Raw genomic sequence first — 288,358 nt, 5'->3', positions numbered from 1 at the left:
TTTAGTCCGCTTGTATTTACGACTTGAAATGTATTTTGATTTATAACTTTTTTCTATTATATTTTGAAGTACTTATGTTTTTTTTATTAATAAAGACATATATAATTAACACAAATCAAAAAAAAAATGCTTAACAACTTAATTAACTTAAAATAATTATGATTTTAAAAGTTTAAGTCTTGGCCGATGCGGTGGAACTATATCTAAATCTGAATCGATTTAAATCAAATTTGGCACGCACAGTAAGAATGCTAATTCTAATCTCTGTGCAAAATTTCACATAAAACGGAGTAAATGTCTGGAGTCATATAAGCGCATATCGGGCGAAAGATATATATGGGAGCTATACCTACAACTGAACCGATTTCATCCAAAATCAATAGGAGTTTATTCCGACCCATAAGACATATTTGTGCCAAATTTTAAGTCGATTGTACTAAAACTGCGACCTAGACTTTGATCAGAAAAATGTATTCATAGACAGACGGGCATGGCTATATCGATTCAGGGACCCCATATGTCTATCTCGTCCCCTTTTGGGTGTTGCAAACATATGCACTAACTTATAATACCCTGTTCTACAGTGTGGCACAAGGTACAACAAACAAATATTGAACCTCTTATTCCTTCACACCAATCAATCAATCATCCTCGTCCCACCCACCATCCCAAAACTACGACTATAGAAAACAAAAATAAAATATGACTAACAAGTTTTTTGTTATTCTTTTATCAGAATCAGGACGATTATTTGTATGGGGTGAAAATCACTATGGACAACTTGGTATAGGAGGTCATCTATCCAACGCAACAACAAACAATAACAACAGCAGCAGCAACAATAACAACAACAAAAGGAATGGTGATATAACAATAAAACCAACATGCGTAAAATCTTTGAAATCATTGGGTTTGAAAATAGCCGATATAGCATTTGGCCACGAATGGTCAGTAATTTTAACCTGTAAGTATTGTCTCCCCACATGAAATATAGGAAACTATTTGAAATCTAAAATTATATTTATAGTTTCCAATGAGCTTTTCTTTACGGGTCGTAATATATTCTCCAGTGATAGTCCAGTTTCGTCCAACTTCACTGAAGCAACAGTCAATGAGGAATCATGTGAAATAATACGTAAGCCATTTCGTTTGGAAGAGTTCGATGACTGTTTGTCCAACAATGAGGAGGCCGAAAACTTTGTGAATGTTTTAGCAGGAAATGAACACTTCGTTGTATTGACATGTAAGTAGTTTTTGGTGTTCTCAATGCAACATTCCTATCTAAAGTACACTGACACAAAAAAAAAACAAAAGGACTTTATCCTAAAAAACTACCCAGCAAAAAAAGAGCTTCCAAAAAAGTAGTTTGGATCCCCAATCTGTGATCCGGAAGTAGTGCAAACTTCATCATCATCTCCAATGAATTTCACGTGGGCTTGCCATAGGACGGAAGTACTACCTTTTTGGATCCTTTGCATTGCTTTAGAAGTTGTGCCCTGGAAGTTAATTTGAATGAAGAAATTTAAAAAGCGAAAAAAAATTTCCAACCAATTTCACTTTTTTTTTCATCCATATGTTTTATTTTTATAATTATTACAATTTGAAAAACTTTTCCGCTCCGACCAGGGGTTGAAACTGGGTTTGCTGGCACCATAACAGAACGCCTTAGCACACTCAGCCACAAACGCCATTGAACATAAAGCGTCGAAAGGTCAATTCAAATGTTTGTGATAAAGGGTGATACGGTCAAAATTTGTTCAAGGGAAATCGGTGAAATCGTTTATTTAAAAAATCAAATTAAATTTCTTTTTCAAGTTCAATTAGTATAAAATTCAGGAAAAATATTCAGTTAGGCTTTCGCTTTTCCAAATCCGAATTGCCGGGCCTCACGCTTGACACCTGCCATCAGATTTTGTACAGCCACCTTGACCACCTTCTTCACCGCAGAAAGCCAGTTTGCCTTGAACTGCTGCTCGTCCTTAGCAGTTTTTTTGGTCTTCTTTAGGTTCCGCTTCACAATAGCCCAGTATTTCTCAATTGGGCGGAGCTCTGGCGTGTTGGGAGGGTTCTTGTCCTTGGGAACAACCTGCACGTTGTTGGCGGCGTACCACTCCATGGCCTTTTTACCGTAATGGCAAGATGCCAAATCCGGCCAAAACAGTACGGAACAACCGTGTTTCTTCAGGAAAGGCAGCAGACGTTTATTCAAACACTCTTTCACGTAAATTTCTTGGTTGATAGTCCCGGAAGCTATGAAAATGCTGCTTTTCAAGCCACAGGTACAGATGGCTTGCCAAACCAGATATTTCTTTGCGAACTTTGACAGTTTTATGTGCTTGAAAATATCTGCTACCTTGCCCCTTCCTTTTGCCGTATAAAACTCCTGTCCCGGAAGCTGCTTGTAGTCGGCTTTGACGTAGGTTTCGTCGTCCATTACCACGCAGTCAAACTTCGTCAGCATCGTCGTGTACAGCCTCCGGGATCGCACTTTGGCCGTCGTATTTTGTTTATCATCGCGATTTGGAGTCACTACCTTCTTGTAAGTCGATAGTCCGGCTCGTTTTTTGGCTCGATGCACGGTTGTAGACGATACACCCAGCTTATTTGCGGCATCTCGGAGAGAGAGGTTAGGATTTCGCTTGAAACTACCGGCAACTCTCTTTGTCGTCTCAGCGGCTTCCGGTTTTCGATTTCCCCCCGATCCAGACTTCCTGGCTGTCGACAAACGTTCCCCAAACACTTTAATTACATTTGTAACGGTTGATTTGGCAACTTTTAGCGATTTTGCCAGCTTTGCGTGCGAGTAGCTCGGATTTTCGCGATGCGCGAGCAAAATTTTGATACGCTGCTCTTCTTGCTTGGACGGCATTTTGACAACTGAAGAGTGAATTCCAAAATCAAAATAGGAGCAACATTCTATACACACACCTTCAAAATGAGGGGTGTTCAGGTTTTTTAAATGCAAAATTGAAAGAAATACGTCAAGTTTATATTGACCAAATTTTGACCGTATCACCCTTTATGATCGTAATACGACACCGAGGAATAACATTCTAATTGCTTCTCGAGATGTTCTTTATTAGTATGAACGAAAAAATAAGAAACGCAGGTTCAAATCTCACCAGCGGCAATTCTGTTTATCAAATATTTTTCTAGAAAATTATTTTTTTATGTCATACATCGTTTTTATACCCTCCACCATAGGATGGGGGTATATTAACTTTGTCATTCCGTTTGTAACACATCGAAATATTGCTCTAAGACCCCATAAAGTATATATATTCTGGGTCGTGGTGAAATTCTGAGTCGATCTAAGCATGTCCGTCCGTCCGTCCGTCCGTCCGTCTGTCCGTCTGTCCGGCTGTCCGTCCGTCTGTGGAAATCACGCTAACTTCCGAACGAAACTAGCTATCGACTTGAAACTTGGCAGAAGTAGTTGTTATAGATGTAGGTCGGATGGTATTGAAAATGGGCCATATCGGCCCACGTTTACGTATAGCCCCCATATAAACCGATCCCCAAATTTGGCTTGCGGAGCCTTCCGGAGCAGCAAAATTCATCCGATCCGGTTGAAATTTGGTACGTAGTCTAAGTATACGGTCTCTAACAACCATGCAAAAATTGGTCCATATCGGTCCATAATTATATATAGCCCCCATATAAACCGATCCCCAGATTTGACCTCCGGAGCCTCTTGGAGGGGCAAAATTCATCCGATCCGGTTGAAATTTGGTACCTGATGTTAGTATACGGTCTCTAACAACCATGCAAAAATTGGTCCATATCGGTCCATAAATATATATAGCTCCCATATAAACCGATCCCCAGATTTGACCTCCGGAGCCTCTTGGAGGAGCAAACTTCATCCTACCCGATTGAAATTTGGTACGTGGTGTTAGTATATGGTCTTTAACAACCATGCAAAAACTGGTCCATATCGGTCCATATCGGTCCATAATTATATATAGCTCCCATATAAACCGATCCCCAGATTTGACCTCCGGAGCCTCTTGGAGGGGCAAAATTCATCCGATCCGTTTGAAATTGGGTACCTGATGTTAGTATACGGTCTCTAACAAGCATGCAAACATTGGTCCATATCGGTCCATAATTATATATAGCTCCCATATAAACCGATCCCCAGATTTGAACTCTGGAGCCTCTTGGATGAGCAAAATTCATCCGATCCAATTGAAATTTAGTACGTGGTGTTAGTATATGGTCTCTAACAACCATGCAAAAATTGGTCCATATCGGTCCATAATTATATATAGCTCCCATATAAACCGATCCCCAGATTTGACCTCCGGAGCCTCTTGGAGGGGCAAAATTCATCCGATCCGTTTGAAATTGGGTACCTGATGTTAGTATACTGTCTCTAACAAGCATGCAAAAATTGGTCCATATCGGTCCATAATTATATATAGCTCCCATATAAACCGATCCCCAGATTTGACCTCCGGAGCCTCTTGGAGGAGCAAAAGTCATCCGATGCGGTTGAAATTTGGTACATTTCGTTAGTATATGGCCTCTAACAGCCATGTAAAAATTGTCAAATTTTATTACTATAGAAAGTTTTGTCAAAATTTCATTTCTATAGAAAGTTTTGTAAAAAGTTTATTTCTATAGCAATGTTTGCCAACATTTTATTTCCATAGAAAATTTTGTCAAAATTTTATTTCTATAGAAAATTTTGTAAAAAATTTATTTCTGTAGAAAATTTTGTCAACATTTTATTTCTATAGAACATTTTGTCAACATTTTATTTCTATAGAAAATTTTGTCAACATTTTATTTCTATAGAAAATTTTGTCAAAATTTTATTGCTATAGAAAATTTTGTCAACATTTTACTTCCATAGAAAATTTTGTCAACATTTTATTTCTATAGAAAATTTTGTCAAGTTTTTATTTCTATAGAAAATTTTGTCAAAATTTTATTTCTATAGAAAATTTTGTCAAACTGAATTATATACGTATTTAATCGGCTTTTTTTGTTTAATATATACCCCTTATGGACTAACTTACAATTTAGAAGACAGTGTTAAAAAGTTTTACGATACCTTGCCATCGGCAAGTGTTATCGCAACCCAAGTAATTCGATTGTGGATGACAGCCTTTAGTAGAAGTTCCTACGCAATCCATGGTGAACTTACGGCCGTATATACTTGTTATTTTTTATTTTCGGCATACATTTTCGTATAAATATATTTTTTCCATCAAAAATCATCAATTAAAAATTCTCGTAATTTGCAATACCTTCTCAAAAGAAAAAATTCATTCAGCAGGGATGATTTTTTTATTATTTTTTTACTTTTTTTATTATTTTTTTGTAAAATTTAATTGTACAAAATTTGCACTTAAAAAAGCCTGATTGCGTTCTTTCTAATACTTCTAAGGACTGCATCGGAAGTAGAAAAATCATCAGGGGATCCCAAGATGCGCTTTAAAAGAAATGTTTTTGCACTTGTACAAAAGGACTGCATCGGAAGGGGAAACAAATTATTGGGGGATCCCACGATGCGCTTTAGAAGAAATGTTTGTGGACTTGTCCAAAAGGACTGCATCGGAATTTGAAAAAACTCGATGGGGGATTCTGGGATGGGCTTTAAAAGAAATGTTTGTGGAACAACTTCCAATTTTTTTTTTCGCTGGGTCATGTCTTCAGCCCAAAAAATTGTATGTCCTTAAAATATCAAAGTCATTTTTGTGTAGCAAAGATGCATTTCTCTGATACAAAGATTTTTTACTTGACCAAAAGTTGATAATTTTTTCATTGAATACGTTTTGTCTTTAGAATTAGGTCAATCAATTTTAATTAGGAATCTTTACACGAAAATAAAATTTTGTTGGACTTTTATTTGGCGGGATTGGGAAAAACTTGTGTTGCAATCTGTAGGCTAACACACTCAAAAAAAAAGTGAGCTCTCTATTTCACTAAAGCCAATTTAACTGTCGTTTAGTTCATGGAATTATTATGTTTGGACAAAGTTTCTTCTACTCTAATAATTTTTTGTGTACGTTAGTTAAATGAACTAAAACCGAGGAAAAAAATATACACAAATGAAGGATAAAGATTAACTAAATTCGTGTCTTCCACAAAATAGTTCAATATTTCTTTAAATTTGTAAATTTTACTACAAATGCGTTCATCATGAACTTCGTACTAAAGACATTCTTGCAATTTTGAACTCCAATTTTTTCCTTCAAACTACAAAATTTTCTTTAACAAGTGAAAAAACTTAATTATGTCTAATAAATTTTCTTGAATTTGTCGAAAAATATTTACTTATTTTTATGACATCGGCGTGATGTCAGGGTTTGTTATACTGTTTAGTTAAAATTTTCTAAAAATATTCAAAATTTTCTAAAATTAACCGAAATTTTTCTTCCGGGTGGTTCACTGTTTTTTCAGTGCATCTACATCACATCCATATTTTATTTTTTCACCAAAAGTTGAGTCAATTTCACAAAAAGTCGATTTCAAACATTTGTTTCCCTTCCCTAGCTTTAAATGTATAGCAAAATTTTTGAATAAATTTTGGTTTAACATTTTTCAGTGTATCCTGTTGTTTTCGCTCTTGTTTCATTGTTGCCACTGGCTTATTTGCATACGAGAGCTGAAAAAAACAAACATGGAAATGGCATAAAATGAACAACAGGTCCTTTGGTGCAAAAGAAAACATAAAACAAACAGACTACAATGGCCAATGCGAATATTGATTGTTTATGACATGCAAAATGGAAAGACTTTCTCCCCCACCCCATATTCGACCAAACACACAGTTGGAAAGGAGGGCAAAGTTACCAGAACACAGATAACACAGTATTTACATTATGGACAAAACATATAAGACCGATTCCAGTAATGTCCAATATACACCAGTATCGCGTGTAAATAAATTATCTTTTTCCATCTACTATTTTTTTCTAAATATTATTAATAAGTTGAATGAATTAAGAACATATAATCTCCTCCCCGCTTCTACTGCTCTTCGTCATAAATATCAAATTTTCTCTGTGTCAAAAGAAATCGATAAATTTTAATTGTTTTTTCCATGATATTGGCCAGTAGTTTAAATTAACCGGGAGAAGGGACGAGAAAAACAAGATTTCATAGTATTATACAGTGGGCTAAACTTTATCAAAGTCCCTTTTTGACAAGAAGCTTTATGTAAAGTCTGCATTTCGTTAAAGTCGAACATAGAGAGAAGGTAACGATTCTTTTTCCTAAATGGCTTAAAAATTAAATTCCTCGTTTCATTTCTACCGCATCATTTACTTATTTTTTTATTTCTATAAAAAAAATTGTCAAAATTTAATTTCTAAAGAAACTTTTGTCAAAATTTTATTTCTATAGAAAATTATGTCAAAATTTTATTTCTATAGAATATTTTGTCAAAATTTAATTTCTAAAAAAACATTTTGTCAAAATTTTATTTCTATAGAAAATTTTGTCAAAATTTTATTTCTATAGAATATTTTGTCAAAATTTTATTTCTATAGAATATTTTGTCAAACTTTTATTTCTATACAAAATTTTGTAAAAATTTTGTTTCTATAAAAAATTTTGTCAAAACGTTATTTATATAGAAAATTTTGTCAAAATTTTATTTCTATAGAAACATTTTGTCAAAATTTTACTTCTATAGAAAAATTCGTCAAAATTTAATTTCTAAAGAAACATTTTGTCAAAATTTTATTTCTATAGAAACATTTTGTCAAAATTTTATTTCTATAGAAAATTTTGTAAAAATTTTATTTCTATTTTTTATTTCTATCGACAATTTTGTCAAAACTTTATTTCTGTAGAAAATGTTGTCAAAATTTTATTTCTATAGGATATTTTGTCAAACTTTTATTTCTATAGAAAATTTTGTCAACATTTTGTTTCTATAGAAAATTTTGTCAAAATTGTATTTCTATAAAAAATTTAGTCAACGTTTTCTATAGAAATAACTATACAAAATTTTGTAAAAATATTATTTCTATAGAAAATTTTGTCAAAATTTATTTCTAAAGAAACATTTTGTCAAAATTTTATTTTTATAGAATATATTGTCAACATAGAAAATTTTGTCCAAATTTTATTTCTATAGCAAATTTTGTAAAAATTTTATTTCTGTAGAAAATGTTGTCAAACTTTTATTTCTATAGAATATTTTGTCAAACTTTTATTTCTATAGAAAATTTTGTAAAAATTTTATTTCTATAGAATATTTTGTCAAACTTTTATTTCTATAGAAAATTTTATAAAAACTTTATTTCTATAGAAAATTTTGTAAAAAAATTATTTCTAAAGAAACATTTTGTCAAAATTTTATTTCTATAGAATATTTTGTCAAACTTTTATTTCTATCGAAAATTTTGTCAAAATTTTATTTCTAGGGAATATTTTGTCAACATTTTATTTCTATAGAAAATTTTGTCAAAATTTTATTTCTGTAGAAAATTTTGTCAAAATTTTATTTCTATAGAATATTTTGTCAAAATTTTATTTCTCTAGAAAATTTTGTCAAAATTTAATTTCTAAAGAAACATTTTGTCAAAACTTTTATTTCTATAGAAAATATTGTCAAAATTTTATTTCCATAGATTATTTTGTACAACTTTTACTTCTATAGAAAATTTTGTCAACATTTTATTTCTATAGAAAATTTTGTCAAATTTTATTTCTAAAGAAATATTTTGTCAAAATTTTATTTCTGTAGAATATTTTGTCAAACTTTTATTTCTATAGAATATTTTGTCAAAATTTTATTTCTATAGAAAATTTTGTCAAAATTATATTTCTATAGAAAATTTTGTCAAAATTTTATTTCTATAGAAAATTTTGTCAAAATTTTATTTCTATAGAAAATTTTGTCAAAACTTTATTTCTATAGAATATTTTGTCAAACTTTTATTTCTATTGAAAATTTTGTAAACATTTTATTTCTATAGAATATTTTGTCAAACTTTTATTTCTATAGAAAATTTTGTAAAAATTTTATTTCTATAGAAAATTTTGTCAAAAATTTATTTCTAAAGAAACATTTTGTCAAAATTTTATTTCTATATAATATTTTGTCAAAATGTTATTTCTAGAGAAAAATTTGGCAAAATTTTATTTCTATAGAATATTTTGTCAACATTTGATTTCTATAGAAAAGTTTTTCAAAATCTTATTTCTATAGAAAATTTTGTCAAAATTTTATTTTTATAGAAAATTTTGTCAAAATTTTATTTCTATAGAAAATTTTGTCAAAATTTTATTTCTATAAAAAATTTTGTCAAAATTTTATTTCTATAAAAAATTTTGTCAAAATTTTATTTATATAGAAAATTTTCTCAAAATGTTATTTCTCAAAATGTCAAAATTTTATTTCTGTAGAAAATGTTGTCAAAATTTTATTTCTATCGAAAATTTTGTCAAAATTTTATTTCTATAGAATATTTTGTCAACATTTTATTTCTATCGAAAATTTTGTCAACATATTATTTCTATAGAAAATTTTGTCAAAATTTTATTTCTATAAAAAATTTTGTCAAAATTTTATTTCTCAACATGTCAAAATTTTATTTCTATAGACAATTTTGTCAAAATTTTATTTCTTTAGAAAATGTTGTCAAAATTTTATTTCTATAGAATATTTTGTCAAACTTTTATTTCTATACAAAATTTTGTAAAAATTTTATTTCTATAGAAAATTTTGTCAAAATTTTATTTCTATAGAATATTTTGTACAACTGTTATTTCTATAGAAAATTTTGTCAACATTTTATTTCTATAGAAAATTTTGTCAAAATTTATTTCTAAAGAAATATTTTGTCAAAATGTTATTTCTATAGAATATATTGTCAACATTTTATTTCTATAGAATATTTTGTCAAAATTTTATTTCTATAAGAAAATCTAGTCAAAATTTTAATTCTATAAAAAATTATTCTTATTTATTTTGTGAAAATTTTATTTCTATAGAAAATTTTATCAAAATTGTATTTCTATAAAAAATTTAGTCAACGTTTTATTTCTATAGAAATATTTTGTCAAAAATTTTATTTCTATAGAAATTTTTGTCAAAAATTTTATTTCTATAGAAATATTTTGTCAAAAAAAATGTATAGGAAATTTAGTCAACAATTTGTCAAAATTGTATTTCTATAGAAATCTTTTTCAAAATTTCATTTCTATAGATTTTTTTTTTCAAAATTCTATAAATCATCTTTTCAAAATTTTATTTCTAGAGAAAATTTTGTTCAAATTTTATTTCTATGGAATATTTTGTCAAAATTTTATTTCTATAAAATATTTTGTACAACTTTTATTTCTATAGAAAATTTTGTCAACATTTTATTTCTATAGAAAATTTAGTCAACGTTTTATTTCTATAGAAATATTTTGTCAAAAAAAAATTTTATAGGAAAATTTCCTTTAGTCATCATTTTTTTTTAATTTTATTTCTAAAGGGAATTTTGTCAAAATTTTATTTCTATAGAAAATTTTTTCAAAATTTCATTTCTATAGATTTTTTTTTTCAAAATTCTATAAACTCAAATTTTCAAAATTTTATTTCTATAGAAAATTTTATCAAAATTTTATTTCTATAGAATATTTTGTCAAAATTCTATTTCTATAGAAAATTTTGTGAAAATTTTATTATTATAGAAAATTGAAGTACCTTATAGTTAGAGAGGAATGTGTTTATAAATCTACCAAACCATCAAGAATTCTACCAAACATTAAAAAAAATCTACAATTTTTGGTAGACTACTACTAACTGTGGCAACCGTGATCCCAATTCGTTGGACTTTTGAGCCTGGGTCATTTTGGAGAGCACTAAAAATACCACAAAGTCTCGATCATCTGAAAGCGGCGCTTCGTCGGGTATGGTCCAAAATACTGCAGAGTCATTTTCGTTCATCTGTTTGAAGATCATAATTTTGATTCTAAATTTTGATATGATGTTCCGACATTTTTATAAATTAAAAAATTCAAAATATAGCAATTTACTTTGAGGCATTATATATGAGCTACCCTGTAGATAGTTTTAACTAGAACTCATATCAATTTTTGAAATTGCAAAACTATAATCAAATCCATTTTTTACACACAGCTTTTGGACGCCTAATTGGTTGGGGCTCAAATCAATCACATCAATTGGGTAGTTCTGAAGAGAAGCCTTTACTGGCACCGCACGAGATCATATTGGACTCCCCCATAAGGCAGTTTGCTTGTGGTCCGGAATCAACATTGGTCCTTACCGAACAAGGAAATCTTTATTTAACGGGACATTTAAACGAATTTGTCTTTACACAATTCACTGAACTTCAAAAGAATCTTTCACCAAATGAACAAATCGTATTCGTCCATATATCGCATGCCAGTGAGATATTCATTGTCACCAATACGGGTAGCATTTATCGCAGTTTCGAATCATTGCGTAATAAAAGTCTCATCTTTCAAAGATTTTACGATTATGACAGTGAAGAGAATGGACCCATTTGGAAATTGCTCAAGGGCACGTCGTTCTATGCTGTGCTCACCAAGGCCAATAAGTTTTATACCACCTTCTCGGAGAGCGGTCATCATTTGAAAACGTTTCGAGAAATTTCCAAATTTAAAAATCTACGCCTATTGGATATGGCTTTGGGGGATCAACATGTTTTAGTTCATGGTTTACCCAGATCATCCGCATTGGCTGCCACCATGGGCCCGGGTGGAGAACACCAGAGATTTATTTCACATAGTAACTTTATGGCTAATACCACAGGTGGCCTTATGGGAAGAATGAAAAATTCCACAAAAGAAACCATAGAGGATGCTAATCCAAAAAGCCCGATCCAAAGTCAATTAATGGAGCCAATGCTAGAAAGGCCAAAAACAAATACCCCTATACATGAGACATTCAATGAAGAGCAAAGAGAAAAAAATGAAACTAATAATCATCATGATTTAAATGGAAATATTGACTCCAATAATAATTTCGATCAAGACGAGATCCAAGAAAACCAGATGAATGGTCCTGTGGATTCATTGGAAAATATGGATAAAAACACCATGCATGGAAAATCTCCCACAGAATCTATGAAGTCGCGCAAAAGTATGAATTCCGTAAAGAAGTTACGTCCAAGAACACCTTATCCAGATGGCAATAGTACCGGAAACTCACCACAAACATCAACAAAGAAGACATCATTGCTGCAAACGGCAGTCTACAATAGAGCTTTGAATGAGGACAACATAGATCATACTTCACCGAGATTAGTTGGAAGTCTTGAAAATATAGCAGAATCTGCCGGCGGTGAGTACTGGGGAAATGGGAGTACTGGGGGAAATCTAATAATCGAAGTTTTACATCCGATATTCGTGTAAGCCTTTTTTCATTACTTCTTATGTTTTTCGGAATTTTATTTTGCTGTTACACTTAAGTTATGCTTAGGTTAGGTTTAGCTCTTTATTTAAGGCTGTTCAGTCCATTGCGAATATTTTTTCTAACGTAATTTTTTTTTATATTTCTATAGCAAAACCTAATATAGCTGTATCAACTCCTACACCACCCACCGAAGAGGATGAACAATTAACTGTGGAAATTCGGGAAACCACTGATCCATTGGATCATACGGTGACAATAAATGAAATTCGTTTTATTAACAATGGCATCGATGTTACAGCGAATATCAAAAAAGATACAGATCTCGAATCGGAAGATTCTCCTGAAGAAACGGAAGATGATGATGAAGAAGATAGCAAATCCACTATTAGAAAACAGGCTGAAGGTTTCATTGATCATGTGGGTGAGGAAATTGATGAGACAGTTGAAAAAGTTCAAGCCTCTAAAAGCGAAGCTGAAGAGGCAATTAAGGAAAAGGCCAACAAATTTGGCAGTAAAATTGAGTCGAAATTAACAAAAGCTAAGGACTCTTTGGAAAATGCCACTAAAGGTGCTAGTGAATCGGTTGAAGCAACAATCACTGGAGCTAAAGATACCGTAGAATCGGCGGCGGTAAAAGCCGCAACAGGGGCAAAGGGAGCCGTGGACGCTATCAATGAGAATGCTAAAAAAGCAGCTAAAGGAGCAAAAACGGCATTGGAACAGGTAGGCAATAATGCTGCTAAAGCCACTGATGATGCTCGTCACGCCCTAGAGTCCATGGGTAACAATGCTGCCAAGGCAACAGGAGAAGCTAAAGATTCAATGGGTAATGCAATACGAAAAATGGCCGGTGATACACGTCACGCTGTCGGTGCCGTAACCTCAAAAATTTCTCATGAAGTTCAGGACGCTAAAAATAGCTTAAGTTCCCTGTTTAATGGCAAGAAATCGAACAAAGTCGATGTGGAAATATTACCACCTTCAGCTGAGGATGGCAAGAAGTCGAACAAAATCGATGTAGAAATACTGCCACCCTCCTCTGAAGATGGCAAGAAATCGGACAAAGTCGAAGTAGAAATACTGCCACCCCTCTCTGAAGATGCTCGAGATGTCGAAATCAGTGCCAAAGAAAATGGTTGCAGCAAAACACTTCCTACTACATCACAATCGACCAACACACCAGGTGGGCACCAAGAGGATGACGAGCGAACTACAGCATCAGTAAATTCGGCCCACACTTCGGCTGGCAATCCTTTTGAAGGTAATAATCCATTTGAAAGCAACAATCCCTTCGATCAAGAAGCTTCTGTTCCATTCGATCCCGAATTGGATGCTATGATACAGAGAGGTAAGAAGGCCTATCAGGATGATGTAGAAGCGGCTAGTATGGCGACTGAAAATCGTCTAGGTCATGTAGAAAGGGAAAGTGTGGCAGAGGAGAAAAGTAAATTTTCAAAATTTCTCGACGATATGCGAGAAAAATCTAAGAATTTATCTTGTCGCAATGAGAAGGCTATACAAATTATTGAAGGTAAGTTGAATGGTTTCCACCAAAAAAATATTTGAATTTTTTATATAGTATTTGAATATGCCCGTTTTAACGATTTTATCTCTTTTCAGAACAACCACCGCCTCCACGCTACTCTGAACAAGATGAATTAGCTTTGGAACCTGCAAATCATCGACCAGAAAACGGCTCAAAAATATGCACAATATTATAATTCCGTTTCTCTTCTTTTAGAATTCGAATAAATTCATTGCATTTGTTTTGTTTATAAAAAAATTAAATTGAGTACATGAAAAAATAAAGTGCAAATTTTTGCAAAAACAGAAAAAAATACCATTACTATACAACATAATGACATGTGACTAAATCCGTCAAGTCTAGTCTATGTCTGCCCATTTTGACTGAATTTTATTTGACAATTCATCAAAAATATTCATTAAATCTGAAGAATTCTTATATTTTTTACGTTGATCTAATAATTGACCAAAAATTTGGATAAAATGTAATTTTAATTTCGGATAATTTGCCTTCGTCGCATACACAAATTTGTATCTGCTGGTCCCGATGCAAAAATTTAGTGTTAGCCACCGCCGACCAAAATGGGCTTCATTCTCTGGCCATGAGTATGGTCCCACTCCGCCTAAAAATGAACGGCTTTTGTAAATCTAAAGAGATAAATGATTTGACTTTGGTTAATTTTTCATTGCGGTATTGTAGGTGGGTCTGCTCAATCGTGATATCCGCAAAAATATAAATATAGAGAGGATATAGCCTGTAGCAACTGTGAAATCAGAATTATAGCTCTGTTGTTTATACACTGCACGTCTCCTTTTTTTTGAGTATGTAGTTTAAAATGGGCCTTATTATGTTTCCCTGCTGTTGGTTAAAGCCCAGGTTGATATTTACTGCAATGTAATTAAAAGCGTTTATGTGCTAGGAATCCATGTCGTAGAGATTACTTGTTCTGCTATTAGAATCACAGCTTACTCAAAAAGTATCCCAAACTTTTTAAGATGACATATTGCTGGTTCCCTTGTGGGTCAATCTTACGATGAAGTCCCTCGTAATCTATTTATTAAATACAATATAATTTAATAAACTTACCTTTTACAAATGCAACATGCAAATTAAATAAACAACAATTTCTCACTTGAAAAATAAAATATTCACTTGATACTGAATCAACCAACATACAAACATTTAACAGCTGATATTGTTTATGTACGTAGACGACATACATCAGCGCGTTTGATTTGTGTACATACCGACGTCCAGAGTATAATTTTAATAATTCTTAGCGTTCGACCACACTGTAAGATTCTTTACAGACAACCCGTCCGGAAAAACTCTATAATATGTAGGACGCATTATAAGCATTTCAAAACTAGTCGTTTTCCCCATAAAACAAGTTCAAAAAACAAGTTTTCCGCAAGTAGCAAGTTACATGTTGCAGCGTCTATCAGCCAGTGTTTTTATTCTCGATGGAGGCAGCTTTTCTGTAAAATATCTGAAAAACAATCACTTTATTCCATTTGGAAAGTCAAAAATTGTTCACCAATATACCTTTTACAATTTTATGTGCTTTACAGACTATCAGTTATTCCGGACGGGATGGCGGTGTTTGTAAAGAATCTTAGAGTGTGTCGGATCGATACGACTTGTCGGCGATGACAAAATAATCGGTAAATATGTTATCGATCCCATAAACATGCAGCAGTGTCGATTATGCCTTCGGACTTAACTTATAATGTGTACTATATATGGGATATGTTCCACACGAGCACTGTTGTCCAGAATAACTGATAATATCCCTGCCAGCATTTCAAAGTTCCATTTCAACCTCATCGTTACCACAGACTCGTAAATGTCACTTCAACCATCATGAAAAGGTACATCAAAAAGTACATGCAAGTAATTTGCCATCCCTACTGTTAAAAAAGCCATTTTTTTGTGAAACGCCAAGCGCAACCAGCTTGTTATATTTTAATTAAATAAAAACGAAAATAAAGTTCTGAAAACATAGATTATACGCTTAAAATTGTGAAAGGTATATTGGTGAACAATTTGGTGATTTTCCAAATGGAATAAAGTGATTGTTTTTCAGATATTTTACAGACACGCTGCCTCCATGGAATAAAAACACTGGTTGATAGACGCAGCAACATGTAACTCGCTACTTGTAACTCAACATCATCATTAATGCCAAAAATTATGTTAAATGTAATGTGATAGTGGTATAAATGTTATATTTTTAAGAATTTGTAAATGTTTAATCAAATTAATAAATATCTAAACAAACGTGTTTTACTCGACCACAATGATTCTTTTACAACTATCTTAAAATGCACTTTTTCTGATTGTTTGGAGGGTCCCTTATTGGCGTCGTTCTAAATTGATCTATAAAGGCACCTAATAATTGCACTCATGCGAAACATTTTTGTAGTAACTTGGCGTGGTACAACTTCTCAATAGTGACGGCGCTTTTCCGACGAGTTTTTGATGTCGTATATGATTGTTTTCGACGTAGTGGGGATTCTCAAAAGAGTCCCCAAATTCAAAAAATGTTGGCAGGGATGTAAAGACCGGTAATCTGTTCGGTTTTCGCGTTGAAACTCCATACAAAACCAAAAAATGCGAAAAACTGGCGAAATTTTTTCCATTTGTGATACTTTGTTTTTTTTTTTCGAGTTGAAAAACTAACGTAAATCGATCAGTCAGTATTTTCATAACATGGCGCCATTTGCAATGTGAATTAAGAAATAAATTATTTATTAAACTGATTTTTGTGAATTTATAATGCAAAAGTGGATCGGATTATTATTTAAAAATGTAATCTGATCGATTGATAAAACAAAGTATAACATGGAGTTGTATTTCCGTAATAAACTAGCAACCGACATCTAGCCGCTCGCTATTATATTGTAGAACTTAAATAATGTATAAAACATGAATTTTAAACACAAATGTTAACAAAATAAAAGCTTTATTTGGTGAATTATATTTTACAATCGTTTCATTTGTACTGGGCATCGGGATAATAAACAGAAAACAAAATGTTAACAAAAGGAGCACAGCAATTGATGTTGCAAAACAAGCATTAGCACTTCAACCAACATGTATAGTACCGGGGAAGCAATGAATGGAATCACAAGAATTAATTGCTATGTTCCAAAAAATAAAATGCAAGATTGTAAAATTAGATTTTTTAAATCCAAAGTTAAGGTGTGTACTATGTTTGATTTTCGAGTTGAAAATCCCTTTATTTTCGCGATTACTTTTTCTAAAATAATCAAAATTATAGATGAAAACAGATATATTCCTGTTAAAGGCCGGTACTCTGTTCGGTTTTCGCGTTGAAACTCCATACAAAACCAAAACATGCGAAAAACTAGCGAAATTTTTTCCATTTGTGGTACTTTGTTTTTTTCGAGTTGAAAAACTGACGTAACTCGCGTGTTCAGTATTTTCATAACATGGCGCCATTTGCAATGTGAATTAAGAAATAATTTATTTATTAAACTGATTTTTGTGAATTTATAACACAAAAATGGATCTGATTATTATTTAAAAATGTAATCTGATGATTGATAAAACTAACATGGAATTGTATTTCCATAATAAACTAGCAACCAACATCTAGCCGCTCCCTACTATATGGTAGAATATAAATAATTTATATAATATGAAATTTAAACACAAATGTTAACAAAATAAAAGCTTTATTTGGTGAATTATATTTTACAATCGTTTCATTTGTACTAGGCATCGGGATAATAAACACAAAACATAATTTAAACAAAAGGAGGCACAGCAATTGATGTTCCAAACAAGCATTAGCACTTCAAGCAACATGTATAGTACCGAGGTAGCAATGAATGGAATCACAAGAATTAACTGCTATGTTCCAAAAAATAAAATGCAGCACTGTAAAATTAGTTTTTTAATTCCATAGATATTTGTAAAATAACTTCGCTTGCTTCTTCTTTTTCAAATTATTTATTTTGTATGCGTGTGTGTGTAAATCGAGCAACTAGTTGCGTATGTATATGTAATCATTTCGTGACAGTCTGCGATGTTGTCAATACATTTCGACGAAATAAACGCAAAAAAGTCCCAAAATGGCTGTTTTTTCCCCTCAAAATATATTGTCAACACTATCATTTTTCAACGCGAAACAATGATTTAGGGGAACTTTTTTCGCACCAACAAACAGAGTACCGGCCTTAAGGCCAGTACTATGTTCATTCTTGCGAAAAATTTTTATGGAAACCATTATTTCGCACATAGAAAGCGGCGTTTTTTTAGGTAGCTTGGAGCGCTATTTTACAGGGAGCGATATTGGATTAAGTTGGTGGTTGTTGCTTGTTTTTACAAAATAACATTTTATTTTTCCTTGGGCAATTGATCTGCTATTCCTTTGATCCTTTGTATAGTTTCGGAACAAAAATATGGTCCGTGTTTGATTTATAAACCCGCACAAATAGTTTTTAATAAATAAATTATTTCTTAATTCACATTGCAAATGGCGCCGTGCTATAAACGTCAGTTTTTCAACACGAAAAAACAAAGTATCACAAATGGAAAAAATTTCGCAAATTTTTCGCATTTTTTGATTTTGTATGGAGTTTCAACGCGAAAACCGAACAGAGTACCGGCCTTTAAGTCTTACCGAAATCTAGAGGAACAAGAAACTGCACATCAATTTAGTTAATCTATCTGCTTTATATTGAACTGTTTTAATAAAGTAAGCGCGAAATTTTCAATGCGAAAAGCGAACATAGTACCCCTGCCAACATTTCAAAGTTCCATTTCTTCCTCATCGCTACCACAGACTCGTAAATGTCACCACAACCATCGCGAACTGTGATGGGGGAAGCATATCAAAAAGTACAAAATGTACATGAAAGTATTTTGCCATCACTACTGTTAGAAGAGCCATTTTATTTTTTGTGAAACGCCAAGCGCAACCAGCTTGTTATATTTTATTTAAATAAAAACGAAAATAAAGTTCTGAAAACATAGATATTACGCTTAAAATTGTGAAAGGTATATGGTGAACAATTTTCGACTTTCCAAATAGAATCAAGTGATCGTTTTTCAAATATTTTTCCAGGCACGCTGTCTCCATCGAAAATAAACAAACTGGCTGATAGACGCTGCAATATGTAAAGGCCGGTACTCTGTTCGGTTTTCGCGTTGAAACTCCATACAAAACCAAAAAATGCGAAAAATTTGCGAAATTTTTTCCATTTGTGATACTTTGTTTTTTCGTGTTGAAAAACTGACGTTTATAGCACGGCGCCATTTGCAATGTGAATTAAGAAATAATTTATTTATTAAAAACTATTTGTGCGGGTTTATATATCAAACACGGACCCTATTTTTGTTCCGAAACTATACAAAGGATCAAAGGAATGGCAGATCAATTGCCCAAGGAAAAATAAAATGTTATTTTGTAAAAACAAGCAACACCACCAACTTAATCCAATATCGCTCCCTGTAAAATAGCGCTCCAAGCTACCTAAAAAAAAGCCGCTTTCTATGTGCTAAATAATGGTTTCCATAAAAATTTTTCGCAAGAATGAACATAGTACCGGCCTTAACTTGCTACTTAATGCGCTTTACAGACTATCAGTTATTCCGGACGGAATGTCGGTGTTTGTAAAGAATCTTACAGTGTGTCGGGTCGATACGACTTGTCGGCGATGACTAAATAATCGGTAAATGTGTTATCGATCCCATAAACATGCAGCAGTATCGATTATGCCTTCGGACTTAACTTATAATGCGCACAATATATGGGATATGTTCGACACGAGCACTGTCGTCCGGAATAACTGATAGTCTGTAAAGCGCATAAAGGAGCGATATTGGATTAAGTTGGTGGTTGTTGCTTGTTTTTACAAAATAACATTTTATTTTTCCTTGGGCAATTGATCTGCTATTCCTTTTATCCTTTGTATAGTTTCGGAACAAAAATATGGTCCGTGTTTGATTTATAAACCCGCACAAATAGTTTTTAATAAATAAATTATTTCTTAATTCACATTGCAAATGGCGCCGTGCTATAAACGTCAGTTTTTCAACACGAAAAAACAAAGTATCACAAATGGAAAAAAATATCGCAAATTTTTCGCATTTTTTTGTTTTGTATGGTGTTTCAACGCGAAAACCGAACAGAGTACCGGCCTTAAAACTCAACATCATTCTTTTATTAATGCAAAAAATTATGTTAAATGTGATGAGATAAACCGAAAAATGTTATATTTATAAGAAATTATAAATGTTTAATCAAATCAATAAACATCTACACAATCGTGTTTTACTTGACCACAATAATTCTTCTACAATTACCTTAAAATGCACTTTTGCTGATAGTTTGCAGGGGTTCTTATTGGCGTCCTTCGAAATTGATCTAAATAGGCACCTAATAATTGCACTGATGAGAAACTTTTTCGTAGTAAAGGTAAGTACTATGTTCGCTTTTCGAGTTGAAATTTTCGCGGTTACTTTAATAAAACAGTTCAATATGAAGCAGATAAATTAATTCAATTGATGCGCAGTTTCTTGTTCCCCTAGATTTCGGCAAGACTTTACAGGAATATTTTGGTTTTAATTTATAATTTTGATTAATTCAGGAAAAGTAATCGCGAAAATAAAGTGATTTTCAACTCGAAAACCGAACATAGTACCCACCTTATAATTTCTTATAAATATAACATTTTTCGGTTTATCTCATCACATTTAACATAATTTTATGAATTAATAAAAGAATGATGTTGAGTTTTAAGTAGCAAGTTACATATTGCAGCATCTATCAACCAGTTTGTTTATTTTCGATGGAGACAGCGTGCCTGGAAAAATATTTGAAAAACGATCACTTTATTCTATTTGGAAAGTCGAAAATTGGTCACCATATACCTTTCACAATTTTAAGCGTAATATCTATGTTTTCAGAACTTTATTTTCGTTTTTATTTAAATAAAATATAACAAGCTGGTTGCGCTTGGCGTTTCACAAAAAATAAAATGGCTCTTCTAACAGTAGTGATGGCAAAATACTTTCATGTACATTTTGTACTTTTTGATATGCTTCCCCCATCACAGTTCGCGATGGTTGTGGTGACATTTACGAGTCTGTGGTAGCGATGAGGATGAAATGGAACTTTGAAATGCTGGCAGGGCACTATCATTTTTCAACGCGAACTTTCTTCGCACCAACAAACAGAGTACCGGCCTTAAACTCGAACTTACAGCCTATTTCTGCTATCCGAATTCTAGTCTTCGTTCGCATCAAAACGAAACAATGGACTGAATAGTCTAAGTGAGCCTGAATCTTAATCGGGCTGCCACTTTAACCTATCAAAACGAAAAACAGCTGATTTTGGTTTCTCTAAGGGGTATCTAAACGAAAATCGAAACGAAAGTCAATGCGAACGAAGACGTAACGTAAGCTCTAAAATTGGGTTTCTCTGACTCGATTCGTTCGCATTTTGACGAACTGAAATGTCCCCTGCCAACATTTTTTGAATTTGGGGACTCTTTTGAGAATCCCCACTACGTCGAAAACAATCATATACGACATCAAAAACTCGTCGGAAAAGCGCCGTCACTATTGAGAAGTTGTACCACGCCAAGTTACTACAAAAATGTTTCGCATGAGTGCAATTATTAGGTGCCTTTATAGATCAATTTAGAACGACGCCAATAAGGGACCCTCCAAACAATCAGAAAAAGTGCATTTTAAGATAGTTGTAAAAGAATCATTGTGGTCGAGTAAAACACGTTTGTTTAGATATTTATTAATTTGATTAAACATTTACAAATTCTTAAAAATATAACATTTATACCACTATCACATTACATTTAACATAATTTTTGGCATTAATGATGATGTTGAGTTACAAGTAGCGAGTTACATGTTGCTGCGTCTATCAACCAGTGTTTTTATTCCATGGAGGCAGCGTGTCTGTAAAATATCTGAAAAACAATCACTTTATTCCATTTGGAAAATCACCACATTGTTCACCAATATACCTTTCACAATTTTAAGCGTATAATCTATGTTTTCTGAACTTTATTTTCGTTTTTATTTAATTAAAATATAACAAGCTGGTTGCTCTTGGCGTTTCACAAAAAATGGATTTTTTAACAGTAGGGATGGCAAATTACTTGCATGTACTTTTTGATGTACCTTTTCATGATGGTTGAAGTGACATTTACGAGTCTGTGGTAACGATGAGGTTGAAATGGAACTTTGAAATGCTGGCAGGGTCAAAACCACTCACTTGGTAAAGACCTTTCGTTTTGTGGAAAAAGGCATTTATAAATAGGAAAAACTTTGTTGTGTCCCGAGTGGTAATTAAAAAGGACAAGTTATGTGGTAGTTTGTGATATATATATTTTATTACTATCTCCCATATAAAACGGTTTTTGAAGGATCAAAGGTCGATGGCAACTAACTTGATGCTATATGCTTTAGCGCGCTTTTATAAAGATGATGTTAGAATATATATTGACATTAAAACATAGAAATGAGAATGTTGCATACTATATGTAAAGATACAATTCGCGTTGCCACACTCATAGGTAAACTCAGAGATACTACAGTCTCCCTCACTAGTAAATTACGTGATCTCCAAATCGAGCAGGCATTCTTCTGGATCTAGCCGATCGTCTAAGAGCATCGGGAGTTGTCGTTTGTGTCCTTGCTGGTAAAGGTTGAGATGTTGGCGGCACCGGCTTTCTTTGGATAACTATTTCTTCTATTTGTGGTGTTTTGGTGATTGGCTTCTCTGCAGCTATAGTAGGGAGATCCTGACTATAAACTAGAGTTTTATAAAGCTGATTAATATGTCGTTTCAAAATATAATTATTATCGAGCTTTACTAGATAGTGTAATTTACCAAACTTTTTTAAAATTGTGCCAAAACGCCATGTCTGTTTACCATCACTAAACCAACGTACTTGAACTCTCTCCCCCACAAGTAGCTGCCTTACTCTAGGGGCATCCGTTTTTGATTTTCATGTTTTATTGGACGAATTGCGTCTAGCGATATCCGTATCTCCCGACCAAGGTACATTTTGGCTGGAGTTTCTCCATTGGCTTGTGGTGTTGCTCTATACCTCAAGAGGATTTCTTGTACTTTGGTGTGAAGTGGAAGTTTTTCGTCTGCCATTGCTTTTAATTTCCTTTTTAGGGTCTGGATGTGTCTCTCGGCTAGACCATTAGTTGCTGGGTGTCCCGGAGCAATGAATTTTTGAATTATGCCTCTTTCCTTGCAGAATTTTTGGAAGCTTGCACTCTGAAATATGGTTGCGTTATCAGATACCAATACTTCAGGTAATCCATGCGTCGCAAATATGTTTTGTAGCAATGCTATTGTTTTGTCTGACGTCGGAGCATCCTTTAGTACTTTAATTTCTGGCCATTTGGATTTTGCATCGATCAGTACAAAAAAGTAATGGTTTTGGAATGGCCCAGCGTAATCAATATGGACCCTTTGAAAATTTTCGGTTGGATCATCCCAATGGTGAGTCTGCACTTTTGGTGGTGAGCTTCTAATTGAAGCGCAATTCGGGCAAGCCCTCACAAATTTTTCAATGTCTGCATCGATATTTTGCCAAAAGCAATACTTCCTTGCCAGCTGTTTCATTCGAACGACCCCAATGTGTGTGTGGTGTAGCTCTTTGAGCATTTCTGTGCGCAGCACTTGTGGAATCATTACACGATCCCCCTTAAATATTAACCATCTTGTAACGAGTACTCAGGATTGTTATGGTCTTCACTTAAAAGCGATTTTTTTATATTCAGGATCACGATCTGTTTCTTGTGCAATTAATCCTGGCGTTACCACATATGTTGAAATAGTATTAATATATTGGTCCTGAAAATCTTTCGCCTCCCTATCCAGAGAATGCACATGTTTTCCATTTGTTTGCAATGGTGCTCTGGATAAACAATCGACATGGGCTATCTTATCGGCGCTCCGATGTTCAATCTTGTAGTTAAATCCTTGTAAAAATGAAGCATAGCGGAGCAATCTGGCTGATGTCATTGCCGGTGTTTTCGCATTTTGATGAAATATTCTCGAAAGGGGGCGATTATCTGTCACCAATGTGAACTCTCTTCCATATAAGAACATAAATAATCTGTCGACTGCAAACATGATAGCTAGTGCTTCTCTATCGAGTTGGCTGTAATTCTGTTCAGCTCTTGTGAGTGCTCTAGAGACAAAGGCCACCGGTCGATCACAATCATTCAATCTATGCGAGAGTACTGCCGCTACTCCAGTTGGACTTGCGTCACATGTTAAAAACAATGGTAACTCACTGTTATATGGAGTTAGAACACGATCAGCTACAATACTCTTCTTTAATTTAATAAAAGCATTTTCACAATTTTTCCCCCACACAAATGATTTTCCTTTCTCAAGTAGCTTACGCAAAGGGGCTGTAAGGGTTGCCATGTCGGGAATGAATCTTGCGTAGTACGTAACCATCCCCAAGAATCTTCTGACGTCTTCAGTATTCACAGGACGTGGTAATTTTTCGATTGCTTGGACCTTAGCTGGACATTTTGCTATTTTGTTATGGCTTATTACATATCCCAAGTAATTGATCTGTTCCTTAAAATACTCACATTTGTCTTTATTTAAATGCAGCTTATATTGCTGAAGACGTTCCAAACATTTGTTGAGCCTTTCTTCGCACACTTCTTTTGTTGGCCCATGCACAACTATGTCATCAAAATATGAAATGGTTCCATCCAAGTTTTGGAGTATTTGGTCTAGTATACGATTAAATTCGCTAGGAGCTGTTTTTATACCAAACGATAAGCGGTTCATTTGATACGTACCTCTATGAGTCGATATTGTTTGAATTACTTTGCTTTCGTCATCTACAGGAACGTGAAGGTACGCCTTGTAGAGATCAAGCTTACAAAAGTATTTTGAACCCTTCAAGGAGCTGAAAATTTCATCAACGGTTTTTATCGGGTAATGCGCTGACTCGAGCTGTGGGTTGACACGTATTTTATAATCGACACATAGTCGAACTTTTCCATCCGGTTTCGGTATTATCACCAGTGGTGAACCCCAATCGCTCGTGTTTACTTTGGTTATAATACCATCTCGCTCCAAGTCATCGAGTTCCTTTTCAACATTCTCTCGTAATGCAAACGGAACTTGTCTCTCTTTTATAAACGATGGCTTAGAACCTTCCTGTAATTTAAGGGAACAAGTTACACCTGGTATACAACCCACTTTCGGCTCGAAGATTTCCGAGTACTTTTGCAAAATATTTTCTAATGAATTAATATGGTATGTATTGCCGTTTTTGTTAGTTACCTGTTCCTTGTCAACTTCACTAAGATTTATATTAAGATGTCGAATCCACACACGACCCAACAGCGCTGAATGTTTCGATTCAACAACAAACATTTGTTCAACCGACTTCTTGCCTTTATATTGAACGTTGACTTCCACAACACCTAATGGTGCAAACACATCACCAGTGTATGATCGAAACGCTATTTTTGTACTTTTTATTTTGGCGTTTAAGTTTAATTTATCAAAATCACATTTGGGAATCAGAGTATAGCCGGCACCAGAATCCACTTCAAAAATTTGTTTTTTCCCTTCAACATAGACTGCAGTGAAAAATTTTTGCAATTCACGATTCGGCACAATTGATTTGTATATGTCTATTATTTGATGAATTCCAAAGTTGTCAACTTCTTCGCCGTCACAATCGTCATCGGAAGAGTAAGCTTCCACCACATTGAAAGATGTTGATTGCTTGTGTTTCATTTTAGATTTTATACACACTTCTTTGACGTGACCCGTTTTATTACATGATGTGCATTTAAGCTTGTATTTGTTAATTTTACACTCATTAGAACGATGATTACTACGTCCGCAACGTAAACAAACTCCTTCTATGCCCAGTTTTCGATAATCGATCTTCGATGTTAATGTCATGTTTTTATTGCGATGGCTGTATCGATTACTGGACTGTTGTTGTGACTGTGGAATTCTCATGTGGTGTACATCACTATTTAAAGAGCTACTTCCAATTTCATTATTATTTTGTTTAGCTGCCTCCAGTATTTTGGCTTTTTCAACTATTTCCAAAAAAGTTTCATCGGGTTTTTCTAATAATTTCTCTCTAATTGCACAGTCGCGTATTCCTCGAATAAATTGAGCTCTACAGAAAATATCAGAAATTGACTTGTTACACACACACATAAAATTACATACTGCAGCTCTTTTCTGTAATACAGCAACAAAATCCGATATACTTTGTTCTTCATTTTGGACTTCATTTAAAAATCTGTGCTGCTCTACAAGAATGTTCTTTTTCGGACAAAAATGTTTTTGATATAAGTCGTTTATTTCATCATACTGAAGTTGATTTATACTGCGAGGAGCTGCCAATGTCGCTAGCAATGCGTAATTGGATGCACCTACATACTGCAGTAAAAGCTTTGCACACAGCTCCTTATTTGTAAAAACTCCTTTAAGCTGTAAATGAATTTCCAACCGCTCCTTGTATATATCGAAAGTTTCCACATTGGGATCGAAATGATCGAAGTTTGATAATACGTTGATGCTGGTCACGTTTGATTGCTGAGTCCGTTGCTGCTCCATGGCTTTGGTCATATTTGCTATTGCCTCCAACAATGTGTTCATTTCGGCCATTTTCACTTATTAATTTTTCTATTAACTGATCGAAGTAGGTTTGATTTAGAAATTGATTGAAGTAATAAGAGTTATGGCTTTCTGAGATCCTTTTCTTTCATCCTCGTCGCCATTTGTTGTGTCCCGAGTGGTAATTAAAAAGGACAAGTTATGTGGTAGTTTGTGATATATATATTTTATTACTATCTCCCATATAAAACGGTTTTTGAAGGATCAAAGGTCGATGGCAACTAACTTGATGCTATATGCTTTAGCGCGCTTTTATAAAGATGATGTTAGAATATATATTGACATTAAAACATAGAAATGAGAATGTTGCATACTATATGTAAAGATACAATTCGCGTTGCCACACTCATAGGTAAACTCAGAGATACTACAAACTTAATAATTAATAAATTGATTAAAGCTTTTATTATAAACATGTGATAAAAGTTAATTATATCGATCTATTTTTTCTTTATAACCGCCATAGAGACCGTTTAAGGGAAAGTCTAACACGAGCAAACACATACATTTCGAATGAAACACTCATTAAAAGGACAACTGAACTGTAATTATTGTAGAAATATGGAAATACAAATTCTTATCTCTATACGCGGGCTAATTTGTTAAAACAAATTATTGAGCTAAACCAAATATCAAAAGCGGGAAATGTTTGCCAAGTGAACGGCGATGCCAGATTGAATTTTATGGAAAATCATTTTTAAAATGTATGGGCCTTTTTCAGGAAATTGAAATAATGGAGATCTGGTAATGCTAGCATTTGACAGTATATAGCCGCTAAAGGTGAGTATTAGCAGCCTATTTCTGATATCCGAACGAAAGCAATTGCGAACAAACGGCAGTCACTCACTTTCGTCTAGATTTGGGTTTCTCTAACTTCCTTTCGTTCGTTCGCATGGCTTACGTTACTGTCAAATGCTAGCATTACCAGATCTCAATTATTTCAATTTCCTGAAAAAGGCCCATACATTTTAAAAATAATTTTCCATAAAATTCAATCTGACATCGCCGTTCATTTGGCAAACATTTCCCGCTTTTGATATTTGGTTTAGCTCAATAATTTTTTTTTAACAAATTAGCCGTGTAGAGAGATAAGGATTTGTATTTCCATATTTCTACAATAATTACAGTTCAGTTGTCCTTTTAATGAGTGTTTCATTCGAAATGTATGTGTTTGCTCGTGTTAGACTTTCCCTTAAACGGTCTCTATGGCGGTTATAAAGAAAAAATAGATCGATATAATTAACTTTTATCACATATTTACAATAAAAGCTTTAATCAATTTATAAATTATTAACTTTTTCCTATTTATAAATGCCTTTTTCCACAAAATGAAAGGTCTTTACCAAGTGAGTGGTTTTGACATTTCAGTTCGTCAAAATGCGAACGAATCGAGTTAGAGAAACCCAATTTTAGAGCTTACGTTACGTCTTCGTTCGCATTGACTTTCGTCTCGATTTTCGTTTAGATACCCCTTAGAGAAACCAAAATCAGCTGTTTTTCGTTTTGTATGCGAACGAAGACTAGAATTCGGATAGCAGAAATAGGCTGTTAGTACTAAGCATTAGCCGCTAAAGGCAGGTACTATGTTCATTCTTGCGAAAAAAATTTTATAGAAACCATTATTCCGCAGATAGAAAGCGGTGTATTTAGGTAACAGGGAGCGATGTTGAATTAAGTTGGTGGTTTCTGCTTGCTATTACAAAATTAACATTTTATTTTTCCTTGGGCAATTGATGTGCTACTCCTTTGATCTTTGGGTATTTTTGGAACAAAAATATGATTCGTGTTTGCGTTATAAACCCACACAAATAGTTTTAATAAATAAATTATTTCTTAATTCACATTGTAAATGGCGCCATGCTATAAAATTTCGCTAGTTTTTCGCATTTTTTGGTTTTGTATGGAGTTTCAACGAGAAAACTGAACAGAGTACCGGCCTTTGCACTTAAAACACTGGGTGTTGTAATGAAAAATGCTCATCCTGTGTTTATTGGGTATAGTCGGGCAAACGATAACCGAATCACTATGACGAAAATCGGTTCAATAGTGTTACAAAAACGACGACCGGTTCCAAATACAAAATCGGTTCATTAGTTCCAAAATGTCAATACATTAACATTAGTCTTGTAACAACTAGCGAATCAATTCAACTTCATAAATTTTTTTTCTTCAAATCAAAAAGACATTCTTCGTTGAGCCTTTGCTGTGTAGACATCGTTCCTTGCTTGTGAAGAGAAACCTTTTTGATTTTGTATTCAGTTCTAACTGTGTGCATTGATTTGAATACTGTTGGACAATTTCATTGTCTTGTTGGTGGTTGTTATTTTGTGTATCTGGTGTGAGTGGTTGTGCAAAATTAACCGCTGGCCTTAGTGGTGGCCATGGAAAGTGGTGTGGAGGAGAAGGCTGGGCCTTCTAAGTCCATGATTGTTTGTCATATTGATACTGACAAAAAATGTGACAATAAAAAGAAACTGACGAAACCTATAAAAGGCAGAAATGTTAGACCTGCGATTATTAATAATTGTGAAGTAGCTGAAACGGGGGTTGACGAGGCTATGAATGTTGATGTGATTGTTAATGATGGTGATGGTGGTATTGCGGCGAAAAATGCGAGACCGCGAGAAGAAATGGTGGTACATGAAAGCAAAAAAAGAAGAGTGAATGATTCGTTGGTGAGATATTCGAATAATCATAAAGGTGAGCCACACGTATTGGTAGACACCTCTGAGGTAGATAATGGTACTAACAAAAAAGTTAAAAATGGTCTCTATTTTGTACAGAAAATAAGAGACATTAAGTCTGACGAGTTTGACAAGATCAAGAAGATCGATGCAATTGGTGTTACGTTATATAAATTAACGTTTGAGGATGTTGAATCAGCCAATAAATTTTTAGACAATGAAGAGTTGAGGAAAAGAAAGTTGAGGGCCTTTGTCCCCAGAAACTTTGTTGAAACTTTCGGTGTCATTAGAAATGTGCCTTTATGCTATAGTGAACAAGAGATTTTAGAAAATGCAACTTCAAGTATCAATATTACTTCTGTTAAACGTTTTACCAGGCGCGATGAAAAAGAGGTGGGTGTTTTTCATCCAACTGAAACAGTCAAAATTGGCTTTGCGGGTGATGATCACCCTAGTTGGATAGTGTTTGAAAAGTCTGTTCTGGTTGTCAGCACATACTATCCTGCTATCAGACAGTGTTACAACTGTGGTCGCTTGGGCCATACTAAACTGGGTTGTCGGTCGAAGAAACGATGTATAAAATGTGGTGCTGATAGTGAAGTCTGCAATGGCCAATGTGGTGGTAAAAAATGCATTCTGTGTAAGGCTGAAGGCCATCTTGCTAGTGACAAGGAAATTTGTCCGAGCTGGATAAAAGAAATAGAAACCAACAAGATTATGACGCGTAAAAAGATGTCAAAACGTGAGGTACTTCAGAAATACAACAACCAAAATCGTTTTGATCTTTTAGCTGATGATGACAGTTTTCCGGAATTATCTAATGGAAGGAATAGAAAGAAGACTGCCCCAGTGAGGGAGGATATGAGAGACAGAGATGTTAATCAAATTTTAACCCCATACACTTATAGCTCTGTGGCTAAGAGGCAGAGAAAAGAATATGTTCATCGCACCGGTGTGCAAACTCATCCGAGGATGTTTCCGGAAACGCAGCCCTCATCGCCTGTTTATATGACAAGTGAGCTGAGAGTCAGTGAACTCGAGAAAGTCACCAGTGAGATGCTGGCTTTCATGATGGACTTTTTCAAGATGTCTGGTAACACTGTTGCTATAGATGCTGCTAATCATTTTAATTCGCGCCTGGTAAAATGTGGTTTGGTGCCTCAATCTTCTAATTCTAGTCTTTTATCTAATTCTTCATTTTATGGTAAAGATACTACAGTATAATGTGCAGTCGTTTACAAAAAACAAGAATTATCTAGAATTTTATGCGAATAACTACAACTTTGACATTTTAGTGCTGTCTGAAATTTTTTCTGAAAACAGAGATAATAGAAATAGAATGATTAATTTCAATCTTGTTCAGAAATTCAGACCTGATGGCTATGGGGGTGTAGCCATTGCTCTGAGGAAATATATAAAATTTTCCAGAATCGTATTTGAAACTGAATTTGACATAATAATTGTCAAAACCAGTAATCTTCATACAAATTTTACAATTGCGTCGGTTTACTTCCCTCCGTCTATGCCATTGTATATTCTGGCTGGTGAAGTAGGAAGACTATGCAATTTTTTAGATAGACATGAGAATGTTATTCTGATGGGAGACTTCAATGCTCGTAACACTGTTTGGGGAGATAATATCTCCAATAGAAAAGGGAAAGAACTGGAAACCATTTTTAGCTACTCTAGATTAAAATGCATCAATTCCAATAACATCACTTTCAGAAGGAATGACGAGTCTGATGGTTCGGTGCTCGATCTCACTTTCATTAGTACATGTTTGGAGGGAACATGGACTGTGAGCGACTGTTATCTTGGTGGCAGCAGACACTTTCCCATTACGGTTGTCATAGATTCAAGGAAAAAATCAAAGATGAAATTTCTATCCAAAAATAAACTTCTGATGTCGCTTTCGAAGTTGGAGCTTGAGCCGGATTTGGATAGTATACAAAAGTCTATGAAAGATGAAGTTGAGTATGCCTCATATGTTGTTCCAGATGGACGTAGCCCAAAGTTTTGGTGGAGTGAGGAACTCAAGGTTGGGTTTCGCAGGCAGTGGGCGGCTGCTAAGAAAGCCAGGCTTTTTCCCTCGTATAACAATCTTGAAGATGCTAGAAAAGCGACTGAGCACTGGAAGAATATGGTGGCTGAGGCCAAGAAAAAGTGTTATCTTGCCAAACTAGATGAAATCAACAAGTCTCCCAACACTAAAAATGCCTGGAAGTTTATTAATAACATCCGTGGAAGAAATAATCCTACTAGATCTATTTGGAATGATGAAAATAATGCTGTATACTTGGAGCACCTTAAAAATCAAGTTACTGGTGAGAATGTGATTATTGATTTTCCTTTGGTTAATCACTTCATTGAACCATTTGATTTTGAAGAGTTTATTTTGTGTCTATCTGGAAAAAGGTCTCAGTCGGCTGGAGGACATGATGGAATAACGTATAATATGATTAAATCTCTCTCGGGCATTTCCAAACGCGCTTTGTTAACAGCTATGAACAATGCTTTTTTGACTAACACCATTCGAGATGATTGGAGAATTATAAAAATTGTGCCTATACCAAAACCGAAAAAGAATCATAATGACCCTAAAAACTTTCGGCCAATATCATTGATATCGGTGTTTCTAAAATGTATTAATTTAATGGTGAAAGAAAGAATCTCAGTACACTTTGACAGTGTGGATATTATACCCAGAAGATCATTTGCATACAAAAAGAATTCTTCCACAAGTACATGTATTAATGAACTCTTGCATAGAGTTGCCTTGCTTAAGGCCAACAACTTCAAGGTTGTTATTCTGTCTCTTGATATATGTGATGCTTATAATTGTGTCAAGATTGATATGCTACAGAGAAAACTCATCCTTTCAGGTTTGGATACTGCGTACTGTAACTGGATCATTAATTTTCTCTCTCACAGAATACTGAAGTTGAGTAATTCGGAGGTGTCTGTGTACAATGGGTTGCCACAAGGTAGTTGTCTGTCGCCACTGCTGTTTAACTTATACACTGCCAGTCTTCATACCCTTGAGGATGGCAATACAACTATTTTTCAATATGCAGATGACTTCATCATAATGTCGTATCACCGTGATTTTGCTGAGGCTAGATCGAACCTTATTGACAAGGTAAGAGAATTCATGGACACCTGTAGAAATCTTAATTTATCCTTTAATCCATCCAAATCGAACACAATGTATTTTGCTAAAAATGGTTTTAAAAATATTGATATGGTTATCGATGGTACTAGAGTTGAGCAGACGAAAAAACTGCGATTTCTAGGCAGAATTGTCACGAATTCCTTGTCGATAAAGGACCATTATGATTCTATTTCAAAGGAGACGCAGAATCGTGTAAACATGCTTAAGTGCCTCACTTCTATTCGAGGGGGTTTGCATCCCAATGTTGCGTTGAATGTGTATAAAAGCATTGTTAGATCAAAGATAGAATATGTGAGAACCACAGCGGCAGATGCCCCGAAGAGTATTAATAAAAGAGTGGAAAGATTACAGACTGACATGTTAAGGAGAAGTCTAGGTGTTGCCAGATCTTCCCCCACACATATTGTTTATGCATTGGCTCATGAACTCCCCCCAGAGTTTAGAGCAGTGTACCTGACAGCGAAAGAACTCATTAAGGTGCAATCCAGAGATAAGGTGCTGTATGATCTAGTGTCTGATAATCCAAAAGTCAACTCCAGCTACAGTTACGTATATTATGAATTTCCTCAAATTTTTGATAGTATTGAGCACATTTCTAACTCCTTGACATCTAGAAAAGTTACTGTCAGACTCAACCTATTGCCTAATGGGAAGAATAACTATCCCATAGATATATTAAAGTCCATCTACCTCAGCGAAATTGATGGCTATAAAAATTTTAATTTTACTATTTTTGCTACTGATGCTTCTGTTTCTACTAACTCTATTGGCTGTGGTATTGTCAATGTATCCACAAATCAACGATTTCTTTTCAGAATTGGTTTTGCTGCCTCATCCACTTTTGGGGAACTATGGGCATTAGTCAAGGCTCTGGAGATTGCCATTGAACATGAAGATGACAAGTGTGTACTGTTCACGGATAGCCTTGCTGCATGCAAGATTATTGCCAGTGAAAACACCAACAACTACATTGCCGCTACATTTCATCAAAAACTTCAAGATTCTAACATCAATAAATGCCATATTGTCTGGATTCCTGGTCATAGAGGACTGAACATAAATGAGTTAGCAGATGAAACAGCCAAACTTGCTGCAGAGTGTGGGGCACCCCTTAACCCTAAACTCACTCCTGAAGAAGGCCTAAACAAAATCCGAACAGCTCTATGGAATAATTGGAATTTAGAATTCAAGAAAATTTCTCTCTGCAAAAGCATCAAAGCCAGCAAATTATTTGAAGATGTTAGAATAAAGCCGTGGTTTTCGAAGTATATGTTCAACCCCCAAGAAACCAAAATCATCAATCGATTGCACACAGCCCGTACGTATGACAAACCTTTTCTTTTAAAAATTGGAGCTATCAGCTCAGATGTCTGCAACGAATGTTTGGATGCGGAATCAACACATCATACAATTTTTGATTGTACAAAATTCGATGCTCTAAGACTGAAATACAATTTAACTAATCGTTTTACTGATGTTTATGACATCCTGGCTACAAAGGACATAGATTTATATAAATCTCTCGTTAATTTTATTATTGAAACTAACGTTTCAATTTAATTACTTGATTGAATCAACAAGACTGATATGGAATTCATCTGTGATATTTTATGGCTTACGCCTAATCGATTTAAACTAACAACAAACCTAACCTGTGATATTTATAAGCCTGATACATTTATGCCGTCGTCACATTTACAATAATAATTGACTAATTGACTATCATTTATATTTTGAATAACTGATCCTAAACTTTTGTCATGGCGAAACATATGCACTATTTATACCACTCACACCTGATAATTAGAGTCTACTCATATCGGGTTCGATAGCTTCTAATCGGGGCTTTTTTGGCTCAACGAAAGTGTTCATTTGTTTATTTCCGGTGTAGTTTGGGTCTACATCGATCGGTGTATATAACCTGGCCTTTTAATGTCGAAGAGACATTGCCATTAATTAATCAAAACCCAAAAAAAAAAAAAAAAATCAAAAAGAAATCATAACAAAACTTTTGAGATATATACATCATTTTTTATTGAACAACAACAATATTGGGCAATTAGAAAAACACTGAATGAAAACCAAATGGAATATTAAAGAGAAAGGACTAAACAAGAAAGAAAAAGCACAATTGTCCCAAGGAGAGAAGGAAGTCGGGCGAAAATGTGTTTTGAGGAAAGTTAAGTTTGTTGCTCGAGTGCACATACAACGAGTTTCCTAAGGTATTTTGGTTCGTGAGTTCGCAAAACAGGGAAAACTGGAAGTGCCTCGCAGGCAAGGTAGGTCAAAGTTGAAACGTGCGAAGGAAAAAATGAATGCGTGTGGTGGTATGTCAAAAAAGAAAAGTGAAAATATTTGCACGGGTGTGACGTGACAACTTTATATAGACGTAATCGAATTTGTAGTGACCGTCCGAAAGAAACTCGCGTAAACCAGAAAATTATGCCTTAAATCTGCGTAGAAATATGTAAAAATCAAAATCTAACCTCAAAAATATTTTGTGTTATGGAAAAATTCAATTGACAGCGCATACTGGTCTGGTTCACAAAACACGGAAGAGACTGCTAACAAAACAAGCAGCCTATGTGTGTTAAATAAGAGGCAGGCAGCAGCAGCAAACATTCACTCCAGGCACTGTCCAATGCTGCCGATGATAGATAACAGTAGCACTTCACTTTTGGAACCGCATTGATGGACACCAAAAATGTGGAAATTCATGTGTTCCTAAATGAAAATTGGTCACGTTTACAGAACATTCCTTAAGGCCAGGTTCCCAAATGGGGTCTCCTTTTTGTCACCCAGACCCTGAACCAAAAGTAACAAACTTTCGCCGTTTTGTAACAGAAAAAAGCCTAATGTATGGATGAGGGGACAGACATCACAAAATGTGGAATTTACCTCGAAATCATTCATTGAGAGAGAGAGAGAGTCAACCAACAACTCTTTGGATGGCTGGTGTTTGGTAGTAATATTGACAATCTGTAATCTGTCCCCTTTTTGACAAAATACAAAATAAGCGTACATACGTAAATTAACGAGCGCGAACACATGTAAACGCGTAAGAAGTGGAAAATCATTTCGAAAAACAACACACGGCCAAACTCGATCGCTCGTGTTCAACTTTGTCAAGTGGTTGATTTGGGCTGGGGGCTAAGAGAAACACGACGACGGAACGTTGGGAGAGGTATCAGTCGTATAGCCAAGGAGGTGGTAGTGGTGGAGACGGCCGTGTAGTGTTTTATTCATAGGAGGGGTGCCGTGAGGAGGTGAAAGTTATTTTTCACAGTCTACACAAACAACTATACAACGATAGTTTGCTGCGGCTGTTGTCTGTAAGAAAAAGAAACAAAACACGTTGGCATAAAAATCGGCGGCATATTTTAAAAAAATGCATGCCTTCTAATTCTTTTTTCTAAATAAAAAAGCCTACACTCCAAGTGTTCGTTGTAATCGCTAATCAATTTACAATTTTAAAGCATATATACCGCGAATATCATCTAATTTCTCCGCTATTTAGCTAGACACATGGTCGCGCCAGCTGATATGTAAATTTTTTGAAGTGTGATTTTCCCTAACCTCTCATAAGAATTTCCGTAATGTGCCACAGAGAGTCTACAAAGTTAAAGTGAACCCTTTTAAAAAATTAAAGAAAATCGAAAATAATATATCTGGAGAATTCCGGGATTGTGTAAATTTATTTTTATTTTGCATAAATTCATGTGGACTGATTTAAAGAGTGAGTGAGAGCGAAAAAGAAATATGGGTGAGAGCACATTGGTTGTGTAAGTGTGTTAGTGTTTTTATGAAATGTCAAAAAAGAGAGATCGACCGTGATCTGTCAATGAGCAACAACAAAAAACGTGTTGAACATATTCGACTCATAGTTGCTTAAAGAGTACTTATGGCCAAAACGTACATTTCATTGCAAATTTTGCATTAGCATATTAAGGTGGGTACTGCCATTGTGCTTTGCATATGGAAAACGAATACTACGACCGCACTATGCTCAAAGGGAGGTCCCTGTTTCGAGATCTGTAAATTATCTTTACATGCAAAATCGAGATTTTCAATGTCAAAACAGGATTCTTCAAGCTTAATGTAATCAAACTTTGATATTCAAAGAAAGAACTTCCTTGGACTTTTTGTTCGATTGAAGTGTTCTTTTACATTTTTTTAGGATTTCAGATAGAATAGAGAAGTCAGATGATATATAAGTGGGTCGAAAGTATTTCATGGATAGTAATGATATTACAGAGAAACCTCTCAAACTTTGACACTCTGAAAACCGGACACCACCCAAATATGGACAGTTGTCTGGGGACGTTTGCTATATTAACACATTAAGAATAACCCCTTGTCGTTGAGCTTAACATGGAATCGGGCAGCACTCAGTGGTAAGAGAGAAGTTCACCAATGTGGTATCGCAATAGACTGAATAGTCTAAGTGAGCCTGATACATCGGGCTACCACCTAACCTAACCTAAGATTAACCTCTCAAACCTGGACACCTCTCAAATGTGAGAGGTTTCACTGTATATAATTACTGAAGAACTTATTGATTTAGTGCTTTCTATCCATCATTCCAAGTTATGCTGGGTTTGCCAAAGCTAACGCATTCCTCTTTTAATATCAGCTTGAAAACTTAGGCCCAATAATCTACAAAAGAAGCTTAACCAATAGAGTAGAAATATGTTTGGCAAACTGATTAGGGCAAAAACCTTTTGACTGCAATAAGGTCCAATAAATTATCGTTAACTGTCTCCGAGTAATGACGAGAGAAAAGATGTACGATTCACCCCACTACTCTTAACAATATTGTGCTCAGCGTTTTATTATACAATGTCAGTAATGATTGTGACATTTCTGAGTGTTTCAAAAGTTGTTTCACTGGAATGTGAGTCGGTTATAGGAAGGATGTCCCTAGTCATTGAGCTAAACATAGAATCGTGTAGCATTCATTGATAAGAGAGAAGTTCACCACGTTTGCTATTACAATGGGCTGAGTGGCCTAAGTGAGACTAAAACGAAAATAGATCAAAAGATTCTTTCAGTCCCAAATGCAAGATTTTCCCCCAAAAATAGCTTTAAAATCCAGAGAAAACCAAAATATTTTTTGTACCATACACGGTCGAAATTATTGTTAATGTTTGGATTGTTCCAAAGCTCTATATGCGGAAACACTTACTCTAGCAGTACGGGTTAGCTAAAAACGCAGTTTTGTCCATATTTCAATAGTAACACGTCGAAAATAAAAAAGGCTAAAACCACTCAGTCATGAAATTCATTTTCTCCTTTTGAAAGACTTTAAAAGAAGCCATATCTAGCAGAAACAAAATCAAGTAGGAAATGATGGACGGACTCATCGCTTTAGAATCCTTGGCAATCGATTAATTCGATTTTTTTTAATCGACGTGTCGTTGGCTTGAAGGCCACGAATGGTGTGGAAAAGGTGGTCCATTTCACCGGGTCACGGCAAAAGTCACACATGCGCTGTAGTTGTTGTTGTATCCCTGTGGAGTTGTGTCTATTTTTGAGTTATTCAGGAAATAAACATACTCGAAATGGGGTTTACAGTCCTTGGACAGATTTGAAAACCCTGCATCAGCACCGGACCATAGACCCGAATGCATTGAGGTGCTGTAGTACTCATTTCACTGTTGGAGCGAACACTTACTACACTTCCCCTTGTGTTCGTTTACTCGCTTTCTGATATCTAGCCATTAGGAAAGTAAGGAATAAATTATAATGAATATAGTTAGTAATAGGACCAGATATATGTGATGATCAAATACAGATTCCTCCATTTTTGTTCCAATAGGGTGCTTTGAAAAAGCCTGTGGAATTAAAAGTACGTTGTAAAATGAACACCCACCTTATAATTTAAAGGTTAGAGTCATTTATTGAAAATTGATTTATAGTTTAATTTGATGGTATTAACAATAGTCCTTTTTAAAATTTGTAATCATCGTAATTGGGGTTAAAAAACATCTAACATTACATATCGTATCATTTTCCAGGTGACTTTGATTACTACATTCAGACGCGTCGCTGAGGCAACGGTCTTCTTGAACATCAATGGCAAGGCTTCCCTAAAAACGTGATACGATATCTTTAATAAAGAAGATAAAAATCTGTAAAAAAAAACAACATCCATCACTACTACTACTAATTTTGAAGCAGTGGCAATCCTATAAACTTTTAAAGTTAATAGGTCTGGTCCAAAGAAGAGATCTATAGAAGGAATAACTAAAGGAAATAACCTATAGCCTGTATAGAACTTTAGGAAACAACAAAATTATTTAAATAATTTTAAGAAATTTGCAAAAATTCCTAGAATTTTTCTGCGAGAAGAAATAACGTAGCATTCCTAGAATGCATATAAAAAGTCTGCAACATGCTCATGCTGCAGCAGCAGCAATGCCAAACTGTGAAATTGTAATTGTATCATCGTCGCCTAATCATAATAATAACAACAACAATAATAATAATGATAGTACAAATGGGACCTCCAGTAATGGAAGTGGTGGCGGAGCTCAAAACCATCATCAGCCTGGTCATCCGGCACCAACGGAAATTCCAATTCCTTTCATGCATTTGGCAGGCGTAAGTGAAGCACAAAAGCTTACAATGGCCGCTGCCCAGGTAAAATTACGCACCTATACCAAGTCCTCTAAATTTATCATTTTTTTTTTTCATTTTAGGCTGCTGCTGCACATGCAGCCGCTGCAGAACATCAAAATGGTGGCATAGGAGCTGCACCTGGCAGTGCATTAGCCCATCATCATGCCATATTGCAGCAACACCCATTGGCCCATTTGGTCGCCTCCGCTGCCCATAGTCCTGCTTTATCGGAACAACATTTTATTGCCCGCGATGCTACCGTCTTGACAAACGGCCACAATGGCAGTACAACACCTGTATCTGGTGGAGGTCCCGCTCCTGAGAAGCCCTTTCAGTGCAATGTATGTGAAAGGCGATTCCGACAACTGAGTACACTAACTAACCATGTGAAAATCCACACTGGAGAAAAACCGTACAAATGCAATGTTTGTGATAAAACATTTCGTCAATCATCCACTCTTACAAATCATTTGAAAATCCATACTGGAGAGAAACCATTTAATTGTACCTATTGTCCGAAACATTTTCGTCAATTGAGTACACTAACAAATCATTTAAAAATTCATACAGGTGAGTTTGATTTATAAGCGACATGATATAATCATTATTCCAAGACAAGAAAGAAATTATCAAAATCCAATACCAAGCTTACTGAATTGGTTGTGTTTTAGTACATTTGATGGATTTAATGATAGTTTGCTCCGTTTTGTAACATCTATTCCACAATGTAGCGTGGAGCGTTGTTAATGGCTCATTAGCAACATGTTACCGGATATTCTCCCATCATCTTTATCCTCTACCATCATGATATATATTTTGGGAATTCACTCCTTAATGATCCCTTAGCATCATAGGTGTTGCTACCTCGAGTTATTCTCCCATAGGTTGTTAGGCTAAGTATAGAGGCAGTCGACTGTGGCGAATTATTCTATTTTCGATGAGTGCTGCCCAATTCTAAATTTAGCTCAATTATAAGTTTCTAACTTTTTATAGCCAACCCCACTTAGACAAGCTTTGAAGCACTACGAAATATCACTGTGATTGAACCCAGGAAACTTTGTTTGCAAGATGGTCATGCTAACCATCCACGGTGGCTCTCTTAAGCTTCGATACTCACATCATGTTCTATTTTGTCTAAGGTTGTAGGTACTTAAGCCAGATATTGGAATTATCTTTCACATAAATCTCGGTTCGGTAAATAATGGACTCTCTTTAGTCGCTTTTAATCTTTCGTTATTAATTCGATTTCTGTGTGAGGATATTTTCTCATATAGTTTATTATCTATACAGATCGGTATTCTTGGTGATTTTTTTGTAGTAAATTACTTCTTTCTTTTTGATGCCATTGAATTTGATAGCGACAGGAGAGTCATATCCATATTATCGATTAAGGCCTACCTAAGGTTTCGTGGCTTGACATCTTGTAATAGCCATGAGTTACTGGTTGTCAATAGAGGTGTGAGCGTGAGATAATGTTTACTCACGTACGAGAAAAAATGTTTGCTCACGCACGATTTGTGGAGTAGGAATTATCACTCACGCACGTACGCCAATTTCAAACCAGGAATAAACAAAAGCGACAAAATAATTATAAGATTTTAGATTCGAAAGCTAGCTCAAACTTTTCCCAATTCGCATTACGATTCATGTAGGGATTCATATTCTTTGATAGACTTCAATCTGGTAAGTGCTGCGGTTGTGCAGAGCAATCAGTTTCACTTCCCTGCATTGAATTCTAATCATGCATTTATACTTATTGAGTACGAGTTTCTGACTACAGGTTCAAGACAGTACATCTCTTATAGGGATTATTTTGCGGTCGATATGGACGCTCTTCATCGCAGCCCCCAATGAGGTCGATTTTACCACTCTATACAATACTAATGATACGCATATTCAGATTTGATACCATTTTGGTAGTACTCCTTCGGTTTTGCTTCAAAATAGGCCTTAGTTTCGGCGACCACCTCTTCATTGCAGCCAATTTTTTTCCCTGCGAGCATCCTTTTGAGGTCTGAGAACAAGAAAAAGTCGCTGGGGGCCAGATCTGGAGAATACGGTGCGTGGGTAAGCAATTCGAAGCCCAATTCATGAATTTTTGCCATCGTTCTCAATGTCTTATGGCACGGTGCGTTGTCTTGGTGGACCAACACTTTTTTCTTCTTCATATGGGACCGTTTTGCCGCGATTTCGACCTTCAAACGCTCCAATAACGACATATAATAGTCACTGTTGATGGTTTTTCCCTTCTCAAGATAATCGATAAAAATTATTCCATGCGCATCCCATAAAACAGAGGCCATTACTTTGCCAGCGGACTTTTGAGTCTTTCCACGCTTCGGAGACGGTTCACCAGTCGCTGTCCACTCAGCCGACTGTCGATTGGACTCAGGAGTGTAGTGATGGAGCCATGTTTCATCCATTGTCACATATCGACGGAAAACTCGGGTGCATTACGAGTTAAAGCTGCAAACACCGCTCAGAATCATCAACACGTTGTTGTTTTTGGTCAAATGTGAGCTCGCGCGGCACCCATTTTGCACAGAGCTTCCGCATATCAAAATATTGATGAATGATATGACCAACACGTTCCTTTGATATCTTAAAGGCCTCTGCTATCTCGATCAACTTCATTTTATTTATTTATTCATTCAGAGCATGTAATTCTAAGCCAATGGACTACTCTCTAGAGTTTCATGAGATGTTGAATACTTATAATAAACAATCATTTACTCAAAACTGAGAAGTGTATAATTAAGCAAGAAACAAGATAATTCTCTTTTGTATGTTTTAATAGGAATACTTCTTTATATAAAAAGGAAAGAAAAAATTATATAACAAAAATTCTTAGTAGTAGCTTAAAAATATGTATATATTTATTTATGACAATGTAAAGTCTTGAATGTCGAGTAACTACTTAATTATGACTCACAAAAGTATTGAATGAATTTGTTTCGATAAGTTTTCGTGTTCAAACAAAATGTTCGTAATGTATCAGCGTTCGAAATTATAAGCTGATTCGTTTTACAGTCATTCAAAATCATTTTGTGGATTTTTTTGATGTTTTCGTCGGTAACCACCTCTTTCGGGCGTCCACTGCGTTCACCGTCCTCCGTGCTCATTTCACCACCTTTGAATTTTGCATACCAATCAATTATTGTTGATTTCTCTGGGGCAGAGTCCGGAAACTCATTATCAAGCCAAGTTTTTGCTTCCACCGTATTTTTCCCCTTCAGAAAACAGTATTTTATCAAAACACGAAATTCCATTTTTTTTCACAATAACAAAAGTTGCTTCACAAAAGACGCTCTATCTCACAAACTAATTGACTTACAGACGTCAAATTTTGGCACGAATCATTTGAAGGTTGGTACTATATAAAAATAATATGCATTTAATACTAGCGATGTGTCAGACCGGGGACTTATCAGCCAACCTGTTATATGTTGTTAATATATACAAAATATACCTCCCTTTGAGCGTCAATTAAAAATACTTATTGTATAAGAAAAGCTATTCGAATCAATTAATTTCGTGATTGAAAACAATTTTTTCCCGTGTAGAACATAAAATGTTAAAATAGGGTGTTTGTATGGTCTATTTACTAGACACATTAGGTTAAAGTGGCAGCCCGATTAAATTTCAGGCTCACTTAGACTATTCAGTCCATTGTGATAAGGTTAGGTTAGGTTAAAGTGGCAGTACTAGACACATTGAAATATGTTACACATTGATGTATTTTTCTTATTTTTTTTCTTTTATAGGTGAGAAACCTTTTGAATGTGCCGTTTGTAAAAAACAATTCCGTCAATCAAGTACTCTTAACAACCATATAAAAATCCATGTAATGGACAAAGTCTACGTTCCCGTTAAGATCAAAACAGAGGAGGAGGAAGGATGACTAGAGGACATGATGGTGGTTGCCACCGGAGCTCCATCAAATATTGGTGGAGTCCAGCAGCAACAACATCACCATCAGCAGCAGCAAACACAGCAGCATCAACAGCAACAACAGCAGCATCAAGAACATACACGTCAAATTATAACATCTACCTTAGGTAAGTAAATGAGAGGAGAGAATTTACATGAACAATTAAAATAATGGTCATGGCATTTGTTTTTTTTTTTTTCTGTCAATTATCTGCAGACTTTTTTTTTAAAAGTCTCCATTTCAATAGTGTATAGATTTAGTAAAAAATATTAAAAGTATACTTGATAAAACATTTAATTGATTTCTTCGACACTTCCAATTTGTTTTTTAATTGGTTCAAGTAGAAATTTTGATAGACTTTTAATTATGAACTCAATTATTTTATTTATTTATTTATTTCATATAATACCCAAAGCCTACAAGGCCAATACATTAATATTATATATTTTTTACTTAACAATAGTTGATAGATATAAAAAAACATAACATTTTGTTGTATTTTCTGATTTGTAGTTTTTCCGGAGATTTCAGTAAAAATTTAATGAGTGAATGAATGTACATAATAATATAAATATATTATTTTATTATTTTCGATTATTTACCCTGCGCCACACTGTGGAACAGGGTATTATAAGTTAGTGCATATGTTTGTAACACCCAGAAGGAGACGAGATAGACACATGGTGTCTTTGGCAATAATGCTCAGGGTGGGTCCCTGAGTCGATATAACCATGTCCGTCTGTCCGTCCGTCCGCCTGTCTGTGAACACATTTTTGTGATCAAAGTCTAGGTCGCAATTTGGCACATGTTCCTAATTTGGGTCAGAATAGAACCCTATTCATTTTGGAAGAAATCGGTTCAGATTTAGATATAGCTCCCATATATATCTTTCGCCCGATATGCACTAATATGGACCCAGCAGCCAGAGTTTTATACCGATTTGCTTGAAGTTTTGTACAAACATAACACTTAGTCGTATAGTTAAGTGTGCAAAATTTGATTGAAATTGGTTCAGATTTAGATATAGCTCCCATATATATCTTTCGCCCGATATGGACTTATATGGCCCCAGAAGCCAGATTTTTGGCCGAATTTGGTTGAAATTTTGCACTAGGAGTACAATTAGTAGTATAGTCAAGTGTGCAAAATTTGATTGAAATCGGTTCAGATGTAGATATAGCTTCCATATATATCTTTCGCCCGATATGGAGTAATATGGTCCTAAAAGCCAGAGTTTTGGCCCAATTTGGTTGCAATTTTGCACAGGGAGTAGATTTAGCATTGTAGCTATGCGTGCCAAATTTGGTTGAAATCGATTCAGATTTAGATACAGCTCCCATATATATCTTTCGCACGATATGCACTTATATGGACCCAGAAGCCAAGGTTTTATCCCGATTAGCTTGAAATTTTGCACAAGGAGTACAATTGGTAGTATAGTCATGTGTGCCAAATTTGATTGAAATCGGTTCAGATTTAGATATATATATATATATTCCATATATAGATATATATATTCCATATATATTTTTTCCCCGATATGGACTTATATGGCCCCAGAAGCCAGAGTTTTTGCACTAGGAGTACAATTAGTAATATAGTCATGTGTGCCAAATTTGATTGAAATCGGTTCAGATTTAGATATAGCTCCCATATATATGTTTTTCTGATTTCGACAAAAATGGTCAAAATACCAACATTTTCCTTGTTAAATCGCCACTGCTTAGTCGGAAAGTTGTAAAAATGACTCTAATCTTCCTAAACTTCTAATACATATATATCGAGCGATAAATCATAAATAAACTTTTGCGAAGTTTCCTTAAAATTGCTTCATATTTAAATGTTTCCCATATTTTTTTTACTAAAATTGTGTTCCACCCTAGTGCATTAGCCATCTTAACTTTTGAGTCTATAGATTTTGTAAAAGTGTCAAATTCTGTCCAAATCGAGCGATATTTAAATGTATGTATTTGGGACAAACCTTTATATATAGCACCCAACACATTTGATGGATGTGATATGGTATCGAAAATTTAGATCTACAAAGTGGTGCAGGGTATAATATAGTCGGCCCCGCCCGACTTTAGACTTTCCTTACTTGTTTTTTAATGAGAAATGTTTCTTTATTTAATTAAAATAATTAATTGATATAATTAATCTTAATTAAAATACAATAATTTTCTTAAATGGATTTATTTTTTAATTTGATTAAAAAAGTTAATTGTGTCAGTAAATTTTCTAATCGATCAAGTTTTCAGTTTCAATCATCTTTTTAATTGAAAATATTTTGGTTATATATTTTTCTTGTGTATTTTTAGCACAACACCAACAACAATTACAAAATAATAATACAACCATTATTGCAACACACGCACCAAATGGTGGAGTTTCGGCCACTGCGGCAGCTACAACCACCACAATTGCAGCAGCAGCACCGTCCAATCTTGAAGCTTTTTCCAATATCGCAACTGCAGCTCAAACACTCGAATTAAGTTCTTTAAACGCTGCCCAATTAGTGGGCGGTCATTTAACAGCAAATGGTGATTTTGTTACAATGGGCGGTGTTGTGGTGGGACGTCTCCATCCAGCTCCAGGAAATAGTGGAGCATTCTTACAACATCAATTGCGAATACAAACGCCCCATTTGGGTGTTATTAAAATGGAACCATCGCCTCATGCTACCGAATTCCAAAGCACCGACAATAACAACTACAATAACGCAAATAATACAACGAGACACTCCAATACGGCCAACGAGGGATGAGTCCCCGACTATGAGACACTGTTAGAATACGTGCTCAACGAAGATGATAAATGGGTAGAAATTAATGGAAGTTATGTCATGGACTCATCCAAATGAGAGGTTTGAATGAACGGGTCAAACAAACAGCCAGCCCCTTTTCTAACTAAACTGAAAGCCAATTTTTAATTTAGACCATACAAAAAACCAAAAGTGAAACCCTACTATTGTGTTATTGTTGTACAAAAACAAAAACCGAAAAACCTATTGTTGTTAGTTGTTGTTATTTTCAAAAACCTTAAAAAAAAGAAGAAAAAGAAACAGCAATGAAGTTGAAACAATTTACATTTCCCTTCGACGGAAATAAAACGCGATATTCACCATCATTATCAAAATACTGTGTAAATTGAGATACAAAAATTCAATTGGGCAAGATGTGTTTTGTTTTTATTGTTAACATAGAAGAATTGCATAGACATAGATGCATAATAGGCGGGCCAGGCCTTATTTAAAGGTACACTACTGTCTTGTCATCTGCTGAATTTTTGAAATGTTATTGCTTGCTTCCGCGCCAAAATACACTTAACGATAGAAAACAAAAATTAAAACAAGGCAAACCTACCATCTCCTCTAAGCATATTATCTGAAGAAATGAAACTGAATACATACAAGTCTATACAATGAATCCTATCAAATACAAAACAAATAGTTACCAATATACATACATATATAAATAATACATACATATACATATATAAGTAATCAATAATTTACAAGAAAACAAAACAATTTGAAATCATTATCTTGTATAGGTAATAAAGTTGTTTTAACTTTTATTTTTTTTGTAATTTTTAAATAATTCTTTTTAGTTTATTTTATTTTCTTATCTATCTATGGACCTTCTTCAAAATTCATGCATAGACTTCATTTAAAATAGTCAAATTTATGTCATTAATTTTTTTTTTAATTAAAAAAAAAAAATAAGGAAGTAAGTGAAAAAAATAATTATGTTTGTTAAACAAATGTAAATAAAAAATATTGTATTTTATTTTTAGAAAGAGAAAAAAAACATACTACTACCCATCTCCACTTAGGCTAGAGTAACAAAATGAAATTGTAGATGGGGATTGAAAGAAATCAAACAAAATTTGCAAACAAACTTAGCAGTTTGACGTTACACAATAGACAGATTTGGGATGTAATCGAAGGATGAATGTAATTAAAGGCTTCATGTGATAGAGCAATAGCAAAGACATAAAGTCTCAAATAAAAAATAGAAGAATGTCCTCAAAAAAGAAAAACATGGCCTAAAGGGCGGTACTATACAGAAAAATTATCAACAATATTTTTTCAATAAAATTTTAATTTAATTTGAGAAAAAAAATTCAATAAAAAAATTATTGATTCAATCAAATTTACTAGAAACAAATAAAATTTTAAGTGGATCAATTAATATTTTAATTGGTTTCGCTTATTAATATTATCCTTTCCTTGATTGAAGCATTTTCCATGAAAATTAAAAAAAATATTTTGTAAATTCGTGTTTCACAAATGGAAATCTACAGTTTTCAGAGTTACTTTTTTACGATGATTGATAATTTGTCATGCTTTGCAAAGAAAAGCCATATCCCAGCAATAAATTACTCATTATTTTTTAAGCTTATCTGCATATAACCATCTCAAAAACATTTTCCTAATTTTCGGCAGTAATCTTTCCTTGGAGTACACTCTACACCAAACTGTACCGTGCAGTTTTAAGAATCGAGTAAATCGTGATCCTTTGCGCATTGAATTGTTATTTTCAATTGTATATTGTGATCAATTTGCTTCTTTAGCATAAAAAAAAATCGTTTTGGAAGTCTCACCTCTTTATAATCGATTTTATGATTGGAGAAACAGATTGGCAAGTAGTGTCACGAACTTTTAATAAAAAATTTTGCCGGGTATCTTTATTTGCATTTTTTTTTTTCATTAGTGAAACACAAACTGAATGAGGTAAACACGCACTGCCCCATATATAAAAATTAAAATTTTAAATGTCGGCAGAAAATTGTGGTGTGTTGGGTTCTTTTATTTTTTTAAGATTTTATTTATGAATTTGCTCATCCATACGGCTCGAGATTTGACATTTCTTAAATTTTTGGGGATTTTTAAATACTAACACATTTCTTAAAATTTGTATTGTTGAACAAACAATTTTATACAAATTACTTAGCAAAGAAATTAAAGAAATCAATTGGACAAATTCAAACAAATTCCTTAAGTACATGCATTCATTACTTTGTCACAAAAATGCATGGGAAGTCGCACAAGTAGCTAGACAAAGTTTTACAATGAAGTCTAACACCTTAGAGTCTATAAAAAAAAGATTTATCAAAGAAACTAGAAAATTTTTGATGAAAAAAATAATCAAAATCATTATAAATCGATTTGTTCTTCTTTGATAAATTCTTATTGTGTAAAGTCAATGCAAAAGTAGTAATTAGACAATATGACATATAAATCGGAAGGATACCAGGGAGATATAATGTTCCTTTGTAGTTATTGCATTTTTTATTTAATATTTATTTATGAAAACACATACTTATATTTTTGAGTTTTGTATCCCATTTTATTTAGAGGAAAAACTAGTATACATAATTGAAATGGAAGCCTTCGGAATGTTGGGATTTTCTTTGTTTTTAATCATGGTATAATCTATAAGATACATGCATTAAATAGGAAAAAAAATCAACAACAAGAATTTTTGGGAACCAAATGCATATTTTTTGTTTTGTAAAATTTACCTCTGAATAAGATATTTAAATTTTAAGGATGAGTTGGAGTTTATCTTTAATCCACGCCTAATGTATCCTAAGCAAAAGTGTTTTTCAAACTCTCGTGTCAAATATTTTGATCAACATATTCTAGAAAAAAAATAAAGATATTTCAAAGTACTGTTGTACACAAAAAGTAGAATAAAATTTTAACTTATTATAGAATCAATCGAGGCTAGAGTTATTTTTTATTTAATTTTAATAAAGATTTTATGAAAATAAAACAAATATCACTCAAAACTACAACTAATTTTAAAGTGATAAAACTAAATCCTACAGGTGGGTATTAAGTTCGAGTTTAGCCGCTAAAATCTTCATTTTTTCACGATTACTTTTCTTTAATAATTCATTCTAAGGAATACAAACTTTATTGAAAATTTGCTTTGGGCTATTCCCCGTCAAGTTATAAAATTTTATGCCTTTTTTTACTGATTTAGTTTTCACTTTAGCGGCTAAACTCGAACTTAGTACTCACCTTATATGTGAAATTATATGCATATAAAATAAAACATTTAGTTGAACCAAACATTGATATACAGAAACTAATTCAGGGAAAACCTTGTTTGTTGCCATACTGGAATTTCAATATTTAAAAATGTATGTTCGATCTCTTGATAATAAAACCATCTTTTCTATAAATTGATCAATTGAAAAAAAAAAGTTTGTAAAAATCGGGGTTTTCCAAGAATTGTTCTGTCTGCTATACAGTAATACCGATTTATCTATGCAAAACAAAAATATGTGGAATATGGTCCCACACAGAAAAAAAATATTAACAAAATTTTTCCAATTCAAATTTAAATTGACTTAAAACATTTTCAATTAAAATTTTAATTGGTTCAACTCCTTTATTAATTAAAACAAAAATCAATCACAAAAATTAATTGTATCAATTAATTGTTTTAATTGTATGAATCATTTAATTTTTAATTGGTGCTGCTGATACTACCATTTTGTTATTCCAAAAAATTCAATTAAAACTTAATCGGATCAATTCAAATATATGTTTTGAATGGGTATAATGGGATAAGTAATGATTGTGTTCTTTCCATTAATTCGTATTTTGAAAGGGTTGCCAAGATCACATTTTCAAAGATGTTTATTTAATTTTTCAAAACGCATGCAACATTAAGCACACTATCAAACGTATACTGTTACGTTAATAAAATTATATAATTTTTATAATAGCACCAATCACAATTCAAAGAATTTTTTTCTTTAATTACAATATTGGTAAAAAATGATGTATTATAAAAAGCAAATTTCATAACTGGTGAAAACCTGCCTCGATTGAGACGTTAATAAAATTATATAATTTTTATAATATGTAGTACCAATCACAATTCAAAGAATTTTTTCTTTAATTACAATATTGGTAAAAAAATGCTGTATTATAAAAAGCAAATTTCATAACTGGTGAAAACCTGCCTCGATTGATACCATAAGAGCATTATTTACAAGAAATTGAAACTGACATATTGTTTTTTTTTTTTTTTTTGTAAAGGACTTTCAATTTGTATTTTTTTTTTAATATACTTGCTTATTCAACTTAATTTAACTATTTTTTTTTGCATATATTACTTTTTTTCTAGAGGTATTGTAACATAATAGTTTACTTATAGGTATCAGAATTTTATGTTGTTGTCATTTTCAATGATAATTTTACCATGATTAAAATCTTAAACTAAAAAATCTCCTTTAAGTTATTCGTTAAGTTTTACCACATAGAGAATGAAAAAATCTGAAATATATTATAAGTTTCTATAGTTTCTTTAAAACGAAATATATAACAAAATTACAAAAAAAAAAAAACGATTATCTATGCTCAAAATTGCAAAATTATAAAAATCAGAGCTCCATCCTTTATAAAGTGAATGTTTCAAGAGGACTATATTGAAATTTCCCATTATTTTGACAGCCTTTAAAAGAATCAGTTTTTTTAATAGTCATTTTCTATAATTTTTAATTCTTGACGACTTTTACGTTAATGCGTTATTTTTTAACCAATAGACCATTCGAGAGAATTATCCCACAAGCTTCGAAATTTATCAATTTTGAAAATGTTTACCTTTGATAAAAAAAAAATAAAATCGTTTATAGTTGCTAATTTGAGGGCATTGAATGTAAATTCCTCAAGAAAATGATAAGTCTATAAACAGTTAATTGTAGGATACAAGCGACGTAAATCGGTTTTTGGACTACTCGACTTTTTGCCGAAAAATTCCAATTGGCTTAATCTACTTTTGCGTTTTTATATGTATCGCCAAAACAGATTATTCGTATAGTGAAATGAAAATCCACTTTGAAATGAAAGGAATATGTCATGGAGATGTTTTTTTCCTACCGTATTTTGAAAAATGTTACTAACGGACACACTATGCAATATTTGACATATATCAAAAATAATATCGATATTTCGAAAGTGATCCTGGAAAAAAGTTTGTCATTTTGGTCAAATATTTGCTTATTATGACCATATCGTCTAAGCAATGATTTTTATGCCTAATACAAGTTGAAAGTTTGTTTCGTTTGTATGACTAATCGATTTAGGTTGCCGGAAGGTTGAAGGAAAGTCCATTCTTTTTTTTTTTTTTTTTTGATCTCAGCTTAAAGCCATGCATTGACTAAACTACAAGTGTAGCTTAACCAACAGAGGAAAAGTATGCTTGTCAAATTTATTTGGGCAAAGCCCTATAGACTGCAAGATGGTTGGATGTACAGCTGTTTCGGAATTACCACATTCCTCATCAGCATCCTCTACTTGCAGCAAAACTATCAACCAATTATCAGAATAAATTCGGGTAATTCACTCAACCCAACGTGAACTACACTTGAACCTCCCGAAAAAGGGTTTGATAGTCGGCTACTGCCTAAACAAATTTGCCAGCATATCTCTTTTCCTTTGCCAAACTCAAATCATCGATTTGTATGTATTTGGCTGGGTTTGTTTTTGAGCGTGCTTCCTCTATCTTCATTCGTTTTGTTTGTTATTGTTGGCTTCTCTTCAATCGTTATTGTTGTTTCTTTTTTTTTTTTTTTTGATCTCAGCTTAAAGCCATGCATTGACTAAACTACAAGTGTAGCTTAACCAACAGAGGAAAAGTATGCTTGTCAAATTTATTTGGGCAAAGCCCTATAGACTGCAAGATGGTTGGATGTACAGCTGTTTCGGAATTACCACATTCCTCATCAGCATCCTCTACTTGCAGCAAAACTATCAACCAATTATCAGAATAAATTCGGGTAATTCACTCAACCCAACGTGAACTACACTTGAACCTCCCGAAAAAGGGTTTGATAGTCGGCTACTGCCTAAACAAATTTGCCAGCATATCTCTTTTCCTTTGCCAAACTCAAATCATCGATTTGTATGTATTTGGCTGGGTTTGTTTTTGAGCGTGCTTCCTCTATCTTCATTCGTTTTGTTTGTTATTGTTGGCTTCTCTTCAATCGTTATTGTTGTTTCTTTTTTTTTTTTTTTTTTTTTTTGATCTCAGCTTAAAGCCATGCATTGACTAAACTACAAGTGTAGCTTAACCAACAGAGGAAAAGTATGCTTGTCAAATTTATTTGGGCAAAGCCCTATAGACTGCAAGATGGTTGGATGTACAGCTGTTTCGGAATTACCACATTCCTCATCAGCATCCTCTACTTGCAGCAAAACTATCAACCAATTATCAGAATAAATTCGGGTAATTCACTCAACCCAACGTGAACTACACTTGAACCTCCTCTGTTGGTTAAGCTACACTTGTAGTTTAGTCAATGCATGGCTTTAAGCTGAGATCAAAAAAAAAAAAAAAAAAAAGAAACAACAATAACGATTGAAGAGAAGCCAACAATAACAAACAAAACGAATGAAAGTCCATTCGTTCAGGTTTATATACCCATAGGAAAAATTCTGCGGTGTCTGCTACTATATTTTTGTAATTAATGGTCTAGCGAATAACGTTTTAAAATGTTTCCCAAAGATTGTTTGAAAACCAAAAATAGTTTTTTTTTTTTTTTTGTAAAAACCCAGACCTCTAAAATTCCTAAATGCGCTCATAAAAGTAAAAAAAAGTAAATACAAGACAAAATTGTTTTCTTGCAAACAGGGACCTCTTTCCTTTCTTCAGTAGAAACAGCAAAAAACTAAAACAGCTAAAAGTCTGCTGAAGAAAGGAAAGCAAAAGACTTTTGTTGTTTCTTATCTACACCCAAATAAATTTGTTAGTAGAAATAGCAGAAAAATCTTATAAAACAGCGAAAAGTCTGGTGAAGAAAGGAAAGCAATCTCTGTTTTAGAAAATTGAAATTAAAAAAATCGTATTTCTCAAATTAAAACTCGTTTAATTGAAAATTCGAATATATCACCCATGTTCCGATATCCACTTAGATTTCCACTTCCACTATTCACGTCAAATCCACGAACGTGAAAATTTGTTGTTCTTAATTCCACGCTCTTTTTTGAACTTTTCTGTAACCAGCTGGGTTGCACAAATCATCCAAAAATTCACTAAGGCGGAAATCAAAATAAGTGGAATCAATAGACTTATTATAATTTTTTTTATTTTTTTAATTAAAAATGACGCAGTTTTAATAAAACACATGTATTAAATATAAAACATTTCAAATTTTTTACGCGAGTACTTTTTTAACCGGAAATACACCCATCTTGGATATAATTCAACTTTCACCAAGACTTTTGCAAGTGAATTGATTTCACGAAAATTCCGGTGAAAGTGAATTGTAGGACACGAAAATGGTGGAATTGATTCACATTCACCTGGAAGTGGATTTGGGAACATGGGCATATGTATACTTTTGATGTTCGGTTTTAAAAAAGATGTATATATGCCCACCCAGTTATAAAATGTGCTAAATAAACTAAAATAAAAATTTAAAAAAAAAATAAAATATTGGAAAAAAATATTATTGTAAACACAATAGAGTCGATTACCTATGGGTTGTTATTTTCCATTAATACGTCGTTCTTCCCAAAACTTGATCTGATGACACGTTTTTTTATTAAGGTGAAAGCTATCAATGAAAATTAAATATAAAATATTGCATCTTTAGTTAGTCGCAAATGTTGAGCTATAAATTAGCATTGCAAAATTTTGTAAATGGGTTGGGAAGCTTATGTATGGTAGATTGTTTTTGATTTTATAAATTCAAATATTCGAAATATCAACATTTTATTTAAGATCAATCCATAAAATCCCAGAGATTTGTATTGCAAAATAGCGAAAAAAAACAATAGCATAATGAGACAATAAAAGATAATGGATGGGTGAATGATGCATGATATAAAATTGTCATAGACTACCCATGGCTTCCTCTACATTAAGTAGGCATTTCAATTACACTATCTCAACTAAATAAGTAAACACACTGTCTCAGTCAATACCATAATTCCTAAACAATTGTTTTCTTTACCTATTATTTGTAAATTGTTTAATATAATTTTGATTTCTTGAATAAGTTAATTTATAATACTGCATATACTAGTATAAAAAAAATAAAAAATATTTTCATGCTTTTAAAGAAATGAAAAATATAAGAGAAGAGAAAACTAAAAGTCTTTTAGGATATAAGAGATATAAATACAAAAAAAAACACACACACACAAGCTAATGTTACTGTAATATAAATTGTTAGACAAATTTTAATTGAAACTTAAGTTATAGTTTTTATTTTCAGATATTCATAGTTTACTTTTTCCTTTAATTTGAACAATAAAATATTAATTTCTGTTTAATTTAATAAAACAAAGAAGAAAACATACACAATTCAATTGTACATTTCAGTATTCTTGCCTATACTTTCTCTGAATGTCTCTACCGAAACCGATTCCCCGAGTAAAGCTCGGAACATTTTTGAAAGATGAAATTGTAAGCAATCAATACATTCAAACTTCCCCATTCAAGTTTTGACCAGATTTGATAAAAAATATATCCGTTGTAGTTTTAATTTAGAGTTTTGGTGGAAAACCCGAGCATAGTACTCAACTTAAATTGTTAAGGTCGCGATAAAAATAGGACAAAAATAATGAAAATTTTTGCTATAGTTACTATACATTTCCGTTTCATTTCTCAGTAGAGGGTTTGATTTTTTTAGAAAATTTTTATACCATATGATTGAGTATAGATCCTAATCACATCTTGAGAGGATCTAGACTTCCTGCCGTCCTCGCAAAAGTTCCGAATTACAATAAATAAGTACCAGTCCGTCCGATTTTAGCTTTTTTTCGTTTGCTGTAGCCTCTACTATAGGTTAGATGGGTGGTTTTCATTTTTTTTAATACTGTGAATATATTGACCCATTTGGTTTCTTGAACCGAACCTAACAAGTATATACGGCCGTAAGTTCGGAAAGGCCGAAACTTATGTACCCTCCACCATGGATTGCGCAGAAACTTCTAGTAAAGACTGTCATCCACAATCGAATTAGTGGGGTTGTGGTATCTTGAAACTTCCTAACACCGTCTTCTTAATTGCAGTTAGTCCATACGTGGTATATGTATATTAAACTTAAAAAGGTCGACTAAATTCGTATATAATTCAGTTTGACAAAATTTTCTATAGAACTAAAATTTTAACCAAATTTTCTATAGAAATATAATTTTGACAACATTTTCTAAGAAATAAAATTTTGACAAAATTTTCTATAGAAATAAAATGTTGACAAAATTTTCTATAGAAATAATATTTTGACAAAATTTTCTATAGAAATAACATTTTGACAAAATTTTCTATAGAAATAAAATTTTGACAAAATTTTCTATAGAAAAAGCATTTTGACAAAATTTTCTATATAAATACCATTTTGACAAAATTTTCTATAGAAATAACATTTTGACAAAATTTTCCATAAAAATAAAATGTTGACAAAATTTTCTATAGAAATAATATTATCCATTTAAATCCAATAATTCCGTAAATGATTTTTGATAATGGATAATATTTTACAGATATAAAAGGATGCAATTATTATTACTATTGTAATTAGCACCCAAGGAAATTTGTTAGTAGAAACAGCAGAAATATCTGCTAAATAGGCTGCTGAAAACAGTTACAGTTTGCTAAAACCGAAATATTTTCCGCTTTTTTTTTAAGTTCCGATTTCCTTAAAACATGGTTTAATTTGGCTCAAATAAAAAGAAAACAGCTATTGTAAGACAATAAAAGAAATATATTGGTAATTTTTTTTTAGATTTTAAAATGTTACCCAAAGTTTAAAGTTCAGCAGTGTTGCCAGTAGTTTTCTGGCTCTTATTCCCAAATTATGATGTTTTCGTCCCCAAATTACACTTAAATTCCCCAATACACATTTGACAATAAAAAAAATAAAGCAAAAGGCTCTGCTGTAGAAAATTAGTAATAATTTAAAAATTGTAATTTTGTGATCGTCTTCCAAATCCTGGAGATATGAAAATGGGAGTTCGGTCACCTTGTATTTATGAACGAACATTTAGTTCTAAATATTGAAGTAGTAAAATTTGGTGGTAGACACTTTATTTTTCTATAGAAATAAAATTTTGACAAAATTTTCTATAGAAATAAAATTTTGACTAAATTTTCTATAGAAATAAAATTTTGACAAAATTTTCTGTAGAAATAAAATGTTGACTAAATTTTCTATAGAAATAAAATGTTGACAAAATTTTCTATAGAAATAAAATTTTGACAAAATTTTCTATAGAAATAAAATTTTGACAAAATTTTCTATAGAAATAAAATTTTGACATAATTTTATATAGAAATAAAATTTTGACAAAATTTTCTATAGAAATAAAATTTTGACAAAATTTTCTATAGAAATAAAATTTTGACAAAATTTTCTATAGAAATAAAATTTTGACAAAATTTTCAATAGAAATAAAATTTTGACAACATTTTATATAGAAATAAAATTTTGACAAAATTTTCTATAGAAATAAAATTTTGACAAAATTTTCAATAGAAATAAAATTTTGACAAAATTTTCTATAGAAATAAAATTTTGACAAAATTGTGTATACAGTAGGTAACGGATATAAGAAACTCGGAAAAACACATACGTTTTGTTTCTTATATGCGTTTTTTTTTTCTTATAGACAATGATTGTTCTTAAGAAAAAGCAAGTATGATGTTTTTTTATTAACTTTCTTATACATATGTATATTTTTCTTATATGAGATGTGCTTATATCCGTTACCTACTGCAGATATAGAATTTTAACAAAGTTTCCTATAGAAATATAACATTTTCTATAGAACAAAATTTCTCGAAAAAATCCAAATTAATGGAAATTCCCCACCAACTCAGAAATTTCGTCCCCGTTCATGAAAATTGGGGAAAATCCTCATTACTGGCAACACTGAGCTGAAGTTTCAAAGTAGAGAGACAGCCAGAGATAGATTAACTGAGGAAGTCGATTCAGCATGGGATCCAGGGCTATTATAATCAGATCAACAAACTACTGATTTTTCAGCAGCACATCTGTTGTTGTCAAATGGCACAACATTTGCTAATTTATCAACTGCTGAAGAACAGCAGTTAAGCTATGGTCACACTAGGCAAATATTTGACAAAAATCAAAAAAGAATCCGTCGCTATAGCCCAACCAGCAAATATTTTTAGCTCATATGGGATACATAACATCATGGTAGAAATATTTTCCAAAACCCGTATCTAGATATTTGGGTAATGGTTCTGGCAAAATGTTTGATACTCATTTTGGTCAAATATTTGCCTAGTGTGACCATAGCCTTAGAGTTTGTAATGGGATTTTTAAATTCCTGAATTACTTTATACTCTAATATATTTAAGTGATGCAGAGAATTTGAAGTTTGTAAAACTTTTTAATTTTACCAACTGGAATTTGGTAAGATGGGCCCTCAAAAAAGTTTGTTATTCATAACAGCAAAAATGTTTGCTAAAACAGCGGCTTTTGTTTGGTGCACTCATAGAAAAAAGTCTGCTAAAAACAGCAGTCGATGTCTGCTGTTATATTTTTGTACTTCAGGGCCAAATGAACAACAATTTATTAAATTTTTAGGTTGTAAATTTTTCCCCAAAGCATATTTAAGAACCAAAAGTAGTTGTTGGTATATTTTTGCATTGTAATATACTTACAAGCTCCTAAATACGATCAGCAAACATTTTGTTTGCTGTTATGCCTCAATTCGATAAACATTCAGATTTTTGGTCAAATACTATAGATATTCATAAAATATTGTTTTAATTATGTTAGGATAGCTCCTAAGTTGACATTTTTATTTGTTTTAGCCAAAATAAAACATGTTTTAGTGTAATCTAGCTTTAAAAATAGCAGGAAATGTTTGCTATTTCAGCAAACAGTGACTGCTGTCCCTTTTTCAGCAGACTTTCTGCTGTTTTAGCAGACTTTTCTGCTGTCCCTACTAACAAATTTCTTTGGGTTTGAAAAAAGGAAAGCAGTAGCATGTAGTTGTTTCTGCAAACATCCGATAGTTGAAACAACAATAATTTTTTCTGCTAAAGCATCAAACAAATACTGCTGAATTAACAAACGTGTTTGCCAAAAGCTCTTGACAAATAGCACTACTGAAATTGCAAATTGCATTAATAGCTGAACATTTTTTTTTTACTATAACAACTAAAACTTTTTGCTTTATTATCTAAAAAAAATTGCATTTTTCTTTAAATAAGAAAATTAAATATAATCATGTTTTTAGATAATATATGGGGCTACGAAACACGCCATATTGTAAATAAAATTTACATACCTATTTATTTTTACTTTTTCCAATTTTTTTATATTTTTAATGGAATTTGTTAATAGATATTTAGGGGCCCTTGGACAAATATTTCTGCTAGCCACTTTTTCATATAGGTTTAGTGTATGCAAATCTCATGGTCCTATTAATTAAAAAAAATATCTTAACTAAAATATAGATTGCACTTGTCAGCAGTATGTCTGATGTCCCACAATAACAGATTATTTGCTGTTTTAGCTGCTGAAAAACAACAGCCAGCAGTCTTTTTTGTATGAGTGTACAAATGATTTAGTAAAATATTAATTTTGATTTAGTGTGTTTTTTATTTGTTCTCAGTTTTATTTTTAATTAAACAAAAACAACAAATCAAATTCTAACTCAATGTATACGATCGAAATAAAATGAGAAAATAAACTAAAATAAACTGGGAAAATGAAAATACAAAATAAACTACAAAATATATATGGTAAATATAAATGTTGTTCCAAAAACTATATACATATATATATATATATACATCCATAAATTATTTAATATTACAAAAAAAAACATATACATATAAAAGAACAAAGATTATTACAGGTATATTAAAACAAAAAACAGCTAAAACCAGATATATTAAAAATATTGGAAATACTGAAAATGAAAGGCTTATTTTTGAGTTTTTAATTAAAAAAGTATGAAAATGTCAGCATTTAGTAACAAAAACCGAAACTTTACACATGTATGTATGTATTTATAAACATAATCAAGCAAATCAAAATTATTAATTCAACACTTTTTACTAGACCAATGAGTTTTCAATACACTCAAAAAAAAAAACTTGTTAGTAAACATAGCAGAATAGCCTAGTGAACAGCTAAATGTCTGAAGATCGTCTTAATTTTTGGACAAATGGAAACACTAATGTTAGCCAGTCTATGTTCTGCTAACTTTTTACTCTTTTAGCTGATCTTTTTCTAATATCAAATACCTTCTGCAGAATTGCTCTGAAAACGTTGGTATGTGAGTACATAGCTTGCCGATAATGAATGCTGTTTGAAGCTAGATATTATTAATTTAATTTTTTTTTTTTGTAATGAATAAACAAAATTTTTGTTAACGAGTTGACACAACAAAAAATGTTTTCCTATTTTATATTTATTTTTTGATTTTAATGGTGCAACATTGAACAGAATTTTAGTTTTGTTTAGTCTAGAGGTGGGTATTACAAGATAGCCTCAAGGCCTACAAAATATGGCGCCGTTGCGGCGAGTGATGATCTTGGTTTAGCGAACAACACACAAAATTTTTTTTTCTGATTCAATCACGAAATTAATTGATACAATTAATTTCTTAATTGAAATGTGTTCAATCAAAGAAATGATAGTATCAATTAAAAAATTAATTGGAACCCAATTAAAAAAATTAATTGATCCAATTGATACTATTAATTTTTGTGATTGATTTTTGTTTCAATTAAAAATTTTGTTGAATCAATTAAATTTTTAATTGAATATTTTTTCCAACTCGATTAAGACTTTAATTGGAAAAATTTTCATGATTTTTGTTTTTTTGTGAACATATAATACAATCAGAGATGGTCTGTCGTAAACAGGTATTTGACATACATTTACGACATATTTTACTATACGTCAAAAAAGTCGTAAACCTTCATAAAATACTTAGTTTTTGACAATATAAGAATTTGTACAGATACGTTTTTTATTACGTCTTTTTGTCTTTTTTTCGAATGTATTTTTCTTATAAAAAATGGTAAGAAAATGCTAATTTCGTCCAGAACCGAGTGTTGATTTCAAATTCAACCAGTTGGATTTCACATACTCATATTAAAATTGAGGTTATTTAAAAATTGGTGTAGGTTAGTCTGATTTTTGCCACAGCAATTTTAAAACGCTTTTCATATGCCTGCACGCTCACAAAAAATCGCTTCTGTAACATATACTCCCAAACATATTTTGCTTCAAGCATATACATTTTTGGGTATTGCCCAAACATTTATATGATTGATCTCTACCAATATATAATATGTTTGAAAGCATATTGGTCTAAACAATATATGTTTGGGTAGTCTAAGTTCCAAACATTTTGTATTTTTGCATCCAAATTCAATAATGGTGTCTTCCAAAAAACAATATGTTATTATGTGAACATATAATATGTTTGGAAGCATTTTGCACCCTAAAATATTATATGCTTAAAAAAATTCTCCCAAACAATATTGTGCTCAAAATTTTATTTATTTATTTATATATTTACAATCATAATGAATTATGAAAATAAACAGGTAATAAAGGCCGGTACTCTGTTCGGTTTTCGCGTTGAAACTCCATACAAAACCAAAAAATGCGAAAAATTTGCGAAATTTTTTCCATTTGTGATACTTTGTTTTTTTCGTGTTGAAAAATTGACGTTTATAGCACGGCGCCATTTGCAATGTGAATTAAGAAATAATTTATTTATTAAAAACTATTTGTGCGGGTTTATAAATCAAACACGGACCATATTTTTGTTCCGAAACTATACAAAGGATCAAAGGAATAGCAGATCAATTGCCCAAGGCAAAATAAAATGTTATTTTGTAAAAACAAGCAACAACCACCAACTTTCCTTTGATCCTTCGTATAGTTTCGGAACAAAAATATGGTCCGTGTTTGATTTATAAACCCGCACAAATAGTTTTTAATAAATAAATTATTTCTTAATTCACATTGCAAATGGCGCCGTGCTATAAACGTCAGTTTTTCAACACGAAAAAACAAAGTATCACAAATGGAAACAATTTCGCAAATTTTTCGCATTTTTTGGTTTTGTATGGAGTTTCAACGCGAAAACCGAACAGAGTACCGGCCTTAAGGTGCTAACAACATAGGTTTTCGACCTGAATGCTCAAAATTTTGTTTCTGCCCAATTGTATATTCCCCCACATCTTTCTCACTTCCACGAGATTTTTTAGTTCTTAGCACCTTTTTCTGTAATACAAACATTGTAGAAGAAATTATTCAATTGTATGATTTTTTTTTTATTTTAATTTTACCTTTTGCCGGACGGAGATTCGAACAGCGGACCACACAGTTTGTAAGGATCAAAGAAGTAGCTGATCAATTGCCCAAGGAAAAATAAAATGTTAATTTTGTAATAACAAGCAAGGCATATTAATTAAAGGTAAAGTCACGAGCAAACGTGTGTACACCCCATGATATTTAGAAAGTCAAACTGAAATGACAGATCACTTAAGTTGATATTTTGTGTATGTGTAGTGTTGTTGCATTGTTGAACGTTTGGACTTTGTTGTAAATTTAGATAATTATATTTAACAGTTTTTCAAGAAAGCTCTTTTATTTTTCTCCCCAGTTTCTCACACGTAGGCGAAAAGTTTCATAAAACTAAACCCATACAAACAACACAATGTAAATAAAAGCAATATTTATGTACACAAAGAATGTAAACAAACCTACTAAACGTAAACAAAGACTTTGACAAGATGAATGTCGATATTAGTCACCTGATTGCATGACTTTACCTTTAATTAATATGCCTTGAATAACAAGCAACAACCACCAACTTAATTCAATATCGCTCCCTGTTAAATAGCGCTCCAAGCTACTAAACACATATATGTTTATAGGCTATTTCTAAATTAATATATGTTTGCATCCAAGCATATTATATTTACAAACATTTTATGTCCCAAACATAATATGTTCTAACATATTAATATATATGTCCCAAACATGTTATGCTAGTTTATGAACATTATATGCTTGTACTCAAAAATATTGTGTTTAAAAATTTGTGTTCCAAATATATAATGTTTATAGCCAAACATATGAAAAACAGTCTTTTTCATCCGTGTGCAAATTATGCAAATGGCTTTTGGGTAAAAGTTTAAAAATACATATTATAAAAAATCCAAAATACTTCAATATGACGTTTTCATTAAAAATAGTTTTTGAAAACAAATATAAGGACCCTGTAAGCATTTTTGACATTTACTACGTTTTATACAGATATATGACGTTTTCGACGATATATATTTTTTGACAGTATAAAACCCAAAATATTGCTACTCGGACCATCTCTGAATACAATTGTTAACGTTTAAAATGTTATCCAAAGGATTTTCAAAAACCAAAACTAGTTTTATGCATATTCCAAACTCCTTGTGTGTTCCTAAACACATAAAAAGTCTGCAAAAATAGCCCTCGGAGACTGGTGCTATCTTTTTTTACTTCATAGTCTAGCGAACAGCAATTCGTAAAATTTTAAAATGTTACCCAAAAGATTTTCAAGAACGATAGATATTTTTTAGGCCTATTCCAAACTTCTTGTAATAATGCACCCACAGAAAAAAGTCTGCAAAAACATAATTCGGTATTTGGCGTTATATTTTATAATTTCTTTGTCTAGCGAACAAAAATCCATATTTTTTTTGGTTTTAAAATGTTATCCAAAGTTTTTCAAGAACCAATAATATTTTTTTTTTAAATTTTCACATATATTCTTAAAAGCTCTTAAATGTGAACAGCAATCATTTCGTTTGCTGTTACACAAAAAAAAAACTTTTTTCTGACTCAATCATGAAAGTAATTGATCCAATTACGTTTTTAATTGAAATATCTTCAATCACGAAAATGATAGTATCAATCACAATTTTAATTGGATATTAAAAAAAAATACTTGATTAAAAAAATTAATTGATTCCATTAGAAAATTTAAATTCTTTATACCCTTCACCATAGGATGGTGTCATTCCGTTTGTAACACATCGAAATATTGCTCTAAGACCCCATAAAGTATATATATTCTGGGTCGTGGTGAAATTCTGAGTCGCTCAGATGTCCGTCCGTCTGTTGAAATCACGCTAACTTCCGAACGAAATAAGCTATCGACTTGAAACTTTGCACTTTGTAGTTGTTATTGATGTAGGTCGGATGGTATTGCAAATGGGCCATATCGGTCCAATTTTACGTATAGCCCCCATGTAAACGGATCCCCAAATTTGGCTTGCGAATCCTCTAAGAGAGGCAAATTTCATCCGATCCGGCTGAAATTTGGTACATGATTTAAGTATATGGTCTCTAACAACCATGCAAAAATTGGTCTACATCGGTCCACTTTTACGTATAGCACCCATATAAACGGACCCCCAAATTTGGCTTGCGAATCCTCTAAGAGAAGCAAATTTCATCCGATCCGGCTGAAATTTGGTACATGGTGTTAGTATATGGTCTCTAACAACCATGCATAAATTGGTCCACATCGGTCCATAATTATGTATAGCCCCCATATAAACCGATCCCCCGATTTAGCTTGCGGAGCCTCTAAGAGAAGGAAATTTCATCTGATCCGGCTGAAATTTGGTACATGGTGTTAACATATGGTCTCTAATGACCATGCAAAAATTGGTCCACATCGGTCCATAATTATATATAGCCCCCATATAAACCGATCGCCAGATTTGACCTCCGGAGCTTCTCGGAAGAACAAAATTCATCTGATTCAGTTGAAATTTGGTACGTGGTGTTAATATATGGCCTCAAACACCCATGCAAAAATTGTTCGAAATCGGTCCATAATTATATATAGGCCCTATATAAACCGATCCCCAGATTTGACCTCCGAAGCCTCTTGGAAGAGCAAAATTCATCCGATTCGGTTGAAATTTGGTACCTGAAGTTAGTATATGGTATCCAACAATAATTCAGGAATTGGTTCATATCAGTCCATAATTTTATATAGCCCCCATATAAACCGATCCCCAGATTTGACCTCCGGTGCCGTTTGGAGAAGCAAAATTCATCCGATCTGGTTGAAATTTGGTACGTGGTGGTAGTACATGATATTTAACAACCATGCCAAAAGTGGTCCATATCAGTCCATAATCATATATAGCCCCCATATAAACCGATCCTGAGATTTGGTTTTGGAGCCTCTTGGAGGAGCAAATTTCATACGAGCCAGTTGAAATTTGGTACATTGTGCTAGTATATGGCCGTTAACAATCATGCCTAACTAGGTCCATATCGGTCTATAGTTATATATAGCCCTCATATAAATCGATCCCCAATCACACAAAAATTGGTCCATATCAAGTTCATAATTGTATATAGCCCCCATATAAGTGACCCCCATATTTCAATTCTGGCTCTCTACGTATGGTCTAATATATACCACGTATGGAATAACTCACAATTTAGAAAACGATGTTAAGAAGTTTTAAGATACCACAACCCAAGTAATTCGATTGTCGATGACAGTCTTTCGCAGAAGTTTCTACGCAATCCATGGTGGAGGGTACATAAGATTCGGCCTGGCCGAACTTACGGCCGTATATACTTGCTTTTAATTGATTCAATTAAAAATTTAATTAATTGATTGGATTACAAAAATCAATGAATTTTTTTCATTAAAAACGTAATTATTTTCAATTACTTTCTTAAATGGTTTAGTGTTTGATTAAAAAATTTATTGTTTGAAATAAATTTTTGGTTAAAAATTCAAAAAATTTCCCTCGCTTTTTCTTCCGATTTGATTAAAGTTAATTGTATCAATTAATGTTTTAATTAAAAATTGTAAAATTTTCAATCATTGACTTAATTAACGTAATGTTTCCATCTTGATTAAAAAGTTAACTATATCAATTAATTTATTAATTGAAAAAATTTTCAACTTCACTCAACTTTTTAATTGGAAATATGTTGGTGACAATTTTTTCTATGTATGCATTAATTTGAGAAAATTCATATGTTTCAGCAAATACAACACAATATTGATTTTTTTTTTGGGTTACAACTGTCCCTATATTAACTTTTTTGTTTGCTTCAAAAAATAACAAACAATGATTGTCATTTCAGCAAACAGTATCTTTGAGTGTAATATAACATTTTTGGTCGGATAGACCTATTATCGAAGTTACGGTTCCGCGAAACTTTTCCTTTTTAATGGATTTTTAAATGATTTTTTCATTATGTCCACTAACCCCTTTTTTACTGAAAAACTCACGGTAGATAACATTAAAACGTTCTATGATTGGGCTTTTTCCATTTTTCTAGGGCTCTCTGACGCTTCGACACACAGTAAAAACAAAAATACTATAGAAGTCCGATCTTGAAAGTTTACGAGAGTGTACTATACCATAGAAAACTGCTCTTTGTGAAACTTTTCCATTATGTGGCGAGTATAACCCTTAAATGTGCACTGTATCTTTTAAGATACAACCGGAAAAAAAAATCTTACGTCTTAAAATAAAAAAAAATGTTGAACGAATTCTATAAAATTAAGTTTGTTGTATTTAATACATCATAACATTATTTATAAAAATAAGTTTTTAAGCAAAAATTCAAAAAAAAAAATACAAATTAAAAGTTAAATAATATTTACCAGAGATGAAAGCAATGTTGCTAAAAACTGTGTAGTGTAAAAATATCCCTATCCTCTACTAAAATAATTTTTTTATTTGTAAATAAAAACTTAGTTTAATTCGCACTGTATTTTTAAGATAAAACCACTATTTAAAAATAACGCATACATTTTTTTAAATGTGGTATGCAGATTTTCTTTTTTTATTATTTTGCATATTAGTATATATTTTTCAGAGGAATCGGCTATCTTGTGCATTTAAGTATTTATCAGACCACCATCGTATGTAAGTGTTTGATATGTGTATTTCTGAAAGAATTTGCAACACAGAGTGATTATTCAACGATAATTTGTTTATTCAGAATATTAAATATTAGCAGGCAAGCTTGCTGTATCAAGGACTTTATGTTTCAGAAACAACAAGAAAAAGCATTTATTACTGCTATATACATAGACCACGAAAATATAGAGACATACCTTGATAATTCACCATGGTTTTGTTTATTTGCAGTGCGCAGTCATTCCACTCAATTGCGCAGTCAAGTGACTCAATTTCTTTTTGGAAAACGAGAATTACCGTACAAATCAGTCAATTTGCATTACAAAAAAGATGTGGATGTATAGAATTTTACATGTTTTTCCAATATTTTGTGTTTCATCAAAAGAACAAACGCAAGAAAACAAATTAAAGCCAAATTGGAAAATCACTCAATTGCAGACGAAAAAGAGCCATCTACGGTGTGCAGACAAACTACAGCTCTGTGAATTCACTTGAGATATCTATACCTTCCTTGGTCTATGCTATATATAATAAACTGCTGAAACAATCAACTGTTTCGCTCTTGTTACAAACTTTCTTTTTAAAGTAGTTTTGTCAATTTTTATTAAGATTTACTTAATTATGCTTGTAAACAACATACATATTTTTTATGTCAACACATTTAAAACCAAAAAATACAGGGCCATAATTAATAGAATATATGAAGAATGTTAACCGCTTTTTGGATTGAAAAATATGGTGTTTTTTTTATTAAAAAGAAAACACACAAAATATAACGTGAAATAATTAACAATTATTAAAATATAAATAAAACTGATTGTTATAAATGTATTTATTTTTGTAGTTAAAACAAAACGATTAAATAAAACGACAATTTTCTATAGAAATATTTTTTGTATTGATTTCAGAAAAATTTAAGCTAAAAACAAAAAGAAAAACAAAACACGTAGTGAGATTAGTTATTAAGAATTTACAAAAATAAACTAAATTTAAAAAAATAATAGGAAGAAACTGATAAAAAAATGATATGAGTGGTAATCAATAAACCAACATGAAACTAAAAAATATATTTAAAAAAATAATAATAAAATACGTAAATGTAGTATTTTTTTGCTGTGTATATGTTTAAAACAACAGAGCAGGTGGTAATCAATAAACAAAGAAAAAAAATACCCTAACATTGATAATATCTGTCTGTTTATCAATATGTAAATGTAAACGCAACATGCGATATGACAAAGATACCATATATCCAACATATAAATTCCACTGTATATGTTTTCGCAAAATCTGACAAGAACTATGACTATACATATATAATTATAAAAATAAACACACATACACAAAGATAATTAGAATTAAACAAAAATATTATTATATGTATTTAATGCATTGGCAACGATGATTATAATAATGAGATGATATGTAAATGATTATATTTTGTTAGTGATAATTACAAGAGAACCCAGAAGAAAGAAGAGAGACACACACACATACCCACATAACGTATTCACATAAACACACTGAGAGAAGAATAGTAACACAAAAACAAAAGTACCTTTTGAAAGGTATAAAAACTCAAAATATCAAACGAATCTTATTATATATAAAATAAATAAGCAAAAACCAATATGACAGAAAAAAAACACAAATAAATAAAACAAAAACATTGTTGAATAAAATTCATTCTATAGTGATGATGGCAAAAGATAAAAAACATTGTTTTCTTTTAATGTTAGCACCAAAGAAATTTGTTAGTAGGTAAGGTATAGTGGCAGTCCGATATTTCAGGCTCACTTAGACTTCTCGGAGCAACTGCAGTTTATGGGCCCCTCACCGAATTACTTAAAATTAATATATGTTGTGTCATTCGGTGAGCTGATTCCAACATAGAGACCCATACCCGGGGGAAGTACCTGGGCCTTGAGATATAGCCCTCCAAAGGGTCAATAATAACTTGACATATCTCTTTTTTGTCCAATCTAGACAAACCATAGACCAATTAAAATAGAGACATACCTTGACAATTCACCATGGTTTTGTTCATTTGCAGTGCGCAGTCATTCCACTCAATTGCGCAGTCAAGTGACTCAACTTTTTTTTGGAAAACGAGAATTACCGTACAAATCAGTCAATTTGCATTACAAAAAAGGTGTGGATGTATAGAATTTTATATGCTGTTACAATATTTGGTGTTTCATCAAGAAAACAAAGGAAAGAAAACAAATTAAAGCCAAATTAAAAAATCACTCAATTGCAGACGAAAAAGAGCCATCTAAGGTGTGCAGACAAACTACAGCGCTGTGAATTCACTTGAGATTTCTATACCTTCCTTGGTCTATAGACAAACTTCTTATCATATGAAAGCTTATTCAAAGCACTTTTATACGCAAAAAAATATTTTTTCAATATTTAATTTAGTTTGGGAGATATAAATAAAAAAGAAAATGTTTGCCCTATTTTTTTGTTATTTTCGTTCTGTTCCAAAAACTTCGATTATACCCAATGATTTTTTATACATAGCTTGAAAGCCTAGTTTCTGGCCTTTCGATTGATGTACTACATGTCTTTATAAGTTCATTTTTAGCAATGCGTATAAAAGTGCATTGAATAAGATTTCATATGATACCAAGTTTGTCTAGATTGGAGAAAAAACAAAAGAGATATATCAAGTTTTTATTGACCCTTTGGAGGGCTATATCTCAAGACCCGGGTATGGGTCACTTTGTTGGAATCAGCTCACCGAATGACACACCATATATTAATTTTAAGCAATTCGGTGAGGGGCCCATAAACTGCAGTTGAGCCCAAAATTAACATTTTATTTTTCCTTGGGCAATTGATCTGCTACTCCTTTGATCCTTTGTATATTTTCGGAACAAAAATATCATACGTGTTTGCATTATAAACCCACAAAAATAGTTTTAATAAATAAAATATTTCTTAATTCACATTGCAAATGGCGCCATGCTATAAACGTCAGTTTTTCAACTCGAAAAAAAAACAACCCAATAAACACAGGATTAGCATTTTTCAAATGCAACGACTTTCCAGTTTGAAGGCCGGTATGCACCTCTAGCGAAATTTTCGGTAGCAAAAATTTATTTAAGTCTACAACAAAAAAACAGGGCTGTGTACACAAATTTTAAACCAGGTAATCGCTTTTAAAAATTGTTAATATATGTTCCAAATATTCCTCAAATAAATTGTTTATTATTTACAGACCTTTTAAAACTTTTACGCACACAATTATTGTAATAAATTAAATGTTTCCTGCCAAAATATGCTTTTGACAACCCTGTTATTTTCATTAGAGGTGCGTACCAGCTTACGAAATTGAACGCTACCGAAAATTTCGTTAGCATAAATAGCAATGCATTTCTTATGGGAATGAAATTTTTCGCTAGAGGTGCATACCGGCCTTGAGGGTAAATTTTCAACATAAATTCAACTCGACTTGAAATAGCTCATCTTCAAATTGTTTGCGAATTAAGGTTGAATTACACGCCATGCGTCAATCCGTGCGTTGATGGAAGGGTTGATTTTTTCTGTTTGCGGCAGTCTATTCGAGCTTTTGATTTCAAAGAGAAATTTCAATTCTTCAATCAACGGACGCATTGAATGCATGGTATGTAATTCTACAATTTGCCAAAATGTTGACGAAATCTTTGGAAAGGTGTTGAAGATAATATGAGAAAACTTTGACAAAACACTACCCTAAAATGCAACGAAAAAACCATGTGGTTTTCAATACTTATTTGTGCAACGAATTCGTGGTCAATTGGAAGAAATAAAAAATTGGAAAATTTTAGACAAATAACCGAATACCAAATAGATTATAATAATATGTAAGTGAAAATAAAAAATTAAATTAAACTTTAAGGAAGTCACTAAATGTATATCTCTTTGCAGAAAACTAAAATTATGGATTCTACGTTCTTGAAAACATTAAAAAGCTGACCGATGAAAAAATGTTGGACAATTTATAATAATTGGTAATAATTGGTTTATAATAATTGGCAAGTCAATATTAAAAATTAAATCAACATTTTAGAAAAGTCACTAAATTTAAATCTTTTTGCAGAAAACCAAAATCTTTGGATGCTACATTCTTGCGAACATTAAGAAGCGGACCAATGAAAAATGAGTCGACAAGAAAAAGTTTCCAGAAACACTAAAACATTAAAATTGTTAAAATCAACAACTTCTTATTGTTTATTATTGTTTATCAATTGGTATTGTAGTGTATTATGTAGTGTATTATTATATATTTTATTTTGATGAAAATGAATAAATTATACAAAATTCATAGAATTTTGTCTTTGACTTTCAATTTGAAGTGGGGATATCATTCATACAAATTTAGGTTGAAAAGTATTTGCAACGATGTTAATTTTGAATTTGACTCGCATCGAAAATTGATTGACAAATTATTGAGTAGCGATGCATTTCAATTTGAGGATAACACTTGAGATATTATTGCTAATGTGTTGAATTTCACTGTTGAGGGTAATGTCTGTTTTTTGTTGAGAACGCGATTTTCTCAACAATTTCTCAACTTGAATATTACCCTAATCCTTTGAAAAAATGTTTGCTATTATTACACTGAAACATGTCTTAGTTTGGGCGAAACAAACAGAAATGGAAAAAAACTGTTTGCTGTTCACATTTAGTACCCAGCAACAAAATTTGGAAGTTCTTCTAAAGGCACAACAGAAATGTCCTCCCAAAGATGTTATTTATTTTAACTATACAGGAAGTTCTTTTAATTCAGTTTTTATAACTTGATTTTTTCATATTTTTAATGGATAATTTTAACTTTTTTTTGTTTCAAAGAGGTTAAAAACAAAGTAAGAATTAATAAAATGGTACAAATTATTTCTATTTTTTTTTTCGAAAAAAATGATAAATCCCTTCAAAAAAATTTGAAATTTTTGAGAATGTTTAAGGCCAAGCGTTAGAATGCATTAAAAATCATAAACAATTATAAAAATATTTATTTGGTAAAATATCACTACATTTATTAATTCACTTCCAAAACACTGAATTCGGATGACACCTCAAGAAGTGATGCAAATTCAGTGGAACGGCTGTAGAATTGGTGGACATCCGTCCTATGACAAGTCCATGTTAAACTCATCGCTTCTGCTCGAATTTTGCACCACTTCCTGATCCAAAAAAAAAAATTCACTATTTTTTTGGCGACGCTTTTTTTGCTGGGTAGCTTCAAGGATATTAGAGTGCAGTAATTTATTTAAAAAAAGATTTTTGGTTCTTAAATATGCTTTGGGTACAATCTAAAAGAAAGTTTACAAAATAAAATTTTTTCATGCACATTTGATGAGATGTGACTTTTCTTATGTAATTTGGTATTTCTAACTCGATATATCATTTGTTTAGTGAAAAAACAGCGAAAAACTGAAAATAACGGGATATCGCAAAAACAGTTCCATAAAAAAAATTTAATATTTTTTTCGAATTCAAAATACATAAGAAGTCACCTCTCATCAAATGTACATTTTCAGTGTTAACTAGAGCAAATGGTTGTTCGTTAGACCCTAAAGAACAAAAATATAACAGCAATCTTTTAGCAAACATTTTATATGAGTGTGCATTATGACTTAAATCCATCTTGTATTTTAATAAAGTTTTAGATTTATTTTGGGCAAATTTAAGATTTCTGACTGCGATCACCGGAACGTGGAAATATACATATATGAGGTGCAATGGTTAGCATTGCTCGCCTTGCATTCAAATAGTCAGGGTTCAATGGTTCAATACCTGAACCCTAAAAATGTTTTATTCTTAAATTTTTTGCTTTTCAATTTTACAATATTTATTAATTACCAGGAAATGATTTAAACTGGCAACGATGACTATACTGAATGATTGGGTCGATTTTTCATTTATACGAAGAAAAAACTGTCCACTTGGCATAGAGCTAATAGAAGACTATGTTAAAATTTGAATCGCCAACTGCTCCAACATGATCAAATCGGACGACACAAACCACTGAGTCGACAATCCATGACTGGTAAGCTTGATAGATCCAACAGCCGCTACCTTCGAGATTTGTATGATAAATTTGTTGAACTTGACTGAATTAAAGAGTGCAACCTAAGCAGGCAACAGTACAATTTCTGCCGTTTGTGAAAAACATTGAGTCTGCTCATTAATATTACTATGGATTTAAGGTTTGAATAATAAATAAATATATTATTTATAAATAAAACATAAAACAATATTTTTACACAATGAAATTTCGAGAACTTTAAGAGATTGATGGCACTGTCTCTTCTTGATTAGATTTGTTTGGAGTGAAATGGCTTAGAAATGTTATCCACTTGCTAAAATCGACTTCAGTATACATTTCCTTTTGCTTTAGCATTACATTTTGCAGACTTAAAATATACTTCAAGTCATTGCGATATTTAATAATGATGGCTTCATCTATGCAAATATCTGCCAGAGATATGTTTACTTTTGGCTTTGACATGCGTACCGTCATTTTCAATTGACTTTCCAATTGTTCTATATCTTTAGCCATATTCTTGAGGACCAAAACACCGCTTCCATGTGTGGGCCAACGATGAACCGAGTCGGTTATTGTAGAAAGATGGGAAATTTTAATGTGATCTGTTATGACATGCAAAAAGGTTTTCGAGCCATGCCATTCACAATATTGACGCAATGCATCCAAGAGCAGTTGTAGATATTGCTCTCGCGATATATCTTCATCCGGTTTGGAGAGCTCATTTAGAGGTTTGTATTTCAGCCAACGTTTTTTGGCAATATCGATAGCTATTTTCTGTGGTGTCAACGGTTCCGAGTTGGTAAAAAGAACATTGTCAATGAATTCATAGCGCACATAAGGAATACGCAACAGATTTATGGTTTCTATATATTTCGATATTTGTTCTTGATTGTGAGCTGAAAGATGTCAATTGCTTTAATAAACACAAATTTTTAACAAAAGCGATAATGTATCTGGGGTTACCTTTGAAAATTTTGAAAAACTCTTTTATCAAGGTTTTAGTTTGTTCACCCAATGCTGGATATTTGACTCCAATGGCAGTATTTTCCATATCGGCTGTATTACTAGCCACCATTAGTAATGAAATGTAACGCTAAAAGAATAAAAAGAATTATCCTACTTATTCACACCCAAGTCAAGCATATGACATACCTCAAGAACTTGCAAACGTTGTTTACACAATCCCTTATTTGCTGCTTCACTGTAAACACTAAAAATTCTTCGCGCCACTCGTGTCATTCTGGTATACTGGGTCAATTCACATAATACCACAATTAAAGGACGATTTTCATTTGAAAATATCCATTCTTTGGTCTTCTTAAAGTGATGCAACATCCACATAGCTAAATCATATTCCAAAATTTCCAGAAGTAGTCTTAGACACATAAAGACCCGCTCGATTTTCTGTGCCATAGGTAGGGCCGTAAATGTTTGTTTCTGCCGTTCTCTTTCTTCATATTCGTTTTGATTCCAATAATCGCTACACACACTCAGATCCATGGAATTTTGGGGCGATGTTATCTGAGCTAAAGCTACTTGTTTCTCTAAAGCATCGCTATTATTATTGGATAACTCATCAGGTTCAGCATTCTTTAGAACATCTTCCAATAAGTCCAATATTATGTCGAATATTTTTGTGGACTTTGATACCGGATCATCTTTTTTCACATTGCCAAGTTTGGAATGATCAAGACCATATTCCAAGAAACCCACATAGTAGGTACGTAGTTTGTGCCAACATGGAGGAAAAGTCCTTACAATCATCGAAAATAATTCTATGGACTTGTGGTATGATTGCTGATACGTAGCAATATTCTGGTTTTTCGTATTGAAATTTATGCTCTAAAAAGGGAAAAATATTAACAGATTATTTTAGTTTTTACTTAATTTACAGTCCATTTACCAGAACCAATTCGATTATTTTAGTGAATATTCCTTTCCCTGGAAATTCTCCACGGTGCACCATATCTGTAGTGGAATTAATAAATGACACATATCTATACTGCTGCAGTGCACTACGCAGACTATGCGCCTGCGAAGGTATGGGAGCTTCTGGTAAATCCGAAAGATAGTGGTGACGATGGCAATATGCAAGATCATCAAGACATCGCGGTTGAAAATCTAACCGTAAACGTTCACCTATATTCAAGTAAAGATTCGATATCACAGCCAGCAGTTGTTCCGGCATATTATTGTTGGTGTTTTCATCGATGTCATCGGTCTTGTTGCCTTGTGATTTCAAAGAAAAATTTGGATTCTTCCCTTGGCTCGTTTGTGGGATTTTATCATCGATGTTGGTTTCACTATCATTTGTTTCGTTCACGCTGGGCATTTCACTATCGGCTGGCAAAGCATTTGTGCCTGCATCTTCAACTTTCGTTTTTTTAGTGGGTATTTCTTCCATCACTTGATCATCTGTAATTTGCTCCGTGTTCTCTTTAATTTCCACATTTTGTATTACTTCCGCAGCTTCTTTAGGAGGGGATTCATTTTGATTGGAAACCATATCGTTAATTTCTCTCAAATGACTTTGTCTTGTTTTTCGAGTTGCACCGTTTGATTTTTTGTTTGCTTCTGTTTTGTTTTCCTTAATCCTTGTAGATGAAGTTCTTGGCATACTATTATAACAATTTATATTATGAACAAATGGCACTTTTTCTCTCAAATATTCACCAGTTCAGAATAAATATTTCACTCCACAATATCCGTTATTATTTATACAAATTAACAAGAATGTAAACAAGACTGTGCCATGAAGTGTTTCTTAAAGGTGCAAATTAAATGTTTGCATTTCAGTTTACAACAACAAACCAAAGTTCGATGTCGGATGACGGTGATAAAGGCAACGGCGTTACTTAAAAAATAGCGCCACTGGTAACGTTGTCGTTATAACCCAATAAACACACACGTTTGAAAAATGCTAAATTTCAACAATTTTTCAAATGATTAGGGTAATATTCAAGTTGAATAATGGCGTTCTCAACAAAAAACAGACATTATCCTCATCTGTAAAATTCAACACATTAGCAATAATTTCTCAAATTGAACTGCATCGCTACCCAATAATTTCTCAAACAATTTTCGATGCGAGTCAAATTAAAAATTAACATTATTGCAAACACTTTTCAACCAAAATTTGTATAAATGGTATCCCCACTTCTAATTGAAAGTCTAAGCCAAAATTCTATGAATTTTGTATAATTTATTAATTTTTGTCAAAATAAAATATATAATAACCCAATAAATACAGGATGACCGTTTTTCAAATGCAACAACTTTTCGGTTTGAGGGTAATGTAATTTTCAACATAAATTCAACTGGACTTGAAACAGCTCATCTTCCTAACTTCTTCCAATTGTTTGCGAATTACTTCCAATTTGCCACAATGTTGACGAAATCTTTGAAAAGATGTTGAAGATAATACGAGAAAACTTTGACAAAACACAACTCTAAAATACCATGTGGTTTTTAATACTTCTTTGTGCAACGAAGTTCGTGGTCAATTGGAAAATTTTAGACAAATACCCTGCCAACATTTTTTGAATTTAACGGCGCTTCTGAAAATCTCCACCACGTCGAAAACAATCGTATACGACATCAAAAATTCGTCGGAAAAGCGCCGTCACCATTGAGAAGTTGTACCACGCCAAGTTACTACAAAAAGTATCGCATGAGTGCAATTATTAGGTGCCTTTTTTAATAAATATAGAACGACGCCAATAAGAGCCCCCTCAAACAATCAGAAAAAGTGCATTTTAAGATAGTTGTAAAAGAATCATTGTGGTCAAGTAAGACGCGATTGTTTAGATGTTTATTAATTTGATTAAATATTTATAAATTCTTATAAATATAACATTTAGACCACTATCACAACACATTTAACGTAATTTGTTTCATTAATAATAGAATGATGTTGATTTACAAGTGGTAAGTTACATGTTGCAGCTTTTATCAGCCAGTACTTTTATTCTCGATGGAGTCAGCGTGTCTGGAAAAATATTTGAAAAACTATCACTTTATTCCATTTGGAAAGTCAAAAATTGTTCACCAATATACCTTTTACAATTTGAAGCGAAATAACTATGCTTTCGGCACTTCATTATCGATTTTATTTAAATAAATTATAAGAAGCTAAGGGCTGTTTTCTTTTTGCACTGGATACAACATTTGTATGGGCTATCCAGAACATCGTTGCACTGGTGTTCTATCCAGAACATCTCATCAGTGCAAGTCGCGCCGATCTTGCCAGATTGTGTTTTGATAAAGTGACGCTTCATCGATTCACAATAGCTCTTTATTGTGACTAATTTATCGAAAAACATGAAATTCAAAGTGGTATAGTGTCACAAATAATCGCAGCAGTAAATATTTATTACTAATTGAAGGATGTCATACATTAAAAATGCAAGATTTCACTTCTTTTCTGTGATTGTTTTTGAACAGCTGATGACAGTGTTGCATATTTTTGGAGATGTCCTGGATAAACGAGTACTCTGTTTTCTTTTAGTCCTTCGCGGCTGAGGGTATCCAGTGCTAAAAGAAAACAGCCCTCAAGTTGCGCTTGGTGTTTCACAAAATATAAAATGGCTCTTGTAACAACCCTGCCAACATTTTTTGAATTTGGGGGCGCTTCTGAGAATCCCCACCACGTCGAAAACAGTCGTATACGATATTCAAAACTCCTCGGAAAAGCGCCGTCACTATTGAGAAGTTGTACCACGCCAAGTTACTACAAAAAAGTATCGCATGAGTGCAATTATTAGGTGCCCTTCTGGATACATTTAGAAGGACGCCAATAAGAGCCTCTTCAAGCAATCAGAGAAAGTGCATTTTAAGATAGTTATAAAAGAATCATTGTGGTCAAGTAAAACACGATTGTTTAGATGTTTATTAATTTTATTAAACATTCATAAATTCTCATAAGTATAACATTTATACGACTATCGCATCACACTTAACATATTTTTATGCATTAATAAAAGATTGATGTTGAGTTACAAGTTGCAATTTACATGTTGTAGCGTCTATCAGCCAGTGCTTTTATTTCCAGTGGAGGCAGCGTGTCTGGCAAAATATTTAAAAAACTATCACTTTATTTCATTTGGAAAGTCAAAAATTGTTCACCAATATACCTTTCACAATTTTAAGCGAAATAACTATGATTTCAGCACTTCATTATCATTTTATTTAAATAAATTATAAGCTAGTTGTGCTTTGTGTTTCACAAAATATAAAATGGCTCTTGTAACAATAGTGATGGCAAAATACTTTCATGCAAATAGTGATGGCAAAATACTATCACAGTTGGCGATTGTTGCAGTGTCACTTACGAGTCTGTGGTAGCGATGAGGATGAAATGGAACTTTGAAATGCTGGCAGGGTATAGGGCTGTTTTCTTTTAGCACTGGATGCAACATTTGTATGGGCTATCCAGAGCATCATTGCACTGGTGTTCTATCCAGAACATTTCAATTGGAAGTGGGGATAACATTTATACAAATTTTGGTTGAAAAGTGTTTGCAATAATAGGGCTGTGTTCTTTCAGCACTGGATATGCTAAGCCGTTAAGGACTAAAATAAAACAGAGTACTCGTTTATCCAGGACATCTCCAAAAATATGCAACACTATCATCAGCTGTTTAAAAACAACCATAGAAAAGAAGTGAAATCTTGCATTTTTAATGTATGAAATGCTTCAATTAGTAATAAACATTTACTGCTGCGATTATTTATGACACTGTATCACTTTGAATTTCATGTTTTTTCGATAAAATAGTCACAATAAATTGCTATTGTGAATCGAAGAAGCGTCACTTTATCCAAATACAATCTGGCAACATCGGCGCGACTTGCACTGATGAGATGTTCTGGATAGAACACCAGTGCAACGATGTTCTGGATAGCCCATACAACCCAATAAACACAAACGTTTGAAAAATGCTAAATTTCAACAACTTTTCAAACATTTTTTCAAAGGATTAGGGTAATATTCAAGTTGAGAAATTGTTGAGAAAATCGCGTTCTCAACAAAAAACAGACATTACCCTCAACAGTGAAATTCAACACATTAGCAATAATATCTCAAGTGTTATCCTCAAATTGAAATGCATCGCTACTCAATAATTTGTCAATCAATTTTCGATGCGAGTCAAATTCAAAATTAACATCGTTGCAAATACTTTTCAACCTAAATTTGTATGAATGATATCCCCACTTCAAATTGAAAGTCAAAGACAAAATTCTATGAATTTTGTATAATTTATTCATTTTCATCAAAATAAAATATATAATAATACACTACAATACCAATTGATAAACAATAATAAACAATAAGAAGTTGTTGATTTTAACAATTTTAATGTTTTAGTGTTTCTGGAAACTTTTTCTTGTCGACTCATTTTTCATTGGTCCGCTTCTTAATGTTCGCAAGAATGTAGCATCCAAAGATTTTGGTTTTCTGCAAAAAGATTTAAATTTAGTGACTTCTCTAAAGTGTTGATTTAATTTTTCATATTGACTTACCAATTATTATAAACTCTTTGAAGCAGTTCCAGTTAATTGTTCACCATTTTTTCATCGCTCAGCTTTTTAATGTTTTCAAGAACGTAGAATCCATAATTTTAGTTTTCTGCAAAGAGATATACATTTAGTGACTTCCTTAAAGTTTTATTTCATTTTTTATTTTCACTTACCTATTTTTATAAACTATTTGGTTATTTGTCTAAAATTTTCCTTTTTTTATTTCTTGCAATTGACCACGAACTTCGTTGCACAAATAAGTATTGAAAACCACATGGTTTTTTCGTTGCATTTTAGGGTAGTGTTTTGTCAAAGCTTTCTCATATTATCTTCAACACCTTTTCAAAGATTTCGTCAACATTTTGGCAAATTGGAAGTAATTCGCAAACAATTTGAAGATGTATTGAAGATGAGCTATTTCAAGTCAAGTTAAATTTATGTTGAAAATTATATTTACCCTCAAACTGAAAAGTTGTTGCATTTGAAAAACGCTCATCCTGTGTTTATTGGGAAATGTTACATCCAGTTCAAAAAGAAAACAGCCCTAATGTTAATTTTTAATTTGACTCGCATCGAAAATTGTTTGAGAAATTATTGAGTAGCGATGCAATTCAATTTGAGGATAACACTTGAGAAATTATTGCTAATGTGTTGAATTTTACTGTTTAGGGTAATGTCTGCTTTTTGTTGAGAACGCGATTTTCTCAACATGAATATTACCCTAATCATTTCAAAAATTGTTAAAATTTAGCATTTTTCAAACGTTTGTGTTTATTGGGCTCGAGCATAACTGGTAGTGTGGCCAATATCGTGCATAAGTTTGACACGAACCCTGTCGTCCGGATATAGTCTGGACGGCGCATTATGCCCCGACAATTCTTATCGTTCGGCCACACTGTAATGCGCCGCAGACTATAAGTTATTCTGGACGGAATGTCTGTGTTTGTAAAGAATCTTACAGTGTGGTCGAACGCTAAGAATTATCGGAGGTAAGTAAAATATCGGTAAATGTGTCATTGATCCCATTAAACAAGCTGCGGTATCGATAGTTTTCCGACATAACGTAAAGTGTGGCAAATATCTAGAATATTTTCGACACGAGCATTGTCGTCCGTATAAACTTATAATCTGGACGGCGCATAAATTCTTTTCAAAACCGACTTTCCGCCCCGGGACAATGTCCGTGTCAAACATTTCCATGGTTATTAATTTGATTAAAACATTTATAAATTCTTCCACGTATATCATTTATACGACTAAAATCACATTTATCAAGATTTAATCCTTATTTCGTTGTATGATATCCTAAAAATTTTGTTTAATCACTTTGAATCACATACTATATCACGACAATATGTGACAATTACAAATGGCCTGTTTGATTTAGTTCTGCTAGCAAATGCGAACAAAACTTTAATAATCTCCAAGTATAAATGCCCCATTAAATATTCCATATGTCTTGTCACTATGTGTGGTCGGCCCATAGTGTGGCATTTGACATTTTCCTAGTTGGCTTTATTATCCCGCCATTTACTATCAGGTCAAGTGAAAACTGAGTTCTTTAAAACAATTAATTTTATATTGATTCAGTTCAATTCGTATCTATTGGTTTATGCATATTAACTATTAGATGGAATGCAAAAGTTTTGCACTGTAATAGAGAATAATATGTAAGTGCAAACAAGCGTAGCGGATATGGGTTTCATGGTGTAGATCAACAGCATGTAATTCTTGTTCTTGCCTTTTCATGATCGACAACTTGATTTTTTCGTTCGTTTGTGTTTTTGATTGGTGGATGGGGTATTTGTTCAAAATTAAAAAAAAGATGAATGTTATGTGTATTAAAAAGAGAGATTACTTGATTTAGAATCTTGTGTAGCGTAAATTGATGGAAAGTATGACTGAGTTGAAACCCCCTTCATCTTATTCCATTGAAAGCGAACCGAACGAAAACCCCGAAATAGGTAATACAAACGGAAATGGATCGGATAGGATAATACCGGTAGTGGTGTCTTATCCACGTATAAATTCCAAGATAATCCTCCAGAACATGGAAGAAGTTTTACATACAGTCAAAAAGCAGCATAAAGAGAAACACAGGCGTAAAAAAGAATTGAAAAAATTGGCAATGATTGAGGCAGCAAACACGTCGAACAAGCAGAATGGTAGTAATGTGGAAGAAGTAGGAGCAAAGACAAGTAATGGTGAACGAAGACATAAGCACAGAGATAAAGAAAAGAGGCACGTCAAAAAGCGACCTCTTCAGGAGAAGACGACAGTAGAAAATGGAAAAGTATTGCAGGAAAGTCCCATAAAGTCAGGAACAATACTACAGCATTTTCCGAGAACTCCTAGAAAAGATGAAGTTTCAGAGGTTCAAACGATCGTCGATAGTGAGAACGATAACAAAGCGGAGGTTGTTGTTAACAAACCCGCCAAGGTTACCAATGCTTTTGAAGTAATGATGAATGCTCGGAATAAAACCATAGGTTCAAACACTCCTGGAAAAGAATCTCCATCTCCAGTGGCTGACAAAGAAGGGAAGGAAGCAAATGCCAAAAGAAAATTAAAGTTGCAGGAATGGGCTGAGCAGAAAGGGGCAATCAAAAGAAAATTGGATGAAGAAGCCAGAGCTGCTTATGTCGATGATCAATTGGAGCAAAGAGCTAAACGGTAAGTAGACATGGGTTCTATTATTAGACGACCTCTAATAAATTTCTTATTATAGATTTAAAGAAATGCTAAAAAGTGGTGGCAGCCCCAAGTTACAGTCTAAACCAAAGGCAGAAAGAAAGCAAAGAAGAAAAAGCAGTGAACAAAAGAACAAAGATCAGGAGCCCGCGAAGGAAAGAAGGAAGCGTACTACAACAAGAGTTAGACGTTTGAGTTCACTTGATTCCGACGAGTCTATTGAGCCTAGCAAACCTGAGATAGACAAAGAGGCTGCAGAATTTCTTTCTAAACTCAATTCCCCAACAAAAAAACGTGATAGTCTTCTAGGTTATTTCCCAAAAAAAGAGTCACCTAAAGAAGCAGTGGCGAAGTTATCAGGTCAGACAGCACCAATAGTAAAGGATAAGGACATCAGCGCAAGGGAAACAAAGAAAAAGCAAGTTTCAACTATTGTTTCTAATGAAACACCAACGTCTAGTATGTCTCCCGTGGCTGTTGAAGGTCTCGAGAATGCAAAAACTGATATTGGCACACCCAGTGGAAGACCTAGACGATCATGTGCTGGAAAAGCCCGCTATGATTTTGATATAGACGAGAGTCCAACAAAAGAGACCGCCAAATCATTGAAAAATACTCCTGCACGAAAAACGTCTACCCGAGGTCACATCAACTCCCTAGTGAAAGTTCATGAAGAGGATCATGTGGATGTTATAATTTTGGATGACAGTTCAAATATGTGTGGATCACCTGGAAAATGTACACCTCAAGGAACACCAAAAAAACTAGCTCCACTTTTTATGCGTTCTGTACCAAAGCCTAGTCCAGATCCCGAAACTTTAAAAGCTCGCAAAGCTTTTCTTCAATCTGGCGTACCGGAGAAACTAAAATTGGAACAAGAAAAACAAAAGGTGTTTGAATCGACTTATGACGAGTCTATTGAGATATTTCCCAAAATAGCTCATGTTAGGCAACTAAGCCAAAATGAATACCTTGAAATGAAACAAATAATACCTTTAACATACAAATTACAATCGGAGGATACATATTTCCAGACACCATCTCCTCCCACACGCAGAGGAAAGGGCAAGTCGAACAAACGCATGTACCAAATAGGAACATTGTCGGACTGCAATGCTAGTAATTTTCAGGTGAGAAGTATAAAGGGGTTCTCTTCCTTGTCTCTGGAAAAATCTCTTTTAAAAAATGAAATCTACGACCTAACGTGAGATGGGAAATTCTTTTACATGAGACAGAGACCAGATCCGTATGTTTTTCGTTAATTGATTAATAATTTTTCTTTATTTAGATACAACCACGTGCTAAAATCATCTTTAACATGGAGAAAATGTCGTTGCCCACATTGGCAAACAAACGAGCCATTATTAAAAATTGGAAAGCGGAATTTGAAAAATTTCCCACCTTTAAATGTTACAATCAAATGAGAGAAAAATACCGATACTTTAGTCAGTCAGACTCGGCCCAAGATACTGAACAAGTTTCAGAATCATTTGTTGTTACCAGGCGGACAAGGCGTTCATTGGAATTACAGAAGAAAACTAAGGATGATAATCCAGATGAGGAATATAAGCCACCACCTGCAGCTCCTAATGGAGAGCTGTTGTTTAGTGAAAAATATAAACCTCTTCTTTTCGAGCAGGTCTTGGTAAATTTAAATCCAGTAACACAATTGAGGGAATTTCTTTCCAACTGGTCAAATGGTTCAGGGACAGGAAGTGCAAAGAATTCGCAAAACTTGGATGATAGCATGGATTTTAACGATTCTTCTTGTAGCAATCAGGGACCCGCTTGCAACACTGTTGTCCTCTTGGGGCCTGTGTCTTCTGGGAAAACAAATGCTGTGTTTGCTTTAGCCAACGAAATGAACTTCAATGTTTTGGAAATAAATGCTGGCATGAAGAGAACCGGAAAGAAGTTAATACAAGAATTGCAGGAAGCAACACAATCCCATCAAATTCGTAAAGACGCGGCAACAGCTTTAGGCTCAAGTCAAAAGAAGAACTTGCTCAAAATGTCTTTGAATGGACTGAAATCTCAGATGAGACGTCAAAATTCAAATTCGAATAACATGGATTCCCCCGGTAGCGATTCAAGTAACAGTGATTTATCCCAAACTTCACGCAAATGTCTAATTCTAATAGAAGATGCGGACATTGTTTTCGAACAAACCGATTCGGGATTTACTGATGCCATTTACACATTAGCTGCTAGTTCGAAGAGACCCGTTATTGTGGTTGCAACAAATCCAAACTGCAGCCATTTGCAAAGGTTGATGGCCCAGAATACCATACACTTTACTTCGCCCAATGTTTTGAATATTTCAAAATTTTTGTCCGTCTTATCTCTAATAGAAAATTGTCCAGTTCTATTGGACGATATTATATCGTTGTATCTGTTCAATAATCGTGATTTGAGAAAAACTTTACTTGAGCTACAATTTTTCATACAAAGTGGTGGGGATAGGCAAAAACAAATGATCACTTCCAATGGTGAAATAAAATCAAAACCTACTGAATCAAAAGGTAGTCCTAGCTTTTACGCTTCACCCCGTAAACGTCAATTTTCTGTGGAACAGGAACAAATGGATAATCAAGATAATTTACAAATGGAAAATAAAATGCAATCGGATAAATCAAATGATAGTGTCTATATGCATCGTTCATTATTTGAATTTTATACTGTGTGTCAAAATTCCAAGCATCGTGTTCCATTCCCCGTTGATTTTCGTAAATTTGCATTTAATTTGAATGATATATTCGGTGTGTCCAGAAAATTGTCCCAGGCAAATAGTAATCAGACTGAGCCACAAGTGTCTCCAAAGGCTTCGACAAAACGTAGATCAAAATCTCCCAAAAAACAATGGCTGTCAAACGCTATGAAAACCACATCGACTCCATTAGATAATTTATGTTCTTTTTATGAAAATCTTTCGATTGCTTCCTTATTGGATACGGAAAAGGAAGAATGCCTACAGACCACAATACAATCGACTTCTTTGAAACCAAATAAAACATCTATTATGGATCGTTTAAATCACAATATATCAGAGCATATATCGCATACCCTGTTGGAGAAAGCTATAGATGTGAATTTGGATGCTGATTTTTGTCCATATAATCTTTTTGATACGCCGAAATCCATGTAAGTAAAATTATGGAATTTTTTTTTTTATTGAATGCATGGTTTTTGTAGAGAGTTTCAATATCATTAGTTTTGTATGGAGTGAATTTTTCGAAATCATAAGCAAGCAGTGTTTCATGTAAAAAAATTGATATAGGCGTCAGCCTTACAGACATTTTTATGACTTGCGATTCAGTGACTTTCATTTATTTATATTTCACTACTTTAATTAGGGACAAAGCGATTTTGCAAGGAACAAGGCAATGCTCGAGTCTTTGAATAAATAACAATTTCACTTTTCATGTAATCAATCAATATTATTATTATTCATAATTTAATATATCACTAATATCTCTACAGCTATCTTAAAACTAAATACATTTTTATTACATTATTGCAGTTTATCACTTTGTTATGAATTGGGCACAATACAATCGCGTTCTAAACGAGCACGTAATTTGGATTATGAGCCATGTTTAAGAGCTATTTGTCGAAGTGAAAAATTACGTTCAACTTTAGAAAGACGTTCAACACGTTTCTATCATCATCTACGAAACTTTGCGCTAAATGTCAGCAATTTTTCTACAACAACTTTCGACCAGGCTTGCGAAGTGTTTCAATCATCAAATGAATTAGAAGATAAACAAGATTTACAAGTAACAAATACAGCTGTAGCGTAGTAATATATTTTTTTAAATGATGTTGAGGTTTAGGTGCAAACTAAATAAGTAAGTAGTTCCAGACTTATTTGAATAATTAATATTTATACTAATGTACATAGAAAAGTAAATTTTCATAAATATTTTTTTTTCTTAAAATTTCTTATATGATTGTCTCTTGTTTATTTACAAACGTACATATATGCCTAATAATAATTATAATAAAAAACTATATAAAAACTGTTATTCATGGTTTTATAATTCCTGTGTAATCCTAAAGATCGTATTACTCTTTTGTTTTTCTTTTCTCAAAAGCAAAAAAATAATTTTATACGCTTCTTTTTCCGCTGACAATTTTGGTCTATTATTGTTTGTGTGTTCTTCTCCGTCGTTACAATTTGACACTGTTGGGAGCACTGGGAGGAAAATAAAGGGTATAGAATATTTAATTTAATTCGGAATATGTTAAAAATGAATGAGATAATTTTGAGACTCATGCTTTTTTGATGAAAAACAAAATCGACATAGTTTTCTTATTTTTTGCAAAATAAAATGAGAATTTTTATAAATCTATTATGGCAAAAATTCGTAATAAATGTTTCAGATTTTTTAGCAAATACAAGGCATATTCTTAGATTAAGCTAATAGTCCACCGTAGTGGTGAACTTCTCTCACTGAGTTCTGCTTCCATATTTCAAGGATAATCACCTCATGTTTATAGCCGTTTTCTTTACTGTGAAACAATTTAGAGACTACCATAATTACTGGGAGGGGATAAATTACTACTGAGAAACTTTTTGGTGTTCGGCAGAAATTGAGATCCATGATTCTTTGTATGAAAGGCGGGTCTACGAACCACCATGGGGGTTCATAGGCGTGTTCTTGATAGGTGGTTTATTTTTTTTAGCATATACAAGGCATATTCTTAGGTTAAGTTAGGTATAGCGCCCGCTCATTTTTTCAGTCCAATGTGATATCACAGTTATGAACTTCTTTCACTGAGTGCTGCCTCCATGTTTATTTTAAAGAAAAGGGCTCCATGTTTAGCTCAATGGTAAGGACTGAGGGGGGAAAACCACCACTGAAAAACTCTGGTGTTCGGCTGATCCATGATCACGGATGCCATTCGAGCCAAAAATAATTTACCAAAATTTGCAGAAAATTTTACAAAAATTTAATTATAATTTTACAAAATTTTAATTATAATTATTTCTATAGAAAATTTTGTCAAAATTTTATTTCTATAGAAAATTATGTCAAAATTGTATTTCTATAGAAAATTTTGTCAAAATTTTATTTCTATAGAAAATTTTGTCAAAATTTTATTTCTATAGAAAATTTTGTCAAAATTTTATTTCTATAGGAAATTTTGTCAAAATTTTATTTCTATAGGAAATTTTGTCAAAATTTTATTTCTATAAAAAATTTTGTCAAAATTTTATTTCTATAGAAAATCATGTCAAAATTTTATTTCTATAGAAAAATTTGTCAAAATTTTATTTCTATAGAAAATTTTGTCAAAATTTTATTTCTATAGAAAATTTTGTCAAAATTTTATTTCTATAGAAAATTTTGTCAAAATTTTATTTCTATAGAAAATTTTGTCAAAATTTTATTTCTATAGAAAATTTTGTCAAAATTTTATTTCTATAGAAAATTTTGTCAAAATTTTATTTCTATAGAAAATTTTGTCAAAATTTTATTTCTATAGGAAATTTTGTCAAAATTTTATTTCTATAGAAAATTTTGTTAAAATTTTATTTCTATATAAAATTTTGTCAAAATTTTATATCTATAGGAAATTTTGTCAAAATTTTATTTCTATAGGAAATTTTGTCAAAATTTTATTTCTATAAAAAATTTTGTCAAAATTTTATTTCTATAAAAAATTTTGTCAAAATTTTATTTCTATAGAAAACCATGTCAAAATTTTATTTCTATAGAAAATTTTGTCAAAATTTTATTTCTATAGAAAATTTTGTCAAAACTTTATTTCTATGGAAAATTTTGTCAAAATTTTATTTCTATAGAAAATTTTTTCAAAATTTTATTTCTATAGGAACTTTTGTCAAAATTTTATTTCTATAGAAAATTATGTCAAAATTTTATTTCTATAGAAAATTTTGTCAAAATTTTATTTCTATAGAAAATTTTGTCAAAATTTTATTTCTATAGAAAATTTTGTCAAAATTTTATTTCTATAGAAAATTTTGTCAAAATTTTATTTCTATAGAAAATTTTGTCAAAATTTTATTTCTATAGAAAATTATGTCAATATTGTATTTCTGTAGAAAATTTTGTCAAAATTTTATTTCTATAGAAAATTTTGTTAAAATTTTATTTCTATAGAAAATTTTGTCAAAATTTTATTTCTATAGGAAATTTTGTCAAAATTTTATTTCTATAGGAAATTTTGTCAAAATTTTATTTCTATAGAAAATTTTGTCAAAATTTTATATCTATAGAAAATTTTGTCAAAATTTTATATCTATAGACAATTTTGTCAAAATTTTATATCTATAGAAAATTTTGTCAAAATTTTATTTCTATAGAAAATTTTGTCAAAATTTTATTTATATAGAAAATTTTTGTTTGTTATTGTTGGTTTCTCTTCAATCATTATTGTTGTTTTTGATTTCAGCTTAAAACCATGCATTGACCAAACTACAAGTGTAGCTTAACCAACAGAGGAAAAGTATGCTTGTCAAATTTATTTGGGCAAAGCCCTATCGACTGCAAGATGGTTGGATGTACAGCTGTTTCGGATTTACCACATTCCTCATCAGCATCCTCTACTTGCAGCAAAACTGTCAACCAATTATCATAAAAATTCGTGCAATTCACTCAACCCAAAGTGAAATACACTTGAACCTTCCGAAAAAAAGGTTTGATAGTTGGCTACGGCCTAAACAAATTTGCAAGCATATCTCTTTTCCTTTGCCAAACTCAAATCATCGATTTGAATGTAGTTGATTGGTTTTGTTTTTGAGCGTGCTTCCTCTATCTTCATTCGTTTTGTTTGTTATTGTTGGTTTCTCTTCAATCATTATTGTAGTTTTTGATTTCAACTTAAAACCATGCATTGACTAAACTACAAGTGTAGCTTAACCAACAGAGGCAAAGTATGCTTGTCAAAATTTATTTGGGCAAAGCCCTATAGACTGCAAGATGGTTGGATGTACAGCTGTTTCGGAATTACCACATTCCTCATCAGGTTTAGGCAGTAGCCGACTATCAAACCTTTTTTCGGAAGGTTCAAGTGTAGTTCACTTTGGGTTGAGTGAATTACCCGAATTTATTATGATAATTGGTTGACAGTTTTGCTGCAAGTAGAGGACGCTAATGAGGAATGTGGTAATTCCGAAACAGCTGTACATCCAACCATCTTGCAGTCTATAGGGCTTTGCCCAAATAAATTTGACAAGCGTACTTTTCCTCTGTTGGCTAAACTACACTTGTAGTTTAGTCAATGCATGGTTTTAATCTGAAATCAAAAACAGTGTACAAAATAGCAGAAAGTCTTTGCTATTTTAGCAAGAAGTGACTGCTTTCCTTTTTGCAACACACGGGTCTACGGCCTGGGGTGGACACAGGTGTTTCAAACCCCCATAGGGAGTATGTTTATTTCATAAAAAAAACTCGAAAATACAAACAACTCCATATGGCTACAGTAATAAGTTAGGTTAGGTATAGTGGCAGCCCAATATTTCAGGCTCACTTAGACTATTCATTCCATTGTGATACCACAGTGGTAATAACAACATGTGTTGAAGATTTTTCTGTTGTGTCTACTAACAAATTTCTTTGGGTGTAGCAGAGAAAAGATACTGTCAATTTAACAGAAGAAAATAGTTCACCCTTTCCGACTGCGGGGCCCCGTGATTATCGTCATTACCATGATCCGGATCATGACAGGTCGAGGCTGAATACGATAGCAGTTTGGCTGAAACAAACTAGGGGCTATCGTAACAAAATAAAAGAAATGTATTAAAAGAATGTCTTGTATTTGCAAAATGTCTGGTATTTGATAAAAAATATTGCTCAAATTAAGGCATAACAGCAAATAAAATGTTTGCTGATTTTTGAAAATGTTTCTGCTGTGTCTACTAACAAATTTCTTTGGGTGTAGCAGAGAAAAGATAGAGCAAACAAAATGTTCGCTGATCACGTTTAGGGTCTTCAAAAGATTTTAAAGGGCACGAATATACAAGATTTTTTTTTTGATTTTTGAAAATACTTTTGAGTAACATGTTAGAACTTAAAAATCTTACAAATTGTTAACCTCTAGGCCAAGATTTAGAAAAATATAACAGCAGACACAGAATACTGTTTCTACATCTCTCTTATTTATTTATTTTTTTGCTTATGAAATAGAGAAAGTGCTAATCTTTAACTCTGATAATGAATGAGTGAATTTCCGAGTTCCAACTTCATCAAACATTTTAACTTCTCAACTTTACTTACATCACTATCCACTAGACCAATTTTGTACAATTTCATATCTTGTATAGCATCTATGGAGTGGCCAACATCATTGAAAGCTTTTGTGGCATCCTTTCCTCCATATTCCAAAATTAAATCTTCACCACCAGGATGCTAAGAGCAAATGGAAATTAATTTCATCAATGTTGTTAAAAAAATTAAATTAAAAAAACGGAAGTGTTGTTATTTACATCTTTCACAAATTTCGTCACATCATACACAACACCCTTAACAATAATCCATACAGGTTTTCCATTTCTACCATTATTTTCTTTTATTTCACACAGAGTATAGTTTTGTGTCATATCTTGACTTGATATTTCGCACTGATTTACACTGTCGGAAGACTCTACCATAAATAATCGAGCGACAACTCCATAGATGGTTTTATATTTGCATTTTCAAAAAACAGATAAACATCCGAATGTCTTCTGGTTGCTTATACGAACGGTGGTATGCCATTGATTCACTCATTTCACCCACCGTTGTGGTATTTTATCAATGACGCTACACAGATATCTGTGTTTTTTCTGCTTCTATTTATTTTTCCGAAAAAAAAAAAACAAAAATATTGACTTTTAATTTGTGAGCCATTAGAGAAGTTTATCTAACTGTCTCCTCATCTAGTCTTATGTTATGCCTCTGTGGTTTGGAGTAGTATACTCACATTGATAAAGGAAATTTAAAATTGATTATGAAAATTAATTACAACGCTCTGCTATTGTTGTACATTCACATTCAGTTAAGTTCAGTTCGATTTTGCTAGATATGAGAATCATTCTATCACATAGTAACATTGAAATTTCTTCATGTTGCATGTGAAAGGAAGGCAGCTTTTATACGAGTAGTAGGGAGCCACCGTGGTGCAATGGTTAGCATGCCCGCCTTGCATACACAAGGTCGTGGGTTCGATTCCTGCTTCGACCAAACACCAAAAAGTTTTTCAGCGGTGGATTATCCCACCTCAGTAATGCTGGTGACATTTCTGAGTGTTTCAAAGCTTCTCTAAGTGGTTTCACTGCAATGTGGAACGCCGTTCGGACTCGGCTATAAAAAGGAGGTCCCTTGTCATTGAGCTTAACATGGAATCGGGCAGCACTCAGTGATAAGAGAGAAGTTCACCAATGTGGTATCATAATGGACTGAATAGTCTAAGTGAGCCTGATACATCGGGCTGCCACCTAAGCTAACCTACGAGTGGATGCTCTACAAACCTCAATTTATGTATCGTTTATAATTGGAAGAGAAGGTTTTAGTATTTATAAGGGCTACTAGAAATCTAATTTCTGCCTCCACTTTTCCATTCCGCCAATTCATGATCTTCACATTCGTCTAATTTACTTATCATGATTTTTAAAATCGTCTTGAGTCGAACTTTCATGGCCTATAAACTGAGCTGAGCCAGATCTCGAAGATGTTTCCCTGGTATCATTCTCAGCAATGGGCATAGAGGCCATCCGAGAAGATGACACGGAAGTCTTGCTTTTGTCTTTGTCTAGCAGTCTGTGGGGGCTCGTCAAATTTTCTGCTAAAGGCATTCGCCATATGGATATCGTGCTTCGAAGTTTGTAATGCAATAGAAATGTAAACGTTATTATTTCGGTTGGATTTATTTCCGAATCGTCGTCCATAGTAATTTCCATCCCAGATTTGGCTCCTCATGTGATTGCACCACCTTTCACGCTTATTTTCGTTCGATCTGGGCTTTATCACAAATGAAAATTCGCCTCAGCGTCTCCAACTTGCTGTAACAACACGAGTTATCAGTTCCAAAGTTCTCAACTCCAAAATACTGCAGAATTGGAGACATTCTATAGAACCACGTTGATTTTTTTGCCCGTCGCGAATAACATCTTAAATTTTCGAATTACATCTTTTTAAATTTCGAATTATAGGGAGGGCTAAAAATTTTTCAATTTGTTATTCATAAACTATAGGAGGAGAATGTCAAAATTTGAAAAATTTATTTTAAATTTTAATATTTCCACGACGATCGTTACGTCAAATTTCCATATTTTAATAACAGACTTTGAATGCGATTATTTGCAACTATATTTCTGGATATTGAGATTTAAAAAATTGGAAATTTTGTTCCTGGAAAAAAATTTTTGTTTTCATAATTAAGGTGGGTATTAAGTTCGAGTTTAGCCGCTAAAAACGTCATTTTTTCACGATTACTTTTCTTTAATAATCCATTTTAAGGAATACAAACTTTGCGAAATTTTGCTTTGGGCTTTTCCCCATCAAGTTATAATAAAATTTGCCACAAATATGTATAATTTCATGCATTTTTCTTACTGATTTAGTTTTTACTTTAGCGATTTTAGCGGCTAAACTCGAACTTAGTACTCACCTTTAAGAAAAACAAGTATATACGGCCGTAAGTTCGGCCAGGCCGAAGCTTATGTACCCTCCATCATGGATTGCGTAGAAACTTCTTCTAAACACTGCCATCCACAATCGAATTACTTAAGTTGCGGTAACGCTTGCCGATGGCAAGGTATCTTAAAACCTCCTAACACCATCTTCTGAATTGTATGACAAAATTTTCTATAGAAAGAAAATTTTGACAAAAATTTCTACAGTAATAAAATTTTAACAAAATTTTCTATAGAAATAAACTTTTGACAAAATTTTCTATAGAAATAAAATCTTGGTAGATTATTTTTCGCTCGAGTGGAAACCATGATTATGAACCGAATAAACTTTGAACAAAATTTTCTATAGAAATAAAATTTTGACAAAAGTTTCTATAGAAATAAAATTTTGGTAGATTATTTTTGCCTCTAGTGGCAACTATGATTATAAACCGATATGGACCAATTTTGGTATGGTTGTTAGCGACAATATACTAACACCACGTTCCTAATTTGAACCGGATCGGATGAATTTTGCTCTTCCAAGAGGCTCCGGAGGTCAAATCTGGATAACGTTTTATATGGGGGCTATATATAATTATGGACCGATATTGACCAATTCTGGCACGGTTGTTAAAGATCATATCCTAACACCATGTTCCAAATTACAACCGGATTGGATGAAATTTTCTTCTCTTGGTGACTTCGCAAGCCAAATCTGGGGATCGGTTTATATGGGGGCTATATATAATTATGAACCGATGTGGACCAATTTTTGCATGGTTGTTAGAGACCATATACCAATACCATGTACCAAGTTTCAGCCGGATCGGATGCAATTTGCTTCTCTTTGAGGCTTCGCAAGCCAAATCTGGAGATCGGTTTATGTGGGGTCTATATATAACTATGGACCGATGTGGACCAATTTTTGCATGGTTGTTAGAGACCATATACCAACATCATGTACCAAATTTCAGCCGGATCGGATGAAATTTGCTTCTCTTTGAGGCTCCGCAAGCCAAATCTGGGGATCGGTTTATATGGGGGCTATATATAATTATGGACCGATGTGGACCAATTTTTGCACGATTGTTAGAGACCATATACCAACATCATGTACCAAATTTCAGCCGGATCGGATGAAATATGCTTCTTTTAGAGGCTCCACAAGCCAAATCTGGGGATCGGTTTATATGGGGGCTATATATAATTAAGGACCGATATGGACCAATTTTTGCATGGTTGTTAGAGACCATATACCAACATCATGTACCAAATTTCAGCCGGATCGGATGAAATATGCTTCTGTTAGAGGCTCCACAAGCCAAATCTGAGGGTCCCTTTATATGGGGGCTATACGTAAAAGTGGACCGATATGGCCCATTTTCAATACCATCTGACCTACATCAATAACAACTACTTGTGCCAAGTTTCAAGTCGATAGCTTGTTTCGTTCGGAAGTTATCGTGATTTCAACAGACGGACGGACGGACGGACGGACGGACGGACGGACGGACGGACATGCTTAGATCGACTCAGAATTTCACCACGACCCAGAATATATATACTTTATGGGGTCTTAGAGCAATATTTCGATGTGTTACAAACGGAATGACAAAGTTAATATACCTCCATCCTATGATGGAGGGTATAAAAAAGTAATGGGAAATATTTTGATGATATCTGAATCTATATAGATTTGGAAAAATAGCAATTAGTCCTCGAGAATTTGGTCTTTACTCATCACTTGAGATTCCGATCGGAATCGATAAATTAATATAGTACGTCAATGGAAAAAGTACACATTACCAACAACATATATATGTTTGTTGTATATCTTTGTACGATACCACCCTAAAAACAACGTTGTGTAGATAAGAACTACGTGAGAATCTTTGCATTGTCTGATAATGTTCAATAGAACTTTTCGGGTATTTTATGTCTTAATTGATGTGTAATTATTTTTAAGATACATAACTACAATGGTTAATAATATATTCATGTTATCAATAATATTTATTTCGATTTTTTATAAATTGTGAACAAATACCATCGTAAGCATACATTGGTTGAACATTCACCTTTCTTTTTTGTATTTTTAATTATTGTTTATTGATATATACATATTTTAAAAGGAATGATACATTACTCAATTGATTTGACTTTTAGTTGATAGGAATAATAAAAATCTCGGAATTTGATTTACTCATAGCAGAAAAAATTGTATGTGTTTTTTTTGCTACAGGAATAAAATTGTAGCAAAATCTCGAAACATACAGTGATTCACACGTCTAACCGGACGCGTGCAACTTCAAATTAAAATTTATGATATGTGTGTGAAAAATAGAGATAATTTATTATTATTATTATTATGCACAATCTCAATATTATCGAACACGTTTGGGACGAAATTGGACGAAAAATTTACCAGAAGAGGCATTCCAATGTCCAAAATATTAATAATAATACACTTTTTGAATAATCCGGTTAGATGTGTGGAACGAATTTCATATGTTTTGTTACATTTTTTAAATTAATATATTAAGAGTGGCCGTTTTGTGCCTTTTTATAATAATAATAAACAAAATTTCCTTTTTTTTGGTGTATCATATTACCCATAAATCTATATTTTTCACAGAGATTTGATCAAATTAAACCTAACGTTGGTAGCGTCCGGTTAGACTTGTGAGTCACTGTATATATTCCAATGTAAGACAAGGATATTTTTTCTGTAAGAGGCTCTACACATCCATATTTTTTCGAAATTTACATCTCTTTTTAAATTCTCTAGTTAAATTGTAAGGGCCGATGTTGAATGTGAACCACACCTAAACGCCAAATTTTTTTCCGAATTTTATTTGACATTTCTCTATTTCAGACTTAATCAATTTGAACCATGGAGAGATACACAATCCAACTATGTGTTAAATGGTTCCAAGAAATGGCAACAGTGGATGATCAATTTTCGAAGAAAATCATCTTCAGTGATGAGGCACATTTTCACCTCAGTGGATTCGTCAATAAACAGAATTGCCGCATTTGGGCGAATGAGAATCCAACAGTGATTGTCGAAAAACCAATGCACCCACAAAGAGTGACTGTTTGGTGCGGTTTATGGGCTGGCGGCATCATCGGGCCGTATTTTTTCCAAAATGAGCCCGGCCAGGCAGAAGCTCTGTGCAAAATGGGTGCCGCGCGAGCTCACATTTGACCAAAAACAACAACGTGTTGATGATTCTGAGCGGTTTTTGCAGCTGTTACTCGTAATACACCCGAGTTTTTCCGTCGATATGTGGCCTCGAATAATGTGGCATGGTTGACCGTATCGAATGCTTTCGATAGGTCAAGCGCCACGAGGACCGTCCTATAACACGACTTGGGCTGGTTAAGTCCCCTATTGATATGTGTCGTCGTACTGTGTACCTTACGGAATCCATGTTGATGGTGGGCAGCTGGAAAATTCTCCACAAGGCTGGGGAGGAGTAGCGCCTCAAGTGTCTTGGCTACTGGCGAGAGAAGGGATATCGATCTGTACGATTCACCTTTACTCGAATCTTTGCCTGGCTTCAGTAGTGGAATCCCCCATCATCCCATCTTCCAGACATCGGGTATAATGAGTGATTCCAAGGACAAATTGAGGTCAGGTAATCAACTCCCAGTATTCCCAGGTGCTTCAACATTAGCATTGAAATTCCGTCGGGGCGCAGCGCCTTGGATGGTTTCGCGCTGTTGATGACATTGGTAACTTCGGCCGCGGTAAATTGTGGTGTGTCATCGGCTCGGAGACCACGAGTGGCTCTCCTTTTCGCTCTATCACTCTCGGGATGCCCGAAAAACTGTCGGTTGAAGTATTTGGCGTATCTCTTCGGATCAGTCACGTCGCCAAAGGTGACTGAAATCCCATCATCCCTTGTAGCGGGGTTCGAGAGGGCTCTCACTGTTGACCACAATTTACCTGTTCCTGTGCCTAGGTTAGGTCAGGTGCTCTAGGTCAGGTGCTCTAACCGTGTGTTCCGCTTGTGCTCGTCGACTATCTAATCTCTAGATTCAGTGCCCTGATTCTCTAGGGTCAGCAGGGTTAGCATGACGGCGTTCATCACGCTCGTCTGCGAGTCCCGACGCTTCAGCAGGGAAGTTAGGCCTCATTTGGGCAATTCGACCAGCTGGAATGAAGCGAGCGGCTGCTGCGTTGATGATATCCCGGAACGCGCTCTGGGCAACATGAACATGAGACGGGGCGGGAGCTCACTGAAGCGGGGATCTATATATTCTCTGAAGCCTTCCCAGTTGGCTTTCTTTTGGTTTATGAACGTCGCATAGTCTGATGACCCACTGCTGCTATCACTGACACAGCATCCTGCCACGTAGTCAGTATGACTATAGTCCCGTAGCGATGTTAGGCCGGAAAAAATCCGGAAGTGCACCCATTCCAAGCACCGGTTAAACCTCACCGAAAGCGAACGATGGTGAATTTGGTTTCGGCAGACCGAACAGTACCATGGTCCGGGGTTCTGCTCTATCCCGGCTCGGACCAAAAGCAAACGGAGAAGGTTCCCCGGGATGCACCTCCTCCAACACAAAAAGACTGACGAAACAACACGAACACTGATGTGACAGCCGCTGGCCGATGAGTTGGACCCATCGGGTCAATCCGGTACAGAGAACCCGCCGCCGTGGGATTGATTTTTATACCCTTCACCACTACTGTGGTACAGGGTATAATAAGTTTGTGCATTTGTATGTAACGCAAAGAAGGAAAAGTCTGAGACCCATCGTTTAGTGTACCGATCGTCTTAGAATTAAATTCTGAGTCGATATAGCGATGTCCGTCTGTCTGTCTGTCTGTTGGTGTATTTTTGTGTGCAAAGTACAGCTCGCAGTTTTAGTCCGATTGTTCTAAAATTCGGTATAGGGTCCTGTTTCGGCTCAAAGACGATCCCTATTGATTTTGGTTCAGATTTAGATATAGCTGCCATATATATTTTTCACCGATCTGGTCATAATTGGCGTGTATATCAACCGATCTTCCTCAAATTCCGTACATCCGAATATTTTATGAGTCTCGAAAAACTTGCAAAATATCAGCCAAATCGGTTCAGATTTAGATATAGCTCCCATATATAGTTTTCGCCCGATTTACACTCATTTGCCCACAGAGGCCAATTTTTTGCTCCGATTTAGTTAATATTTTGCAACGGGAGTAGAATTAGCATTAAAGCTATGCGTGTCAACTTTGGTTGAAATCGGTTCAGATTTAGATATAGCTCCCATATATAGCTTTCGCCCGATGTACACTCAAATGACCACATAGGCCAATTTTGTGCTCCGATTTAGTTGAAAGTTTGCACAGGAAGTAGAATTAGCATTGTAGCTATGCGTACCAAATTTGGTTGAAATCGGTTCAGATTTAGATATATCTCCCATATATAGCTTTCGCCCGATTTACACTCATATGACCACAGAGGCCAATTTTTAACTCCGATTTAGTTGAAATTTTGCACAGGGAGTAGAATTAGCATTGTAGCTATGCGTGCCAAATTTGACATTGACATCGGTTCAGATTTAGATATAGCTCCCATATATATGTTTTTCTGATTTCGACAAAAATGGTCAAAATACCAACATTTTCCTTGTTAATTCGCCTCTGCTTAGTCGAAAAGTTGTAAAAATGGCTCTAATTTTCCTAAACTTCTAATACATATATATCAAGCGATAAATCATAAATAAACTTTTCGAAGTTTCCTTAAATTTGCTTCAGATTTAAATGTTTCCCATAGTTTTTTACTAAAATTGTGTTCCACCCTAGTGCATTAGCCAACTTAAATTTTGAGTCTATAGATTTTGTAAAAGTCTATCAAATTCTGTCCAAATCGAGTGATATTTAAATGTATGTATTTGGGACAAACCTTTATAAATAGCACCCAACACATTTGACGGTATCGAAAATTTAGATCTACAAAGTGGTGCAGGGTATAATATAGTCGGCCCCGCCCGACTTTAGACTTTCCTTACTCGTTTTACATTTTATTTGTACTGGGTGTTTTGACTGAGACAAATTCAATATAAAATAAATTATTCAAAAAGCTTCGGCTAATCGGCCTCTTGACGCCGAAGGCCGATATAGTGTCGCTAATGGACATGGTAACCTTGTTATTCTATGTAATAGTATCTCGTATCTGTTACTAACAGAACCCGTATTTACACTCGTTACTTTTTATTCTCTCACTATAATGTAATCTTTTATCATGGAATATTCATTCGTATCCAATACTTCAATTGTACAACATCTTTCCATTGTAACCATTATTGAATAAATAATTAATATTATTGTTAATCTTATTTAACGCGTGTTATATTCAATTTCAATACACAACAGCCGATTATCGATTTTTGGCCGAATGCCGAAGTCGAAGCATCGACTGTGAGTGTGATAGGTCGAGCTCTATTGCATACCAATGGATTCGGAGACTTCTTAAAAGAAAAATAAACTTTACTGTATAAAATTCGTTTTCAGTATGAATATATTTTTGAATATAAAAATTAAATCGAAATACGCAAAATACATGTAAATACGTTTGACGTAAGAAACACAAAAAAAATAGTAAAAATAACAATAAATGCATTTGGAAGTCTTGCGGGTGAAAATTTAAATTTTGCTTTCGAGCTAAATATTATAACTAAAACATATGCGGTCGAGTAAAAAAAAAAATTAATGTAATTATAACATCAAATGAACAAACATAATTTATGCATAGCGATTTGTAGTACATTATTGGTATATTTTCTAGCTTCGTTATCAAATAGATTAAATGTTAATAACTTGTTTACGAAAAAAATGTAAAATAATATACGTTTTAAACTTTCTTATCTACATTCACTATAATTAGCTCGATCACATATGCTTGCACAATAGAAAAAGTTTACATTTCCATATTTTACTTATATTCCAAATTTAATTGGCGTCCAATTAGCCAACGACGAATTTCGGATGTACCAGCTCCTATTTCATAAAGTTTGGCATCTCTCATTATACGGCCAGTAGGGTATTCATTGATATAACCATTTCCACCCAAAATTTGTATAGCCTCTAAAGCAACTTGAGTGGCTTTTTCGGCACAATAGAGAATAACACCAGCACAATCCTTTGAGCTATTGTGACCAGCATCACAAGCTCTTGCCACACTATACAAATAAGAGCGGCAAGCACTTAGGGTTGTATACATATCGGCCATTTTACCTTGCATCAATTGGAATTCACCAATGAATTGACCTTTCTGCTTACGTTGATGGGCATAATCGAATGCCGTATCTATGGCAGCTTGCATAAGACCTACAGGCCCAGCAGCCAATACCAAACGTTCAAAGTCCAAACCAGACATCAAGACATAGACACCTTTGTTTTCTTGGCCCAATATGTTTTTGGCAGGTACTTTAAGATTTTCAAAAACCAATTCACATGTAGGACTACCACGCATGCCCAATTTATCCAATTTTTGGGCAACACTAAATCCCTCGGAAGCAGTATCAATAATGAAAGCAGTAATGCGATGTTGATCTGGGCCTGTAGTACCTGTTTTTGCATAAACAATTAAAGTATTTGCAACTGAACCATTGGTTATCCAGAATTTCGTGCCATTTAAAACGTAATAATCTCCCTTGCGTTCTGCACGCAATTTCATAGAAACAACATCGGAACCAGCGCCAGGTTCAGACATTGCTAAGCCGCCAATATGCTCACCGCTACAAAGTTTAGGTAAATACATTTCCTTTTGTTCAGGTGTACCGTTTTTGGTCAATTGGTTGACACACAAGTTGGAATGAGCTCCATAGGATAATGCAATGCCACCAGCAGCCCTACACAAACAATATTTACGATTTTACATCCAACACGTTTTAAGGTCCATTTTTTGTGTCTTGTACAAACCTTGAAATTTCCTCCATAATTATGCAATGATCCAAGTAGGAACCACCAGTGCCACCATATTCTGGTGGGGCAGTGATACCCAAGAATCCCAAGTCTCCCATCTTCTTCCAAAAGTTTCGAATATCACTAAAAGTGATTGGAAAAACGTCGATGATCACTTGCTTTCCAAATAATCTCATTACCCAAAAAACTTACGGATAATTATCATTTTTGTCTATGTCCTTGGCATGAGGGGCCAGCTCTTTTTGGAAGAAATTAAAAGCAGTTTCACGCAACTGTTGTTTTTCCTCATCGAGCCCATAAATATTGTCATTCACAGGATAATGGGTCAAACTTCGACTTAGAACTGCACAAGGATGGCGGCTGGCCAATTTGGCCAAGGATTGTGTGGCGAAACGCAGAGCCATTCCGTTTTTAACAGGTGGAGAGTAACTTGTTACCTAATATGCTCTGTTAAATTGATGGTGAAATACTGATCATAGTTATCAGCTGGTAAATTATCGTTGCCAACCCTAGCAAAAGTTTTTGTAAACAAAGATCATGTACATGGATACTCATTTCAGAACAAATAACACATAGATTTTCCTACTCGAAAGACCATACGGTAGTATATGGTCCCTTCTAATATAAAGATCTCCATGTTCATTTAAATTCCTTATTATTAACAAATGCAATGATCGGCGTAAACATGGAATATGTTGCGGTGTTTAATAAGCGTTTGCAAATTGATTTGTTCAATAAACATAATCAGGTGTTTTTTGGAAGCTATCCTAATAGAATAGCGGTCCCTATATTCATGATAATCTTGTGGGTTCTTCATATTGTATTCTTACAGTTGGCATGTTTTATTTACACGTCATAGCGAGACCACGCAATTTTTGTATTCGAATATTTCTGTGAGAATTTGCTTTATGTCAGTAGTAGTAGCCCAATAAACATAAAGTCCTAAGAAATGCAGTATTTAACACGCTTTCAGACCTTTTTAAGGAATTAGTTTATACATTCACACTATGCTCGAAATCTCCTTTTTGGCATTTAAAATTTAGCTTTTGTATGGAAAGTAGGGCTGTCATTCTGGATCTTAAACTTAAAATGGCCGTTTAAATAGGTATATAAATAAGTTTGACAAAATTTTATATAGAAATAAAATTTTGACAAAATAAAATTTTGACAAAATAAAATTTTGACAACATTTTCTATAGAAGTAAAATTTTCTATAGAAATACGATTTTAACAAAATTTTCTATAGAAATAACATTTTGACAAAATTTTCTATAGAAATAAAATTTTTACAAAATTTTCAAAAGATTTAAAATTTTGACAACATTCTCTATAGAATTAAAATTTTGACAACATTTTCTACAGAAATAAAATTTTGCCAAAATTTTCTATAGAAATAAAATTTGACAAAATTTTATATAGGAATAAAATTTTGACAAAATATTCTATAGAAATAAAATTTTGACAAAATTTTCTATAGAAATAAAATTTTGCTAGATTATTTTGCTCGAGTGGCAAACATGATTATGAACCGATACGGACCAATTTTTGTGTGATTGGGGATCGGCTATATATAACTATAGACCGATATGGACCAAGTTTGGCATAGATATTAGCGGCCATATATATTTCAACCGGATCGGATGAATTTTGCTCGTCCAAGTGGCTCCGGAGTTCAAATCTGGGGATCGGTTTATATAGGGGCTATATATAATTATGGACTGATATGGACCAATTTTTGAATGGTTCTTAGAGATCATATACTAATACCATGTACCAAATTTCAGCCGGATCGGATGAAATTTGCTTCTCTTAGAGGATCCGCAAACCAAATCTGGGAATCGGTTTATATGGGGGCTATATATAATTATGGACCGATAGGGACCAATTTTTGCATGGTTGTTAGAGACCATATACTAACACCATGTACTAAATTTCAGCTGGATCGGATGAAATTTGCTTCTCTTAGAGGCTCTGCAAGCCAAATCGGGGGATCGGTTTATATGGGGGCTATATATAATTATGGACTGATATGGACCAATTTTTGCATGGTTGTTAGAGACCATATACTAACACCATGTACCAAATTTCAGCCGGATCGGATAAAATTTGCTTCTCTTAGAGCAATCGCAAGCCAAATTTGGGGGATCCGTTTATATGGGGGCTATACGTAAAAGTGGACCGATATGGCCCATTTGCAATACCATCCGACCTACATCAATAACAACTACTTGTGCCAAGTTTCAAGTCGATAGCTTGTTTCGTTCGGAAGTTCGACTCAGAATTTCACCACGACCCAGAATATATATACTTTATGGGGTCTTAGAGCAATATTTCGATGTGTTACAAACGGAATGACAAAGTTAATATACCCCCATCCTATGGTGGAGGGTATAAAAAATGCTAAATGCTAAAAAAATGCTACATTTGTGGCTTAAATTTAACAAATTGAGATTAGTTTTTCGGGATTCTGAAAAATCCCGGGATTTAAAATAAAAAATCCCGTGATTCTGGATTCATCCCGAATGACAGCCCTAATGGAAAGCAGATTTGAAAATCTCAAAAAAGTGAAATTTTAAATTTAGTATTAGAATTAAATATGATTTTTTTTTTGAGAAAATCGCATTCTTGGGATTATCTTTTCGGGATCGAAAATAAAAAATCCCGAATCACGGGATTCCCCGAATGACTAATGGAACGCAGATTTGAAAATCTCGAAAAAGTGCAATTTTAAATTTAGTATTCGAATTAAATATGAAAATGTTTTGAGCAAATCGCATTCTCAACAGACATTACTGTCAACTGTAGAATTCGATATTCATTGTCATACATACAGATTTATTCCAGTGACATATTTTTTTATTGTTTACAAGCTTACAGAAGTATTATGATCTATTTCATTCAGAAATAAATTTAGTCTTGATGAAATTTAAGCGATAGTGTTATTGCTTTATATTTGGCTGGAAAGCCACAAGAAACCACTTTTGTTTATCGCAGCATTGCTTGTTACCCCGAAGTCCAACAATGTCGCATCGCGTTCAAAAAGTGATGGAAAATCGGTAACAACACCAGAAATTATCCGAAAAATGTAAGCCAGATTTGATCGAAATCCATGCCGCAGTAGTAAAAGACTTGATCGTGAGCTGAACATATCGAGAGAACGGATGCAAAACATATTGAAAAAAGACCTTGGACTAAAGTCGTAGAAGTTTCAAAAAGTGCAAACTGGAAAGAGCCAGTTTTGTGAACACACAAAAGCCCCGGATTTCGGCAAACCTTAGTTAGGTCTGTTTTCTTCTCGTACTCGATGAAGCATTTGTATGAGTAATCGAGAACACCGTTGCATTGGTGTTCTATCCAGAACATCTCATTAGTGCAAATCGCGTCGGTGTTGCCAGACTGCATTTTGTTTTCTTTTTCCCCGTCGGGGCTTGGGTATCCAGTACCAAAAGAAAAAAGCCTTTTGTTCCTGTACATGTGAGGTCGCTTATTAAAATCACACCTAGCAACAATCTAAAATCCAGAAGGACACTAAAAAGTTACATATATACTGTTCACCGATTACAAAACGATTAACCTTAAGACTATCGGTGAGTGTTTTGAAGATCTCTTCAATATTTCTTAATGATTTCATGGAATACTTACTGAAAAGGAAAAAGAGATTTTAATCTGCATCCCATTCTAGAAAATGAACATGATGATTGCATCTACAAGAGCAACAGCAACAATTATGAAACAACTTTGCATGTCCTTTGGCGAAACATTCTCACATAGACCTGACAATGAACTTGACTGAGGGTTATGCGACAAGGCAAATAGTGGCTATGGTATGTGTGGTACAACATCATACAATTATGTAGGTCTACACACATACACATACATATATATAAAAAAGAAAATCTATGTAAATATTTGAAAAGCACATCTACAACAATGTAGTACTCACTCACATGAGTTCTTTCGAAATTGTTGACGATGCATTATGAAGACCGACAGACAGACAGACTGAGTGCTATTCACCCAATGTAGAAATGCAAAATGCAAAAACGACTGTGAACATTTAATGTTTCACTTGTCGATAACATGATGATGATGAGGTGCAGTTCATGCAGAATCATCATTTCCCAATGCGCATGTCTCTACAGCGGCATAATGCCGGCATTTTTTCTTTGGTTTTGATTGGGTCAACAAAGCGAAAAATGTCAAACTAAACAATATTGACTTGCACGCAAAGCACGACGAGTCCATGCCGGGTAGATTCATTGGCAATTTAATGTTTTTATCGTGAAACATATTCCCATCTTTATACCAGTGGTCACGGGTCCATTAGTTAATAAAGATAAGAAATCGGTTGAAAAAAAATCATTCGAATTGTAACGGATCGGGGTTAAAAGTGGACACGGAAATCAATCAATCAATTGGAAAATCAATTGTTGTAATAGCTAAGCAAGTGAGTCCAAGGACTAAACTACACGTCACAAATATACATCCCATACTCCAACTCTGTTGTTTTTAAGGAATTCCATAAGTGGAACAAGTGAATTGACCTATGACAATAATATGAAACCTTTCGCCATCGGACAGATAGGTCGGATTCCTATGCTTTCGCAATTAACGATGACCTCATGCACATTTATTAAATCAATATTTCATTCACTTAAAAGCAACACACCCCTTTAAAAAAAAAAACATGGAAATATTATCATAGACAATGACGGTGTAAAGATGTGACAGGTACACCAGGCTAATAATTTTTTTGTTTTGGCATAATAATAGGGTGTACCGAAAACATATCTAAAATGTTACTTTATACTATTGTGTGTTACGTTGGGAAAATTCAAGTGTAATACAGGGTAACTTATATCAAGTGGTGTATTCAACGTATATATTTCATTTGTGCGAATATATTTATATTAAGTGTTTGAAATGCCAGAAATGGGCACTGAAAAAAAGCTTACCCAGTCCCAAAGAGGTTTACACTAATGATTTTGGCATTGATTCCGAACCAAAGACGCGGAGAATTGAACACTCAAAAAAAAAGAACACAACCTGGAAAAATGTAGGTTTATTTTAGAAAATTTTAATTAAAATTGTTTTCTAATTGCAACATGTTACAAGTAAGTTAATACTTTTTGTCAAATTGACGAAAATTTATTAAAAATAATTATTTTTTTTTTTCTGTTGTTTAAGAAAATTTGATATGTTGTCAGTAAGAATTGGATTTAAAAATTGTTAAAATGTCTTTAGCGCTGTACAAAGTTCAAGACAGCTACAATTTTAGTAAAATTTACTCATTTAAGAGACTTATGAACTCAGTTTAAGCAAATTTCTGCCATTTAAGGCAAATATGAACTATTTTATTTTTTAGTAAAATTGTGCACTATATTTGTATACATTTTTGTACCCTCCATCATAGGATGGGGGGTATATTAACTTTGTCATTCCGTTTGTAACACATCGAAATATTGCTCTAAGACCCCATAGAGTATATATATTCTGGGTCGTGGTGAAATTCTGAGTCGATCTGAGCATGTCCGTCCGTCCGTCTGTTGAAATCACGCTAATTTCCGAACGAAACAAACTATCGACTTGAAACTTGGCACAAGTAGTTGTTATTGATGTAGGTCGGATGGTATTGCAAATGGGCCACTTTTACGTATAGCCCCCATATAAACGGTCCCCCAAATTTGGCTTGCAGAGCCTCCAAGAGAAGCAAATTTCATCCGATCCGGCTGAAATTTGGTACATGATGTTAGTATATGGTCTCTAACAACCATGCAAAAATTGGTCCACATCGGTCCATAATTATATATAGCCCCCATATAAACCGATCCCCCGATTTGGCTTGCAGAGCCTCTAAGAGAAGCAAATTTCATCCGATCCAGCTGAAATTTAGTACATGGTGTTAATATATGGTCCCTAACAACCATGCAAAAATTGGTCCACATCGGTCCATAATTATATATAGCCCCCATATAAACCGATCCCCAAATTTGGCTTGCGAATCCTCTACGAGAAGCAAATTTTATCCGATCCGGCTGAAATTTGGTACATGGTGTTAGTATATGGCCCCTAACAACCATGCAAATATTGGTCCACATCGGTCCATAATTATATATAGCCCCCATATAAACCGATCCCCTGATTTGGCTTGCGGAGCCTCTACGAGAAGCAAATTTCATCCGATCCGGCTGAGATTCGGTACATACTGTTAGTATATAGTCTCTAACAATCATGCAAAAATTGGTCCATATCGGTCCATAATTATATATAGCCCCCATATAAACCGATCACCAGATTTGACCTCCGGAGCCTCTTGGAAGACAAAAATTCATCTGATTCAGTTGAAATTTGGTACGTGATGTTAATATTTGGCCTCAAACACCCATGCACAAATTGGTCGATATCGGTCCATAATTATATATAAGCCCCATATAAACCGATCCCCAGATTTGACCTCCGGAGCACCTTGGAAGAGCAAAATTCTTCCCATTCGGTAGAAATTTGGTACGTGATGTTAGTATAGGGTATCCAACAACCATGCAGGAATTGGTTCCTATCAGTCCATAACAATATATAGCTCCCATATAAACCGATCCCGATAGGCCCCATATAAACCGATCCCCAGATTTGACCTCCGGAGCACCTTGGAAGAGCAAAATTCTTCCCATTCGGTAGAAATTTGGTACGTGATGTTAGTATAGGGTATCCAACAACCATGCAGGAATTGGTTCCTATCAGTCCATAATAATATATAGCTCCCATATAAACCGATCCCCAGATTTAACCTCCGGTGCCTTTTGGAGAAGCAAAATTCATCCGATCTGGTTGAAATTTTGTAAGTGGTGGTAGTATATGATATTTAATAACCATGTGAGTTGAAATTTGTGGATGACAGTCTTTCGTAGAAGTTTCTACGCTATCCATGGTGGAGGGTACATAAGATTCGGCCTGGCCGAACTTACGGCCGTATATACTTGTTTTCCTTATTTTTAGGCCACGTCATTAAAGTGCAAAATTTAACCAAAATCAACTAATCTTCATGAACTAAAATAAAGTTCAGTTGGCATTAGCGTCCCTTTTTTTGGGTGAAGTAAAGATACAATTGAGTAACAATTCTCTTCTAAATTTTAATTTTTACGTACTTGATTCTGGGAGACAAATTTTTATTTATACGTTTTTTTTTCAGCTGTGCTATCAAAGTCTTTAATATAAAGCATTGAAATTATCTCAAGAAATCTAATTTCAGAATACCTTAACTTTTGTTCGATTTTATCATAACTATAGGAGTAGGTCATTGCTGTACTCTGAAAAATTGCCGAAATCTTTTATAATTTCCAGACAGAACTAAAAGAAATGTTCACTTCTGGTACCAAATAAAAGTGACACTTAAATTCAAAATTTTCTTTAATTTTATTGCTCTAAAGCAACAAATGTCGGAAATAACATCAACTTTTAGAATCACCTTAGATTAGCTCGAACCTTTGGCACGAATTAGGGCCTTCAAATGACAGATAAAGCCATCACTTGCTGCACGAAAGTGACACACTGGTATTTTGGCCCACTCCCATCTGTCAGGCAAATGGGTAAGCATTTTGAAGCCCCATCCAAATTACGGGTTCTTCACTAAATTCAGACCCGAGATAATTGATATGGATCGTACCTTGCACCCAGATCAGGAATATGATCACCTCAAATATGTTTCAAGAGCAAAATGTTATTTTTGGATGGTGACCATGTAATATGTTTGTCGCAAAAATGTTGTTTTCTCGCCAAACATAACATGCTTTCCGAAAACAGATACATAATTTCCGAGAAAATAACACGATTGCAGCGAACATTTTACATGGTCACCATCCAAAAATTACATTTCGCTCTTGAAACAGGTTTGAGGTGATCATATTTGTATGGTAATAGCATAGACATTATAATACATATAGATGAGCCATGGGTGTCAAACTATGTTTGACAGTTCCGAAGACTAAGAATAAACAAGAAAAATAAGAGCACGCTTATTTTCGTTTCGTTTCTCTTTCGTTTTCCTTTTTATAGTTTGCCAATTTTACACAGAATTAGAACGTTTATGATGCACCAGAGGATTTATAAATAAATTAATATATTAAAAGTTCATATTTGAACAAAAAATTGTGACCAAAACCGCGAAAATACGAAATTTAATTTTGAGCAGCATTGCTCTTTACGAACAACACAAAAGCAAATGACCGAAAATTTACGAAAAAATCAAAATTAATTTTTGGAACTGACACATTTTTTTAAGAGAATAGTGGATCATCTATGTATTATAATGTCTATGGGTAATAGTAGATTTAAAGGTTACGTTAACTTTTATGAATATGAGGAACAAACTTTACAACAAGGTGTATTTGCCAAAATGACCCGCATAATGGCGGGAATCATTATTAATGTTTCAATTGAGCTTTGAATTATGTGGACAACCTTATTCTGGCAGCAAGGCTTAGACAAAAACGCCGCTTTATCCATATTTCAATAGAAACATGTCGAAAATTAAACAAGTACATACGGCCGCAAGTTCGGCCAGGCCGAATCTTATGTACCCACCACCATGGATTGCGTAGAAACTTCTACGAAAGACTGTGTTGGACCACTTTTGGCATGGTTGTTAAATATCATATACTACCACCACGTACCAAATTTCAAGCAGATCGGATGAATTTTGCTTCTCCAAAAGGCACCGGAGGTCAAATCTGGGGATCGGTTTATATGGGAGCTATATATAATTATGGACTGATAGTAACCAATTCCTGCATGGTTGCTGGATACCATATACTAACATCACGTACCAAATTTCAACCGAATGGCAAGAATTTTGCTCTTCCAAGGGGCTCTGGAGGTCAAATCTGGGGATCGGTTTATATGGGGCCTATATATAATTATGGACCGATATGGACCAATTTTTGCATGGGAGTTTGAGGCCATATATTAACACCACATACCAAATTTCAACTGAATCAGATGAATTTTGGCCTTCCAATAGGTTCCGGAAGTCAAATCTGGTGATCGGTTTATATGGGGGTTATATATAATTATGAACCGATGTGGACCAATTTTTGCATGGTGGTTATAGACCATATACTTACATCACGTACAAAATTTCAGCCGGATCGGATGAAATTTGCTTCTCTTAGCGGCCTCGCGCCAAATCGGGGGATCGGTTTATATGGGGGCTATATATAATTATGGACCGATGTCGACCAATTTTTGCATGGTTGTTAGAGACCATACACTGACACGATGTACCAAATTTCAGCCGGATCGGATGAAATTTGCTTCTCTTAGGGGCCTCGCAAGCCAAATCGGGGGATCGGTTTATATGGGGGCTATATATAATTATGGACCGATGTGGACCAATTTTTGCATGGTTGTTAGAGACCATATACTAACACCATGTACCAAATTTCAGCCGGATTGGATGAAATTTGCTTCTCTTAGAGGCCTCGCAAGCCAAATTTTGGGGTCCGTTTATATGGGGGCTATACGTAAAAGTGGACCGATATGGCCCATTTGCAATACCATCCGACCAACATCAATAACAACTACTTGTGCCAAGTTTCAAGTCGATAGCTTGTTTCGTTCGGAAGTTAGCGTGATTTCAACAGACGGACGGACGGACGGACATGCTCAGATCGACTCAGAATTTCACCACGACCCAGAATATATATACTTTATGGGGTCTTAGAGCAATATTTCGATGTGTTACAAACGGAATGACAAAGTTAATATACCCCCCATCCTATGGTGGTGGGTATAAAAAGCTAAAAATAGCTAAAAGGGTCATGAAAACAAGGATATACAGCACTAAGTTCGGCCGGGCCGAATCTTAAATACCCACCACCATGAACCAAATATTAGGGTTTCCTTTGAAATTTCAAGAGGGCTTGAGGACTTGAGGACACTTCCCGAAGATAAATTTAAAGATTTCACCTATGAGGACTATATCAGATTCTGGATTTATAAGAACCATTTTTGTTTGAGTTTTAGAGGAATCATTAACATCTCTTGTAAGTGTGCAAGAAGAAAATTATAAAATAACGTCTTGATTTGAAATCTTAAATCTGTAGATTTTCACCCGAGAAGTAAAATCTGGAAATTTAACATTGAGTTTCAAACAATTTTCATGATCAGTGCGCCTTCTATACCCTCAAGAAGTGAAGTCGGCCTATATGGAGGCATTACCAAAAGGACCGATAAAAACTTAATCCGATACACGTGTTTGTGAGCCTAAAATACCAGAATATCTACAATTTCAGGCAAATCAGATAAAAACTACGGTTTCTAGAAACCTAAGGAGTTAAATCGGGAGATCGTTCTTATGGGGGCTATAGTAAAATATGGACCGATACTCACCGTTTTCGGCACACCTCTTTATGACCCGAAAATACCTCTACTTTTCCAATTTCAGGTAAATTGAATAAAAACTGCGGTTTCTATAAGCCCAAGAAGTAAAATCGGGAGATCGGTCTATATGGGGGCTATACCAAAACATGGGCCGATATTCACCATTTGTGGCACACCTCTTTATGGTTATAAAATACCTCTAGATTTCAAATTTCAGGCAAATTGGATAAAAACTACGGTTTCTATAAGCCCAAGACCCCAAATCGGGAGGTCTGTTTATATGGGGACTATATCAAAACCTGGACCGATATAGCCACTCTTCGAACTTGACCTGCCTGCAGACAAAAGGCGAGTTTGTGCAAAATTTCAGCACGATTGCTTCATTATTGAAGACTGTAGCGTGATTACAACAGACAGACAGACGGACAGATGGACATCGTTATATCGTCTTAGAATTTCTTCCTGATCAAGAATATATATACTTTATATAGTTCGAAATCGATATTTCGATGTGTTACAAACGGAATGACAAACTTATTATACCATTTTATACCCACCACCATAGAAAGCTAAAAGCTAACTGCATTTTTTCCCCGATAAACGACTTAAAAAAAAATCTAGCGGGAAAATAGTTAAATTGGCAACGCTGATGTACAAAAACTTTTAGGCGCTGTAGATTGTTATAAATAATCTAACGAATGCCGAAAAAAAATTCCCGAAAATCCCGGGATTGTATATTTTGAAATCCCGAATCCCGGGTTTTATAAAAATAGATCCCGAATGACAGCCCTATTCGGAATCAAGACCACAATCTACAAAGTGAAAAACAAAATTTTTAGGATTGATATTCGATTTTTCCAGATTATATCTCAAATCATTCCATCCAATTTTAGCCGTAATTATAGAATATCACTATTCTAAATAAAATCGAATGTACATTAGATAGGGTCACGAAAAGAAGTTGATGCGGTCAGCCCCCAGTTTTGTAGCATATTCGAAGACAATTTCAGAACACCAAAACTTTTTTTTCCGTGCACCCTACGACCACCCGAAATACAATTTATTGTGCTGTGTCGTCATTTGAAGTCCGATCGAAAAGAAACATATCGTTGTTCGTGGTTGATCAGGGGCTATATTTCTTGCATTGGTCATTTTTGACTCCGACGTCAAATTTGATTTTTAATTTTTTTATTTCGCTTCGTATACCCCTATGATGCCCATTTCTGATAACCAATATAAAGATCTTAACAAAATATGAAACTTTTGCTTTTGAAGTATTTACTTATATTCATAAACAAAAAAGTTACAGAGATTTTAAAATGTCAATAAGTCATGATGTCCGATCGAAACCACATGCACATCGTTATTCACATCTACGGAATTAATTTATAAGGCATTTAGAACACAAAACTTGTTTATCTGTAAATTTCTAACGGTACCTTCGTATACATACTCGTAGTTTGCACTACGACATTTTCTGCGTTGTGCAAAGTGCATGTGTTTTTGCTAGAACAATTTGAGAGCCTACTGTTTTAATATTCTAACAATCACTTTCGCTACATGATTTTTTAAGTCTGTCCATATTTTTGTGACCTATTGACTTTTTAAAATGTAACTTTTTTGTTTATGAATATAAGTAAATACTTCAAAAGCAAAAGTTTCATATTTTGTTAAGATCTTTATAATGGTTATCAGAAATGGGCTTCATAGGGGTATACGAAGCGAAATAAAAAAATTAAAAATCAAATTTGACGTTGGAGTCAAAAATGACCAATGCACGAAATATAGCCCCTGATCAACCACGAACAACGATATGCGTTTGTTTTCGATCGGACTTCAAATGACGACACAGCACAATAAACTGTATTTCGGGGGGTCGTAGGGTGCACGACAAAAAAGGTTTTGGTGTTCTGAAATTGTCTTCGAATATGCTACAAAACTGGGGGGTGACCGCATCAACTTTTTTCCCTTTAGGCCGTGACCCTATCTAATGTACATAAATATTGCATATTGTATACATAAATAAATATCTAAACTTTTCAACTTAAAATTCTTTATTTTTGTCTATGCAATAAAGTGAATCAATCACTTCGTATTCAATACACATACCCTCAAAAAAAAAAAAAATCACCTCTGTAATATAAACTCCCAACCGTATTCTGTTTCAAGCATATATATTTTTTTAAAACCTTTTCAAACAAAAAATTATTTGTACTGTGCAACCATGTATGTTTCACCCTAAGCATATCTTTGTTTAAGGCGCCAAATAGTTAATTCCCGTTTCTAAACATTTTGCTTGCAGCAAAATTCTTAAATATAATAGTGTTGAAATGCAAATAAAACATACTAAGTTTCCAATTTATTTGAATTTACATCCCAAATTTTATTTATATACAAAATATATAAGTCGATAAGCAATCATAAGCGTCCACATACACTTTTATTTGTTGTAATTAAATTTGCCGTTTTCGTTATTTATATACATTGTCATTTGATCTGTTTTCTCTATTCTCTCTCTCTCTCTCTCTCTCTCTCTCTCTCTGACGTTTCTAAACATATATATGTTTATATGAAATTTCCAAATTAATATATGTTTGCATCATTGAGTGATAAGAAAGAAGTTCACCACTGTGGTATCACAATGCACTGAATAGTCTAAGTGAGCCTGAAATATTGGGCTGCCACTATACCTAACCTAACCTAACCTTGCATCCACAAGTATTATATTTAAGAAAGTATAATTTTCCAAACATAGTATGTTAGAACATTATTATTACCATATAAAGGGTGGTTAAAATTTCAAGGGCCGATGTTGATTTTGAATAAAACACAAACTATTTAGGAAATTATTGTAATTTTATTTTATTATGATATATTGGTATTACTCAATTATGTATGGAACAAAATATCGGCCAAATGGGCGCCGCGACCTCGGCGGCACACCTTCATCCGATGGTCCAAATTTTCGATGACGCTGAGGCATAATGGAGGTTCTATACCGTTAATATGAAGAATTATCTCATCCTTTAGCTCTTGAATTGTTGCTGGCTTATCAACGTACACCTTTTCTTTCAAATAACCCCAAAGAAAAAAGTCCAACGGTGTCAAATCACATGATCTTGGCGGCCAATTGACATCGCCATTACGTGAGATAACACGGCCATTGAATTTGTTGCGCAAAAGAGCCATTGTTTCGTTAGCTGTGTGGCAAGTGGCACCGTCCTGCTGAAACCACATATCGTCCACATCCATATCTTCCAATTCGGGCCATAAAAAGTTCGTTATCATCTCACGATAGCGAACACCATTCACAGTAACTGCCTGACCGGCCTCATTTTGGAAAAAATACGGCCCGATGATGCCGCCAGCCCATAAACCGTACCAAACAGTCACTCTTTGTGGGTGCATTGGATTTTCGACAATCACTCTTGGATTCTCATTCGCCCAAATGCGACAATTCTGTTAATTGACGAATCCACTGGGGTGAAAATGTGCCTCATCACTGAAGATGATTTTCTTCGAAAATTGATCATCCACTGTTGCCATTTCTTGGAACCATTCTGCCCATTCACGACGTCCATGGTTCAAATTGAGTAAGTCTGAAATAGAGAAATGTCAAATAAAATTCGGAAAAAAGCTTGGCGTTTAGGTGTGGTTCACCTTTATATCCCAGATATGTTATATTAGTTTATGAACATTATATGCTTGCACTTAAAAATAATGGGCAACAAATTGAGTTGCAAACATATGAAAAACAGTTTATTTTGTCCGTGTATGCAATTGAAATAATAAAATAGACGGGATACCAACCAATAAAATGTCACAAAGTTGAATGAGTTCATAGACGTTTGCAAATAGTATTTTTGGCAACTATTCTATATAGTCTAAGTGCAAGTAACAAATTAACTATATATATACGTATACGCGTACTTATATTTGTACACATATACAGGAATGCATATTAGTTCGTTTTAAACAAATATATATTTGTAGCTAAACTTGGAACACTTTTAATTTTATTTATGTATTTAAAATAGGGCTTTTGATATTTAAAACAATTTTATGTAATTTAAATAAATAATTTTAAATAATAAATTTTGGTTTTAATTTTAAGTTTAAATTTTTTTTTATTTTACTTTAAAGATTAAAAAGTACTTTAATTAAATACTTTAAATTGAATTTATATAAATTTTTTTGTTTTAATTTTGTTTTGTTAAAAATTAAAAATATCTTTATTTAAACGAAAAAAAGGAAGTCAATCTTTATAGCGTTTAATTAACAGAGTTCTTACTTGTTTTTTTTATGTACCATATTTTCGTCAAATTTATTTCTCTTTTTCTATTCTTCTAACAGTTTTGCAAAACGGTCTATTGTTCGTATATACGTAAGAATATATGAAATAATTTAAAAATATCTAAATATATCTATAAAAACTTGCCATTGCATAGTTACTACATATTGTTGTAAATTAGTCGGTTTTATTAGACAAATATGAAAGCAATAATTAAATATAATAAATAATAAAAAAAAACAATGCCAAATACATCTTCAATTGGACCGTAAGAGTTATCGAATTTAATTATGTAAATATATGTGCTGACATTTTGAAATGGAAAAATCAAAGTAAAGAACAGTGGGTTCAGTGAAAAAAAAACAGTGAACCCATCAGGAAGAAAACATTTATTTATTTTTTTAGAAATTTTTTAATATTTTTAGAAAATGTTAACTAAACAGTATTACAAACGCTGACATCGCGCCGATATCACAAAAATAAGTAAATATTTTTGGACAAATTCAAGAAAATTTATGAGCCATATGTTAATTAACTTTTTTCACTTGTTAAAGAAAATTTTGTAGTTTCGAAGAAAAAATGTGAGTTCAAAATTGCAAGAATGTCTTTAGTGACATACAAAGCTCCTGATGGGCACATTTGTAATAAAATTTACAAATTTAAAGAAATTTTAAAGAAATAATACGAATTTAGTAAATCTTTTTACTTCATTTGTGTATAATTTCCCCCCCGTTTTTTAGTTCATTTAACTAACGTACGCAAAAACATATTAGAGTAAAGGAAACTTTCTCCATATATACACGGATGAAAAATACTGTTTTTCATATGTTTGGCTATAAACATTATATGTTTTGAACACAAATTTTTAAACACAATATTTTTGAGTGCAAGCATATAATGTTCATAAACTAGCATAACATGTTTGGGACATATATGTTAATATGTTAGAACATATTATGTTTGGGATATAAAATGTTTGTAAATATAATATGCTTGGATGCAAACATATATTAACTTAGAAATAGTCTATAAACATATATGTGTTTAGTAGCTTGGAGCGCTATTTAACAGGGAGCGATATTGAATTAAGTTGGTGGTTGTTGCTTGTTATTACAAAATTTACATTTTATTTTTCCTTGGGCAATTGATCAGCTAATTCTTTGATCCTTACAAACTGTGTGGTCCGCTGTTCGAATCCTCGTCCGGCAAAAGGTAAAATTAAAATAAAAAAAATTGAATAATTTCTTCTACAATGTTTGTATTACAGAAAAAGGTGCTAAGAACTACAAAATGTCGTGGAAGTGAGAAAGATGTGGGGGAATATACAATTAGGCAGAAACAAAATTTTGAGCATTCAGGTCGAAAACCTATGTTGTTAGCACCTATATTACCTGTTTATTTTCATAATTCATTATGATTGTAAATATATAAATAAATAAATACAATTTTGAGCACAATATTGTTTGGGAGAATTTTTTTAAGCATATAATATTTTTGGGTGCAAAATGCTTCCAAACATATTATATGTTCACAAAATAACATATTGTTTTTTGGAAGACAACATTATTGAATTTGGATGCAAAAATACAAAATGTTTGGAACTTAGACTACCCAAACATATATTGTTTAGACCAATATGCTTTCACACATATTATATATTGGAAGAGATCAAACATATAAATGTTTAGGCAATACCCAAAAATGTATATGCTTGAAGCAAAATATGTTTGGGAGTATATGTTACAGAAGCGATTTTTTATGAGGGTGTAATAATTCCATGAACTAAAATAAAGTTAAGTTGGCTTTAGTGAAATAGAGAGTTCACTTTTTTTAGGTATGTGTTAGTACATTTGAGTCATAATAACTCAAAAAGAACTTGGTCTGGAACAGCCAGTATAGTTTTAAACTGAAATTTATCAATTATATTTTCAAATCCCCTCTATTACATAAAAGTCGACATGTTCCCGTCAAGGTGAAACATAATATGTTTGAACAATACAAACAATATTTTTTTATGGACCAATCGTGAAAATATATATATGCTTGAAGCAGAATGTGTTTGGGGCATATGCTACAGAAGCAATTTTTTTGTGGGTGTATTATTAAGAGAAAAAATTGATTGATAGAGGTCTGGTAACAACGCTTCAGATTATATCAGTTGTTAAAGTTGACGATGTTGATGAGGAATGTGGAATGTGGAAAACGATAATCCATTTTTTACCTTAATTGCACGGTCGAAAAAGACAGTTTTTCATATGTTTGGGTGTAAAAACAATATGTTTGGAACTCAAATTTTTTAACACAATATTTTTAAGTGCAAGCATATAATGTTCATAAACTAGCATAACATGTTTGGGACATCTATGTTAATATGTTATAACATATTATGTTTGGGACGTGAAATGTTTGTAAATATAACATGCTTGGATGCAAACATATATTAATTTAGAAATAGCCTATAAACATATATGTGTTTAGAAAGAGAGACCTACAGAGTACCCTGCAAGTAAAAGAATGGAAGTAACCAATTGGCGTCACAAAAAAATAAATTAAATAAATTTTTTTCTACCAGTGCATGCTTAATGTGAAACATAATATGTTTGAACGATACAAACAATATTTTGTTTGGACCAATACTGAAAATATATATGCTTGAAGCAAAATGTGCTTGGGGCATAACAGGTTGGCTAAAAAGTCCCCGGTCTGACACATAGATGGCGTCGCTAGTATTAAATGCATATTATTTTTATATAGTACCAACCTTCAAATGATTCGTGTCAAAATTTGACGTCTGCAAGTCAATTAGTTTGTGAGCTAGAGCGTCTTTTGTGAAGCAACTTTTGTTATTGTGAAAAAAAATGGAAAAAAGGAATTTCGTGCTTTGATAAAATACTGTTTTCTGAAGGGAAAAAATACGGTGGAAGCAAAAACTTGATAATGAGTTTTCAGACGCCCGAAAGAGGTGGTTACCGACGAAAACATCAAAAAAATCCACAAAATGATTTTGAATGACCGTAAAATAAAGTTGATCGGGATAGCAGAGGCATTAAAGATATCAAAGGAACGTGTTGGTCATATCATTCATCAATATTTGGATATGCGGAAGCTCTGTGCAAAATGGGTGCCGCGCGAGCTCACATTTGACCAAAAACAACAACGTGTTGATGATTCTGAACGGTGTTTGCAGCTGTTAACTCGTAATACACCTGAGTTTTTCCGTCGATATGTGCCAATGGATGGACCATGGCTCCATCACTACACTCCTGAGTCCAATCGATATGTCGGCTGAGTGGACAGCGACCGGTGAACCGTCTCCGAAGCGTGGAAAGACTCAAAGCCCGCTGGCAAAGTAATGGCCTCTTTTTTTTGGGATGCGCTTGGAATAATTTTTATCGATTATCTTGAGAAGGGAAAAAACCATCAACAGTGACTATTATATGGCGTTATTGGAGCGTTTGAAGGTCCAAATCGCGGCAATGCGGCCCCATATGAAGAAGAAAAAGTGTTGTTCCACCAAGACAACGCACCGTGCCACAAGTCATTGAGAACGATGGCAAAAATTGATGAATTGGGCTTCGAATTGTTTCCCCACCCACCGTATTCTCCAGATCTGGCTCCAGCGACTTTTTATTGTTCTCAGACCTCAAAAGGATGCTCGCAGGGGAAAAATTTGGCTGCAATGAAGAGGTGATCGCCGAAACTGAGGCCTATTTTGAGGCCGAAAACCGAAGGAGTACTACCAAAATGTTATCAAAAAATTGGAAGGTTGTTATAATCGTTGTATCGCTCTTGAAGGGAACTATGTTGAATAATAAAAACGAATTTTGACAAAAAAATGTGTTTTTCTTTGTTAGACCGGGGACTTATCAGCCCACCTGTTATGTTACAGAAGCGATTTTTTTGAGGGTGTGGAGGGGTAGGTCGATACACACATACTAGGGGCTAGTTATGCACTGGTCCTGCAATTTATCAATTTTGCGTAGGGTTAGGCTATATTTTAGTGATGTGCGCTTACTTGTTCTTGTCTAAAAGTTATTTGTGTTTAAATTCTAATACATTTTGTATTAATTGTTTCTCCTCTTAAAACCACTGTGGCATACCTTGTTCCACTATTAAAATCAAATAGCAACCAATGGAAAATGTAGTCTAATTATAAATATGCACTTTGTGGACAATCAGTGGCAATGGCAAGCAATATGAATAGCCAGACAAACGTCAAGATAGAGAGAATGAAAAATAGAAATGAAATAAAACTTAAAGAGATTGAAAATGTTATTCCAAAGATGAAAGCAAATGTATGCAAAAACTAAATATACACATACATACTACATGCTAGAAAAGGCGGATGGACTCATAAAGGATAAGTGACCACTATGTGTCCGTGAAGGAAAATATCAGAGGTGTATTATTATAACATTGAAGGGCCTATTTAATAAAATTAATTAATAGGGTGCTATTAGATAAAAGCATTTTGAAAATTACTTTTTGACGAGTATTCGTTTGAGAACTGAGAATGCTCTCGACTAGATGGCGGTGGCACCCTTTATTGCTCTCAGAGATTGCCGTAAATCTATTCGAAGAGCAAAACGATCTCGTTATGGCGAGGGTATCATAGCACAGCGACCTAGTATAATGTCGATCACTTGCCCGATCGACATTATACTAGGTGGGTTACATATTGTGTGTGGCACCGTTCAAACTCCGTTAGTAAATCAGACTCTACTCCTAATACACACAATTTTTTTTTTCAGATGCAATCACAAAATTAATTGATCCATTTATTTTTTTAATTGAAATGCCTTCATTCACGAAAATAATAGTATCAATCACACTTTTAATTGAGCATCAAAAAAATACTTGATTAAAAAATTAATTGAATTCATTAGCAAATTTCAATTAATTTTTTAATTGATTCAATTCTATTTTTTAGCTGATGTTGATTGCCAAATTCAATCAATTTTTTAACTAAAAACGAAAGTATTTGTAATCGCTATACCCTATTTCAATCACTTTCTATATCTGTTTTTAATCCGTTTTAGTTTGATTCAAAAATTTATAGTTTCAAAAAAAATTTTTAATTAAGAATTAAAAAAAAAAAAACAAGTAAGGAAAGTCTAAAGTCGGGCGGGCGGGCCGACTATATTATACCCTGCACCACTTTGTAGATCTAAATTTTCGATACCATATCACATCCGTCAAATGTGTTGGGGGCTATATATAAAGGTTTATCCCAAATACATACATTTAAATATCACTCGATGTGGACAGAATTTGATAGACTTCTACAAATAGACTCAAAATTTTAGTCGGCTAATGCACTAGGGTGGAACACAATGTTAGTAACAAAATATGGGAAACATTTAAATCTGAAGCAATTTTAAGGAAACTTCGCAAAAGTTTATTTATGATTTATCGGCCGATATATATGTATTAGAAGTTTAGGAAAATTAGAGTCATTTTTACAACTTTTCGACTAAGCAGAGGCGATTTAACAAGAAAAATGTTGGTATTTTGACCATTTTTGTCGAAATCAGAAAAACATATATATGGGAGCTATATCTAAATCTGAACCGATTTCAATCAAATTTGGCACACATGACTATATTACTAATTGTACTCCTAGTGCAAAATTTCAACCAAATTGGGCAAACTCTGGCTTCTGGGGCTATATAAGTCCATATCGGGCGAAAGATATATATGGGAGCTATATCTAAATCTGAATCGATTTCAACCAAATTTGGCACACATAGCTACAATGCTAAATCTACTCACTGTGCAAAATTTCAACCAAATTTGGCCAAAACTCTGGCTTTTAGGACCATATTAGTCCATATCGGGCGAAAGATATATATGGGAGCTATATCTAAATCTGAAACGATTTCAATCAACTTTTGCACACTTGACTATACTACTAATTGTACTCCTAGAGCAAAATTTCAACCAAATTCGGCCAAAAATCTGGCTTCTGGGGCCATATAAGTCCATATCGGCCGAAAGATATATATGGGAGCTATATCTAAATCTGAACCGATATCAATCAAATTTTGCACACTTGACTATACGACTAAGTGTTATGTTTGTACAAAATTTCAAGCAAATCGGTATAAAACTCTGGCTGCTGGATCCATATTAGTGCATATCGGGCGAAAGATATATATCTAAATCTGAACCGATCAAGAGGGTTCTATTCTGACCCAAATTAGGAACATGTGCCAAATTTGAAGGCGATAGGACTTAAATTGCGACCTAGACTTTGATCACAAAAATGTGTTCACAGACAGACGTACGGACGCACGGACGGACGGACAGACGGACATGGTTATATCGACTCAGGGACCCGCCCTGAGCATTATTGCCAAAGACACGATATGTCTATCTCGTCTCCTTCTGGGTGTTACAAACATATGCACTAACTTATAATACCCTGTTCCACAGTGTGGCGCAGGGTATAAAAATCCAAAATTTTTTTAACTCTTGCGAGTTTGATTAATTTTTTAATTGAAAATTGAAAAAATTTCAATCATTGACTTAATGTTTCTAGTTTGATTAATAGTATCAATTAATTTTTTAATTTAAAAAGCTTTCAACTTCAATCAACTTTTTAATTGGGTATATTTTGGTGATATTTTTTTGTGTGTAGTGATTCTTATCAGAATTAAAATTTAGATTTTTAGACTGTTCAAATTATGTTTTTTTTTGACAAAGTTTGGAAATTTTTCGAATTTATCTACTTTTTGAAAAGTAAATCTCTCCAGTTTTCAACTTTAACTTCTAGCGAATGAAATCGATAAACCTTTTTAAAGAAAATTAAAAATAACTTTAACTTCTAGCGAATAAGATCAATACACGTTTTACAATCTAAAGCTCTTATTCAATAGGCTCTCTCTTAAAAAAATTAAATAAATAGTATGTTGTCGGTCGATAATATGAGTACAAACTAGTCGCTAGCTGTGAGATTTTTTGCAGTTAGAAATTTTTTCCGAATTTCATGATGGCTAGAGTGTATTTCAATGTGTTTGGAATTCGAGATATGGAATCATAATCTTTTTTAAGTTCTTTTTTGAGTTGTAGAATAAATGTATGATTTCGCCCAAAAAAAAAAATGTTTAAGAAAAATCTTAAATCCTCAGAATTTTGCTTATTCAATTCATTTTTTATTCATTATTTTCTGATTCAATCACGAAATTAATGGATCCAATTAATTTTTCAATTGAAATGCCTTCAATCACAGAAATGATAGTATCAATTAAGAAATTAATTAAAAGTCAATTAAAAAATTAATTGATCTAATTAAAAAATTAATTGATACTATTAATGTTTGCGATTGATTTTTGTTTCAATTAAAAAATTTGTTGAATCAATTAAATTTTTAATTGTATATTTTTTAAAACTTAATTCAAATTTTAATTGGAAAATTTTTCGTGAAATATTTTTGTGTATGGTGTTTGCATTTTTGCGATATTAAATTAAATAGACCTAGAAATACTGGCTCTAATTAATACTGAACGTACACTGAAAAAGATATTGACCTAATATGACGGATTTCGCAACATAAATTTTATAACACGCAATTTACACAATAGCTAGGATAAATTTATTTGAAATAAAGGAATTTTAATTAAAAGAGAATTCATAATTATTGCTTTAAAAATTATCTTCTTTGAATTAAGGACACGAATCTTTGAAATTTGTGCCCATTCGTTAATGTCGTATAACTTTGAGGTAACAGGTTGGCTGATAAGTCCCCGGTCTAACAAAGAAAAACACATTTTTTTGTTAAAATTCGTTTTTATTATTCAACATAGTTCCCTTCAAGAGCGATAAGAGCGATTGGTAGTACTCCTTCGGTTTTGCCTCAAAATAGGCCTCAGTTTCGGCGATCACCTCTTCATTGCAGCCAAATTTTTTCCCTGCGAGCATCCTTTTGAGTCTGAGAACAAGAAAAAGTCGCTGGGGGCAGATCTGGAGAATACGGTGGGTGGGGAAAAGACGCTCTATCTCACAAACTAATTGACTTACAGACGTCAAATTTTGACACGAATCATTTGAAGGTTGGTACTATGTAAAAATAATATGCATTTAATACTAGCGACGTTATCTATGTGTCAGACCGGGGACTTATCAGCCAACCTGTTAAAATGCAAAATTTCCTTAAAGTAGAGAAACACATTTTTGATTTTAAGAAATAATCTTTAAATTAATTGAAATACTGAATCTTAGCCCTCTAATGCCCAAGCTTTTAGTACAACACACGTACAACAAAAATAAATGAAATAACAAGTATATACAGCCGTAAGTTCGGCCAGGCCGAAGCTTATGTACCCTCCATCATGGATTGCGTAGAAACTTCATCTAAACACTGCCATCCACAATCGAATTACTTAAGTTGCGGTAACGCTTGCCGATGGCAAGGTATCTTAAAACCTCCTAACACCATCTTCTAAATTGTATGTAAGTCCATACGTGGTATATATTAAATCAAAAAAGATCGATCCAATACGTATATAATTCAGTTTGACAAAGTAGACATAAAATTTTGACAACATTTTCTACAGAAATAAAATTTTAACAAAATTTTCTATAGAAATAAAATTTTCACAAAATTTTCTATAGAAATAAAATTGTGACAATGATGAAAATTTTATTATGAACCGAATAAAGTGTTAACAAAATTTTCTCTAGAAATAAAATTTTGGTAGATTATTTTTGGCTCTAGTGGCAACCATGATTATGAACCGATATGGACCAATTTTTGTGTGATTGGACCAATTTTGGTATGGTTGTTAGCGACCATATACTAACAACACGTGCCTAATTTGAACCGGAATTTAACTCCTCCAAGAGGCTCCGGAGGTCAAATCTGGAGAATGTTTTATATGGGGGCTATATATAATTATGGACCGATATGGGCCAATTCTGGCACGGTTGTTAAAGATCATATACTAACACCATGTTCCAAATTACAACCGGATTGGATGAAATTTGCTTCTCTTGGAGACTTCGCAAGCCAAATCTGGGGATCGGTTTATATGGGGGCTATATATAATTATGAACCGACGTGGACCAATTTTGCATGGTTGTTAGAGACCATATACCAATATCATGTACCAAATTTCAGGCGGATCGGATGAAATTTGCTTCTCTTTGAGGCTCCGCAAGCCAAATCTGGAGATCGGTTTATATGGGGTCTATATATAATTATGGACCGATGTGGACCAATTTATGCATGGTTGTTAGAGACCATATACCAACATCATGTACCAAATTTCAGCCGGATCGGATGAAATTTGCTTCTCTTTTAGGCTCCGCAAGCCAAATCTGGGGATCGGTTTATATGGGGGCTATATATAATTATGGACCGATGTGGACCAATTTTTGCATGGTTGTTAGAGACCATATACCAACACCATATACCAAATTTCAGCCGGATCGGATGAAATATGCTTCTGTTAGAGGCTCCACAAGCCAAATCTGAGGGTCCCTTTATATGGGGGCTATACGTAAAAGTGGACCGATATGGCCCATTTTCAATACCATCCGACCTACATCGATAGCAACTACTTGTGCCAAGTTTCAAGTTAATAGCTTGTTTCGTTCGGAAGTTAGCGTGATTTCAACAGACGGACGGACGGACGGACGGACGGACATGCTTAGATCGACTCAGAATTTCACCACGACCCAGAATATATATACTTTATGGGGTCTTAGAGCAATATTTCGATGTGTTACAAACGGAATGACAAAGTTAATATACCCCCATCCTATGATGGAGGGTATAAAAAGAAAACTTAGTTGAACCTTTTCAAGAGCCTTTGCAGCATATTTTACCGTATAATTTTTTCTTGATTAGTTTTCTTGCTTTTGTGTCGTTAACATTGAATATTTAATCAGCTGACAAAAAAATTGGGGCATTAGAGGGTTAAGATAAAAGATAACAAGTATATACAGCAGTAAGTTCGGCCGGGCCGAATCTTAAATACCCACCACCATGAACCAAATATTAGGGTTTCCTTTGAAACTTCAGGAGGGCTTGAGGACTTGAGGACACTTCCCGAAGATAAATTTAAAGATTTCACCTATGAGGACTATATCAATTCTGGATTTATAAGAACCATTTTTGTTTGAGTTTTAGAGGAATCATTAACATCTCTTGTAAGTGTGCAAGAAAATTATAAAATAACGTCTTGATTTGAAATCTTAAATCTGTAGAAGTAAAATCTGGAAATTTTACATTGAGTTTCAAGCAATTTTCATGATCAGTGCGCCTTCTACACCCTCAAGAAGTGAAGTCGGTCTATATGGAGGCATTACCAAATGGACCGATAAAAACTTAATCCGATACACGTTTTTGTGAGCCTAAAATACCAGAATATTTACAATTTCAGGCAAATCGGATGAAAACTACGGTTTCTATAAACCCAAGGAGTTAAATCGGGAGATCGTTCTTATGGGGGCTATACTAAAATATGGACCGATACTCACCGTTTTCGGCACACCTCTTTATGACCCGAAAATAGCTCTAGATTTCCAATTTCAGGCAAATAGGATAAAAACTTCGGATTCTAGAAACCCACGAAGTAAAATCGGGAAATCGGTCTATATGGGGGCTATACCAAAATATGGACCGATACTCACCATTTTCGGCACACCTCTTTATGGTCCTAAACTACCTCTAGATTTCCAATTTCAGACAAATTGGATAAAAACTACGGGTTCTATAAGCCCAAGACCCCAAATCGGGAGGTCGTTTTATATGGGGACCATACCAAAACATGGACCGATACTCACAATTTTTGGAACACGTATTTGTGGTCCTACAATACCTCTCGATTTCCAATTTTAGGTAAATTGAATAAAAACTCTGGTTTCTATAAGCCCAAGAAGTAAAATCGGGAGATCGGTCTATATGGGGGCTATACCAAAACATGGACCGATACTCACCATTTTTGGCACACGTATTTGTGGTCCTACAATACCTCTCGATTTCCAATTTTAGGTAAATTGAATAAAAACTGCGGTTTCTATAAGCCCAAGAAGTAAAATCGGGAGATCGGTCTATATGGGGGCTATACCAAAATATGGACCGATACTCACAATTTTTGGCACACGTATTTGTGGTCCTACAATACCTCTAGATTTCCAATTTCAGGTAAATTGAATAAAAACTGCGGTTTCTATAAGCCCAAGAAGTAAAATCGGGAGATTGGTCTATATTGGGGCTATGCCAAAACATGGACCGATACTCACCATTTTTGGCACACCTCTTTATGGTCATAAAATACCTCTAGATTTCAAATTTCAGGCAAATTGGATAAAAACTACGATTTCTATAAGCCCAAGACCCCAAATCGGGAATTCGGTTTATATGGGGACTATATCAAAACCTGGAACGATATAGCCCATCTTCGATCTTGACCTGCCTGCAGACAAAAGACGAGTTTGTGCAAAAAATTTCAGCACGATTGCTTCATTATTGAAGACTGTAGCGTGATTACAACAGACAGACAGACGGACAGACGGACATCGTTATATCGTCTTAGAATTTCTCCCTGATCAAGAATATATATACTTTATATAGTCGGAAATCGATATTTCGATGTGTTACAAACGGAATGACAAACTTATTATACCCCCGTCACCATTCTATGGTGGTGGGTATAAAAAAGCTTCAAATACAGGCTAAAACTTATTTTGATGATTTTGCATCTTTGGTTTGGTTTATTTTTACTTTGAAGTGTATGTCATAAAGTGGATTTTCAACTGAAACTTTCTATTAGTGTAGGTCCCTAAAAAGTGTCCTTATTTTAAAGAAGCCGCATCTTTGGCTCGAAATCAATACCAAAATCCTTAAGGGAAGGTTAAAATATTTGGATCCAAGTAAACTCTTTTTTGTGTAGTTCGAAAAACTACCAAGTTACCAACTCAAAAATTTCGTCCTCATTCACGGAAAAAATTCCGCAATTTGAGGAACAATCTCGAAAGTTTATAACAACGTTTAACTATACAAATCTAAGAATAAGAGAAAGTTTGAAACCTGCCGGTTCCATTCAGTTTTACACAGAAGTTTATATATTTACTCTATTACTGATGATCATATAACTACAGAGTATTGCATCTGCGATTTTCTCTTAGTTAAAGCATTCACATAAAATGCCTTGAATAAGGCCTCAAAGAATGAATTTTAACACATTTACATAAACAACACATACGCATACCCTACCTCATAAAGTACCCCTTGGTCGATAATGTTTTATATTAGCACATTTTGCGGACATTGAAATAAATGTAGATGGACTCTAGTCACCGCAGAGAGTAGGCCATCAATACAAAAAAAAACGGAATAGACAATTCTGACTGTGACTATGTCTTGAAAAAGACCGGCACAGCAAAATAGACTTGCTCGGTGAATAAAGTAACAACATTCAGCAGAATGCTCAACGAATCGGCAGAGGCATTTAATGTTAAATGAACGGTCAAATACCGGAGCACATGAACATAAAGGAAAACTGCACAGAAATAAAGACGACAAACACACACACATACATACATACACTCACAAATACATTCGAAAGAAACACTTTCGGTTGTGGACAAAAATTGATTGTGGAACATAGAAATTGACTTGACTCGAATGTGGTAGATTCCTCATTTGTCTAGAAATACGTTACTCATTCTTACGGTAGAACGCGATTGAACGACGACAGCAGCCCGGGTCCATACGAGTATGAGAAAAATAGAAAATTGAAAATTTTTTTAAAATAATCTACAAAAGGCTGAGAGGGCGACGGAAGCATCATTTTGCATAAAGATGACCATCATTAGCCATAATTGAATATGACTACCAGGATGATGTTGATGTGTTTAATGATGCTGATGATTAACCAGTGAACGCGGGCTTCAAGTACCCATAAAAAAAAAATAACAACAACAACAACAGTACTCCCCATACCCATGATTATCGTGATCAATAGTTTGGTTTTTGCTTAGAAGCCACTAGTGATCATTAGTTCATTAAAGCAAGCACAACGATTAGTAGATGGTGCTCCCTTAAAAAAAAATTGGGCGAAATTTTTGGAGAATCTTACACCCTCTTTTGCACCAGCAGTCGTGTGTCTAAAAGTTGTTCGTCAAACAACAGTCATCTTTCATCATTCGCTACGACCAAATCAATTTAACGACCAAATAACGAATATTGCAAAAAATAGTGTTTTTTTTTCAAGATTTACTAATACAGTGATTTTGTTTTTGTGTGAGAGTGTTTTGTAGTGTTAAAATTTTTTCAAATTATTTTCTATTGTTAATAAACTTGTCTCTCCTCGCCAAGTAAGTGTATAAACACTAATCAACAACAAAGCTAATCATAGAAGAAATAAAAGTTATGAGAATTTTTTTTGCTGTCAATGTTAAATTGTTTTGTTGTTGTTTTTTTGCTATAGTATGACTTAACTCATTTCGTTAGTGATAAAGGCAATCAACGTCGACGACGTTCACAACAGAAAAAATCAAAAGAAAACAAAGCTTTAACTGTTCCCAACCAACAAAAAAATATTCTAACTGGTCTCCCCTAACAAGTATCGACAGTTGTGTATCCGCAGTCTTTCATAACACAGAGTGGGAGATTTAAAATAAAATTTAAAATCATTTTTCCAAATTTAATTTAATTTTTCCTATAATGTCTTAAAGTTTTCCTATAACGATATCATATCACCCAGAAAAAAGTCCACATAAATATAGATGAACATTTCGGCAAAATTTTGTGAATAGCAATTAAATCATCATATTTAAAAATAACTACAAAATATACACAATAGCAAGACAAAATAAAAATTAAATAAAATTTAACGGAACAGGCGGAAAATAAAATTTGAAATAGAAATAACCAAAACGAAAAATATATGCATGGACACATATCGTGAAAATAAACAAGAATTATTAACCAAAAAAAAAAAACAAAAAAAAAAACAAAAACTAATCTACAAATAATCATACATATATCGCAAGTGTTTATCTCAACGATCTGAGAGGAAAATATTCATAAAAAAGAAAATTGTCATCGTTTACACAATAAAAGCGTTACGGCTTCAACGACTGTGACATCTACGGCGACATCTTCATATAAAGAGAAGAGTGTATTGTTAGTGTTGTAGTTTTTATTTGTGCCTCCCCCACACACAGAAGACATAATCACAACAAATGTGCGTGAGTGCTGAGCAAAAGAGATTATCGAGTGTGCAAAAACGAAACTGGGAGACACCACATACGTGTATATCACCCCCAATACAACAAACACACATACGGCTACTACTCTCTAGTTGACGTAAAAAAACAGAAGAAAAAATATAAAACACAATATATTTGAGTGGCATATGTAAAAATCGAAAAAAGTAAACGATCCCATATACAAAGATAAGATACCATAGTTTTTTTTTTGTTCTTATAATCACCTCTATCCTCATCACGCAACGATCCAAAGGTTCCTATAAAGTAAACCATTTGTGTCTTTGTAACTGTTGTTTGCTTTAGAGTGCACGGTTTGTAAACGGATATCGGATACCATCCAACATGGAGGAGGATCATTCAACGACAACGAAGGCCGGTCAGGAGAATGAAACAGAAGGTATGTAACTATTGTAGTATGACCCACTTCTTTTTTTATTATCTAAAGTAAACACGAACAATGAACAATATGAAATATGCAAGAGATGAAAACGTCTCCAAACTATACATACACATACCAGTGGTGAGAGGAGGCATGAGAGAAAAGATAGCTATTCATCATAAGTTCATTAAGAGAAATGCCATGTTACTAGCTAAACAGTTTGAAAGTCACTTTTTCGAATATTAAACAATTAAGGAAATTTGAAGTAGCATGGGACCTCTATAATTCTTCGTGGAAACATTTGTGTTGTATGTCCTAAAACATTTTTGTTTAAATCTAAGCAATATTCGAACCAATTAATATAATGTCCCGCAATAAGTTATTCAAAATTTTCTGCGAAATTTCGTGAAATTCCATGCTCTGTGACTAATAAAAGTATATTGGGGCTCCATACTATTAAAAATGTTTAATTTAGAAAGGAAAATCTAATTCTATTCTCATAAAAACTCGCCAAGAGAAATATTTCAATGCTTTATTAAAAGATGAACAATTTATGTACCCCTCCTGTTCTGGTTTACGAATTCGCAAACCTCAAAATGTTGAATTGCCAATAACTCCACAGCCGATACATATTTAGACCTAAAATGTTTACAAATTAAATTTCATATCGATAGGATAGGGGGATAGGTCCTATGTACCCAAACATGTATCAAGAGCAAAATGTGATGTGTGTCCCATGTATGACCGATTTGAGCAGATATGTTAAAATATCCCATGTACAGTGAGCAAAAAAAAAGTTGTACACCAATGTGACTTAAATTGTGAAACGATATGGAAAATATGAAGTAAATATCTATTTTTTGCTGTCAATGTTAAATGTTATACCTTAAATGGAAGCTTGGATCTCAAGCTTTAATTTAAGGTATAAGAAATAAATATTTACTTTATATTTTCCATATCGTTTCACAATTTATGTCACTTAGGTGTACAACTTTTTTTTTTTTTTGGCGGTGTAGGGAATAATATAATCAGCTCCGTACCGACCTTAGAGTTTCCTGTTTGTTCAAATTATTTTTAGACTCATAAATATATCGATTATTGTTATTTTATGGTTATGCCACAAACATAATGATAAAGGTGAAGAATGTCAAATATACAATTTCACCACAATCCATATAATTTTAGCATACTAGTGCGGAGATGGTAGATTCAATTCCCCTTTGTCAGACCTTTAGATTTATAATATTATTTTCTATTTTTTAATTAGATAAATATTTTTTTTTTATAAGAAACTTAAAAAAACTTCAAAGGGAATTCATTATATACCCCAATAAACAATTTTTATTACAAATCATAAACCAATCAAAATATTATTTTCTTCTATGACATTTAAATAAAATATATGTATAACAAAATACTAATATCGATCTATTATGGTATGATTTTATTGATATTGCAAATACTAAAGAAAGAATTAGAAAAAAAGTCTATTTATCGCCTTTGTCTTGCAATAAAATATGATTGCTAAAACTCTCACCAGTGGTATCTACGTGACTGATGTACGTTGTCCTCTTCATCAAGTATTATAAATTATGCAATTTTCATTGAGGTCTACGTGCTTTTGAATGGGAACAATATAGAACTTTGCTAATCTTATCTGAAGTACCAAAAACCGACTATCACATTGCACTTTAGAAATATGAGATCATAATGGAAACAAGATCATGACGAAAGTGAAATACAGTGAAACCTTTTCTCGAAATTCGGTTGTTAGTGGAAATTTTTCCTGAGACGTTTCGTATATGACCATATTAAAATTAACCTCTCATAAATGAAAATCTTCCAATTTCGGACAAAATTTGGGTAACTAAAGGTGCCTACACTGCATTTATTTCTAACTTTTTAATTTGGTTTTAGTAATTATAATATAGAAGTGTTTACGTTTATGAATGTTTCAATTGAACTTATATTGAAGACGCAGCATGAATTTGAACAATTAATTGATTCAATCCTTTTTTAGCTTGATAAGAAAAATTTCATTAAAAAATATTAAACAGTTAAAACATTTCAAATACTTAAAAAAAAACACAATAATTTGTTTGATTAATCAAATGAAAAAATACTTTATGCTACCGAATTAATTTCACTAAAAATCCGGGAAATATGCAGAGTAGAACACCAAGATTGTGGAATTGATTCACTTTCACTTGGTAGTGGATATGAGAACATGGGGCATACAATTTAAATGAATAAATAATAAGGCTATCCCTAAAGATTTTTTTAAAACACAAACAATTTTTGTGTATGGCAGAAATTTACATGACATAAAATTTACATTAATTCTTTTAACATTTCCTTCGAACTTCTCATTTTACAGCAATGGGTCTGATGGCTTCAAACAGTACGGGCACTTCGTTGACGAGATTTTTAATTTGCATGGCTCCTGTTATGGGTAACGTTACAATACGACCTTTATATTTCTCTTGTTCCTCGTCAAAGGCCATTCATTTCATTTCTGGGAGTGTAGTATTGACACTTCCACATTTAGACATACTTTGTGTCATAGTTGTTTGTTTGATTGTCTCTTCAGTCGTATTGTTTCTTTGGTGGAACAGTAGTGCCCAATGGCTGGATAACTATGGTCATTATATTCCATTAATTTTCATCATCGTTGTAGCTGTGTGAATTGTTCTATTGTGGTTTTATCTGTCGTATGTTTTTTTTTTTTACTTCATCAAATCACAGAATGAAATGAATCAATCAATCCTTTTGTCCATTGACATGCTTATATTTACAATTGTTCTCATTGTAGGTTAGAGTGATGTGAACAGCTTCATTAATGATTCTTTTTACATTTGTTTTTTTTTTAATGGTGAAAATTTCCCATCATTTATGGAATGACCCATATATCAATCCATATAAATTCAATAATATTGAAATACAATTGTTTATGTTTTTATACCATATTCTCGTCCCGAATTGTGATGTCATATCATTGCCTTATACTATCCATTTGACCATGTTTTATGCAATTGTGTGATTTTTTTCGCTTGGAATACGAGTATCATCATTTTTGTACATCATCTTCATTAATAGACATATTTAGGAAAAATAATTTTAAAATTTTGCAAACATTTGGTATATTTTATATACAAACATTCATTGCAGATATCATGAGATAAAATTTTGTTTATTTGGTGCTGGTTTCACAAGATGTTTTATGACTATAAAAGATTTTTGTTTAAATAAATATTTCAATGTTATCAAATATTTTTTTTTTTATTTTTTCTACACTTAAGGTTTTATATAAAATTATTGTTGTTTTGAAAAATCTAAGAGAGAGATAAATTTTTCAGAAAAAAAATCATATTGGGGGAAACATAATATTCAGTCTTAGGTTGACTATACATAAGTTATTACCAAAAAAAAATCCTGCATTATCATATAATCTTGGAGATAACATAGGACAAAATTGGTAAGTAATTATGATTAAATGGAAATCATGATTACTTTCCCAAGGACATATAAGGAAAGCTCTTCTCTGCAGCATTACCAAGAGCTGAATTGTAAGCTTGGGCGAGGTATGATTAAGTTTGGGAAATAACAAATATATTGGCTACGCGGTAGTACTCATGAAAATTTGATGTGTGGTAGACGTAATTATCCGGTGATTTTTAATCTTAACTACTTACCCTGGTTATGCTGGGTAAGTTGTGCAATACACGAGAGAAAACAAGTATATACGGCCGTAAGTTCGGCCAGGCCGAAGCTTATGTACCCTCCACCATGGATTGCGTAGAAACTTCTACTGAAGACTGTGATCCACGATCGAATTACTTGGGTTGCGGTAACACTTGCCGATGGCAAGGTATCTTAAAACTTCCTAACACCGTAATATATACCACATAGTCCATACGTGGTATATATTAAACTAAAAAGGCCGATTAAATACGTATATAATTAAGTTTAAAGTTTCTATAGAAATAAAATTTTGACAACATTTTCTATAGAAGTAAAATTTGGAAAAAATTTTCTATAGAAATAAAATTTGGAAAAAATTTTCTGAATTTTGCTCCTCCAAGAGGCTCCGGAGATCAAATCTGGCGAATGGTTTATATGGGGGCTATATATAATTATGGACCGATATGGACCAATTCTTGGGTGTTTATTAGAGACCACATTCTCACGCCATGTTCCAAATTTCAACCGGATCGGATGAATTTTGCTCCTCCAAGAGGCTCCGGAGGACAAATCTGGGGATCGATTTATATGGGGGCTATATATAATTATGGACCGATATGGACCAATTCTTGCATGGTTGTTAGAGACCATATACTAACACCACGTACCAAATTTCAACCGGATCGGATGAATTTTGCTCCACTAAGAGGCTCCGGAGGTCAAATCTGGGGATCGGCTTATATGGGGGCTATATATAATTATGAACCGATATGGACCAATTTTGGCATGGTTGTTAGAGACCATATACTAACACCACGTACCAAATTTCAACCGGATCGGATGAATTTTACTCCACTAAGAGGCTCCGGAGGTCAAATCTGGGGATCGGCTTATATGGGGGCTATATATAATTATGGACCGATATGGACCAATTTTGGCATGGTTGTTAGAGATAATATACTAACACCACGTACCAAATTTCAATCGGATCGGATGACTTTTGCTCCTCTAAGAGGCTACGGAGGTCAAATCTGGGGATCGGTTTATATGGGGGCTATATATAATTATGGACCGATGTGGACCAATATTTGCATGGTTATTAGAGACCATATACTATCGCCATGTACCAAATTTCAGCCGGATCGGATGAAATTTGCTTCTCTTAGAGCAATCGCAAGCCAAATTTGGGGGTCCGTTTATATGGGGGATATACGTAAAAGTGGACCGATATGGACCAATTTGTGCATGGTTGTTAGAGACCATATACTAACACCATGTACCAAATTTCAACCGGATCGGATGAAATTTGCTTCTCTTAGAGCAATCGCAAGCCAAATTTGGGGGTCCGTTTATATGGGGGCTATACGTAAAAGTGGACCGATATGGCCCATTTGCAATACCATCCGACCTACATCAATAACAACTACTTGTGCCAAGTTTCAAGTCGATAGCTTGTTTCGTTCGGAAGTTAGCGTGATTTCAACAGACGGACGGACGGACGGACGGACATCCGTCCAGATCGACTCAGAATTTCACCACGACCCAGAATATATATACTTTATGGGGTCTTAGAGCAATATTTCGATGTGTTACAAACGGAATGACAAAGTTAATATACCCCCATCCTATGGTGGAGGGTATAAAAATTGTAAATGATTGATATTTTATATCTTCATCTATATAATGCTGGTATATTAACTTTGTCATTCCATTTGAAACGCATCGAAATATTTGTCTCAGAACCCACAGCGTATATATATTCTTCCTCGTGGTGAAATTCTGTGGCGATCTAGCGATGTCCATTACGCTATCGCTGTGGTCGGAAAAAAGTTACGGTCACAGTTCGGTCCTCAAAATAATGCCAGATGTGCCTAACGTAGTGGATTACACTTTCGCGAGTCCACTTTTCGACAAAAAGTTTGAGACTCCAATCCCCAACAGTGAGGCGTGGTGCACACAGACCCCGGGGAATAAAGAATATATAGATTTCTACACTGATGGCTCCAAATTGGATGGACAATTGGGTTTCGGAGTATATTCTAATGATCTGGAACTACGAATAGCGAAAAGATTACCTAATCACTGTAGTGTTTTTCCAGGCTGAAATATTAGCAATAAGAGAGGTGGCGAATTGGCTGAGAAGTAATGTTCCAAAAAATGTGGGCATTAATATATACTCAGACAGTCAACCTGCAATAAAATCCTTGGACTCTGTGTTCCTCAACTCGAAAACGGCCATCGATTGCCGCAAATCTCTCAATGAGATGGCTGAGCAGTACAATATTCACCTAATATGGGTCCCTGGCCATAGGAACATACCGGGGAACTGCGAAGCGGATGAGTTGGCAAGGCTAGGGACTACTTACATATTCCAGGGGAACTAGAATCTGCTGGTATGCCCCTGGCTACCAGCAAGCTCATGCTACGTGAGAAGGCTGTTATGATGGCAAATGTTCGATGGGAGAATTGCAAGGGCTGTAACGACACCAAGCAAATATGGCCCCATTTAAACTTAAACCGCACACTAGATATGCTAGTGTTCTCGAGACGTCAGATATCACTCCTGATAGGCGATTTTGCAAAAACTATAGGCGCGAAGTATAATGACTATTGCATGAGCTGTCATGATGCGGAGGAAAAGGAATCAATTAAACACCTCTTGTGTGAGTGTCCTGCATTTTGTGTAAAGCGCAAGCAACTTTTAGGAGCATATAGCTTCAGATTACTGGCGGATCTGGAAAACGTTAACTTAAGTAGTCTGCTAATGTTTTTGGAACAATCTGGTTGGTTCAACAAAGAAAAATAATCAAGAAGGTTCAGCGGTTAAAACTAGAAGTGCCCATATGTAATAGGTACTTTTAATTAATGTGGTATCACAATGGACTGAATAGTCTAAGTGAGCCTGAATCTTAATCGGGCTGCCACTTTAACCTATCCTAACCTACGCTATTATTGTCTAAAAACCCACAATTGACCACCTACCTTGGCGAGGTCTAGCCTCCATTTATTTATGGTCCTACAAAACCTCTAGATTTAAAATTTCAGGCAAATTGGATAAAAACTACGGTTTCTAGAAGCTCAAGAAATAAATTCGGAAGATAGGGCTATATGGGGGCTATAGCAAACCATAGACCGATAGGCTCAGGGGGCTATAGCAAACCATAGACCGATAGGCTCAGTTTCCGGCACACCAATTTATGGTCCAAAAATACCTGGGGATTTCCAATTTCAGGGAAATCAAATTGATAGTACGGTTTGTAGAAGCACAAGAAGTAAAATCGAGAGATCGATCTATATGGGGGCTATACCAAAACATAGACCGATAGGCACCATTTCCGGCACACCGATTTATGGTCCTAAAATACCTCGGGATTTCCAATTTCAGGCAAATCGGATAGAAAATACGGTTTCTAGAAGCCCAAGACCCCAAATCGGGGGGGTCGGTTTATATGGGGGCTATGTAGCCCATCTTCGAACTTGACCTGCCTGCAAACAAAAAACGAATCTGTGCCAAATTGCAGGACGATAGCGCCATTATTAAAAGCTGTAAAATTAAAATTTCTTCCTTATCAAGAATATACACGCAAAAAAATAATTCTTTCCTTCCAAACGAAATTTTAGACAAACAAAGTTCGTTTCTTATTTGCTTTTTGCTTTAAGGAAGTTTTTTTGAAGAAAAGTATATACTTTTTGTGATAAACGTTTATTCTTTTCCGGCATGTAAAAACAATTTCATAAAGACTAACTCAAAAAAATCTTTTCTGACTAATTGAAGTTTCCCTCACATCATTCTTAATTCCACGAGGTTTTTTAGTTCTTAGCACCTTTTTCTGTATACAAAGAATGTAAAGAAATTATTCGATTTTATAAATTTTTTAAATTTTACCTTTCGCCTGGACGGAGAATTGAACCGCGGACCATGCAATTTGTAAGCCAAAATACTATCCACTGAGCTATGTACCTGTTATTGTCATCAGTAGACAATTATCCACATAAGTTATATTTATATAGCATAGCTTTCGTCGCCCACGAGCCGATTAAACAAACTTTATTTAACAGAACTATGCATTGGGCACCGTGGAACAGTGGCAGCTACGTCCGCCTTGCATACCTGGGTTCGATCCCTGTTTCGACCGAACACCAAAAAGTTTTTTTTGTTTTTTTTTTTTTTAAATATATTCCATATATATGTTCTGAAGATTCTGAAAAGATGTTCAACAATACATACTACTATATTAAATTTACACTATGAAACTGTAAAATATGTCTTATTAAAGACTTAAAGTCAGGAAAGACCAGTGCTTGATATAAACGAAATGGACTGTGTTGTTGGTTGGTGTTGTTGTAACAAAAGAATTTTTTTGGTGATAAAAATTTAAAATTTTCGAAGAATTTCAAAAAACTCTAAGAAAAGAAAAACGTTTTCGGTACACGTTTTCCAAACGTTTTTTTTTTTTCTTTGTGTGTATATAATTTGTATAGTCGGAAATCGATATTTCGATGTGTTACAAACTGAATGACAATTTTATTATACCCCATTACCATTCTGTGGTGGGGGGTATAAAAATTATAAATATATACAGTGGTGAAGTGTACATGTTCTTTAGAGTGACCGCAACGTATATGGGGCAAAAAAAAATGTCGTAATCTTGTTCGCCTTAACCCCACAAAACGAAATCCCCTTTCCAGATATTGGGATAGCCAAAATTTGAGCCCGATTAAACGTCGTTTGGCCAAAACATTCGTTTTTTTTCAAATTTTGAGCGACGAGCGGCACGTGTTAACGTCGTTTAATCGGGCTCAAATTTTGGCTATCCCAATATCTGGAAAGGGGATTCGTTTTGTCGGGTTAAGGCGAATGCTCCTAGTGGCACCAGGTCGCGTTTTCGAAGCTAAAAGCTTGCATAACTCGGTTTGACTCAGCGACGAGCGGCACGTGTTAACGTCGTTTAATCGGGCTCAAATTTTGGCTATCCCAATATCTGGAAAGGTGTTTCGTTTTGTGGGGTTAAGGCGAACAAGATTCCGACATTTTTGTTTGCCCCATATAAGTTGCGGTCACTCTAATGAACATGTACCCTTCACCACTGTATATATTTATATACCCTTTACCACTGTATATATAACGCGAACAAGATTCCGACATTTTTTTGCCCCATATAAGTTGCGGTCCCTCTAATGTTCATATTAGGAAAAATTTGTTTTTTTTTTAAGGTGGAGTAATATATAGTCAAACCTAAACGGAATTCAAACGCCATCTAAGATTCATATACCTGGATCAAAGTTATTATACTTCGGGTACATAGTGGCGGTGTAGGTTGGTCGACTCGACAACATTCGGATGTTTAATTTATCCACATATTTGAATTATAATAACAACATAAACGTGCGTTTTATCAATTTTATATCACTTAAAAATGTCTACGCAAATCACTATGTATAGATTATTTGTTCTAATTAAAGCTTTTAGCCCAGATACTCTAATGGCTACCCATTGTATATCGATAAATACCTTAGTACCATTAATATAAAATCTACCATAATCCAACAAAAACTACATGACTTTTGTACTTAGGTTTCGTTTTGTGGAAAAATAAGCGTCAAAGCGTTAATTGATAAAAGTAGCACATATGCGGTATATGTTGTTTAGTGGTAATTATTTTTCTTGCAAAATTCAATTTTTAAAATAAGTTGATAGAGAAAAATCTTGGGTAAACAAGTTATAAAGTGAGTTTAGCTTGTTTCTTGCTCTACAGAAAATTTTAAATAATATAATAATTTTTATGTTAAATTGTTTGGTTTAAAATTGATACGATTTAAAACTTAAAAATTCTAAACATTTTAAGACAAGATAATTGAGATAGATTATATGTCAGAGTGTAATTACATGTGCTTGCTTATGCCTATAACATAGAGAACGGTTATATGTGTTCCAAATTAGGTTTTGTTTTCTCATTTGAATTCAATTCAAAGTTCAAAGTATTCTAAAATAAATTGATATGTAGACAACTTGTGTTGCCATCTATTTATTCGCAATAGAAAAACAAAAATGTGGAACATATGCACTCAAAAAAAAGTGAACTCTCTATTTCACTACACGCAAAAAAATAATTCTTTCCTCCCAAACGAAATTTTAGACAAATAATTGCTTTTCGCTGTAAGGAAGTGTATTTGGAAGAAAAGTATATACTTTTTGTGATAAACGTTTATTCTTTTCGAGGATGTAAAAACAATTTCATAAAGACATTTTCCCTCACATCTTTCTCACATCCACGAGGTTTTTTAGTTCTTAACACCTTTTCCTGTAATACCAACAATGTAGAAGAAATTATACGATTTTATAAATTTTTTACCTTTCGCCTGGACGGAGAATCGAACCGCGGACCATGCACTTTGTAAGCCAACACACTAACCACTGAGCTATGTACCTGTTATGGTCATCAATAGATAAATATCCATATAAGTTATATTTATATAGCATAGCTTGCGGCGCCCACGAACCGAATAAACAAGGTTTATTTAACAGAAACAAACATTTAGTTTGGCACCGTGGAGCAGTGGTTGCTACGTCCGACTTGCATGCCAAGGGTCGTGGGTTCGATCCCTGCTTCGGCCAATTTTTTTTTTTTTGTTTTTTTTTGCATATATTCCAGATATGTTCGGAAGATTCCGAAAAAATGTTCAACATTACATTGTAGTATATTAAATTTTGAACTGTAAAATGTGTCTTATTAAAGACCTAAAGAGAGAAAAGAACAGTGTTTGATATAAACGAAATGGACTGTGTTGTTGCTTCAAAAATAACTTTTTTTATTGAAAAAATAAAAATTTTGTAACAAACGAATTTTTTTGGTGATAAAGGTTTAAAATTTTCGAAGCAATTCAAAAAACTCTAACAAAAGAAAAACGTTTTCGGTACACGTTTTCCAAACGTTTTTTTTTTCTTTGCGTGTAAAGCCAATTTAACTTTATGTTAGTTCATGTAACAGGTTGGCTGATAAGTCCCCGGTCTAACAAAGAAAAACACATTTTTTTTTGCCAAAATTCGTTTTTATTATTCAACATAGTTCCCTTCAACGATTATAACGACCTTCCAATTTTGGTAGTACTCCTTCGGTTTTCCCTCAAAATAGGCCTCAGTTTCGGCGATCACCTCTTCATTGCAGCCAAATTTTTTCCCTGCGAGCATCCTTTTGAGGTCTGAGAACAGGAAAAAGTCGCTTGGGGCCAGATCAGGAGAATAAGGTGAGTGGGAAGCAATTCGAAGCCCAATTCATGAAATTTTGCTATCGTTCTCAATGACTTGTGGCACGGTGCGTTGTCTTGGTGGAACAACACTTTTTTCTTCTTCATATGGGGCCGTTTTGCCGCGATTTCGACCTTCAAACGCTCCAATAATGCCATATAATAGTCACTGTTGATGGTTTTTCCCTTCTCAAGATAATCGATAAAAATTATTCCACGCGCATCCCAAAAAACAGAGGCCATTACTTTGCCAGCCGATCGCTGTCCACTCAGCCGACCGGTCGCTGTCCACTCAGCCGACTGTCGATTGGACTCAGGAGTGTAGTGATGGAGCCATCTTTCATCCATTGTCACATATCGACGAAAAAACTCGGGTGTATTACGAGTTAACAGCTGCAAACACCGCTCAGAATCATCAACACGTTGTTGTTTTTGGTCAAATGTGAGCTCGCGCGGCACCCATTTTGCACAGAGCTTCCGCATATCCAAATATTGATGAATGATATGACCAACACCTTCCTTTGATATCTTTCAGGCCTCTGCTATCTCGATCAACTTCATTTTACGGTCATTCAAAATCATTTTGTGGATTTTTTTTTATGTTTTCGTCGGTAACCACCTCTTTCGGGCGTCCACTGTGTTCACCGTCCTCCGTGCTCATTTCACCAGGCTTGAATTTTGCATACCAATCAATTATTGTTGATTTCCCTGGGGCAGAGTCCGAAAACTCATTATCAAGCCAAGTTTTTGCTTCCACCGTATTTTTTCCCTTCAGAAAATAGTATTTTATCAAAACACGAAATACCTTTTTTTCCATTTATTTTCACAATAACAAAAGTTGCTTCACAAAAGGCGCTCTATCTCACAAACTAATTGACTTACAGGTGCTATATAAAAATAATATGAATTTAATACTAGCGACGCCATCTATGTGTCAGATCGGGGACTTATCAGCCAACCTGCTATTACATTTTTTCTCGTGCACTTTTTGGATCTGATAGATATCAAACAAGCAGTTTAGAAATTATAGCAACCTGAAGTTGATTGTAATACATATCAGCCACCCTGTATTATAAGAAAAATTATTCGATCTAAGTCGATATAATCGACGATTATACGGCGGTATTGTAAGAAAATAATAATAATTTCAACGCTCTCTTCATCTAATGATCCATTAATAAAATTTCATCTAAAGATCCATTAATAAATGAAAATAAATTTCAATTATTTGAAATTTGGGTTTTTTGTGCTTGCTTCTAGGAAGCAAATATTCATTTTTCGCTTTTTCTGCTTTTATTCTTCATATGCTATCAAAGTACTTTAAAAACGAGTTAACAACTTTATTTTCCAAATTAAGACTCGACTTTCAGTAGAAATTATGCTATGAAACGTTTTTAAAATAAAGTTTTGAAAAACATTTCCTATAATTGAACGATTTTTTGCTTTGTAGATGCAAGATGCAAAAGGACAACAAATTTAAAGACAATTTCTTAAATTTAAAGATTTTTTCTGAATTATTAAAGTCATGTTGACCTTAGCCCAAACATTCTTTCTTTCGTGTTATGATACCCATTTTTGATTCATTATTAAAAGGACAATACGACTTCATTGAAAAATTTATCGACTTTTGGACAAGGAAAAAACTTCATATTAGAGAAATGCGTCTTCTATGCTAAGCAATATTTGCATTCGTATTTTAATGATATCAAATCTATGACCTCACGACAATATTTGTTTCAGTGTACGAGTCACATGTTTTTTAATTGTAGCATTTACATTCCACTTTAACCAATTGCAATTCCACCTATGTGTTTTCAATTTGTTTACCTAATATTTTCATTCACGAGTATTTTTATTCAAATGAAAAACGATTGATGTATCGGGCATAATAAAAACAATCATATAGATATGAGCTTCCCTATTCAATTAGCAAAACGTTTACAAAAAACACAGTGTGGCTAATAGTACATGAGGAACTTATCAGTCTATGTCATTAATAAATATTTCATTGGTAGAATTTATTTTGAATGTTGTATGAAAATATTTTGATTTGATTTTACTTTTATTCTTGAAAAAAAAAACACAAATATATATATATATATATATATGTATATATATATATATATATATATATATATATATATATATATATATATATATATATATATATATATATATATATATATATATATATATATATATATATATATATATATATATATATATATATATATATATATATATATATATATATATATATATATATATATATATATATATATATATATATATATATATATATATATATATATATATATATATATATATATATATATATATATATATATATATATATATATATATATATATATATATATATATATATATATATATATATATATATATATATATATATATATATATATATATATATATATATAAATTCTCGGTATTTGTATCTGATCAGGCTATCAAATATTATACTATTTGATCAATTCAATCTTCCACCACACTCCCCTATTGCATATACAAAGTACAATTCTATCATTCAAATTGTTTTAACTCATTCCCTACCTACTAGAGCTGTGCACGTGAGTAATATTTTGCTCACGGTCACGCACACTCATGACGGAGAAATCTTATTCACGCACACTCACGCACGATATTATTTGGTAGGACTCACGCTCACTCACGAACAGAATATTGCACTCACGCACACTCACGCACGAAAATCTTTTAAATGTCGTGACTCACGAAAAATATCGTGACTCACGAATAATTTTATGAGTAATTTACCTATAGAACCTGATTGAAAACATGAGTATGATTAAAATCGAGAGCGTTATATGTTAAAACTCTTTAGACCTAGGGTGTCACTAAAATTATAAATGAATTCAACTCGTAAGCATTTTATGTTCGTACGCGGAATTATTTTCGTGAGTGTGTTTTTCCGAAATTCGTTTATCACGCACACTCACGAAGATATTATTTTAGTAACTCACGCTCACGCACGACATTTGTTTGGTTAATCACGTTCACGCACACTCACGCCGTTGCCGTCAGCGTGAATCGCGACTCACGCGTGAGTCACGACAATTCCGTGTCACGTGCACACCTCTACTAGTTACCAGTGCTCTCCCAATGACTCTTAAACTTTCTTCCCATGCAAGCATAAAAAAACGTATACAACAAACCAAACAATATGTTGTAGTAGACACAGCTACTCAAACTAACACTCGAAGTGGTTTCACTGCAATATGAAATGCCGTTCGGACTCGGCTATAAAAGGGAGGTCCCTTTTCATTTAGCTAAACATGGAATCGGACAGCTCTCAGTGATAAGAGAAAAGTTCATCGCTGTCATATCACAATGGACTGAATAGTCTTAGTGAGCGTAAAATATCGGGTTGCCACTATACGTAACCTATTAGCCCTATAAGCCTAATCCCTATTGCCAATAGGGATTTGGCTTATAGGGCATATATGGAGAATAAGACTGCTAGAAATAAGGATATATACAATGGATACAGAGCTGAGGCTTGAAGAATTATTAGACGTGCGAAAAGGGAGTATGGCGCGCGCCTTTTTGGTGGCATTTAATGCCCCAATTTTTTTGCCAGCTGATTAAATTTTCAATGTTAACGACACAAAAGCAAGCAAAATAAACAAGAAAAATTTATACGGTAAAATTCAGTATATTTATGCTGCAAAGCCTCTTAAACAGTTTTAACTAAGTTTTCTTTTTATTTTACCCATTTTTGTTGTCTTAAGGTGTATTTTACTCAAAAGCTTTCTTATTAAATGAAGACCGCCTAAAGGCGGGCTTGGGCATTAGAGCGTTAACAGTCCCCGAGACTTTTGGTCTCGAATGAGGAATGCTGGTGCTTCCAAATCGGATTCTTATAGTTGTGATATTGATCCTAACGATTTGAATATATTGTTTTACTTCCGTGTCGTCTTCTTCTTCTTCTAGTTTCAGTAGCCCTAATTATCCTGACCGTAGTGATGACTTTAATTTTCGATGTATTGATGAATATGAGATTTTTTGTGCAATATCTAGTATTAAGTCGAATGCGACAGGTCATGATTCTATTCCGGTGAAATTTATTAAATTGATTTATCCATTTATTTCTCGACATCTTCTACATTTTTTCAATACGATTATTATGACTGGAATATTCCTTGCGAATTGGAAGCTGGCTAAGGTATTTTCTCTACAGAAAAAGGGTACTTCTGGCAGGGAATGCTCAGACTTTAGACCGATTTGTGTCCTACCTGCTTTGTCTAAGGCGTTTGAGATAATTCTTAAGGATCAGATGTGTGCATATCTTGAATCGCATTCCTAGGTGGACAGTTGCCAATTTGGCTTTAGGAGTCACCATGTTAGGTTAGGTTAGGTGGCAGCCCGATGTATCAGGCTCACTTAGACTATTCAGTCCATTTTGATACCACATTGGTGAACTTCTCTCTTATCACTGAGTGCTGCCCGATTCCATGTTAAGATCAATGACAAGGGACCTCCTTTTATAGCCGAGTCCGAACGGCGTTCCACATTGCAGTAAAACCACTTAGAGAAGCTTTGAAACACTCAGAAATGTCACCAGCATTACTGAGGTGGGATAATCCACCGCTGAAAAACTTTTTGGTGTTCGGTCGAAGCAGGAATCGAACCGACGACCTTGTGTGTGCAAGGCGGGCATGCTAACCATTGCACTACGGTGGCTCCCTAGGAGTCACCATAGCACAACTTCTTTAATGATTCACGTCACGGACAATATCAGACGATCTTTAGATCGAAGAAATCCGGGTATACTTGCAATATTAGATCTAAGTAAGGCGTTTAATTCTGTTGGCCACACTATTCTCTTAAATAAGCTTTTTTCTCAGTTCCGTTTTTCGCACTATTCATGTATGTTAATTTATTCTTTATTGTCGGATCGATCGCAGTTTGTGATATCTAATGGTCGATCATCTGGGACTCGTGCAATACACTATGGTGTCCCGTAAGGTCCCATTCTAGGTCCGTTGCTTTTTATGTTATATGTCAACGACATTTGTGAATGTGTTCATTTTTCTGAGCTTGGGATCTATGCGAATGACATCCAATTATATAATTCTTCGGATTCTTCTTTGGGTAATTGCATTTGGGAACTTGACGACGATATTGGTCGTATTTCTGTATGCTGTGCCCAGCAGCATACAGAATAATATTTGCTTGAATGTGCAGAAAACTAATTTTGTTTTGTTTCATGGGGCGCGTGATCACTCTGCAAGTATTACGGTACAGAATTCTGTTGTATCTTGTTCTACTTGCGTTTCCTGTTTAGGATTTGAGATTGATTCTGGACTGAGTTTCACGGGTCATATTTCCTCTGTCTGCTCGCAAGTGAATCTGACTCTAAGGAAGTTATATAGTATTGATGTTATTCTACCGATTGATGTACGACACAGACTAGCTCAGGCCCTACTCATGCCGAATATTTTGTATGGACTAGAGGTTTATTCAGGTACTAATGCATCGAACTTACGTAAATTACATTCTTGTTTTCATGGTATTTTAAGATACGTTTATGGCTCACATGCGCGTGATAACTACGACTTCCACTCTTTTCCGTTTTTGGGTTGTTCATTTGACTTTTTAAACTTGAGATGCCTGTATTTTTTTCTTCTGTGTGGTGAAATTTGGTTCACCACTGTATTTGATGAAGTCAATAACGTTTTTGAATACGACTAGAAATACACAGGTGCTTTTGGATCATTTTCACCATCTTGTCTTTGAGAGATCGTTTTCTGTACGTGTAGCCAGGTTATGGAACTCGCTACATCACCACCTTAAACATTTCTCTATTACTCCTTTTACATTTAAAAGGAATTTGTTAAATTATTTATCTTCTCTATAATGCAAATATTTACCTGACAATTACACTGACAATTTCAAATTACATACGTTTTAATTTCTTGTTTACTATGTATAAAGGGTTGTGCGTTAGGATTTTAATTTTAAGTTTTTTTTTTAGTTTCGTTTTAATTATAAGGATAAGTTTTTATTTGGAATATTAGAGCTCCATTGATTGAATTCTATCAACATGTTGTCCAGAAGGGCATTGGTTAAATAAATAATCTATCACAACAATGTCAATTTAAAAAAATGCAAATTTCTCAACTAAATCTTGACTGTATATATGGTGAACTCCTTTCGTTTGATATCAAAGTTACCTCACAAAACCTTCGCATGCGCTCACAATATGTACCCAAAAATTGTGTGTATATTAAATATAATTATAAAGTATAAAATAAATGAACTTATTATTTATTAATTTAAATAATTTAAATTATTTTTATTCACTTTAATTTTTTTTCATAAAACTGATTATTATAAATTAAATACACTTTTGTCGTCTGCAGTTTGGGATGATATTATTAACAACGAAAACTTTGATATAACGATAAAAAAATTTTATGATTATTTATTTCAATGCTTTTCTAAGTGCGTCCCAAAGAAAGTTATTGTGAAATCTTTTGGACCGCCTTGGAATAACCGTAATCTTGCCAGACTTAAAAATAAGAAGAATAAGTTATTCAAGAAATATAAAAGATCAGGTTCATCATCTGACTTTACATTGTATGTCATTGTTAGATCTGAGTTCAATGTTGAAAATTTGAAAGCCTATAGAATTTATACAACTAGTATGAAGCAACTGTTGAAATCCAATCCCAAGTCATTTTATAAATTTATAAATTCTAAAAGGAGGACCAGTACACTACCAAATTCACTTAAAAACGATACCTCTCTTGCTGAGAATGATGTAGATATTAGCAACATGTTTGCAGATTTTTTTGCATCAACTTATTCCGATGTGAAGTATGATTGCGAGTCTGAATATCCATTTAATATTATTGAATTTCCTACTGTAACTGTATTCTAAATTTTCGATTGAGAGTGTCTATCAAAATTTGAGATCTATAAAAAATTCGTATATACCTGGCCCTGACGGGGTACCACCAAACATATTGAAACACTGTGCTGATTCTCTTAAAGTACCTCTAACAAAAATTTTTAATATTTCAATATCATCGGGTTACGTCCCACAATGTTGGAAGGAATCATATGTTACTCCATTATTTAAGTCGGGAAATAGATTTAAAGTGTCTAACTACAGAGGTATTGCGAAGCTAAGTGCTATTCCTAAGTTGCTAGAAAAGATGGTAACTGAATTTATAACGCATCAGGTTTCCTCAGCATTAAATGAATGCCAACATGGATTCCGAAAGTCAAGGTCAACTATTACGAATATTTTAGAATTAACGACACTAGTCAATGATGGTTTTAGGATGGGTAAACAAACTGATGTAATATACACAGATTTTAGCAAGGCGTTTGATAAAGTTAATCATATGCTTCTATTACGAAAATTACAACAACTTGGCTTCTCTTCTTCCTTGTTAAAGTGGATCAGTTCCTATTTAATAGGACGTATTCAGAGAGTGAGATTTAGGAATGTTTTTTCTAATCAATTTGATGTAATATCTGGAGTTCCTCAAGGTAGTCATCTTGGACCTGTCCTCTTCACAATCTTTATAAATGACTTACCCTTTGTGATTAAAAATGCACATGTATTAATGTATGCTGATGATGTCAAAATCTTCTATTCATTTAATGACCCTATTGACCAAACTCTATTACAGTCTGATCTTGACAATTTCTTAGTGTGGTGTGATATAAATTTGATGAAATTAAATATCTCAAAGTGTAAGCATATGTCATTTTATAGAGTTAAACGCATTGATACTAGTTACTTTCTTTACAGTCGTGAACTTGATAGGGTTGAGACTTTTCTTGATCTTGGTATTCTTTTAGATAATAGATTAAATTTTAAACAACATTTAACTATGATGATTAATAAAGCATACAGCTCGCTTGGTTTCATGAAGAGATGGTGTAAAGAATTTGATGATCACTGTGTCACTAAAAGTCTGTACATTTCTCTTGTTCGTACTACCCTAGAATATGGCTCAGTTATATGGGACCCTGTTTATAAAATATATTCGGATAAAATTGAATCAGTTCAAAAACAATTCCTTATTTTTTGCCTGAGAAAACGAGGATGGACATATCTTACACTACCTTCATACAAATATAGACTTGAACAAATTAAACTTCCGTCATTAATTAGTCGAAGAAAAATGTTAAATATCACGTTTATTATGAATATTATACATGGGAAAATTATTTCGAGTTTTATTTTGAGTCGTATTAGTCTAACTGTACCTCTTAGACCAACAAGGAACTTCCGTTTATTAAGTATAACTTACTTCCAAAGAGAGTTTGCAAATAATGATTCTCTTCGCCACCTATGTGATGATTTTAATAAGTATTATCATATTATTAATCTTTCTGAGGATAGAAATATGCTAAAACGTAAAATGATTCTTTATTTGAATGAATGAATGATAATTTATAATATATTTCCCATTTTTTTTTTTTTTATTGTTGTATATATGTTATGTAGTATTATTATTAGTCTGTAAGGATATTGTATCTATAGACTTAAATAAAAAAAAAAAAAAAAAAAAAAAAAAAAAAAAAATTTAAATGATTGTAATTCAATTCAATTTTATTTAACTTCATTTATTTGAATTCAAATATGTTTTGCCAAGTTATAGTTCGGAGCCACTTTAATGTACACAGTGAATTCTTTATATTGAAAGTAGCTGCAACAAGTTAAAGGTTGCTGCCTCTTTCTGTTATTCGTTTTATTTTGTTTCTACATTTAAAAAGAAAATATTTTCAACTGTTGATTCGTACATTCAATCGTATATACACAAACGTATAAATAAATGCACACAACTATATAAATATTTAGTTATGTACATAAGCTTGTATATTTACAAATAGACAAATAACTACAAAAAAATAATAAGAAAAGAAAATAAAAAAAAAACAGCAAACATTTGGACACAACATTTGCTGGTATTGCCTACCACTGACGACAGACTATGCGAATGAATGACTGACTGCTGGGCACAGCAATTTTTTTTTTTTTTGTTTTTGGTATAAAAATACGACAATACATCACACAGCCAATATTATGCTTACTACTGCTGCGACCAATTCTAATGCTTGTGCTGCCGCTGATACTGTTCTATGCTAATGATAGTTTTGACCTTGTGCCAAAAGCATCGGCTGAAGCATTATTTTTTATTCGATTTTTTGTCTATGTTTAGAATTGACTTAAAAAAAAAAGGCAAAATAGAAATAATATATTGTACATATTGCAGAAAGGCTAGCTGAGAGAGATAATCGATCAACGCACATGTCTATTTTTCTGCATTTCATAAGGACACGATGTTAGTTTCGAACCCTGATATCATGCATTTGAATGCACTGAACACAATTTCTAATCATAACAAAATTTATATATAATATGACGACTTTTAATGCGAATAAAAACATTATGAATCCAATGATACACTGAAAAAAAGCATGCCCGGTTCCAAAGATTTTGTCTTTACTTTAAAAATTTTGGTATTGATTCCGAGCCAAAGAAGCGGAGAATACAAGTAAGGATACTTTTAAGACACAATTCTCTTTTAAATTTGGGTTTTGCGTACTTGCTTCTAGGAAGCAAATTTTAATTTTTCGCTTTTCCAACTTTTTTTCTTCATATGCTATCAAAGTCCTTTAAAAACGAGTTAACGACAGCTTTATTTTCCAAATTAAGACTCGATTTCCAATAAAAATTATGCTATATTTCAAGTAAAAAACGTCTTTAAAATAAAGTTTTGAAAAACATGTCCTATATTAGAACGATTTTTTGCTTTGTAGTCAATATGCAAAAAGGCAACAAATTTAATGACAATTTCATTAAATTTAAAGAATTTTTCTGAATTATTAAAGTCAAATTAACCTTAGCACAAACATTTTTTCTTTCATGTTATGATACCCATTTTTAAGTGAAATCACTCAATTATAAGGACAATACGACTTCATTGAAAAGTTTGTCGACTTTTGGACAAGGAAAAAAACTTTCTATTAGAGAAATGTGTCTTCTATGCTAAGCAAAATTTGCATTCGTATTTTAAAGACATGAAATCTTTGACCTCACGACAATATTTTTTTCAGTGTATTGAGCTTCCTATAAGGAATTTGGCATCGATTCCGTACCAAAGATACGACTCCTTATTCATCGAATATTTATTCTCTTTTTTGTGACATATAAAAAAAGCAATTCACGTACAAATAAATTTCAGTTTAAAATTATCCAAATTAAATATACTTCAAAATAAAAAATTTCTTATTAATCTAAAAAACAAGAATAACTTTAAAAATACTTTTTTTATCATCAATCCAAACATTCAACATATCAGTTAATTTAAAGAATATTTCCTTAATTACGAATATTTCTTTAATTTTTAATTAAAGAAAAATTTGCCTTAATTCAAAGACATGCGAGTTCAACTCAGAGACGAAAATTTCAAATTTTATGAAAAAAGGATACAATTTTACTAAATTCGATTTTACCACAAAATAATTCAGCATTTCCTAAGATATGTGAATTTTACTTCGTATGGTGCTTAAAACATTTTTGCAGTTTCTAACGCAAATAGTTTCTTTAAAATACTAAATTTTATTTAAAAAGTGAACAAAATTAAGTCTAATATATTTTTTTTTAATTTATCGAAAAATATTTACTTATTATTAGTTATTTAACCTACTTTTTTTTCTTATGTGTTCACTATTTTTTTTCCAAAAATGTTATTTTTTAATTCCGGTTCTAAAAAGAGATACACGCAAAAAAATAATTCTTTCCTCCCAAACGAAATTTTAGACAAACAAAGTTAGTTTCTCATTTGCTTTTCGTTGAAAGGAAGTGTATTTGGAAGAAAAGTTTATACTTTTTGTGATAAACGTTTATTCTTTTCCAGGATGTAAAAAAATAATTTCATAAAGACTAACTCAAAAAATTTTTTCTGGCTAATTGCATTTTCCCTCACATCTTTCTCACTTCCACGAAGTTTTTTAGTTCTTAGCACTTTTTTCTGTAATACAAACAATGTAGAAGAAATTATACGATTTTATAAATTTTTTAATTTTTTTTACCTTTCGCCTGGACGGAGAATCGAACCACGGACCATGCAATTTGTAAGCCAACACACTATCCACTGAGCTATGTAGCCGTTATTGTCATCAATAGATAATTACCCATATAAGTTATATTTATATAGCATAGCTTGCGGCGCCCACGAGCCGATTAAACAAAGTTTATTTAACAGAAAAAAAAAAAAAAAAAAAACATTTAGTTGGGCACCGTGGAGCAGTGGTTGCTACGTCCGACTTGCATGTCAAGGGTCGTGGGTTCGATCCCTGCTAAGACCAAAGTTTTTTTTACATATATTCCGGATATGGTCGGAAGATTCTGAAAAAATGTTCAACATTATATTCTACTATATTACATTTTTACTATGAACTGTAAAATGTGTTTTATTAAAGACCTAAAGTCAGAAAAGAACAGTGTTTGATATAAACGAAATGGACTGTGTTGTTGGTTCAAAAATATTTTTTTTATTGAAAAAATAAAAATTTTGTACCAAACGAATTTTTTTGGTGATAAAAGTGTATAATTTTCGAAGCAATTCAAAAATCTCTAACAAAAGAAAAACGTTTTCCAAAGGTTTTTTTTCTTTGCGTGTAAGTTTTATGAAATAAAATATTACATTATAATATTTATACTTGCACTATGACTATAATAGTGCAAGTAATATTTTTATAGAATATTAATCTAATAATTTTTAATATGCATCTACATTTCCTAAGAAATGGTGTAATTGTATAAATATGAAAAATAAAACAAATCTTCAACATTGTACTAAAAGTTGATTGCAACAAAGTGAAGGTCGTTCTTATTAACGTCAAACTTGATTAGCAATGGATGTGGTTCTGCCAATGCAATGTAGACAAATACAAACGTAGCAATTTTATTGTCCATTTCTTAACCTTTCATTTAATTATTTCATTTAATTAATAACCATCTAGATTTTGAAGAACAAGAATATGTAATGAAATTACAGATCGATATTGATCTATAACCAGTTTAAAGGCGGGGGTTGGAAAAATTGTGGAAATAATTCAAACTCCTAAAAGTATGCAATAGTGTAATATAGGAAAATAAAGACATTCCACAAGACATTAAAACTAGGTAATTTTTATATTAGGAATTCCCATTTGAAAATATGATCATCATTGATTGGAATAATACAATAATTTTCTAAAATGTCTTATTTCGCATGATGAAAATGAGATGTGTCTGGGTGAATCCATAAAAATACAACAAATCTTTTGTTCTAACATCGAAGAAATAAACCAATTGAACTGGAGTGGTGGTTCCACTTGAAAAGAGGTTTCACAACAGTAGAAACAAAAAAAATATTAGAAATCAATCACATATGCAAAATAAGAAAATATTCTTACGTAGCTGCTGCTTCTACAATGGCTATCATTTGCTGCGCTGTTGCTACGAACGCATTCTGTATTCAAACAACAATCATATGACTTACAATTAAACCGTTAAATATACGAGGGAATATTGAAAATTATTAGAAATATCAATTCAATTCAGTTCAGTTCAATTCAATTCAATTCAATTCAATTCAATTCAATTCAATTCAATTCAATTCAATTCAATTCAATTCAATTCAATTCAATTCAATTCAATTCAATTCAATTTAATTTAATTTAATTTAATTTAATTTAATTTAATTTAATTTAATTTAATTTAATTTAATTTAATTTAATTTAATTTAATTTAATTTAATTTAATTTAATTTAATTTAATTTAATTTAATTTAATTTAATTTAATTTAATTTAATTTAATTTAATTTAATTTAATTTAATTTAATTTAATTTAATTTAATTTAATTTAATTTAATTTAATTTAATTTAATTTAATTTAATTTAATTTAATTTAATTTAATTTAATTTAATTTAATTTAATTTAATTTAATTTAATTTAATTTAATTTAATTTAATTTAATTTAATTTAATTTAATTTAATTTAATTTAATTTAATTTAATTTAATTTAATTTAATTTAATTTAATTTAATTTAATTTAATTTAATTTAATTTAATTTAATTTAATTTAATTTAATTTAATTTAATTTAATTTAATTTAATTTAATTTAATTTAATTTAATTTAATTTAATTTAATTTAATTTAATTTAATTTAATTTAATTTAATTTAATTTAATTTAATTTAATTTAATTTAATTTAATTTAATTTAATTTAATTTAATTTAATTTAATTTAATTTAATTTAATTTAATTTAATTTAATTTAATTTAATTTAATTTAATTTAATTTAATTTAATTTAATTTAATTTAATTTAATTTAATTTAATTTAATTTAATTTAATTTAATTTAATTTAATTTAATTTAATTTAATTTAATTTAATTTAATTTAATTTAATTTAATTTAATTTAATTTAATTTAATTTAATTTAATTTAATTTAATTTAATTTAATTTAATTTAATTTAATTTAATTTAATTTAATTTAATTTAATTTAATTTAATTTAATTTAATTTAATTTAATTTAATTTAATTTAATTTAATTTAATTTAATTTAATTTAATTTAATTTAATTTAATTTAATTTAATTTAATTTAATTTAATTTAATTTAATTTAATTTAATTTAATTTAATTTAATTTAATTTAATTTAATTTAATTTAATTTAATTTAATTTAATTTAATTTAATTTAATTTAATTTAATTTAATTTAATTTAATTTAATTTAATTTAATTTAATTTAATTTAATTTAATTTAATTTAATTTAATTTAATTTAATTTAATTTAATTTAATTTAATTTAATTTAATTTAATTTAATTTAATTTAATTTAATTTAATTTAATTTAATTTAATTTAATTTAATTTAATTTAATTTAATTTAATTTAATTTAATTTAATTTAATTTAATTTAATTTAATTTAATTTAATTTAATTTAGTTTAATTTAATTTAATTTAATTTAATTTAATTTAATTTAATTTAATTTAATTTAATTTAATTTAATTTAATTTAATTTAATTTAATTTAATATAATTTAATTTAATTTAATTTAATTTAATTCAATTCAATTCAATTCAGTTCAATTCAATTCAATTCAATTCAATTCAATATAATTTAATTTAATTTAATTTAATTTAATTTAATTTAATTTAATTTAATTTAATTTAATTTAATTTAATTTAATTTAATTTAATTTAATTTAATTTATATATGTATATCATGGTAATTTTATTTTATGTTGTATTTTTATTATTATTTCTTTATTTTCGTTATTAGTTAAATGACAAATACTTTACTGTGCTATAATCTCTTTATGTTTAACCTTCAAACCTTATCCTAATGACCTATTTGTCGACCAATTTATCGCCCGACCCTCTATTTCCAATGAATTCATTTGACTATGTTTTAATGCGAAAAATAGCGATTGTTTTGGCTCGGCTTTTATAGCCGGTAACAGAGAGAGAGAGAGAGACACAAATCCACACACAAAACCTCCATGCAACAACACAACACCACTTGGTGATTATGACAATGGTGTCTGGGGTGAGGGCATTTGGTTAGAGGTGATAATAATGATGGTGATGTTGTAGTGTTGTTGTCGTTTGGTTAGATTATCCGTTGGGACATGGGCTAGTAGCAGAGGTGGTTGGGGGCCGCATACACAGTTTGGTTCGATGGTTTGTCTCGGTTATTGCATCGAAATTATTTAGTTTTCTTCATGAGAGCTTACAACTACTCGATATTAGTTCGTAGAATATGATTAAACAGTAAAGATGTCGTGAGAAATTGTTACCAAAAATTTTCTTAGTAAAATTTTGGATGGGTCGGAGAAGAGAAGTGACAAAAACGAAGAGAGTAATCAACAACAACAACCACACTTAAACGAACGAAACCTCCTATTTTGAAAACAACAATGTCAAATTTATTATTTTGATCATTCCATTATACCTTTAAATTGTTTTTATTTTGACAAAAAAAAAAAAGATATGATTTATTTGTTCTTCAGTGCAGTAAATAATTATGGTGAGTGATTTTGTTTCTTGTTTACATGATACTATTAAAGAGGTCATTAATGGCCCATTACCATACCAATTTACAAAAGACAAATAGTGCTTGGAGAATATGTGGCATTCAAATTATTTAATTAAAATTTCGGATAATTTTTAATATGATTTTATAAGGAGAGAATTCTAGAAATGTTACAATTCATTAAGGTATTGACGTAATTTCTCATTCACATAAGCATGACAACAATCAATAGCAATTGCCAAATATGAAAATAATACCGGAAAATTCTAAACTATTCACTATTTTTGCAAAATCCAAAACGAAACACCTCATTTAACCTTCATACATTCAATTCCACTCAAGTGTGTCAAAAGTGTTGATAGAAAATATTCTTATTTCGACGCAAATCTGATGACGAGCAATGGATAGCTTTCTGTCGATATTCGTCACATATGAATGAGCACGTTTGAAAATCTAAGCAATTCATGGTAATATATGTATGGTCATACCTAAGTGAGAAATCGAAAAATTTACGTTTTTCCATGGTTCCCTGGAAAATGAGAGTTGTTAGGCTGACCTTGACATTGAAATTTTCAAGTGAAACATCATACCTATCATGAGGTCATTGACTGTTGCTTAATGCTGTTTGTTTGTATACAATTTGGTAATATTTTTTTTTAGAGATACAAATTTCAATAATTATTTCTTTGGGTGATGTAGCAATATTCGTTTCCTATAAATTACTTCATATTATAGAATTACTGTAACGGTATAAAATGTTATTGTGAATGTTTGAAATTTGGCATATCATGGTTACCATATCACCATAAACGCCATAACCACTTGTATTATGAACTTTGTCATTGTACAACTGAGCCGCCAGATGTCAGTAATGGATTTTTGTGAATATCGTTTTTAATGTATCGCTATGAAAATAAAATAAGTAAAGTAGTTAAAGTAAATAATTATAATTAGATAAATAATTCTGTGATTGATACATCAGTTTCTCAGAAATTGTGTTTATATTGAGACGCTATTATTTTTCACAATTACGCAAATTGTCAAACACCAACGAATCAATCTTGAATAATATATTTTTAGATGTGCTAATGAAATGTGACATTCGTTGAAAATGATTTGGTAGTCTTTATTTGCCTAATGATATGACACCTCTGCTTATGTGACAATGACCTAAAATCAGAGAACATAGTGGTGCGCGCATTATTGTAAAACCTACTAGTGTACAAAATTCAGAATCTAATTTAATTGTTTAATATCGATATAACTAATTCTTTTATCAAAACAAAAATCACTCACAAAATTTAATTAAATCAATTGAATTTTTAATTGATTCAATTATTTTTTTTAGTGACTGTCGATGAATGGTATTGACGATTCCATGATTGAAGAAATTCCAAATACCCACTTTTAGTTCATAAAATTTTTGAGGCTACTTAAAAAAAAAGAAAATTTCATGGGGCACCAGAAAACTTCGAAAAAATAATAAAATATTTTCTTTTTGCAATAAAAATAAGTTAAAATGTGCATTAGTTTAACTAAGGAAATTTTTCCGGTGTGGGACGGATCAAATTGGCGCATAGATCTAGATATTACATAAACCGTGAGAGCGAGACTTTATCATATAACAGGTTGGCTGATAAGTCCCCGGTCTAACAAAGAAAAACACATTTTTTTTTGTCAAAATTCGTTTTTATATTCAACATAGTTCCCGATACAATGATTATAACGACCTTCCCATTTTTTGATACCATTTTAGTAGTACTCCTTCGGTTTTGCCTCAAAATAGGCCTCAGTTTCGGCGATCACCTCTTCATTGCAGCCAAATTTTTTCCCTGCGAGCATCCTTTTGAGGTCTGAGTACAAGAAAAAGTCGCTGGGGGCCAGATCTGGAGAATACGGTGGGTGGGGAAGCAATTCGAAGCCCAATTCATGAATTTTTGCCATCGTTCTCAATGACTTGTGGCACGGTGCGTTGTCTTGGTGGAACAACACTTTTTTCTTCTTCATATGGGGCCGTTTTGCCGCGATTTCGACCTTCAAACGCTCCAATAACGCCATATAATAGTCACTGTTGATGGTTTTTCCCTTCTCAAGATAATCGATAAAAATTATTCCCAAAAAACAGAGGCCATTACTTTGGCAGCGGACTTTTGAGTCTTTCCACGCTTCGGAGACGGTTCACCGGTCCACTCCTGTCCACTCAGCCGACTGTCGATTGGACTCAGGAGTGCAGTGATGGAGCCATGTTTCATCCATTGTCACATATCGACGGAAAAACTCGGGTGTATTACGAGTTAACAGCTGCAAATACCGCTCAGAATCATCAACACGTTGTGGTTTTTGGTCAAATGTGAGCTCGCGCGGCACCCATTTTGCACAGAGCTTCCGCATATCCAAATATTGATGAATGATATGACCAACACGTTCCTTTGATATCTTTAAGGCCTATGCTATCTTGATCAACTTCATTTTACGGTCATTCAAAATTATTTTTGTGGATTTTTTTGATGTTTTCGTCGGTAACCACCTCTTTCGGGCGTGCACTGCGTTCACCGTCCTCCGTGCTCATTTCACCACGCTTGAATTTTGCATACCAATCAATTATTGTTGATTTCCCTGGGGCAGAGTCTGGAAACTCATTATCAAGCCAAGTTTTTGCTCCCCCGTATTTTTTTCCCTTCAGAAAACAGTATTTTATCAAAACACGAAATTCCTTTTTTCCATTTTTTTTCACAATAACAAAAGTTGCTTCACAAAAGACGCTCTATCTCACAAACTAATTGACTTACAGACGTCAAATTTTGACACGAATCAATTGAAGATTGGTACTATATGTCATGTATGTAAACATAATTAGTTATAAGTATGTATGTATATAAGTTCCGCTATTTCTCTCTCAATATCTAAATTTAAATATGTATGATAATGGATTAATAAATCAGTTAGAAACAGACAGCAGACGCGTGCGTTTCAATTATTGTGTATTATATGTAACAAATTGGCGACGAGTTAAAAATTAAAAAAAAAATAATAATAATAATAAAAGACAATTTATTTTATTGTTTCTAACTATTCGATTGTAAACTTTTTCGTGGTGAATAAAATGGAATATAAAAATATCATTGGAGCTCTCGAGTGCTATACAGTGGGCGATGATTTTTCCCTATACGTAAATCGTTTGGAACACGTGTTCTTATTAAATAATATCACAGAATGTAAAGCGAAAATATCATTTTTAATAAGTCTCGGTGGTGCAGAATTGTACAAGATATTACATTCAATAATTGCACCACGAACGGAGAATGACTTTACATATTTACAAATAATACATTTATTAAAAGAACATTTCACACCAAAACGTAATATAATTGCTGAGTGCTTCAAATTTAATAAAAGAGATCAGAAACAAAACGAACCAATAGCTGAATACATAATTGAATTAAAAACTCTAGCTCAAACGTGTGATTTTAGAGAGTTTTTAGACAGAGCTCTATTAATTCGTTTCGTTTGTGGATTACATTCGGAAACCATTCAAAACCGTCTACTTAGTGAGAGTAATTTGGATTCGTTTAGAAAGGCAACCGATATTGCATTGGCAATGGAAATGACAAGCGAAAATGTGAAGTCAATGCGCGGAGCAGAGTGTTTTGCTGTTTCGTCTTACAATGATGAACACAGAGGGAGGCGAAGAACAATGATGCAAGGAAGAGGCGCAAGCAAGAAGAAAGAAATAGCGCTTGGAGAGTCCCAAAATAGTAATCGTAAATTTGTTATTTGTTTTCATTGTAAAAAGAGAGGTCATTATATGAGAGAATGTTGGCATTTAAATAACAATATTGCAGAGAGTAGTTCTAAGAGAAATAAAAACAATTATGTAAAAACAATTGATAAAGCCGAAAGTGGAGAGAGTGACGAAGATGAGTGCTACTATATAAACAATATTGGTTCGTATAAGAGTTTAGTTATTAAGCTGTATGTAGAAAATAAAGAAATAGAGTTTGAGTGTGATACAGGGGCTTGTGAAACGATATGTCATAAAGAGTTATTTAATAAATATTTTCCCAACAAAAAGTTATTATTAAGTGAAAAGATTTTTAAAACTGTGAATGGAAATAAAATAGAGGTGATAGGAAAAACAAAAGTCAGGGTACACACGAACAAGAAAAATATTGATTTGGAATTATATGTGATTGATTCCCCAAAGGTGTTTAGGCCGTTATTGGGCCGTACATGGCTGGATGTTCTGTACATAAATTGGAGATCATATTTTCAAAGTAAACAATTTGGTCACGTAAACCTTATTTCAAAAAGTAAGAATTTAGAATGTCTGGAGAAGTATGCTACGGTTTTTACAAAAGACAACAAATCTACAGTTAAACACTTTGTAGCCGAAATTGAATTGATTGAAGAGGCATATCCAATATTTACAAAGAGTTATACGGTTCCATATGGGTTGAGGAGTAAGGTGGAAGATGAACTGGATCGATTATGTGCCGATGGAGTTTTAGTTCCTGTGAAAACCAGTCGTTGGGCAAGTCCAATGGTCATAGTTACAAAGGCTAATGGGGAACTACGTCTGTGCATGAATGCCAAACGTACTGTAAATAGATTTGTTAAAATGGACCATACGGTCATACCTAGAATTGATGATATTTTAGCTGGAATATCTGGATGGAATATTTTCTGTAAATTAGATTTGACGGGTGCATATTTACAAATTCCTGTTTCACAGAGATCACAGGAAATTCTTACTATAAATACGCATCGTGGTCTTTTCCAATTTACACGATTAGTTTATGGGCTGAAAACAGCCCCTCAGATATTTACGGCAGTCATAGGCGAGATCTTAAAAGATGTTAGAAATAAACATATATATTACGATGACATTCTTATTGGTGGTGCAAATAGAGTAGAGTGTGAAAAGACACTTACAGAAGTGCTAGATAAATTGTTGGATTTTAACGTCAAAGTAAATTTGGAAAAGTGTACATTTTTTGAGGATAATATAGAATATTTGGGGTATCGAATTGATAGTGGGGGTATAAAACCAAGCGCAACAAAACTTAGGGCTGTGGAGAGCTGTCCCAAGCCACAGGATATAGGACAATTAAAGTCCTTTTTGGGAATGGTTAATTATTATAATAATTGTATACCACAACTATCGTCGGAATTGAAGTATTTATATGATTTGACGAAACGAAATACGGAGTTTAGATGGGGGCAGAGGCAGGATGCAGCGTTTGAAAGAGCAAAAGAGCTGGAGTTGAATATTGAGGTACTTACGCCATACAATCCCGAGTTGGCCATTGTAATATCCGCAGATGCTAGCCCGTATGGTGTAGGTGGTGTGATGTCACATCTCGTAAATGGGAAGGAGCGACCTGTAATGTTTGCGTCGTCAACGTTAAGTGCGGCAGAGCAAAATTATTCACAATTGCATCGTGAGGCATTGGCAATTGTTTTTGCTGTACAACGTTTCCATAAGTATGTATATGGCCATAAATTTACGATAGTTAGTGATCATCAGCCATTAAGGGAGATTTTTAGTCCAAGAAAGGATATCTCCATTGTAGCCGCCAATAGGTTACAGAGATGGGCGATTATTCTTTCTATGTATGACTATGAAATCGTCTATAGAAAGGGAAAGGATATGGTGCATGTAGACGCTCTTTCAAGGCTACCATTACCTGAGCCCACCGGTATTGAAGAATGTGTTATTAATTTTTGTATAGATGATAACGAAACCCCTGTTGATATAGATAAAGTTCGTGCAGCGACGAACGTGGACAGAATTCTTCGCAGCGTCAGAGTGTATACTTTGGAAGGATGGCCAAAGGGGGATATAGCGGGAAAGGTAAGGGAATATTTCCTCAAAAGAAACTCTATTGCGACCGAAGATGGATGTTTGTTTTATGGCAGTAGAATTATTATTCCATTGAACCTTCGTAAAAATTTATTAGGGGAATTACATGGCTCATCGCATATCGGCATAGTTAGAATGAAGGCCAGAGCTCGATCTCTATTGTGGTGGCCGAATATTGATAGAGATATTACGAATTATGTGGAGGGATGCGGATGCTGTCAGAGAGTACAGAACAGGGACCGAGCCGAATTGTATGCATGGCCAGAGGCGACCTTTCCAATGGAGCGTATTCACATGGATTATTGCCAATTTCAAGATAAAGATATTTTAGTAATTTTTGACAGCTATACGAAATGGATGGAAGCAATTCCTGTTAAGTCAAAAACAGCCAAGATGGTGTGTGAGATCTTACGTAAATTTTTCGCTGTTTTTGGCTTGCCAACAGAAATTGTTTCCGATAACGGTCCGCCTTTTGGATCATACGAATTTCAGGAATTTTGCCGGAAAAATCTAATTAAATGCACAAAGACACCACCTTATCATCCTCAGTCCAATGGAAGCGCAGAGCGGGCTGTCCAGACATTAAAGACAGCCTTGAAGAAAATGGTATTAGACCCAAGAATGAGAGAAAAATCATTTAATTTTGTACTGGATAATTTTCTTTTTGGGTACAGAACAGCACCTTGTATGAGTATTGGGAAGTCACCATCACAATTAATGTTTAGTTACAAACCAAAATCTTTAATTGATAATGTAAGGCATAACTCTAAACATAATTTGCATGAGTCGAGAAATGTAAAGAAAGTGGAAACAAATATAAAAACTATGAAGGAAAAAAGTTCAAGGGAGAAAATACCTAGAGACAGAAAAGTATTTAAAATAGGTGAAACAGTTTTATACAGGAACGTATTTGATAATTATTGTAAATGGATTACGTGCATAATTGTACAGATATTAAGTGGTATTAGGTATATAGTAAATATAAATGGAAGGAATAGACATGTGCATGTTGATCAATTAAAAAAATGTAAATCACAACAACATCATCAAATTCAATACAGCCCATTTAGATATTATAGAGTAAAGAAGGGCACGGCAAAGAGAATAAGGTCAGATAGTGAGTATGAAGACGACAAGGACGCAAAAAGAAATAAAATAGAGAAAGAGCAGCAAACTAGACAGATGGTGACACGGAGTCAAAAGAGAAACTTAGAAGCTCAGAACGTAAAAATGGATATTGACTAAAATATGTTTAAGGTATAGGAAAATAGAGTTAAAAAAAAAAAAACTAAAAGAATATACGTATGTTAGTTTTTATGTAAAGAAGGGAGGAGTGTCATGTATGTAAACATAATTAGTTATAAGTATGTATGTATATAAGTTCCGCTATTTCTCTCTCAATATCTAAATTTAAATATGTATGATAATGGATTAATAAATCAGTTAGAAACAGACAGCAGACGCGTGCGTTTCAATTATTGTGTATTATATGTAACACTATATAAAAATAATAATAAAAAATTAATAGTAGCGACGCCATCTATGTGTCAGATCGGGAACTTATCAGCCAACCTGTTATGGGATCATATCTTAAATATATATATGAGATCATATCTTAAAATCTCACAAAAAGTAGGTCACCACACAGAAAAACGCCCATCGTTAGGCTGATGCTAAATTTAATTTATTTTTATTGTAAAAAATTTGTTTGACTTTGGTTTAATTTTATTATTTTTTTCGAGAAAAATTTTCCTATACTTCAAAATTTTTATGAACTAAAAATTGGTAAAAAATCCAATGACCATACAAATAATTTCAATAAAATCTAAAGTTGAAGAATATTTTGGTGCAATTCTCATAATTAGTAGGAGCTACTGCACTAATTTTATGAGAATATGTAATTTCGTACATTTTCCTTTTTTTAACAACGCATTGTGGAAACCTCAAAAAAGGTTAGTTCAATCTATAAACTAAACTCCATATTCAAGAAGAATTTCCTAGAGTCTATTTTATATGTTCACCTTGAAATTTACTAAGGAAATTAATATTAAAAGTGGATAGTACATAATAGTCAGCCCATTCGATCGATCTGTCGTCGTTACTTGTCAATGTTAGATTTGCACCCACAGCACTCGTATAGTTAAAGAATATTTCATATCACCAAATTGATTTACAACCTATTTTAAATTCAATAACCTTATTGGGTCAACTCTGACGTATGAGTTACATAGAATGCTGGGGAAATACGTATACGTTACCAAGGATCGCATATTCATTGCAATGGCTAAGAACACATATCACACATACCGATGCAAAACTGCACGAACGTTCTCATTCATCTTGTTTCAAAAACGATCACAAATCGTTCATTAAATTTTGAGGGCATATTTAATTGGGTCACAATTGCTAGGGGTGTATACAGGGAATTACACATTCCCATTATACAAAGATGAAAAATGAAATATTTTATCAATGAAACGAAAGGAAAAATTAAAAACACACACACACACACAATCCAATCAAAAACGATTTGTATGTATACATACATATAACTAAATAAATATGTGCGTGTAAAAATTCAATTATTTTAAATAATTTTGCTTGACACAAATGTCTAAGTTGTTCTAAAAGCGAATGTGAAATCGGCGTCTGCACTGCCGGCTATAGTCACAACAAAAACTACAATAGAATTATTTTTGAAAAATGTGTTGAACATAAGAGACCACCGAATACCATTAAGAAATCTTTTCTGTTTGTCATATTTATCTTTGGTTATCATTCTATCATAGTCGAATGTACGGTGAATTTTGGTAAATTGCCTACAAAACCCCTAGATTTGTGTATGAATATGAAAAAAAAAGAAATAATAGTAACATAGATAAATAAGTCAAAGGAAATTGGCACAGTGGTGATAAAATAAAAAAGGAAACATAAATTTTTCCTTTTCTTTCTATAAATAAATATGAACCGATATAAATAAATTTTCGCAAGGTAATTAGAGGACCAATTTAAACCGTATCTGATGAAATTTGCTCCTCCAAGAAGCTCCAGAAGTCAAATCTGGGGATCGGTTTATATGGGGGCTATATATAATTATGTACTGATGTGGACCCAGTTTTGTACGCTTGGTAGAAAATATCACGTACGAAATTTTAACCGGAGCCTCCGAAAATCAAATCTGGTGATCAGTTTATAACGCGGCTACATATAATTATGATCCAATATGGACCAATTTTTCCGTGGCTGTTAAAGGGCATATACTAACATCACGTACCAAATTTCTGCCGGATTAGTTGAAATTTGGTCCTCCAAAGAGCACCGGAACTTAAACAGAGGATCTGTTTATATGGGGGCTATATATAATTATATGGAACAATTTTTGGATGGTTGCTAGAGGGCATATGTTAACATCACTTACTTAATTTCAAGCGTATTGGATGAAACTTTCTCTTCCAAGAGCCTCCGAAAATGAAATCTTGTTGTCGATTTATATGAGGGTTCTACCTAAAAGTGGTCCGATATGGCACGTTTACATTACGATTCTACTGTTTCTTCCAAGTTTCATGTCGATAACCTTTTTCGTTCAGAATACTGAAAAAACAGTGAAACACCAGGAAGAAAACATTTAGCTAATTTTAGAAAATTTTTAATATTTTTAGAAAATTTCAAATAAACAGTATTACAAACGCTGACATCACACCGATATCACAGAAATAAGTAAATATTTTTCGACAAATTCAAAAAATTTATTATTATTAATTTTTTTCATCTGTTAAAGAAAATTTTGTAGTTTTAAAGAAAAATTTGGAGTTTTAAAGAAAAATTTGGAGTTCAAAATTGTAAGAATGTCTTTGGTGACATACGAAGTTCATCATGGACGAATTTATAGTAAAATTTACAAATTTAAATAAATAATGAACTATTTTGTGAGAAGTACGAATTTAGTAAAACTTTTTACTTCATTTGTGTGTTTTTTAGTTCACTTAACTATATATAATAATTATAATAATTCCATGAACTAAAATAAAGTTAAATTGGCTTTACTGAAAGAGAGTTCACTTTTTTTCGAGTGAAGTTAACATATTTTCAAGAGACAAACGGACATCGCTAAATCGACTTTATGGAATGTTGTAACAAAGATTTACAAAGTTAGTATACCACCCCTCCTGCATCCTATTGGTAGTGAGTATAGAAAGAAAAATGACAAACTCTCAAAATGAGCTTTTTTATCTTCAATTTAAAGATATAATCATTTAATTTAAAGATAATTGGTAAATTGGTCGAGTATTCTTCTTTATGCTGATGATCTCAAGCTATTTTTGCGCATATCTTCGGTTAGAGATTTGTTTCGTCTTCAAGAGGATTTGAGAAATATAGCTGATTGGTGTAATATGAATCTACTTGAAATTAACATTCAGAAATGTAATGTTATTTCTTACTATAAGTGCAGGAATCCCATTTTTTATAACTATACGTTAAATGGATTTGTTTTGAGTAGGGTTGAGGAGATAAAGGATCTTGGTGTAATTCATGATTCTAAATTCACTTTTACCCGCCATATTGATTATATTGTCCCAAGGGCATATTCATTGCTTGCTTTCATCAAGAGAAATTGTAGAGATTTCAAGGATCCTTATTCAGTTAAGTTAGTATTTACTGCTTTAGTTAGGTCTAAATTGGAATATGGTGCTTTTGTTTGGAGTCCTTATTATGGAATACATTCCCAAAGACTCGAAAGGATTCAGAGGAAATTTATAAATTTTGCACTATACCCTCTTAATTTTTCTGTACCGCATCCTACTTATGAAGCAAAATGTCGTTTAATTCATATGAAAACTTTGGCTAATAGGCGTTGTTATTTGTCTTTAATATTCATTTATAAACTTATTTCTGGTGACATAGATTGCCCGTGTTTACTTGAAAATATTCGCTTCAGGGTTCCTCTAAGAACATTGCGTAGTAGTGAATTGTTTCATATACCCCATCATAGGACTAATTATGGTTCCAATGAACCAATGAGTCGTGCATTGGCTGAATTCAATAATATCTCCAATGAGGATATTGATATATTTGATAAATTTTCTAAATTTGTTAATATTCTAGATTTGATATATTTTTAGTTTTAAGTAGTCTGTAAGGAATGTTGTATTTCCATAGACTTGAATAAATAAATAAATAAATAAATAATTTAAAGATTATTTCTCTAATTTAAAAATGTTTTTATACACATTATGGAAAATTAGACTTCCTTCAAAGGCACAAGCCTTTAATGGAGGAACGCAAATTGTTAAAGATGGATGTCCTAACAATTCTTTCTTAAAAAAAAAAAAACTTGTTCTTAATGTGTACATTTTGTATCCTAAACATTAGGTGGTACAATCTTAATATTAATAAAATTTAAATTAAAAATATGTTTTTGAATAAAATTGCAGATTCACCTTCGTCTAATGTACACCGAAAAAAAGTAAACTGTTTTATAGGAAGAATAAACTAACTCGTACGAAAATTGAACTAAATTTTACTCCACATTTTGAGATTTCCACAAAGCGTTGTTAAAACCAGGAAAATTTAATGCCACGTTGATCTTTTTAACTGCAGTTCTGGAAATTACACACTCTCATAGAAGAAGAAATTAATTAAAATTAAAGAAGAAAATCATTGGCGCCAAATCATGACCATTTTAACCATACAGTAGTTCATTCTTACTATTTTTGGGAATCGTGCGAAAATTTTCATTTGCTTTAGTTCATATTGAACTTATGTGTACGGTCATTGAATTCTATACTCACGTTTAGTTCTTAAAATGTTTGAGACTTACTTAAAAAAACGAAATTTTCATTGGGCTGTGGAAAATTTCGCAAAAAAAAAATAAAAAAAAATTTTTGCAATAAAAACAAGTTTATTATATTTCATGTTAGCCTGATACCGAAACAGGCAATTAACGTCCAAATGCATTATATCTAATTTTACAATTATTAATCGAGCTTTATGGACAGTTTAATTTAGCATTAGTTTAACTACGGAATTTTTTTTTCTGTGTACTTGGAGTAGGGAGGTTCGCTAAAGATATACGATATTCATTGACGCCCATGTATGTGTACATTTTCAAAACAAACAAACAATACAATAAACGGAAAACGTCAATAAAATTCTAACTGCGAGGCTAGTAAAAGGGATTATTCGTGGCACAGCAACTTAATAACAATGAGAGCAAGAGAAATGGGAATTATTAGCATCATAAGAATGAAAAAAATTGCCTGGTTGTTTAAATGATATTTGCTCTTGATACATGTGCGAACTTTTGTAGCCAACGGCTACTATAATGTTTTTGCTGTTAATTTATTCTCATTTAAAAGCTAGACCAAAGAAAATAGCCAAATCGATGGATAGAGCCAAGCAAGATGAAAACAAGAAGCAAACAAAAAAAAAAGATCAGTAAAAACACAAAAGCATATTTGGGGTCATACAAAATGAATTCATACGATTTAGTAGTTGATTTCTGCACCACGGTACGGGCGGTTTGTTCTCATCTGAAATTGGCGAAAAAGAAAAAAATATTTTGAAATAAAAATCAAAATAGGAAACTACCAAAAATCCATTTGGAAATAGCCCCTTAAACAAAGTTCGAAAATATTTTGTCAAAAAAAGGGCTGAACGATCAAATATTCTATTGACAACATAGCATTGAAATTAGTGAATTAAAATTATTGGTGACTCATAGAGCAACAAGGTGATCATAGTTCCAAGACAGGAGACCCTCAATAATATTAACTTGTAAATTGTATATGAAAAAATAAGAAAATTAAGTTTTCCTCTAAGATCTATGTCATATGAGTAGGCGGCATTTATCTTCAGTGTCATGAATTCAACCACCCACCCAGCAGTTAGCCACACTTGCTGTGCAATGTCTACTTTTTTCCCAAAATATTACTAAATTTACATGGAACATATTTGTGTCTCAGTATACTAGAATTCCACTCCATGTCCAATATCATTTATACATTAGAAAAATATAAAACGAATCTTCTGAAAATTGTGTACACCAAACTAAAAACAATTTCGTAATTGCCCCATGTTTTCTAAAGACTTTTTGGCTACGATTCAAAATTTTTATTTAGAGAGCATCGGTGAAAATAATTTCAAAAACACAACAACGCCATCAATCGACGCAAACATATTTTGAACATTCACATAGGTTTGGGTATTTGAAATTGTGTCTATTACTATTGCTGTTGCAAATATCAGACAACTTTATGGCAAAGTACAGTGGTTTATAGTGATATAGAGCACCATATCACGAAATAGAAAAAAATAAAAAATATATACATACATATATGGGAATATTTGAGGCTTTCTAGAAAAAGATTATCTTAAAGATAACTGATGTGATTAGAAATATATAAAGATAAAAAGACAAAGGTTTGAGAAAACCTTTAATCGAATAATGCCTCTTTAATCGAATAATGTGTAAAAGAGTGTTGTTTGCAAACCTCTTTCAAATGTTTGTGTTTATTGCCATTTTGTTAAGCTATTCTCTTACTGTGTGTTAAGTATTCGTATACTCAATTGACACGTGATGGTTGTCATTATCAGTCTGTATATGTGCGTGTGTGTGCTTGAACGATTTGATGATAGCATCATTGTCAATAACGGTAAAATGATAGTAACTACAAATTGTGTCAAACATTAAGCAGCTCTTCTACTTCTGGTTACATTAAATAGGATTGAGTATTAAAAACGCTACATATATGTAGAGAGAGAGAGCAAGAGAGGAATCATTTTATTTCTTCATTGCAGCCAATTTTTTTCCCTGCGAGCATCCTTTTGAGGTCTGAGAACAAGAAAAAGTCGCTGGGGACCAGATCTGGAGAATACGGTGGGTGGGGAAGCAATTCGAAGCCCAATTCATGAATTTTTGCCATCGTTCTCAACGACTTGTGGCACGGTGCGTTGTCTTGGTGGAACATATGGGGCCGTTTTGCCGCGATTTCGACCTTCAAACGCTCCAATAACGCCATATAATAGTCATTGATAATCCATAAAAATTATTCCATGCGCATCCCAAAAAACAGAGGTCATTACTTTACCAGCGGACTTTTGAGTCTTTCCACGTTTCAGAGACGGTTCACCGGTCGCTGTCCACTCAGCCGACTGTCGATTCGACTCAGGAGTGATGGAGCCATGTTGCATCCATTGTCACATATCGACGGAAAAACTCGGGTGTATTACGAGTTAACAGCTGCAAACACCGCTCAGAATCATCAACACGTTGTTGTTTTTGGTCAAATGTGAGCTCGCGCGGCACCCATTTTGCACAGAGTTTCCGCATATCCAAATATTGATGAATGATATGACCAACACGTTCCATTGATATCTTTAAGGCCTCTGCTATCTCGATTAACTTCATTTGACGGTCATTCAAAATCATTTTGTGGATTTTTTTGATGTTTTCGCTGGTAACCACCTCTTTCGGGCGTCCACTGCGTTCACCGTCCTCCGTGCTCATTTCACCACGCTTGAGTTTTGCATACCAATCAATTATTGTTGATTTCCCTGGAGCAGAGTCCGGAAACTCATTATCAAACCAAGTTTTTGCTTCCACCGTATTTTTCCCCTTCAGAAAACAGTATTTTATCAAAACACGAAATTACTTTTTTTTCCATTTTTTTCACAACAACAAAAGTTGCTTCACAAAAGACGCTCTATCTCACAAACTAATTGACTTACAGACGTCAAATTTTGACACGAATCATTTGAAGGTTGGTACTATATAAAAATAATAATAAAAATTTAATAGTATCGACGCCATCTATGTGTCAGACCGGAGACTTATCTGGCAACCTGTTACGAATAGAGTTAGCCATCGCTGAGAGTTACGTATACCTTATATAGATATATAAACCAATCTCTATATAGGAAAAAAAACTACACTTTAAATTATTCCCTTTAAATAATATTTATGTTTGGAAAATATTCATTTAAATAATAATTAATGTTTAATCAATTAAAATAATAATTCAATTAGTTTTTGTAATGACATTAATGATTAATCTTCTCATTTTCGAGCTCGATAAGCATTCAGAAGGTTGATACTATTTCGACAAAACTTTTTTTACTATTATAGCTCTTTATACACACAAAAAAAACATGAATTTGTACATAAATTTGTACATTTTTATAAATTTATGGACTTTTTCATAAAAAATGTGTACGTCTACATAATATATTGTTTTCGTAAATACTTGTTATGAAATTATGAATTTTTTAATAACATATAGGGACGGTTTCATAAAATTAATGAAACTTTAATTAATATATCAAAAATATTGGTTTTCTCTTAGCGTGAGAAAGCCACAACATAGAGTTACTCTCATGTGTATACAATACAAGCATATAATACGAGACAAAAAAAAAACGAAACATAACGTTTTGAAGGCAACACGTGTGTTTGAGTTTTTCAGTACAGGTTGAGTCTTCGTCGCTATTCCAAGATTATTTATTGCCGTAAAAAAATTAACGAAACAACAATATAAACTGGAAGCGTTGGTGCTTATGTTTAAAAATAATATAAAATATTATAATTATTAATTATAGAATTATGTTCTTTGCTGGCTGGACTTTAATGCCGGTTTTATTAAATGGGTTCATATATTTTGACCAATTATGCAGGCATTAAGAATCCGAAATCTAAATGACAAGTTATATTTAATGCATGAAGGTTTTATTATATATTATGTAAAAGTTCATATTTTTCAATGACAAAAATATGTATACTCCATTTATATTATTAAAAATTCCATTCATATTATGTATACATTCGTAGTCAATGAAAACCTCTATTTTTATTTTATGAATTGTTTTCATATAATTTATGAATTCCGTGTTTGGAAAATTTTTGTGAACACTAAATATTCATAAAATAAATGTATTATTTTTTTGTGTGTATGTACATTATACGTCCAACACACCATGTCAATTTTCAACATTATGTTCTCTCTCCGTACAAGCACTTTATTTTTTCCAAAAACTTTTTATTCATTCTTCATTCTTTTTTAATGTTTCTGAAAACAAATAGTAAAGAGCAAAAAATAACTTTCCCAACTGAAGGCATTATCGATGCTGGAAATACCATTATTCTGCAAACCCTTCATTGTACAGTGTTTTTTTTTTTCATATAGAAAATCGGACCGTAAGATTGCCATAAATGTACCCAACAAAAAAGCGTCGCCAAAAAAGTAGTGAAAATTTTCTTCTTGGATGCGGAAGTGGTGCAAAATTGGCGTAGAAGCGATGAATTTAACATGGGCTTTTCATAGGACGGATGTCCTCCATTTCAATAGCCGGCGAACTGAATTTGCACCACTTCTTAAGGTGTGATCCAAATTCAGTGTTTTGGATGAGAATTAAGAAATTTTGTGATATTTTGACAAATAAATAATTTTTTAAATTTTTTATGATTTTTAATGCATTATAACGCGTGTCTTGAATGTTTAAAATCAAATATTTTCCAAAAATTCGCAATTTTTCCAGAAGGTATTTAGCATTTTTTTCCGGCAAATTTTTAATAATTTGTGCCATTTTATTAATTCTTAATCTGTTTTTAACGCATTTGAAACAAAAAAGTTTTTAATATCCTATTAAAAATATGAAAAAAGCGAGTTATAAAAAAATGACTCAATTGAACTTCCTCTACAGTTAAAATAAAGAACATCTTTGGGAGGACATTTTTGGAAGTGCTTTTAAAGTTGTGCCTTTAGAATAACTTCCAATTTTTTTGCCATTTCTATTATAACAGTCAATATATTGTTTTTATAAATATACATACCATGTATTTCAAAACCACTGTGCAAGATACATATATCTCTTTGTAATGTCTTGTACTTTTCTTTTGCTTGCAAATTTCATTTAGCTTTCAGTAATAGGTATTTAGTACAGATAAATGCATATTAGTCAATCATAACATATATTATAAACAAACAAAAAATTAATTACAAAAATGAGAAACGATGAACAAACACATATATACTACATATAAATATACACAACCGATAATTTCCAATTTCACAATTGATTGTTACTCTCACACATGTCGGCATTCATTAGTATCATATGTTAAGCTCACTCATCCGCTCTCTCTCTATTTTAACATCATCGCCAAATATGTTTATGTAATAAGCCACATGTAAGTTAGTTTCTGGAGAGAGAGATAGGGAGCGACATATTCTCATCTTTATTGTTTTTATAAAACTAATATATTACTGTGACACACGCATGTACTATATGCACAATGCATATTCTATTTATATAGCGTTATTTTAAAAAGTAAAGAGAAATTTTGAAGCCATTATGACGAATATGTTTCTAAATCTTATTATTTTGAAATAAAACCATACGTATGCAAAAGAAAAAAATATTATCTTAAACTTAATAAATAGTTATGTAATCATATCAAAGTTACCTTTAAGTTAAAGGCAAAATAAACATTTCTTAATGGAAGCAATTTGTGGAAACATTTTTATGATACAATATGTTGTATAATAAATCAAAAATTTTTTGTACTAATTTACTTTTGTTTTCACTTTATTTTTATATAACGATTTCGAGAATTATGTGTATGGAGTTTATAATTCCTTAAATGCCACAAGTCTATTGTGTGTTGTATGAGCAATTGAAATTGATGTTATTCATACGCCAAATGTCACTCACCTCAGTAAGAAGCAAACAAGGTATCATGTGTCTTATGAGTAACCTTAATATAAATTGCATATATTCACATAATATACCCTAAAAAAAAAATATTTCGTGAGGATAAAGAATTCTTGTCCTTAAAATACGAATGCGAATTTTGTTTAGCATAGAAAACGCATTTCCCAAAACGAATCAAATATATCAAAAAATTTATGGTATGTGCAATTTATTTATTTATCTATTCTAAAAATGTTTCCTGATATTTAAATTTTAGTTAAAAAAGGCCAAATAAAATTTGATATGCTTTACTTGGGCTATCATAAGAACTTCAGAAATTAGAGAACAAATCATTTTCATTTAAATGGTGAATGAATGGTGATGATAACGATATTTTACTTCACTATTTTCACTCTATCATATACAAAATTTGTTCAATGTCCTCTATGTTTTTTACACTATGTCCATAATAACTTTCACTAAAACTCTTGTGGTTTTCCTTGGTTTTCTATTCCACAGTGTCATTACCTGGATCCAATGAAATTTCAATCGAACAACCTGCAATTCTTCAAGTACTTAGTCCAATAAATGCCACAGAAGAAAAGAAACCACCCAAGTCTTCACCATCAAAAAAGGACGACGAAGACAATGCCAATGAATGCCCGGTGAATGCGTCGCAACAATCCACAACAGAGGATTTCACAACGCACAACGACAGTCACAGTGACAGCGAAAGTGTCAGCAGTGACAGTGACGATGACAAATCTAGTGTTAAGCAACTAGTCAGTAGTAGTTCTAAAACAGAAACAGATCATTTAGTTAAGACAGAAACAGCAACAACCAACCCTCCCTCCATTGCTAATCCAGAAACCACCAGCGACATATCGAATCAATCCTCCGCCAAAACAAATACCAAAGAAGACTGTGAAGAATCAGTGTTAGTCAAAGAGCAACAAAACTCCAAGGAGAAGGAAGAAGTCACAGTATCCCCTATCCATGTCATTAACGATAAAATTCTTGATATCGAATCTCATCTGATAGAGACCCTAAACGACGCCATTGTCAGCAAAGAAAGTGTTGGTATTAATGAGCTACCACCAGCCAAAGAGGAATTGCAAGTTGGCTGCTCTAAAATAGAAACTGCAGAGAATGTACGTTCTGTTATTGAAGTTGAACCAGCGGAAGTTATAAGCAAACAACCTGTGGAACAGATCATAGATACCAACAATCTATTGCAGGCAGCTCAAATTGAAGAGATCGTTACTAGTGCCACTGGTGATTATCTAAATGGTGAATTGTCTGACATCAATAAGGAAGAAATAGCAAAGGCAGCTCAACAATTACTCCACGACATCGAAGCAGAAGTTGTCAAGACATTTGAAACGAATAATTATAACACCTTAACCTCCCTACAGCAGGAGGATACTATAACCGAAAAGACTGAACCCCCAACCACAAATCAAGCCACGGAGCAATCAATTCCTGGAGAATCGGGAGAAGAACCTCCTAAAACTGAAAAAGCTGAGAAGGAGTCATGTGACCAAGTAGATGCATCACAAAGTCACTCGCAGCTTTCGCAAGTGGTTGATCAACAAATTTCCGAAGTTACCAGCATTTTAGATTCACAAAATAAGGATTCTCCCAATGCCACTGGGACAGAAAATTCAACTAATCTAAAATTAGTTACAGTACCAACACCTCAAACTGAATCGGACGAGGCTGAGCGTAAACGTTTCATAGAATCTTTGCCTTCACTTCAAGGGGCCGAGTCGAGTGAAGCTGAAAAATTAGCCTTAGACTGTAAACGGGAATATTATCAATCCTTGAAAAAATATTTGGTCCAGACCACGGCGGATAAGCCTCCTGTACCATTACAAACTTATCGCTGGGAAGATCTAAGAAGAGCCAAGGAAAGGGTAAGTGTTTAGGACGGACTCTCGAAGAATTATTAATATGAAATTTTCATTCCAGGGCGGTTATCCATGGACCCACCTATACAAACGTCCTCTGGGCCCCAATGAGGAACCGGAGATTGTGTTAATGCTTAGGAAGTCCCAAGAGATTCGCTTTTTATCTGAATCGCCAAAATCGAATAAGAAAGTCCGCATTGACGATCAAGTATTGATACAAGAAACTTATCCCTATTTGCAAGAACTCTCCGAAGAAGAAGAAGACGAAGGTCACCATTCGGAACATCATTTGCCACGAGACACAGATCACGAAAACAATAGTTTGCACAGTGAAAGCTTCTCTTGTGTTTCCGATTCTGTACTCGCAACAGCCAAATCCAAGGCAGCCAATCGTTTCAATAAAGTTCGTCGTCTCTTCAGGCGCCGTCGTTACGGTAACAGATCTAACGAAGACGCTCATTCACTGCCCGATTCCTTTACGAACTCTCCAAGCCTCCAACATAGTTTGGAGCAGGTGCCACAAGAGCAAGAACACCAAGAAGTTGAACCGGTTTACCAACATCCCAAGGGTCCACGTTGTTTCCCCATGATGAAGAAGCTAAAGAGCATGGCCGATCGTCAGAAGAAACGTTTGAATATCAAACGTTTGCATTTGGGTAAGGAGGACAAAGTTGCTCCAATTCCCGATGATCAACCAAAGATAATGAAACTGAAGAGTTCCCCCAAAGCTCAAAGAAGTGATATACCGCATTTTATTGAGAAACAAGATTCGGATGACGTGCTCGAAATAGAAGAACTTGATGAATCGCCCAGTCGCAAGCGTCTGGGAAGGCAAGACGCCAGTGCTGAAGAACCCCAAAGTAGTATTGTGCAACCTGAAGAAATAATTGAGATCAGTGAGGTGCAAGCCAATGCCACTAGTAACAGCAATGGTGAAGAAATTGATGCTAAAAATGAAACCACAACGGAAGAGGAGGATCCTAACAAACCTCCAATGAAAGCGCCTCGATTACGCAGAGAACATGTCTATGAAGAGATAGATCAACCCGATGATGCCACTATGGCAGCAGCTGAAGAATTGAAGTTTATCTTAGATGCCACCTCCGTGGATGCTTTGAAACAATCCTTGGCTACCCAGGATAACAGTGCGATGAAAGAGGTGGCCGCCTCCAAATCTATACCACTAGATCGTATGGGCAGTAGCGAAGAGGAAGCTTTGACATTACCTGACTCCAGAGCAACTCCAGAACGTAAATCAAATACATTATTGGCTCCCATTTCCTCCATCGATTCTGCCTCTTCAGATGAGGATCGCACTAAGATCCACTTACAACCTGTAACGGAAGAAGAACAAGACGAGGAGGAGGAGGAGACCACAAAATCATCATCAACTCTCTTACAAGTCAGCATTGAGATGCAGCAGGACAATAGACTTTCGGTGAAAAAAGAAGCCTCACCAGCACCCTCGGACAAAAAGGTAACATTCTCTCATGTGGAAGATGATGCTGATCCCCATCGCGAGGACATTGAGTTGCCACCCGAACAATTGGAAGCCACCAAAGAGGCCAACAAATGGAAGGCAACCACCAAGTATGTAATCATTTTATTTGTAGACTTTAAGTCCCTATCGGCATTTCGATAGAAAGCAAAAGGATATAACATGCTAAATGACATTTTCGAATATATTGTATCGTTTAGAAAATGTTACATAGATGAGCAAATGGATAGACTTCTGCGTTTGTTAGTACAAAAAGGACAAACATTGGAGATATGTTCGAATTTTCAACTATTACATTGGAAAAAGTGTTGAAATCAGATACATATTTGTCTAAGAGTTTCTTTTATTATTGTCTAATATTTCAATTTCACAGAACTCTGTTAACAGTAGAAATTGGTGAATAGCCTCTTGCTTTAATTCACAATAATGAACTATTGTGAATCGGTTAACAATATGAATAAATATAATGGAATTTTTCAAGCGCAATCTGAGTTCGGGATTTTTAGACTATATACCCGATTTTCAATTGGATTTAAACGAATTTGTATTAAACCTAAATTCGATATCTCAACCATTAAAGAAATATTGAGATTTAGTATAAATTCGATTTATGTTTTAAAGCCCCATTGATATACTCGATATTATTATTTATCTTTTTCAACTTTTCCAACGGAAATGTCGTAAGCTATGTTATACCCTTTTGCATTTAAACCAAAGGTATGGTATTTTTTTAAAATATCAATACCAAATGTTATTGCCTGTTTTCTCTTTGCGTCATATTGCTAATTTTAGTTTCAATTGATACTAAATACACTACACTCTACAGAGCTATATCTCTTTAAATATCTGTACTTTATGCTATAACAGTTATGCCATAGAGCTAAATCAAGAGACTTGAGATTTCTCTCTCTATCTCTTATCGATGTTACCATCTTAAGAACATGAGAGTAGAAAGAGAATTTTCATTGTATCTTGATGTACTTTACTAATTTTCCTATTTTCCTTTAAAACAAAAACATGTTCTTCTTAATTAATCAAAACACTCAAAACAAAAACGCAATCCCGCAATTCGCCACAATTCATCATTTTTTCAGAAAATACACTCTCCTCATCTATCTACTGAAATTGTTACTAACACTACGCTATCAACATAAGAAATCCCAACGAAAACATGGTCCCAGCCGTTGGTGCTTCCAATTTGGGCTGTGTTGCACTAGACCCTCTAGTTGATTCCCTTCAAAATTCCAATATCAGTTTAAATCTACAGGTGCAGCATGATAATACCAAAGGTAAGAAAATCCCCAAGTATCGCATGAGGGAAGTATTTTTCTTTTCATTTTAGTCTTGGTTATGGTCATTCGTTCTTTCGTTCTGTGTCGCATACACACATACTCAAATCATTACGTTGTGTCTGTCGTTTGTAGTTTGTCTGTCACTCTCCCCCACATTTTAAATAGTCAAATAAATTAAAACGAGTCGACGCAGTTTACTAAGGCAATATTTTTTCTTGTTATCAGTCCACATTCAAGCGGTTGCCAATTCTTTAAACCTTCACCTCATGATGCAGCGGGTGTCAACGGAAGCATATTTTTCTGTGACAAACACCTGCAACATTTCAAAGCAGACAAAATGTGGGTTTCATTTTAAAATAAATGTGAAAGTAAAAATTTTAAAATATATAAAATTTGAATACTAATCAATCATACAAATAAGGAACACAATTTTTTTTTCAACAGGTTTGTTATATTACGTTCACACAATTCTCCAAAAAGCTTGATTTCGAGCATAGTGTGAACTTTGTCAATAGTGCGAACGTTGTATTATTCCATTAACCTGAGGGTTGTCGTTTAAGTTTAACTTTGTATTAGGAGGTTCACATCTGCTAAATATGATAGCACATAACATGCGTTGATTGAAGAGTTGATTTTTCTCTTTGAGGGAAATAGCTTGACTGGTGTATTTAACAAAGCAAAAACTTAACCCTCCATCAACGCACGGATTAAAGCTCGATAAACAATTTCCTATTACTATTTTAATAGGTTTGTTATACAATGTTTTTTGACTTTTGAAATCTTGGTTTTGTGGAAATGCGATTTGCAAAACTTCAAAAAAACGCACCCGACGCATTGAAAAGTTTAAAGTTTGTCAACTTTATGCGTCATATGCATACGTTACTTTTGTCATGTAACTCAAACAATAGCAGTTCCCACATTTTAACTTTTTTTTACAATTGCATATAACGTACGCACGCATGACCGCATGGTATGTAATTCCACCTTTAAGCCGATGTGTAGGAGCTCGCATTGTCGTGATCCATCTTCTGTGGTTGTTTTTCTTGATTTCTTGGAAGACAAGTGGTAAATAAATCTTTGTGTACCACTCAGAATTGACTGCTCGGCGTTGCTAGCTTGCAGCTCTTACCAAATGGGGGGCTCCAAGAAGTTCCAAGGGAATGCGGTGTCATTTTAGGTTGAGCAGGATCTGTATCATTGCATTTTATCATGTATCATTTTATTTGTTAAAACAAGTTTGTAAGTTCAACAAAACATCAATATTCCACCACAAAAGAACGTGCGCAATGTTTCGAAATGTTAATTTATAACCAGAGTGAGAAAAGAGTACAAGTTACATGCAATGTAAAAATTTGTTGTAAGTTTTTCATTGCTAGTCGTTCCCTACATTTATTTGCATCGGCTAGATTACCAGCTAAAAAAAAGAAATTGGGTTGGGAAGCTGCGTTATAGCGACATGTGTTCGATTACGACATGTACAGTTATTCTAAAAAAACCGGACGTCATTTGCTCGAGCCACGTTTGTTGCATTTTAACAGGTTGGCTGATAAGTCCCCAGTCTAACAAAGAAAAATACATTTTTTTTGTCAAAATTCGTTTTTATTATTCAACATAGTTCCCTTCAAGAGCGATACAACGATTATAACGACCTTCCAATTTTTTGATACCATTTTGGTAGTACTCCTTCGGTTTTGCCTCAAAATAGGCCTCAGTTTCGGCGATCAACCCCCCCCCCCACCCCATGCAGCTAATTTTTTCCCTGCGAGCATCCTTTTGAGGTCTGAGAACAAGAAAAAGTCGTTGGGGGCTAGATCTGGAGAATACGGTGAGTGGGGAAGCACTTCGAAGCCCAATTCATGAATTTTTGCCATCGTTCTCAATAACTTGTGGCACGGTGCGTTGTCTTGGTGGTTTTTCTTCTTCATATGGGGCCGTTTTGCTGCTATTTCGACCTTCAAACGCTCCAATAACGCCATATAATAGTCAACAGTGATGGTTTTTTCCCTCTCAAGATAATCGATAAAAATTATTCCATGCGCATCCCAAAAAACAGAGGCCATTACTTTGCCAGCGGACTTTTGAGTCTTTCCACGCTTCGGAGACGGTTCACCGGTCGCTGTCCACTCAGCCGACTGTCGATTGGACTCAGGAGTGTAGTGATGGAGCCATGTTTCATCCATTGTCACATATCGACGGAAAAACTCGGGTGTATTACGAGTTAACAGCTGCAAACACCGCTCAGAATCATCAACACGTTGTTGTTTTTGGTCAAATGTGAGCTCGCGCGGCACCCATTTTGCACAGAGCTTCCGCATATCCAAATATTGATGAATGATATGACCAACATGTTCCTTTGATATCTTTAAGGCCTCTGCTATCTCGATCAACTTCGTTTTACGGTCATTCAAAATCATTTTGTGGATTTTTTGATGTTTTCGTCGGTAACCACCTCTTTCGGACGTCCACTGCGTTCACCGTCCTCCGTGCTCATTTCACTACGATTGAATTTTGCATACCAATCAATTATTGTTGATTTCCCTGGGGCAGAGTCCGGAAACTCATTATCAAGCCAAGTTTTTGCTTCCACCGTATTTTTTCCCTTCAGAAAACAGTATTTTATCAAAACACGAAATTCCTTTTTTTCCATTTTTTTTCACAATAACAAAAGTTGCTTCACAAAAGACGCTTATCTCACAAACTAACTGACTTACAGACGTCAAATTTTGACTCGAATCATTTGAATTTAATACTAGCGACGCCATCTATGTGTCAGTCCGGGGACTTATCAGCCAACCTGTTAGGCTGGTCCCACTAATGCCTAGCGTTGTCTCAATCTCACGATAGGCATTAGTGGTTTCGGGAACATCAACTCATTTTAGACGACCTTTTTAGGGTGAACTACAACGCCGGCTGAATTCAGCATACCATCGAAAAATACTGGTTCTTGACGGAGCTCCATCGACAAAAATTGCACTCTTGTTGAGTTAATCCATGTCGAAAGTTGTAAAAAATAAAAGTTGTAAAAAATAAATAAATAATTTCATGTTTTTGGACAAGGTAAATCTTTTATGTTGCTGTAAACAACACAAATAGCGTTCGAACATGTCAAAGTTTACGATTGAGCTGTTAGTGGGCAGATTGCAATACTAGGTTTGCCCAAACCCGACCAGAGAATGAAGCCGACCGTTTTTTTTGGCAGCAGCTTGATGGCTGATCTGATACAAATTTGTCTATTCGGCGTAATGAATAAAAAATCATATTAAACGTATCCGAAAAGTTAGGAACAAGAAAATGGAACAAGAAAATGTTCCATATTTTTCTGTGCATATTTTTTTCTTAATTGTTATAGAATTGTAGTATTAAATTAGTTTGGATGAAAAAACGCGTCGCCACAGCGGTTAAGCTCAATGACAAGGAACCTCCTTTTTATAGCCGAGTACAGTGAAACCACTTATTAGAGAAAGTTTGAAACACTCAGAAATGTCACCAGCATTACTGAGGTGGGATAATCCACCGCTGAAAAACGTTTTGTGTTTGGTCGAAACTGGGTTTGAACCCACGACCCTGTGTATGTAAGGCGGGCATACTAACCATTGCACCACGGTGGCCGGTAGCTAAATCAGCGGCGAGCTTTGGCGGCTTCATTCTTTAGTAGGGACTTACCTGTATTGCTAAAGGTGGTAGCACTTACCACGCTTTGATTGAAAACATCTCAGCTAGCACTAACAAAGCTAAAAATTTACCCTTCCATCAATGCACGGATTAACGTGTGATACGTAATTCCACCTTAAGAAATTTGAAGAATGAAGCCGCCGAGTCACGCCGCCGACCATTTTTTGCCAGTCGACGCCGCCGCCGAATATGTCGACTCATCTCGACTCAAATTTAGCCGCCAATTAATAAAAAATATCAATTTTAATCAGAAAAATTTCTATATAATTGTCTTATATTTACCAAAATTTTGAACGCAACCAATCATTTTCAAGCTGCTATAATAAAAAATGTAGCTCAGAAAATTTGAATGAAAGTAAATTTGTTTGTTATATTGGTTGTACAACTAATCTCATTACCATTCGAATAACTTCAAATTGATTTGATAATGGATAATTGTCCGCAGCCGAATGGACAAATTTATATCGACTTAGCCTTGAAGCCGCCGCCGCCGAAGGCAAAAAATTAGTGTCAGCCGCCGCCGACAAAAATGGGTCGGGTTCATTCTCTGCTCGACTCTGTTTATATCAATTTGTTCTACAACAAATCAAGGGAAATACTCGTATATGGAAAAGGGGGAGCTTGGTTGCTTGTGTTTGTTTGTTTATGTGTTGCCCCATGTTTCATGACCATAACATCGCTCTCAAGATTTTATATACAAGAATATTATTTCCCAGACAACCACTATTATTATCGAATGATATATTACTAGAGGTCTGCACAATTCCATTTGTAAATGCAGAGTACACGTGTATTTGCTACATGAGTACATCTATTTGAGAGAGTCGCAAAATAATGAGTACACATTTTGATGAACACCAAAAGCCACGAGTAACTTCTTGTTGCTACTCTAATGTCTTCATTACCAACAAACACATATTCCTCTTTCTCTCTTATTGAAGTGTACTCAGAGTGATCACGTCGAGTATGTTGCGAGAACAAAACTTCATAGAGTACTCCATGTACCATGTTGTTATAAAGAACGGCAAACGTTAAGGAAAGTGTGTGACATACATAAATATATGAAATATGTGACATACATACATATCTATGATTAATAATAATGGAAAGTTTTGCTTCGCACATAACTGAGAAATACTTGTGGTACCACGTGAAGTGAAGAGAATCCATGTTGTACTTTTTCTCAAGTACTTACATTTGTATTGTTCCTTTTTTTCGGAACACATATTGTTTCGGATAAGTAATTGGTGGTATTTGACAAGCAAATGTTCTCTTCACTTCACTACTTGCGCTCTGAGAGAAAGACAGTGTATGTACCAGGGATGGAAAATACAATATTTAAGAAAGTACAAAAAAGGTATTTTTTGAGCGGAAAGGTACTTTTTACTAAATTTCAACAAAAATTTCACTGGAAGATTATTGTCAAGAGACTGAATTTTAAAGAAAATAAAATTTTGAAAAAAATTTCTATATAAATAAAATTTTGCAAAAATTTTCTATAGCCGGCTATCATACAAAAACCTTTTTTTTCGGAAGGTTCAAGTGTGGTTTATTGTTGGGTTTAATGAACTGCCTGAATTTATTCTTATAATTGGTTGATAGTTTTGCTGCAAGTAGGGGATGCTGATGAGGAATGTGGTAATTCCGAAACGTGCGTCCATCCAACCATCTTGCAGTCTATAGGGCTTTGCCCAAATAAATTTGATAAACATTCTTTTCCTCTGTTGGTTAAGCTACACTTGTAGTTTAGTCAATGTATGGTTTTAAGCTGCAATAAAAAAACAACAACAATGCTTAAAGAACAAAACCAAGAATAACAAAACAAAACGAAGGGAAATAAAATTTTGCAAAAAAATTCTATAGAAAAAAAATGTTGCAAAATTTTTTCTATAGAAATAAAGTTTTGCAAAAATTTCCTATAGAAATAACATTTTTACAAAATTTTCAATCGAAATAAAATTTTGACAAAATTATCTATAAAAATAAAATTTTGCAAAAATTCTATATAGAAATAAAATTTAGACAACATTTTCTACCGAAATAAAAAATTGATAATATAGAATCGCATTCTTTTTTCGACTAAAACATTCTTGAAGTTCAATAAAATCCTGTTTTTGACTATATCTTTTACAAAATCGAGATTTTCTTCCCACATGAACATGTCTGTTTTGCCATATTTGTAAAAGACTATAAGCAAATAAGGTTGATAAAGACTTTCTCAAAATATTAAAATATTTTGTCAAAGCTATTGTACCATAAATCTGATATCGACTCAAAAATGTCTACACAAAAGGTACTAAATCATTCGCGGGGGTACTACGGTACTGACCGGGGTGAAAAAGTATTGAAAAAAGTACTTTAGTACTGCATTTTCCATCCCTGGTATGTACTATATTCGACAGCGAATTGCATACATGTAGTGAAAAGTTATTCGATGCAGACCTCTATATATTACATTCATCTGTCTTTATTTGGAAAACACTGTGCACTTGTCCGATTATAGATAAATCTTTGATGAAAACGACCACTTGGCATCGGGGCAGATAGAAAAATTGCAACAAGCAAACAAAAAAAACACACATATGCAAACGGAATAAAACAGCAAAATTAACGAATAAATTATTTGTATTCGAATAATAGTATATATGCTGATGTAGCCCCAGTAAAGTGTTCTCAAAAAATTTGTTGCTTTTATGTTATGATCATTAATACCATCACGAAAATAGGTGGAATGGATGAGGCAAATGTACTCTACTATGAATGGATGGTCACACCAGAATGAAAAATAAAAAAATAAAAAATGTTTTGTCTTTAGATTTTATGAAAATGAAAACTATGAGACACCAGAGCATCAGAGACAAGGCGACACAGCCAAATAACCCATCACCATATGCCCGAAAGCAACATCAACCGCACACAACAAAACATTACGAATACAAATTATTTGCTAAAAATTTTTCAAATTGGCCGCTGAAAAAAGCTTTCTTTCAGTCCTGGCCGAAATTTGCAGCTATTAAGATGGGATAATAGAATGCTCGGAAAATAATAATGATAATAACCATCACAATAGATATAATAAAATTAATATACATATAACTAAAAATATATGCAACTTAAAAATAAGTGAAACGCTTGTGTGTGTGTATGTTCGTGTGAAAATTTCTCCAGAGCGGTTATAGTGGCTGGACTAAAGAGAATCGTTGTGTTTTACAAAAAAGTCCAGTGAGCAAAACGAAAAAATTTAAATAAAATAAAAAATTAATTTTAAAAAAGAAAACAAAAATAAATTATATGTTCACCCTCAAAGCATTCAGAGGAGATATTAAAAATAGCCTGCTATACATAAGAATAACTAAACGACAAGCGTAGGAAACATACGACCAAGAACAAAAAGACGACAAAAACTACGAAAACGAGATCGACGACAAAACAAACGTTGCAAAAAAAACGGAAACCCCAAAATCTAATTGACGGATGGTGAACGGGAAGTCGCGGAGAAAAGTAGCATTTTTTCTCTGGTGTTTTATTTTACGTGTTTAATAACGAAATGTGTGTTACTGTGGCATCCATGATCTCTAGAATATCCCAATTGGCATTACTCTCAAAAGCTTTGATTTAACGGTATTTAGTCTCTCTCTACGATCTCTTTCCCTTTGTTGCTATCTGGTTCTCTTTTACAAACATTGTTTTATTTTGCCTTTTGCAATTCTCTAACCTTATAAAATGTCCACGCGCCGCTCAGCTTCGGTGGGCGCCTTGCCACTTGAAAAGAAACATTTTGTATCGCGTAATGAAAGTACCGGTGGTGTGACACTTGATGTCCGTTGTGCTTGTCAATTCTATCAAAGTGATTCCCTGTTGCCTGAACGTATAAATCCCGTCGATTCTAGGCCAGGCTCAAAGCTAGGATTTCATCATGATCCACAGTGTAATACTGGTGGGGAAATATCCTATGAGGATATCCTTAGGGATCCCACGGCCGCTGTTCCCCTTGCAGCTGCTCCCTTTGCGACTGCCACACAAGGTTTTAGACCAATGGCTATGGCCATGCCAAGTGCTTCGGGAGATCGTAGACTTTTGGCTGGAGAAAGAGTTACACTACCTGATCCTGAACGTCAATCAATGCGTAGTGTGGGTAAGCATCGATCATGGGATCAAGCATCTGGCTCTGTGGATATATCATTTGTGGAAAAGTATCCCGAACTCGAAGAAACTGCTAAAACCAGAGGTCTAGTGGTTCGTAGCATATCCGATGATGATCCTCACCAAATTCCTGGGGGTATGCATCGCTCTAGGCAACGTTACACCTCCGTTGATCGTATGTCCAATATAAGTGGGGGTCAAAGAGATCCTGAAACTCTGTCTATGCATAGTGTTAGATCGTTGAGACGCATTTCACGTTCACCCTCTAAAGGCGATTTGTTTGTGGCCGATATTAACATTGAACAACATCCACCGCCATTGCGCAGTGGCCATCGGTCTGTAAGTGCTAGCCGTCGCCCATCTCGCATAGATCTAGCAGCACCACATATAAATGTTATTACACCCACACCATTGCCACAGTTATCGCAACAGCCCCCCAACTTCCAAAGGCAAATTACACCACGTAGATCCATTTCACAGCCTCCGATAGAACAACAAGGTGAGATTGATTATCGTTATGCCAAACCTCCCATGACGGCGGACTACATGAGGCCCGAAGAAACGAATAAGGAAAATAATGCCTCCCATCAAAATCTCATTCCTGGCCAGGTTTTGCCACAAAACCGTCCAATTGATATGACCAGATATCAATCCTCCGATGAGAATTCAACACTTGTGGATCAATCGAAAGTGGGTTATGTCCAACCGCCAGCAACGGTGAGTATGGCTCCATTACAACCCATGTCAACATCAAAACCATATGATGCCCTTGAGGAAACTGTGGCTGAATTGGAGGCAATCGCCACCACTCGTAATGTGGAAGATGTTGTGGATAATATAAAAATTGAACGTTTAAGTCCTCCCTTGGTTGAGGACATTCCAAGCCCTTGTCTGAATTTGGATGAGGAAACCATAATAGAGATTAATAGAGAGGTGAATATGGTGGATATAGATAAACTGGTGAAAGAGGAAGAGGAGAAGGCCAGAGAAAGGGCTAAGTCACCTACGAGACTAATGCAACGTTTTTCGCCAGCTAAGGAATTAAAATCAAATGCCATGGATCGTCTATCACCAACCAGACAGAGACAACAATTATCGCCGACAAGGCAATTGGACACATTGCAAGTACCCCAAGAAACGTCTCATCAACTAAAACGTGGTCACTCTCCCGAAAGGCAGCCATCACCAACAAGGACAAAGAAAATGTTAGCAGAATCCGAAAGTGGTGCCCCAGATGAGAATGGTGCCGTCAAACCCACATATTCAGCCCGCTTCAAATCCTTGTTTACTAGCAAGCCCAAGGACGATGCAAATGGGTTGGCGGAACCCACCAGCATGCAAAGGGAAAGATCCCCATCCCCCGCTCCTTCCATTCTAAAAATGCCTTCTTTTCTATCCAAAGACAAGAATGGAACACAAAGGGAAAAGTCACCATCCCCTGCGCCCTCAGCCTTTAAGATGCCTTCGCTGTTTTCCAAGGATCGCAATGGAAAGCAACATGAAAAGTCTCCTTCACCTGCGCCACAAAAAAATAAACTAATGTCAATGTTTTCAAGTAAAGAGATGCCTGCAGCCTCAACCATAACGTCTGGCAGTTCGAGTGCAGTCCATACTAACAAACCCAAAGCTGAGCCCATGTCCATACAGGTACACGAAACATTCTCACTTAAAGTCGATGAAATGGATCAGTATTTATCCAGACCTACAAAATCAGCAGCTCCACCTCCATCACATGCTGCATCTGGGTCAATGCCCATGCTCAATAAATCACCCTCAATTCCAATATCAATGAGTAGCCGTGATGATTTTCTAGAATCGGAACATGTATCCATGAGCATAGACGAAGCCTTTGCCCCTGTTGTCATTGGACGTTCGGCAAGTACTCAATTCTCTATGGATCAAGTTACGTTGCCATCGCAAACATCCAGCCAAGATCGTGGCTTACGCATGAGAAGTCTGAGTAAAGAAGCCTCCTCTCACCAACAATCATCATCAGAAATGCAAAGCAATAGCTGGAGCCGCGAACCATCAATACATCATCATCCAGAATTACAGGGTAAACCCTTATTCTCGGCTCCCATTATGATGGATAATAGTGGTAGCTTGCCCCAAAGTGTATCACCAGATAGGCGCACACATATGCATGGTCAACGTTCCCCATCGGAACAAAGGTACATGCAATTAAACGCAAAACAGAGTTTCCTCGATGGTCGCACTCAATCGCAAGATCGTCAGGGTTTGGGGGGTTCCCATGATAATTTGTCCGGTTCGCGTATGACCAAAACCGTTAGTTTTCATTTTGATGAGCGCAAATCGCGACTAAGTGAGTTCCAAAATAGATCAGCTCCACAACAAGAGCCAAGTAAAAAAGAATTCTTGGAAAGAACATACTTCTCCTCGCGGTAAGATCAAATACCCCAAATATTCCACACTCCATTCATAAATTCATTATTATTCCATATTACCACTGATACTGACTACTAACCCATAAAATCTTTCTTAAGGCATTTTCATTTATGGCTGCTTGTCTTTGGCATTTTTGTGTAGAAAACCTCTTCCATTGCTAGACTCTAACTGGCATTTCTCTATATTTACAGCGATCATGAATACGAACCTATTGGAATTCCTTCTACAGAAGAACAAAAGTCTTCTGATATTAAGGAACAACATCCAACAACAAATGAATCTCAAAGTGCCGTAACAGCCTCGGAAGAACAAACGAAAACCGCAGAGGACTTCCAAAGGGAAATTGAAGAGCACTTCTTCAAACCAAAAACGCCCGGAGCACCTACACCACAAACAGAACTAACTGTAGAACCTGATTCACCAACCGAGGAAGCTGTGGATGAATCCGCCGAAACCACGAAGGGTGGTATGAAAAGTTTTATGGCTTCGGCACAAGATCGTACACGTAAAATGCAAATGGGTCTAAAATCCCAAGCTGGCAAGCTAAGAACCAAATTCAAGGCATCACCAAAGAAATCGCCATCAAGCAGTCCTAAAGCAAAGGAACGCAGAAAATTCAAGGCCCCCGAATTTTCTAAAATGAAAATGCCCGATATCAAGAGACCAGACATGTCGAAGCTCAAGGATTTCAAACGGCCAGAGTTTACCAAGTTCTCCAAACCTGATATGAGCAAATTTAAATTGCCCGAAATGCCCGCAATTAAATTGGGTAGAAGTAAATCTTTCAAGGAATCCGAACCCACCGATGAAGACATGTCCGTAGAGGTATCGGAGAAGAAGGTTCCGGCCGACAGCACTTCACCCCAAAAGAAACTCTTTGACTTTGGAAATTTGAACTTCGGTACATATCCTAGGGTTTTGCGTAAGAAAAAGAAACCTTTGGAGGTTGAATCTTCCTTTGACACTGGCACCGCTACAGAGGCTACGAGTGTTATACCAAGTACTACAACTCAGCCTTCAGTCGAGTCTTCGAGCTCTCCCCAAGGAGATCGTGGTCCAGGTCCTGTGCGTTCTCGTTGGGCCGATAAATTCTCCGATGTAAGCTACAATGACAGCGAAGGCTCACGTTATCGTCGTTATGGTAGTGAACAGGAAAGTTTCGATCGTGAGTCTTCATTGGAAAGACGTATGCGTGAAGATCTTGAGGATACTGTCAGTGAAGAGCCAAGCAATATGGGAATTCTTGGTGGTGTGACGGACAACAAAGAATTTGCCGAATTCGATGAAGAAAATCGTGCCATCCATGAGATTTCCAATTTACGATCGGGAGAATTCAGACGCAGGCCGATGGTCCATCAGGATTCTGATTTAAGATCAGAGGATGATGCTGTTGGCTGGACAGAAAGAGAAATTCAGAAAAATATTCTGCTACGCAAAGGTGAACTCGAAGCTGAGGCCAGTTATCAACGCTACCACCATGATAATCAGTCGACGGCTAGTTCCGGTAAAAAAGTGGTATTGGAGGAAATTGGAGAAGACGAGTTCTTCCTACGCAAACGTGGTATATCCCAGGATAATATTGAAATTAATCAATACATCAGAAGTGCCATTCGTGGTGAAGATTACGATAAGCCCATTAACACTTTGCAGCATGTCGGTCAGACCAGGGATTATGGTGATTACGATGTGCCACCACCAAAACCCAAGAGGCTGCATAAGCACTATCAACCCACAAATGACTCCCAGGAATTTGAATCATATGGTGATGAATTTTCCATATCACAAAATGGTAGTGCCTATTTTGATGCCCCAAGGAGGCCTATGCGTAAGGGCCGTAGTCGTAGTAAATACTCCATGGAAAGTCAGGATGTACGCTACCTGGATGACGAATTCTCACATGAGCCATCGCACGAAGCTGCCAGTGGAGTGTGGAATGATTTGAATATGTCGGAAAAGGAGAATATTCCGGTACGACACGAGCACCGGCTTGATGCCGATGAGGGCGATGATATTTCACGACCCCAACCGCCAAGGCGTCACAAAAGACGTCGCGATACATCTATGGATAAAGATTCCTATATTAATGGTTTTGGAGGACGCTCGGTGTCGAATAGTTTTTTGCAGCCAACCGAAGATGTAAGTAGATTGTATTTTTTGGAGATTTGTCACCTTCTTTGCATGCAGAGGGGTAATGGATTTAATTATAGACTCGTATAAATCACCCAAACATTTTTCTATTTAAAAATTATATTCTCTTATCCGCACTCTAACTGCGGATAACTGTAAAAAGTCGAATAATTGACTTTTCCAAATTTGGGAAAAAATCTAATAATAAAAAGTCACCCAAACATTTTTTTATTTAAAAATATTTGAACTTTTTACTGAAATACATACATGTATAATGTGTGTTACTTGATCCGCAACTAAATTCTCTTATACGCACTCTAACTGGGGATAAATTCCATTTTCTTTTTTTTTTGTAGGTAATCGTTTATCGCACTGAACACGAATATCATCATGTACCCATAGCCACACCCGATAAGTATTCAGACTCTTTGTCAGCCCATAACTCATCCAAACATTATGATATGGATAACGGAAATCATCATGAGCATCATACATCTCAAGGAGCCATTTCAATGGAGCAGAACGATGAACAACAAGGAGATGATGAGACTGACAAATATGTCATTGAGATGTTAGAAAATGATGGGTAAGTTTCGAGTAGTCCATAGTGATTGTGATTTGCATATTAAAACAAATAGGTTTGGTTATTTTGAAAATGATTTTTCAGCTATGCCATTGTACGTAAGGATCATCAAATACCAAAACCCACCCCACCAGCTAGACGTAAGAAATTCACTCATTTGCCTGGAGATCGATTTGCCACTATGCCCAATATGAGAACTAAACGAAGTACACCACCACCTGAACGCCCACCACCACCACGGGGTTATACACCCGTCTCGGACATTGTAATGCCATCGATGCGAAAATCTGCTATTAGTTTAGATGCTCGTCCAAAGTAAGATACTGCCTGCTAATCAATGGCTATCTGGCTAGCTAAAATTTTATGGGCTTAAATCGTTTACTTTCGTTGTCGCTCGCCTGTCTAACCGTTGTTTTACGTTTTTTCGATGAAGCAGCTAATTTTGTTGAATTTTAATTTTTACTTAATTTTTTTTTGTCAATTTTTTGTAGTTATTGTTATTGTTTTTTTTTGGTCTAATATATCAATCGTTGTTGTTGCTTAACTTACACAAACACACACATCTACATAAATGGAAAACTACTACAAAATTTCATTGCCCAGGATCAGCCATAGAGGACCTTCATTGTAAGGCCATTTAACAAATTTCGGTTTGGTTTTACACAGCCATTGTATTCTTTTGGTTTAGTTTTTAAGACTAATTTATAATCAGCATACCATAGACAATCATCCCCCACACCTACCAAGAAACACTAATAAATCATTCACATTTGTTCAAGATTTGCGTTAATTTTTGAATTTCATTTCGAACTAGTTTAGCATCGCATGAGAGATTGTATGCTCGTGCTCACGCAGATGTAGATTACTAAAATTCCATGACATTTCTTATAGTTACCAGGATGAAGGTGATTACGAGGAGCCTGGATTTAATATGCGTCCCGAATCGCCACGCAGCAATTTGCAATCGGGTGATGTTATCAATAAAATGAAATATCGCCCCTTGCCACCGCCACCAAGACCCCCTAGGGAAAAACGCAATCGTTCAGCCAGCAAGGGTTCCGAGGCCCAATTGCGCGGTACGGATGAGGTTGATGTAGTCGATGGCTTGCTTGAATCCGATTCACATTTCGAAGAAGTTGAGGCTTCTACACAAACGGATCCACTTCCTGATGATTTCGTTTGTGAAGAATTCGAGATAACCGATGACATGAAGGTCATTGAACCTCGCATTATACCCAAGACTATAGAAGAAATGCTACAGGAAGAACTGGAAAAGGAGCTGCAGACTATCAATCATCAAGTGATTGATAGCGAACAATTGTCCAAGGGCTTGCAACGTTTCCGTGAATCGAATCAAAGAAGTCTCTCGGAAAGATCGAGGGCCTCATCTCAAGCCGATCGTTCCAAGTCTCAGAGTAGACCTCAAACACCCTCAGCTATTATGGTAGAACGACAATCTTCTACTCCCATACTTAAGGACAACACAGAGTCTATGGTAGAAGCTTCATTACTGGTAAGGCCCATTGATGACCTGGAATTGGAAGAGGAGGAATTACGCCGTGAAGGTCTACTAACCGATGAGTCTCAACATAGTCAGATTTCCGATCATAGGGCAGATATACATGTACCTGTAAGCGAGGCCAGTTATGCTCCCAGTTCGACAGACATTGATGGTGCCCTGCCTTCGGATCAAGAGACACAACAGACTGATGAAGAGGTCGAACGGACTCTGCAAAGATATCGTGACGAATTGGATGAAATTGGTCGCCAATTAATGGAAACCCAATTGACATCGCAAGAAGGCTCACCCAGTGTCTCACGGGAAGACATGTTAAAAGACAGTGATAGGGAGGAACATTCGGAGAAATGGGAAACCTCAGATAGAGAGGATCAACCAAAGGAGCCTTGGCAATTAAGTGATATAGAGGAAATGAGATCGGATATGGAAGAAGTGACCTCGGAAAGGGAAGATCTCAAATCCGATATGGAGGAATTAACCTCGGAAAGGGAAGAACTCAAATCAGATATGGAAGAACTTAAGTCCGATAGAGAAGACCACAAATCTGATATGGAAGAAATAAACTCTCAACGCGGAGACGAAGAACCAACCAAGGAAACACACACGGCTGCCACAGGCGAACCCGAAGAAGGGGAGGAAGAAGAAGAGGCTCCCTTCGAAAAAGAATTTACTCCCCTGCCCAAAGAGTATCGTGTGGATACACCCACAACATCAGCCCCATTACCTCCACCAAGAAGAAAATCGACAACTGCCATTGATCATCGCTTTGAGGACGAGGAGGAAGTTACAGAACCTCCTGTAGAAACCAAAGAAGTTGTTGTTATGCAAACTATTGCAAAGTCAGAAACCCCCGCAAACACACAAATACCCGCCCGTTTAAGCGAACTGGAAGTAGAACGCTTAAGGGTTCATGCCCTGCAGGCAGGTCAAATCATGGTCTCGCAATTACATGGCCAACAAATTTCTTCTGAAGAATTGGAATGTAAATCCGGTAACCTTGTAGTTAAGAATATCGAATTGCCTCCTGGATTAATTGAAGACATAGTGGAACGGGTACGCCAAACTGAACGTACGCATCATTTGACAGCAGAAACACAAACCAGCGTCCAAAGTAGTTCAGTGGAAAATAGCCCTGTAAGGGATGTTATACCACCTCCAAAGCCACCACGTCTACGGGATTTGGAGTCTGCGGTCAAAAAACAAAGTGAGACAATCACACCCGTACATAATACCGATGAACAAACCCAAACAGATGCCGCAGCACCAACGGAAACTGCTTCTACAACGAATGTTTTACCTGGAAATCTACCATCTACCGTCTTTCCCACTGCCGAATATTTGCAATCTTTGGCTCCATTGGCCTTCTACAATTTACATAGGGCCCAACAGGAAATGTCCGATCAAGCCCCACGCCAACGCCGTCACCGACGTTCTGTTTCCCCCAGTGGAGATGAACCCAAGACCGAAGAGAGTTCCGATGATGGTCCTCGTCGTCGTCGCACACGCAGTACTCGCACTCCCTCCACAGAAGATCCCCAGAGCATTACCAAAGCTGGTCGCAAATTCATAACAGCATGCAGTTTATCACTGGCCAAGATAATCAACCAATTGACCGATTATGTCACCGGCAAAGAGCCTAAAGAAGGTGTCGAAGATCCTAACGCTATTAGCAGTCGACATGTACCAGCCTTGGCTGTACTATTCTTAGTTATCACCTTCTGTGTATTGATCTTCCTGTTAACGGGTCGTAATGTGCACACACATCACTGGGATTATTTCAATCCCCCCGGACAAGATGGACGCCCCTCATAGGATACAAAGAAAAACTAAACTTAAAAGCATTTTAAGCATCCGACAAGGAAAGAGGAAAAAACAAGGAACTTATTCAATTCAGTAGGAAATGTGGCCTTTAACCTAGGAGTTAAGATTAGGCGAAGAGCAAAACATGTACTAAGCGACAATTCTATAATCGAGTGAAATCAATCCATAAGAATTTTTCAACAAAAAAAAATATTTTTTACAAGATTTTTCTACGAAACCAATAAAAAAACAAATCACCCCGCCTTTACCAAAATCATCATACGACCTACGTAAACATTATAAAAAATGTTAAAGAGGACGCTGATTGGGACCTTCATTGCTAAAGCAGTACTATTTAAAAGGTGTTTTTTCTATAACGAATAAATATACAATTTTTTGTGGTCTTTCATTTTAATTAATAAACAAAAACAATGTTACTTGCAATAATAATATTATTATATCATATTATTACTACTGCTATGCTCATTATTACTTAATTATCGTTATAAAAAAAATATAAAATATTTACAAAGTACTTACGAGTGATGAATTTGCATCCACTCATCAAAGTCAAAGTTTTCGTTTTTTTTTTTTTTTGTTTAATATTTTGTTTTTATTATTTTATGTTAAACAATTTTGTTTTGTTGGCAACTACTTAATTGACCCCATTATTTATTTATAATTATTATTGTTATTTGTTAATGTTTTTGGAATAAAAGAAGAAACATATTTATTTAAATTAACATTTAGTTATTTCAAATGTTAGCCTATATAATTTTCGAAATTGATTTGGAAATAAAGAACACACCAAAATAATAAAATAAAATTAAAAAGCTATCTGTTATTCGAGATGTGGAAGCGAGAGGAGTGCGATGGGGGCCATTGTCTCAGGTGAAATTCTGAGTCGAAAATCGACTATTATAAAAAGTCCATTTTCAATTACCGTACACATAAGTTCAATGTGAACTAAAGGAGAAGAAACTTTTCGTACGATTCCCAAAAATAGTAAGAATGAACTATGGTTAAAATGGTAATGATTTGGCGCCAATGATGTTACTTTTAGTTCATGTTTTCTTCTATGAGAAGGTGTAATTTCCTGAATTGTAGTTAAAACGTATACCTGGTCATAACATTTTCGTTCTTTTAATTTGGCATTGAGGAAATCTCAAAAACTGGAGTACAAATTTGTTCAATCTGTGTACTTAACCTGACATACATATTTATTGCTGTTTTTGCATTCATCTTTAGTTGATGTAGACGTGACCGCAAGGAAGAAGGTCCACTAAGAAGACCACTTGTTGTCAAAAATGTCAAAAATTCAAATTTTGGCCTTGAAACATTGTTCCGTTACAAGTTGAATGCGCCAAAGCACCGTTCGCGTATCCGATAATTTTTATTGCACACAAATTTGATTATTGAACCTTCCCCCAAATATTAATAAAAGACTCCTAAATTGTTCTTGATTAAAAATAATTTTATTTGCCAAAAAAAAAGTCCAAAAAATTCTAACATTTTCTGCATTTTCAGTGTACAAATAGTTCAAGCATTTCATTTGTAGGAGTAAAATTGTGACACCCATCTTTTAAGGAATATTTAACTCTAAAAAGACTTTCAGCGGTTGAAATTAACATAAGATTTATTTTCTTTGTTTCTCCAAATTGTTCCTAATTTTGTTAAGTAGTGTGTAAAACTCCTTACCCTAAATCCCCTTCCCCTAAAAATCCACCAAACGTGAAAAACCCTAATTTTTAGGGGAGAACCTGGTAACTCTCCTAAAAAGTCATCAGAGAGAATAAAAACACAAGAGCAGTGTTGCCAGGTTGGGGGTTTCCCCCAAATTTAGGGGTTTTTTACACGTTTAGGGGGATTTTTAGGGGTAACATTTATTTGGGGGGATTTTTGGGGATAAAAGAAAATATCTTCGATCTTATAAAGTGGAGCAATTCTCAACAAAATCTGGAACAATTCTGGCATGAATTTTGAGAAAAAAATAAGGGAAGTCAACCCATATTCTTAAATACAAGCATGTATGCAATGACATTCTTTTTTAAACGCATCTGTTGAAGGGGCATTTTTAATATTTGATAAATGAAAAACAAAGTTAGGTTAGGTGGCGGCCCGATGTATCAGGCTCACTTAGACTCACTTAGGGACCTCCTTAGACTCACTTAGGGACCTCCTTTTTATAGCCGAGTACGAACGACGTTCCACATTGCAGTGCAACCACTTAGAGAAGCGTTGAAACCCTCAGAAATGTCACCAGCATTACTGAGGTGTTACTTTTTGGTGTTCTGTTGAAGCAGGAATCGAACCCGAATTTGTGATAAGTGGTGTAATGAATTTATCTAATGATTTTTATTTACTTCAAAGGAAAATTTTTAGCATAAAAAAACTTATTTTGTCTAAAATATTGTTCCTCAGAAAAAATCTTCTTTCAGTTATTTGTGTTAAATTTAATTTTTATAGTGTATCACACAGGATTTTTAACGAAATTTTGGGTCTCTTTTTGTACTTTTTACATACTTAAAATTTTTGGGGGTTTTTGAAAAAAGTCTAGACCAATTTAGGGGTTTTCTTCTTAAGATTTGGGGGGAAGAATCAAAAATTACCTGGAAACACTGCACAAGAGGACGAAAATTTCTCTTCTACAAAAACAACAAATGTCAACCGTGTAGATGTCGCACAATGCCTGCAGCTTTGGTATTACCGACGTTGCGGTGGAAGCGTTGTTTTGATAAATTGTTTATAAAGGTATCGGCAGTTATAATTTCAAATTGTATGCCAAAAAATTTAATGGAAAGAACCATTCAAAAATTGGTCCATATAAGTCCATAATTATATATAGCCCCTATATAAACCGATCCCCAGATTTGAACTCCGGAGCCACTTGGACGAGCAAAATTCATCCGATCCGGTTGAAATTCGCAACTTGGTGTTAATATATGGCCGATAATAACCATGCCAAAATTGGTCCATATCGGTCTATAGTTATATATAGCCGATCCCCAATCACACAGAAATTGGTCCATATCGGTTCATAATCATGCTTGCCATTCGAGCAAAAATAATCTAGCAAAATTTTATTTCTATAGAAAATTTTATTTCTGTAGAAAATTTTGTCGAAATTTTATTTCGAGGCTCACATCACCTGGCAACACTGGTTCGTTTACTCCAAAACGCCAGCAAAAGGGAGACAAATTTGACATTTGAGTTAGTAAATTACAGAAAGTAAGCTACAAATATCTTCTCTCCGGTTAACTTTATCTGAAAAATGTCAGCAGTTATGTTTATAAATAGCATAAGATAACAGACATGCCCATAGTACGGGTTAAAAGTTTTTTAGCTAAAGTTGCACTAACGGAGATTCATGATAATGGGAATAAGTCATTTAAGGAAGTGATTGAAAATAGCTTTTAACAAGTATTTCTGACCGTACGTTTCAATATTCTATTATAGTTGTTCAAACTGGGCTTTTTGGTTTTTTAATTAAAAAATTTATTGAATTTTGCAATCAACATCAATTAAATTTTTAATTGAATCAATTAAAACCAATTTAAAAATTGAAATTTGCTAATTAAAAAAAATAATTTGTTTAAATTTACATTTTTTTGTTCGTATCAATTTGAATTATACCGAAATCGTATTTGAATTTGTAATTGAATTGAATTCTAGTCTTTAAGTTTTTTGTTATCGAACATCCATCTATGACTAATCGTGCGTAATTAGTGCTTATTCTGAAAATCGATACATGCCAAGATTTGGCGGAAAACAAAAAGAGAGAGAACTTTAATACGATGGATTGATGTTCGACGTAAGCATAAAAAGAAATAAATGGACACTTACTTTAGACAACTGCAACGGTGAGCATCAAGTTATTTCTTAACTCCTCTGCCTTTCCTACGCTAATTGGGTTCCCATCTATTTTTATCGAGTCTTTGCTATTTCTAACTGTTCATCAAGAAAAGTTTGAATAGCAAAAGACATTGCGAATTTCTTCGTAGGTTTAATTGGCACAATTGAAAAATATAAACTTTTCTGTAATATTGGATTATCCAAAGTCTCTCCGTTTTCAAAGAAATATCGAATAAGGCGAATTTATCCAATCTTCTCTTTGATCCTCTTACATATTGGATAAGGCCGAAGTTTTTTATTCATAATTTTTTAATTAAGTATTAAAACTTACTTTTTTAAAGTCATAAACAAATCATTTATACAATATATTTCACAATGACAAAAAGAAGTGTAGTAAAAATATGAGGTTTCGAAGGAATTTTTCTTAGCGTATAACTCGTTTTTTTTTTAATTGTAGGTATTTTTGCTCAAAATTCCATATATCAGTTATCTGCCTCAGCAATAGAATATCAGAGCAACGATTTTTGAAATGTAGCAAAAACAATTTTTGTTTTGAAAAGACCCAATACTATAAAACTGATTCGTTCCAACTCATTATAACATATTTTCACTTCGCTTTGTATTTTTTTGAAAACATAAATACGGATAATCTAAACCTCCGTACATAAATCATACCGTAATCTGATTTTTGATTCAAACTGCATATTATTGATACCTTAACTGAACAAGGCTATTACATGGATTTTATTTCGAGTTGCCAATACGTGAGTTAATTCAAAAAACAACTCCTAAAAATCAGCTGATGTCCATGTCCAACCATACGCCAACGCTTTGCAATACGCTAAGCTTCTGATTAGGTATGTACACATTGCCATTCTGTCATTTTCTTAACTTTCGTAAACAATAGAGTACCTCTACATTTTTTTCCACAAATCTAAAATTTTCGGATGCTAAACAAAAAGAAGTAGGATAGTGAAAATATTAGCAACAATGGCCAATGATAGAGAAGTTTTGCGTATGATTTGGGAAGGCCAATTGGCTTTATGTTTCCAAGCAGATCCAGATGAAATCGTAGGACTACAGCAACCAGAGAATTTTTATTTGATGGTATCGAGATTGTCTTATCTACCACTTGTCACAGACAAAGTAAAGAAATATTTCAGTCGCTTTATATCGGCTGAACAACAGGATGGAACAGTTTGGTTCGATTATAATGGCACACCACTGAAACTGCATTATCCAATTGGAATTCTTTATGATCTGTGTCAAGAGGAAAGCAATCAGCCATGGTGTTTGACAATACATTTTTCCAAATTTCCCGAAGAAACGTTGGTGAAATTCGAAACTAAGGATTTACTGGAATCCTATTTTATGTCATGCTTGAAGGAAGCTGATGTTCTTAAACATAGGGGACAAGTTATATCGTCTATGCAGAAAAAGGAACACAATCAGTTATGGATTGGCCTGGTCAATGATAAATTTGACCAATTTTGGGCCGTTAATAGAAGACTAATGGAAGTGAATAATGAACAAGAGTGCTTCAAACATGCACCCGTACGATTTTATAATGAGGATGGTACATACACACAACAACTGATATCTCCCATATCGGAGTCTGGTAAAAAGAAGACATTGGCCGATTTATTGGACGAACTATCAACATTAGACCGCAAAGCAGTTGGTATTAAAACCCATGGAATAGACATTCACAAAGATACCCATGTACAATGGATGTCGGAACATTTAAGCTATCCCGATAATTTCCTACACTTGGTAGTTATTTATGAAAATATGTAAAAGTTTATATGCATGACAGAGTAGAATTATGCCATGATTTGTATCTAAGTATGGGAATAAGTATAATTATTGTAAAAAAATATTGCTTGAAATATCAATAAATAGCACATCTATAAGAACATGGGAAAGTAATATGCGTAATTCCTAATAGTATGCGTGGAATAATGGTGGATTTATCGAATTCTACTACTAGTACTATATCACGTACTTGAAAGTTCCATTACCACATAATGCCTATAAAGAGGTTCCTTACCGAACGAAAACATTACCTGCAACACGATTATATCATTCCGTATTTAGTTCTTAGATCCCGCCACAAGGAGGCCTTTATAATTGAGATGAAAAACTGCGATCAGCAAACATTTTGTTTGCTGTTGTGCCTAGACTTGAGAAATGCGATTTTTTTGCTGTGCCTACTAACAAATTTCTTTGCGTTTATAGAAATTATTACGTTCGTTTTATCACTTTTGTATTGTATGCGCTAACTACAAATACATAACTTTAAATGCTTATATAACCATTTAGATAAAATTTTTCGTAAAATTTTGTGACTTGTCCATCGATGTATAAGAAATGTATTTGGTACTTACATCTATTAATCAGAACTTAAACTCTAATGGTACTAGCCCAGCTAAAAGTTTATTCGAAAAAGTCTACATCATATTGTACCATTTCGCGACGGTCTTTATGACTACCTTTTTGAGACTTGCTGGCAGCTAAATAGGAAAACAAAAACAATTAAGTAATACGCTCTTTCCTATAACTACATGCAACATACCAATAGATGACCAAACTGCAGAGGACGACGCATCATTAATTGGCTCTATTTGTGGTTGTCGACGGGCCAATTGTACTTGCAAATTTATGCCATTAACATTTTTACCATGCATTTCCGCTATGGCACGATCAGCAGATTCAGGTTTGGCAAATGTAACAAAGCCACGACTAAAAAAGGGAAGAATATTTTATGATTGTATTAATAAAACTCACTTGCTCACCTCTTTTCTATTTCCATTGAAACATTAACAATGGTACCATAATCATTGAATGTTTTCTTCAAATAATCCTCAGTGACTTTGTTACCAGAAACGAATATTGTATTACCGGCCCGCGGCTTGTCGCCCTGGGTATCCAATGGACTACTCTTATCATTCAAACCACGTTCTTCACGGTCACGTTCAGTTGCAAAATGTTGATATAAGTTTTGCATGCGTGGTTCTTCTTTAATAATTTCACTTATAATTGTCTCTTGTGCCACATCATTTTGGGTTGATGAAAATGGTTGATAAGCCGCTACAGATGTCTCAGGAATAGGTCTCTTACGTTCCTGACCTTTGGGTCTTTTGAATGATGTTTGATCTTGTTTAGTTTGTTGTTTTTGTATAGCAGGAATAGCTCCGCTTTTAATTAGTTTGCGTGCCACTTCACGGGCGTCTCTAGCATCAGTTGGTCGTTTCAAGGCTGGCTTTTCCGGCTCTTGCTTGGGTGCTTTCATCAATTGCAAAGCCTTTTTCTAAAAATCATTTATAAAACAAGCTTATAAATCTATTTCGCCAAAACAATCTGACATAATGTTACCTTCTTTTTTAATTTTTGATATTTTGCTTGGAGCATATGCTCCTCCTCAGTCAAATTGGATGGAAAATGAATATAAACCATACTAAATGTATTTTTCCTCTCCAAATTAAGAATCTTCAACGCTTTAAAATTGTTTATTGACAAGTTGACCAGAGTTTCTCACTTCTACTATAACACAACAGTGTGAATTGGTAGAATCATATGGCAAAGAACGTAAATAGTCACATTAAGTCACGTATGTTCAGTTGGACTATATGCTGTTCACACATATATCATTACTTGTAAAATTGTGTACGTACACTCTTATTGGGGACAAGCACAAAGGGGCATACGACTTCATATAATTATTTGAGGAATCCGTCATTTGATAATTTGAGGAATCCGTCAGTTGATCTCTGCAATAAAGTGAAATCTTACCAATTTGAACGCCCCATGACGTATCGGAGTACGAGCTTTCAATAACTGCCAAATAGTGTTTTGGTTTGGCAACGCGTGCAACGAACTTCTGGACCCCTTTGACAGTTGCAGTGTTGGGAATTTCGATTACTTTTGACTACTCGTTACTTTAATAAAAAAAATTCAAAAAACGATATTTTATGTAATTTTTAATAATATTTTCTTCTTACCAAAGAGTTAAGAAGAAGGATCCATCTTATAATATATATTTGGTGCTCTTTGCATTTCGGGAGTTGACATCACTGTGATAAACGGCATAACATCTTTGAAAGGCGTAAACGGCGTAACAATTTCTAAATTGCAAAAATTTATTTGACAGTATTTGTTTTGTTTACTTCATGTATTATGTCCCTGCCAACATTTTCGAATATTTAGGATGATTGTTTGAAAACATGAGTAAAAACTTACTCTTTTGGAAGATTTAAAAATGTTCAATCGAAAAATTGACTCATAGTTTAGTCATTTTTAAGTAGTATATAGTATAGTATATTTTTTATTTGAGACTTATTCATTTCGATTACATTGTTGATGTGGACTTATCGATAAGTTATAGTAAACTTAGAACTATATTTGTCTTGTTCTAATACACGGTTTTTAATGTAATACAGCAACTTGCTTCATAGTAAATATATCGATTGTGCGTATATTGCACATTGGATGAATGAAAATAAGGCTTGCTCTAGACCTTTACTGTTGCTTGCAGAGCATGAATGTCTGCGTTTATAATAAATAATCTACAACTACAAAACACTTAAAACGAGATAACAATTTGTGTGTTAGCTACGAACGCTAATACAGTAACATTTATAGAAAAGGTAAGTAATTATACATTAATATCACAGATTAAATCGAATATGCATAAGCATAATGTAGGTACGTTTGTGTTAAAGGTAAGTAAGTGAATTTTGGCGATTCATGTTTTTGTTTTTGTTTTTTTTTTATAGATCTAATGATCTAAATAAAATATATATGAGCATGTTTCTTTCTATGACTAGTTTATAGTAAAAAGAAATTAACATAATTATTAACTATCCTCTATGCGTTCCAGGTGTTGTTTGCTGGAAAAACTGCGGCAAAGTGTGATTGGCTGATTCATTGTCCAGGTTTTCATTGATGATGGCAACGGATGATAGATATTTAGAATCAGACCAGTTAGAGTATTCTTCAATGTTATAAATTGTGCTCAACAGTTCATTTTCGTGAGTAGCAAGCCTCTCAATAAATGTTCGCTGGAGGTTGAATGCGTATCTGCATAGAGGTTGAATTCCAGATATTTCATAAATATGGGAATTCGAGAATTTTTTTTCGCGGCTTTGATAATGCTTGTTGACACATTTTCTCAAGACTTTCCGTTCGAGGATCTCCAATTCATTAGCCACTGTCGGGGAGATAGTGAACCAGATTGGAAATCCGTATATCAAGATTGGTCTTATGGCTACTTTATAAAGTAGGAGTTTTGTTTTTTGAGGTAAGTATTTGTTTCCCAGAATGTAGGAGAATGATCCTAGTACACGCTTTGTCTTTTTCAGTGTTGCTCGTGCATGTGTGTTAAACTTTAGCAAGTTGTCGAATGTGACTCCCAGATATTTTATTTCGGTCTCGAAGGGAATTTCGATGCCATTTAGCGTGAGTTTGAGTGTTTTGCTTTCCGGGACTACAAACCTGGGACATTTACCAGATGCATTTCTTATGCATATCGCTTCAGATTTTGATGCATTAATTGTTATACCCCATTTTTCGTAGTATTCATTGATGAGTTTGAGATGGTCAAATGCTTTATCCAATGCATCCGCCGGAGAGGAGCTGTGGGCATAAATCAAACAATCATCAGCATAAAGAATCGCCTGTGATTCAGCATGAGTGTGCGGAAAATCATTCAGGAAGATGTTGAAAAGATATGGAGCCAGTACGCTTCCTTGAGGTACCCCGCTGTTTGCCTCGCCTAGACTGGAGGATGTACCTTGAATATTTACAAAGAATTTCCGGTTCGTGAAATAGCTGGTAAGAATTTTCACAATGAATGGATCAGTATCCAGTCCAGCAAGTTTATACAAAATTCCCATGTGACATACTGTGTCGAACGCTTTCTGAATGTCAAGTGCAATGGCAACAGTACATTTTTTGCTATTGAGGTTTGAAATGATATCATTATGGAATTTTAAAAGTGCATGCTGGGTGGAATGGTTTTTTCTGAAGCCAAATTGGAAATTTGATATTGGATCAATTATGTAATCATTTGTAATTTTCTCTTTTAGTACATGTTCAAAAAGTTTTCCAATATTAGATAAGAGAGAGATTGGCCGGAAGTCTGCTGGTTCAGCGCTATCTGATTTTTTCTTGATCGGCAATATTTTTGCAATTTTCCACACTGAGGGAAAATATCCATTATTTATACAGTGATTAAATATAAATGTAAGTATTTTTAATGTCGTACTGGGAAATTTTTTAATAATAAAGTTTGAGATTTCATCAATACCAGTCGACTTTTTATTATTTATGCGTTGTATTATATTCCCGATCTGCTCCATATTTGTAAAATGTAAGCTATCAGAATTTTGAGATGCATTTAGGTTATTATCAAATGAGTACATATGCGGAGTTGTAGCCCTGAGATAAGCAGGTACTTTTGTGTAAAAATCCGAGATTGGATTAGGGGGGGTTGTGCTCCGGAAGACAGTAGTGTAATATTGCTGGAAGTGATTTGCTATTTCATTGTGATTTGTGGAAATATTGTCATTGATATTGATATGACTGCAAAATGGGGATTTTATTTTCCCCGTTATTTGGTAAATTTCCTTGAAGGCGGACGGACCAGGTTTGATGTTTTGTAGTTTTTGGTTAAAATTTTCAGCTTGCTCAATGTTAACTGATTCCTTAATTATTATTTTTAATAGCTGGATTTGTTTCGAGAGAATGGTATACTCACTACTCAATCTGTTTCCGGTACGGTGAAATATGTTTTTCAGTTGTTTTTGCCAGTTATGTTTAATTTTGAAAAGTTTTTTCGTTCTTTCCGACAGCGGGAATTTATTATTGGTGATTTGAATTTGTTGAGAGTGTGAATTATGTATTCTTTTGTAACTTTCATTGAATTCTTCAATTAAGTTATCGATTTCAGTATTGTTCAGATTGTTGTTGTGTTGAGGCATTAATTGAATAGAGGAAAGATCCATATCTGTGCGAAAATTGTTCCAGTTTGTGTTTTTATAAGAGGTGATGGTAATTGGAGCTCTCAATAAAAGACCAGAATGTTCAAATGATAGGGTAAGTTTAAGTGGAAAATGATCTGAGAATGATGATAAAGTTGAAATTGAATAATTTGTTCCATTTCCACTGATCAGATGAGAACTAACTAAAAAATGATCAAGATAGGATGGACCATTCGGGTATGATGGCGAAGAATCACATAACCTGGCGACATCCAATGTATGATTTTCCAGCCAATTGAACAGAATTTTACCATTTGAATTCTCGACTACATCGCCCCAAGCCGGATTTCTTGAATTAAGATCACCGCCAAGTATAAATGCATCAAAGTTCTGACAAAGATTCAGTAATTTTTCCAAGTCAGATTCTAACGACTGAACTGGGTGGTTGCAAGGAATATACACAGACCCAAGCAAATATCTTTTCCTTATATTATTACAGGACGATTCAACTTTTATGAAGGAGGCTTTGAAACCAACATCATTTAAATAAACTCTCTCATAATGAAATGTATTTTTTACAACAACAGCAACACCTAATGGTGAGTTATCGTATACTAAATTATATCCATTTATTTGTGGTCTTCTATTTCTTTTCAGATGGCATTCCTGGATGAAGCCAATGTCAATATTGTTGTGCAGTAGGGTATTCTTAAGGTCAATCTGTCTACTGGTATCAACCAGAGATCTTATATTAAAAGTTAAAAAATGTATGGATCTATGGTCCATATTTAGTTTTAATTTTGTTAAGAATACGAATAAATTCAGTTTTGGCTTCCGCTTTATTCATTTTTGAGTATTCAGACATGAATATGTTTACCTCCTGCTCAATTGTTAGTTCTTCTGGTTCAAGGAAAAGTGAACTCAGTCTCATAAATTGCTCTATAATAGAGGGTTTTTGTGTTGTCTGACTCTGCACAGGATGTGACTTGAAAAGACTTGCAAAACTTTGCTCGGGAATGATATTTGATACACCAATTGCTTTTTGTACATTGCTTCTTGCAATGGAGCGTTCTTCTATTGCTTTGGCAATCCTTTGTTTTCTGGCTGCTGCATATTTTTTGTAAGTGGGGCAGCCTCGCCAGTTTGCGGGGTGTCCCGACTCTTTGCAATTATTGCAAAATGGTTCTTTATTATCTTCTCTCTTTCGTTGACATTCACCAGGGTTATGATCTTGATCACATTTCACGCATCTGTACCCCGAATTGCAATTTTTTGAGGTGTGACCCCATCTCTGACATCGGCGACACTGTATGTCTTCCCCTTTTTTTTTTGGTTTCTCCCATTCAATTATTTGACTTTGTAGTGCGTTTATTTTAGAAACGTCACTCAATGTTTTACCTGGAAATAGTGATACAAGAAAAAGTCCGGTATCAATATTATTCTTTATGGAATTTGGGGTAGTGAATTTGACTACGCTTGCCACAGTGTCGGGAACAATAGTATTCAGTTCAGATACAATTTCTCCAGTGTCAGTATCTGGAGTGAGGCCTCTAATTATTAGAGATGTTTGTTTCAGTTCTTTCGGTGTGAAAGAATATGAATGTATGTTTTTCTCCCTTAGGATTGCCATCATTGATGCATGAACAGTCACATCTGAAAAGTAAAGCTTGCTTTTATTTTTGTTGATATTTTTAATTTTGAAAGAAAATGTCGGTATTGTGTTACGAAGAGTGTCAACAAGAGTTTTTATGTTAACATTATAAATGATAATGGGTGGACACCATTTTGGTTTTTGTATTTTTGTGTTGTTGTTAATGTTGTTTTTGGTGGGGGCTTGTGCACTTGTACTGGGACTTCCAATATTGACATCTGCTAACACTCCTAGAATGCCAAACCTGTTCTGGTCAGTGGGTTTGTAGTTTTTTAATTTTTCTGACAGGTCGGGAATTACGATATCTGGCGATGTTATTGCTTTTTCAAGCCTTTGTCTTTTGCGATCATTCGATTGTAAACTGATTTGATCGTTGTTATTGTTACCGGCAATGATAGCCTGTTGATGATGATTTGTTGGTGGTATTTCTACCTCAGCTACATCAAACTCCATGTCTTGTGGGATACGGCCAGGCATATTCTTTGCAATATTTGCAGTAGAATTGCCTGGGTCAGCAATATTATCAAATATTTATAAATAAAATAAAAAAATATTTTCCGCGATAAAGTTATACGTCTGCTTGTTCTCAGTGTTGCCAATTTTTTTCTCATTTTTAAGTCTTAAAAATGATTGTTTAAAATTTTGAACACTTAATCAGTAGAAAGACTTATTTTTACTCTTTTGTTACTCTTCTCGAGTATTATTTATATTTGAACATTTTAGTGAGCAATTTTTAACTCTATTTAACAATTTTTCAATTAATCGAAAATGACGCATTTGGGGGAGTTATTTATAACTCTCTTTGCTGTTTGTTTCAAATGTTTTCTGTACAAGTTCGTCTAAGTAGTTTTGTTGAAATGTTTGTTAAAGTGACTTATAAAAACAATAAAAAATATATTTTAGTATCAAAAATTGTGCTGAGTTTTTACAAAATGGATAAAGACCACAAATATCATTTCATATGTATGAGTATTCCCAATAAACACAAACGTTTGAAAAATGCTAAATTTCAACAATTTTTCAAACATTTTTTCAAAGGATTAGGGTAATATTCAAGTTGAGAAATTGTTGAGAAAATCGCGTTCTCAACAAAAAACAGACATTACCCTCAACAGTGAAATTCAACACATTAGCAATAATATCTTAAGTGTTATCCTCAAATTGAAATGCATCGCTACTCAATAATTTGTCAAACAATTTTCGATGCGAGTCAAATTCAAAATTAACATCGTTGCAAATACTTTTCAACCTAAATTTGTATGAATGATATCCCCACTTCAAATTGAAAGTCAAAGCCAAAATTCTATGAATTTTGTATAATTTATTCATTTTCATCAAAATAAAATATATAATAATACACTACACTACATAATACACTACAATACCAATCGATAAATAATAATCTTATTAAACATATCAACAAATAAGAACAAAAAAAAAACAACAAAACTTTAAATATCTTAAACATTATTAGTAAACACTTTTGCATTGATAATTCGTTTTCCTTCCTTTTGGTGTCATAAAACAGCATTAACATTTATTAACAAGCGGGCAATTTGAAATTAGGAACGTACTGGACCGCGTGTTAGAATTGATTTCCAGCAGAAGGAATTCACAAACTATCCATTTTAAACTGATAATAGCATATGAATTAAACTGACGATGTGATGCCCATTTTCATCCAGAAGTTGTTGATTTCAACAATTTGTTGTTTTTAACAATTTTAATTGGTTGCACTTGTAATGTTTCTGGAAACTTTTTCTTGTCGATAAGCCACTCATTTTTCATTGGTCGGCTTCTTAATGTTTGCAAGAATGTAGCATCCAAAGATTTTGGTTTTCTGCAAAGAGATATACATTTAGTGACTTCCTTAAAGTTTTATTTCATTTTTTATTTTCACTTACCTATTTTTATAAACTATTTGGTTATTTGTCTAAAATTTTCCATTTTTTTATTTCTTGCAATTGACCACGAACTTCGTTGCACAAATAAGTATTGAAAACCACATGGGTTTTTCGTTGCATTTTAGGGTAGTGTTTAATCAAAGTTTTCTCATATTATCTTCAACAACTTTTCAAAGATTTCGTCAACATTTTGGCAAATTGGAAGTAATTCGCAAACAGTTTGAAGATGTATTGAATATGAGCTATTTCAAGTCAAGTTGAATTTATGTTGAAAATTATATTTACCCTCAAACTGAAAAGTTATTGCATTTGAAAAACGCTCATCCTGTGTTTATTGGGTTTCTTTCAATATTTCAAATTCAAAGTAAGTTTAATTTTTTAGTTTAATTTTAAAGAGAATAAATTACCTTTTAATTGTTATCACATCAAATAATAATATGATGAAAATGTCAATTGAAATTGTTACAAGTATTGCAAATATAACATCGTATGGAGAAACAAATTGGCCTCTAAAAACCATATCCACCGATCCCAGGTTAGTCATATGTTTGCAACACCCAGAAGGAGACGAGATAGACATATGGTGTCTTTGGCAATATTGCTCAGGGCCGGCCCCTGAGTCGATCTAGCCATGTCCGTCTGTCCGTGAACACATTTTTGTAATCAAAGTCTAGGTCGCAATTTTAGTCCAATCGACTTCGGATTTTGACTCAGAATAGAACCCTATTGGTTTTGGAAGAAATCGGTCCCGTTTTAGATATAGCTCCCATATATATATATATATATCTTTCGCCCGATGTCTACTAATACGGTCCCAGAAGCCAGAATTTCAGCCAGATTTGCTTTGAATTTTGCACAAGGAGTGTAATTTATAGTTTCGTAAAGTGTGCCGAATTGAAATCATTTCAGATAAATATGTTTTTTCGATTTCAAATATGGCCTAAATATCTACATTTTTCTTGTAAAATCGAAGACGTGTAAAACTGACATAAATTTTCACATACTTCTAATACATATATCGGTCGATAAATCATATATACACTTTCGTGAAGATGTCTAAAAATTGCTTCACCTTTAAATGTTTGACATATTTTTTTGCTTTATTAGTCTACTTAAATTTTAAGTCTGTAGATTTTGTAGGAGCCTAATAAATTGTGGCCAGATCGAGTCAGCACTTAACACATTTTACGGATTTGATATGGACTTTCCTTATGCTATGTTCCCACCGACTCGTTTTCCTCAGTCGTTTGCAAAACATTTCACCGTTCACACCGGGTTGAGATGTTTTAGTTGAAGGCCGGTATGCACCTCTAGCGAAAAATTTCATTCCCATAAGAAATGCATTGCTATTTATGCTAACGAAATTTTCGGTAGCGTTCAATTTCGTAAGCTGGTACGCACCTCTAATGAAAATAACAGGGTTGTCAAAAGCATATTTTGGCAGCAAACATTTAATTTATTGCAACCATTGTGTGCGTAAAAGTTTTAAAAGGTCTGTAAATAATAAACAATTTATTTGAGGAATATTTGGAACATATATTAACAATTTTTAAAAGCGATTAGCTGGTTTAAAATTTTTGTACACAGCCCTGTTTTTTTGTTGTAGACTTAAATAAATTTTTGCTACCGAAAATTTCGCTAGAGATGCATACCGGCCTTTAACAGTTGCAATGGAAACTAGAAATTCACATTTACTCGACATTCACATATATGCAACCTATGTCCAAATAATTACCGCGAGCGAAAAGGGAAAAATTTTTTTATGTTATTTTCACATGTCCATGTTCTTAAAAGCCTTTGTTTATTCTTTTTTCTATGAAACTTATTTCAATATTTTGACATACATTTTCAATAGGTTATGTTATTCTGGGTATATTCAAAATTAGGTGAGTTCACATTCTAAAATTGACGTGATTTGGAGGAAAACTTGTGTTTTGAACTTGTTTTTTAGTCATAATCCATATTATGAATCCACGTTTTTTATTTTAGCTTAATTCGATCGATATGTTTTTACGCGTTTCGAAGTAGCACTCTATTTCGTAAGCTGGTGCGCACCTCTGAAAAAAAAAAATTAGCTAGAGGTGCATAACCAAGGCATATTAATTAAAGGTAAAGTCACGAGCAAACGTGTGTACACCCCATGATATTTAGAAAGTTAAACTGAAGTCGTCATGATTCGTTGGGTACCGAATAAAAATGTATTGAGTAACCAATACAAGCTTTAACAACACTGGACACAACATTTTTCACACCCCCCAACCGTCTTACCTAAGGCAATCATCGCTTGTGTACCGATGATCTTCGGTAGGCCAGGGGTATTCGGTGATCCATAATCCAAAGTGAATAAACGATTTAATAAACACGTTTTTTATTTTAGCTTTGATATTAGTTTATTAATAATTAATCCATATTAATGGGTAAACAAGTGAATAAACGATTTAATAAACACCAAAAACGCCCATATCACAATGATAAGAAAAGGCCTTTCCACAATCAAAGACATGATAAGAGTGGCCATGGACAAAAACGCACCAGGTAGGTATTTTTGAACTTTTAATAATGGAATTGTAACCTATTTACGATTTCAGACAAAATGTTACTACTCGGGAAAATCTAAAAGAAGATCAGGTGGGAATAACTGAATATGTAAGTGAAGGTGAGGGATTCACCGGTGTCTTAAAATCTCGTTTTTCCGACTTCCACGTCAACGAAATTGATCTCAATGGAAAAGTTCTACATTTGGATAATTTGGATATACCAGAAGCTAAAGAAGAACGTATGTATCAATGTTCAACGGTAAGATATGGAATTTTAATGTGCGATTGGTTTTCTTTCATAGTTCTTAGCCCAGAGGAATTGGAAAAAGCAAGAGAATCATTGAAAGACGTTATCTCTCAAGACATTTGGAATAAAATTAAAGAATTGGCCGATGCTAAGTATGATTTCAATGCTAAGCCCGAAGACTCGCAAATATGTGTAGATGTTACCGAATTGGACAAAGACAAGAGAACCGATGTTCATAAAATTATTAAAAAATTGTATGAGGGTAAATTGGTAAGCTCGACGATAGGTGGCGAACATTTGGGAAAAGGCGAAGATAAGAAATTCATTAGAGTTATGAAGCCAAAGGGACGTGATCGTAATCGTTGGACATTCCCAGAAGAATATGTACATTTCATAGTACACAAAGAAAACCTGGACACGAGTGAGGTGGCCGTATCAATGGCTAATAAACTTAAGTAAGATGCGAATATCACATTTCCAAATATACAACATTTAATTCTTTTCTAGTTTACGTCCTTCTCAGGTGAATTATTGTGGTACCAAGGACAAACGTGCCAAAACAACACAGAAGTTTTGTATAAAAAAGCGAACACCACGTCAAATTGTAGGCTCCATCAAGCACATGTACGGCGTGAAAATTGGAAACTTTGAATTTCAAAAAGAGGTATTGAAATTGGGTCAGTTGAAGGGAAATCGTTTCCGCATAGCTTTACGACACTTGAATGGAAAGCGGCAAAATATCGAGAGCTGCTTGCAAAGTGTCAAGGAGAATGGGTTCATTAACTATTTTGGCCTTCAACGATTTGGTAACAGTGCCATAGTGCCCACATATGAAGTTGGCGTGGCATTGCTAAGAGCCGATTACAAGTTGGCATGTGAGCTGATCCTAAAACCTAGGGAAAATGACATGCCCTTCCTTAAAACCATACGTGAAATGTGGTGGAAGGAAAGAGATTCAAAGAAAGCCGCAGAAATGTTTTATTCCGACCGTTTTATAGAGAAAAAATTATTAGATGGATTGGCCCAGTATGGTGAAAATGATTATGCCAATGCCCTGCGAAAGGTATTGTTCCTTATTACTTTTTTGCGATTTTCATTTAACAAGACATTTTCGTTTAGATTCCCCGTAATATGTTGCTGCTCTATCCACATGCCTTCCAAAGTTTAATATTCAATGAAATGGCTTCACGTCGTATTAAAGAATTTGGTCTTAAGCTTATTGTGGGTGATTTGGTATATCGTAATAAAGATGATATTGATGAAGATATTGAGATAACGGAAATAGCCCAAGATGAAAATGTTACTGAAGACAATGCAGAGGTCAAAGAAGAAAACGACGTTGCAACTGCAAACCAAGATAAAGAATGTGAAAATTCCAATGCGAATACCGAATCCATTTTCAAACGTAAAGTCAAAGCCCTTACAGAAGAAGATATAAATTCTGGTAACTATTGTATTTACGATGTGGTATTGCCTTTACCAGGCCACGACATCACATATCCAAATAATGAAATTGCCTCATGGTATGAAGAGTATTTGGCCAAATACGATCTAAGTTCGGAGAAACTAAAGCATACGGTGAAAACGTTTTCCTTGGCCGGGGCATATCGAAAGATGTTGATAAAACCCAGCGAAATGTCCTGGGAGTTTTGTTCATATGCCACACCCGAGGAAACTCTTATACTTTCGGATTTTGAAAAACTTAAGGGTAAAACCCTAGATGACTTTAAGCCCAAGGGCAGTGAGAGTACAAAGTACGAAGCTCTTGTTTTGGATTTCTGTTTACCCACTGCTGCATATGCTACTATGATGTTAAGGGAATTATTAAAATGTGATACTTCAGCGTCGCATCAAACGGCTTTAGAAGTAGCCGCAATGAAAGAAGAAAAATCAGATAATACCACGGAGATTACAGACGATGAAAATAAAGCAGAAAAACGAAATGCTGACGCAATGGGAGAGCAGGAAGAAAATGGTGGTGCCAAAGACGATGTACCCATTAAAATTGCAAAAACATGTGAGGAAAAGGAAGCATAGATAGACCTATGATTTTACCTCCACAGTTAGTAATAATTTTTTGTCTTTTTTTGCAATAACTTGTAGACTGTAATAAAAAAACAATATTTTACTCGACTGAAGTAATATTTAATCAAACGGTATATATTTTGTAATGATTTAACAATGGATTTTCATTATATCCAACACAGACTCTTAGATATGTTATAGAAAATTAATGTTTGTTGGCCAAAAACTACATTTGAATTTTCAAAAAATTTTAAAAAGTTAACTTTTTCAATTTTTTTTCGAAACTGTGCCTGTCATGAGGTAAATGGGCGAACTTAAACTGTCTTGAAAAAGTGTAGCGAGTCTTCTTGATCGCCCAAAAAGACAATACTGTAACGCCGCATTATCTCCTGTAGGTATCCTATAAATTTCAAGAAATCCAAGAAGTTAAACATTCAGATGTACCTACAAAAACTAATGTTGGTTAAATTTCTGAGTATTTATTGTTCTTAGTTATGATCGTGGTATTACTATGAACCCATATTTCGATGGACTAGAAGGCTAAGTGGGCTTTGGGGAATTTTACTTTACATGGCTTACGTAAGCAATTGCATTTTTTTTTAAATAAAATATTTTTTCATCTGTTGGTTTAGCTACACTTCTAGTTTAGTCAATGCATGGTTTTAACCCTCTAATGCCCAAGCCCGCCTTTAGGCGAGCTTCATTTAATAAGGAAGGTTTTAGTAAAACACAACTTAAGACAACAAAAATGGGCAAAATAAAAACAAAACTTATTTGAAACTATTCAAGAGGCTTTGCAGCATATGCTGAATTTTACGGTATACATTTTTCCTGCTTAGTTATCTTGCTTTTGTGTCGTTAAGATTGAAAATTTAATCAGATGGCAAAAAAATTGGGGCATTAGAGGGTTAAGCTGAAATCAAAAACAACAAAATTATTGAACAATAAACCAACTATAACAATAACAAAACGAATAAAATATTTTTATAATTAATACAAAGAAGTTATTATGAAATGAAAAAATCCTTTGTGATGACATTTATTAATTCAATTATTTTGAGTTTTATGTGAATGCTTAGTTCTTTACTGGCATAAAGAAAATCTTGAGAACCATTCCGATTCTTGAGTTTTGCGATGAGTTACGATAGTCCCTTTATTACATGTTTCGACCGAACTAAACAATGTTTTCTTGTAATCGAGTTTAAAAAAATAGCAGACAATGGTTGCTAACAACAGAGATCCCTTTTTCATTAAACTTTTAACAGCTATTTCTGTTGTTTCTACTAATAAATTTCTTTGGGTATATCATTGAACAACGAAGAATATAGAATCGAGTAGGGCTCATTCATAATAGAAATATTCAGAGAGGGTGTCACTATGGACTTGTAGTCCTAAGGCCGGTTTCTTAATAACTTAATCACTTCTTGATAAATGTTAAATCGGAAGTTGGTAAACCGATTTTTATCCATTACCTAACCCAACTAAACGTGGTCATTTATTAATCATCAGCAACATTGACCTCCTATTGGCACTTCCAAAATCCACATTAAATGGGTTTCATCTGTCATTTGTCTTATAAAAAGCGATTTCAAATCTCAAAAAATGTGGATTTTGAGCGTAATATATAGAGCATATATAAAGGTTCAAAATATCAGAAATTAATTTTAAAACTAATGGGAAAAAATTTTAAAGTTTTCTTCCTTACCATAAGCACTGCCACCATTACACATGCTGGTAATAATAGTAAACACCTATTACAGTTTTATCGGCAGACTAATTACTGTTCGAACCATGGCCCAATGTGAAATAATTATTTAGTAAAATACTCGATGTTTAAAAAAGCCTATGGTGGAAAACTCGATTATCTACATTAATAATAAAACATTCAATATTCCAAGTCTGGCTCAATGTCCGCCATAACATGATACAAGGCAAACCGAAAATCAATAATGCCATCAAACACCCAACAGAGCAACAGACGGAATCCATTCGAGTACAAACAAACACCTCAATAGTAAAATAAACAAAATAAACTTCTTCTCTGTATCATACAACAATGCCACAGCTATAGTCTTTCACCCACTATTATTGTCCCTTAGACAATGAATTTATAGCGGTAATAGTGTATTTTTTCGCCCAAGTGGGAGGGAGCTTTGCCCGTTAACTGAGAGAAAACCACAACGATGTCATAAACGACAACAAAGCCGAGAGAGAGAATGATAAATCGAAGTGTAAGCGCGCAAAATTTCCATTAAGAGGAATACACTGCCCCATTGCCTCCCACAATACCCCTCAGACTTATGGTACATGCAACTAAAACGACAACGACGCCAAAAAGAGGTTTATTCTTCATCATCATCAACGCCACAAGGAAGCAAGAAGCAGCAGCATAAATAAAACGCCAACAAAACAGCACAACAAGGACTACTACTGAGGACTCTCAAACATTTTTACTTTGACTTTTGAGCACATAACACACATAACGCACGACGGCACGTATGTACTATCATAGAAATAATTTTTATTCCAAATAATAACTAAAAAAAACATAAATTAGAACTTTTATTAAAAAAAATTAACGAAAATTAAATATATAGTGGTTGACTACATTCATGAATAAAGCTAAAAATCATATAAAGACATTCATAGGACTCTCTGTCTGTATTCAAGACCACTACAAATATTTCGCCTGAAACATCTGTTAGAGACAAATAAATTCCTAGAAAAGGCGCTTAATTTTTGAAATTCCAAAAAAGTGAAAACAAATTTGAACAAAGTGATGATTTCTGAATTCATAAGAAGAAGCAACTGGAACAAAATTGCAAAGTTACAGAAATGCGAAATTTTTAAAAATTACTTGTGACTAAGAGAAATTGTTGGAATTATTGATTTTTTTGTATGTGTCTGTGCCTTTTTGAAAATCAATCAATAATTTTGTGTTAATGTCTCGTCGCACTTGGACTGTAGTGACTACTCGTCCATCGTCATCGTGAAAAGGGTGGAGGGTGTTGTGACTACTGTTGTTATTGTTTTACATAGATGGCTGAAGGGGAGGGGACCAACTGAAGCGTTTACTTCATTTTCGATTGTGACAAAGGCGATAATAAACTCTTCCATTTTCCGTTTAGTTAGATGGGTATGTCAATACACGAGAGGATAATGTTTCGTAGAATATGTTTTTCAAGGGGAAATAATTTACAAAAGTTGTGACAATCTATAAAATTTGTCTAACTTATTGAAGAATTATCAATGATTTTTTTTATAAGAGAAGTATATATGTATGTTGATAGGTGAAACAATCTCATGTCCTATATTTCCATTGTGTGTATAGATAGATATGTATGTACCATGTTAGTTGGGTTGGTCTTATTGATTAGTTAGCTTAATGATACTGTGACACAAAATGAATATTTTTTTTATTTAAAAATTAAAATCAATATCAGATATATGAAATAACTTACTTCCTTCTCACTTATTTTTTTTTTTAATTTTTATACACCCAAAGATAATTCTTAGTAGACACTACAGAAAAATCTGCTGAAAACGGGAAGCTGTTAGAAATAGCAAACAAACAGTGTGCTATGTTTTAAACTCGATTAAACATGTTTTAGTTTGTTTGAGACTGTCGCTATAACACAATGAAACAATATATTAGGTATAGTAGCAGCCCGACATTTAAGACTCACTTTGCTGAAATAGCAAACAAACAGTGTGCTATGTTTTAAACTCGATTAAACATGTTTTAGTTTGTTTGAGACTGTCGCAATAACACAATCAAACAATATATTAGGTATAGTAGCAGCCCGACATTTCAGACTCACTTAGACTATTCAGTCCATTGTCCCAATATATTAAGAATATGTCGTGTATTTTTAATTCAATTTAATTTGACTTTATTTATAAGCTTCAGGTCGCCAATTTAATATACATTACAATAAAACTACAAAAATATTTTGTAGCATAATTCAAAAAACTTTGTAATTATTTATTTATTTTTTATGAAACATTATACAAATTAAAAATATACAAATTCTTCACATAAAATGGTATAATATATGAGATCCAAAAAATAGGGATTTATATTTGACATAAACTAATAGGATCCATATCTTCCAAAAAAGAATACACACCGAAAAATTAAGGCATAGCAACAACCATAATGTTAGTTGATAGGCAGGAATATACAAACAAATAATTTTGGTTCTTAAAAATCCTCTAGATAATGTTTTTGGACATTAAAAATTTTACGAATTAGTTTCCGCTAGACCACTATATTTAGCAGACTTTTTTCTATGAGTGTATAAGAAAATATGCAAGAAATATAGTAAAGTAAATTTTGTAAATAAATCATCGCCTTGAGATATTTAGTTTGGATCGAATATAAATAGCATAACGGCCCTGAATTTGAGTGGCATAAATCTGACATTGGGTTTTACATTAATATGATTTTTTAACATGCAACATCTGATGGCACGCAAACCTAAATGTTGTAATGAAACAAACTGATTTGATAAAAAATCCGTTTTCATTTCTACTTAAAGTTTTTCACATTTGTATTTTGTGACAAAGAATTGTTATTAAATATTTAGCGGAAATAATATGATATTCTTATAGAAATCGATTTTTTTCTCTGGCATGAAGGCTCAAAGAAATTTGTTAGCAGATAAAACACCAAACAATAAAATAGCCAATTTTGTATTTCATTTTTCACTCTCCCAAAATAAATTTCTGTTTGGCTCAAACTTCCACAAATTATTAATATTTTCAAAATATGTCTTTTGTTTTTCTCAGTATCCGAATTCATCCCAAACTGATAACTGAAAGAGCAAGTAAAATATTAGCTGATTGCATTTAAGAATAACTGGGATTTTAAATATTCAAAAAGTAAATTTGGGTCTTGAAAATTCATTAGATAAAATATTCAATTAAAAAAAAATTATTCTTAGCTACACTTAAAAAAGGTCCATAAAATTTGTTATATTTGTAGCCTCCATTTTTTGAATATTATTTGGTTAAATAGAAAAAAAATATTAGCAATTTTTTTATGCTGGAAAAGTAAAAATAGTCTTGATAAAACAGCAAGCCTATTGTTGTTCGATATTGCTTCGATTTTTATCCGTAAATTTAACCGTTCAAGTTGAAGATAACAGCTAAATATTCATCTACAAATTTTTTCCATTTTTTATATAAAGGTGCCATTCCAATATTTTTTAGTTATTTGTAGTTGTTAATCTAAATTAGGCTTTTTTTAATTTATTTGCCAATTTTTAACGCAAGAAGAATAACACATACATATAGTGCATTCAATTCAACTTAGTACCTGTAATGAAATATGCTTGATTTCATGACAACACTTGAGGCTTTACAGCAAAACTATTTCAACGTTTGGTTCATTCCATGTAAACGCATCGTCTCGTGATGATTCGGTGTTCCATGATCAAGCAGTATGTATTTTATTTGTTTCGAAATCCGAATGTTTCACAAATAAGGTTATAAAGGAAACAAAGTGGTGTCTGTATCGGAAGCAGAAAGCAAACTTTTCGTCTATTGGGATATATATATTTATATAGGATATATATTAATTAAATGAACTACAATTATGTATAATATAATAACCGTTTGCGTCTGATATTAGATTATTGAGTTATCGGGCGATTTGCACCTGCTATAAGAAGATAACAGACTCTCCTGCCTCGTTATACCCTGCGCCACACTGTGGAACAAGATATTATAAGTTAGTGCATATGTTTGCAACACCCAGAAGGAGACGAGATAGACACATGGTGTCTTTGGCAAAAATGCTCAGGGTGGGCTCATGAGTCGATATAGCCATGTTCGTGAACACATTTTTGTAATCAAAGTCTAGGTCGTTGTTTTAGTCCAATCGACTTCAAATTTGGCACAAGTATGTGTTTTGGGTCAGAATAGAACCCTATTAATTTTGGAAGAAATCGGTTCAGATTTAGATATAGCTCCCATATATATATATTTCGCCCGATATTGACTTATATGGCCCCAGAAGCCAGAGTTTTACCCTAATTTGCCTAACATTTTGCACAAGAAGAACAATTAGTACTATAGTCAAGTGTGCCAAATTTTATTGAAATCGGTTCAGATTTAGATATAGCTCCCATATATATCGTTCGCCCGATTTACACTCATATGACCACAGTGGCCAATCTTTTACTCCCATTTAATTGAAATTTTGTACAGGGAGTAGAATTAGCATTGTAGCTATGCGTGCAAATTTGGTTGAAATCGGTTCAGATTTAGATATAGCTCCCATATATATCGTTCGCCCGATTTACACCCATATGACCACAGAGGCCAATTTTTAACTCCGATTTAGTTGAAATTTTGCACAGGGAGTAGAATTAGCATTATAGCTATGCGTGCCAAATTTGGTTGAAATCGGTTCAAATTTAGATATAGCTCCCATATATATGTTTTTCTGATTTCGACAAATATGGTCAAAATACCAAAATTTTCCTTGTAAAATCGCCACTGCTTAGTCGAAAAGTTGTAAAAATGACTCTAATTTTCATAAACTTCTAATACATATATATCGAGCGATAAATCATAAATAAACTTTTGCGAAGTTTCCTTAAAATTGCTTCAGATTTAAATGTTTCCCATATTTTTTTAGTAACATTGTATTCCACCCTAGTGCATTAGCCGACTTAAATTTTGAGTCTATAGATTTTGTAGAAGTCTATCAAATTCTGTCCAGATCGAGTGATATTTAAATGTATGTATTTGGGACAAACCTTTATATATAGCAACCAACACATTTGACGGATATGATATGGTATCGAAAATTTAGATCTACAAAGTTGTGCAGGGTATAATATAGTCGGCCCCGCCCGACTTTAGACTTTCCTTACTTATTTTTTTTATATTTGCGGTGTTAAAAGTTTATTTTGGCCAACATATCTAGCCAATTAATCCATTGGTTAACAAGACATATAGATTAGCAAATTAAAATATATAATAAAAGTCTGCAAGTGGATTTTGCAGTTTACGAACACTCAACTTTGACTTTCTTCGACTAAAGTCGAATAGTCTATTTTCGACTTCTGTACAGCTAATTTAAAATAGAAAAAGTAATTTCATTAATCATATAAACATTTCCCATCCAATTAACATAACTTAGACCCATGTTTGGATATACACTTCAGTTCCACTTCCACTATTCACGTCAAATCCACGAACGGGAAAATTTGGTGTCCTTAATTTTACGATCTTTTTTTAAATTTTCTGTAAAATTCCCGTGAAATTGGATTGTAAGACACCAAAATCGTGGAATTGATTCACATTCACCTGGAAGAGGATTTGCGGACATTGTTTCCCTTTAAAATATAATAGCACTTTATTTAATATTTTGTTTTGTTGTTGTCGTATCTAACGTAATCTAACAATAATCATACGACTTACAAACTATGTATGTATTCTATTTTCCATTGGTTCATAAAAAACAACTTCTTACACCTTATATGTCAACTTCGTCCACATCTTCATTATTAAGAGTTTTCAATTGACATTTACACAAATAGGCTACAATACGCTTTTCGGCTTTATGTTGATTCTCTCCACCCAAACCTTCTAGCAGGGCTTCAATTCGTTTCATAGTACCACTGTACTGAGTTCCGGAACCTCCAGTGGTATTTAATGTGGTTGAAGGGGATGAAAACACTTTTTCTTTATTCGTATATGCGGATGGTACAAAGGTGCTAATCTGTTCATCCATTGCCTCTTGCAAGGGATCGTCATCTTCATCATGAATTTCTTCGATTAGCTGTTCAGCTTCCATTGAATAATTAAATGGAACACTTTGATGTTCGGGACTTTTCAAATTGCGCTGCGTTCTGCTAAGTTGTGATGGATGAAATATACATACATATAAATATATTAAATGGCTTTCGTATGTTGAGCATTTCATAAATCTTACCCTTGATATTTTATATGTTTCTCAATAAATTTCATGTTATCCAATAATTCCCATCCCGATTCCTTTCCTAATTTTGCCATCTCTCTACGATATTTAGCACGAAGACTTTTCCATCGAAGTAAACAATCCTTTGCTGTAACACATAGATGTGTGGAAAATTACAACAGAGTAAATAAGTAAACAGGTTCAACTCACTGTCTCGATTTAATGATTGACCAATATGACTCCACAGTTCGAATTTCTTTTTCATATCATTGTAAGGACTGCTTCTTAAGTCTCTCTCATATAGCATAGGATTTGCTTTTATCAAATCTATTAGTTTCCTATCAAATTCTAGGTCTATAGGGAATCCAGACATCCTTTTTTGGCCCAAAGGACAAAACGCTAATGAAACTATAAACGTATTGGAGCACTATGGAAGTGGCTAACAATATTTCAATGATGTTTTGGTCCCTAATAACCTCTCGTGGACACACGAATATGTAATTTGTTTCATTCGACCGAATTTTGAGAAAACAATTTGGTAAAAAGAAATTGCTTTGTATATATAAACAAAAAACTAAATGAGCGTTGCCATATCTAATGCATACACATCAGGGATGGAAAATTCAATTTTAAGAAAGTACCAAAAAGGTATCTTTTTGGGCGAAAAAGTACTTTTCACAAAATTTCAACAAAAATTCCATTGGAAGATTACAATAATCTCTTTTAGACTAAATTTTGATTGTCAACTCCACAATTTTAAATATATATTTTTTTTGTTTTATATCCGCTTACAAAGACTACAGTGGTATTGTAATCGCGGTTGCCAAAGTTGGTAGAATTCTTTCAAAAATGGTGCGTCACATATTTATAACTAAAAATAAATTTTTGACACAATTTGCTATAAAATAAAATGTTCAGAAAATTTTCTATAGAACTAAAATTTTGACAAAATATTGTATAGTAATAAAATTTTGACAAAATTTTCTATAGAACTAAAATTTTGACAAAATTTTCTATAGTAATAAAATGTTGACAAAATTTTCGATAGAAAAAAATTTTGAAAATTTTTTATAGAAAATGTTTTTTTTTTACAAAATCGAGATTTTCTTACCGCATAAACTTGTCTACTTTGACAAATTTGTAAAAGACCATTAGTAAATAAGTTTGTTAAAAACTTTCTCAAAATATTAAAATATTTTGTCAAAACTATTGTTCCATAAATCTGATATCGGCTCAAAACTGTATACACAAAAGGTACTAAATCATTCGCGGGGGTACCACGGTACTGACAAAGGTGAAAGTGTATTGAAAAAAGTACTATAGTACTGTGTTTTATTGTATTGTGTATTACACATCCAACTGTGAACATATGTTATGGGTCGTATGAACTTTTAGATCGAGACAGAATACTTTTCAAATTTAGCAGACAATAAGGTGTGAACGTATTATGATGAAAATTACGTGAACTGTTATTGGCGTACAAAAGGAATTTTCCGAAAAGGTGGGTTGGATTTAGAGGTGCATATACATATTTGTTATTGTCCAGTTACTCCCGTAGAAGAAATATTAGGACAATGTTATCGATTGTTCGCATATTCTCTCTTATGCGTCTTACAGACTATAAGTTTTTCCGGGCGGAATGTCTGTGTTTGTAAAGAATCTTAAGCGGACCTTACACGGTCGATAAACACTACCACAGAGGTTCGCCTATTTGTTGTGTGTTCGTTCAAGTTTTGCCCTTACACTGCACGAACAAATATGATGACAACATGAAGAAATAAAGAGAACCATAAACATAAACAATAAAAGGGCTGTTTTCTTTTAGCACTGGATACCCTAAGCCGTGAAGGACTAAAAGAAAACAGAGTACTCGTTTATCCAGGACATCTCCAAAAATATGCAAAACTGTCATCAGCTGTTTAAAAACAATCACAGAAAAGAAGTGAAATCTTGCATTTTTAATGTATGAAATGATCCAATTAGTAATAAATATTTACTGCTGCGATTATTTATGACACTATACCACTTTGAATTACATGTTTTTTCGATAAATTAGTCACAATAAAGTGCTATTGTGAATCGATGAAGCGTCACTTTATCAAAACACAATCTGGCAAGATCGGCGCGACTTGCACTGATGAGATGTTCTGGATAGAACACCAGTGCAACGATGTACTGGATAGCCCATACAAATGTTGTATCCAGTGCAAAAAGAAAACAGCCCTAAAGATATGGTTGAAGCCATTTGTTACTAAAAAATGGAAGAAAACAATAGAAATCCGGGTATATGTGGCAATACAACGATTTCTGAAGTAATCCACATGTAATAAATTACAAATTACTTTATGAATTTCAAAATACGTCTCGCCTAGTTTTCCATTGAATGGAAGTGGAATTTTTCTAAGATTTTGCCACAATTCTGGTTTAGACTTATATATTTCTTAAATGTCGAACCAGAATTGGCGAACTCATTATTTCATTGCAAATTTGTTTTTGATAATGGTTGGCGAACATCCCTTACACATAAAGGTTTGTGCCTCCCAACCAGAAAAAATCAAAGTTGTTTTGAATTTATGCCAACACATCCCCGCAACACGCAAACATGACCTTATACTAACGGATTTGTCGCCGCAACGTGTTGTGTCGCAAGGTTTATCCGATCTTATAAGGTGCCCTTTACAGTGTGTCCAATCGATACGAATTGTCAGCGATGGCTAAATAATCGGTAAATGTGTTATCGATCCCATAAATATGCAGCAGTATCGATTATGCCTTCAGACTTAACTTATAATGTGACCAATATATGGGAAATGTTCGACACGAGCAGTGTCGTCCGGATAACTTATATTCTGCAAGGCGCATTAAAGCCCGGTATTCACTTCTCTCTTTTGCAAATATATGCATTTCTTATGGGTAGCGGAAATTTCGACTAGAGGTGCAACCCTTGCATGCAGATCTATATACCGGGTTTAAGTCCGGTGCTTTAAGGTCGCACCTCAAACGAAATTTCCGTTACTTATAAGAAATGCATTGTTTTTTTTTGCTAACGAAAATTCCGTGAGGCGTTGTTATCGATTGTTTACATTTTCTCCCAGAACAAGGTGCTAATTAAAATACAGTTACGCCCGTTGAATGTCGATAAGACATTCTTCCAAGGTATTTCTTATGGATATAGAATATATGCTGTCGATAACAACGCCTCACACAATATTATTTAACCATTAGAAATGCATTCCTTATGGGTAGCGGAAATTTCGTTAGAGTTTACCGGCTTTTAACACCAATAAGGGAAATTTTCGTTGGTATATCTACTCATTACTCATGGGTAGAGAAAAAATTCGCCAGAAGTGCATTTCCGGCAAAATGTCCGGCATGAAAAAATTAGATTTTACTATAACAACAATTACAATTAAATGTAACATTTTGAATCATAGCTATAACTCATGAAACTTTTTTTATATCGTTAAAGCTTCTATGAGTAATTTTAAAAAATGACTGCTGAAAACTACCACCTTAAATGGGACTCGCATTCCACTTATTTGAATTCTTCCGTGGCAACTTTATACAAGTATGGATTGTAATAAAATTTTACTTAAGTTCCGTAGATTAACATTTACTTTATATTCCTTAGAAATGAAAAATACGCCGATGTTGTTTTATACAGCTCCAATACTCTATCAACGACCAGTTCTATGCCCACCGTTGGCATATCTGCTCACAAATTCATATTGAGTTCATGTAGCCAGTTCTTTTCGAGCATCTTTGAAACCTCGCCAATTGCAAATGGATCAAATGGCCAATTCCATATTATACTTCCTCCCGATTTAAGTCATCGAGCTATACAAATTTTGGTACAATACATGTATGTGGGTGAAGCTACTGTCTCAAATGATATTCTCAGTGAAGTTTTGAAAGGCGGAGAAATGTTAAAGATACGAGGATTATGCCGTACTCCTTCACCCATTGCATCGAATATGCAACAACAGACAGTCACTACTAGTAATGCAGCAGCAACTTATAATTTAATACGCATGCCACTAAGTACAGGTCCTACCTCGGTACGTTATTTGGTGGAACAACAACAAACAGTTTCCAGAAGTCTTGGTACTTCCGGTTTACCTAAAACCAGTCCAGTGATTATGAAATCAACGAAACCTATAAGTACACTTACAGTTCCATCCGCGGCGGTTAGTATGGGCAATATTGCATCATCGTCCAATGCTATAACCATTAACAAACATGTGGCCATAGATCCTGGAGAGAAATGTTGTTATGCCCCAGTACAAGAGACTTCGACGGCGACGACGGCTTTAAGAGATGAATCGACAACTTCCATATGCAACGAACTAGGATGTAATGGCTGCTCACGAATTACTGATAATCCACCGTCACAAATAATTTTACAAAGAGATTGTCACACGCATAACGAAGCTAATAACAGTACCATGTGTACCAAGAACTGTACCGATTATATGCAGCAAAGTACTAGTGGCAGCGAATGCCCAGAAGATAATCCATCCAATTTGTATGAGCAGGAAATACATTTGTCTTCTACGAATGATCATACGGATGGGAGTATGCATGACTATGTTGCAGCGGCAGATGGAGGTTTTAATTATTCCAAACATTTACCACATTCTAAACAGGCTACTTCGGTCATAAGAGGTGAAGGAGATATGCAGCATTTAGTATCGACATCACCATCCACCCATTCACAACAGGTGGTAGCAGCTGGCCCATCTTATGTATCGATAAAGGAAGAACCCGCCGATTGGGTGGCAGCACCATCAAGCACAATACACTCCATGAAAAAGAATGGAAATACTGATTTCAAAGTGCAAAAAATTAAAACCGAGCCATCGTCATCGCAGTTGACATCTTCCCTCGCTTTAGAATCAGAATCAAACGGAAGGGATTTCGATGGTTACCTCGCATGTGACATTTGCAAAAAAGTATGTGAGGATAAAACAAGTCTTTTAAGGCATTTAGAAACACATGCCGCACCCAATACATCTTCGGGATCTTCAGTATACACTGGTGGTAGTGGTGAAACAACTCCCGTGCAAAAGTCATCTTATGTGCCAAAGAAGAGACGTAGGATATCGGTAATTAATTTTTTTAATATTCCTTAATAAGCTTTCATATATCTTTTTGATTCTATTTTTGTAGCAACAGGAAAATACTTCGGACCATGTATGTCTCCAGTGTGATATATGTTCCACGTAAGTACACTCATAGAAAAGAGACTGCTGTTAATAGCAAATACTAACTGTTATTTTTCAATCTGCTAGTTTAGAAATCAAAATTCACTTTGGTCTACTTAAAATTAAACAATTAGGAGTTTTTGATTATGTACATATAAAAAGTTTGTTGCCATTACAAAAATATCTGCTATTTCAACTAATTCAGTGTAATTTTTAGTAATCACGTTTGCTATTTCGGCAGAGAAATATTTTGCTGTTTCAACTAACGGATATTTGTTGAAACAACTACATGGACTACTTTCTCTTTTCAACAGACAAAAACAGCTGTTTTAGGATACATTTTTGCTGTTATGAATAACGAAATTTTTTGGGTGTAATAAAGACATATATTAAGCGCGACAAAATTTTCATGGTATTAATACAGTTTCACCATGTACTTCATATGAGAATGATGAAAACAGACGATAACAGCATTTTTAGTAATTTTCGTTGGAAAATAACAATGCATTACTGCCACTATGCCTTACCTATTCTATCATAAGCTCCCATCCTCCCTTTTATTGCCGACTTAGAACGCCATGTTATATTAGGTGTGGCACTGCCTAAGGGCGGCATGTACCGAAAATTCCGTGGAACGTTATTATCGATTATTAACATTTTGTTCCCACAACAAATACATAGCAAAACATTACTATTGGCACCCAAACGAAATTTTTGGCTAGAGGTGCAGACTTTAGAATAAGTTTCGAAACTATGAAATTTTACGACATTTACCAAGAGGAGATAAGCCATCCCGAAATGATCGAAACTGGGATTTGTACCATAGTAGCTCCCGAAATTCATTCAGTCCAATATTATCGATTGTGTACAGTATCTCGTTAGAACTATATGGAGAACTGTGTTATCGGCACGCAAACACATTTTTAGTTTAAGATTTTATGGGCAATCATAACATCCAGCTCTTTAAAAATTATTTTATTTTTTCGTTTTAGGCGCTTCGAAACACCTCAAGAATGGGTACGTCATATGAGCAGCCAACATACCGAAATAGAATTGGCAATATATAATAATAAAAAAGATGCAGAGAAGAAGTAAGTACATTTAATTAGACTATCACATACCATATCGAACTGCATCCCCATTTTCTCCTTAGCCAACAACAATCAAATTCGAATCACAAAAAAATGGGTTGTAATCAGCAACAACATCATTCCCAGAGAGTTGGCGGCAGCACAAATTCCAATTTACCAAACAATTCTTCCGTGTTATGTTCTTCTTCACCCAATGGTAGTGGCATTCACGATACAAATGTAACAGGTATGTACGAATGTGAAATTGTTACAAATTGAACCATATTAAGTTGTATTTATTTTTGCAGGATATTTAAGGACCACCTTATCTCCAGCTTAAAACAATAAAAACAAAGATCTATATGTTAGAAGCAACATATTCGTATTAAAAACTTTCCAAATTATTATACATATATGTGTATGACTATACATTATACAAAATCCACTTACACATTTTAACAAGATGAGATCATATATCGAATTTTAAAGACAACAAAGAAAATTTTAAAAAATCAACTACTGGGAATTTGGCAATTGTCACATTTATTAAAATAATATTCATAAATTTATATTTATTTGATTTAAAAATAAAATTTTCAATTTTCTCTTAATTAATTGAAATGTAATAGATGTGCAATGCTTAATATGAGGTTCTAGTTACTAAAATCTGGGACAATTAGCACCCGCAGAATTAAAGTCTTTGTTATGTTTTGAATTGAAATACTGATATGATTTTGAGTGTAGACTTGCGAGAAATCAATGTTCGAGGCTTTTATCTCAGGACTAAATAACACTAAAGTTCAACAAATTATTTTGTTTATTCTTAGATCTGCTCTAAAACGGGCTTTCAAGACCTCTCAATATGCAAATAAAAGACACTTCATACACAGAAAAAATTTTGTCTTCGATTACGAAATTAATTGATCCAATTAAATTTTAATTGAAATGTATTCAATCACGGAAATGATTATATCTATCACCAACGTCAATTAAAAAATTAATTGATGTTGACATCTCTATTGGCTATTTTTGTTTTTGTTTCATTCTGGGATTTCGTTTAATCCTGGAAATAACCCCTTCCCACCATATTATGATTGATGCAAACGTATATTGAATTTGCTTTGAAATTTCCTTTTATTACTATTTCAGTAATATAAAGTATATTTTATTTACAAAAATGTAAAAATAAGTAAATGGATTGTAAAAAAATATAAACCTGCAGCTTATAACGGAAAATGTACGTTCGTTAAATGCACTTCAGATGCTTTTTTTTATATGAAACATAGGGACAAGTGAAAGGATCAAGCTGCTTAGCAAATGCGTTGACGTTTTGTGGGGTTTCTGTAACAAAAGGTAATACAAAAAAAAAAAAAACATGAGAAAATATTCTTCGTTCGATAATATGTGGGTATAGATTTGTTTTCCAATACATTTTATTTAAATATATAGGCGACAACATTAAGGATTGAGTATATAATTATTGGCATTTCATGCATTACGTTTCGAAGTACATTTGCAAATAGGGATTACATAAATCTTAATCTTACAAATATTAAAGTGATGTGTAGCTTACACAAGCATATCATAATTGGGATTGCCTTCACGACGACTCTTCATAAACTTGGCATGAGTTTCACCATCCAAATAGAAACATTTAACTGCTTCATCCTCACCCATAAGATCACGCCATTTTAGCTGAGTAAATAAAAATTCGAATTCAATTAGTGTCTTAAATATGGATATAACTAAATTATTTTCATTTGTATACCAATTTTTCGAAGCGGTCCTTATCCATTTCATATTTGTCTCCAAGTAGATATTTCAACATAGCAGAACGTTCACACCATGGCCAAATCATATAGTCCAACATTCCTGGTTTATCGCCACCAAAGAATGGTGTACCACGAGCTCTCAACTCTTTCTCATAGATATCTAGACCAGTACTGACATCGGTAATCGCACCAGGCGAAACTTCAGTATTAACAAAAATTTTATACATGGGTCCAACAACAGCATTGAAACGCTCAATTAGAATTTTATCTTGGGCTTTTTTCAATGGATCACTGGGGAATAGTTTCGGCTCGGGATATTTCTCATCCAAATATTCGGCAATAACAAGGGACTCGATCAATGTAGGTTTGCCTTCCTCTTTAACCAATTGTAAAGCTGGTACTTTACCCAGAGGGCTGTAATCCGTGAGCCATTCAGGTTTCTCATGGAGATTTATAAAGATACTGTGATATGGAATTTTCTTGGCATCCAATACCAAATGTACTCGGTGGGCATATGGACAAAAACGCATGGAATATAAACGAAGTTTACCATCATCGGGTATTTCAGGTTTAGGCGAACCTAAATTGAAAATAAAACGAAACACAAACTAAATGAATCATGGAAAATAACGACATATCGATTTATGCTAAATTATTTTCTTGTCTAACCATAGCAAATTGAGGTCTAGCTTTATCTGTCTGTTGAGCTCCCGTTAAAGCCTTCAATAATAGAGCTAACAATTGTGGTAATACTTGCTACAGTATTTGATGTGCAGGCAAGTCAATATGCGTATATTCTTAAATAGCTTTCATATAAAGCGATAACCACTATTTAACATGATGACCTAGAAGGGATCCTATGTCTATTTTCTGATTTCTTGATATGTAGAAGTGGAAATTTTATCCCATTTTGTTTTTTTGTGAAGCTATTTTTATAGACTATTTTCTGGAAATTATAGTAAATTTGCATGATCAATCAATATGAAGGCGTTACAAAAAGTAGGACGTGGTTCACATGGGATATATGGTCCAACTCAGGGATGTACTCAGAGAGCAACAGGTTCTCCCGAAATGATTTCCAAGTGGTCGAAAAATATTTGGCACGCCGACACAAAATACTCTGCCTGCTGTTCTGATCTCAAAGATTTCAGCCGATCTACAAGCCGATCACACAAAAGTAGTACAGCAAGTTTAGATTAAGAAACCTTCATGGAAATTATAATAAGATGACTCATTGCACAACAAGTAAATATTTTGCTATTTTTCAATAAATTACCGGCATGCACTTGAAAACAATAAACGCCGGTGTAAAATTACCCTTCAAATTCTCACTTGCTGGGATTTGTGATGGAGCATTTTAGATAATATGAATATTTACCTGTAGCTAAATGTTTTCCTCCACTCATTGTTGAGAATATATCGGTAACTGTTTTAAAATTCCAATACACTATGTGTATTTGAAACGAAAACAAGTGAGATTTTCTGAAGCTGTCAACACCCAATACGTGGGATAAGAATTACGTATCGTAGGGTAGAAATGCACATTTGATAGAGCTAACCACATATGATGATTAGTTGTACAATTTGTAGATATTAGAAATGTATACGTTTTTTTAGAATATAAAGCGAAACCTGATTTGAAAACAAAGTATTTCAATAACAAACATCCCTACCTGCATTCGAAGTTCTATGGCATTATGTAATATGTATTAGAGGTGTGCACGTGAGTAATATTTTGCTCACGCACACTCACGCACGATATTGTTTGGTAGGACTCACGCTCACGCACACTCACGAAAAGAAAATTTGTACTCACGCACACTCACGCACGAAAATGTCGTGACTCACGAAAAATACCGTGACCCACGAAAAATATCGTCATTCACGAAAAATGTCGTGACTCACGAACAATTTTTTGAGTAATTTACCTTAGCGACGTGTCTGAAAATATGAGCATTATTAAAATCGAGAGTGTTATTATACTCTTAACATCCCAGGTGTCACTACAATTGTAAATGAATTGAACTCTTAAGCGTTTTATGTTGGTGAGCGGGATTATTTTCGTGAGCGTAAATCTTTACTCACGATAATATTTTCGTGACTCACGCTCACGCACGACATTTTGGTTTGTTAATCACGCTCACGCTCACGCACACTCACGCCGTTGCCATGAGCGTGACTCACGACTCACGCGTGAGTCACGAAAATTTTCGTGAGTCACGACAATTTCGTGTCACGTGCACACCTCTAATATGTACATGGCTTTGCGGCTTGGATTCGCCAAGAAAATAAATAAAATAAAAAATAAAATAAGAAGGCGCATCTATGAAACAGGTGACTAAAATTTTTTGCCTTTATAAAGAAAAGTCGATTGAAAAATTAACTAATTGCTGACCTTAATTTTTAAAATGCTCAAATAGCTTTAAGTACGAAGGTGCTTAGTCTCACCAACGGATGCAAAAGTCGTATCGTTTCTAACTACAGAAGTCGAAAATCGACTTTTTGACAAAAAAGTCAAATTCGATTTTTTTGTAATCTCCTAAATCAACTAATCGGCTTTTGAGTTTTTTGATAACACTAGTTTACAAAATATATTTTTTTGTATCATGTACATTTGATGAGATGTGACTTTTCTTATGTAATATGATATGTTGAATTCGACTTTTCTTATGAAATATGATCTGCTGAATTGAAAAAAAAAAAACAAGTATATACGGCCGTAGGTTCGGCCAGGCCGAAGCTTATGTACCCTCCACCATGGATTGCGTAGAAACTTCTTCTAAACACTGCCATCCACAATCGAATTACTTAAGTTGCGGTAACGCTTGCCGATGGCAAGGTATCTTAAAATCTCCTAACACCGCCTTCTAAATTGTATGTAAGTCCATACATGGTATATATTAAATAAAAAAAGATCGATTAAATACGTATATAATTCAGTTTGACAAAATTTTCTATAGAAATAAAATTTTCTATAGAAATAAAATTTTGACAAAATTTTTTATAGAAATAAAGTTTTGACAAAATTTTTTATAGACATTAAATTTTAAGAAAATTTTCTATAGAAATAAAATTTTAATAAAAATTTTCTATAGAAATGAAATTTTGACAAAATTTTCTATAGAAATAAAATTTTGACAAAATTTTCTATAAAAATAAAATTTTGACAAAATTTTCTATAGAAATAAAATTTTGGTAGATTATTTTTGGTTCGAGTGGCAACCATGATTATGAACCGATATGGACCAATTTTTGTGTGATTGGAGATCGGCTATATATAACTATAGACTGATATGGACCAATTTTGGTATGGTTGTTAGCGGCCATCTACTGACACCACGTTCCAAATTTGAACCAGATCAGATGAATTTTGCTCCTCCAAGAGGCTCTGGAGGTCAAATCTGGGGATCGGTTTATATGGGGTCTATATATAATTATGAACCGATGTGGACCAATTTTTGCATGGTTGTTAGAGACCATATACCAACACCATGTGCCAAATTAAAGCCTGATCGGATGAAATTTGCTTCTCGTTGAGGCTTCGCAAGCCAAATTTGGGGATCGGTTTATATGAGGGCTATATATAATTATGGACCGATATGGACCAATTTTGCATGGTCATCAGAGAACATATACCAACACCATGTACCAAATTTCAGCAAGATCGGATGAAATTTGCTTCTCTTTGAGGCTCCGCAAGCCAAATCTGGGGATCGGTTTATATGAGGGCTATATATAATTATGGACCGATATGAACCAATTTTGCATGGTTGTTAGAGACCATATACTAATACCATGTACCAAATTTCAGCAAGATCGGATGAAATTTGCTTCTCTTTGAGGCTCCGCAAGCCAAATATGGGAATCGGTTTATATGAGGGCTATATATAATTATGGACCGATATGGACCAATTTTTGCATGGTCATTAGAGAACATATACCAACACCATGTACCAAATTTCAGCAAGATCGGATGAAATTTGCTTCTCTTTGAGGCTCCGCAAGCCAAATCTGGGGATCGGTTTATATGAGGGTATAATTATGGACCGATATGGACCAATTTTTGCATGGTTGTTAGAGACCATATACTAACACCACGTACCAAATTTCAACCGGATCGGATGAATTTTGCTCCTCTAAGAGGCTCCGGAGTTCAAATCTGGGGATCGGTTTAAATGGGGGCTATATATAATTTTGGACCGATATGGACCAATTTTTGCATGGTTGTTAGAGACCATATACCAACACCATGTGCCAAATTTAAGCGGGATCGGATGAAATTTGCTTCTCTTTGAGGCTCCCCAAGCCAAATCGGGGGATCGGTTTATATGGGGGCTATATATAATTATGAACCGATGTGGACCAATTTGCATGGGTGTTAGAGACCATATACCAACACCATGTACCAAATTTTAGCCAGATCGGATGAAATATGCTTTTCTTATAGGCTCTGCAAGCCAAATTTGGGGGTCCGTTTATATGGGGGCTATACGTTAAAGTGGACCGATATGGCCCAATACCATCCGACCTACATCAATAACAACTACTTGTGCCAAGTTTCAAGTCGATAGCTTGTTTCGTTCGGAAGTTAGCGTGATTTCAACAGACGGACGGACATGCTCAGATCGACTCAAAATTTCACCACGACCCAGAATATATATACTTTATGGGGTCTTAGAGCAATATTTCGATGTGTTACAAGTTAATATACCCCCAATCCTATGGTGGAGGGTATAAAAATGAAATGAAAAATGCCACTCGGCCAACCAAAAATGCACTTTACATGATTTGACATCGGATTTGTTGACTCAATTGCTTATAACTTTTTGTCATTTTTTGTCGTTTTTCTTCTAGTTGGTCTTATTACTTACGTTAGAGTATCATCTATACGACCATGAATAGAAACAATTTTTTTTAACGGTTTGTAATTTTCCGCCGGAAAGGGGTCACTTTTTTTTAAATTTTCCATTTTTGCATCGATATTTTTTGAACCACCCAATTTATCACACGATAAGTTGAGTGAAAGGTACTGAGATGACGAATAAGTACACGATTATTCGTCATCTCAATACCTTTCATTTAAGTACCAACAACGATGTCATCGGACATTTCCAACTCGAGATATAATTTGTGTAGTGAAACAATAGCGAAAAACTAAAAATAAAGCTGAGTACTATGTTCAATTTTCAAGCTGAAAACAAGCTTGTTTTCACGGTTACTTTTTTAAATTGATTAATTTAGAAATATAAAATGATTATCAATCAATTCATTGTTTCTTTTCCATCCATTACTTGACAAGACTTGATAAAAATATAATAGTATTCATATATATTTTTGTACTTTTAATTTCGTGTTTTGGTGAAAAAAACCGAACATAGTACTCACCTTAACGGGGTATTTCAAAAACGGTTCCTTAAAAAACTTTTTAAATTTTTTCGAATTCAGCAGATCACCTCTCATCAAATGTAAATTTTCAGTGTAAACTAATGTAATCGACACTTGATTTCCCCTTTCCTTCTTCGGGTGGGCCCGTAGGTAATAACTACAGTTTTCTGGGATACACAAAACGTGCTTCGACTAACTGGAAAAGAGTAAGCGCTAAGAAGGCAGTAGTATGCCGAAGGGTTTATTTAGACACTAAATTGATGAAAAGGATTTTCACATTGGACGAATTGCTATGAATAGCACTCCAATAGATAAGTCATCACGGGAGCATTGCTATAGCCCTGCTCCAACCTTCGAATTTGCCGGCCCTTCATAGAATCCCCTAAACGTCGAAAACAGTCGTATACGATATCACGTCGAAAACAGTCGTATACGATATCAGAACCGTACGCATAGCAAAGATTTTCTAACAACCCTTTAATTTGGAAACTTGGCGGGGAATAACTTCTCAATAGTGACGGAGCCTTTCCCATGATATATAGATACGAATATTTTCCACATTGTAGGGATTCTAAGAAGTCTCGTCTATTTAAAACAAGTAAGTAAAGTTTAAAGTCGGGCGGGGCCGACTATATTATACCCTTCACCATTATGTAGACCAAAATTTGTGTTACCATCTCAACTCCTTCAAATTTGTTGGAAGTTATTCAAGTCAAGGTTTATATTCCCGTATACAAATATTTATATCTGAAACGATTTGAAGACAATTTTTTGTACTTCTACAAATTCGCTAGAATTAAAAATTGAATCGGCTAATACCCTGGGATGAAGCACAATGTTAGTAAAAAAAATATGGGAAATATAAAGCTAGAGCAATTTTGATGCAATTGTACAAAAGAGCATTTATGATTTATCAGGCTATACATGTGTATTCGGGATATAGGACAATTTGAGTAATATTTACAATTTTTTGCTTCTCAGCAGTTGCGATTTTACAAGGATATTGGTTAAATCTCACCAATATATGTGGTCAATCGTGGTTGTGAAATATTATTTGGCCAATTCGGGCGATATTTCCACAAGTCGGAGCTTTTTTTAAAATTCGACCATTCTGTGGAAAGTTTGGCATTACAGTGTCTAGGATATGACTACGATATGGGGAAATCATCGCAGAATTTTGTGTAAAATGTGGGTATTTTGGCCATATTAGATTAAGATGGCACACTTAAATAGCATATTAAATGTATTCTCTGTGGAATCTATCGAGTCAATTGGAGGAAACTCCCATTGAAAATGGGTCTAAAATATGAAACATTCTACCCTATTTCCCCTTTGGGAAATAGGCGTACATATATGGGAGCTATATCTAAATATGAACCGATTTTGACCAAATTTGACATGCATAGTTAGAATAATAATCCTGCTATCTCAGCAAAAAACGTAAATGGGAGAATAATTTTGGACTACGTGGTCATATGGGTATAAATCGGGCGAAATATATATATGGGAGCTATATTTAAATCTGAACCGATTTGGCTGATATTTTGCTGATAAATTTGTTGATAAATACATCAATTATGACCAGATCGATGATAAATATATATGGCAGCTATATCTAAATCTGAACCGATTTTTTCAAAATCAATAGCGATTGTCTTTGAGCCAATGTAAAACTCTGTGCCAAATTTCAGGACGAAATTACACATACAGACAGACGGACGGACAGACAGACGGATATCGCTAAATCGACTCAGAATTTAATTCTAAGCCGATCGGTATACTAAACGATGGGTCTCAGACTTTTCCTTCTTGGCGTTACATACAAATGCACAAACTTATTATACCCTGTACCACAGTAGTGGTGAAGGGTATGAAAATGTTGGAAGTTGTCGTTTCAATGTACCACTTTAGCGCGAAGGACAAATGATAAAAAAAATGTTTTCATTATGTTTCGGCCTTTATACTGTGATCTGTTTTTGTACTTTCCCCGAAAGTTTTCTTTTTACTAATATCTCACAACTGTGTAGGTCTCCGTCCAGGGTAGCCGATCGTCGGACCAAATGGAATTTGGTTGATTTTGGTCCATTCTCGTCAAATCGATATTTTTTTTTTAATTTTCAATAGAAATAAAATTTTACCAAATTTTTTGTAGAAATAAAATTTTGACAAAAGAAAGAAATACAATTTTAACAAAATTTTTTATAGAAAAAAAATTGCCAAAATTACAGAAATAAACTTTAAAAATAAATTTGTATAGATAAAAAATTATTCAAACATTTTTTTGCGATAACTTTCTATAGTAATCAAATTTCGACAACAATTTCAGTAGAAATAAAATTTTGACAATATTTTCTATAGAAATAAAAATTTGACAAAATTTTCTATAGAAATAAAATTTTGACAACATTTTCAATAGAAATAAAATTTGGACAAATTTTTCTATAGAAATAAAATGTTGACAAAATTTCTATACATCCAAAGAAATTTGTTAGTAGGGACAGCAGAAAAGTCTGCTATTACAGCAGAAAGTCTGCTGAAAAAGGGTCAGCAGTCATTGTTTGCTGAAATAGCAAACATGTCCTGCTATTTTTGAAGCTCGATAACACTAAAACATGTTTTATTTTGTCTAAAACAAATAAAAATGTCAACTTAGGAGCTATCCTAACATAAATAACACAATATTTTATGAATATCTATAGTATTTGACCAAAAATCTGAATATTTATCGAATTGAGGCATAACAGCAAACAAAATGTTTGCTGATCGTATTTAGGAGCTTGTAAGTATATTACAGTGCAAAAATATACCAAAAATTACTTTTGGTTCTTAAATAGGCTTTGGGGAAAATTTTATAACCTAAAAATTTTGTAAATTGTTGTTCATTACGCCCTGAAGTACAAAAATATAACAGCAGACATCGACTGCTGTTTTTAGCAGACTTTTTTCTATGAGAGTGGAAATAAAATTTGTACAAAAAACTCTATAGAAATAAAATTTTGACATCATTTTCTATAGAAATAAAATTTTGTCAAAATTTCCTATAGAAATTACATTTTGCCAAAAATTTCTGTAGAAATATAATTTTAATAAAATCTTCTTTAGAAATAAAATATTGAAAATTTTTTCTATAGAAATAAAATTTTGACAACATTTTCTATAGAAATACAATTTTGACAACATTTTCTATAGAAATAAAATGTTGACAACATTTTCTATAGAAATAAAATTTTGACAACATTTGCTATAGAAATAAAATTTTGACAAAATTTCCTATAGAAATAAAATTTAGACAAACTGTTCTAAAGAAATAAAATTTTGTCAAAATTTCCTATAGAAATAACATTTTGCCAAAAATTTCTACAGAAATAACATTTTAATAAAATTTTCTATAGAAATAAAATATTGACAAATTTTTCTGTAGAAATAAAATTTTGACATCATTTTCTATAGAAATAAAATTTTGTCAAAATTTCCTATAAAAATAACATTTTGCCAAAAATTTCTACAGAAATAACATTTTAATAAAATTTTCTATAGAAATAAAATATTGACAAATTTTGCTATAGAAATAAAATTTTGACATCATTTTCTATAAAAATACAATTTTGACCAAATTTTCTATAGAAATAAAATGTTGGTCCAAAATAAAAATTCATTGTGGAAACGCTGGATCCGTCCATCTTTGCTCCCTAAGGTGTTCCAAACCACTGTGCAATTCAAATAATAATGAGAGCCGTTTTAATAAAAAGTTCAATACTCCATGACAATTATTTCCAACCTTCTATCATCATGGCAATTTGAATATATGGAGAATTCTATTGCGTACCGATGAAAATATTAGTGAAACCCCCATTCATGTGTATGGGAATAGTGTGCGTACTATTCCCATAAGAATTTGATTGTTCTACTCTCTCAAGCTATCCGAAATAATTGTATGAAATTATATGAAAACGATGGTTTACCCCGGTCAGAATTGAAATCAGACAATGGACAAAATTCCTCCCAAGATTAGAAGTTAATACATTCATACTACTGCATACATATGAAGTGTTAATACTCGTACGAAATTCTCCAACCTGTAAAAATGGAATCAAACACATCAGTTTAGCGCCCTGCTTCTAATGCTGTTGCCGCCGTGTACTTATGTTGAACACTTGCCTATGGTGGGAGTTGGGTGTATGGATTTCAATGTTCCTTAACAATGGCCCATAAATATATATCTTATGCGGACAGACATGATAATTATTACATGGCATGACATGTTCGACTACGTGGTTTGTCTCATAACTCCTCCTACTCCTGCCGTTGTTAAGCAATATATATCGTTTTTGAACAACCAACAACGATCAATTTGTCGAAATGATTTGTGAAAATGTTTGGAGTAAATATCTATGGTATTTTTAGTTTTGTTTTAAATTAAATCATTGACGTTGACTTTGGTGCCAGAGGTTTGATTATATCGGTCGGTTATGGTTCAAACTTATGGCGTCATACATGCCACTGCTGCTGTTGTGGCAGTTAAAGCCACCAACAAGAAGAAATATTTCCATGAGGAATGGGCGTAAACATAAATTATCTGGGAAGACATTTGGCTCAATGGGTCTCTATTGAGCCATAGTAGCCATAGTACCTATATTAACGGATAATAAATTTAAAGCATGTAATCGGAGGAATTTAAATGGATACCCCTTATAATGTGATGTTTATTCAGTACTATTTTATTTTAGGATTTGTACCCTATACCAAGAACATTTTTGCATTGGTGTACTATAAAGACAACAAGTATATACGGCCGTAAGTTCGGCCAGGCCGAAGCTTATGTATCCTCCACCATGGATTGCGTAGAAACTTCTACTGAAGACTGTCATCCACAATGAATTACTTGGGTTGCGGTAACACTTGTCGATGGCAAGGTATCTTAAAATTTCCTAACACCGTAATATATACCACATAGTCCATACGTGGTATATATTAAACTAAAAAAGGCCGATTAAATACCTATATATAATTAAGTTCAAAGTTTCTATAGAAATAAAATTTTGACAAAATAAAATTTTGACAACCATTTTCTATAGAAGTAAAATTTGGAAAAAAAATTCTATAGAAATAAAATTTGAAAAAAATTTCTATAGAAATAAAATTTGGACAAAATTTTCTATAGAAATAAAATTTTGACAAATTTTTCTATAGAAATAAAATTTTGACAACATTTTCTATAGAAATAAAATTTTGACAAAATTTTCTATAGAAATAAAATTTTGACAAAATTTTCTATAGAAATAAAATGTTGACAAAATTTTCTATAGAAATAACATTTTGACAATGTTTTCTATAAAAATAAAATTTGGTATATTATTTTTAGCTCGAGTGGCAACCATGATTATGAACCGAAATGGACCAATTTTTGTGTGATTGGGGATCGGCTATATATAACTATAGACCGATATGGACCAATTTTGGCATGGTTATTAGCGGCCTTATAATAACACCACGTTGCAAATTTCAACCGGATCGGATGAATTTTGCTCCTCCAAGAGCCTCCGGGGAACGGTTTATATGGGGGCTATATATAATTAGTGACCGATATAGACCAATTCTTGCGTGTTTGTTAGAGACCACATTCTAACAACATGTTCCAAATTTCAACCGGATCGGATGAATTTAGCTCCTCCAAGAGGCTCCGGAGGACAAATGTGGGGATCGATTTATATGGGGGCTATATATAATTATGGGCCGATATGGATCAATTCTTGCGTGGTTGTTAGAGACCATATACTAACACCACGTACCAAATTTCAACCGGATCGGATGAATTTTGCTCGTCTAAGAGGCTCCGGAGGTCAAATCTGGGGATCGGCTTATATGGGGGCTATATATAATTATGGACCGATATGGACCAATTTTGGCATGGTTGGTAGAGACAATATACTAACACCACGTACCAAATTTCAGTCGGATCGGATGACTTTTGCTCCTCTAAGAGGCTCCGGAGGTCAAATCTGGGGATCGGTTTATATGGGGGCTATATATAATTATGGGCCGATGTGGACCAATTTTGCACGGTCATTAGAGAACATATACCAACACCATGTACCAAATTTCAGCCGGATCGGGTTGAAATTTGGTTCTCTTAGAGGCTCCGCAAGCCAAAGTGGGGAATCGGTTTATATGGGGGCTATATGTAATTATTGACCGATATGAACCAATTTTTGCATGGTTGTTGGAGACAATATACTTACACCACGTACTAAATTTCAGCCGGATCGGATGAAATTTGCTTCTCTTAGAGGATCTGCAAGCCAAATTTGGGGGTCCGTTTATATGGGGGCTATACGTAAAAGTGGACCGATATGGCCCATTTGCAATACCATCCGACCTACATCAATAACAACTACTTGTGCCAAGTTTCAAGTCGATAGCTTGTTTCGTTCGGAAGTTAAATAGCGTGATTTCAACAGACGGACGGATGGACGGACATGCTCAGATCGTCTCACAATTTCACCACGACCCAAAATATATATACTTTATGCGGTCTTAGAGCAATATTTCGATGTGTTACAAACGGAATGACAAAGTCAATATACCCCAATTCTATGGTGGAGGGTATAAAAATAGGGTCTGCTCGTATACATTTCCCGTCAAAAGAATAGTAAAAATAAGACTCGACTTGAAACCACAGTTGCCTTTCGTCCCAAAACTAATCTACCAAAATTTTAAGAAAAGTTTACTTAAAATCTACCAAATGAAAAAAATCGTATTTTGAAATTGTTGATCAAATTTTTGTGGTTAATATAAAAAAACGTTGTTTTATTCGAAAGAAATGGTTTATATTGAATTTATAGAAAATTTTTTTTTATTTTTTATTCTATAGAAAATGTTGTCAAAATTTTATTTCTGTAGAAATTTGAAAATGAAAATGTTGTCAAAATTTTATTTCTGTAGAAATGTTTGTCACAATTTTATTTGCATAGAAAATTATATCAAAATTTTATTTCTATAGATTTTTTTTTTTTTCAAAATTTTATTTCTGTCAAAATTTTATTTCTATAGAAAGTTTTTTTTTTTTATAAATTCGTCTTTAGTAGTAGAAATTCATCTATGTACATATTTTCGAGATCTTATGTATATATATTACAGCGAGTGATGGCATTTTTATTTTATGATTAGCTTATTTTACAAAACTTTTCAAAGGAAAATAGGGGAAAAAACCTTTATTTGAAAATGGAGAAGAAGTCCAAATATAAATTGAAAGCCACAATATATAGGAAAAGTTTACAAAAGCGTAAACGGAAATAGTATATATTGCACTATTTGGTGAATGTTATACAGTAAGATTATGGTGATAATTCTCTACAATCTTTTATGAAGGAATAAGAGGACTGTGTCTTCGTATGCTAGTAGTTTTGACTGATTAGTTTCATAAAATCAGAGATGTTCTCATATCCAGTACGTATGTGCAGAAGTTCTGTTGGATATCGCCAGCGAAGATTATTGATAATTTTAAGGCATTTGTTTTGAACTACCTGTAATGCAAGGGACAGGCAAAAGTTAGCGTTGGTGTAATAATAGACTTAAATATAAGGTTCTTGTTTCTAAAGTTGAGATGTGAACAATATTTTCATAGAACATTTTTTTTTAATTTTATTTCTATAGAAAATGTTGTCCAAATTTTATTTCTATAGAAAATGTTGTCAAAATTTTATTTGAAGTTTGTCAAAATTTTATTTCTATAGAATTCTTGTCAAAATTTTATTATTTTATTTCTATAGTGAAGTTTGTCAACATTTTATTTCTATAGAATTCTTCTTTTATTTCTATAGGAATTTTTGTCAAAATGTTATTTCTATAGAAAATTTGGTCAAAAGTTAATTTCTATAGAAAATTTTGTCAAAACTTTATTTCTATAGAAAATTTTGTTAAAATTTCATTTCTATAGAAAATTTTGTCAAAATTTTATTGCTATAGAAAATTTGTTCAAAATTTTACTTCTATGAAAATTATTGCAAAATTTCATTTCTATGAAAATTTTTGTCAAAATTTTATTTCTACAGGAATTTTTGTCAAAATTTTATTTCAACAGGAATTTTTGTCAAAATTTTATTTCTATAGAAAATTTTGTCAAATTTTTATTTCTATGAAAATTATTGCAAAATTTCATTTTTATAGAAAATTTTTGCAAATTTTCATTTCTATAGAAAATTTTGTCAAAATTTTATTTCTATTATCGATTCCCATTATTTCTAAACCGATCGTCTGACTCCTGATAAATTTAAATTTAAAAGAGTTCAGTTACCGATTTTTTTTTTGCGAAGAGAAGACATTCCAAGTGATTATTTCTATAGTGAAGTTTGTCAACATTTTATTTCTACAGAATTCTTGTCAAAATTTTATTTCTATAGAAAATTTGGTCAAAATTTCATTTCTATAGAAAATTTTGTCAAAACTTTATTTCTATAGAAAGTTTTGTTAAAATTTCATTTGTATAGAAAATGTTGTCAAAATGTTATTTCTATAGAAATTTTTTTCAAAATGTTACTTCTATGAAAATTATTGCAAAATTTCATTTCTATGAACATTTTTGTCAAAATTTTATTTCAACAGGAATTTTTGTCAAAATTTTATTTCTATGAAAATTATTGCAAAATTTCATTTCTATAGAAAATTTTTGCAAATTTTCATTTCTATAGAAAATTTTGTCAAAATTTTATTTCTATAGAAAATTTTGTCAAAATTTTATTTCAATAGAAAATTGTGCCATTTATTTGGAGAGGCTTTTATTCCAAAACATCAAGAATTCTACCAAACTACCAACCAATAAAAAAATTGACCATTTTTGGTACAATTCTACCAACTGTGGTAACCGTGCTTGCAACTCTAGTGAAAATTTCCGCTACCCGTATTCTCTAACGAAAGTATGTTGCGACGTTATTATCGATCATTTACATTTTATTCTCATAAAGTCCAGTAGGCTCTTCTAGCGGAAATTTCGTATGCCTGCCAATAACACACTTTTGCGTTGTATATCTAATGGTAGCAATATGTAAATAGTCGATAACAACACCCCACGGACTTTTCGTTAAATCCGCCTATGCAGCACTTGCGAAAATTTCTGTTGCATAGCAATAATACAGTTTTGTCAATCCTTCACGAAATTTTCGGTAGCAAAACTTTCTTGGGGGTATTTCCAAGTACTCCAACTACAAGTACTATCCAACTGCACACTTGTCTTGTTTATACAAGGTGGATGATATGTACTACAACCAACTTTGGGTTCCTATTATTTCTAAATCGATCGTCTGACTCCTGATATATTTAGATTTAAAAGAGTTCAGTTACCGCATTTGTTTTTTGCGAAGAGAAGACATTCCAAGTGGAGCAGTTTGTGAACAAACAAAATTATTGGATTTACTTTCCGAAGAGGTCAGGTGATTGACCACTAGAACTCATACGATGCCGATGTTAAAAGTGTCATGACGGCCGATTGTAGAAAACGATGAAGAAAATTTAAATTTATTTAAATCAAATTTTTATACCCTCCACCATAGGATGGGTGTATATTAACTTTGTCATTCCGTTTGTAACACATCGAAATATTGCTCTAAGACTCCATAAAGTATATATATATATATATATATATATATATATATATATATATATATATATATATATATATATATATATATATATATATATATATATATATATATATATTATATATATATATATATATATATATATATATATATATATATATATATATATATATATATATATACTTTATGGAGTCTTAGAGCAATATTTCGATGTGTTACAAACGGAATGACAAAGTTAATATACACCCATCCTATGGTGGAGGGTATAAAAATTTGATTTAAATAAATTTAAATTTTCTTCATCGTTTTCTACAATCGGGCCGTCATGACACTTTTAACATCGGCATATATATATATGTATATATATATATATATGTATATATATATATATATATATATATATATATATATATATATATATATATATATATATATATAATATATATATATATATATATATATATATATATATATATATATATATATATATATATATATATATATATATATATATATATATATATATATATATATATATATATATATATATATATATATATATATATTATATATATATATATATATATATATATATATATATATATATATATATATATATATATATATATATATATATATATATATATATATATATATATATATATGTCCGTCCGTCCGTCCGTCCGTCCGTCCGTCCGTCCGTCCGTCACAAGTCGAAACAAGCTATCGACGTGAAAGTTTACACAAGTAGTTGTTATTTATGTAGGTCGGATGGTATTGCAAATGGGCCATATCGGTCCACTTTTACGTATAGCCCCCATATAAAACGGACCCCCAAATTTGGCTTGCGGGGACTCTAAGAGAAGCCAATTTCATCCAATCCGGCTGAAATTTGGTACATGGTGTCAGCATATCATCTCTAACAACCATGCAAAAATTGGTCCACATCGGTCCATATACACCGATTCCCCGATTTGGCTTGCGGAGCCTCTAAGAGAAGCAAATTTCACCCGATCCGGCTAAAATTTGGTACATGGTGTATATGGTCTCTAACAACTATGCAAAAATTGGTCCCCATCGGTCAATAATTATATATAGCCCCCATATAAACCGATCCCCCGATTTGGCTTGCGGAGCCTCTAAGAGAAGCAAATTTCATCCGATATGGCTGAAATTCGGTACATGGTGTTAGTATGTGGTCACTAATGAACATGGAAAAAATGAAATTTGGTACGTGATGTTAGTATATGTTATCCAACAACCATGCAGGAATTTGTTCATATCAGTCCATAATTATATATAGCCCCCATATAAACCGATCCCCAGATTTGACCTCCGGTGCCTTTTGGAGAAGCAAAATTCATCCGATCTGGTTGAAATTTGGTACGTGGTGGTAGCATATGATATTTAATAGCCATGCCAAAAGTGGTCCATATCAATCCATAATCATATATAGCCCCCATATAAACCCATCCCGAGATTTGGTTTTGGAGCCTCTTGTAGGAGCAAATTACATCCGAGTCAGTTGAAATTTGATACATTGTGCTAGTATATGGCCGTTAACAACCATGCCTAACTAGGTCCATATCGGTCTATAGTTATAAATTGGCCCATATCAAGTTCATAATTGTATATAGCCCCCATATAAGCGACCCCCATATTTAAATTCTGGCTCTCTATGTTACCACGTATGGACTAACTCACAATTTAGAAAACGATGTTAAGAAGTTTTAAGATACCACAACTTAAGTAATTCGATTGGGGATGACAGTCTTTCGTAGAAGTTTCTACGCAATCCATGGTGGAGGGTACATAAGATTCGGCCTGTTCGAACTTACGGCCGTATATAGTTGTTTATATATGACTTCAAAAGAACTTCTTGTGAATTAGAAATCAGTCCCTAGAAAACAATTTTTCATTGAGTAATTAAAAGTAATACTTGGGAAGTTAATTTTTTTCTTGGCATATAATTACCTACTTTGTAATGAGAATTTTTGTGGGATACACCCTAATACTCATTTATGAGGTGATTAAAACCAAAGGATCCTATTGATACTAGCCAAAGCCTATTGATTGAGACATATGACGATTAACGTTAAAATGATTTAATGAAATCGGGAATGGAATTGAATATTGCATTACATTTAAGTGTTCAGTTTGGAATTTAATCAAGTTTCCATTTAACCCACATAACCGAAGCATGCTGCTGCTGCCTGGTTGATTGCCTCTATTGTGCTTGCCAGATGCTGCGGTTACAGATTATATTAATTCATTTCTATTTTTATGGATAGTTGAAATTGAAATTATTTTTCTATCTTACTCTCTGGTTTTTGCCTTATTTGTTTTGTGGAGCAGACAGACGGACTTTGTACAATTTTGCAATTGATTGTTACAGATTTGTTATATTGCTGGCGAAATACAACAAAACGAACATTAAATATAGTTTTACGACACCAGTTGTTACTTATGTGGTACTTACATGCCCCATTCAAGAGCCAAGAAGGTTGGTTTTCGTATATACATAAATTAAGATCAATTTAACTGGAGGCTATCCTCTTATGAGGATAACATTTCATCATAATTATCATGAAAGTGTCAAAGAAAAAACTAAAACTAAATGGATTTATACAAAACAGAAGAGTTCAAAATTGAGTTGTTCGCCTCATCCGTAATAGTGATAATAGACTACGCATATAATTTGATCCATGGTGGGGTAGTTGTTAGTAATGTTGACGATTTGTCAATTGTAGCTTTCATTGTCTTTTCAGGTAATGAAAGCGGAAAGACAATCGTTTAACTCAATTACGTTTCAAGGTCAAGGGAATATGATAAAAACAAAAATATTTTCGACGAAATATGTTGATTACAGATTTAAACCAGTGCTGTTTTTTACTTTTGAATCTAAGTTATTTTAGATTTTTTTTGAATCTAAGTTATTTTAGATCAAAACAAGTATATACGGCCGTAAGTTCGGCCAGGCCGAAGCTTATGTACCCTCCATCATGGATTGCGTAGAAACTTCTTCTAAACACTGCCATCCACAATCGAATTACTTAAGTTGCGGTAACGCTTGCCGATGGCAAGGTATCTTAAAACCTCCTAACACCATCTTCTAAATTGTATGTAAGTCCAAACGTGGTATATATTAAATCAAAAAAGATCGATCCAATACGTCTATAATTCAGTTTGACAAAGTAGACATAAAATTTTGACAAAATTTTCTACAGAAATAAAATTTTCTATAGAAATAAAATTTTCACAAAATTTTCTATAGAAATAAAAATTTTCACAAAATTTTCTATAGAAAGAAAATTTTGACAAAAATTTCTACAGCAATAAAATTGTAACAAAATTGTCTAAAGAAATAAACTTTTGACAAAATTTTCTATAGAAATAAAATCTTGGTAGATTATTTTTGGCTCGAGCGGCAACCATGATTATGAACCGAATAAAATTTGAACAAAATTTTCTATAGAAATAAAATTTTGACAAAATTTTCTATAGAAATAAAATTTTGACGATGATGAACATTTCATTATGAACCGAATAAAATTTTGACAAAATTTTCTATAGAAATAAAATTTTGGTAGATTATTTTTGGCTCTAGTGGCAACCATAATTATGAACCGATATGGACCAATTTTTGTGTGATTGGACCAATTGTTGTATGGTTGTTAGCGACCATATACTAACACCACGTTCCTAATTTGAACCGGATCGGATGAATTTTGCTCCTCCAAGAGGCTCCGGAGGTCAAATCTGGAGAACGTTTTATATGGGGGCTATATATAATTATGGACCGATATGGACCAATTCTGGCACGGTTGTTAAAGATCATATACTAACACCATGTTCAAAATTACAACCGGATTGGATGAAATTTGCTTCTCTTGGAGACTTCGCAAGCCAAATCTGGGGATCGGTTTATATGGGGGCTATATATAATTATGGACCGATGTGGACCAATTTTTGCATGGTTGTTAGAGACCATATACCAACACCATATACCAAATTTCAGCCCGATCGGATGAAATATGCTTCTATTAGAGGCTCCACAAGCCAAATCTGAGGGTCCCTTTATATGGGGGCTATACGTAAAAGTGGACCGATATGGCCCATTTTCAATACCATCCGACCTACATCGATAACAACTACTTGTGCCAAGTTTCAAGTCGATAGGTTGTTTCGTTCGGAAGTTAGCGTGATTTCAACAGACGGACGGACGGACGGACGGACGGACGGACATGCTTAGATCGACTCAGAATTTCACCACGACCCAGAATACAATATTTCGATGTGTTACAAACGGAATGACAAAGTTAATATACCCCCATCCTATGATGGAGGGTATAAAAATAAGATTTGGATGGAATTTTCGCATTTTTTGGGGTGATCACGAATTAATCACCTTCTCGCTCTACGACGCTTAGTTTAGGAGATAGGAGCAAAAATAGTTTTTCATATAAATAATAGTTAAAATTTTTTCAAGATTTTGATACAATTTTAAATTTTTGGTGTTGATCACGAATTAACCTCCTTTTCGCACTACGACGCTTAGTTTTATCATATAACATATGTTGTGATATTTTATTCAGGGAGCGACAGAGAGAGAGAGAGAGAGTATAGAGAAAGAAATAGATATGGAAACCGGGTGGGTTGACGAAAGATATCAACAAAACACAGCAAGAGAAACAAAAGAGAGCAATTTCTGCGAAACTGCTTGTTTGTTGTTTCGGAAAACTGTGTTATGTGTTCATTTGTTTTTTGGCTATGCGCTTAGCATGTTAATAAGGCTTCGTCAAAAATTTGATATGCTTAAGTCTAAATATTATTTAATTTGAATATTAAATTGCGTATTCGGAGTAAAAAGAATAGAAATTCGGAACCAAGAGAATAGACATTAAAAAAAAAACAGAATGTGTTTTTGCCTTGAGAGCAGCAATTTAAGTATGTGTGGACATGTGTTTTGTTTATCATTTTGGCATTATGGGCTCGTCAAAAGAAATCGGAACGTGCGACGAGTAAGTCAAAATATTGAGGAAGAAAGAAATTAAAAAAACAAGTATGAAAACTCTTAAGTCGGGCGGGGCCGACTATAAAGGGTGATACGGTCAAAATTTGGTCAAGGGAAAACGCGTGTAAATCGGTGAAATCGTTTATTTAAAAAATCAAATTAAATTTCTTTTCCAAGTTCAATTAGTATAAAATTCAGGAAAAATATTCAGTTAGGCTTTCGCTTTTCCAAATCCGAATTGCCGGGCCTCACGCTTGACACCTGCCATCAGATTTTGTACAGCCACCTTGTCCACCTTCTTCGCCGCAGAAAGCCAGTTTGCCTTGAACTGCTGCTCGTCCTTAGCAGTTTTTTTGGTCTTCTTTAGGTTCGGCTTGACAATAGCCCAGTATTTCTAAATTGGGCGGAGCTCTGGCGTGTTGGGAGGGTTCTTGTCCTTGGGAACCACCTGCACGTTGTTGGCGGCGTACCACTCCATGGCCTTTTTACCGTAATGGCAAGATGCCAAATCCGGCCAAAACAGTACGGAACAACCGTGTTTCTTCAGGACGTTTATTCAAACACATTTAAATCTGAAGCAATTTTAAGGAAATTTCGCAAAAGTTTATTTATGATTTATCGCTCAATATATATGTATTAGAAGTTTAGGAAAATTAGAGTCATTTTTACAACTTTTCGAATAAGCAGTGGTGATTTTACAAGGAAAATGTTGGTATTTTTACCATTTTTGTCGAAATCAGAAAAACATATATATGGGAGCTATATCTAAATCTGAACCGATTTCAACCAAATTTGGCACGCATAGCTACAATGCTAATTCTACTCCCTGTGCATTTCAATTAAATCGGAGTAAAAGATTGGCCACTGTGGTCATATGAATGTAAATCGGGCGAACGATATATATGGGAGCTATATCTAAATCTGAACCGATTTCAATAAAATTTGGCGCATTTGACTATAGTAATCATTGTTTTTCTTGTGCAAAATTTTTCGCAAATTAGGGTAAAACTCTGGCTTCTGGGGCCATATAAGTCCATATCGGTCGAAATATATATATGGGAGCTATATCTAAATCTGAATCGATTTCAATAATATTTGGCACACTGGACTACACTACTAATTGTACTCCTAGTGAAAAACTTCAACCAAATTGGGGTAAAACTCTGGCTTCTGGGACCGTATTAGTCCATATCGGGCGAAAGATATATGGGACCTATATCTAAATCTGAACCGATTTCAATAAAATTTGGCACACTTTAGTATACTAATTATTCTTCTTGTGCAAAATTTTAAGCAAATTACGGTAAAACTCTGGCTTCCGGAGCCATATAAGTCCATATCGGGCGAAATATATATGGGAGCTATATCTAAATCTAAACCGATTTCTTCCAAAATCAATAAGGTTCTATTCTGACCCAAAACAGGAACTTGTGCCAAATTTGAAGGCGATTGGACTTAAACTGCGACCTAGACAAAAATGTGTTCACAGACAGACAGACGGACGGACAGACGGACATGGCTTGATCGACTCAGGGACCCACCCTGAACATTATTGCAAAAGACACCATGTCTTTATCTCGTCTCCTTTTGGGTGTTGCAAACATATGCACTAATTTATAATACCCCGTTCCACAGTGTGGCGCAGGGTATAAAAAATTAAAAAAATTGGTGTTCGGTCGGAGCAGGAATTGAACCCAGGACCCTTTACATGCAAGGCGGACATGCTAACCATTGCTCCACGTGGCCAACAAATGTATGTTTCTATTGAATAATGTTTTGTTTGCATCGGCTCGTGGGCGCTATATTGGTGACTATAACAGCTACCTAGCCCAGTGGATAATGTGTTGGCTTACAAACTGTATGGTCCTCGGTTCGATTCTCCGTCCAGGCGAAAGGAAAAATTTAACAAATTTATAAAATTGAATAATTTCTTCAGCATTGTTTGTATTACAGAAAAAGGTCCTAAGAACTAAAAAAAATTCGAGGAAGTGAGAAAGATGTGAGGGAATATGCAATTAGGCAGAAATAATTTTTTTTGAGCACAATTTTCTTTGGGAGAAAATTTTCCAAGCATATATGCTTGGAAAATTGTATATATACAATTTTTGGTCTCAAAATGCTTGCAAACATATAATATGTTCACATAAAATAAACATAATAATGCTTCGGCAATATTCAATAATATATGTGCTTCCTGCAAAATATGTTTAGAACATATGTTAGAGAAGCAATTTTTTTGAGGGTGTGGTCTCATGTATGGTAACCGAAAGAGTTGAGTGATGATTTTGGTAGGAAGTTTTTCACCACAACTAATTACCAGTTTTGTTTTTCTGGGATTGTATGAAGGTGGTTTTATTTTTAATTTTGTTTAATTAACACCTTGTTCTAAGACCAAATTTGCAACCGCCAATAACATTCAAATCGAGTGATGATTTATTGTCATGACTTTGGGTGCTAAATTGGTGACTTTACCCAGATCATGATGTGAAACAATAAATCAATACAAATAAAATTATTAATATTTTGCTACAATAGCAACATGGATCATACAATTTTAACTTGACGTGTTTTTTTCTGCAAACATATCATATTACCACACACCCTCAAAAAAAATCGCTTCTTTAACATATGTTCCAAACATATTTTGCAGGAAGCACATATATTATTGGATACTGCCGAAATATTAATATGTTTGTTTTATGTGAACATATTATATGTTTGGAAGCATTTTGAGCCCAAAAATATTATATGCTTGGAAGAATTTTCCCCAAAGAAGATTGTGCTCATTCCCTCACATAATTTTCACTTCCACGAAATTTTTAGTTCTTGGCACCTTTTTCTGTAATACAAATAATGTTGAAGAAATTATTCAATTTTATATTTTTTTTAATTTTACCTTTCGCCTGGGCGGAGAATCGAACCGAGGCCCATACAGTTTGTAAGCCAACACACTATCCACTGGGCTACGTAGTAGTTATAGTCACCAGTAGACAATTATCGTTACAAGTTACATTTATATAGCATACTTTGCAGCGCCCACGAGCCCATGCAAACATAACATTATTTAAAAGAAACATACATTTGTTGGCCACGTGGAGCAGTGCTTAGCATGTCTGCCTTGCATGCAAAGGGTCGTGGGTTCAATTCCTGCTCCGGCCGAACCATTTTTTTTTTGCAATTTAGACATTTATACTATATTAAATTTTTATAATGAAACTTCGAAATGTGGGTTATTAAAAATTTACAGTCAGAAACAGTGCTTGATATAAACGAAATGGACTGAGCTTTTCGATAAAATATTATTATTTTTTTTGCAAAAATAACAATTTTATAACAAAAAACTGTTTTTGGTATAAAAGTTTGAAATTTTGGAAGAAAATCAAAAACTCTAACAAAAGAAGAGTATAAACATACATAAATAATTTTATAATGTACACATAAATTTATTTAGGCGTGAACCGTTTTTTACTAGCATTTAACACCATTTTAAATGCCTTTAAAACTTATCGTGTTTTGTACTTAATTTCATTTTTACCTTTAAGGCCGTTAAAAAATGAGTGTCCATAATGCCAAAATGACAAACAAAACACTTGTCCCCACATACATAAAATTCTCCTCTCAAGGCGAAAACACATGCTGTTTTTTTCAAATCTCTATGCTCTTGGTTCCGAATGTCTATTCTCTTTACTCCGAATACTCATTTTAATATTCAAATTAAATAATATTTAGACTTAAACATATAAAATTTTTGGCCTTATCATAAAGTAGTTTTCCGAAAGAACATACAACCGTTTCACAGAAATTGTAAACATATATATGTTTGCTCAAAATTGTAAATTTATATATGTTTACATTCACACATATTATTTTTATGAAACATTCATACCCCAAACATAATATATTTTAACATATTAACATATGTGTCCCAAACATTTAGTGTTAGTTTAGGAACATTACATGTTGGCACTTAAATATATTGTGTTTAAAAATTGTGCCCGAAACACATTTTGTTTATATCGGAACATATGAAAAACATATTTTTCTAACAGTGCAAGGAACACATTCCACATGTGAATACCATAGCGCGTATGGGTTCCAATGATATCACTTAACCATGGTGAGTGAACAGATACAAAAAGGTAACAAACTCATGAAGTTGTGTTTTTTTTAACATAGACTAAACTCATGTCCATCGTGCAATTCCATGTCGTACAAAACGGTTAGCAATCATGTTAGTAGTTTGCGATTTTATTTCGAAATTTAAAAATAATTTAATAATTTTTTTTGTTCACTATAATTTGTGATGATGGAATTACACAATTTCTGGTAATGGTGGTTTTGCCCTTTCTCGTTGGTCAGACAAAAACAATTGAAAGTAGATAATAGTATATCATATTATCAAGCGAGGGGTTCGTTTTCAATTAATACTAAGTTATACTAATATAGGGATGCCAAGTAAGGATTTGGTTTTCTATTATGGGTGTTTAGGTTTTAGCTTTTTTCTTCATGTGCTATCAAAGTCCATTAAAACTGCTTTAACGACATCTTAAATGTCCCAATTCGACTCGAAAAATTTTTTCAGAAGTATAAAAGTCAAGATGACTTTAGTAAAACGAAATTTTCTTTCATGTTAGGATACCCATTTAACTGTAAGGACTTCATTGAAAAGTTTATCCTTTTTTGGACAAGGAAATAAACGTTATATCAGAGAAATGTTTTAAGAACGTGAAATATTTGGCCTCACGACAATATTTTTTTCAGTGTAGGCAAGAGTCACCGCTGGTATGTATTAAGAAGAGGATGTGGAACGCGCGTTATTTTTAAGAAGTGGCACAAAAGAAAAATAGACTAAACGTCTATGGAAAAGGCACATACACGCAGATTAAATTTAGGGTGACGGATATGTAATGCAGTAAAGTAAAGCCGTATATGATTTATTATTATTATTTTATTGTTCAAAAGAAAAAAAAAAACAAGTATATACAGCACTAAGTTCGGCCGAGCCGAATCTTAAATACCCACCACCATGAACCAAATATTAGGGTTTCCTTTGAAATTTCAAGAGGGCTTGAGGACACTTCCCAAAGATAAATTTAAAGATTTCACCTATGAGGACTATATCAGATTTATAAGAACCATTTTTGTTTGAGTTTTAGAGGAATCATTAACATCTCTTGTAAGTGTGCAAGAAAATTATAAAATAACGTCTTGATTTGAAATCTGTAGAAGTAAAATCTGGAAATTTTACATTGAGTTTCAAGCAATTTTCATGATCAGTGCGCCTTCTACACCCTCAAAAAGTGAAGTCGGTCTATATGGAGGCATTACCAAATAGGCCGATAAAAACTTAATCCGATACACGTTTTTGTGAGCCTAAAATACCAGAATATTTACAATTTCAGGCAAATCAGATAAAAACTATGGTTTCTAGAAACCTAAGGAGTTAAATCGGGAGATCGTTCTTTTGGGGGCTATACTCAAATATGGACCGATACTCACCATTTTCATCACACCTCTTTATGACCCGAAAATACCTCTAGATTTCCAATTTCAGGCAAATAGGATAAAAACTTCGGATTCTAGAAGCCCAAGAAGTAAAATCGGGAAATCGGTCTATATGGGGGCTATACCAAAATATGGACCGATACTCACCATTTTCGGCACACCTCTTTATGGTCCTAAAATACCTCTAGATTTCCAATTTCAGACAAATTGGATAAAAACTACGGTTTCTATAAGCCCAAGACCCCAAATTGGGAGGTCGTTTTATATGGGGACCATACCAAAACATGGACCGATACTCACAATTTTTGGCACACGTATTTGTGGTCCTACAATACCTCTAGATTTCCAATTTCAGGTAAATTAAATAAAAACTGCGGTTTCTATAAGCCCAAGAAGTAAAATCGGGAGATCGGTCTATATGGGGGCTAAACCAAAATATGGACCGATACTCACAATTTTTGGCACACGTGTTTGTGGTCCTACAATACCTCTAGATTTCCAATTTCAGACAAATTGGATAAAAACTACGGTTTCTATAAGCCCAAGACCCCAAATCGGGAGGTCGTTTTATATGGGGATCATACCAAAACATGGACCGATACTCACAATTTTTGGCACACGTATTTGTGGTCCTGCAATACCTCTAGATTTCCAATTTCAGGTAAATTGAATAAGCCCAAGAAATAAAATCGGGAGATTGGTCTATATGGGGGCTAAACCAAAATATGGACCGATACTCACAATTTTTGGCACACGTATTTGTGGTCCTACAATACCTCTAGATTTCAAATTTCAGGTAAACTGAATAAAAACTGCGGTTTCTATAAGCCCAAGAAGTAAAATCGGGAGATCGGTCTATATGGGGGCTATACCAAAACATACACCGATACTCACCATTTTTGACACACCTCTTTATGGTCATAAAATACCTCTAGATTTCAAATTTCAGAAATATTGGATAAAAACTACGATTTCTATGAGCCCAAGACCCCAAATCGGGAGGTCGGCTTATGTGGGGACTATATCAAAACCTGGACCGATATAGCCCATCTTCGAACTTGACCTGTCTGCAGACAAAAGACGAGTTTGTGCAAATTTTCAGTACGATTGCTTCATTATTGAAGACTGTAGCGTGATTACAACAGACAGACAGACGGACATCGTTACATCGTCTTAGAATTTCTCCCTGATCAAGAATATATATACTTTATATAGTCGGAAATCGATATGTTACAAACGGAATGAAAAACTTATTATACCCCCATCTCCATTCTATGGTGGTGGGTATAAAAAATCGGAAATAATATCAAACTTTAGAATCAGTTTAAATTTTTTTGTATTGGCTACCTTTGGCACGTCAGGGGCTTCACACATTGCCCGATAGTGGCTCTGTGATATTTTGTCCCATTCCCATTTTGATCAACATTTGGGTATTTTTTAGTGTCACCCTTAGGTTAGGTATAGTGGTCGCCCGATATTTTTGAGGCTCACCTAGACTATTTATTCTATTGTGATACTATTGTGGTGAAATTCAACCTTACTCTCCAAAATCGTCAACATTACTCTCCAAATTTATCAACTACCGACCGATGTATTCACATTTAAATGCTAGGGGATCTAATGATAGCCACTTGTGGTTTTCCAGCCAAATACCAGTATAAAACAATCACGCTTGAATTTCATCGCGTAGGACTTTATTTCTGAATGCAACAGATCAAAATCTGAAGTTGGTTGTAATACATATCAGCTACCCTATATATGGAAGATGAGTGTGATTGTGGTGGAGGGGATTAACTATGCCGTGGCGAGGATATGTCAACGAGGTACTCTAGAGGTATTCTCAATCGGTCGAGTGGTTTGCAGACCTTCGGGGTCTGCAACGACTGAAAAAGGGTCAGAATTTATTGCTTACGACAGCCCTTATATCCATCACCACCGATACAACGATATTCGTCTGTAATTACGACGCTGCCTTTAATAATGATGCTATCGTTTTGAAATTTTGCTCAGATTCGCCCGCATGAGAGTCATATTCGAACATGGGTTATAGTGGTCGCTGTTTTGATCCAGTTTCCATATGAACCGGCCTCTCGATTTGATTTCTTGAGCATCTAGACTGATTTTTTTTACCCAATTTACCTGAAACTGGAAATCTGGGCTTATTTAAGTCCAAAAATTATTGTACAAAATGGGGCGTGTATCGGACCGTTTTTTTTTGTTTTAGCCCCAAATAAAGTGATCTCCATATTTGACTTTTTGGACATGGCAATTTTATCTGATTTATCAGAAATTAGACATCTAGATTTTTATCTGTCCACACATATCTGTGTCGGTTTATATCGGTCCGTGTTTTGGTAAAGCCCTCGTGTAGATCGATGTCTCGATTTGACTTCTTTGACTTCTTGCTTTGGGTTCAAAGTCTTTGTTTAGTTTTTGGTGTGACAAAGAGCAAAAGGGATGACATTCTGCCCGGTTTTTAAATATTTGCCTTTTTCATAATTTAGGGATTTTCATTTCTAGATTGGCATCGCTACATGCATGCTTTTCGTTACCTTTCCTTGCTTTTTTGTTTTTTGCCAAAAATTATCAATGGATATTGTTATACAATTAAAATTTTGGTGGGTCTATTAATGCACGCATTCCATATGTCCCCCTTCAGATAGTTAGTCATACTTTTCAATGTAAATGGTGATCACCAGCATAGAGTAGGAAATCACCTATGGACATTATCAGCAAATGGTTGATTTTACGTATTTATTTACAATACATGTTTTGTATTTTTTTATATTTTTAAAGCCATTATTTGTTTATAATTATTATTTATGGGAATGCTTACTTGGTTATGAGTCTAAACTTATAATTAATTATATTACCATACTGGTGACAGGGGTGACGTTAAAGGGGGGCGAAATGGATTGTAACAATAGTTTGTTGAATATTTATTTAAATATTTTTGTTATTGTCATTTTGGCACGCATTTTTCCGTGTTTTTCCTTTTTTAGATTCACCCGCGCCCATGCCCACAGACAGATATCAAGACATAGGGCGTTTTATTCGGCATACAAATCTGTTCTGCGACTTTGCTAAATGATTTCTGCTACATAGCAAAATACATTCCTCACCTTTTTGGGGTTGCGCTTCCTACTATCTGTCAATCGTACAGTACATACATACATGTGTTAATCACTGTCATATTCATATAAAATTGATTTGGGTTCTAAATGTGTTGAGTTTTTTTTTTTTGCAGTATAGAACAAAAAAAATAACTATTATTTATATTTAATTTGGAAATAATATTTAAATTATTAGCAATGAATATTTTTTTGTGTGAAGCAATATTGTGATATTTATAATTGCTTCTAGCGACTAATTTGTAATTTCTAGTTGTTTGTTTTTTTTTCCTTCTTTCTAATAATATTGTATCAAAGAATCAGGAATGTTGTCAGTGGAGGATTTTGTCGATTGTTTCGTTAAATTTCGATTAGTCAATTTTGGATCTAATTAAAAATTCGATACGTCAAGTTCAAAAATATCAAAAAGTCGAATTCGACTTTTCTTTTGACAAAAAAAAGTCGATTTCCGAATTTTGTATCCCTAGAAAAAATATCGGGCTTAAATAAATTGAGATGTCCCCACAACGCTCTACGAAGTTTAGTTTAGAAGATATGAGCAAAAGAAGTTTTTCATATAAAAATGTAGTTTTTTTTAAGGAATTTGGATGAGATTTTTGATTTTTGGGGGTGATCACGAACAAAGCTCCCTATCGCCCTATGACGATAGGAGAGTACTTATGGCTGTCATCCACAATCAAATTACTTGGGTTGTGGTAATACTTGCCATTGGCAAGGTATCTTTAAACTTCTTAACATCGTCTTCTAAATTGTAAGTTAGTCCATACGGGGTATATATTAGACAAAAAAACAAGTAAGGTAAGTCTAAAGTCAGGCGGGGCCGACTATATTATACCCTGCACCACTTTGTAGATCTAAATTTTCGATACCATATCACATCCGTCAATTGGTGTTGGGTGCTATATATAAAAGGTTTGTCCCAAATACATACATTTTAATATCTCTCGATCTGGACAGAATTTGATAGACTTCTACAAATTCTATAGACTCCAAATTTAAGTCGGCTAATGCACTAGGGTGAAACGCAATGTTAGTAAAACAAGTATAAACGGCCGTAAGTTCGGCCAGGCCGAATCTTATGTACCCTCCACCATGGATTGCATTGAAACTTGTACTAAAGACTGCCATCCACAATCAAATTACTTGGGTTGCGGTAACACTTGCCGATGGCAAGGTTTCTTAAAACTTCTTAACACCGTCTACTCAATTGTAAGTTAGTCCATACGGAGAATATATTAAACAAAGAAAGGTCGATTGAATACTATATAATTCAGTTTGACAAAATTTTCTATAGAAATAAAATGTTGACAAAATTTTCTATAGAAATAAAATTTTGACAAAATTTTCTATAGAAATAAAATTTTTACATAATTTTCTATAGAAATTAAATTTTGACAAAAATTTCTATAGTAATACAATTTTCTATAGAAATAAAATTTTAACAAAATTTTCTATCGAAATAAAATGTTGACAAAATTTTCTATAGTAATAAAATTTTGACAAAATTTTCTATAGAAATAAAATTTTGCTAGATTACTTTTGGGGATCGGCTATATATAACTATAGACGGCTATGGTCCAATTTTGGCATGGTTGTTAGCGGCCATATACTGCACAATGTACAAAATTTCACCACGTACCAAATCTTAACCGGATCTGATGAATTTTGGCCCTCTAAGAGCTCCAGAGGTCAAATCTGGGGATTGGTTTACATGGGGGTTATATAATTAAGACCGGCATGGACCAATTTTTGCATGGTTGTTAGAGACCATATACTAACACAACGTACCAAATTTCAACCGGATTGGGTGAATTTTGCTCTTCCAAGGGGCTTCGGAGGTCAAATCTGGGGATCGGTTTATATGGGGGCTATATATAATCATGGACTGATATGAACCAATTCATGCATGGTTGTTGGATACCATATACTAACATCACGTACCAAATTTCAACCGAATCCGATGAATTTTGCTCTTCCAAGGGGCTCCGGAGGTCAAATCTGGGGATCATTTTATATGGGGGCTATATATAATTATGGACCGATTTCGACCAATTTTTGCATAGTGGTTAGAGACCATATACTAACACCATGTACCAAATTTCAGCCGGATCATGTGAAATTTTCTTCTCTTTGAGGCTCCGCAAGCCAAATCTGGGGATCATTTTATATGGGGGCTATATATAATTATGAACCGATATGGACCAATTTTTGCATGGTTGTTTGAGACCATATACTAACACCATGTACCAAATTTCAGCCGGATCATGTGAAATTTTCTTCTCTTTGAGGCTCCGCAAGCCAAATCTGGGGATCGGTTTATATGGGGGCTATATATAATTATGAACCGATATGGACCAATTTTTGCATGGTTGTTTGCGACCATATACTAACACCATGAACCAAATTTCAGCCGGATCGGATGAAATTTGCTTCTCTTAGAGGCCTCGAAAGCCAAATCGGGGGATCGGTTTATATGGGGGCTATATATAATTATGGACCGATATGGACCAATTTTTTCTTGGTTGTTGGAGACCATATACTAACACCATGTACCAAATTTTAGCCGGATCGGATGAAATTTGCTTCTCTTAGAGGCCTCGCAAGCCAAATCGGGAGATCGGTTTATATGGGGGCTATATATAATTATGAACCGATATGGACCAATTTTTGCATGGTTGTTTGAGACCATATACTAACACCATGTACCAATTTTCAGCCGGATAGGATGAAATTTGCTTCTCTTAGAGGCCTCGAAAGCCAAATCGGGGGATCGGTTTATATGGGGGCTATATATAATTATGGACCGATATGGACCAATTTTTGCATGGTTGTTTGAGACCATATACTAACACCATGTACCAAATTTCAGCCGGATCGGATGGAATTTGCTTCTCTTAGAGGCTCCGGAGGTCAAATCTGGTGATCGGTTTATATGGGGGCTATATATAATTATGGACCGATATGGACCAATTTTTGCATGGCCATTGGAGACCATATACTAACACCATATACCAAATTTCAGCCGGATCGGATGAAATTTGCTTCTCTTAGAGGCCTCGCAAGCCAAATTTGGGGGTCCGTTTATATGGGGGCTATACGTAAAAGTGGACCGATATGGCCCATTTGCAATACCATCCGACCTACATCAATAACAACTACTTGTGCCAAGTTTCAAGTCGATAGCTTGTTTCGTTCGGAAGTTAGCGTGATTTCAACAGACGGACGGACGGACATGCTCAGATACTCAGAATTTCACCACGACCCAGAATATATACTTTATGGGGTCTTAGAGCAATATTTCGATGTGTTACAAACGGAATGACAAAGTTAATATACCCCCAGCCTATGGTGGAGGGTATAAAAATATGGGAAAGATTTAAATCTGAAGCAATTTTAAGGAAACTTCACAAAAGTTTATTTACGATTTATCGCTCGATATATATATATATCTATATATATATCTATATATATATATATATATATATATATATATATATATATATATATATATATATATATATATATATATATATATATATATATATATATATATATATATATATATGGGAGCTATATCTAAATCTGAACCGATTTCAATCAATTTTGGCACACATCACTATACTACTAATTGTACTCCTTGTGCAAAATTTCAAGCTAATCGGGATAAAACTCTGGCTTCTAGGACCATAATAGTCCATATCGGGCGAAATATATATATGGGAGCTATATCTAAATCTGAACCGATTTCAATCAAATTTGGCACACATGACTATACTACTAATTGTACTCCTAGTGCAAAATTTCAACCAAATTGGCGAAACATATATATGGGAGCTATATCTAAATCTGAACCGATTTCTTCCAAAATCTATTCTGAGCCAAAACACATACTTGTGCCAAATTTGAAGTCGTTTTGGACTAAAACTGCGACCTAGACTTTGATTACAAAAATGTGTTCACGGACAGACGGACATGGCTATATCGACTCAGCAGCTCAGGAGCACCCTGAGCATTTTTGCCAAAGACATGTGTCTATCTCGTCTCCTTCTGGGTGTTGCACTAACTTATAATACCCTGTGTGGCGCAGGGTATAAAAAGGCCGATTAATAAATACGTATATAATTCAGTTCTTGATCGGTATATATAGGCGAGTCTATAAATAATTACGAATCGATATGAACTGTTGCGTGGTAATTAGAGAGCCAGAAGTAAAAATGTGGGTCGCTTTATATGGGGCCTATATACAATTATGAACTGATATGGACAACTTTTTGTGTGATTGGGGGTCGGCTTATATGGGGGGCTATATATAATTATGGACCTATATGGACCAATTTTTACATGGGTGTTAGAGGACATATATAAATTTAAACCGGATCGGATGAAATTTGCTTCTCTAAGAGGCTTCGCAAGCCAAATCTGGGGTCGGTTTATATGGGGGCTATACGTAAAAGTGGTCCGATATGACCCATTTGCAATACCATCCGATGTACATGAATAACAACTACTTGTGACAAGTTTCAAGTCATTAGCTTTTTTCGTTCGGAAGCTAGCGAAACTTTAACAGACGGACGGACGGATATAGCTAGATCGACGCAGAATTTCTCTACGACCCACAATATATATACTGTATGGGATCTCGATGTGTTAAAAAAGGAATGACAAAGTTAATATACCCCCATCATATGGTGGAGGGTATAACAAACTATTTTTTTTATTTCGTCTATTTTCATTTCGTCTATGGACCAACAATTTCCTTACTACTGCAAAAAATAAATAGAATTTTAAAAATACTTCAATTTTTTACATTTCGAAAGAAATCAATAATGCCTTCGGCTTATAATGAAATATAAAAATCATGGAATTTTTTTGCAAATCCTTGATTCGTGATTTTATTTAATCAATTGAAATTTGTATAGTTTGTTTTTTTTTTATTAAGAAAAAAAAACAAAAAAATGCAAAAATACGTAAAATATTTCCTTTGTTCTTTGACAATGATAAAATAATACAATTAAAAGTAAAGTATTCATTTTATGAGCTACTGCTATACAGCTGATCAGTGCCACTTTTGACTTTGATAATCTAAATCTGATTAAAAATTTTATTGCTTTTATTCAATCAATGAGACACGAGAACATTTTTTCTTTGAATGATTGCATTGCAAACATTCGATCCTATACCTGATTACGAGTATATTACCTAAGAGATTGTATCTAATCAATTTTTGAATTGTTTTCTTTATTAATGATAATTGTGTGATTTTATTTTTTTTTTGTAATAGAATGATTGAATATACATATGTATGTGATTTATCATGCGGCATGAATCATAGCAATTTTGAGCCAATAAAGAATACTGAACACGATTTGACAATATACACTATGGGGGAATAAATAACCATAATGGTCAGCTCCACACAAAACTAAAATACTGTGAACTTCATGAGAATAGTTTATTATTGCATTGAACAAATAAATGTCATTCAAATAATATTTTATTTCCTAATTAGTTCCAGAGGCGCTTAAATTTATAGTTTGATCTATTTATTTGGCCATTTCATTGGTGTAGCAAAAATGCATGTATGTATGTGTCTTAAGTCTTTTGTTTCTGAAAGGTAAATACATTTAATGAAGTCTGCCAAATATTAACTACAACCCGTTATAAATCTAAAATTGTGCAAGGACGCGTTTTTTAGATTTCAGTAAAATTGTATACTTCAGTTTTGTATAACTGCTTTGTCTTTTTTAGTTCATGGAATTAAAGTAATTAGAAGATATTGGGGGCATTTGACTTAACATTTAATAATTTATTTATTTTATTATTATTCATTTAAAGAATTAAACTAATCATAATATACTGGGGACATTTTACCTAAAATATAATAATTTCTTTATTTCAAGCTTTTATATTCCTGATACAAAGATTCAATGTTCTTCAAAGACATACGAATTTAACGGAGGGAAGCAAATTTCAAATATTCATGTCCTACATTTAATGAAAAAAAATTAAATCTAAGTTTATGAATCTTCTTTAAATTAAAAATTATTTATTTTAAATAAATTTCTTTTTAATGTTTTGAAAATTTTGTGTTCTAAAATTAAGGTTGTTTAATTCTTCATATTAGGTCAATTGTTTTTTCAGTGTACTTTTCTCGGTGCTTCTCGGCTCAAATTTTCGTTGTATAACAAAGGAAGCGTAGTATATACCCATCCTATGATGGAGCCAATTTAAAATTCTGTAAAAAAAATAATATCGTATAATCCCCATGAAATGTTATTGACATCAGTTATCTTTCCCAAAACAAAAGGGAGCTAATTCGAATTTGATTTTTCTGTTGATGTTTTTATGACGACTGATAAGTGGTGTTTTACTATAACATTCCTCCAGCAATTTCCATTTCACCAAATGACCTTTCTTTTTGTTGGAAACAAAAACGACATATTTATTACATCAGGGCTATTGTTTGTAACTTATGTCGATGCTGGCTAATTGTGTTCTTGAGATTTCTTTTGAAACTATGGTGATAATGATGATGATGCTACTGATGGTGAGTAGCAATTCAAAAATAGGAATTCGTCAATAATGCTTGAAGCTAATATTCCAGAGAAAATAATGAAATTTTATAACAAATATGAACAAGAAGAGGTGGAAGGCGGAGAGTAGATGGGATGTGTCTAGGAGATAATGACTATATTTGAATACGATGACACCGTTGCTAGAGCCACCGCCAAAAATCAAAGGCCATAGAATAAGCAAAACAAGTGAGATAAGTCTAAAGTCGGGCGGGGCCGACTATATTATACCCTGCACCACTTTGTAGATCTAAATTTTCGATACCATATTACATCCGTCAAATGTGTTGGAGGCTATATATAAAGGGTGATCCGGTCAAAATTTGGTCAATATAAACTTGACGTATTTCTTTCAATTTTGCATTTAAAAAACCTGAACACCCCTCATTTTGAAGGTGTGTGTGTGTAGAATGTTGCTCCTATTTTGATTTTGGAATTCACTCTTCAGTTGTCAAAATGCCGTCCAAGCAAGAAGAGCTGCGTATCAAAATTTTGCTCGCGCATCGCGAAAATCCGAGCTACCCGCACGCAAAGCTGGCAAACGTTTGTCGACAGCCAGGAAGTCTGGATCGGGGGGAAATCGAAAACCGGAAGCCGCTGAGACGACAAAGAGAGTTGCCGGTAGTTTCAAGCGAAACCCTAACCTCTCTCTCCGAGATGCCGCAAATAAGCTGGGTGTATCGTCTACAACCGTGCATCGAGCCAAAAAACGAGCCGGACTATCGACTTACAAGAAGGTAGTGACTCCAAATCGCGATGATAAACAAAATACGACGGCCAAAGCGCGATCCCGGAGGCTGTACACAACGATGCTGACGAAGTTTGACTGCGTGGTAATGGACGACGAAACCTACGTCAAAGCCGACTACAAGCAGCTTCCGGGACAGGCAAAAGGAAGGGGAAAGGTAGCAGATATTTTCAAGCACATAAAACTGTCAAAGTTCGCAAAGAAATATCTGGTTTGGCAAGCCATCTGTACCTGTGGCTTGAAAAGCAGCATTTTCATAGCTTCCGGGACTGTCAACCAAGAAATTTACGTGAAAGAGTGTTTGAATAAACGTCTGCTGCCTTTCCTGAAGAAACACGGTTGTTCCGTACTGTTTTGATCGGATTTGGCATCTTGCCATTACGGTAAAAAGGCCATGGAGTGGTACGCCGCCAACAACGTGCAGGTGGTTCCCAAGGACAAGAACCCTCCCAACACGCCAGAGCTCCGCCCAATTAAGAAATACTGGGCTATTGTCAAGCGGAACCTAAAGAAGACCAAAAAAACTGCTAAGGACGAGCAGCAGTTCAAGGCAAACTGGCTTTCTGCGGCGAAGAAGGTGGCTGTACAAAATCTGATGGCAGGTGTCAAGCGTGAGGCCCGGCAATTCGGATTTGGAAAAGCGAAAGCCTAACTGAATATTTTTCCTGAATTTTATACTAATTGAACTTGAAAAAGAAATTTAATTTGATTTTTTAAATAAACGATTTCACCGATTTACACGCGTTTTCCCTTGACCAAATTTTGACAGTATCACCTTTAAAGGTTTGTCCCAAATACATACATTTAAATACCACTGGACAGAATTTGATAGACTTCTACAAAATCTATAGACTCAAATTAAATTTAAATTTTTAATTTTTATTTAATTTTTACAACTCTTCGACTAAGCAGTGGCGATTTTACAAGGAAAATGTTGGTATTTTGACCATTTTTGTCGAAATCAGAAAAACATATATATGGGAGCTATATCTAAATCTGAACCGATTTCAACCAAATTTGGCACGCATAGCTACAATGCTAATTCTACTCCCTGTGCAAAATGTCAACTAAATCGGAGTTAAAAATTGGCCTCAGTGGTCATATGAGTGTAAATAGGGCGAAAGCTATATATGGGAGCTATATCTAAATCTGAACCGATTTCAATAAAATTTGGCACACTTGACTACACTACTAATTGCACTCCTAGTGCAAAAGTTCAACCAAATTGGGGTAAAAATCTGGCTTCTGGGACCGTATTACTCCATATCGGGCGAAAGATATCTATGGGAGATATATCTAAATCTGAACCGATTTCAATCAAATTTGGTACACATAACTATACTACCAATTGTACTCCTTGTGCAAAATTTCAAACTAATCGGGATAAATCTCTGGCTTCTAGCTTCATATAAGTGCATATCGGGCGAAAGATATATATGGGAGCTATATCTAAATCTGAAACGATTTCAACCAAATTTGGCACGCATAGCTACAATGCTAAATCTACTCTCTGTTCAAAATTTCAAAATTGGGTCTTTTAGGACCATATTAGGCCATATCGGGCGAAAGATATATATGGGAGCTATATATAAATCTGAACCGATTTCAATCAAATTTTGCACACTTGACTATACTATCAATTGTACTCCTAGTGCAAAAATTCAACCAAATTCGGCCAAAAATCTGGCTTCTGGGGCCATATAAGTCCATATCGGGCGAAAGATATATATGGGAGCTATATCTAAATCTGAACCGATTTCAATCAAATTTTGCACACTTGACTATACGACTAAGTGTTATGTTTGTACAAAATTTCAAGCAAATCGGTATAAAACTCTGGCTGCTGGGTCCATATTAATGCATATCGGGCGAAAGATATATATGGGAGCTATATCTAAATCTGAACCGATTTCTTCCAAAATCAATAGGGTTCTATTCTGACCCAAATTAAGAACATGTGACAAATTTGAAGACGATTGGACTTAAATTGCGACCTAGAGTTTGATCACAAAAATGTGTTCACAGACAGACGGACAGACGGACATGGCTATATCGACTCAGGAGCCCACCCTGAGCATTTTTGCCAAAGACACCATGTGTCTATCTCGTCTCCTTCTGGGTGTTGCAAACATATGCACTAACTTATAATACCCTGTTCCACAGTGTGGCGCAGGGTATAAAACAAAACTAAGAAAATGAGGTTACAAAATCCATCCATCTATGCTTCTGATGGAGTATGTAGCGTTTAAACAAATTATGGGGGTCTAATTTTGATTATGGCCTTTTACGCTTTTTGAGAAAAAGGTCATTATGCCAACCGTCACAGCGAACAACGATTTTGGTGATTCCAGACACTTATTGAAGATGCAGATAATGGGTTTCCCTAGATGGTCCTATTCACATTTTTGCATAAATCAATAATAGCTTTATACGAAAGCTACGTTGTTTTCTCCGGTGATGGTGAGAGGTCTTTAAAAAATCTATCTAAGATTACATATGGGGCTAGTTATTTGCTGGTACCACTTTCTTTTAGAATTCCAAAAAAAAAAAAAAAATAACAAAAAATATCCACATTGCGTCAGTGTCAAAAAAGAGCTCATCTCAGCTTAAAGGAAATGAGGGGAAAGAATCACCGGCTAACTATGTGCCGCTATCTCCAGATGAGGAAATTTCTAAATTTAGTCATATTCCTAAAACAAAACATGGGATTTGTTTTTCTATCTCGCTTTTTTGTTTTTTTTTTTTCAATTCCTTTCGTTGATTATTAGACTTTATTGTAAAAAAGTTTGAATTTAAATTCTTTTCTAACGCCTTCGGTTTCTTGTTGACCATAGCAGCCATATGTGCTGTCAGTGTTTTTCTCTTTGTTTCGATGTGGGTGGAGTTGTTTTTTTTTTGTATTTTCAAAATGTTTTGCTTTTTGATTTGAGTGTTCTAAAAAGATTACGGGTTTTGTCATCATTATTGGTATATGTTCTCTACCAAATCGATGCTCTAATTTATTTGTGAACTGGCCAATATAATATTTCATAGACGATTTGATAGAAATTTGACATTTGTATTTCTATAAAAATTTTAGAAATTTATGTATATGGTCCATATTTGGTTATTAGAACGATTTCTCTCTGCATGCATATATGTCACTTAGATGACTTATCAATCAAATTCATGATGTGACATTTTAAGAAAGTTTCTTTTTTTTATTGAGTACACCGAAAAAAAAGTAAACTGTTTTATAGGAAGAATAAACTAACTCGTACGAAAATTGAACTAAATTTTGCTACACATTTTGAGATATCCCCAAAGCGTTGTTAAAACCAGGAAAATTTAATGCCCTGTTGTACTTTTTAACTACAGTTCACGAAATTACACCCTCTAATAGAAAAAAATATTAACTAAAAGTTAAGAAGAAAATCATTGGCGCCCAATCATGACCATTTTAACCATACAGTAGTTCATTCTTACTATTTTTGGGAATCGTATGAAAATTTTCATTGGCTTTAGTTTATATTGAACTTATGTGTACGTTCATCGAACTTTATACTCACGTTTAGTTCATAAAATATTTGAGACATACTTAAAAAAACGAAAATTTCATTGGGCTGTGGAAAATTTCGCAAAAAGTAATAAAACTAGCAAATAATTTTTTTACGATAAAAATAAGTTTAATTTAGCGTTAATTTAACTACGGAAATTTTTTTCTGTGTAGAGTTTTTGAGACATACTTAAAAAAAACGAAAATTTCATTGGGCTGTGGAAAATTTCGCAAAAAGTAATAAAACTAGCAAATAATTTTTTACGATAAAAATAAGTTTAATTTAGCGTTAATTTAACTACGGAAATTTTTTTCTGTGTAGAGTTTTTCCAAAAATGATTAATTTAATAGAACCAAAAAAAGATAGCCTCTTTGTTTTATGGGTTGCAGTAATGAAACGAAATTTCGGCCAATCGTTTGTACAACTAACTGAATTGGTGAGCTTGTCGAAACTACACTAAAAAGACTGAATATATATAAAAAAAGAAAGATAAACTTTTCATTTAATGCTTTTTATCCTTAGAGTCAGATGATTCTAATTTTCTTTACAAAAAATTAAATTATGTTGAACTGAAAATTTTGTCAAAATTTTATTTCTATAGAAAATTTTGTCAAAATTTTATTTCTGTCCAAAAATTTTTAAAATTTTATTTCTATAGAAAATTTTTTCAAAATTTTATTACTATAAAAAATTTTGTCAAAATTTTATTTCTATAGAAAATTTTTTCAAAATTTTATTTCTATAGAAAATTTTGTCAAAATTTTATTTCTATAGAAAATTTTGTCAAAATTTTATTGCCATGGAAACTTTTATCACAATTTTATTTCTATCGTAAATTTTGTCAAAATTTTATTTCTATTGAAAATGTTATCAAAATTTTATTTCTATCTAAATATTTGTCAAAATTTTATAAAAATTTTATTCCTATGGAAAATGTTATCAAAATTTTATTTCTATCGTAAATTTTGTCAGAATTTTATTTCCATCGAAAATGTTATCACAATTTTATTTCTATCGAAAGTTTTGTCAAATTTTTTCTATCAAAAACTTTATTTCTATCGAGAGTTTTGTCAACATTTTATTTCTATCAATAAAATATTATCAAAATTTATCAAAACTAGACGAATGCCGATTGTAAGCTAGTCCATTGGTATTATAGACATCATGATAGATAGGACATAGCCGACAATAACATGCCCTAAACCATCCCTATTAGATTAGTAAACTTAAGCATTAGGACATTTTCGCGATAATATTCGGCATTTATTTTGTCCCCACGGTCGAGGAATATGAGCGAGGAGCAACCATGGACCGTTATGGCGACCTCCACACCATTAGCATCGGCGGCGCTGTGGTACCCAACCGAAGGTGCAAATTTTCAGATGACCTCTTTGGCTAGTAAACCCGATTATTTTGTTTGGTCACAATCTGCTCAATTGGGAATGGGTTCTCATCGGAGAAACAGAATTCGGTAACTGCACGCAAAGAAGGAATAATTCGGAATGGCATAATTGCGGCAAACATGTAACATGTTCCCCGTCTAAAAATAACGGTTTGCTCTGGAAACATTTTTGAGGTTATCATATTCTTTCTATGGATGTGGCCACTTTTGTGTAAGCGAAGCAACGCCTTAGCGCTTTCCAGTCTATCTTTTTGGTGTATCGGTGACACAGTTGTCACTCGTGCGAAAAATAATTTACCAAAATTTTATTAAAATTTTAACAAAAAGCTACCAAATTTAAAAACTGAAGTTTTTTTTGTCAAAATGTTATTTCTATAGAAAATTTTGTCAACATTTCATTTCTATAGAAAATTTTGTCAAAATTTCATTTCTATAGAAAATTTTGTCAAAATTTTATTTCTGCTGAACATTTATAAAATATATTTTATTCTATTTTATTCAAAATCTACCAAAACGTCAAGAATTTTGCCAATCTACCAAATAGTAAAATACAAGTGTAAACGGCCGTAAGTTCGGCCAGGCCGAATCTTATGTACCCTCCACCATGGATTGCGTAGAAACTTCTACGAAAGACTGTCATCCACAATCGAATTACTTAGGTTGTGGTATCTTAAAACTTCTTAACATGGTTTTCTAAATTTTGAGTTAGTCCATGAGCGGTATATATTAGACAAAAAAGGTATGTATAGGTAAGTCTACTAATAATTACGAATCGATATGGACTTTTGCACGGCACGTAGAGAGCCAGAATTGAAATATGGGGGTCGCTATATACAATTTTGAACTTGATATGGGGCTATATACAATTTTGAACTTGATATGGACCAATTTTTGTGTGATTGGGGATCGATTTATCTGAGGGCTATATATAACTATAGACCGATATGGACCTAGTTAGGCATGGTTGTTAACGGCCATATACTAGCACAATGTACCAAATTTCAACTGACTCGGATGAAATTTGCTCCTCCAAAAGGCTCCAAAACCAAATCTCGGGATCAGTTTATATGGGGGCTATATATGATTATGGACTGATATGGACCACTTTTGGCATGGTTGTTAAATATCATATACTACCACCACGTACCAAATTTCAACCAGATAGGATGAATTTTGCTTCTCCAAAAGGCCCGGAGGTAAAATCTGGGGATCGATTTATATGGGGGATATATATAATTATGGACCGATAAGGACCAATTTCTGCATGGTTGGTGGATACCATATACTAACATCACATACCAAATTTCAACCGAATCGGATGAATTTTGCTCTTCCAAGGGGCTCCGGAGGTCAAATCTGGGGATCGGTTTATATGGGGGCTATATATAATTATGGACCGATATGGACCAATTTTTGCATGGGTGTTTGAGGCCATATATTAACACCACGTACCAAATTTCAACTCAATCAGATGAATTTTGGTCTTCCAAGGGGCTCCGGAGGTCAAATCTGGTGATCGGTTTATATGGGACCTATATATTATTATGGGCCGATATGGACCAATTTTTGCATGGTCATTAGAGACCAAATACTAACACCATACACCAAATTTCCGCCGGATCGGATGAAATTTGCTTCTCTTAGGGGCTCCGCAAGCCAAATCTGGGGGATCGGTTTATATGGGAGCTATGTAATATGTAATTATGGACCGATGTGACCAATTTTTGCAACGTTGTTAGAGACCGTATACTAACACCATGTACCAAATTTCAGCCGGATCGGATGAAATTTGCTTCTCTTAGGGCAATCGCAAGCCAAATTTGGGGGTCCGTTTATATGGGGGCTATACGTAAAAGTGGACCGATATGGCCCATTTGCAATGCCATCCGACCTACATCAATAACAACTACTTGTGCCAAGTTTCAAGTCGATAGCTTGTTTCGTTCGGAAGTTAGCGTGATTTCAACAGACAGACGGACGGACAGACGGACGGACATGCTCAGATCGACTCAGAATTTCACCACGACCCAGAATATATATACTTTATGGGGTCTTAGAGCAATATTTCGATATGCTACAAACGGAATGACAAAGTTAATATACCCCCATCCTATGGTGGAGGGTATAACAATTACCATTTTTGGTAGAATTCTACCAACTGTGGCAACCGTGACCGATTACTTCATTATTCAATATGTATTGAATCTATTCTCGGGATGTTAAGCTCTAGAGCAAGTTTTCTACCACTGCAGTGTGGATCTCGATAAAATCTGGTCTTCAATTCTTGGATCAAAACTGGTGTTGTTATCATTTTTTCGTCCACCAATATCACTGTAACGACCAATGCTACACTAAAAAGGCCAAATATTTTGCCTTTACTCTAATGAATTTTCTATTCATTCCGAGCCAAAGAAGCGGAGAATTGAAGTAAAGACACAATTCTATTTTAAATTTGAGTTTTGCTTACTTGATTCTAGGAAACCAATTTTAATATCGTTTTTTTTTTTATTTTTTCTTCATGTGGTACCAGAGTCCTTTAAAAACGTGTCCACTTTTACGTATAGCCCCCATATAAAGGGACCCTCAGATTTGGCTTGTGGAGCCTCTAACAGAAGCATATTTCATCCGATCCGGCTGAAATTTGGTACATGGTGTTGGTATATGGTCTCTAACAACCATGCAAAAATTGGTCCATATCGCTCCATAATTATATATAGCCCCCATATAAACCGATCCCTAGATTTGGCTTGTGGAGCCTCTAAGAGAAGCATATTTAATCCGATCCGGCTGAAATTTGGTACATGGTGTTGGTATATGGTTTCTAACAATCATGCAAAAATTGGTCCACATCGGTCCATAATTATATATAGCGCACATATAAACCGATCCCCAGATTTGGGTTGCGGAGCCTCTAAGAGAAGCAAATTTCATCCGATTCGCCTGAAATTTGGTACATGGTATTGGTATATGGTCTCTAGCAACCGTGCAAAAATTGGTCCATATCGGTCCATAATTATGTATAGCCCCCATATAAAACGTTCTCCAGATTTGACCTCTGGAGCCTCTTGGAGGAGCAAAATTCATCCGATCCGGTTCAAATTAGGAACGTGGTGTTAGTATATGGTCGCTAACAACCATACCAAAGTTGGTCCAATCACACAAAAATTGGTCCATATCGGTTCATAATCATGGTTGCCACTAGAGCCAAAAATAATCTACCAAAATTTTATTTTTATAGAAAATTTTGTCAAAATTTTATTTCTAGAGAAAATTTTGTTAAAATTTTATTCGGTTCATAATAAAATTTTCATCATTGTCAAAATTTTATTTCTATAGAAAATTTTGTTCAAATTTTATTCGGTTCATAATCATGGTTGCCACTCGAGCCAAAAATAATCTACCAAGATTTTATTTATATAGAAAATTTTGTCAAAAGTTTATTTCGATAGAAAATTTTGTTAAAATTTTATTTCTGTAGACATTTTTGTCAAAATTTTCTGTCTATAGAAAATTTTGTGAAAATTTTTATTTCTATAGAAAATTTTGTGAAAATTTTATTTCTATAGAAAATTTTGTTAAAGTTTTATTTCTGTAGAAAATTTTGTCAAAATTTTATGTCTACTTTGTCAAACTGAATTATATACGTATTGGATCGATCTTTTTTGATTTAATATATACCACGTATGGACTTACATACAATTTAGAAGATGGTGTTAGGAGGTTTTAAGATACCTTTCCATCGGCAAGCGTTACCGCAACTTAAGTAATTCGATTGTGGGTGGCAGTGTTTAGAAGAAGTTTCTACGCAATCCATGATGGAGGGTACATAAGCTTCGGCCTGGCCGAACTTACGGCCGTATATACTTGTTTTTAAATTATTAAAGTCAAGTTGACCTTAATAAAATGAAATTTTCTTTCATGTTATGATACCCAATTTTAAATCAAAACGCTTAACAATAAGGACAAAACCACCGTGGTGCAATGGTTAGCATGCCCGCCTTGCATACACAAGGTCGTGGGTTCGATTCCTGCTTCGACCGAACACAAAAAAGTTTTTCAGCGGTGGATTATCCCACCTCAGTAATGCTGGTGACATTTCTGAGGGTTTCAAAGCTTCTCTAAGTGGTTTCACTGTAATGTGGAACGCCGTTCGGACTCTGCTATAATTCTGGAGGACTCTGACAATATCCACTTTGGCAATATCCACTTTATTTCTCAATGCAATAGAGCGAAATGTTTTTCTATACTTGTAAACAATAAAATGAATTGTCACTGGAAGAAATTTGTCAACTGTCAGGCGAGCGGTTTAGAAATGATATCAACCTGAAGTTGGTTCCAATAGATATCAGCCACCCTATAAGGTAAATAGAATGTAATTACAGTCTACAATTCAAAATTTTTTTCAAAATCCACATTATCAATATTATTAACGGGTTCCCATAAGAATTATTGCCGCATGTAGTCCTACTCCAAAGAAATATTCCTTAACTATGCTGATTTTTTTTTGTGTATCAACCCAAACTAAAACAAAATCGGAGACAAAACAACAACAATTACTATTGTTGTTATTAAAATGAACACATCCCACATATGTGTAACTATTATGTAAAACTAATATCTACGAAGCTATTATATATTAATATATTTTTCATGTAAATCGATTTGTTTAACATTAGCCAAGTGTGGTATGTGTTTTTTTTGATATATATGATATGAATGTATGTAAGTAGAAATTTATATAGCAAAAAATCCTAACCTTGAAATTATGCAGCGCCAGTTTTGTTTCGTTTTTTCATTCACATTTTTTTTTGCAATTGAAATGGATTAATTGGCGCCACTTCAAAGATTAGCTTAAGTTTGGCATTTCAATTGAAAATTCGTTATGCTTGACGGAATGAGTCATCAAACTGAGACGGGATACATTGATCATTTTTTTTGTTGCTTCTAATATATATTTTTTAATTGATTGATTTCGGGTCTATTATGAAATTGAGACTGTTAATATTTAAGAGAGTGTGTGGAAGAAATACCAAAAAAAAAATATTCGAATAGTTAATGCTTTCAAGTTCTTTTTTTAATGGATAAACATTAAATTGTATATAGGCCATTCCATAGCATATATTTGGAAAATCATTTTGTTGTCTATGATTTCAGCTTAAAACCATGCATTGACGAAAATACGAAAAAGTGTAGCTTAACCAACAGAGGAAAAGAATGTTTGTCAAATTTATTTGGGCAAAGCTCTATAGGCTGCAAGATGATTGGATGGGCGTACGTTTCGGAATTACCACATTCCTCATCAGCATCCTCTACTTGCAGCAAAACTAGCAACCAATTATCGGAATAAATTCAGGCAGTTCACTAACCCCAAGTGAACCACACTTGAACATTTTGTTGGAAAATCTTATTATAATCTCCACTATAGGGTGGAGGAAATACTAACTTTGTCATTCGCGATGTCTGTTCGCTCGTCTGTTCAAATCGCGCTAACTTCATTTCTAACGGCCGTTGCACTGAATTTGCAAATTAAAAAATTCTGTGATATTTTGTGAAATAAATAATTTTTATAATTTTTTATAATTTTTAATGGATTCTAACGCTTGACGGAAACGTTTGACCTCAAATAAAGGGTGATACGGTCAAAATTTGGTCAATATAAACTTGACGTATTTCTTTCAATTTCGCATTTAAAAAAACCTGAACACCCCTCATTTTGAAGGTGTGTGTAGAATGTTGCTCCTATTTTGATTTTGGAATTCACTCTTCAGTTGTCAAAATGCCGTCCAAGCAAGAAGAGCAGCGTATCAAAATTTTGCTCGCGCATCGCGAAAATCCGCGCTACTCGCACGCAAAGCTGGCAAAATCGCTAAAAGTTGCCAAATCAACCGTTACAAATGTAATTAAAGTGTTTGGGGATCGTTTGTCGACAGCCAGGAAGTCTGGATCGGAAGCCGCTGAGACGACAAAGAGAGTTGCCGGTAGTTTCAAGCGAAACCCTAACCTCTCTCTCTGAGATGCCGCAAATAAGCTGGGTGTATAGTCTACAACCGTGCATCGAGCCAAAAAACGAGCCGGAATATCGACTTACAAGAAAGTAGTGACTCTAAATCGCGATGATAAACAAAATACGACGGCCAAAGCGCGATCCCGGAGGCTGTACACGACGATGCTGACGAACTTTGACTGCGTGGTAATGGACGACGAAACCTACGTCAAAGCCGACTACAAGCAGCTTCCGGGACAGGAGTTTTATACGGCAAAAGGAAGGGGAAAGGTAGCAGATATTTTCAAGCACATAAAACTGTCAAAGTTCGGAAAGAAATATCTGGTTTGGCAAGCCATCTGTACCTGTGGCTTGAAAAGCAGCATTTTCATAGCTTCCGGGACGGTCAACCAAGAAATTTACGTGAAAGAGTGTTTGAATAAACGTCTGCTGCCTTTCCTGAAGAAACACGGTTGTTCCGTACTGTTTTGGCCGGATTTGGCATCTTGCCATTACGGTAAAAAGGCCACACTGAAAAAAAAGTGAACCCACCAGGAAAGAAAATTTTAGTTAGTTTTAGAAAAAATATATTAATTTTAGAAAATTTTAACTAAACTGTATTAGAAACGCAGATGTCACGTCGATTTCACAAAACTAAGTAAATAATTTTCGATAAATTCAAGAAAATTTATTAGACATAATTTATTTTTTTCACTTGTTAAAGAAAATTTCGAAGTTTGAAGGAAAAAATTGGCGTTAAAAATTGCAAAAATGTCTTTAGTACCATACGAAGTTCATGATGGGCTCATTACTGGTAAAATTTAAAAATTTTAAGAAATTCTGAACTATTTTGTGGGAGACCCGAATTTAGTTAATCTTTATGCTTCATTTGTGTATAATTTTTTCCTCTATTTTAATTATTTTAACTAACGTACGCAAAAAATTATTAACGTCATTGAAACTTTCTTAAAACGTAAAAATCCCATGAACTTAAATTAAATTAAATCAGCTTTAGTGAAATATAGGGTTCACTTTTTTTTGAGTGCATGGAGTGGTACGCCGCCAACAACGTGCAGGTGGTTCCCAAGGACAAGAACCCTCCCAACACGCCAGAGCTCCGCCCAATTGAGAAATACTGGGCTATTGTCAAGCGGAACCTAAAGAAGACCAAAAAAATGCTAAGGACGAGCAGCAGTTCAAGGCAAACTGGCTTTCTGCGGCGAAGAAGGTGGCTGTACAAAATCTGATGGCAGGTGTCAAGCGTGAGGCCCGGCAATTCGGATTTGGAAAAGCGAAAGCCTATCTGAATATTTTTCCTGAATTTTATACTAATTGAACTTGAAAAAGAAATTTATGGCGATTTCGATTGGGAAAAAAGGTGCAACATTCTCGAAATTGATTGCCACATATGAAGGACACTGTCATAAATTTTGGTTCCTGTACCCCTCAAAATGTTGTGAATTAATAATAACTTTGGAACGACACTATCATTTGGGCGAAAACACAATGAGGGAAAAAGTAGTGTAACACCAAGGCAACATTTTTTTTGCGAAACGAAAACGCCCTTAATTTGATTTTTCAAATAAACGATTTCACCGATTTACACGCGTTTTCCCTTGACCAAATTTTAACCGTATCACCCTTTATTTTCAAAAATGCACAATATGTTCAGATTGGATTCATAATTTTTTTCGACAAAATTTAAATGATTTGTACCATTTTATGAATTCTTACACTGTTTTTAACCTATTTGAAGCAAAAAACGTTAAAATTACCCATTAAAAGTATGCAAAAAACAAGTTATAAAAAATTTAATTAAAATAACTTCCTGGGTAGTTAAAATAAAGGACATCATTGGGAGTGCATCTTTTGGAAGTGCTTTTAAAGTTGTGCCTTTGGAAGAACTTCCAAATTTTGTTTGCTGGGAAGTAGTGCAAACTTGGATCTCTGCAATGAATTTTATATGCGCTTGTCATAGGACGGAAGTACTCCATTTTTGGATCCTTCACATTGCTTTAGAAGTTGTGCCTTGGAAATTCATTTGGATGAAGAAATTGAAAAAAACAAGTATATAAGGCCGCAAGTTCGGCCAGGCCGAATCTTATGTACCCACCACCATGGATTGCGTAGAAACTTCTACGAAAGACTATCATCCACAATCGAATTACTTGGGTTGTGGTATCTTAAAACTTCTTAACATCGTTTTCTAAATTGTGATTTAGTCCATACATAGTATATATTAGACAAAAAAGTTATGTATAGTTAAGTCTACAAATAATTACGAATCGATATGGACTTTTTGTACGTAGAGAGCCAGAATTGAAATATGGGGGTCGCTTATATGGGGGCTATATACAATTATGAACTTGATATGGACCAATTTTTGTGTGATTGGGGATCGATTTATCTGAGGGCCATATATAAATATAGACCGATATGGACCTAGTTAGGCATGGTTGTTAACGACTATATACTAGCACAATGTACCAAATTTCAACTCACTCGGATGAAATTTGCTCCTCCAAGAGGTTCCAAAACCAAATCTCGGGATCGGTTTATATGGGGCTATGCACGATTATGGACTGATATGGACCACTTTTGGCATGGTTGATAAATATATTAAATATACTACCACCACGTACCAAATTTCAAGCAGATCGGATGAATTTTGTTTCTCCAAAAGGCACCGGAGGTCAAATCTGGGGATCGGTTTATATGGGAGCTATATATATTTATGGACTAATAGGAACCAGTTCCTGCATGGTTGTTGGATACCATATACCAACATCACGTACCAAATTCCAACCGAATGGGAAGAATTTTGCCCTTCCAAGGGGCTCTGGGGGTCAAATCTGGGGATCGGTTTATATGGGGCCTATATATAATTATGGACCGATGTGGACCAATTTTTGCATGGTTGTTAGAGACCATATACTGACACCATGTACCAAATTTCAGCCGGATCGGATGAAATTTGCTTCTCTTAGAGGCCTCGCAAGCCAAATCTGGGGATCGGTTTATATGGGGGCTATATATAATTATGGACCGATGTGGACCAATTTTTGCACGTTTGTTAGAGACCATATACTGACACCATATACCAAATTTCAGCCGGATCGGATGAAATTTGCTTCTCTTAGGGGCCTCGCAAGCCAAATCGGGGGATCGGTTTATATGGGGGCTATATATAATTATGGACCGATGTGGACCAATTTTTGCATGGTTGTTAGAGACCATATACTAACACCATGTACCAAAATTCAGCGGGATCGGATGAAATTTGTTTCTCTTAGAGGCCTCGCAAGCCAAATTTTGGGGTCCGTTTATATGGGGGCTATACGTAAAAGTGGACCGATATGGCCCATTTGCAATACCATCCGACCTACATCAATAACAACTACTTGTGCCAAGTTTCAAGTCGATAGCTTGTTTCGTTCGGAAGTTAGCGTGATTTCAACAGACGGACGGACGGACGGACGGACGGACGGACGGACATGCTCAGATCGACTCAGAATTTCACCACGACCCAGAATATATATACTTTATGGGGTCTTAGAGCAATATTTCGATGTGTTACAAACGGAATGACAAAGTTAATATACCCCCCATCCTATGGTGGTGGGTATAAAAACTAAAAAAACAAAATTTTTTTCCAATTTTACTTTTCATTTTTATCAGTAATTTTTGTTACTTTTTTATTTTCTTATTATGAAATTTTTACAAATTAAAAAACTTCTTCGCTTCTACCGGGGGTTGAACCTGGGTCTGTTGGCACCATAACAGAACGCCTTAGCACACTCAGTGAACACGATGCATCAAAATGTCTATTCAAATGTATGTGACATGAACCTAATATGACACCACGGCATGACATTCTAACTACTTCCTGAGATGTTCTTTATTATTATGAATGAAAAAATAAAGAACGCTGGTTCAGCGGCAATTTTTATACCCTTCCCCACTACTGTGGTACAGGGTATAATAAGTTTGTGCATTTGTATGTAACGCCAAGAAGGAAAAGTCTGAGACCCATCGTTTAGTATACCGATCGTCTTAGAATTAAATTCTGAGTCGATTTAGCGATGTCCGTCTGTCTGTCCGTCCGTCTGTCTGTCTGTTCATGTATTTTTGTGCGCAAAGTACAGGTCGCAGTTTAAGTCCGATCGTCCTCAAATTTGGCATAGGGTCGTTTATTGGGACAAAGACAATCGCTATTGATTTTGGTTCAGAATCGGTTCAGATTTAGATATAGCTGTCATATATATTTATACCCGATCTGTTATAATTGGCGTGTTTATCAACCAATGTTCTTCAAATTCCGTACATCCGAATATTTTATGAGTCTCGAAAAACTTGCAAAATATCAGCCAAATCGGTTCAGATTTAGATATAGCTCCCATAAATATCTTTCGTCCGATTTAGACTCATATGACCACAGAGGCCAAAGTTTACTACCAATTTTCGTGAAATTTTGCGTAGAGAGCAGTATTGGTATTCTACCAATGCTTGGTAAATTTTATTTAAATCGGTTCAGATTTAGATACAGCTCCCATATATATCTTTCGTCCGATTTGAATTTATATGGCCTCAAAAGCCAGAGTTTTGCAGTGATTTCCTTAAAATTTTGACCGAGAGGTACGTTTAATGATATCGTTATGTGTGCCAAATCTGGTTAAAATCGGTTCAGATTTAGATATAGCTGCCATATATATGTAGACCAGAGGTGGGAAAATATGGTAGACTATTTCATATTTTGGACCCATTGTCAATGGGATTTTCCTCCAATTGACGGGATAGTTTCCACAGAGAATATATTTAATATGATATTTAAGTGTGTCAAGTTTGATCTAATTTGGTTCAGATTTAGATAAAACCTCCATATATCCGTTCTTCCGGTTTATACAAATAAAGCCAAATTCCCACACTTTACACAAAATTATGTGATGATTTCCCCATATCATTGTCATAAATATCCTACACACTGTAATGCCAGACAGAACGGTTGAGTTTTAAATAAGGCTCCAATTCGCCCGACTTGACCAAATAATATATCACAATCCACACTTGACCACATATCTTGGCAAGATCTAACCAATATCTTTGTAAAATCGTCACTGCTGAGTAGCAAAAAATTGTAAATGTTACTCAAAATGTCCTATATCTCGAATACATAAGTATCGCGTGATAAATCAGAAATGCTCTTTTGTACAATTGCTTTAAAATTTCTCTTGCTTCATATTTCCCATATTTTTTGCTAACATTGTGTTTCATTCCAGGGCGTTAGCCGATTTCAATTTTAATTCTAGAGATTTTGCAGAAGTACAAAAAATTGTCTCCATTATAAGTATTTTATCTGGAAATGGAAACCTTTATATAGCTCCCAGCAGATTTGAAGTAGTTGAGATGGTTACACAAATGTTGGTCTACATAGTGGTGAAGGGTATAATATAGTCGGCCCCGCCCGACTTTAGACTTTACTTACTTGTTTTTTTATTAAATATTTTTCAAAAAAAAATATTTTTTCGGAATATATTTTTGTATAAATATATTTTTTCCATTAAAAATCCACAAAAAATTATCGTTTGCAATTTGCAAAACCATCCCAAAAGAACTTCCATGGATGTGAAAAAGTCAAACGGCACAGGTTCAAATACCAGCGGGGTTAATTTTTTTATACCCTCCACCATAGGATGGGAGGTATATTAACTTTGTCATTCCGTTTGTAACACATTGAAATATTGCTCTAAGACCCCATAAAGTATATATATTCTGGGTTGTGGTGAAATTCTGAGTCGATCTGAGCATGTCCGTCCTTCCGTCCGTCTGTCTGTAGAAATCTCGCTAACTTCCGAACGAGACAAGCTATCGACTTGAAACTTGGCACAAGTAGTTGTTATTGATGTAGGTCTGATGGTATTGCAAATGGGCCATATCGGTCCACTTTTACGTATAGCCCACATATAAACGGACCCCCAAATTTGGATTACGATTGCTCTAAGAGAAGCAAATTTCATCCGATCCGGTTGAAATTTGGTACATGGTGTTGGTATATTGTTTCTAACACCCATGCAAAAATCCACATCGGTCCATAATTATATATAGATCCCATATAAACCGATCCCCCGATTTGGCTTAGGGAGCCTCAAAGAGAAGCAAATTTCATCCGATCCAACTTAAATGTGGCACATGGTGTTGGTATATGGTCTCTAACAATCATGCAAAAATTGGTCCACATCGGTCCATAATTATATATAGGCCCCATATAAACCGATCACCAGATTTGGCCTCCGGAACCTCTGCGAAGACCAAAATTCATCTGACTCAGTTAAAATTTGGTACGTGGTGTTAATATATGGCCTCAAACACCCATGCAAAAATTGGTCGAAATCGGACCATAATTATATATAGGCCCCATATAAACCGATCCCCAGATTTGACCTCCGGAGCCCCTTGGAGGAGGAAAATTCATCCGATTCGGTTGAAATTTGGTACGTGATGTTAGTATATGGTATCCAACAACCATGCAGGAATTGGTTCATATCAGTCCAAATTATATATAGCTCCCATATAAACCGATCCCCAGATTTGACCTCTGGTACCTTTTGGAGAAGCAAAATTCATCCGATCTGGTTGAAATTAGGCACGTGTGGTAGTATATTTAACAATCATGCCAAAAGTGGTCCATATCAGTACATAATCATATATAGCCCCCATATAAACCGATCCCGAGATTTGGTTTTGGAGACTCTTGGAGGAGCAAATTTTATCCGAGTCAGTTGAAATTTGGTACATTGTGCTAGTATATGGCCGTTAACAACCATACCTAACTAGGTCCATATCGGTCTATAGTTATATATAGCCCTCAGATAAATCGATCCCCAATCACACAAAACTTGGTCCATATCAAGTTCATTGTATGTTATATAGCCCCCGCATAAGCGACCCCCATATTTCAATTCTGGCTCTCTACGTACCGTGCAGAAGTCCATGTCGATTCGTAATTATTTGTAGACTTACCTAACATATACATAACTTTTTTGTCTAATATATACCACGTATGGACTAGCTCACAATTTAGAAAACGATGTTAAGAAGTTTTAAGATACCACAACCCAAGTAATTCGATTGTGGATGACAGTCTTTCGTAGAAGTTTCTACGCAATCCTTGGTGGAGGGTACACAAGATTCGGCCTGGCCGAACTTACGACCGTATAAACTTGTTTTATTATTATTTGTTTACTTTTTTACTGATTTTCTATTCTTTTTTGCGAAAATTAAATGTCCAAAACTTTAATTTTCACTGTAAACGGCCTAATTGGGTACTTTCTTAGACTTTTCTAAAAGGGCTGCATCGGAAGTGGAAAAAATCGATAAGGGACCCCGGGATGCGCTTTAAAAGAAGTGTTTTGAGGACTTGTCCAAGGGAACTGCATCGGAAGTGGAAAAAAATTGATGGGAGATTCTGGGATGCACTTTAAAGAAATTTTTTTTGCTGGGATTGTAGAAGTTTTAAGGTATTCTTTTCAATGAAGTCATTTTGTCCTTATACCCAGCAAAAAAAGCGTTGCCAAAAAAGTAATGAAATTGTTCTTTTTGGATTCGGAAGTGGTGCAAAATTGACGCAGAAGCGATGAATTTAACATGGACTTGTCATAGGAGGGAAGTCCTCCATTTCAACAGCCGTTGCAATCAATTTGCATCACTTCTTTAGGTGTGATCCGAATTCAATGTTTTGGATGTAAATTAAAAAATTCTGTGATATTTTGTCAAATAAATAATTTTTATAATTTTATATAATTTTTAATGGATTCTAACGCTTGTCGGAAACGTTTGACTTCAAATATTTTCAAAAATTCACAATTTTTTCAGATTGGATTTAAATTTTTTTCGACAAAATTTAAATGATTTGTACCATTTTATGAATTCTTACTCTGTTTTTAACCTATTTGAAACAAAAAAAGTTCAAATTATCCATTAAAAGTATGAAAAAAACCAAGTTATAAAAAATTGAATTAAAAGAACTTCCTGTGTAGTTAAAATAAAGAACATCATTGGGAGTGCATCTTCTGGAAGTGCTTTTAAAGTTGTGCCTTTGGAAGAACTTCCAATTTTTTTTTGCTGTGTAGTTAAGTGATTCACCTAAAAGAGAATTTTGTCTTAATATTCTGGTATTTCCAATGGATAACTGCTTGACAAAATAGTGTTGGTTCGGCCGAGGGTGACACATTTACTATATAATTAGATTCTAAATTCTAAATTTACTCCTGATATCCAATTTGGAGTGGAATGTCCCATATATATTCGCTCGCTCATATATTTTTGGGAAAATGTCTTTTATTTATTGCATTGGATTTTTTGCTTAATTTTTGCCAGTGCCAGGCTGATCATAGAAATGACCTTCACTGAATCCATAGACCCATAGTAATAATAATAAGTGTTTCTCTAAACAATTGCACACCTTTCCAAAATAAAAGCTCATACACTCCTATCCATTGTTTTTTTGTGCTTGGGGTATTTATTCCCAATTTTTTTTGCTATGTTTGTTATACATTTTTCATTAATATTAATTCAAGTATATTTCTTTCCCCCTAAAAAATATTCACAGATATCGAAAAACAAATACTATTTGTTTATATTTATTCACGGATACATTGTTGTTGTTTGTTATGGGTTTTATTTAATTAGATTTTTATATCATTTCCCATTTTTGGCAATTTTAATGAATTGCAGAGGGATTACGGATTTTTGCCAAAAAGAGAAGTGTATAAAAAAATTTAAAAAAATGTATATGTATCGTATATGAAAAACTTTAATAACCAAAAAAGTAGATTGTCATTCGTACTCTGGATGTACATATAAACGAGACGGGAAACAAGTGTCCAAAATCATTGTATTAGTCATGTGTTGGCTTTGGATGAAATTAAACCATACGTTGTCTATCAGGTAGGTGAGCATTTGTCTGTTGTTAACAAAATTACTTAATGTGCTTTAAATTTTTTGATGGTTTAATTTGTGGTTTGCTGCCATTTGGCTAAACGATTCCAAGACTTTTGAACTTGACTCCATAAGCTATTGAACTACTTTTGATAACCGTTTATGTGTTGTTTGGATTGGAATGCAATCATTAGTGCTTTAATTTAAGTGGATATTATGGCCTATGGAAATAAGGCCTACATTTTTTGGGGATTTTATAATAAAATAGGCAGAGTAACTAATTATCAATGATAGGAGTGCGTAGGATCATTATGGGATTATAATTCAAATTGGATAAAATTGCATTGATAAATTTCAGGAACGCACATGTATGAATGATTGATTTAAATTCTCGCAATTCTAGCTGGGTCTACAGCACTTACAAATGATTTTACAATATAATGTTGATCATAAAAAAAAAGTTTATTCACTAGACTACCTTGAGAAGGATAAAGGATTAATGAACTAAACATTGATGAATTTAAAATCTGTAATAATAACTCATACTTCATTTAAATAAATTTAAACATTGAGGAATTTAAAATCAGTAATAATAGCTCACACTTCATTTAAAGAAATTTACTGACGTCATTCATTATTGGCAATTCTTTGAAAAGTATTGGGATAAATTTGCACACAAAATAAAAAAAAATCCACATAAAAGCTATTTATTTTTTTTATTAATTCAATATTGGTGTAAAGGTGTGATTTCATCAAGAACGCCTTCATTCCCGCTAAATAAACAAAAAACAGAGCAAAAACAAAATCATACCACCCACCTATTGTAGTTGAAAACACCAAGATTTAAAACTCACCTTAAAGGTGAATAATGAAAAGAGAGCATTTAGAACAATAGTGCCACTCACAAACACACACACACGCACTGATATAGAGAACACAAATAAGTATCATTCATCATCAGAGAGCAACACATACATGTCGTTAAGTGAATTTGAAAATTGCATTTACAACGATATTTTCATTTCCTTTGTTTAGAACAATTACGACTGATTGAGTGACGAAATGAATTGAGGTGCTAATCGTTTGATGATGATTGCTTGCTACATATAACAGCTTTTAAACCGTAGATTTATGGTAATTATTAGATGAAGTTAAAATCTTCGGTATGCTAGCAATTTGAAATGTTTAAATCGTAAAAATATCAAATTAATGAAGTGATTTAATCGAAAATTATATGAACGAGCTACTATTGTGGTGTTACAATGACACCTGTTAACATGCCATAGAAATTTTAGGCATGTCGTCATTTGAAAATGTTTAACATTGTTAGTGTATTAAATTAGCGAAAAAAACAAGTAAGGAACGTCTTAAATCGGGTGGGGACGACTATATTATACCCTGCATTATTCTGTGGACCAAATTGTGTATAAATTCATAGTTGAATATATAAATCCAATTCTATAAAAAGTCGATTTAAATCTCTAAATAACATTTGTAGAAAATCTTACACTGAAAAAAATATTGTCGTAAGGCGAAAAATTTGATGTCCTTAAAATACCAAGGCGAATTTTTCATAATTATTAAAGCCAATTTAGCCTTAGACCAATAAAAGTTTGTTTCAAGTCAATATATCCAGTTGAATCACTTATCTCTAAGGACAAAACGTATTCAATGCAAAGTTTATCAACTTTAGGTCGAGTAAAAAAAAACTTTGTATGAGAGAAATGCTTCTTCGTATGGAGTTCTTGTTTTAAAAAAATAAAATCTTTGTTCTTATGCCTATATTTTTTTAAATGTGCTTAAAAATACTGCTAATTTTATTCCTTGTATATAGTTAAGTAATATGCAATTCTCCATGCGAAAAATATATATGGGAGCTATATGTAATTCTGAATCGGATTTTACCAAAAAAAAAACAATAGAGATCGATTCCGACATAGAAAATTAACCTGTGTCAGATTTCAAGACGATTGGACTAAAACTGCGCCATAGATTTTTATTACAAAAAAGTCTTACAATTTAAAAAAAAATCTATTCATACAATAAAATCTATTTGTTTATTTCAAAATATATTTTTGTGAAATTTACCCCCATTTTCATAAAGCTCCGTTAGTGTTCCGTTAACTAACCAACTTTTAAACCGTATTATGGACGAAGCTGTCATCTTGCATATATATTCCATATGCCAGTTAGGAACTTAATTGACGAAAAATTTTCAGTTAAAGTTAACTGGAGAGAAGATATTTGCAATTAACTTTTCAATGATTTTTTTAAATCCTTAAAAATGCAGTTCCGTTATTTGTAAAAAATAGTGCAGTATAAATTTTAAATCTTAAAAAATTCAAGGTTCTAAAAATAATAATTCCTAATATTTTGTATTAGGACAATATTTTTTTTCAGTGTAAGAAATTTTTTTACATATTTTATTATTCCCAAAACGGTTATTATTCCCAAACGGTAATGCTGGCGCAATGATCCAAAAGCAGTTTTTCACCCCGACTAATGACCCAGTTTTTAGTGCGTTAATTTTCCTAATCGACTTTTTAAACGGCTTACATTCAAAAAAATATTTACGGATATTAAAGATTACGCAACCTAAATTTTAGGATGGGCAATTTACAAAATATTGAGAACAAATTTGTTTAATATAATGAAATTTTAATTAAAATAAAGTTTATAACATTTACTTAAAAAAATTTAGTTCACTAAATTTAGAACACAAATTTTGTAAATTTTGCATGGCATGTCTTTGAACCAAGAAAAATTAAATTAACTGAAATATTGAATCTTTAGATTTAATATAAAAACGCTAAATATAGGCTAAGAATTAATTTGAGGATTTTGTATCTTTGGATTAGGTCAAAAACCTTTGTTGTTAGCATCTAATTTCTTTTTTTATATCTATTATCATAATTTATTATGATTGCAAATCTTGTAATAAATAAATAAATATCTTTGGATTAAAGTTTTTTTTTGGAATTAAGAAAACATATTTTACTTTGAGGTATCCGATATAATTTGGATTTTTATGCTGACATTTGTTTGTACGTGAACAGGTTTATTCATATACCGCGAAAAAAAAAATGAAAATTCGATAAATGAGATCTGAATCCCATAGGATTTATATAAATGATGAACATTTTCATCAAATTTGTTGAAATTGAGTTGATGAAACATTTCCATGAAGTGATGAAATGTTTTTATTCAAAAATTTCTTCAAATCTATGAAAATTGCATTCATCTGATGACATTTTTCATCAAATTTGATGATGAAAATTTTGATGAAGTGATGACTCGTTTTTATGAAGCCATGAAATGTTTATGAACCATTTCAATAATTTTTTCTCAAAAATTTCTTAAAATCAATGAAAATTTCATATATATGATGAAATTGTTCATCAAATTTGATGAAACTGGGTTGATGAACACGCTTCATCAAATTTGATAAAGGATATTTTTTGAGTGTAATTTTAATTTTATTGATCTTAGATTTCAGGCCAGATAGGTAGCTATACAATGTCTTTGTTTTAAAGAAGCTGCATCTTTGGCTCGGAATCAATACCAAAATTATTAAGGGAAGATCAAAGTCTTTGGATCCAAGTAAACTTTTTTTGAGAGTTGAATATTATTCCATATCCTCCTTTGAATGATAAATAAATTTGTAATGAATCATTAAAAATGTCCAAACTTATTCAATTATGTTATAACATAACCTCAAAGGGGTAGAATTCACCTCCGAAAACACACCACACATATACCAATGCAAATAAGGAACAAAAAACTATGAGAACAAACATTTTCAAAATGCTCGCAATTTTTTTGTGTGGTTTCAACCCAAACTCATATCCACCCACGCACACGTACTTCTTTGGGGGCAAAAAGAAAATGTAAAGTGGTGCTACCAC

General features: G+C 33.6%; 15 protein-coding genes and 3 long non-coding RNA genes across 32 annotated transcripts in view; 11 read left to right on the top strand and 7 right to left on the bottom strand.

The window, feature by feature from the left end:
• The window catches only part of LOC142236531 (uncharacterized), a 35,536-nt gene extending 21,300 nt beyond the window's left edge, over positions 1-14,236 (top strand). Inside the window, exons 2-6 of the mRNA XM_075307768.1 lie at positions 737-964; positions 1,028-1,243; positions 11,096-12,283; positions 12,504-13,886; positions 13,976-14,236. Of these exons, the coding sequence (XP_075163883.1) occupies positions 737-964; positions 1,028-1,243; positions 11,096-12,283; positions 12,504-13,886; positions 13,976-14,076 (3,116 nt within the window). The 3' untranslated portion in view covers positions 14,077-14,236. The remainder of the gene's footprint in view (positions 1-736; positions 965-1,027; positions 1,244-11,095; positions 12,284-12,503; positions 13,887-13,975) is intronic.
• Positions 1-15,085, bottom strand: part of barc (RRM1_TatSF1_like and RRM2_TatSF1_like domain-containing protein barc) — an 89,301-nt gene extending 74,216 nt beyond the window's left edge. Inside the window, exon 1 of the mRNA XM_075307772.1 lies at positions 14,967-15,085. The gene's annotated coding sequence lies outside the window, so the exon portion shown is untranslated. The remainder of the gene's footprint in view (positions 1-14,966) is intronic.
• Positions 15,086-15,671: 586 nt separating this feature from the next.
• On the top strand, positions 15,672-16,160 carry LOC142236540 (uncharacterized). Its single transcript, XR_012722078.1, has 2 exons — positions 15,672-15,909; positions 15,967-16,160. It is a non-coding gene; the product is annotated as an uncharacterized LOC142236540 (long non-coding RNA).
• Positions 16,161-18,729: 2,569 nt separating this feature from the next.
• Positions 18,730-19,032, top strand: LOC142236541 (uncharacterized). The gene is made up of 2 exons (XR_012722079.1): positions 18,730-18,908; positions 18,976-19,032. It is a non-coding gene; the product is annotated as an uncharacterized LOC142236541 (long non-coding RNA).
• Positions 19,033-28,761: 9,729 nt separating this feature from the next.
• Positions 28,762-42,949, top strand: Aef1 (Adult enhancer factor 1). Of its 3 annotated transcripts, none has more exons than XM_075307778.1 (5): positions 28,762-28,880; positions 34,319-34,706; positions 38,445-39,069; positions 39,129-39,618; positions 42,813-42,949. In XM_075307778.1, exons 3-5 carry the CDS (start codon positions 38,800-38,802, stop codon positions 42,947-42,949), a joined length of 897 nt encoding a protein of 298 aa, XP_075163893.1. In that variant the 5' UTR covers positions 28,762-28,880; positions 34,319-34,706; positions 38,445-38,799. The 3 variants fall into 3 exon arrangements, with proteins under 3 accessions (XP_075163893.1, XP_075163892.1, XP_075163894.1); XM_075307777.1 differs by having other exon boundaries at positions 34,293-34,706; XM_075307779.1 differs by lacking the exons at positions 28,762-28,880; positions 34,319-34,706 and adding an exon at positions 36,263-36,376.
• Positions 42,950-42,958: 9 nt separating this feature from the next.
• On the top strand, positions 42,959-46,555 carry LOC142236538 (uncharacterized). The gene is made up of 2 exons (XM_075307780.1): positions 42,959-43,106; positions 45,298-46,555. Exons 1-2 carry the CDS (start codon positions 42,959-42,961, stop codon positions 45,741-45,743), a joined length of 594 nt encoding a protein of 197 aa, XP_075163895.1. The 3' UTR covers positions 45,744-46,555.
• A 25,534-nt stretch (positions 46,556-72,089) lies between these two features.
• Positions 72,090-74,748, bottom strand: LOC142236535 (uncharacterized). 2 transcript variants are annotated; one of them, XM_075307774.1, is made up of 5 exons: positions 74,609-74,748; positions 73,839-74,553; positions 73,088-73,777; positions 72,899-73,028; positions 72,090-72,831 (listed from the first exon to the last, which is right to left on the bottom strand). In XM_075307774.1, exons 2-5 carry the CDS (start codon positions 74,550-74,552, stop codon positions 72,173-72,175), a joined length of 2,193 nt encoding a protein of 730 aa, XP_075163889.1. In that variant the 5' UTR covers position 74,553; positions 74,609-74,748; the 3' UTR covers positions 72,090-72,172. The 2 variants fall into 2 exon arrangements, with proteins under 2 accessions (XP_075163889.1, XP_075163888.1); XM_075307773.1 differs by having other exon boundaries at positions 73,839-74,741.
• Positions 74,749-79,961: 5,213 nt separating this feature from the next.
• Positions 79,962-85,170, top strand: elg1 (enhanced level of genomic instability 1). Of its 4 annotated transcripts, none has more exons than XM_075307767.1 (5): positions 79,962-80,124; positions 80,393-81,127; positions 81,183-82,275; positions 82,434-84,286; positions 84,666-85,170. In XM_075307767.1, the coding sequence occupies exons 1-5, from the start codon at positions 80,090-80,092 to the stop codon at positions 84,943-84,945; spliced, it is 3,996 nt and encodes a 1,331-aa protein (XP_075163882.1). In that variant the 5' UTR covers positions 79,962-80,089; the 3' UTR covers positions 84,946-85,170. The 4 variants fall into 4 exon arrangements, with proteins under 4 accessions (XP_075163882.1, XP_075163879.1, XP_075163881.1 ...); XM_075307766.1 differs by having other exon boundaries at positions 79,974-80,124; positions 80,322-81,127; XM_075307765.1 differs by having other exon boundaries at positions 79,974-80,124; positions 80,280-81,127.
• Positions 84,562-89,879, bottom strand: LOC142236539 (cytochrome b5). The gene is made up of 3 exons (XM_075307781.1): positions 89,598-89,879; positions 89,389-89,520; positions 84,562-85,340 (listed from the first exon to the last, which is right to left on the bottom strand). The coding sequence occupies exons 1-3, from the start codon at positions 89,760-89,762 to the stop codon at positions 85,233-85,235; spliced, it is 405 nt and encodes a 134-aa protein (XP_075163896.1). The 5' UTR covers positions 89,763-89,879; the 3' UTR covers positions 84,562-85,232.
• An 8,387-nt stretch (positions 89,880-98,266) lies between these two features.
• LOC142236536 (isovaleryl-CoA dehydrogenase, mitochondrial) lies at positions 98,267-100,188 on the bottom strand. Its single transcript, XM_075307776.1, has 3 exons — positions 99,883-100,188; positions 99,688-99,813; positions 98,267-99,617 (listed from the first exon to the last, which is right to left on the bottom strand). The coding sequence occupies exons 1-3, from the start codon at positions 100,092-100,094 to the stop codon at positions 98,699-98,701; spliced, it is 1,257 nt and encodes a 418-aa protein (XP_075163891.1). The 5' UTR covers positions 100,095-100,188; the 3' UTR covers positions 98,267-98,698.
• Positions 100,189-127,785: 27,597 nt separating this feature from the next.
• On the top strand, positions 127,786-194,308 carry LOC142236529 (uncharacterized). 4 transcript variants are annotated; one of them, XM_075307759.1, is made up of 8 exons: positions 127,786-128,972; positions 131,332-131,406; positions 173,045-174,441; positions 174,497-176,025; positions 187,638-189,582; positions 189,930-190,159; positions 190,241-190,471; positions 191,048-194,308. In XM_075307759.1, exons 1-8 carry the CDS (start codon positions 128,918-128,920, stop codon positions 193,485-193,487), a joined length of 7,902 nt encoding a protein of 2,633 aa, XP_075163874.1. In that variant the 5' UTR covers positions 127,786-128,917; the 3' UTR covers positions 193,488-194,308. The 4 variants fall into 4 exon arrangements, with proteins under 4 accessions (XP_075163874.1, XP_075163875.1, XP_075163876.1 ...); XM_075307760.1 differs by lacking the exon at positions 131,332-131,406; XM_075307761.1 differs by lacking the exons at positions 127,786-128,972; positions 131,332-131,406 and adding an exon at positions 154,741-154,971.
• A 3,899-nt stretch (positions 194,309-198,207) lies between these two features.
• On the top strand, positions 198,208-199,243 carry Atg5 (autophagy protein 5). The gene has a single exon (XM_075307758.1). The coding sequence runs from the start codon at positions 198,318-198,320 to the stop codon at positions 199,122-199,124; it is 807 nt and encodes a 268-aa protein (XP_075163873.1). The 5' UTR covers positions 198,208-198,317; the 3' UTR covers positions 199,125-199,243.
• A 424-nt stretch (positions 199,244-199,667) lies between these two features.
• On the bottom strand, positions 199,668-200,870 carry Nelf-E (negative elongation factor E). Its single transcript, XM_075307757.1, has 4 exons — positions 200,703-200,870; positions 200,123-200,637; positions 199,903-200,069; positions 199,668-199,840 (listed from the first exon to the last, which is right to left on the bottom strand). Exons 1-4 carry the CDS (start codon positions 200,781-200,783, stop codon positions 199,764-199,766), a joined length of 840 nt encoding a protein of 279 aa, XP_075163872.1. The 5' UTR covers positions 200,784-200,870; the 3' UTR covers positions 199,668-199,763.
• Positions 200,871-201,654: 784 nt separating this feature from the next.
• Positions 201,655-203,633, top strand: LOC142236527 (uncharacterized). Of its 2 annotated transcripts, XR_012722077.1 has the most exons (5): positions 201,655-201,973; positions 202,207-202,626; positions 202,688-202,784; positions 202,902-203,159; positions 203,414-203,633. It is a non-coding gene; the product is annotated as an uncharacterized LOC142236527 (long non-coding RNA). The 2 variants fall into 2 exon arrangements; XR_012722076.1 differs by having other exon boundaries at positions 202,688-203,159.
• Positions 203,634-210,118: 6,485 nt separating this feature from the next.
• Pus7 (pseudouridine synthase 7) lies at positions 210,119-212,805 on the top strand. The gene is made up of 5 exons (XM_075307813.1): positions 210,119-210,397; positions 210,451-210,638; positions 210,702-211,101; positions 211,154-211,709; positions 211,766-212,805. The coding sequence occupies exons 1-5, from the start codon at positions 210,276-210,278 to the stop codon at positions 212,681-212,683; spliced, it is 2,184 nt and encodes a 727-aa protein (XP_075163928.1). The 5' UTR covers positions 210,119-210,275; the 3' UTR covers positions 212,684-212,805.
• Positions 212,806-213,006: 201 nt separating this feature from the next.
• LOC142236589 (uncharacterized) lies at positions 213,007-227,504 on the top strand. Of its 3 annotated transcripts, none has more exons than XM_075307814.1 (7): positions 213,007-215,167; positions 224,074-224,172; positions 224,236-225,709; positions 225,774-225,826; positions 226,801-226,899; positions 226,962-227,125; positions 227,187-227,504. In XM_075307814.1, the coding sequence occupies exons 2-7, from the start codon at positions 224,096-224,098 to the stop codon at positions 227,216-227,218; spliced, it is 1,899 nt and encodes a 632-aa protein (XP_075163929.1). In that variant the 5' UTR covers positions 213,007-215,167; positions 224,074-224,095; the 3' UTR covers positions 227,219-227,504. The 3 variants fall into 3 exon arrangements, with proteins under 3 accessions (XP_075163929.1, XP_075163931.1, XP_075163930.1); XM_075307816.1 differs by lacking the exon at positions 213,007-215,167 and adding an exon at positions 221,866-222,105; XM_075307815.1 differs by lacking the exon at positions 213,007-215,167 and having other exon boundaries at positions 223,738-224,172.
• LOC142234763 (uncharacterized) lies at positions 220,013-221,181 on the bottom strand. 2 transcript variants are annotated; one of them, XM_075305942.1, is made up of 3 exons: positions 220,815-221,181; positions 220,620-220,752; positions 220,013-220,539 (listed from the first exon to the last, which is right to left on the bottom strand). In XM_075305942.1, the coding sequence occupies exons 1-3, from the start codon at positions 220,975-220,977 to the stop codon at positions 220,161-220,163; spliced, it is 675 nt and encodes a 224-aa protein (XP_075162057.1). In that variant the 5' UTR covers positions 220,978-221,181; the 3' UTR covers positions 220,013-220,160. The 2 variants fall into 2 exon arrangements, with proteins under 2 accessions (XP_075162057.1, XP_075162058.1); XM_075305943.1 differs by having other exon boundaries at positions 220,013-220,536; positions 220,815-221,180.
• Positions 227,505-227,993: 489 nt separating the features above from the next.
• Positions 227,994-230,186, bottom strand: GstO1 (Glutathione S transferase O1). Of its 2 annotated transcripts, none has more exons than XM_075307818.1 (4): positions 230,029-230,186; positions 228,647-229,230; positions 228,426-228,573; positions 227,994-228,219 (listed from the first exon to the last, which is right to left on the bottom strand). In XM_075307818.1, the coding sequence occupies exons 1-3, from the start codon at positions 230,054-230,056 to the stop codon at positions 228,448-228,450; spliced, it is 738 nt and encodes a 245-aa protein (XP_075163933.1). In that variant the 5' UTR covers positions 230,057-230,186; the 3' UTR covers positions 227,994-228,219; positions 228,426-228,447. The 2 variants fall into 2 exon arrangements, with proteins under 2 accessions (XP_075163933.1, XP_075163932.1); XM_075307817.1 differs by having other exon boundaries at positions 228,452-228,573.
• Positions 230,187-288,358: the final 58,172 nt, after the last annotated feature.

The sequence above is a fragment of the Haematobia irritans genome, chromosome 4, assembly GCF_050003625.1.
Source record: "Haematobia irritans isolate KBUSLIRL chromosome 4, ASM5000362v1, whole genome shotgun sequence".
Lineage (NCBI taxonomy): Eukaryota > Metazoa > Arthropoda > Insecta > Diptera > Muscidae > Haematobia > Haematobia irritans.
The sequence above is the reverse complement of the archived record's forward strand: the minus strand, read 5'-3'. Positions and strand labels throughout refer to the sequence as shown.

What these genes read in the sequence shown, in the direction of transcription:
- Aef1 (XM_075307778.1), top strand. Translation starts at nt 38,800, where the DNA reads ATGCATATAAAAAGTCTGCAACATGCTCATGCTGCAGCAGCAGCAATG. An exon ending in TTACAATGGCCGCTGCCCAG is followed by an intron (nt 39,070 to 39,128) that starts GTAAAATTACGC and finishes TTTTCATTTTAG; the next exon opens with GCTGCTGCTGCACATGCAGC. An exon ending in TCATTTAAAAATTCATACAG is followed by an intron (nt 39,619 to 42,812) that starts GTGAGTTTGATT and finishes TTTCTTTTATAG; the next exon opens with GTGAGAAACCTTTTGAATGT.
- LOC142236538 (XM_075307780.1), top strand. Translation starts at nt 42,959, where the DNA reads ATGATGGTGGTTGCCACCGGAGCTCCATCAAATATTGGTGGAGTCCAG. An exon ending in AATTATAACATCTACCTTAG is followed by an intron (nt 43,107 to 45,297) that starts GTAAGTAAATGA and finishes GTGTATTTTTAG; the next exon opens with CACAACACCAACAACAATTA.
- LOC142236535 (XM_075307774.1), bottom strand. Translation starts at nt 74,552, where the DNA reads ATGCCAAGAACTTCATCTACAAGGATTAAGGAAAACAAAACAGAAGCA. An exon ending in AACGTTTGCAAGTTCTTGAG is followed by an intron (nt 73,029 to 73,087) that starts GTATGTCATATG and finishes TTATTCTTTTAG; the next exon opens with CGTTACATTTCATTACTAAT. An exon ending in GTTTTTCAAAATTTTCAAAG is followed by an intron (nt 72,832 to 72,898) that starts GTAACCCCAGAT and finishes GACATCTTTCAG; the next exon opens with CTCACAATCAAGAACAAATA.
- elg1 (XM_075307764.1), top strand. Translation starts at nt 80,343, where the DNA reads ATGGAAAGTATGACTGAGTTGAAACCCCCTTCATCTTATTCCATTGAA. An exon ending in TTGGAGCAAAGAGCTAAACG is followed by an intron (nt 81,128 to 81,182) that starts GTAAGTAGACAT and finishes TTCTTATTATAG; the next exon opens with ATTTAAAGAAATGCTAAAAA. An exon ending in TTTGATACGCCGAAATCCAT is followed by an intron (nt 84,287 to 84,665) that starts GTAAGTAAAATT and finishes ACATTATTGCAG; the next exon opens with TTTATCACTTTGTTATGAAT.
- LOC142236539 (XM_075307781.1), bottom strand. Translation starts at nt 89,762, where the DNA reads ATGGTAGAGTCTTCCGACAGTGTAAATCAGTGCGAAATATCAAGTCAA. An exon ending in TGACGAAATTTGTGAAAGAT is followed by an intron (nt 89,521 to 89,597) that starts GTAAATAACAAC and finishes ATTTGCTCTTAG; the next exon opens with CATCCTGGTGGTGAAGATTT. An exon ending in TTGGTCTAGTGGATAGTGAT is followed by an intron (nt 85,341 to 89,388) that starts GTAAGTAAAGTT and finishes TTTTCCTCCCAG; the next exon opens with TGCTCCCAACAGTGTCAAAT.
- LOC142236536 (XM_075307776.1), bottom strand. Translation starts at nt 100,094, where the DNA reads ATGGCTCTGCGTTTCGCCACACAATCCTTGGCCAAATTGGCCAGCCGC. An exon ending in GACAAAAATGATAATTATCC is followed by an intron (nt 99,814 to 99,882) that starts GTAAGTTTTTTG and finishes AATCACTTTTAG; the next exon opens with TGATATTCGAAACTTTTGGA. An exon ending in ATTATGGAGGAAATTTCAAG is followed by an intron (nt 99,618 to 99,687) that starts GTTTGTACAAGA and finishes TTGTTTGTGTAG; the next exon opens with GGCTGCTGGTGGCATTGCAT.
- LOC142236529 (XM_075307759.1), top strand. Translation starts at nt 128,918, where the DNA reads ATGGAGGAGGATCATTCAACGACAACGAAGGCCGGTCAGGAGAATGAA. An exon ending in TCAGGAGAATGAAACAGAAG is followed by an intron (nt 128,973 to 131,331) that starts GTATGTAACTAT and finishes CTCATTTTACAG; the next exon opens with CAATGGGTCTGATGGCTTCA. An exon ending in TAAGAAGAGCCAAGGAAAGG is followed by an intron (nt 174,442 to 174,496) that starts GTAAGTGTTTAG and finishes TTTTCATTCCAG; the next exon opens with GGCGGTTATCCATGGACCCA.
- Atg5 (XM_075307758.1), top strand. Translation starts at nt 198,318, where the DNA reads ATGGCCAATGATAGAGAAGTTTTGCGTATGATTTGGGAAGGCCAATTG.
- Nelf-E (XM_075307757.1), bottom strand. Translation starts at nt 200,783, where the DNA reads ATGGTTTATATTCATTTTCCATCCAATTTGACTGAGGAGGAGCATATG. An exon ending in TCAATGGAAATAGAAAAGAG is followed by an intron (nt 200,070 to 200,122) that starts GTGAGCAAGTGA and finishes TCCCTTTTTTAG; the next exon opens with TCGTGGCTTTGTTACATTTG. An exon ending in TGCAGTTTGGTCATCTATTG is followed by an intron (nt 199,841 to 199,902) that starts GTATGTTGCATG and finishes TTTCCTATTTAG; the next exon opens with CTGCCAGCAAGTCTCAAAAA.
- Pus7 (XM_075307813.1), top strand. Translation starts at nt 210,276, where the DNA reads ATGGGTAAACAAGTGAATAAACGATTTAATAAACACCAAAAACGCCCA. An exon ending in ACCAGAAGCTAAAGAAGAAC is followed by an intron (nt 210,639 to 210,701) that starts GTATGTATCAAT and finishes TTTCTTTCATAG; the next exon opens with TTCTTAGCCCAGAGGAATTG. An exon ending in ATGCCAATGCCCTGCGAAAG is followed by an intron (nt 211,710 to 211,765) that starts GTATTGTTCCTT and finishes ATTTTCGTTTAG; the next exon opens with ATTCCCCGTAATATGTTGCT.
- LOC142234763 (XM_075305942.1), bottom strand. Translation starts at nt 220,977, where the DNA reads ATGTCTGGATTCCCTATAGACCTAGAATTTGATAGGAAACTAATAGAT. An exon ending in TCAATCATTAAATCGAGACA is followed by an intron (nt 220,753 to 220,814) that starts GTGAGTTGAACC and finishes TATGTGTTACAG; the next exon opens with CAAAGGATTGTTTACTTCGA. An exon ending in AAACATATAAAATATCAAGG is followed by an intron (nt 220,540 to 220,619) that starts GTAAGATTTATG and finishes ATCACAACTTAG; the next exon opens with CAGAACGCAGCGCAATTTGA.
- LOC142236589 (XM_075307814.1), top strand. Translation starts at nt 224,096, where the DNA reads ATGACTGCTGAAAACTACCACCTTAAATGGGACTCGCATTCCACTTAT. An exon ending in AGAAGAGACGTAGGATATCG is followed by an intron (nt 225,710 to 225,773) that starts GTAATTAATTTT and finishes CTATTTTTGTAG; the next exon opens with CAACAGGAAAATACTTCGGA. An exon ending in TCACGATACAAATGTAACAG is followed by an intron (nt 227,126 to 227,186) that starts GTATGTACGAAT and finishes TTATTTTTGCAG; the next exon opens with GATATTTAAGGACCACCTTA.
- GstO1 (XM_075307817.1), bottom strand. Translation starts at nt 230,056, where the DNA reads ATGAGTGGAGGAAAACATTTAGCTACAG. An exon ending in AGGAAAACATTTAGCTACAG is followed by an intron (nt 229,231 to 230,028) that starts GTAAATATTCAT and finishes TTTTCAATTTAG; the next exon opens with GTTCGCCTAAACCTGAAATA. An exon ending in AGGACCGCTTCGAAAAATTG is followed by an intron (nt 228,574 to 228,646) that starts GTATACAAATGA and finishes TTATTTACTCAG; the next exon opens with CTAAAATGGCGTGATCTTAT.